The sequence below is a fragment of the Psittacula echo genome, assembly GCF_963264785.1.
Source record: "Psittacula echo genome assembly, chromosome: 7".
In the NCBI taxonomy this organism is placed as follows: domain Eukaryota; kingdom Metazoa; phylum Chordata; class Aves; order Psittaciformes; family Psittacidae; genus Psittacula; species Psittacula echo.
Window position 1 is genome coordinate 29,995,730 of NC_137740.1, and position 212,399 is coordinate 30,208,128.

The window sequence follows — 212,399 nt, forward strand, 5'->3', positions numbered from 1 at the left end:
CTGCTTGCTCTATTCTACTGAATTGCATTCACTCACCGTCTTAAGGTCCAACAGATCAAACTCAGAAATAATGAGTCTGATTGAGTCATTCGCTTGACTATAGTGTTTCCCGTAGCAAAGACTGTTTTTCACTAGCTTCATCAGTGTTCCTCAGATGTAGCCCATAGCAACTGCTGATCTAATGCACAGAAAGGCTAGTTTAGTTTTAAGATGCTAATAATTTGGTGGATGCTGGATTTATTTTCATGTAAGACTGTTTATTTTAATTTATAAAACTATACAACCTATGATGTGTTGGTCTTTAAGAAATGTAGTATGCCAGTGACAGATGCCTCATTACTGATACTGATTGAAGGCAACCTTTTTCATTTTCATCGTAGCCAGATCCTCCAGCCACACTTGCAAGTACCTCAGATCTGGTTTCACAGTTATCACAAATATATCCAGCAGCTCAGTGAAATGATCCAATTCATTGCACTACGACTACAAAAGACAGGACATAAAAGTGGGAGCTTGTGATGGGATGGGTGGGGACTACATTGTTTGGTGGCAGGGCAGTATTGAACTGCCAAAGCAGCTTGAACTGACCTAAATGGGAAGTCTGGTCCGCTTCCTTCCCAGTCTTCTTATGTCGGCATTTGTAGGTGTACAACTATGGCATGAGAGTTCAAGAGCTCCTTTGGTGGTAAGGGGTAGGGATGGTAATAGGACAAGATAATTGATTAGGAGGAGGACATCTGTCTTTATAAGTTACTCTGCCTGCTGCCCTGGAGACCTGGCCATGCCTCCATTAATCTAGACCTTCATCCAGTTGACATTAATGCTTTCTGGGTGATGAGTTCGAGTTTTTTTCATGACACTGGAAGTGGATAAGTGGCTTCCTTAGAATAAACTGCATAGAATTTAGGAAGTAAACTGACCCTAGAGATTACAGGATCACTGTCCAACAGCTTTGTCAAAAATTCAGGCTTTGTTTTAGAAGGGGAAAGTGTTGAAAGAAATGAATGTAGTACAAATAGGTATATATGAATTTTCTTCAAAGTTTAACACAAACATTTGTCTAATAACTTTCAGCACTGGAAGACTTCTCTCAGAATTATATAAGCAACACAGAGCAGACTGAAACTGGCAAGTTTCACTATGCAAACTGTGTAAACAAGAGAAGGTTCAAAGCAAGATGGCAAGAATGTTGAAAGGTATGAATTGGTTTTTCTCTTTTTTTTTTTTTCTTGTATGAATAGGTAGTAGCTAGGACAACATTCGGCTCAGCTCAGGAAAGAGTGCCTGAGGGTTGTGATCACTGTATGGAAAGTCATGGCTAAGATGGATACTGTGAATAGAGATTACTCATTCCTTCTCAGGAACCACAGGCCTGAAATTGACCTATCAGGCTTCAGATTTGAAATCAAAAGAAGTTTGTTTGTTTGTTTGTTTGTTTTCACACAATGCATTTTTAAATTGCAAATCTTGTTACTACCAAATGTTATGGCTATCAAATTATAAATAGATTCAAAAAATAACTAGGCAAATTCATAAAGAAATGGAGTGTTAAATATGATCAGGCAAATGCAAACCTGAACTCAGAAAATCTATGAACTACAGATTGCTACAATTTGAAAGGGGAATACTGGAAAGGAACTCTCTCTTTAAGTGGCCTGTTTCATACACTCTTTTGTAAGGGTATATTAATGGTCCTACTCACAGATGGGGTCTATGTCAGGACAGCTTCTTCTGCAGCATGGACAGTGAATAATTGATGTAAATGATGGTGACAAAAAGGTTTATGATGGGGAAGGAAAAAAGGGAAAGGGGCAGAGAGCTTTGCTAAAACTAGTGTCTTCAGTGGGCTCTCTTTCTTCAGAAAGGATGTTAGATGCAGTTGTGCTCCTTTTAAAGTAAAGTAGCTGAAACAGCATCTGAGGCAAAGCAGGTTAGGCTTTGCCATGCTTAGGCAGGCGGTTAAGTGTGAAGGCAGAGACCTAGGCATGGCTTGGTAGCTGTGTGCAGGAGAAAAAGTGTACATACAAGTTTCAGCAGAGAGGCCAAGATTTGTCACTGGAGCTGACTGAGAGGACAGTGGAGAGCCAGGGAAGCTCTAGTCCTGCGACCCTTTTAAAAGCTAGGCAAGAGCACTGTTGAGTGAAATGTTCTAAAATGAACAGAAATAAGAAATCTTGAATTATGGAGTGGTATTTTCCTTTACTACATGATTGATGTTACAGAAAGGAAATAGCACTCTGTGTGCCTTCTTTGTAGGTATGCATCAAAGAACTCTCTGACTCATTTACCAGTTTCTTCTAGTAATGGAAATGTGCTGCAAATCTGAAGTATTGCCATAACCAGTCAGAGTGTTGACAGTGTAATTGTGTTTCCTGATTGTGCCAATAGTGTTAGAGTTCTTCCCAGTGAATAATAGGGCCACAGCCTTTGATATGGGTATCAGTCTACAGACAAAAGTTAAGGGAGGAAGAGATATGATACCAAAGTAGCTTGTTTAAGAAGAACAAAACTGGGAAAGGGATTCTCAACTTTTCTGTTATTCCATCGCCCTGCCTTTTTTTCTGGTATGAAAGTGTCTTCAGATACACTCTGTACACCAGAAGGTTGTGACTGTGTTCTGGAAGGAGATTTTCTTGAAAAACTAGGAGATGGATGAGCCTATAAAGATTACGTAGGACTAGGAAAACGGAGATAATGCAGTGAAGGAGATAGGCTAGTTTCATGGTGTCGTGGTTTAAGCCCAGGCCGTAAATCAGAACCACGCAGTCCACTTCCCCCCCCCCCCCCCCCCTTTCTTCCCTCCGCTCCTGGAGGGACGGGGAGGAGAATCAAAAGAATGCAGCTCCCACGGGTTGAGATAAGAACAGTTTAATAACTAAGGTATAACACAAACCACTACTGCTACCACTAATAGTAATAATGATAAAGGAAATAACAAGCAAGAGAATACAACTGCTCACCAACCGGTACCTCACCCCCACCCTGCCATGATCCAGCCCTTCCGGGAACCCTCCATTCTACATCCTGAGCATGACGTGCTGTGGTATGGAATACCTCTTTGGCTAGTTTGGGTCAGGTGTCCTGTCCCTGCTTCCTCCTGGCTTCTCCTCCTCCCTGGCAGAGCATGAGACTCACAAAGTCCTTGGTCAGGGTAAACATTCTGACCCACAACTGAAAACATCGGCTTTATCAGTATTATTCCCAGGTCGAAAGTCAAAACACAGCACTGCACCAGTAGAAAAAATGACTGCTACTGCTAAACCAGGACACATGGGCTGTCTAATTCTGATCTTTAATAGCCCTTTGGTTTCAGTTGGCTGAATGGTTTATAATAACACAAGAAAGAGATATATAGCTATATAAGATGAAAAAGAAGGGAAAATGAGATTTTTGTTGTCGTTATTTTTTAAAATTTTATTTCTGTGAGAGTTTCCTCTTCCACCTGGCCAGGCTGTACGATCTTGTAAACATTTTTTGTTTGCAGTGTGGAATTTACTGTTTATTTAAATGGCTTACCATGGCCTCAGCTGTTTGATTCAGGATCTAATAAGTGGCTGGTGATTTGTCAGGCTGTCACTCTATAGAGAAATCAAATTCTTTTGCCCATTGGCCATCATTTTAATAGTGAATCATGGTGTTGGTACAGTCCCTGGCCCTGCTTTCTGGTGAGACCCTGGCTTGTGCCTGAAATGTAAATCATCATCCTCTCTACCTCTAACACATGTGTAACAGCAGGTCTTTTATCCTTCAGAGGGTGAGTCTGTATTTGTGATAAAAGTGCTGGCTCAACTTCTCAAATATTAACAGCACTGGAAATTGTTACCAGAACAGTGATGGACTAAGTTGCTCCAGCATCTTTGAGCTATTCCTCAAGCAACACGCGCAGGTCTTTCATTTCTCTCTGTCTCCAAGAGTTCCCTGTAGTCCAGGTTCCTTTTTTCCCCCGTCTTAACTTGGGTCTAGAACTGTGAGTTATCACCACTTTTGCAGTATTTCTGACTTGGTTGAATCCCTATGGCTCTTCTATTTGGGAATTTGTAATTGCAATTCACACTATGGACAGCAGCCTTTTTTACTGCAAGCACCACTGAATCTTGGCAGTGTAAAGAAATAATCCCATGACTGGTAAAATGGTGGAGTTTACTCTTCCATGGCTGCATCCCACTGCCCTAACCTTCCCACCAAAATAACCCGAATTTTCCTCCTTCTGTTCACTGTAACTCACATCATAGGATGGCGCCTTCAACTTGGACTGAATCCTATGTAACCCACCCCATTGTATAAGCTGGGCAGGGAGCAGCAGCAAAACAATTATTCAGTCTCTGCTGCATGCTTTCCCCTTTCAGGTTTTGTACACATTGCTAATATTCAGTGAACCTGTAAGAACTAATTTTTGTCTTCTGAATTGGATTGCAATTTACCAACAGGTTCAAAAGTTATTGAAGGTATAGTGGAAAACTGGAAAGCAGACTAAGCCAGCAAAACAAAATAATAATAGAATAAGAATCTTAAAATAGCAAAGGTACATGTGTCTGCAGTTACTGATGCTGAATAACTATGTTGGTATAGGAACATACATTCTTAAAATAACTGAGAATTAGTATAGCTCTTAGCTATCCTTGATGTTCTTGAACAGCCTTGCTGCAGGAGTAGTGAGAGCAAACCATCTACACCACTTTTCGATGGAGTTTATTTCATTTATGAATGGGATGATACAGTATCTGCCTGCAGAAAAAAAAACCAACCAAACAAACCCAAAACCAAAACGTTAAGTGTCTGGAAACACGATGACTTTTCTAGTCCCATGTTCCTACCTGCAATCTGTAACCTCCAAGAGCAAAATAAAGCATCCCAGGTCTTTCAGACCCTTCCAAAGATTACATCTGCATGTCAGTCTTCTTTCTATATGCTTTTATTTCCTGATGATGGCATCTCTTTTCTGGTTGAAGGAATCCTTTTAACATTAGTCAAGGTCCTTATAGTTTGAACTTTACTGCACAGATGGGCAGTAAAAGGAGGATCTCAGGAAAAAAGAATGTTTTCTGCTTTAATCTCAAAATGTTGGCAGGTGAGTGGCTCTGAGATCATCCTCATCACTTGTTTTCAGGAGACTTGCTGTTAAACTAACTCGACAGAATTACACAAGAAACCTCTCAGTACAGTTGGTCAAACATCCAAAATGAGGACAACAGCAGAGAGATTCAGGCTGGCTTGTAGGTCAGCCAGCTGATTATAGGATTTTCCCATTACAGAGGTAGATAAAACCTTTTGCAACGGCAGGACTGATGCACTAATTGTGCTGTAAGATCTGGTGAACCCACAGGGGTATTTTACAGCTCCAGCTTTGTGTATACATGTCACATTCTTTGACATGTGTGGAAAGGTGAACCCAGGGAAAATCCTGTGGATTCCAGAGAAATCTGGAATTAGAGCTGAATCTGTTCTGCAGGAATAGAGCAGAGCTTTCAGACAGCTGCTCTCTTTATTTTATTTCTTCATTTTTAGATGCAATAGTAAATTTTCCATTTTCAGAAGTATCTTGCATAGAGCTTCAGGTAGGCTTCAAAGGAGGAGGCGAAAAGAGGGAATGGAGACGTACAAGTCTCTGTCATGGTCTGCCCTTTGTCACTTTCTTGCCTGCCTCATTTTTCCTCTTCTCAGATCTCAGCTGGGTCTGTAGCTGGAAGAGTTGATGGAGCTCTCCTGTAGCTCAGCAGCCAGTTGCCCTATGGCAAGTCATGCATCTGTGCAAGGCTCAGCTGTGTCCCTGGCATCCAGGGCCAGTTGCTCCCTGCAGACGTGCTCTGGCCCACTGATGTCCACCAATGCCTGCCTCCCCACGGGCACAGCTGAGCAACGTGGCCATGATAGCAGCTAAGTCCTGACCACCCAGGGCTAATTAAATCACCCTTCTTGTACATGTGCAGCTGTACAGGGTCCTGTGCGCTCAGTAACACCAGGATCCTGGGGATCCTGTCCATGCAGGGGGGTAACAAAATCTCTGACCACAACCCCCCTGAAAAGCCTACTGACCCCTTTGTGTGTGGCAGCCCCATTTGTCAGGCAAGGGCTTTCAGAGAGGAGGGTCTCTGGGGACATTGTGGGGTTCCACTTGGGGACAACTTGCAGGGCATCTGGGCCCCAGGGGCCAAGGGGGAGCACAAGAGGCTGCGGGTGGGTTTCTCTCAACTCGCAGGCAGGCTGGTGAAGAGAGTGTTGCAGAGCAGCTGCTGCTGTTACTGCTCTTCTGTCAGCTCCACTCCTCCCAGTGCCATTCCTACCTCCAGGATTTTTCCCTGACTCACAGCATCACCATCCAAAAGTCTCCCTGGAGGAAGGTATCTGCCTGCTGGTTTGTCTCTTTATCCTTCGCCTCATCAGCGGGAGACAGGAAGGAAAAAAGCCATAAGCAGTCAATTCGCCTGCTTCTTTTTCCTTTTTTATTTCCCTCCTCCTGCTCCCTGTTGCCAAAGGGGGTAAAATCCCCTTCTGGAGGGAGGTTTTCCAGGTCCATGCATGGACGGCAGAAAATTGGTAGAGGTGAGCAGTCGGCAGAAGATGTGAGAGCTGGAAGGGCTGTGTCGTGGGAGTGGTCCTCGCTTTGTGTGCAGGCGAGGCAGTGAGTGTGCAGCCTCCCACTCTGGGTGCATCTTTTTTTGGATGCTGTGCGGTTCCCTGTGTGAAATGCTTTTTTGGTTAAAAGAGGAAGAGATGTCACATCAGGAGCTCACCCAGCGACTGACTACGGTTATCACCCATGTGGGTAAGACATCTTTGTTTTAATTCTCACTACATTTGCATAGATTTGGGGGCCCTATTTCCCCAGGAGGTGCTGGTGTTCTGTGCAGGCAGGAAGCCTTTGTGTGACAATATCACACCTGTGCATGAAATAGGAGCCATCAGCAGATTGCAAACCCATGGCTATGAGCAATTAGGTACCCTTTTATTGATGGTTTTGTTTGTTTTTCAGGCATGCAGTTTTTTAAAGAGCAGAAACAAGAGGAGTAAAGAGGGTCCTACCTGTGACCTGATCTGTGTAAAATACCTAAGCCAGTCCTTGCAGAGAGGTGGTAGAGAAAAGGGAGTGATGGAACAATGATAGAGCAACAGCAGTGCTGATGTGCTTTGCATTTCCTTGTGGTACTGGAATAGCAGCCCATTCTCAGTCTTTCATTGCCACTGATGTTTCAAGGGTTCTGGAAGGTGCTAGGACAGGATCCGAAAAGCTCTTCTCCATGTCAGGTTTGATTTTACTGTTTGCAAATCTTCAAATGCTAGTGAACACAGATAAGGCCCTATACTATGCACTGGCATTCTTACAAGTCTGTGCTGGCTACCCACTTGCTAGCATTGGGGACCAAACTACAAGGAACCAAGTAACCTGAAACTAGAAAGACAGTGGGAGATGCTGGTGATGAAAATATCAACTGAGAAAAAAATTTGGGACCCTTTTTTTGTTACATATAGTTGAGTGAAAGCAGATTGTGGCTGTGTTCCATCATGCAAAGACAACATTTTTAGTTGAATTGCATGGGATCAAATTTTAGCTGTCAGTGTTTGTAATGGATTGTGTGTTGTGAATGCCAAGGATGTTTTACAGGTTCATGAAATGCCTTTGCCATTTACTTTGCTCAATCTGTATATAAAACATGATGTGACCAAAATGTGGCTTTTGGAGAATATACAATCAAGATTTTAGACCACAATTCTTCTTGGGTTTGATATTAGTTGTAGCAGTTGAGCTAGGTTTAAGAAAGCAAATGCATTTGGTAGCTTGCCTAAAGAAAGAGCTCAAAAGCAGATTTAAACTGAATAAAATACTTAAGATCAGGTCGCATCTGTACAAGCTCTTCTACAAGGATCAATCTTGGTGCTCCTGGTAACCTCAGCTGGAGTTTGGTATGGGAGAGAGAGTATGATTGCCAGGAGAGCTTGCAGCATCAGCCTGTTTGACCCAGTGATGCCAACATGAGTTGCTTTGCAATTGTACAAACTCAGATTGACACAAAGTCACATGAAATCACATCTTTATTATGAAGATTTGGGTTTTAATATGAGCCACATTCAGATTGACATAATGTCTCATGAATTCACATTATTTTTATGACAATTTGGGATTCAGTATGAGGCACATTTAATTTTTTTTAAGAAGAGTATTTCAGTGGAGCCAAAGAGATTTGTGCATCTCCTGGTTTTCCTGTTAGACTCAATACAGGTCCCTATCATCCATGTTGAGGACCCTCCTTGATATCAGGAGGAGTTTGTTAACTGTAACATAGCAATATGTTAGCATTTAGCAGTGTAGGAAATCGTTCTGGACACTAGAAAGATGTCATGAACCTTTCCCCTGTTCCTTGAAAAATACAGAGGTTTCTGGGTCATGTGGCTGAGGCTAGACAATCTCACTGGTTTCCTGGAGGTCAACCAGCAGGTCAGTCCTACAAAGAGGAATGAAGCTCTCAGATCTTGTTTTGGTTTGGGGTTTTTTTTTGTTGTGGCTTTTTTTGTTTGTTTGTTTGTTTGTTTTGTGGGGGTTTTTGTTTTGTTTTGTTTTTTACTTTTTTGGTTTGGTTTGGTTTTTTTTCCGTTTCACACTGAGGCAAGAGCCTTGTTCACCAGCTTCCATCAGAGAAGGATAATCCCACCATTTTCCCAGCCATTCAAGACCTAGAAATCAGAATCTACTTGTGGAGTCTGCCTGCCTTTTTGTAGGTGGTGCTAATTTTTTATCAAATCATGTAACTGGGAAAAGCATCTGTACAAAAATGGAAGCAAGTAATGTTAAAGAAAATTGTTACTGGCTGAGGGAGGAACCCACTGATGATACACCATGTTTATGAATCACACTTTGTAACATGAGTTGCCTTAGCTGAGTCAGGAGTAGCTTATCGAAATAGTAATTCCTGCGTGGCTGCAGGGGTCTCTTCAAAGTTCAATGGGAATCTCTACAGCTCCAAGAAGAGAAAGGGAACTTCTCCTTAGCAAACTGAGGGGATCCCTCACCATGAACATACTTTATAGTGTTTAGTATTTTTACAGCATCTATCACCCTAATATTACTGCTTGGACTAATGGCTTTCAAGCTGTCTAGAATGTAGCCAGCTCTTGGTTGGGAGCACAACAGCTCTTGCCTCACCCAATAGTAGGAGGGAATAAACTTATTCACAAGAATTGCAAGAGGCCAAACAGAACTTTATAGGAACATTAAAAAGAAATACTTTTATATTTGCAGCAAAACCTTTATGGGATCATTTTGGTCTGTGTGAAGTAGATTACACACCAGTTTATTTTTTAATGTGTCAATAAGAGTGTCACAAACATAGTTAATTGCCTGGAGCTCAACTTACCTGTCCTGGGCAGAAGCTTTGATCCCTCATTAGCTGGCTCATGTTGTATTAGGCAGTTCATGTACTCGTTTAAAAAAAGCCTCTTAGCCTGCTACAGACTTCACATATAGATTCCTGCTTCACACAGGTTAAAATCAAAGAACTGAAGTTATTTACCTACCACCACAGCATCTATCTTAACTTGGTACTTTTCTAGTACCACACACCCTGACACGAAGCACATCTTTACACAGTGTTAAAAAATTGAGAACCAAATTGGATCTTTTAAATAGCCCTCTGCTCCCTCAGCATCTCTGAGATTATTCCTGATTGCTTGATCGAGTAAAGTAATGGAGCCACTGCAGGTGTCTAAGACAGTAGTTTGTGAATGCTAGCAGGCTTTCTGCTTGCTATGAAAGATTTAGCACAAAATGTTGCTGTCTTGTTACTAAAACTTCATCAAAATTCTTTTTTTAACTTAACCTACTTTCATTAAACTTGATAGTTGAGAGGTGTTAGGAAACACTCATCTCATTTGAAAAAAGCTTGTCCTTTGGGTAGGTGGGCAACTGGCATTCTTCTGTGATGAGGAAGGAAGAAGCTTTACTGGGTGGCATGTCTCATGCTGATAGCAGAATTGTTTGCATGTGGGAATGGTAGAGCTCTTCCAGCTTGTGAAGCCCACCAGAATATGCTTTTGTGCACTTGCTACCCACCCACACTTGGTAGTTGGTTCCCTGAAGTCTGATGCCAGGTTTGCTATGTGTGGGCAATGTCCTGGGCACAGTTACACACAAAAGCACCTCCACCCAGTGCCCCATTTTCCTCAGACTTTTGTTCTGAAAATGATTTTATAAGAAGATGGAGCTTCCACAACTGACAGCTGTATCAAAAGGAAATAGCAGAGCTTGGCTCTTCTTTGTTACCAGTGAAGAGTTCCACAGCGCATTAGAAGCAGGGTTTTGTTAGAGGCTTCCTTAACTTCCAATTAAGTTGTAAGAGCTCCTCACATCTTCAAATGACAACTGGATCCAGGTGAGCTGTCTGTCAGCATCCCTGGTAGGGGAGGCACTGATGTGAAATTGCAGAAAGCAGTACATTGCACAATTGATATATACAAGAAAAAGACCCATATGTTCATATTAGCTTTCATCTGGTTTTACACTCTTATTTGCCAACAAGAATTTGCCCATTTGGGGGGGGGGTGTGGGGGGGAAGGGGGGGGAAGAAAGGAATCTAAGCAACTTGATTGAGATCAAAAGGGAAATCAGTGACAGAACTTGGTTTAGGGGGGGCATCTCAGGGCTTACACAATCTCTTAAAATTCCTGTCTGTTAAGCATGGTGGGTCAATTCTTACCAGTCTTGGCTTAACCACCAGCTCTGAGAAGCAGAATAAAATACCTGTGTATGTGAAGAGAAGCTGTGCTACAAATTGGGAAAGTAAGTGGAGGATGATACTGCATCCACTTGACTGTGTGAGAGGAATTTAGGTCAGCAGAATGGAATAACCCAAGCTGGCGCTTGTCCGAGGCAAATGGCTTAGCACCACAAGACCCAGAATCTGTTTTATGCTGCAAAGCCACAAATAATCTAATATGTCACAGCTGGGTAGATGGTTGCAAGGTTTCTGATCTGTGCCTGCCTACAACAAGAGCACACACAAAATATTTTTTAAGAAATTAGCTTCCAAGGTACCATATCAAATAGGTCTTCTGCTACTGCTATGCAAAGGCTTAAATCAAGGGAATGGAAATTCTACTGCCTGCAACAGAAAACTCTTCCCTTTGTTTTAGGCATTCATGCATTTGAGGAACTTTTCGAACCACTGATTCTACGGCTCTGTCCTACTTACAGTTTTCTGGTGAGCAGTGGGAGGCGATTGGTCTTTTCCACTGATCACAGCACAACAGGTTTCTTTACTCAAACATAATATGCCAGTGTGGAATGTGCATCTATCTCTGTTTTCTCAATGAAACAGAACAATAGAAAAATGCAGAAATATATTTGCTAAATTTGCTTGGGATCTCATGCTAATTAAAAGTGGTAGTGTAGAGTTCCTTTGCCCATTTACCTACATCTATGTAAAAATTGACCATATTATCTGCATCCTTTTTTCTGTACCCCAATAAAGCTTTTAAACTGTTGGCCAATTTTTACCTGATTTGGTGAAGTGATGAAAATTACAAAATATTAAGTTCATGCAAATTATGAAAATAATGACTGAAGAGAAGAGAAAAATGTAATTAGTGAAGAAAAGGCTGATAAGCTCATTGTATTAGACCTCAGAGAATCCATATGTGACAGTGGCATGGAGGAAAGGAGAGGTAATAACGATTTATCTTTTTTAGTTTCACAGCTTTGAAAACCTACTTGGTTTCATCTTTGTTCCTACATTGTGGTTATTAATTTTACCCCATTCTACATGCCTTATTCCGTGCAGATGTTTCACTGGGAACTGTTTAGTAAGGAACTATTTAAAAGTGTTTTGCTAATGCTGCAAAGTTTATGTCTATAAAAAGTGGAAATCAAGCTTTCACAGAAATCCATGACAAATGTGCAGATGTGCCTGCAATATTCCAAAATGTAGAATATTACAAGTTTAAAGCCCACATTCTAACCTTGCTTGTTGAGGCGTGATCAGAATTAAAGTCCATAAGAAATCGTAATGAGATGGGAATCCAGAACACTAATTTGGCTTTGTCTCAAGGCAAGATATTTATGTGATAGTTTGGCCTGATGTTTAGGGAGACAGAGGTGACTGAAAAGCTTCCCAGAACCAGTAGAAACAGTAGAATGCACTAAGGCTGCTTCTGCTTCAGGAAATATCAGCTCAGAGGGCTTTCTATTCTACATTCAGTCTTTTATTTTAGCTGAATACTTTTTCATATGGGATGTGACTCTGACTCTGTCATTAACAGAATTCAAGAGAAAATTACAAAAATCCTGCAATATTCAGGTGTGTTGCCATTAATAATTTCTCTTAAAGCAGCATGCAGTAAGCAGAGCCATGCAGAGTTGCACAGAACTAAAAGGCTGCTTACAGCCTTAGCTGTTTTCTCATTTATTGATATCCTCCCCAAAACTGGCTGTTAAACCTTGAGTTTTCATTCTCAAGCTAGTAAGATACCAGTATGTTGGGAGGAAAAGGGAATAGGAGTAGCTACCATCCACCATCTGCTTGCTGCAGGGTTTTCACACTTTCTACTTAGCATTTTGTGATGGCAACTGTTGGAGACAGGGTACTAGGCTGGATGGAGCTGAGGTGTGATCCAATCTGTCAATTGGTAGGTCACCATCTGTTTCAAAAGCCTCCACATTGCTGCTGTTAAATCTAATGTCTTTCTCTGTCCTTTATTTTTTAGCCTACCTCAGTAATGGCTTGTAGGTGTTTGTTTCTTGGAGGGGATGAATGGAGGAGTGTTTAACATGCAAGGAAATTACTAAAGCAAAGTCAGGAGTCAGGATCCAAGTTTTGCTGTTAGTACTGGTGGTGCCCATGGTCCCTTCTGCACCTACGCGTGCCAGGCACTGGATCCTGTGCATCCTTAGAAAGCTCTGCTGGACTCTGTAGCTTGTCTGTTGGTGCCTGGAAGGTAGTTGTGACTCAAACGAATTATTCTAAGGTGCATGTTTCAGTTGCAATCAAGTCTATATGTGTGCTTCATGGGTAGCTCTTCCCATGACTTTCCTGAACCGCCTCTGCCTCAGGACTGTATTTCAGACAGTGTTAGTCCTTTATGGCAGTTTTACTACAGCAGAAAGTGGGAACTACTGGCTTCCAGAGCAGGCTTTTACAAAATACTCTGTGGTGGTTTTCTGGGTTTTGTTTGGTTTGTTTGCCCCTTTTTTTTTTTTTTTTTTTTTTGAGGGTGGGAAGGTTGGTTATTAAGTAATAATTTAGAAAGGAAGAATGAGGTAGCCTAGGTCACAAACAAGGGAAAAGTGATTTCTTGCAGCATCATTCAGTGAGCTAGTCATTGAGCTCATCGACTCATTGACATTGAAGAGCTGTGGCACTTCCCCCTTTCCTCTTAAACACCCCAGAACAAGCCCAGTGTTACTTGGAAGGAGCAGGCTGGGGGACTCTCCAGGGGAAAGCGGTACAGGAGGCTTCCTCCTGTGTGAGGTCTCTGGGTCAGGCACAATGAAAGCTGCTGGTGCTGACAGAAGTCATCGCTTGCTAACAGGATAGGTAGTTGTGACCATTCTGCACTGCTAAGTCTCAAGATTAAAAAGGAAATAGGGCCAAAAGGAGGTAGATAGAACTCCCTGTCTGTTCCCATCTCTGTGGCAGAGGGAAGATCAGATGGCCTTGTTGGAAAGTAAACTGAGCTGACGTCTATCACAATTCTGGGCAGCTTGCTAAATATAAGGGCCTTTTTCCACTTGCCTCATCTTTTATTTTATTCCTTTTCTAACCTTCCGTATGGGACCTTAATCCAAGACATCCCCTGAAAGGACATCTCTCTGGGGCAAACAGGTTCAGCACAAGACTGTCTCAATGTATACAGTATAAGCTAAGCAATTTCATTGCTGTTATTCCTTTCTCCCTTCTTTGGCACTGTTTCAGGCTTCTTAGCTCCTGAGGAATGACTTGGCATTCAATCTAGGATGCACCTCTCTGGATCAGGCTTGGTGACTGCTAAGGTCATTTTAGCAGCACAGTGTCTGGTGCATGATACTAGCCCCATCTGTATATTTTCTCCTGTTTTTCAGTGCTGGGCTTGTGTTCAAGCATTAGGGAGAAGATAAACCATAAATGTTTTGTGTTGATGCTGATGCTGTTGCTCACTGACTGAGCTTCTTGTACCTCACTTCAGAGTTCAGCATCTGGATTTCCCCAGGTGATCAGTGGGTCAGTGACTGGGAGACATCTGAGTTCTCTACAAAGCTGGCTGCTCCTACTCACATAAGAAAATGCTGGAGAATGACGTGAAAGGGATAACATGGCATATGGATCATTATTAGTCAGTCAGCTTCGGTGACTCACACTAACCAGTGCAGTACACACAGCAGGTGTTGAAACCAAGGAGCAGGAGGGAGACAGGGTGAAGAAACAGACAACTTTCACATGCCTACATGGAAAAACATCACTTGTAAATACCTTAAGTGATCTGTAAATCATGTCAAGGAGGGAGGTACTGCTCTGAGACCAGAAACACTGTAAAGAAGACCTTGTGTGTTTAGCAGAGGAAAAAGCACAGCAGGCTCCTTTTTGGCATAAGGACATATGTGTAGGGGACAGTTGGTTTGAGATCAAGGTGTCTTCAAGCTCCACTGTCATGTAAGCACAACAGAGATAACGTCTCTGAGTCAGAGACATAGCTGCCTCTGAGGAGTCATAGGCTCATGAACTGGAAGAGAGCCACGTCCAGCACGTGAACTCAGGCTGGTATAAGTCTGAAGCAACAGCATTTATTCAAGGGTGAAATACACTGTGTTTGTATATGCCCACTTGTCATTTACAGTGCAGCATTACAGGACGCTTATGCCTTTTCAGCAGGGGCCTGCAAATAATTCGGCATTAATGAATAGTCCTTTATTCTGTTTTCTATTAGGATATTCCTTACAAGTAGTAGTGGATGAAGCACTGAACTGAGTTAGACAATTCTAAATTGCAGTGTACCCTAGGACTTAGTTTACAAAGCTACTGTGTTCTGTTTCCATCTTTTCCAGCCATTTGAGGGACCTGAGTTCTCTACAAAGCTGCCTGCTCCTACTCACGTAGGAAAATGCTGGAGAATGACGTGAAAGGGATAACATGGCATATGGATCATTATTAGTCAGTCAGAACAATATTCCAGGCAAAATGGCCAAGGGAAAAACAGGCTACCAGGATCAAAAATCCATGCTATCATGAAATAATTGTCTATTTTGTTTACCAGAACATGCACGCAATAGCTCAAAACCAGCATTACACCTTCTGTGCATTTTATTTTGAGTGTTCTTGAAAATGCATTCTTCTGAAATCACTGCTGTCATGAAATCTGAGTCCTGAATCCTTCAGGCAAGTCAAACTAAACAGGCACAGCCAACACACTGATTGTCCATGCATTGGTAGAGATGCACTGCCACTCATTTCAATATTCTTTCCCTGCCTGCCTCAAAGACAAATTGTGCCCATGGTTTGGCTCTGGTATAAAGTACTACCATCTAGTGCCCTCTTGATCTGAGGACACGGGGTTGTAGGGCACTTCAGGGCAGCCAATCCAGCTCTCCCTCATCTTGGCAGAGCTTCCCTGATTCCAGAGCTACATGAATGCAACAGAGATGAAGTTCTCCGAGAACTCCATTACAGTAAGGGCAGGATTATTATAGTGAATGCAAAGCTGACCCTCTGGAAGCTGAAATAGAGGTTCAAAGGACCTTTTTAGGTTATTAGCCCAGCTTTTGGTTTTAAAAGTCATTGATTCCTGACCTGAATTACTTGAGCATGAGAATAAAGGTTGAATTGCTGCAGAAGCCAAAATCCTTTGAAACACTGCAAAGAGGTGATGGGAGATGATCTCTTATCAATATTACAACAGAGTGGCTCTGATCCAGAAAAGTGCAAAGACCTCTTTGTGTGAATAAATGGGGACCTGCTGATATTCGGCACTCTGCAGGACCAGTTATTTCCGTATGTTTTGAGTGTACTCAGCTGTAGCCCCTGCTGCAAACGGGTTTAAGAGGCAGCACAGTGCAGGCATTGCGCTGGGAGCTGAGGCTTATAACCTACTGTCTGAATTGCCCTGATTTCATTTGGGGATCTTGGGTCAGTTCCTAGAAGAGCTCAAGGGAAGCCAAGCTAGAAGATCTTGAGTCAGATGTCCCACATCTGTGAATGCAGGCTATAATCTCTCTGCTTCCAGTTACCTCCATCTGTGTCTCACAGATCTTGGATGGAAATCAGCAGCTCTCATCCTGAGACTGTTTATGCACCCACCCGTATCACCTAATATACGAGCACCCCAGTGGTACTGCATTAGGGTTTTCATAGTATTGATCCATATATTAACACCTTGTGTAACAGACTTCACATGAGAAAGGCTGGATCTGCCACGTCCGCAGTGCAGACTGTTGCCTAGGGCAACAAGATATGAGGGGCTGCAAACCATTTAGCTATTGCTTTCTCTACATGACTGTGATCTGTATGATTTCCAGTTTCCCTTGGGCATGTGGATTCTCTACAGCTGGCCCTGGATACAAGAGCAGCTATCTGCAGTTCCAAGACATAAATACAAGCCAGACAATGCAACAGCATTTTGATCTGCCTGGCAACAGCTGCTGACAGGATTCTTCTCCTTCAATACATGCCTTGAGCTCCAGAGCCTTTATAGGAGTTACTCCTAGCTAACAGTGGAGAACCACTTCAAGATACTGGGACATGGAGAGGTGAAGAAAATCTAAAGCCGGAGATGGTATCTTTCAGGAGAGTGATTGTTGCCTTTAAATTCTGAGACCTTTAAGGTAGCTGCCATGTTTTAATTATAAATAGGTAGAGGATTAGTCCACAGTTACTGGCATCTACAGTTATAATTACTGCAATATCTATAGTTTAGTTAGGACTGGTTGGTGCAGTCAACCTTGACAGGCTTGACAGGCTGAAGAGGTGGACCAGTATGAACCTCATGAAGTTCAGCAAGGCCAAGTTAAGGTCCTCCACCTGGATTGGGGCAATTCTAAACACAGGTACAGGCTGGGTGGAGAATGAATTGAGATCAGTCCTAAGGAGAAGGGCTCAGGGGTGTTAGTTCATGAGAAGCTCAATATGGGCCAGCAGTGTGCACTCGCAGCCCAGAAAGCCAACCAGTATGCTGGGCTGCATTAAAAGGAGTGTGGCCACCAGGTCATGGGAGGTGATTCTCCCCTTCTACTCTGCTCTCATGAGACCCCACCCTGAAGTACTGTGTTCACCTATGGAGCCCCCAGCATAAGAAGGATGTGGATCTGCTCAAGTGAGTCTGGTGCACCTCTCCTATGAAGACAGGCTGAGGGAGCTGGAGTTCTTTAGCCTGGAGAAGAGAAGGCTCCAGGGAGACCTTAGAGCAGCCTTCTAGTACCTAAAAGGGGCCTACAACAAAGCTGTAGAGGGACTTTTTACATGGGGATGTAGGGATAGGACAAGGGGAATGTCTTTAAACTGGAAAAGGAAGATTTAGATTAGTCAGTAGGAAAAAATTCACTGTGAGAGTGGTGAGGCGCTGGCACAGGTTGCTCAGAGAAGCTGTGCTTGCCTCATCCCTGGCAGTGTTCAAGGCCAGGTTGGACAGGGCTTTGGGAAACCTGGTCTAGTGGAAGGTGTCCCTGTCGGTGCAGAGGGGCTGGAACTGGATGATCTTTCATGGTCTCTTCCAATCCAAACTATTCTATGATTCTGTGATTCTGTGACATTCCAAGGATGTGCAAGTCCTGACAGACAGGTACTGGGGGAAAGAACTGCAGCAAACACATAGCTGTAGTAACAATGATAAGTAGATATCAGATTGTTTGGATGTGGGAAGTGTGGATATGCTGATTAACAACCTTAACACTTCAAATGCTTTTTTCTATTATTATTTTTTTTTCCTGTTATGGAGTTAATATTCTAATAGAATTGCTGTGGCTAGAATTACTATCAGGAGAGTTTGTCTCTTGTTATCAATCAATAATCCTTCACATAACAAGGGATGACTATAAATATTTCCTCCCTTTGAGTGTGAAGTTCACTGTTACCCATTACATTTTGGTCCAGAGGTCTCTGAAGCCAAAGCTTAATTTCTGAAGTGATCAATCAAACATTCTGAAGTGTTTGCAGCATGAAAGCCAAAGCTGATGACATACATAGGAGCCATACTATTGATGTTGCAATATTCAGAGAAAAGGTATTTCAAACACAAATAGCTATGGCCTCAGTATGACCCTGAACTGTAATCAAGCGCATAACTTATCAGAAAGCTCCCAGCAATTACATGCCAGTAGTTGGTGCAGGAAGCCTGCTGGGAAAATCTGATTAATCCTTGTTGTGGTGATCAGCTTTTTTTGTGAAAACAAAATTCCTAGTTTTTTTAAAAGACAGATTCAGAGCTACTGTCACCATTTCACATCTTGTATTTGCACTGTTACCAATTTCTAGTATCTTTTTCCCTTCTACACTGAAGTCAGAAAAGGCTTCACAGAGATTTTGAAGCCACAGTTCAGTGGAGGTAGACTTTTTGGTCCTTTATATGTAGCTCATAAAAAAAACCTACTTTCTGGCTTTGTTTTCAGCTAGGGGAGAATGCAGTTTCAGCAATGTGCAATTGTCATTTTGGATCATGTTGAATTACACTGTGGCTGTACAGCAGAGCCTTGTGCATAGTTGTATCTTGAATGGGAAAAGAAAGCTAGCAGCCAATGCACTTTGAAGAACAGTATTGTTTGGACAGAAGCAAAGTTGTCAGCCATATTCTGTGTCCATTCTACCCCAGTAATTTCAATACCAGCTCTGCACAGGCCATGCTCTGCCTGTCCCACTCTTCCCTTCAGAGCTGGGTTGCCACCATCATGCAAGGCTTCCAGTTCAGACACAGGAAGGAGGAGAGATCATAGATATCTCACCCTGAATTCACCATCTGAAAAGGGAAGCTGGACGTGGTCTGGCCATGAGACAACTGGGTTATGTTTCTTCCTCAACTGATCAATGAGCTTTATATTCACTCTGAATCCTGTGTTCGGTTCTGGGCCCCTCAGTACATGAGAGACATTGTGAGGTGCTGGAGCGGGGCCAGAGAAGGGCAATGAAGCTGGTGCAGGGCCTGGAGCACAAGTGTGATGGGGAACGGCTGAGGGACCTGGGGGGGTTCAGTTTGAAGAAGAGAAGCTCCCGGGGGGGGAGCCTTACTGCTCTCTGCAACTGCCTGAAAGGAGGATGGAGCCAGGAGGTGGCTGGGCTCTGCTCCCAAGTAACAAGGGATAGGAAAAGAGGAAACGGCCTCAAGCTACACCAGGGGAGGTTTAGACTGGATATTCATGGAGCTAGGTTTTTCTCAGTGATGTCCAGTGATAGGACAAGGGGTAATAGGTGTAAACTGGAGCATAAGAGGTTCCATGTGAACATCAGGAAAAACTTCTTTACCGTGAGAGTGACAGAGCACTGGAGCAAGTTGCCCGGGGGGGTTGTGGAGTCTCCTACATTGGAGATATTCAAGGCCCGGCTGAACAAGTTCCTGTGTGATGTACTCTAGGTTACCCTGCTCTTGCAGGGGGGTTGGACTAGATGATCTTTTGAGGTCCCTTCCAACCCTCGGGATTCTGTGATTAAGAACAATTTCTTCCCCAAAAGGGTGGTCAGGCATTGGAACAGGCTGCCCAGGGCAGTGATGGAGTCACCATCCTGGAAGTGTTCAAAACCTGTGTAGGTAAGTCCCTCAATGACGTGGTTTAGTGGTGGCCTTGGCAGTGCTGGGTTGGACTTGATGATCTTGAAAGTCTTTTCCAACCTAATTGGCTCTATGAGCTCTATGAAACACAAGCAGTCATCCCCTGCATCCTCATCTGTCCAGCAGGATGCCAGAGAAGGGCTACTTCCTGGTGAAGGGTTTGTCTGTTGGTCTCAGGAAGGCAGCTGTTGTTGCTAGTGTAGCCTTATCCACTGCAGGGGAGGGGGCACATCAGTGCCATTTTGCACTCAGTTTCTACTCTCAAAGTGTCTCAAAGATATGATCAAACCATTTAATCTTCCTTTCTCAGATGAGCTGAAAGGCAGGGTGTCACAGAGGTGGGCAGAGGCGCCTCACTCCCTCAAGCTCCTTCTCCAAGAGATCTTACGGCGCTGCAGGATTTGGTACCCAGGCGTTAGTGTTGACACACAGACTCGCCAGATGAGGTTGAGGTGGTCCCCATCGCTGCGTCTTGCAGAGGAGCCACTAGAGGGCACAGGAGGGTGTAACCATTTCTCTACACAAACTAAAGAGGAGTAAAGGCCACCTCCCTCTTCGTACTACAACAGCATCGAAGTGCAAATTACCCACACAGCACGAATTCGGAGAAAGGCATGGTCTCCAGAGATACACAGCCTGTGAGATAGGTGCTGAACCTTTGAAGACTGAGATATACAAGTTCTCTATTTAGGCTTTTGACCTAATCTGGGATTTACTACAAAAAGACATAACTTGACTACATGCGTGTAATTCTTGATCTCCTTAGGAGCTAAGATGTCTAAGTTTTAAATAAAAGCCATTTTCGTATTTAGGAGTAAGAACATCCCTTCATTTTAATCTCTAGGAAATACAAGAAAGAGCTAATCTTATGGCAGCTTCTCTTCCAGCAAACGTGAGACTCTGTTGTGATTTTGACAACTTAGTTGAACCCTATAGAAGTTATTAACAGTCTCAAACTTTGCCAGGAAATATAAGGATTAGGAATACACTTTACAGGAAAATAAGGCTGTCATTACTATGATCATTCTAACCCCTCAGAGAGAAGTCCCACAATACCTGAGCAGAGATAGTGACAGATCCAAATGACATATCAGGTCAAAGTTAATCTAGCAAGTCTAAACCAGGTCAGGAAGAGCAGAGAAAGCAGCTGACAACAGCATTACCCACAGCATAAGAAAAAGAAGGACTGGGGGCTCTCTTAAATGGAGCAGCTGGAGCACTGGGGGGAGGGTGTGTTGGTGGGAGTCTCAGTGAGAGTGGTCTGGCATTCAGTTAAGGCTGATTAGTGCACCCAGGACCCTGAGTACACTCTGCTGCTAAATGCAAAGTATCTTCTCAGTACAGCCCACATGCTCTAAAATACCTGCTATCTCCACTACCAGTGCTGATACTGGGATCAGTCACTGAACCTGATTTTAAAACTCACTTATTAGTATTATGTTTTCATTACATCTAATTAGCTCATTCCTTGCAGTTTCAGTTCAGCCTTCAGTATCAGACCTGCTGCCTCTGAATGTGTACATAGTAGTAATTAGCTTGACACAACACTACAAAACCTTAATAAGCAAGACACTCTTTTCAAATACAGTCTTGAAAAGATGGAGATATCTACAAATGATATAAAGTTGAGAAACACGCTGTGTGCCGTGTTCAAGGCTGCAGCCAAGAAAGGGATATTTCTTGGTATGTTCTCATTTATCTTCCAGCTTTACTACAGTAATTGCAATTGATCTTAGACAAGTTGAATACTTTGGGATTCAGTTCCCAGCTGAAGATTTTTCCTTATGCTTCGTTATTTGTATTGAGATTTTAATTTTTGATTAATTAAATATCAATTAAATATAAGAACCCACCAAAAGATTGGTGGGTTCTTATAATGCTTCTGACACAGTTAAAAATATTGTTGGGGTTTTTTTGCACAGTTGTTTGCTATTCTTGAAACAAATATATTTAAAACAAGAGACATGTAGAAAAATACTGTGTAGAATTATGTTAATGTATGCTCCAAGGGAGCAGCAAAGAAAGGGTTAAAGAGGGGCTGAAACTATTATTTCCCCACCTGAAAAGCAGGTAGCAATTAGGAGTAGGTGTTATCACTAATAGTGGCATGGTGTAAGGCCACTGGTCTGTTCCAAAGGACCTGTGAGAGAGATACGGCTGAGAGAAGAATGTAGATTTTTAGATGTAGAAGGAAATAGAAGGTTGTATTGTGCATAGGAGGTGGGGTTGAAAAGCTTTGGTAACTCAAAGGCTGATCTGAAGATTGAAGCTTGAGTGATGTGTGGGAAGCTGCAACGGTATCTGGAAGAACTGAAGGTTGTTAGGAAGCTGGGAAGATGAGTGGGATTCTGGAAGGCTACATCGGAGACCTGGAGGATAGGTGAGTGACTGGAAATCTGTGCATTGTATGGAGAGGCTCGGATCCTGATCTGAGTCCAGTGTTATCAGTTCACATGGTTCAGAGACTTAAGAAGGAAATAAATTTAATTACATGTAAGAGATTCTGTGGGTGTTCCAGAGCCCAGGGAGGCAAACAACAGTTACAGTTTATTTACCAGCACATTAAACAATTAGATTCTTTTTCAGTCAGGGTGACTGTAGATAGTAATTTTGTGCACTCAGTTGTTAACCTAGAGCTCTTGGAGCCTTCAGGGCTACAAGAAATGAAAGAAAAAGTAGAGACCCTTCAGATGTTATAGCATTTTAGGAGGAAGCAGCATTTGAGAAGGAACAGATGAGGCTGTTTACTCTGAATGTTTTTATATTACTTAAGAATTAATTCTAGTGATAGGCTGGCTCTAATTCTCCTTCATGCTACAGCTGGTTTTCAGTGCTGTCTAGAAGCATTGGTTAGGTGAACAGGGTGGTGCTTGAAGTCTGCCTGTGGTATTGTTCTCTGCTAGGGTGTGGAGTCAGATGGTACAAAAGTCCTCGTGGTAAGAGAGATCTCTGCCAGCTGCCTGCATTGGTGCAGCAGCAGGTGTACTGGGAACTGAAATCCTTCTTAAATAAATGCAGACTCCAGAAGACGTGTCACCTGTTAAAATCTACTTCTTTTAGTGGTGCACACGTACTGATGATGTGGTGTTCAACCTTGTTCACTACCCATATGCAGCATGCCTCTGTCAGTATCTGGAGATATGCTCCAAAGCTAACTGAAAAGGGTGATCTGCTACTGAGATGGTGTTGGCAGATATTTCTAGTTTGCAGGTCCAAGAGAGGTCATGCTAATCTACATCAATGTTGCTATAGATCTTTGAAACAAAGATTGATTACCTCTAACTCCAGGTGGTACCAATGCAATCACTGGTCTTTAGTACCTCAGAGAATCAGAAGTCCACTGTAGACAGACCTATATTTGGGAGTAGTTATGGATACTTGTAGTAGTTAAGGATAGCATGCCTTTTGATCCATATGCCTCTGTCCACTTTAAGGTCATGTCAACAGTCTTTTTATGTTAACTCTGTCATGGTTTCATTCTTGACAACAGAATAATCCTAGTTGTGAATCTACTGCTCTTAGCTGCTTTGAAAGTATTTTGCTGTTGCTTCTTTAAGCAGAACAACTTTGCACTTAAAGATTCCCCTCAGTATAATCCAATTCAAAGGGCTCTTGAGACAGTGGGAAATGTAGCACATTCATCATCAAAGTTTGGTGGCTTTTGTGGGGAAAAACTAGGTGAAATTATTCCTGCCCCTTCCTTCTCTCCCAAGCTTTCTCTAAATGGTTCTTAGGTGCATACTTTAAAAAACCAAAAATATTATTCTTAAACTATATCCTTTTACTGGCAATTAAATGGAAAAATGTCTATTTCATAGAAGCAATAGTATCTCTGTAGTGCCAAAGCACTCAGCTGAGAATCACTGGAGAAGTACATACCCTTATTCAATGCTATGTTCCATGAAGCGGACTTATGCCTATTGAGACAAAGGTCCATAAACGGATGTAGGATTTAGATACATTTTATTGAGTTAATCTGTGCTGGTCAGCAGAGAATGTTTATAGTGGAGTTTCCTGGCAGACTAAAGAGCAATTACCTATCTCATCAGCTGCACCACTAAGCTTTGAGGCCAGTGTCTTGGCCTTGCTGCACCCTGGGGCATAATGGAGTGCTCTGGGTGGGGTGAGATAAATGAGGTGTCCACTGATGCACATGCTAGCAGGTTATCCTGCTTTGGCATAGCTTGAGGAATCATCCTGTAGGTTGTGTCTTTTTAGAACCTTTAATCCATTACAGGTGATGGCTTAGAGACAAAGCTGGGGAGGATAAACTGGGAATGGCGCAAGGGTTCAAGGCTGTGGGTGGATGTGTGTAAGGAACAGCTGTACAACATCAGATGCTGAGCACGAAAAATTCCTACCGCCTCTGTGTAGGTGTATGCTGGTGTCCAGCTGCTCTGTGTGATTGTGCTTGTGGGGTCAAACAGAAGAAAGTGCTGCAGTCTCTCATTTGCAGGTGCCTGCTTGTGTGGGCAGATCCTTCAGGACAGACCTCTGGTTTCTGACAGTAGCCTTGTCCTAGGAAAAAAGAACATGTACTTCACAGTTGCCCGGCCAGAGGGAGTCATTCCTCTGACTCATTTTTCTCCTCAGTTCCTAGAAGAATCCAAGCCTTGCCTTAGGGGATGTGAATGTGTTTGATGCGTATCTGCCAGCTGAGAGCTCAATTGAAGCCTCGGTGTTTAGAAAACTCTAGATAGGACCTCCTTTTTCTTTGTGGACTGCTCAAAGTAACTCAGTGAACCTCAATACACAGACATGCAAACAGGAAAAAATCAACAGTCCCTAAAGCCCAATAACCCACCCTATATAGTAGCTGATGTTGAGTGTTTGAGAGATGGCAATAAAACACTGGAAATGCCTTTACTGTACTTTGTAATGTGAGAAGCTGTTTCTTCCTATTTGGCATGTGTCAGAAACTTGAGTATGAACAAGCCTTGTGATTCTTACAGATCCTATTTTTATCCCTGTGTCTTTTTGGTGTTCTCCTTTATCAGCTTTAAGTTATGAATTGGAGTAACAAAAAAAAAAATATTGCTTGCATGAAGGAATGTACACAGTTGCTTCTCAAGGAAAGAAGCTGTCCTGGTGGTCTTTGCTGCATGGATCCAGCAGCTGTCCTGCACTGTGAGTGCTCCAGTGGTTGGTTGCAAGGAGAAGAAGGTAAACGGGGAGAGAAGGAGCAGTGCAATGCTCTTGGTGCTAGCAAGAGTCAGAGTTAGTGTCACATGGGAGGTGACTCTGCATCAGTGGCAGAGTACAGACAGGAGAAAAGCATGTTCTCTTCTTGATGCCCAGAGACTTTTCAGCATTCATACTGCTTCTGGAAGGCAGTGGCACAAAGACTGTCCCTGTGCATCCACTTCTCACAGTGCATGTTACATTGGTGGTAAGGTGATTATGGTGTTTAGGAGTGTGGAAGAATGGTGGCCTGACATGCTGTTTTATGGATCACAACTTTCTCTGGGTTACTGAGTATCTCTCTCACCTGTTCCTTTTGCATTTACTTGTATTTAATTTTATTCCCCTAGCTCTTTAAGCCAAGAGATATCTTTTAGGTACGTACTGCACAGGAAGGCTCTCAGTCTCACTTACATCCTTAGGCATTTTCATTATCAAGACTGGAATAATTTTGCATCCAAGCCTAGGCCCTGCATCTAGCTACTCTTTACCCATGTGCCAGTTACAGAATGGTAACTTTGGGAATCTGTTTATCTTGCCAAGCAGATGCCTAGCAGGACAGAAATGCCTTCTGTTCCTGCTGGTGTGCACTTGGCTGCAGATGTCAAGAGAGCTAGATAAAATAAACACTGAAGGTGCAGCAGCAAGTCCTGCCCAGTGCTTGACCTATGAAGATTCCACTCATCTCCTGATCTCCTGGGCAGATTCTCTAATCCAGCAGTGATGGCACTGGCTTGTTTTGTTGTTTTTAAATAATGATGGTAATGGTCCTTGATTAGCTGTGGATGTCTATACAGCTTTGAGATGGCAAAAAAAGTTCTTTGGCTAGGTTGTCTTTTGATCGTTGCCATATCACTTTTGCTTTTGGCAGCTCACATGGGAGTAAATGTGTGCCAACAGTGGCAGAATTCTTGTTTCCCACTGTTGAAGGTGACCAAAAATGCTTTGCTCGTCAGTTAGGAAATCACTTTAAGCAGATCAGTGTAATGAGATTCTGAAGCCATATGGCACTAGAATTAGTGCCTTCTAGTCCAGTAACTGCGTGTAGTAGTTGCAACAGTGCTGTATGCCAGAAGTAATTTCAAGAGCAAAGATTTTTTATTTTTTTTTTCTCGGCTCCTTCACTGGGGCTTTAAACAAATGCCTGAGATGTAGTCCTTTTTTAAAAAAGGAGGGGGAGGGAGTCCTGGTCTGCTTTAGTTGGAAGAAAATAAATGGAAGTTAATAGAAAAGACCAGTTTCCATTTTCTAGCTGAACAATGGAATGGATACTACCTGTAACAGCACTAAGTGTGCTCTGACAATAAACCTTAACTTCAAGCTGCTGAAATGCTTTATGGCTTATCAGATTCATGATCTGCGTGGTGGGGGAGGCAGAAAGAAGGTCATGGAGGTATATGCAAAAGGAATAGTGTGTTTCAGCATAGCTATCAAAGAACAGTTCAAACATTAGATAAAACATCACATAAAAATAGTAAAACCTGAAGCTGGTGTTTTGGGAACAAAATATAGAATTTTTTTTTTTTCTTAGCTGTTACTTGTATCATTCTTAATAGTGTCCTTGGATTTAGATTTCTTATTTCTTAGCTTTGTAGAATACTATACATAGGTGGGGAAGCTGCTGGTCTTCAGGAATAAATAAGCTATTTCCTGCTAATTTTACTGGGCTTTTTTTTGGGTTGTGGGAGTTTTGTTTATTTTTAAATCATTGGCAGAAAGGAGAGGTAATTTTTGAGTCTCATCTACCAACCTTTCTTGAAACAGGCTCAGTTGGAAAAGTGATGTCTGTCTCCCCACAATTGTTTAATGACTGTGTGGAGTAAGTTGCAAGCAGGGAGTGTTTTACAGTATTTTCTAGCTGCCTCATTTACACATGCAGCAGAAGCAGACTCCTTTCTCTGTCACATAATGCTTTCCCAATCTCAGTTCTTGACTTTTCACAAGAAATTATGTCCATTGGGCCCAGCATCATTGAGACCAAGTATGTTTGTTGCATGTTTCATGATTAACAGTGATACCAACCATTGGAGCACTGCTTTTTGGGGCAGAAGCATGTTATTTTGTGAGAAGAGATATGGGATTTAAACTGAATTGACTTTAAATTTATGGCAACCCCTGGCCATACAGTCATGACAGCAAGCACTTGTCAGCAAGTTCCAATTCCAAGGTGAACTGGTATTTCTAATCAAACTAGGCACTAGTGCAGTTCCTCAGGCTGTTTTGGTTAATGGCATTTAAGGATATCTGGGTGATTGTTGGTTGGGTTGTTTTTTGTTGGTTTGTTGTTTGTTTTTTTTTTTCATTTCTGATGACACTTTCTTCCATTTATTTACTTGTTTTTTCATTGACAGACCAACCCAGATGATGTTGCTAGGCAATGCTGGCAGTTCATGAGCAGAAAAAGTTCTCTTCCTTAGCTTTTCCAAACATTCTGTCATGGTTGTCCGGAGCAGCCAGAAAGCAGCCCTTCATTCTGTGTTATCTATGGAGAAGACCCAAAGAAGCATGCTTGCCATTTTCTGTACCTGCTCCCTCTGCTATAATCTTCTGCATGCAAAGACCAGTAAGTTGCTTTCAGTCAGATTATACCTTTCAGCTCACAGAGAAAAATTATGAAGAATCAGTTATCCATGCTGAGGATGTTTCATGTTACATGAAAACATTCCTCCAAGCCAGCCCTTGCAGCAACACCTGTGCAGATACATCCATTGCAGCACAGAAGAGGTAATTTTTGTAGTAGGAAACTGTGCAGGTCTCTTAGTGCTCCCTTGTTAGAGGCTTCCAGTATGTGTCAGGAGAAGCCAGCCCAGCTGCTTGTGTAAATGAAATGACTCTTACAGAAGAATAAATAGATACTTCTGTCCGTCCATCCTAGTCCTTCTAGCACAGCATTTAATCCCTGAGGTAAACCTTATGTGCTTTATTGCTAAGTGTGTAGCACCTACAGTCAGCTTATTTTCTTTCTGGAGCTGGGTGATGTCAGTGGTACCCTACACATCAGAGATGTCTATTCAGCATTGTAATGGATTGGGGTTTCCTAGAGAAAGACTGAGACTTAGATGATTTTAGATAGTTTCCTTGGGGTGTGCTGTTGGCTACCTGTGCTTCAGAAGCTCACACCTAGGGCAGTTTTCTTCTTGCATCTCACTTCCAGCATTATATCTCCCCCTTGGAACAGTCTCACAGGTTCTCCTGTTGTTAAGCTATGGGGGACAGTATATGCAAAGGAGGCTGGCAGACAGAAGTGTATTGTTACAAATGCTGGATTCTCCCCTGTTGTATACCTACCTGTATGCAAGGCTGAAGTGCAGTTATGCTGTGCATGTCAGATGTACATATGAACGCCGTGTCAGAAAAGTTTGTTTTCCAAGGTATGTCATGTTTGCTTGTGTAAGGAAGGACATCTTAAGCCCCTGTAATGACAGAAAAGTGGATGGAAGAAAGGCTTTAAGGTAAAACTGCTGGGTTATAGTTCTCATTTTCTGACCTCATGGTGACAGTTTGCTACAAATTTATTCTGCCTCCTATGCCACTGCTCTATGAAAAATATTGCAGTCCCCTGGGAATTTCTTTATGGAAGCTCTAATAAATATTTTATAAATGCTAATGAATCAAGTCAACAGCTCAGTACATCACTGTCCTCACTTTGCAGGCAGGATTTTGGCAAAGGCGAAGAGCAGGAGGGTTCATGCCATGCAGCAAATTGGGAGGGGGGGAGGGAGCACAGATCTTTCACTTTAACAGTGGAAATCCTCTTTATAGCTTCCTTTCATCAAAAGGAGAGGTTCTGAAACTCACTACTCAAATCTGGTAGCTATTTTACTCCATGGTCAGTTTGTGTATGCTGGGTTAGGAAGCTTAAACAGCTCACTGTGTGGTTGAGAAGCCGCAGAGTTGGCAGGCGAGAAGCTGCATGAAGTTTGCAGAAGCTGAAGTTTGTGGAATGGGAAAGAACTAGAAATGAGTTGACTTCTATATGTTTTAGCTTACAAGCATTCATGCCTATCCATCTAGTTATTCACCATTTAATTAATGGCATCATGTGAGACTCTTGTCTCCTGGGCGTCTTTGTCCCTTGTAGTTCTTTCTCTGATTTGTATTAATTAGGCTTCTCCTTTCCCACTCCATATCTAGGGATAAGTGATCTGAGAGGGTCATGAGATAAACAACACTGGATGCAACTATGTAAAGTGGCAATGGGTAGTAGTGATTGAGACAGAGGAAGGCAAAGACTCTCCTGGCCTGTGTATAAGATCCTTGCAGGAGCCTTGTTCTGTACTCGGGTCCCTGCAGTTGAGCTTTGCGTTGCAGCTCAGCCCTGATTCAGTAGGTTTTTATTGTATTCTTTGCACTGTCACCAGTGTTGGCCTTGTGCCTGTTCATGCCTCTCCTGTGCAGTCCTCTCCCTGTTCCAGGGAAGGCTCCTTTTTTTCCTCCCTGGGATTGGGTGCTCTCTGCACCCAGTTCCCTTAGTACTAGTTTCTTCACCAGGCTCTCTGACCAATGCTCTGTGTTATATTGGTTATTAAAATGGAAAAAAGTCAACTTAAACATTCAGCCCCTTCAAAAGAGATATCTGAATGTATGTTTCAGATTTCTCCTTTTGGTGTCAAACTGATGGATCCAACTTCTTTTTAAACAGAATTTGGGCTGGGGATTGCACAGCTAGCAGAGCGTGTCTGCCAGCAATATTTCTCTTCTGTCCTCCATTTGCTACTCTGTTCATTTAGATTATCAGATCTTATGAGCAGGGACTGTGCACAGCAGCAGAGGGCTGTACAGCTGCAGCCTCCCAGTGCCACTGCCAGGCATATGAGTAATTGGTTGAGCAGCTCTGCAGAGCAGTCTCCTTGCACCGTCCAAGCTGAAATGCAGCAGTAAAAAATCCATTCTCAGTGGTGAATCATAAAATCATAAGCCCAAAAGGAACCAAAAATCATGAAGAAAAATGTTTTCTTAAGAAAAAAGTCTTCATGATCATATCTGGCATGCTTTTGAAGAGACAGTCTGATCTTGCAGTGTGCTTCTGGGATCTTCTCTCTTCATTGTTGCTTATAAGATAGCTTTAAATTAATGATAAGGAAGCCATTCAGGGCATGGGCTGTGCTGAGGTTCACAGCTTTCATTCTGAATGAGAGAATAAAGTAAACTGATATTGAAAGCAAGGAAGGAGAAACAAACACAGTCAGTAAGCCTATAAAAGTCTTAGCCAATTGCAATGGTGAACATCCTGCTGGCGTGGGTGACCTTGAATGAACTAAGTGGGATAAAATCACCAGCCTGGACTGACGGCTGAAGAATCAGGCTGAATTCCAGCAAACTGAAAGAGCAGATTTCTGTCAAGAATCTCCTTAGCTGTGGCAATGGCTTCTTGGTGTCGGAAATGTGGACAACAGGTGCCCAGGAATCTACCTTTCACTGCTGTCCGGATAACAGAAGGAGAAATGAAATCTTATCATGACTTTATAGAAGGATGCATTAGACTGGAGCGCATGGCAAAGAAAGGTATGTGCAGCATCATTAAAAGAAATAGCACCTTCTCTTAGTGGTAGCTGCATTGCATTCCTAGGAGATGTGCAAAAAGAGATTATTTTTCTAGTGCTTTCTCTGAGGAGTCGGTGGTAAATAAAGGCAACTAGCTGGATTTGAGTATTTACTCAGGTATGAGTGCATCATTTGACTTGGCTGCATATTCCTGGGATATTTGCAGTGATTTGACCTAGAGGAGGTTAAAATAAGTGCTAGACTTATTCTGAATAAATGTTTATTTCATTTGAGTGTTAGGCACTGGGGTTTCTGTGTATGCCCAGAACAGGTATTTGTTGTGCATGTAAAATAGCTTTTGATATGAACGTTTGTGTTAGGGCAGTAGGTTTAATGACCCAGTTCACCCTCTCACCTTGTGCTCCTAAATTGCTATGTAGAATGTTAATATCTTTCTCATTGTAAAGATTCTGGTTTCACTGTACTAGTAATAGAAACTTGGACTATCAAGCTTTTTGTGCCCCATGTGATTCAATCTTGGTACAGGGCAGTATTCCACTCTGAGCAGGTTGCTGCTGGTGCCCTGGCAATTTGTGCTAACTGCATGTTAACTCTGAAGTGGAGTGATGGTAGTTGAAATCTAGGCTGTTGGCTATTTAGTCACTTATCAAGCTTGCAGAATCATAGAACATTTTTTCTCTATGTGTCATGTGAAAGAAAGATTAAGAAAGGAACCCTTTGGTGTCATTTGCTCTGTTAACTTGAATGAACACTTAGCAAACCTCAAATCCAGAAATTTATTGCAAGTTCACTAGTACATGACAAAAAGATCCTCTAAAGTATGCAATATGATTCTGCATTCAGCGTAAGTGTTTATTATGTTTCAATTATCTCTTCAGCAAAGAGAGTTGTATTCAGTCTGGCATATCGAGAATATTCTGCAGAAAAAGAGGTGGACCAGAAGCAGGTCATCTGCTGGTAAATTGGGGTTTGCAGATGCTTTCTTTGATAGGGCTCTAACACACAATGCCAGGGCTTGAAAACTGCAAAGCTAAGCCAGTAGAAGCAGAGGTACAATGGACATCTACCCACACTGATTTTTGGGCTCAGTGCCTACTTATGCGTGTTGTATTTGGCTGACCTTTCAGTAACACTGATGTTTCCAGTTGCACTCTTTGTAATGAAGCATTCTGAGTTCAGCACAGCATGGCAGAAATGTCTGGTATCTGATTAAGAGACAGAACAGAATTAATTGAAGTTCCTTCTTGAATCTTCGATCAGGTGCTTCCAGGTTGCTTACAGCTTTGGGGCGCCATGGGTCTGCTGGAGACAGAGCTCAGGCATCTGCTGTTCCTTTTCTTTCTGTAGGCAAAGAGGGGAAGACACTGGTTAAAGCTTTGCCATGGTTACTGTTCCCAGGGAAACACCTTCCCTGCTTCTCACAGAGAGATGACCTCGCATAGTAGATGGGTGGAAATCCCTTGGAAAATCGTTTTCTGCTAGAGAACAGATATGTCAAATCAGTCTGAAGCTGTTGCCATTTTGTGAAGCAGAAAGCATCTTCACTGCTTTTATTTTAAATTCTGCCAGTAAGGCATCAGGAGGGACAGAAGTTAGGTAATTTCTAGGAGCACAGGACCCTCAGTTGCGTGCAATAGAGCTGTGTGAGCTATAAGAATACACTAGTGACAACTCTGCATGTGATGATGTTAGAAGGTGGCTGAGGAGCTGGCAAGAGGGCACAGGAATTCATAACACCAGCACTGTCTGGGTTCTTTGCTCCTGCTCTCCTCTTGAACAGCCTCCGACCCTGTACTCATCCCTAATTTTGGCATTAGTTTCCTTATCTGCAAAGCAGAAGCAGTGGGAATTACCCACCTTCATAAATAGGGGGTCCTGATGATGTAGCTATCCTTGAAGGTTAGACCAGTTTCCCATTGCAGTAGGTGTGACATAAACGTGGGGGAAGAAAGATGATCTGTCCCAGAGAACTTGGGCTCTGCCTGCCTCACCTTGCTATTCCTTTGATACTAGCAAAGACTCATTGACAAACTCTAGCTGTGGATGTGTGCCTTTTTCTCAGGCTGGCTCTGTCTGAACATAGTGGCAATGCAGGATTATGGATTTCTGTGGTGTATTCTGACTTCATTCTCACTTAGGGTCAGTGTAAAGATCCATCTGGAGTGTTGTTGAGGACTAGTTGGTATGAAGCGTTTTTCACATGCAGACCACACCCTTGGAGCCCTGTGAATATTCTGTGGCAATTTTCTCTCCTGTACTATCAGAATAAGAAGAGATGGAAGGCACACAGGTAACTACAGCAGAAATGGAGGTCGTGTGGTTGCAGTCAGGCCTGCAGTGGCCTGCTGTAACCTGCCTTTCATCAGCAGTACCCTGTAGCAAGCAACACTATGCCAAGCTAATCCAGTTCCTGGATCATGCAAGTTCAAGGCTTATTTTAATTCAATGTGATTTGTTTTGATGAGTGATTTAAAGCTTGATTGTACTGTTCATGTAAAAAGATGAAAATAGTGTGTATTTACAAAAAGAATGTACCACTGTAAGGGGTTAGTTGAAGGGCAGCTTCCCTATGGCCCTGTGATTGACTGCTCAGAGCTCCACAGCCCCAGCTCCCAGCAACAGGCAGAGGAAGGACCTTGCTGTATCAACTCATCTACCGGTGCTGAAGCCGCCTCTGGAGTCTGATGTACAAATCGTGCTACTTTGAGTACCAGTATGTAACCTTGGGACTCTCTAAGAGCTGCAGCTCCAAGTTGCTGTAACTGACAACCAAAGGGAAAGAGCTCGCAGAAGCCAGGTTAGAAATGTGGCAGGGACTCCTGTCCAGAGTTGGTCCTCCTTGTAGTGCTCTCAGTTCCGCACAAAAGAAATACTGAAGCTGAAAGCAACACATTAGCCTCATGTCATGAAATGTCCCATTCTCGGACAGTGGCTCATATGCCTTTATAGCACTGACAAGACTATTCATTTCACCCAACTGCTACTTAACAACTTTTATGCTTGGGGACACCTCCTGTGTGGACCTCTCTGGCTCCAGATGCTCTTAATTAGCTTGCCTTGTTGTGATGCTTGAGTCCTCCAATGCAGCCACACATCTACTAGAGCTTTACATGGATGGATGAGCATTGACTGATTAGACTATGCTTCTGCATGCTGTGGAGCTTGAGGCTGCATGAAGACCATATATTTTTAAGTAAGTAAATGTGTGTTTTTTCATCTGTGCTCAAGGTTGGTGGCTGCATAAAACAGGGTCATGAGTCTGCAGACACTAAGGATTGCACAGTTCAAGGGAAGTTTAGGTTAGATATAAGGAAGAAGTTCTTTACTGTGAGAGTGGTGAGGCACTGGAATGGGTTGCCCAAGGAAGTTGTGAATGCTCCATCCCTGGCAGTGCTCAAGACCAGGTTGGATGGACTCTTGGGTGACATGGTTTAGTGTGAGGTGTCTCTGCCCATGGCAGGGGGTTGGAACTAGATGATCTTAAGGTCCTTTCCAACCCTAACTATTCTATGGTTCTACGATTACTGAGGCTATTCAGGATTTTGCTGTTGCTGCAAAAGCAGGAAAGATCCTCCTTGCCAGCAGGATGGGGACCTATCTCTTGTGCTAACAGAGTGTTTCTGATTTAGTCCTCCTGTAGGAGAGAGGAATGCCACAGTTCTGTCTGTCCAGTAGTCATGGGCACTTGTTTTCAGTTCTACTGCTGTGTCTTTCTTACTGCTGGAAATGAAAAGCAATTCTTCAGATCTATCTCTTCAGGGAGGAAAGGGGACTAGTTTATTTCTGTCAGGATGACCTTGTACTAGGGTTTAATATTGAGGGAAAGGAGTGCGTTGTTTATGTGAAACTAGTGGAGGTACCTGGCCCTGGATTGTAGGACTTTTGAATATAAACCAGGAAAACTGGCTTTTTTTGAGCTTTTCTACCTTCAATAGTGAAATAAATGAGAAGTCTTTTTCCTTTCCCACATGGCTGACCTTTCCGCAAAGGTGCTGGTTACTGGAGAAAGTGACTGTTTCATGTGAAGACTGAAATCTGCAGTGGAATTGTGTAAGTGGAAGACATTTCTAAACCTCCTTCAACTCAGTCACAGTGCTTCCCTGTGCATTGCTCAGAATTTTGCTTGTTTTATTTTCATACTGTATCTATTGTCTTTAATAAAAAATGCTACCAAGGGAACCTGGGATAAATGCTTTTCAGCTGGCTCTCACTGCAAAGAAAATAGCTAAAATAAAATATTATGTTTTCCACAGAGGTTTTTCTGAGAAAAGATCATCTTAGATGTTGTGTCTCTCTTCACCTGTTCCCATTGATATGCAGCCTGCTCTGCTGCTGTTGGGCAATACTGAGCTCTGTTCACCTAATCAGAAAAGCCCAGAGAATGGTGATGAGAATAGGGAAGGCGTAGCTTGATTTCCATTTAAAAGGAGTTTTGAGAGATAATGGAATGTAGTACTGAGAAGATCAAGAGAACAAATTCTTGAAGGGCAAGTTATAGGAGAGGACTTCTGGGTATTTATGTTTTTCCTTTCCTCCCATGATACCAGAACAAGAAAAAACTTGAAATGGAAAAGCATTAAGCACAGACAGATTGCTGTAATTGGTAATGTTTTGTTAACTTGTGGGACTTATTACCACAAGATAATAGCTCAGTTTCCTTTTTTTTGTATTGCCAAAATTGTACTGTAAGCTGTCTAGGGAGATTTCAGGGGGAAATCGTGCTCAATATACTGGAAGGTTGGAGAGCATCTGTGCAGAGCTCTCACCCTGGTTGTGCCCACAAAGCTTGGTCTCCAATTTCAGTTCTGCTGCTTCAAGTCCTGCTTAAGTATCCAATTCTGCAGTGCTAATATGTTAATCTTGTGTACAAATTATGCTGCTTCTTTATTATCTGTATCTTGCTGTGGATTAGCCTGCCTAGTGAGGTTTCAAAGTCATGGACTCGCCTCCTTCACCACCTGGATGTTATCTATTAGAATTATTTGTGCTAAAGTATAAAAGAATGATAAATAAAGTTTGGTTGTAGCAGCCCAGATTTCTATGTATTAATATTTGGACTATACCAGGTGTCTTGTTGCACAGATTTCTGATCCTATTAGTTCATTCCATTTCTCAAGGGGGGAAAAAGCTCCTCCACGCTTTTACAACAGGCAAGAATTATTGAGCAAACATTTACCTTTTTTTTCCACCTTTTTTTAAGCCAGGGTGTCTCAGCAACATTGTTCTGCACAGAGACAGTACTTTATTCATATCCAGAAACCATGACTGTGACTCATTAATTGGGGATTGCTGAGTTCAGGCTATTTGTTTAAACCCTTGAGTCACCACCTTGGTGCAGTATGCTCCTGTGGGGGCCTCTAAGGAGCAAGAGTCTACATAACTGAAGATCTGATTATGAAATTGCAATATTCTTAATTAGTAAGGTCATCCTCTGCTAGCACTGGGAAAAGCTGAGGTGAGATGGGAAGAGGTAAAGGAATGGGATACTCTGTTCCACTTCCTTTTGACCCGAGACTCAAGAAGAGAGATCTGCCAGAGAAAGAATAACACTGGGGGCAACTACCAAATTTTTACGTCAAAACCACAATAAGAATCAGTTGACTGGAAATTAAAGTGAGAGCTTTGAAACACAAGCTGATTTATTTGTGTTAGGCCAGCTTTAGGGAGAGAAGTGGATTTGTAGTTGCCTGGAGTCTTTAACATAAGATTAAAGAGCTTTCTAAAATGCTGGTTTAATCCAATTTCTGTGAACTTCTTGTGTGTTCACTAAGTCAAACACAATGAACCTAGTGGTCCCCCTAGTCCTGCAGTGAAAGAATCTGGGAGGATGTTCTCTGAGACAGAGGCATTTAGGTACAAGCCATTCCTTGTTATGCTTTTGGAGACCCATATCCACAGGTGTGAACACATTAACATGTGGGGTTTAATGCTCTGATGGTGAGAGTTATTTCAGTGAAACTGGGGTGTATTATAGAAAGGAAGGATCAGGTCTTTGAATTTTTAATTTTTTTTTTTTTTTTTTTTTTTTTTTAAGTAAACTTCCATATGCACTGCAGATGTTTGCCAGTAACAAAACCTGAAACATCAGTGTTACTATATTCCATGTGCTGTATGCTGGGGAGACAATATTTGGATAGTGCATGTGTTGTTCTACTGAGACACAACTTAAGCCTTTTCAGCTTGGCAAAGATATTTTACAGATCCACACTGAAATTACCTTTACTAATTATGCAAATGAAAAAATGTCAGACACTTGTGAATCTAGCTTATGAAATTAAAAGTGCTGCCTGATGAGCTTTCCTTTGAGCTTGTAGTGGACTGAGAGGGATTTCTTGGTACCCCTTCTACAGTGAGTTCATTCCTTATCTCAGGAATCCACCATAAGGTTGGTTATTTACGTTCACTTGCAGAGTAGTGTTTAGTTTTATAACTCTCCAGCTGGATCTGCTACTTCTGCAGCATCTCTACACATGGGGTTAAAATGATTTTTAAAGAGTGATCATCTGGCACATTTATAGCCATTTACATTGATGTGGACACTCATCCATAACACTTTGGAGCTTCTTTGACCTCTGCTCTTAGAGAGGATGAGTCTCTGCAGGAGGGTTAGGAATGCTGCCTGGGAGAGGGCAGGGCACTGCACCAGGGTCTGGCTGTGGAACTCAGCTCTGCACTGATTCTGCTGTCTGTTGCAGGGCTCCCACTGAAGATGAGCTGGGTCTCTGTGAGTAGCTGGACTACTGTCTGTTCATTGTGCACAAGCAGAGCTGGAGGTGAATCTCCTACTCACAGCCTCCCCTCCTAAGAGCAAAACGTGTCTGGAATGAGCAACAGATATTGGCTGTAAATTAGTTACATGTGGACATTTATGTCAGTATAGGCAGCAGAGAGTAACATTACACTCTCACTGTAGCTGGTAAATTAATTTGTTTAGCATGCAGTTTAGGAGATGATGGGGAAATAAACTGCAATGTAAAAACATACCATACACCTTGCTGCTCTCCTAAGTCTACCTTTATCCACCTAGTAGTGTCTATCTGTAAGAGATGAGGCAAACTGAGGTTGGCTGTTGACCTGGATTCCTCTCCCCATGCCTTAATTTCTATATCTATAAAACAAGTGACACTTGTCTTTTTTGAGCCTGACTGCTAGCAGGACACAAAATCCAAAACTGTTACTACTACATCATGCATCCTAGGGGAGAACTGCTCTGCTGCACCCTAGGTAAAGAGTGACTTCTATCTGAAGTTACTGAGTTGCTGGGGTTTATGGTAGTAAAGGTACAATTTTATCAAGCAGCTTAATGCTAAAATGATGACTTGGTATTACTTCAGACAGCTATAGATGCCATGTCACCATTGCCACACCAAGGAAAAAGCACATGTGAACTCTCTTCATGTGCTGTGCAAACTTGTGTCCTGAAGTATTTATTGAACTAGAGATGTAGAACTGATTACTCCACTGCTTAAGAGCTATCATCATGTTTCTAGCCAAATTCGTAGGTCTCATGCAGTCTTCTCTTTTGTCTTTAAATAGCAGTGCTATGCTTTGGTGTGTGGGTGTGCCTTTGGGATAGTACACCGAGACAGCCATTCATAGCAGCACTATTGGTTTCCCTTGGCCCTGAATACTCTACTATTAATTTTAATGAGAGCCCTTTCCATGCCTTAGTCTGATCAAGTGAATTTGTTTTGCCTCTTTTTGGGATGTACCTTTGTGCTAAACTGTGAATTCCTCCAAAGTGTCTTAAGTGTCTGAATGGAGAGCTGCCTTGGAGGGAAGAAGCCAGCTGTACCTTAGGGAGGGTTAAAGCCTGGGTATGGTGTGTTGGAGGTCTTTGCTGTGGTTTCTGTTGGAGCAGTTACTAAGCAATTTGTACAGTTTCCTCCAGGAAAGCGTCAGCTCTTTGGTGCGCTGCTGGTTAGATCCAGGACTGCTTCCACAGGAGGCTGCCTCTCCATTCCTCCCCTCTGCCTCATATGAGCTCATTACCACAGGCAGACTGCAGAGAAGCCAGCCAGCGACACAAGGGAGGGCACATGCTTGTGAGTGTGGGTCTAAAGGGGAGGCATCACTTTTTGTAGTCTGTTTCTGCTGCTTTTCCTGATGGGCATCTGAACTGAGATGGTGGTGACAGCTTGGAGAAGGCTGCTGGAAGAGTGGCTGGGTCTCCTTGGGCAGAGAGGTTGGCTGTGAGTCCTGTAACTGAGATATATATTCAGAGTACTGCTGGCAACAGTGATGGCTGCTATGGCTCACTGTTTGTCTCCAATGGTAGTAACCAGGGAAATACTTTTGAGCTAACTGGCCTCTGTTCAGGAGTGAGCAAGTAAACAGTACTGCAGCTCCTGAGCCAAATGGTCCCTCAGAAATTGTACGAATAGGCTCTGAAACGATTTTGCTGGATAGACTAATTCGGAGCAGGGACAGTGGGTAGAAATTTTCTAAGATGCTGTTTCAGCTGTGGAACTATCTGCTGGCAAGTTCTGGGGAGGAAGGAATGAAGTCTGCCACACAGGCTGCCCTCTTTTGATGAGCTTGCTGTCCAAGTATTGTTGTGAATGTATCTTAGCTTTGCAGTTTGTGACATGTGCTTTTTTTAGCCTTGGATTTTAACATGACAGTGTGGAAATGTGAAACCTTCTTTTGTTGTCTTCCTTTCTATGAGCATGAATTTGTGTTCTAGCATACAGCATTGTTGTGAAGCACAGTTTTTGGAAGGAAGAGGAATTAACTTTTCTCTGGCAAAAATTAGAAACCATCAAGTTTTTACTACTGAGGGACTAGGAAGGAGCTGTGCCATGCTGCTGTAAATCTGGACTAATTTCTTGAAGCTGATGCTTAGACCTTGGCCTTTAATCCCTTTTATTGGAGAAGTGTTTGTGTTTCGTTTGGAAGCAGGATATAAGATCCCCCTTATAATATCCCAGTGTGCGTTTTGTGAAATCAAGCAATGTCTGTCAAAAAACCCTAACAATTGCTGGGCAAATGATGTGGAATGGTGTGTTTCTTTAGCTCTTTGCTGATTCTGGATAGTTCATAATGCATAATGAAGCTTTGTTAATGATTTCTCATCTATCTTATGATTTTACAGAAATACTGTAAGAAGTGTTTTCATAACAGGATGAGATGCGAAATCACCTAAACTGAATATTGATAGTAGATGCTTTAAGAATTTTACATTAGTTTGTACAATGTAACTTTTATGGAGATTTTTAATCAAGGTTTCTCAGATGTGTACATAAATGTATGGTGCATTCTGACAATAAGTAGTTGTCAAAATTCTTGAAGTATGACTACAGATAGAAATTTTTACGTACCAATGTACTTTTTTCTAATGTACAAACAGTAAATCAAAATACTGGCTTTTTTATCACTTTCTTTCCAGTTAACTTATTTAGGAGAAAGACTTTTATTTTTTTGATTCACCAATCAATTTTAAGACATTTTCTTTAAAAACAAACAAACAGACAAACAAACAAAAATCATCCCAAGCTGAACAAAAACATCAGAAGAGGGTTTTTAAATAAACGGTTAAGTGGAAAAAGTGGTAAGATCTGTTTCTTCACCCAGGGAAGTCCATACCAAAATCTTTGGAAGTTGACTTAGAAAGCTGAAATAAACCCTAGAAGGTGCATGTTAGCAGTAGCAGTACTGCATATAATAGCAGGGACTTTGCCTTATAGAATCATAGAATAGTTAGTGTTGGAAAGGACCTTAAGATCATCTAGTTCCAACTCCCCTACCATGGGCAGGGACACCTCACACTAAACCATGCCACCCAAGGCCTCATCCAACCTGCACGTGCCTGAGGGATCTGCTGAAGTAGTAACTACTTGAAAGCCTGGCTCTAAAGCCCAGGGGAGGTTCAGGTTCAGGATCTAAAAAAACCTGTGGTTCTTTAGCATTTCCAGTACAAATAGTCCAGCATTCTCCTTCTTCACAGTCTTGAAAGTCACCACCAGCAAGTCCCTGAGAAGTACTTGCAGTTTGCTAATGGCTGGTGTGATCTGGAAAGTAAGCTAGAAATTTCCCTTTATGTAGTGACAATACTGACCTGCCTTTTGAGAGTTACAATTCTCTCCAGTGTCCCTGCTGCCTTGATGCCTGTCTGTAATCCTCACCTTCTTACTTGGACAGCATTCAAATATCTCCTTTGGAAGTTGCCACTAATGACTACTTTGAGCCTCTCTTGAATCTTTTATTTAGTAAACTTGAACCATAGTTTGCATCTTTAGGGTGATAAGATTTTCCAGTTACCACAGTGACCCAGTATGCCTACTCAAGAAACTGAACATGAGCGACTTTCCTGTTGGGAGGACATTATTTCAGTTCTTTGATACAAACAGATTTCTCTTCACCCTATTCCAAGTTAGCCATAGTAGACTCTTAATGTGTATTTTGCCTGCCTGTAAGAACAGCTTGTTTTAACTAAGTCCGTAACCACTCCTGGAGCATGGAAAAACACAACCACTAAACAAGTCTTTTCAGTCTGTGACCTCTCCACTCCTGTAATTTTATGTTAAAAGTGAACATTAAATTTAGCCAATGAGATGAACTGAAAAATGCAGTGATCCTAAGAAGTACTTAGAATTGGAAGAAATGTTTAATGTGCCTGCAAAGCAACACTCAGGTAAAGCTGTATGTCCTTCATTAGGTTGCATAGAATGCTTTGGAAATATTGATTGCAACTTGCATAATTAAGGGAGGAAACTTCAGAGCAGATCTACTGTGCAGTAGAAGGTCACATCAGGCACTAGTTCAGCTTCTGCCCAAATAGACACTGAGGGTCACAGGGTTTTGAGCTCTTCAGAGAAAGGTGTGCATTTCTAACCTTTCCCTCTTTCATGGGCATTGTTTTGGAAAGCTTGCAAGGCAGTTCCATCCACACCATGGCCTAGATCTGTCACTTCTCAAAGGATGACAGCATATCAGGCATGGATCACTCAAGACAGTTGGAGCGTTGCTCCTGGCCTTGATTGTCCAGATTTCTACTACGTTAGTGTACACAAAGTTTGATTTGGTGTAACAGTTAAAAACAAGCAAACAACTCACCAAAAAAAAAAACCCCAAACCAACCAACTAAAGAAGCAAACAAATATTTTAGGGATTCCTCCAAACATGAACAGAGTTACTTAAATATTTTAGAAGGATCTTCTGTCCTTGGAAGTTAGTTAGCAAACTTTGCTATGAAACTTGGCTTTAATAAGAATAGAAATTGTATTTCAACAAATACACTTTGTAGGTTTTATAGTTATGTTTGGTTAGCAAATGATCTGAGAGAAAAGATGATACCAGTCACCTGCCTACGCTGCATTTTGGCTTTTTTCTCTAAGCTGATCTAAGTGTGATTCTCTGCTGGAAGAGGTGGTCCTGGCCTTGCCATTTCCCACCCATGCCTTACTAGCACTTGTACCCTTCAAGATCCTTTACAGAGAGCTAACCCAAATAAGAAGCAATCAACTAAGAAAAAATTACTACACTTTATTCCAATAACTTTTTTCCTGGCTTAGTTTTCAGTTGACTCAGTATGGGTTAGCAAAAAAAAAAAAAAAAAAAAATAAAAAAAATGTGCAAATGTGCAGGGAAATAAGAGAAAGGATGGGATTTCCTTTCTGTTTATGGCTGGAGTTTTAGTTCTTCTTTAAAGCAAACAGTCTGTAGCAAAGCCAGCTTGTATCAGGAACTGATCTTGCTCTTTCTGTCTGGGCTGAAAGAATAAACCTTTTCAAAAAGTAAACAAAAGCCAAAAATGGTGTGAGAGGGAAATAACTAGAATTACAAAAAAAATCCCCCACCACCCAAATTCCAACCAAGAGCTGCTTCCTCTGATGTAATAACACTGAAGTTGTTTTTGGCCTTAAGGTAGGGAAATGTTTTGCTTAAGGGTCCGCATTGGAAATTCTGGTGGACAGAATGTTTTCGAATCCTGTAGACTGCTTAAGCCTTTTCAGTGAAGATAGGCAATTTTGTCTACTTAGTGTGTTTAATTCTTGAAATCTAACTTAGCTCTGCTAGACTGCTAGCTAACTGTTGTTGTTCTTGGCAAGCAGACACACAACTTGAACATTTGAACTGTAGGTACTTTGCAACTTTTGAACTCTGAATTTGTGTTGCCTTTTGGTACTTTTCAAGAACAATTAGCACATAATATTAGGTGTCCTTTAGTGCTCTTAAAATTAAATCTCTGGCCTTATGCTGGAAATTTGTAACCCATTATTCCAAGAGTAGTGACTTTAGAAGGTGGATTGAAGCACCTCCCTCCCCTAGTCAACAGAAGGCCAAGCGGTTGTGTCATTCACTCACTAAAAACCAAAGAAATACTGTTACAGCTCATTGCTTTTGTTTGACTTTCATGGAGCAACAGGCACTGCTGTGTCAATCTACCCATTGCAGTCCAGTCTTTCACTCCAGCAGGTCATCTTTCCAATACTGTTGGAAGCCATTAGTTGCCATTAGCATGTAAACTAGTTTCTGTCTGCTCAGAGAAGAGGGGAAAAGGTTATATTCCTTGTTGCTTTTAATCAGCTGCTGTTAGTGTAGCTCTGAAGGCAGCAGCCTGTGGGCTGTGCTCCAGACTTGCTGCAGGAATACATACAGCTGTGGCAAGAAATAAAATAGGCAAGTGTGTGTGTGGGGAAGCCCAAGCATGTTTCATTTTTGAGTGAGGCAGTATGAGCATAACTGAATGGCTTTCCCCTTAAAGATTAGATAGCACAGTTGCAGCTAGCCTCCCTAGAGGTTTGTGAGGGAGAAGAAGCTGGGTCAGGCAGATGGCTATAGTAATTGCTTTTCTTTTTCTCCTTCTTCATAGGAAACCTTGGCAAGCAAAATCATAAGGCCTAATTTTTCTGGTCTCTCTAGGAATTGAATTAATAACAATTTTAAGAGGAGAACCAACAGTAGATGAACTGACTTTATTTTAATTGTCCTGGCAACTTCAGTTAGCTCAACTAATGAAGAATTGCATGTTAGGTGTAAAGATTGAACTTTGGTGACCTATGTAGGGGATTGGTGGTGTTTGAGTTAATACTGTTTGATCAGTTAAGCTTTTTTCTTTTTTAAATTTGAGAAGCTTATGTGTAACTGCCTCTTCAATTAAAAATAAATAAATAAAAATCAAAGACCCCAAGAATAATGACAGAGAAGCTAGGAAATGCCTGAGTCAAGGTTGCCAAGATAACTATGTTTCAGCCACTTGCCTGGTGTATGTTTTGATATGATCTTTAGTTGCATGGCTATACAGACTTCCTGTCAGAGGACAGGACTACTTTGAAGTGACCAGGAGTTGTCCAAGCTGTTCTGCAGATGTTAGCAAGGTGCAATGATGCAAGGCAGTTGTTGCAAAGCTCCTGTGGCTTGTCAGGTTTCTAAAACTTTCTCATTGACTTTGGGTCCCCTTGTAATGAATTAGAACACACTCATTATCAATGAGTATAGTTTCTCGCTACTCGTGTGGTGAGGGACGGGAGCACTAGTTCCCTCCTAACTAGGGTCAAGACATAGAGCATTCACAGAATGCGGGTCAAGAACAATTTATTGCGCAGGTACAATTCCTTATATCTGTTGCCTAAGCACCTCCCTAGAGTCAGCTGGTTCCTGTCCCTCCAGGCAACTTCCCGTCACATTACGTGATCTTCCGTGCGCCAATCCCTACAAATGAGTAAAAAGCAGGATTTTCTTTGCTGTGGTATCTTTCCTGCAGGAAAATGGCACATTTCTTCCACCCAAGAGGCTGAACACCACTTTCTGCAGGCTTGTGGCTTGCAGTACACAATTAGGAAGGCTGCAGAGCCTCCTGGAATAGTTAGTGGAAGATATGAATGTATTAATGCTCCCTAATGCTAGGTAAAATGCGTGGCTGTAAAACTAAGCCAGAACTGTATTATCTGGTTTGCTTTTAAAAAAAATTTCACGTTTTTATTTTAGTCAATGATTAAACTTCCTTCAGCAGCCCCAGGTAATCGTATGTTTCCAAGGACTAGGACTTCTTTTGCAAGCTCTGTAATGCTGCTACAAATTTATTGATATTGAATCATAGAATCATAGAATAGTTAGGGTTGGAAAGGACCTTGAGATCATCTAGTTCCAACCCCCCTGCCATGGGCAGGGACACCCCACACTAAACCATGCCACCCAAGGCCTCATCCAACCTGGCCTTGAACACTGCCAAGGATGGAGCATTCACAACCTCCCTGGGCAACCCATTCCAGTGCCTCACCACCCTCACAGTAAAGAATTTCTTCCTTATATCCAATCTAAACTTCCCCTGTTTAAGTTTTAACCCATTACCCACTGTCCTGTCACTACAGTCCCTGATGAATAGTCCATCCCTAGCATCCTTGTAGGCCCCCTTCAGATACTGGAAGGCTGCTATGAGGTCTCCACGCAGCCTTCTCTTCTCCAGGCTGAACAACCCCAACTTTCTCAGCCTGTCTTCATACGGGAGGTGCTCCAGTCCCCTGATCATCCTCATGGCCCTCCTCTGGACTTGTTCCAACAGTTCCATGTCCTTTTTATGTTGAGGACACCAGAACTGCACACAATACTCCAAGTGAGGTCTCATGAGAGCAGAGTAGAGGGGCAGGATCACCTCCTTCAACCTGCTGATCACACTCCTTTTGATGCAGCCCAGGATACGGTTGGCTTTCTGGGCTCTGAGTGCACACTGAAGCCAGCTCATGTTCATTTTTTCATCGACCAACACCCCCAAGTCCTTCTCTGCAGGGCTGCTCTGAATCTCTTCTTTGCCCAACCTGTAGCTGTGCCTCGGATTGCTGCGACCCAGGTGTAGGACCTTGCACTTGGCATGGTTAAACTTCATAAGGTTGGCATCAGCCCACCTCACAAGCATGTCGAGGTCCCTCTGGATGGCATCCCTTCCCTCCTGCGTATCAACCGAACCACACAGCTTGGTGTCATCAGCAAACTTGCTGAGGGCACGCTCAATCCCACTGTCCATGTCATTGACAAAGATGTTGAACAAGACTGGTCCCAACACTGATCCCTGAGGGACACCACTCGTTACCGGTCTCCAGCCGGACATCGAGCCATTGACCACAACTCTTTGTGTGCGGCCATCCAGCCAGTTCTTTATCCACCGAGTGGTCCACCCATCAAATTGATGTCTCTTCAATTTAGAGACAAGGATGTCATGTGGGACAGTGTCAAAGGCTTTGCACAAATCCAGGTAGATGACGTCAACTGCTCTGCCCCTCTCCATCGGTTCCGTAGCCCAATCATAGAAGGCCACCAAATTGGTCAGGCAGGATTTCCCCTTAGTGAAGCCATGCTGGCTGTCACCAAGCACCTCCTTGTTTTTCATGTGCCTTAGCATGTCTTCCAGGAGAATCTGCCCCAAGATTTTGCCAGGCACGGAGGTGAGACTGACTGGTTTGTAATTCCCCGGGTCATCCATTTTCCCCTTCTTGAAAATGGGGGTTATATTTCCCTTTTTCCAGTTGTCGGGAACTTCACCTGACTGCCATGATTTTTCAAATATGATGGCCAGTGGCTTAGCAACTTCATTCGCCAGCTCCTTCAGGACCCGCGGATGGATTTCGTCAGGTCCCATGGATTTGTGTATGTTTAGGTTTTTAAGATGGTCTCGAACCAGATCCTCTCCTACAGTGGGCCTAGGTTCTTCATTCTCACAGTCCCTGCATTCACCTTCCAAGACTTGGGTGGTGCGGTCAGAGCCTTTGCCAGTGAAGACCGAGGCAAAGAAGTCATTAAGAACCTCAGCCTTCTCCAAATCCTGGGTAGCCAGTTCTCCCGATATCTTCTGAAGGGGGCCTACGTTGTTCCTAGTCTGTCTTTTACTTGCTACGTACCTATAGAATCCCTTCCTGTTATCCTTAACATCCCTAGCCAAGTTCAATTCTAACTGGGCCTTAGCCTTTCTCACCTGGTCCCTAGCTTTCCGGACAACATCCCTGTATTCTTCCCAGGCCGCCTGTCCCTGCTTCCACCTTCTATAAGCCTCTTTTTTCCTTTTAATTTTCCTGAGCAGCTCCTTATCCATCCAAGGAGGTCTCCTGGCCCTCCTGCTGCACTTCCTTCTAGTTGGGATGCAACATTCCTGAGCTTGGAGCAGTTGATCCTTGAATAACAACCAAGAGTCTTGGGCCCCCCTGCCCTCTAGGGCTGTATTCCATGGAACCTTACTAAGCAGGCTTCTGAAGAGGCCAGAGTCTGCTCTCTTGAAGTCCAGGGCAGTGAGCTTGCTGCACACTCTTCTCACTGTCCCGAGGATCTCGAATTAGACCATCTCGTGGTCACTGCAACCAAGAAGAGTAACTACCTTTAAGCACTGTCCTGAAGGAAGATGGAAGAGGGCAAATGTGACCTTGTGTGCTGTTGACTACAGCTGCTGACATTTCATAGCAACGTCATCTGATTTTCCATTTGGGCTTGAGAGGCACCTTCGCCTTATTTTCACAGTCTCCTGCTAGTTTCTTGTGCTCCAAGTTCTTTTCCCAGCATGTCAGTGTGTGAGCTATGCTCCCTTTCTTGAACATGTGATTCCTAGTCACCATATATATTTTATACCACCTTTCTCATCACCTGAATGTCTCTTGCTGAATGTGGGGTTTACAGCAAATCCCATGTGGCACAGCTTGCCCAGGCAGGGGGTTTGATGAGAACTAACTGGCACTCTGCAGTTCTTGTTTCTGTTACTTCATCTTATCCCTGCACCATAAAATTCTTTTGGTAGAAAAAGGATATTTAGAAATCAGAAACCAAGCTATTTTTAGAGGAACTTAATAAAATATCTATATGAAGGGGGGAGATGGGATTTCTGTTTTCTCAAGACTGGTTGATATTAATAATGCTTTCATACTGGCAAAACATCACTGAAACCAAGCTCTTTAGCTTCATTAGTTTGCTCTTCCAGTTATTGTTAGCCACCTGCAATGTCAAGAATCAGTGAAGCTGATAGTGGGGTGCATAAATGATATGGAAGTGAAGATCCCACATCAAAACCATCACTCATTCTAGTTTTAATTTTCCCCTTTTTAGTTCAAAGGGAGGATTTGCAGAATCAGCCTTCTTGAGAATTTTTTTTTTTTTTTCCCAAATTGCTTGGAATTATTGCCTTTTTTTTTTTATTAGCCAAAACCTGTGCAACTTCTTCCCATACTATGCCTCACCATCTGTCTAGGAGAGGGCAACAAGTTGTTTGGTTACTTTGTCTTAAGTCTTTAGCCAAGCATTTGGAAATGAACCAGAAAGTTTCCAAGTAACATAGTGTCATTTAAAACCTAGAATCCCGAGTTCTGGAAAGGATCAGAGTGGATGTCTGAAGGCAAGATAGAGATGGCATTTTGCAAGCAGACTAGGATGCAGGAGAAAGAAGCTGATTTCTAACCTCTCTGACCTCCCTATTTCTGGACAGTTTGTTTAAAACCAGGTGTGCTAAAATATTTCATTATTGGCGTCAATGAAAATCTTGATGCTTAAGTAGGCAACTGCCTGCCTTAACTCTGATCTGTGGTCTATCTGGACCCAGATTTCTTCCTTCCACCTGTTGTCTGGGCAATTAGAGATGAGCTGTAAAAGCCATGACTGATTGTTCTGTAGCTGTACGATGGCTAAAGGCCTAATTACAATAGATACTATTGTAGCATAAACAGCCAAACTGGCAGATATTCCAGAGTAAATGTTGCTGGTCTGGGGTGAAGAATGGGGAGAACATGTGAGTGCACCTGCTACAGAAAGAGGTCAGATTAGCTCAATGTGAGATTATAGTTGCTGGTCACTAAATAGATCACACACAAAAATTGTGGGGTTTTTTTTCCGCTGCTGTTTGCCATGTTATTTTTTCACTTCTCAGTGTTTACTTCAAAAGAACAGGCTTTGTTTTCATGAGAAGAAAGCCTCACAGCTCCTTATTTCCTCCTTTTACTATGTACTTGCTTGTAGTGGAAAAAGCATCAGCAAAGGAAACTGTTCTGGATTGGTTGGTTACACAAAGTCCTCAAGCAGAGATCAGGGAGTTCAGGGTGGAACATGGGGCTGTCTCTGAAATAGATCTTACTGTTTCAAAGAAAGTAAAAGCTTTTCAAAAACTGAAAAGCTGCTTCATGTGGGAGGCCAAATACCATGGCTTAATATGGAACATGAGGAAGAAAGGAACAGGCTGACAGCTTCAGCAAACCTGTGACAAGCTCTGCCAAGTCTACTAGAGCTGTTTTATGAAAAGCTTTCTCTGAAATCATAAGGCAATAAAGTATGTACGCTGCAGATGAGACTCTGTAAGTATCTTCTCTGTGACAATCTGAACCAATACTCAAGCCAGGCTCTTTTCCTATGAGTATCATCTTTGTTTTGCTGGAAAATTGTCATTAAGGTTTTATTAACTCATTGAATATTTCTGTTTTCACTTGCACAGATGAAATCATGCAGCAGGAGATACGGCCGCTGGTTGCAGTGGATATAATAGAGCAGCTGCACAGGCAATTTGCTATCTTGTCAGGTAAGAAGTTGCTGTCAATCACACGCTGGGATTCTCCCAGATACGTGTTGGAATCTGTCATGCTGACTGTCACCCTTCAACTTTGTACAGCAGTTGCAATAGTATTTTTATATTGCTAACAAAAAGTGCTTTTACAATCAGTCACAGTGTATGGAAGTGATAAATGACAACTTGCTGTGATTGTTTTTCTTGAGGCAAGTGGATTTTCCATGCTCTCCACAATGGGGTGCAGGGGAATGGATTCAGAGGGTAAGAAGTTAAACAAATCTTTTTGTACATATATTTGCACAATGTCTGATCATCTGGTTTGTGGGAAAAGATTTCTGTCTGTCAGGGACCTATTCATGACCTTCCCCTTCTTCCTCATTTGCCTTTGTTTTAGAAATGATTCATTTCTAAAGTGCAAGGTTCTAATCTTTTAAAGATTTGATTATTACATATTCCTTTGTTTGCCTGAAGTTTGCAATCACACACAGTGATGCAGTTCCTGCCCTGAATAAATAACTGATAGTGAAATATGTCAATTTATTTAATACACTTATTCTGGGTACTGTAGACGAGAAATCCTTACCTGGGTCCTCAAATGGCCTCTGGCAACAACTTTTGTGTCTGTTTCTATCTGTTCTGCAAATAAAGAAATTAAGAACTTGCTTTCCTTCTTTGCCATGGATACACAGTAAAGCATCATGAATTTTCACAAAATACTGAGATGTTCATAAGGAACTTTTGGACAGCCTGTCCCTCTCTGCTTGATGAAGAGAAGCACTGCATACACAGTGCATTGAAAGTACACAGATCCAGTTGTGCAAATGATCAACTCAGCAGGACCAGTCCTCACTGCATCTTCACATTTTGAAGTACACGTCAAGCTGCCAAATGAAATCCAAATCTTAAATTACTCAGAATTCTGTTTATGGAGCTCTGATTTTGGAGGTTTCTGTGTAGCATCTTGTGGCAGTTTCATAAGCTTAATAACTAACTGGTTTGCATTCAGCAGAGGTTATTGACTGAACAGAGGTGGAACCAGCTGTCTTCTTGCCTGCAGTAGAGCATCTCGGGGTCACATCTTCCTAGATTTCCTAATAAAGTCGAATCTCCATGGTGAACAGTGTTAGCAACTGCATAAAATTGCTCAAACCTTTTTTCATCCCACTGTTCTCAGTGTAGGGTAACTAGGAAATGTTACTGTAGCATCATTCCTAAGACAATTTTTGTTGCAGAATTCTCCTTCAGCTGTCCAGGCATTTGCCTGCATACCATGTGCTTACTATAGCTCTGCCATGCCAAACTGGAGAGGATAGTAACTTGGTATCATTGTTAAGTGCTCCATACCTGACTGCCAGAGATTTCAATGCACAACAAGGTCTGAGAAGCATTAGGTGATCAGAGAAAGCTGGGCACCCCTTTTCCTTAAGGTGCTAGTTGTTTAACAGCAAAAAATAATGATAGATGGGCGGTATTTGGCAGTCTCTTAATCCAGGGACTGTTGTCAAGTTTGAAACTAATTGTTGCTGAAAGTACTGCTTTGGGAATGCTACTTATATCCCTTTTATTATTGCTAAACTGATGTTAAAATATTCCAAATACAAGGAAGGGAACAGGGAATCTAATCACTGTTCAAGTCTGTTTGGGTCTTGATGTTAACTTCAGTCAGATTGCATCTGGGATGCTTGTCTGCTCTTCATAAACAAGAAAACACTTATCAGCTGAACTCTCTAGAATACTTTGCTTGCTTTTTCTGCACCAGGCATGCAGAGCTGCTGAAACCAAGATTGTCGTTTTCAAGGCCTTTGACTTAACTGATACATGAATGCCTGACAACACTTACATCAGTGTAAAGAACATCATGCATGTTGAGAATTCAGTGCCTCACGTGTAATGCCTATCTGGTAAAATGTGAAGGACTGCTTTTCTCAAACCCCATAACCTTGCAACATTTGAGGCCATTAATAAAAGCCAAGTATGGTATGAAATGAATAACTTGTGGAAGGGGGTTTACTAAGCAGGAAGAAAACTCCATTTCCATTTCCAGCTAGAACATTAAACATGGCACAAAAATGTCATGGATAAATATGAAAAAGAATTTTCTTATTTCTTTATGGATTCATCATTTCTGTAGTGCCTATATTCTCACCTGCTATTTTAACAAATTCAAATCTTCACATTTGATGTACTTCTTTTATTCTTTGAAGTGATAAGAAAGATGTTAAATAAGACTGTTTAAACCTGAGGTGCTTAAAGTCTTTGGAAATTATTCTTTATAGAAGGCAGGGATGAGAGGCTTCTTTGTTAGGGATTGGCAAATAACTGGTTCAACAGCATACAAATACTAATAACAAATACTGGAAGTGAGTGAAAAGATATCTTTCATGCCCCCATCTACATAAACAACAAATCCCATTTGAAGAATTTTCAGGCTTATCTAAAATGTCCCCACTACAGTCCAGAAATAATATCCTAGTAAGAAATAGGGCAGCATAGTTCATAGTTTCTAAGCTGATTTTAGTCTGAAGTTTACAGCTACATTTAGAAACTTGAGTGCTTCCACTCTGAAATCCCCATGGTAGCCTATGAAGAATCATAGAATAGTTAGGGTTGGAAAGGACCTTAAGATCGTCTAGTTCCAACCCCCCTGCCATGGGCAGGGACACCCCACACTAAACCATGCCACCCAAGGCCTCATCCAACCTGGCCTTGAACACTGCCAGGGATGGAGCATTCACAACTTCCCTGGGCAACCCATTCCAGTGCCTCACCACCCTCTCAGTAAAGAACTTCTTCCTTATATCCAATCTAAACTTCCCCTGTTTAAGTTTGAACCCGTTACCCACTGTCCTAACACTACAGTCCCTAATGAAGAGTCCCTCCCCAGAATCCTTATAGGCCCCCTTCAGATACTGGAAGGCTGCTATGAGGTCTCCACGCAGCCTTCTCTTCTCCAGGCTGAACAGCCCCAACTTTCTCAGCCTGTCTTCATACGGGAGGTGCTCCAGTCCCCTGATCATCCTCATGGCCCTCCTCTGGACTTGTTCCAACAGTTCCATGTCCTTTTTATGTTGAGGACACCAGAACTGCACACAATACTCCAAGTGAGGTTGATCATGAACATAAAATCATCTACTCAGAGGTCCCTTTAGCCCAGTATCTTATTCTGTTGCTGACCACTGGCGGGTCACAGGTGTAAAATATAACAAGACTATTCCTTACTGTCCCTTCTTGCCTGCTGCAAACTGAGTTTAGGTAAATGTCAGAAACTACTATACTTTTAAAAAATTTGTTTCTGTAAAAAAGTGTAACTTTCTTTTTCCTCTAGCAAAAGATTGGTTTCTTCATCCAATGAAAACAGATCTGTGTACTCTACTGCCTCATTTCGCTTATTAAAGTAATTCACACATAAATTACCTCATTTGATTTTGATTATTATACTTTTGTTTCCCAGGCAGCTCTGCAGTTTTTCCTTAAAGTCTGCTGCTTTTCATTATGCACAAGAAGCCACAAATATTTTGGTGCTTCAGTGCTTGCCTACAAGGAGACCAAAAGTCTCCTGATACTTAGTTTATTTCCTTGTTTTCCATGCTGGTATGTTCCAGCTCAGTAGCCACTGTCTGAAAAACAGCCCTCTGCTCTTTGGCTTCATTAATATGGGTAAAAGACACTCCCAACTTACTTGTAGAGTGTATTGGGCATATAATACGTACTTTTCAGAACAACTTCATAAAAATGGTATATACTGATTTATACTAGTTTGGGTTATTTCTCTCCTTCTCTAGGCTGCAGCCTCCAGAGGCCAGCTAGCCAACTCTTCCTTGCATGCAGCTTGGAGGGTGTTAGCAGTGAGTTTGATTTGTGCTACTCCAAAGCCTCCAGCTTTTTCGAGCTCTCCTGTTCAATCCTGTGGACCCCAGATCCATTTGTCCAGTGATAATGGATAAATTGTTGACTGTTGCAGTGTGTTGTAAATGATTGTTTATTTGATTAATACCCGCTTTTTATTAACAGCTGGTGGCAGAATATATAATATTCCCTTGCGGTAACCAGAAAAGAAAGAGTAGAATGATTGAAGTCAAAGGCTCTTTGTTTTCTGTCCGGGTTTCAGCTGGGATAGAGTTAATTTTCTTCCTAGTAGCTGGTACAATGAATGCTGTGTTTTGAGAATACCATGAGAATAATGTTGATAAGACACTGATGTTTTAGTTGTTGCTAAGTAGTGCTTACCCTGATCAAGGACTTTTTGGTTTCCCATGCTCTGCCAGTGAGAAGAGACACAAGAAGCCAGGAGAGAGCACAGCCAGGACAGCTGACCCAAACTAGCCAAAGGGATATTCCGTACCATAGAACATCATGTTCAGAATAAAAGCTGTGAGGGGGTGGCCAGGAGCTACCACCTGCTACTTGGGGACAGGCTGGGCATTGGTCAGCGGGTGGTGAGCAGTTGTATAGTGCATCACTTGTGTTTCTTGGGTTTTATTCCTCTCCCCACCTTATTATTATTTTATTTTGCTTTATTTCCATTATTAAACTGTTCTTATCTCAACCCATGGGTTTTACCTTTTTCTGATTCTCCTTCCCATCACACAGGGTGGGGGAAAGTGAACAAGCAGCTGCATAGTACTTAGTTGCTGGCTGGGTTTAAACCGTGACATCTTCTCTGGAAATAGCTTATTAGAAAGACGTTCCTCTACTACTGCTGTGTAAAAACTTCTTAGAAGAGGATGTGACCGTCTTGCGGTCTCTGACCAGATGGTAGGAATTATGTAACAAGCCTAATGAGCTTGGTGTTTGATTGTGTCAGGGTATCTAACACAATGAATGTGTTAGATACTAACAGCCTCCTGTTTGTCCTGACCCTCCTGCTACCAGACTAAGACGACTATCCACACCAAGAACAGGGAAACTCTCCAAAAGTTTCCCTGGTTGCTGTGGTCATAGGAAAGACTGCAGTGTAGTGTGATGATGTCCTTAATCACATAGTTCTTTGGTCATCTTTTTTTCCATGTGTTGATCTAGCCCTGCTTAGCTTGTGAGATCTGGTGGCAGTGCAGGTTCTTGTGGTTAAATTCTAGTTTTGAAACCTCTGCCTAAAAACTGAACTCACAGTTACAGGAGTAAAGCTGTGACAACATAGGAGTGCACAGCTATGTTTGTTTCCTGTAGCTGTTCAGGGAACTAGATCACAAAGTTGGGTAGTACTGAAAACGTATCTATTCTACACACACCAGTTTTCATTGAAGAATGGTAAACCGTTGGTAAAGTGTTGTTCTTCTCCTTCTGACAGACTAATAACCCACTGTACCAATCTGTTCTTGGAACTAGTACTACCCCTCCTTTTTTATCTGCAGCTTCACAACCTGTTCCTATCTGTAATTACTCTGTCAAGGAGCCCAGTCTGTCATTTGCAGCAATAATTGATCCTGTTACTAAATCACAAATTTATTAGACAAACTGTCACGAAGTGTATTAGCAGAGATTCATTTTCTTTGTGTTCTGCTCCTATTAAGTCAATGGACTTCAGTGGATGGGAGACTATATCTGAAAATGGTAACTGACTCTGAAGCCATTTTAATTTCCAAAGCCTGGAGGGTGTTTGGCCATCTGCTTCCTGTTTAAACTGAGTCTGTTGGAAAACCTGGCCTGACCTCACCAAAAGGACAGTTTGGAGTTTATGGTCTGTAAAAATTTAAACCCAGGAAACATGATTTAACTTTAATAAGAAATTCAGCATTCACAATATGACTTAGAGAGGTCTCTGCATGATAGCAGCTCCAAGCAGTTAGCCTGCGTGCATCAGCAGAATTTGAAAGAAAACTTTCCACTCTCCAATGCCAACTGATGAGTTGGTGTCAGTGGCAGGCTGGGGAAGAGAGTACTGTAAACTTGCAGACAAACTTTTGGAACTTCTGCCCATAGCCTGTCGGGGGGGCGGGGGGGGGGAGTTGTTGTTGTTTTTTTATTTTGGAGTGGGAAGGGCAGGGGATTTTAGGGGGTTTTGAGGGTTTGGGTGGAGGTTGTTTTGTGGGAATTTTTTTTTTGTATTTTTTTTTTGTGGAGTTTTTTTGTTTGTTTTGGTTTTTGGGGGTTTGGTTTGGTTTGGTTTTGGTTGTTTTTTTTGGTGTGGTTTTTTGTTTGGTTGGTTTTGGGGGTTTTTTGTCTGTTTTTTGTTGTTGTTGGATTTTTTTCCTTCCCTAGAGGTTCAGCTATTTGGTAAGCTGTAGTTAAATATTACTTTCTGAATCCTACCCTTGGTGTAGACCCTGATTCCCTAAATCATAAATATTATTGATCCCTGGACAGGAAGTATAGGTGGGCTAGAACTGGAGAGTGTGAGATTTCCTAGGATCATCATTGTGTTCAGAAACCTAGCCTGCAGTTGTGATTACTTGCTGCTTTTATATCAGTCCTACCAACCTGCAGCTTCAGCTGTGAGAGCTCTCAGAACTCAGCACTCGCATCTTATTTGTCAGTCACACCCTTTACCCTGCAAAGCAAAATTAAATTTTCTCTGCTGCCATATCCCGTTCTCCCCTGTGCATCTTCCTCCTCCAGTTACTTCTGCTGTTTGTTTTCCACAGCTGAATTCTGGCCCCATCTTCACTGCAACAACTAGCCAGGCTGCCTTGGCAGCTGGAAAGCTTATCTAATAGGAACAACTATGAACACCGTTTTGTGTCCTGGGACTTGGGGACTGGCATACACAAGAGTGAGCGATGGTCCCATTACTGTACCTTGTACTACTCCAACACTGCTTGTGTTCCACCTCTCCTACTTTTCTTTGCCTTCCATATGAAATCTGTAGTTTTTGTCCTGTCACCCCGGTTCTTCCTGTCCCTTTGCCCTTGGGCCACAAGAGAAGGGGAAAAGTTGAGCAAAAAGTTGGGGTGGAAAATAAGGAAAGTGTCCAGGAGAAGGAGGAGAAGGGATGCTGTCAGTCTGAGTAGCAAACCAGGCAGAAGGTCAAGTTGACTGTAATCTTTTCCTGCTAAATCTTGCCTTTCTCCAGACAGTCTAGTCTTCTGCTCCTCCAACTCCTGACGTTGTCTGCCTTGTTTGTGCTCCAAGTTGTTGAGTTTGACACGCCTCTGTGTGTGTGATCCTGATTGCAAATTTTTTAATTGCTTGCTAATAATTCACCTCTGATCATAAATCAATATCGTTAATCAGAATTCCCTTCCCTGAGCAGCAGTAGAGCAAAGGGGCTGTACCTTTGACATGATGAGTTTGGGCTGGATGCAAAGCAAGTTGCTGTCTGCAGAGTTAGAGAGCAGAAAGGAGATGGATCTATTGAAGGAAATTGAGGGAGCTGAATCAGGGTGGCAGTGTTTGTGGGTGCTGTCTGAGAGGGGAGCTCAGGTCTGCATCAGGAGATGTTAGACGAAATCTTGCTGAGTTTCCCCACCAGGCAAATCTGACGCAAGCTGTGACAGAGCAGCCTGTGGTCTAACTGAGGAGCAGTGACACACAAGAGATTGCCAGCAGGATGGCCTGGCTCCCCAAAGACAAGGTCAGGAGTGAGCCTCATGTTAGGTCAGCCAGACGATAGCCCTTAACCTCCTTTCCTGACAGCTGAACCTCCAACGCTTGTGGCGGCTCCTTGCAACGGCCACTGCCACCAGCTGCTGCTCTTTCCTGACCTGGCACCATCGTTTGGAGCTGCCAGGTGTTGGAGGTGACTGGGTTGCTTGAAGAGTGTTGCAGAGTGGCATCTAATGGCGCCTGGAGGAGCTGCAAGTCAGCGAGACAGGCCTGTGCATTGAATAGAGACAACAGGCAGGCATATGGCTATGCTCCTGCTATCTGGTTTTCAGTGCATCTTTGTTTCTGTCTCTGACTGCACTAAATTCGAGTTATCTCTTGCTTCTCCCATGGGGCTCTTTAGCTGAGGTCGTGCCTCATGTTGCTTTGGCTTTTTGTCAAGCTTCTTTGCTCCTTGTAGTCTTTGGGTTCCCTTACCTTGCTTCACAGACACTGCTGAAAAGAGCCGGCATGCCTCTGGTAGCCGTAATGTAACCCTCTCAGCTTTGTGCTGTGTTCATGTGGCTCACTTCTCACCCCTCAGCACTTCTCTTCTGTCTCACTCCTCCAGCCCTCTATCATTTAAAATGGGTTTTTTTTGGGAGGTCTTTTGGATTTTTTTTGGTTTGTTTTTTTTTTTTTCCCTTTTGAGGACTATTTTTCTTTTGGACTTTCATGGAGCTGCTGGAGCTTGTTCTTCCTCCTTCAGTCTTAATTATGATGAATTGTAACATTTTCTGTTCAGCAATTCAGTTCTTTTCACAAATGATGCCCAGGAGTGTGGGGGTTATGCACAGTCCCAGTGTGTGCAAGGGTCATATACAGGCAGTCTTGGCACCAAATTCCATGCACTTAGTCCTTATGGCTGTGGAGCTGACTGAAGACTGTCCCTGTTGGTTTTTATTTTGTGCTCTTTGCCCTTCCAAGACAATGAGTAGCAGCCAGTTAAAGGCTGCTTTCAAGGACTAGAAGAAATCTAGTGGCAATTCCCCGGTAAGGTTATGGCCCAGAAAATAAGGGCTGCAGCTTGTCAATTCACATTCTGCAGAAATTTGCATACTGCAGCAAATCTTGTTTTAGTGTCAGGGAAAAAAAAAAAAAGGCATTAACATTTAGATGTATTGAACTGCTTTCTTATCCAGAGAAGAGAGTTTTCCAAACACCCTTGGCGTATAAGGAGCTTTCTTTATATCCCTTAATATTCACTCTTGTTGCCTTGCTAGATATATGGATAAATGGTTATGGATTGTTTTCTCTTGTACCTCAACTACTTTTTAAGCTTCAGATATGGGCAGGAACAAGCCACTCCTAATGTATTTGTGTTATTACTTGTCAGCCAACACTTCAGACATTCCTGCTCTCTCCTTTTTATAGTACTTAACAATTTCTGATCACAAAATTCTCTCAAATTGCACTGTAATTTTATGGTATGGCAGGAACTGAGCATTTCTGATTTATTTCCTTGTCTGAAATATAGCTACATTCAAGAACTTCCTGAATGTTCTTCTGTTTTGGTTACAGCAGGAAGTGCTGACTTCACACTGGAGAAGGAGATGGAGCCTAAGAGCTAAGAGTGTGTGGCCTAGTCAGAGGCAAGGAGCTAGCTCCTGGCTCTTAGCTGAATGCTTCCCAAATGTCCTCTTAGATTTGCTGCCAGTGATGAAGGGAAGTGACTATTCAGTCTGCTTACATTCACTCCTTGGATGGCTTTTTGTAGGAGAAGATCCTGTGACAAAAATACACACCCACATACATACAGTGCATCATCAGCCTGCCTTATCTAGCTCAGGAAAAAGAAACCAGAGGAAGAAGACCACATATATGAATGTGGATGCAAGAGAAGGAGAAGATAAAAGGGACACAAAGAGGTTCAGGTCAGCAGGAGCATTAGAAGTTCCATGTGAAACTTGTAGTTTAAACAAATCTTGAGTATAACTGCAGGTAAACTATCAGGTGTTGAAAGAGAGGATCCAGGGGAATCTTTATTTTATCTTCCAAGGGCAAATACTGCTGCTTTAAACCAAAATTTTCCAGGTTACTCCATCTTTCCCATGTAGAGTATCTTCACTTATTTGAGATAGGTGAATGGGTAAGCTTGGTGCCCAGGAACCATGTGACTGCGTACAAGATACCGTTTACGAAGTATCTTGGCATGCATTTAACTCTGCAAGAGACAGAGCAGGCCAGCTCCCAATTTCATTTTCCTGTATTACTGTTTGTCTCCAGCAGATGGCACTGAGAATCTGTAACAAACCACCCTAACTGGGTACCTGCAGTTTGTTGTTCATGGTCTCTAGAGTGCAGAAATCTGGAGGAAATCTGACTAATTTGCATGACCGCATATTCTGTGTCACTGCTGACTGCAGATAATGCAGCTAGAGTGCCATGAGATCAAACTGCCATGCATCAGCATTTGTCCTTATCCCAAGGCCAACGTGGAGGTCAATGTGGAGGCTGTAGCTCTGCTCAGCATTTGAAATCCAGTTCACTGCAGCGTGAATTATAATATTCCTTCTTTGCATTTTGGCTGAAAGCCTTCTGAATCTCTGTAGGCCTGTTTTCTCACTAGCAGAACGAATTTAGTGGATGATCTAACACAACTGAGGCATTTTCAGATGTAATAAAAGCAAGAATCAACCTTCAGAAAGGAAAAGAAGAACTAACGATAGTGTTCTGATAAAGCCACCATATCACCAAATGTCAAGAAAGAAAAGGGTTTCCTTGTTAAAAAATCCTGTTTTCTAGAGCTCTGACTTTTGTTTTATGTAAACATTGTATTCCTCACAGCATCCCAGTTCTCTGGCTGGACAGCACAGAAAGGACCTTAAATAACACAACTGAGGCTGGGACGGTTGGGCAGAGGCAGGATTAGGATGAGCAAGGGACTGATCGCTCTACATAGAAATAGCTAGGAATTACTAGAGCACCCTCTGTGCAATGACTACCAAAACAGGAGCAGGAGCAACTGGTTTGTGGCATCAGCTGTGATTATCAGTAGGGAAAGGCAATGGTATAGGGATTTAGAGGGTACTTTTGAGGAATGAGAACTCGTATTTTTTTCCCCAATGCTGTTTCCTCCCGTGCTCCTAGTAGCATAATTTACTGAATATTTTCCTTGAGGAAGGTAGTTTTCTGTCTCCCTCTCACAGCTTCCCCTTCACTAAGCGAAACTCCAAGTATGGCTCTTCCTTGAACAAGAATCTTCTAAGGGTGATAAATGACTAGAAAAATTGTGTGTGCTGCAGGACTAGGATCGCTTTTGGGTTGGTAAAGAATTCCTCAGCCTGGTGCAAAAAACAGAGATTGCAGAGTAAGGAGAAAGACTCAGGGAAAAGCAAGTCCTTAATGCCCTACCTGAGCAGTGCTAAGCAATAAGGTACCTGTAATGAAAGCTTTGTTTCATCATCTTCCTTTATGTGCCACTGCCTCATTAGTCTGCTCTTGGCTTTGAGTCCAAGTTGGTGTGAAAACTCCTGTTAACTTCTGAGTGGTTTGAGTGATGCCCTGTTAGGACTGGTCCTGCAAGTCAGCAGGGTTTGTGCTGTGTACTACATCTTCTTTAGCTGAGCATTGTGTCAGGAGAAATGTAAAGGCTGCTCGGTTATAAGGGCTCAGCACCATGCTTCCCATAGCTCTACCAGAGTTTGAGTACTGCTGTTTGGATCAGAGAGGCCCTCAGAGAGGGACTCTTCCTGACCTTGCTGCTTATGACTTTCCTGTCCTTTTTGATGGAGGTTTGATGAAAATAAACAAAATGGGAGCATTGATTAAGCACTCCACACACTTTCAGCATTTTTTTCTTTAAGAAAAGACTTAAGACTGGGATGGTCCTAAGTCTGTGTCATGGGTTATATGTGTGTATTCAAAGCTTCCATGCTGTAACACTTCATTTCCTTTAATGTCTAGAAGGAATCAGAAAGTGCTGTAACCTATACACAGGGAAATGTAATATTATCACAATAAATTATTTAGAAATGGGAAACAGAGAAACAAAGAAAGAAAGCATGTAATCAGAACTATGCAGCAGGTTAATGAGAAAGCTGAGAATAAACAATAGAGGTTAGAATCTCAGCTGGAGTAAACTGAGGTAATGAAACTCCAGTGGATTATAATGTCAAATGGGAAGCTGATCACGTGTACTGAATTTGAGTGCTTTTCACTGAAAGGTGCCAGTGTTTCCTGTTTGAGTATTGACCAGTCTGCCCAAAGGCATAAAATCACCTCCTCATCCTTACAACCTCTCTTTTGCAGGAGGAAGAGGGAAGGATGGGGCACCAATTATAACCTTTCCAGAATTTGCAGGATTCAGTGACATTCCTGATGAAGATTTTCTGAACGTGGTCACATATCTAACCAGCATTCCCAGGTAAGGCTAAGTACAAATGTCCAATGATTCCTCTGTGCCTGGCAAAATCTTGGGGCAGATTCTCCTGGAAGGCATGCTAAGGCACATGAAAAACAAGGAGATGCTTGGTGACAGCCAGCATGGCTTCACTAAGGGGAAATCCTGCCTGACCAATTTGGTGGCCTTCTATGATTGGGCTACGGAACTGATGGACAGGGGCAGAGCAGTTGACGTCATCTACCTGGACTTGTGCAAAGCCTTCGACACTGTCCCACATGACATCCTTGTCTCTAAATTGGAGAGACATCAATTTGATGGGTGGACCACTCGGTGGATAAAGAACTGGCTGGATGGCCGCACGCAAAGAGTTGTGGTCAATGGCTCAATGTCCTGCTGGAGACCGATAACGAGTGGTGTTCCTCAGGGATCAGTGTTGGGACCGGTCTTGTTCAACACCTTTGTCGGTGACATGGACAGTGGGATTGAGTGCGCCCTCAGCAAGTTTGCCGATGACACCAAGCTGTGTGGTTCGGTTGATACGCCGGAGGGGAGGGATGCCTCCAGAGGGACCTCGACACGCTTGTGAGGTGGGCTGATGCCAGCCTTATGAAGTTTAACCATGACAAGTGCAAGGTCCTACGCCTGGGTCGCAGCAATCCGAGGCACAGCTACAGGTTGGGCAGAGAAGAGATTCAGAGCAGCCCTGCAGAGAAGGACTTGGGGGTGTTGGTCAATGAAAAAATGAACATGAGCCGGCAGTGTGCACTCACAGCCCAGAAAGCCAACTGTATCCTGGGCTGCATCAAAAGGAGCGTGACCAGCAGGTCAAAGGAGGTGATCCTGCCCCTCTACTCTGCTCTCGTGAGACCTCACTTGGAGTATTGTGTGCAGTTCTGGTGTCCTCAACATAAAAAGGACATGGAACTGTTGGAACAAGTCCAGAGGAGGGCCATGAGGATGATCAGGGGACTGGAGCACCTCCCGTATGAAGACAGGCTGAGAAAATTGGGGCTGTTCAGCCTGGAGAAGAGAAGGCTGCGTGGAGACCTCATAGCAGCCTTCCAGTATCTGAAGGGGGCCTACAAGGATGCTGGGGAGGGACTATTCATCAGGGACTGTAGTGACAGGACAAGGGGTAACGGGTTCAAAATTAAACAGGGGAAGTTTAGATTGGATATAAGGAAGAAATTCTTTACTGAGAGGGTGGTGAGGCACTGGAATGGGTTGCCCAGGGAGGTTGTGAATGCTCCATCCTTGGTGGTGTTCAAGGCCAGGTTGGATGAGGCCTTGGGTGGCATGGTTTAGTGTGGGGTGTCCCTGCTCATGGCAGGGGGGTTGGAACTAGATGATCTTAAGGTCCTTTCCATTTCCTAACTATTCTATGATTCTATGATTTCCTACAGAGCTTTGCTTATTCAGTGGCTCACTGCTTTTAGTGGTGCTACCAGGGTGTACCAGTGATTCAGCATCCCTCCAGTCCATATGAAACTTTCCTATGTACAGGAGGACCTAAGAACCACTTTCACCATTTGCAGGGGAAAGCAAGCTTTACACAGGACAAGTTTTCTGTTCAGGGCTTGAACTGTGTGGAAGGAGGTATAGATCTGAAAAGCAGCAGTAAAAATAGCAGATCAAAAAGGAGCCAAGAGGGAACATTTGTGAAAACTCTCACGGGTGCTGGATGTAACAAGGGAAAGGTTGCATCTGGAAGGAGCCAAACTTACATAGGTTCTATTACTGTTTATTTTCTGAGTGCATCTTTCTGTGCAAGCTTTCCCTGTTTTGAGAAAGCAAGCTAGGTGACCTATTGACAGGATTCTGGCAAGCACCATGTGCTTTCTGATGCTTTATTTACTGGGAGACTGCTCCACAGCTAGGATGTTTTCCTTGCTGTTTGCTTGCAGCTGTGCAAGGGTAATGAAACAAACTCACTTCCACTGCTCTGAGGAAATGTGCTAACGCATGGCTACTGAATTACTTTTTGTTGATCCAAAAAAAGAGATTAATATTTTTTCAGTCCCCTGGTCCTATCTCTGGACCATGGCTGTTTGTGTTAGTTGGAAGCACAGCAAGGATTTATTATTTCCTGTGGTCTTCTATATAAAGGTGCTTAGAGGATGATGAAGGGAAAACGTGCCTCCTTCAAGTTTGAGTAAGAAGTTTTCCAGCTCCACCTACATGTATTCCCCATACTAAGTTGCCAAAGCAAGCTGAGAGAAACCACATACTGAGAACTTAACAGCTTCATTGTTTCACTCTGCTCTGCAGGTTTTGTGTTCTGACAGGAGAAACTTTGTTTTACGTATTTCTTCACTAGAGGCAGGACTGGGAGGATGATCAGCTTCACGGTTAATAAAACAACAATAGTAACTGAGAAAAGCACAAAACTAGTGTTCCAGTTCTTTGTATTTGGTATACTGGTGGGTGATTCCCAGTAACGTTGTCACATGTTGGGGAACTAGCATGTTGTCAATGTGATAGGCAGAAATGCTTTATGCTGCTTCAACCTGTGTGAAAGCCAAAAGTGCAGATGGGTTCAAATGAAATTAAACTAATTAATGAAGGATAGCTCTATCAGTGGCAGCTGAACTCAATGGCTCAGATGCAAACTCTAATTGAAGAAATTCATATACTCCTTAATGCTGGGACTTGGGAGAATATGCCAAGAGAAAGACTGTTCTTCTCTCTTTCCCCCTTGCCTCAGTATCCACTACCTACCAAACACTGGAGACAGAGTATTGGGCTAGATGGACCTTTGCTTTGATTCCGTTTACCAGTTTTGCGTTTTCTCCTGAGAAATCACAGAGCAATGTGCAAAGAATGGTGAGTTAAATTTCAAAACTTTGTAACTCAGGAGAGCTGCAATATGCTCATTTTACAGGTGATGAGGTATGTGTAAGTAATATCTTGCATTACAGGCTCACCAAAACTTGTGCTGAGTAAGTGACTATTCAGTTTGATAATAAACGACCTGTTCAAGGTCAGTGACAGGCTGGGATTTGAACCTGCACTTTCTGCAGACCAGCACATTGGTTTGACACTTAGGTTTAATTATAAATCACACTGTAGGGATGTGAGTTTCCCAGGGAGTTTGCTAGTATTTGTTACAGTGTTTTTAGAAAGATTGATTGCATTTCTTGAGCCACTATTTGAAACTTACCACCCTTCATGTGGATGGTGAGGGACAAAGGTAGTAATTTAGAAGAGGAAGAACCTGAGCAGCAAGCTTTGGCTGTGTGATTTATGACATAATTATATGAATTACAGTCTTAATGTGGCATAAATGGAAGACATGTTCAGGTGCAGCAGAGCCTTGCTAGTTTGCAATTGCTGGTCCATGCACCAAGAGTGTTTCTCATACCTCTTAGCAAGTAGTAAAGGAACTGCTTTGTTACCTTCATTAGCACTACTATACCACATACTACTGTGTGTATTACAACAGCATTCCTGTACCTGTTTTTTCACTGCTAGTAGTTCACCTTTTCTTTTGATTCTTAAAGAAGATGTGCAGATATCAAAGTGACGAAGAGAAGAGAGTAGTCTCTAACTCTTGGGGAGTTACAAAGGCTATGACTGTGGATCAGGTAAGATGAAGTGTAGTTTGAAAAGCAGTTCACCCTGTTTAGCATAGAAAATATTTCCTTCTTCGTAGCTCAGTGAACCAGAGTAATCAGCACCATTTTTCTGTTAAAGATAAGGAGAATATCTTTTTTTTTTTTTTTTGTCTGTTTCTGAATATCCTGTAGAATAAGGTTAATCTTAGTTGTGGAGATAAGATCTGTTGTCACAAGATGACAAGATTCAGTTAGTAACTAAGTCCCTCTGGAAAGATTGATCTTATGTGCCCATATGACAAAACATTGAAAAGATAGGCAGCAAATGTTATTATTCAGTGGTACAGGCATGCACTTGTCTTTGATGTTGCTGAGCAAATTGGAATAGCACAGTATTTTGGGGTGAGTTGTAAGTAAACCTTGCACTCTGGGCTTTCAAACATTAACTACTGTCCAGGATAGAAGATCAGCCGAGTGAGATTTTTGTAATTGGAATAATTTTCTTTCTGGTTCAACACCTGCTCATGAGAGTGCTCCACCAATGGGGTCTACATACATACACATTCACATTGAGTAACATCAGTATATGTACATGCATACCTCTGTGCATGCACACGTACAATGGGTAGCTCCAGAAAGGCCTTTTTTACTTTCTTTATTCCATGGCCAGAATTCCCTTCTCTTCCAACTGACATGGATCAACTACTTTGTTAAACAAGCGCCCCTCTCTCCTTCCAAAAGAGAGAGGTCGGGGAATTGGACATCTCCTGGCCTCCTCAAATCAGTAATCAAGGGCCAACCTAAATCAGAGATATTACTGTAGAGATGTTACAGTACTGACACTGAGAAAGTATCGATAGAGTGTGTGTGTTTGTTTTTAAACAAACTCCCTTCCTCTGGATACACACAAGTGGGGTTTCTCAGCTGCACATCCACTTGCGCTGAGGCTGCCATTGTGGCTAGTTTTCCTCCTGTGGCTGTTAGCCTGCATGTATTCCTTAGTGCCAAATGACATTCAGACCATGGTTTAGCCTTTTCTTTCAGCATGCTGACTGAAATGAGATCACTTGCTGACACTCTGTCTGTTTCCCTGGCTAAATTTAAGTCTTAAATCAGCCCTATCTAGTAAAAAAACCCAATCAAACATGCATACAAATACCATTGGCTTATCTTGGTGAAGACAATTGATACCACAGAATCATAGAATCAACTGTGTTAGAAAAGACCTCTAAGATCATCAAGTCCAACCTTTACCCCAGGACTGAGATGTTATATAGGCTCACACGGAGCTCGTGTCCCTGAACATCAAGGTGAAAAGCAGAGAATAACGTTGCAGAAGGCTGAAGTCTAGCTTTGTATCAGGTCCATTTTGAGTTTTTTGTTTCCAAAGGCACCTCTTTTTTCTAGACTGTTGTCATGTCACATCCATCAACCTGTGGCAGCAAAGGTTTACAGCCGTGTATCTCTGGGTTGTTTGCTTCTTGCCTTTGCGTAGTCTGCCGGAGTGATTTTGAGTGATGTATATATTCTCCCACATTTTCTTCTGTGCTCTGCTTAGCTGCACAACCACCATGTGGTTTTCTCATCTTCTCTCCCCACTCTTTTCCCTCTTCTTCAAATTCTGTAGTTTTTAAGTCTATTCTCCAATTTCTTAACCGTTTCTTCTCAGACAATAATAATAGTAATAAATAAATAATAAATAAATAATAAATAAATAAATAAATAAAAAATAAATAATAAAGTAATAGGTTCAATATTGTAAATTATATGTACTATGATAGTACCTGAATTGTTTGCTTAATGGCCTGATTCTCATTTTAACCAGACAAATCTCTTTTGGATCTCATGTTTTGGCTTGTTTTTTCGTACTCTTCTGCAACTAGGATTGTACCTGAACTGTTTGTGTGATAAAGTGTTCTGGCCTGTGCTTTCCCCTGCAGCCTCATATGCCAGGCACCAGTTTTTGGCAGGTTTGGCAGCCAGTTGCAGTTACTACGCTTGGTCTTGGAGAGAAAGAGCTGTGTGTAGCACTCCACCATAGCTAGACTGCACATTTAATGGTATTTTTTAATTCTTCACTGTTTCCTCGTATTTCAATCCAAGTCATTATATAAGTATCTATTTCATCTTCTGTTTCCTCAGTCTGTCTCTTTAACTGGCACTGCAACACTGCAACACAATAATGTTCATTATTCCTAGGTCTCCCCACCCCAATGACCACTCCTGTCAAGCCTAATTTCATGAGAAAATTCTTTTTCTGCTTCTCTCTTGTATTTTCTTGTTTCTGTCTGTATTTCATAAGCTGTTGTTCCTATTATCTATGAATGTAATTTGTCTTGATCCTCTGATGCCTGGATGCTTTTGTGGTATTACAAATCCCTGTGCAGAAGAACATCTGAAAAAAATGAACTGCTCATGAACATGTACTTGAAAAAACAGCAAAGGTCCCTTTTTAAGTGACTTCTGATATATATGTTTGAGGAACTTACTTTTAAAAATAGGACGTAAGAGCTGGTTCACATGCACAGAGGCACATTTTATCTGGGAGAAATATTTTTCCATTTGTTTAAACACAGTTGTATTTGTTGCTTTTGGCAGGTGCTGTCCTGTCAGTTACTTCCATTGCAGTTTGCTTACCAAAGTGTGATTATAATTATAAGGGTCTGATTCTGAATTCTTTTAGGCCTTCAATCCTCCATGTACCCTGCTATTAGAAAGCCTGTAGTCAGTCTCTCAAACCAGGTAGATGGGCAAAACAAGGCAATTTTTATGTGTAGGCAGCTTGTGTGAATATGGCACTTATGGGTATAGTTAGTTGTGATTTAGCTACATCATTAATTTTGTCAAGAGCAGATTTTCCTCTATTTTATTAACCTGACAGTAGATGAATGATATATTTCCATAGATCAACATCAGAATTTTGTTAGCTTCAGCTAGCACACCTACTTGTTGGGAATTATGTTATAAATCACTGGTTTCAGTGGTACTGCATCAGATTTGAACCTGATTCTATGTAGACAATTATTGTTCTAGATATTCAGCATCTACAAACTGGTTGCACCAGTCTGGGCTGTAAACATAGTTAGATACTGATTCCGGTATATAGTCTCTGTTTCTCTGGACTAGACACCATATTTTGGTGACCAATTTGACCCAAATTATGGGTGTTACATTCCCATATTCCTGCTGCTTTAACATAGTTCTCAAAAATTAACATGGCTGTCAAAAATATATAAAGTGTAGTAGAGACAACTTTTTCCAAGGTCATCTGAAATATGTTACTGTTGAAAGGAGAATTGCACTGACTTAATTCCCCCTTCGTGTCTCACCATTTTACTAGTAACTTTGATCTAAGCAATAGACTAGTTTCAATTACACACTCTAAGCAACGTGGATGTTGATTTGTAACCTTGTTCTCTTGAAACAATTAGTCACAACAAGCATTTTTTTGTAATTGTTCTGGTTAACCATGTATTTGGACCAAATCCTGTTCCCAGCAAAAGTAAAGAAACCCAAGGGGGATGTGTATCCTTTGATTACACATTTCTCTGGTCATCTGAAGAACTGTAAATCCAAGAGCTAATCTCCACTTGTATGGGGCCAGAGCATGCTTGAGTCTGTGCTTTACCAAGAGGCCCATGAGGGTGCTGGGGTTGTTTTTGGGAGCACTGGATTATGAGAAGTGTTAGTATTATCAGCATCAAATGTTTACAAACTTTATTCTGGATTAGTCAGAACTGGTGGATCGTATGTAGGAGAGTTTGTTAATAACTCGTTTTGTTAATGAGTGTGATCCTGTCTTTTACAAGTCAGTTTTCTGTGGACTGGATGGTCAGACAGCAGCCAGTGTTGACTGGATGGCCTCCTGTTCCCTAGGCCAGGGAACTGAGTGCAACGCACCTCAGTCTGGTTTTTAGAGTGTGTTTTATTTGACAGCTTCTCAAAGGCTTTTTTGCCTTTTGGAGTGGTGGTGGTTGTATTAGTTGGGGGCTTGTAGCTTCCAGTTTCATCTGTAGCAAGCAGAATAACTGGGGCTGTTGGCATCAGGATTGGCAGACCAATGTGCCCAGGGTGGATGCAGCTCTGACGCTGAGGAGTGGGGGTTCCAGCCTTTTGGCTGGAACTTTCTGGAGTGAGATGCTGGGCTGAGGTATTATATAAGAATAGACAAGCAAAAAAGCACCCTTCCTGTCTCTTGTGACACCTAAACATGTTTGTACCCTACAATTTCTAGCAGTTGTTTTCTTTCTATAGTTGTCCTAAATGTTTCTTGGCACATTATTAAACAAAGATATTTGGGTTTTGTTTTTTTTTTTTTTTGACATATATTACACAAGCAAAGGAGGAAAATGATGCATGGCTTTATGCTTGTTTTGATTTCCAAACTATCAGCAAGTCTACCACAGCCTTCTCTGTTTAATATAACCAGAATTCCTGGCACCAATGCAGCAATATTGGTTGTCAAGGCAGAGAGAAAAAGCCTGCCCTCATCCTGTATGTCTCCATTAGGCAAGACAAGGCACTCTGTCCACAGAGATACTACCTGGTGATCTGGAGGTTGAGGCTGATTTGCCCAGGCTTTTCATGACTTCCAGCCTTCCAAAGCAATTTTTGGTCCCAGCAGCAGAAGCAGTTTGATAAAACCAGTGCAGATTTTTGGGTACTTTAGGAAGCCCCCAGGTTGAGACTTTTGTCTTTAGTTTCTCACGCCCTTTTGTAACAGTCTGCAATACATACAATTTCTTTGTTGCCTTCATCTGAACATTTTTTTCCCTAACAACTAGAGCAAATGCATCGATACCGAGCTGGCCATTTGTTTTCCTTGAAGCCTTTGTTGAACTATTGAAGGATATGTATATTTTTGTGTGTGTGTATATATATATATATCAGGAAAAATGGATTAATTACTTTCGCTGCTTGAGAGGCTCTGCTGCAAACACATTTTTTCTCCTCTAAAGAAAGAGCTGCATGTTGCAGTACTTAAGAGGAAAGGTCATCTATTGTCATTGAATTTTGTTGTTCTCAGAGGAATGATGTAAAAATATTGAAGTGGGAAAATCGGTGAGTTTTCTTTTCCAGTATGAGCTATTAAGAACACTTGCATGGCAACTTGGACTTGCATAACACTTTGGCTTTCAGATTGCTGTTCTTAATCCTGCAGAGCTACAGCAGAAGCTCAGTGTTGCTCTTTGTTGATTATTGACACGTTTGCACAAAATGACCCATGAAAATGGTGTTCATGGGTTGCTTCTTGTATGGACAATGGAAAAGGGATCAAGGAAATGTTTTATACAATTTCTTTTGATTTAAATCTGTGATTGGGTGTTTGATTGCAGTATGTCCTTTGATTATGTAATTTATGCTCTTTCTGCCTGCCTGTTTTGTCCAGAGATGACTGAGCCAACCTGCTGTAATGACATTTCTGGAAACTTTTCTCTGTGTGTGCTTATAGCTTCCAGGGACTTCTCCCCAACTCTGAGCACTCCTGGGAGGCAGAGTAGAGCAATCCCACTGAAGCCCTGCGCACCAAAGTGGGATTTTTGTGAGAGAGAGATAGAGGATGGGATATTTATGAGGCCTACATAGATGGGACAGAGCATCAAATCACTGCCTCATAGATCCTCCTTGAAAAATACTGAGAAGGAACAGTAACTGTTATTCTAGCCAATATGTTAAAAGGATATTTGAATGACTTGCAACCCTAGAACCACTTTGTGGTTGGCAAGATAGAACTCTTCAATTCCTTTTGCCTACCAGAATTCCTGGGGCATTGTGTACACAAGCAAGGGGGAACAGTTGGGAATACAGGCTCCCTTGGAGCTAAGTGTCCCTGTCAGATATCAGCATACTTGGAGAATGAAGACTGAAGTGCGGTGTCCAGTAACTTGAATTATTTTGCAGAGAAAACAATATCTGAGTTTTTTGTCTTCAATACAGCACAGTGTAATTCATGATCCTGAACTATTTGTATCACCTAGTTTGGTAGCAGGGTAGCCTAGCAGCTGAGAGATTAAGCAGATAAAGTATTCATGTCTTGTGTAAGCTGCTAGCCTCACGCTGGAAAGAGAAAATTTGTCGGCTTTTGTTTTCATGTGAATTCTGCCAAATACTCATTCTTTCCACTCTACGTTGCATTTTCATAATGGGCTTACACAGTGATCTGACAGAGGCTGTGTTTTGCTGCAGTACACTTCCTTGGAATGGGAGTATCTCCATGTAACCCAGCATACTTATTTCATCTGTTTTGCAGTCTGGAGGCTGCCAGCATCGGATTCATCATCATCATAGACAGACGACGGGACAAATGGAGTGCAGTCAAGGCATCCCTGACACGGATAGCAGTAAGTGCTTACTTTTGTTATTTGTCTTCTGGAAGTTAAAATTATCTTCAGCACAGGATACAGTTTCATGTGCTCATTTTTAGCTCACGTTTTCTGGCTGTGGATGCAGATTCTCCCCTGCCCTGAAGCTCTTGAGTGCTAAATAAAAGAGGGAGGAAGATGCAGAAACAAATTCCACAGCCTTATTTACTGCCGAATTAAGACAAATTCCTTATTTGCTGGGTTGACTGCAATACAAATTCTAGTAATTTGAAGTTGGTTCCTAGAAGAGTATAACAGGCGTACACTTCTGTGCACTGATGTGATGATGTGGCCTCCTTACGAAAGAAACAGATCTCAAGGGGCTTCTGTTTGCGTGGTAGTAAGCGATCTCTGTCAGAAACTCATAACAGCTTATTCTATCTTGTTTGCAAAAGTCAGAGCTAAGCACTGATTTTCAGTGCCAACGAAAGCAGCTGGTTTTATACACCTATTAATAGGAATATGTGCTGTGAGAGCAAGCACGCATACGCAGAAGCGTAGGAGGGATGACCAAGGCACCTTTAAGTTTTTTCCAGGAATTTAAACAGAATTACTTTTCATTCTCTGTTCTTTTTAGCTGCTTTCTTCTAGAAATTGTTCTTTCTTTTTTATGTTGATGAGCTCAGAGGAGTGCATGAGAGATGTAGGATGGGTGTTGCAGACAGAGCCATGTCTGATGAATGTGTTGAGTGCCTGTGTGTGGGGAAGAATATGCGAGGTTAAAAATATTAAAAACCCGTTCCAGAAGGAGAAGGTAGGTCAGCCTGGGGAATTCCTCTGTGCCACCACCTTCTTTCACCAAGTCCAACGTTGGTAGCCAGTTTTGCCCTCTAGTGGCGGCAGCCTGGAAAACGGTAAAACCTGTGGTGTGGTAGCACAAAGGGGGCTTGGTGTGGTTCAGATCTCGGGGAGGAAGGTGCTAGTGAAGAAACTTTAGAGCTCTCTGCTAAATCCATATAAGAAAACAATGCATGGCTGGGCAGTAAAAAGGGGGCAGTCTTTCTATCAGCTTTGGAGATTGTGACAATGGGCACATACTGAATGGACCAGCTGATACTATTAGCAGCTGGACTGAGCAAGGTTCAGGAAGTCCTACATGCTTTGCCCTCTTTAGGAAACACTTGGCTGAAAATTCCTGTGGCCTTCCTGTAAGGCAGAGTTATGCCTTCTAATAGTTCCATGTTTCTTGCAGGGAGCATTTCCAGGAAACCTGCAGCTAGTGTTTGTCCTGAGACCTTCCCGCTTTATCCAAAGGGCAATCGCTGACATTGGCATTAAACTCTATCGAGATGACTTTAAAATGAAGGTACCGGTAAGCACGTATTTTTTGCCCATGTGTTTTCTTTATCTCAGTGTTTGCAGTTATCAGGTGTCAGCAATTTCTATAACCCAGTAAATGAAATTTTATTGTATTCGGCAACTGGGGGCTTTTATCTGGGTCTGTATGGTTTGTGTAATAGTAATGTTAAAGAGTTAATTACCAGTGGATGTTTCACAGTATTTAATGGACATGCTCCCATGTCAGTCTAGCTATAAAATGTGACTTGTTTTTTAAGTATTGACATATAAGTCCATTGGAGCCATTCCCCTGATGTAGGTAGAGGTAGATCTTCTCACTTTGGTGACAAACATAACTATATAGTACTACAGAGCAGTGAAAGGCTAGGGCTGAATTCGGTACTATTGTATATATTATCCAAGGGGCTGCTGACAGTGCCCTGTTAAATGCCTGCATAGCGTTATCTGTTCTTAATGCCTTTGATACCCATGCCCTCAAGATTTCAAAGTCTGGTTTTTACTTCTTTTTATATACATACACTTGGCATATGCTGTAAGTTAGCATTTCTGAAAGAGTTTAAGTTTTAGATTATTCTAAGAGAGCTTTTTAGGGAGTTGTTCATAGCTGCATGTTTGCATGTGGTTTCAAAGTGGTTTATAAACAAACTTGAATTATGATTATTGGTGGTATTTCATCCTGGACCAGATTCATACTGTGTTCCACAATGATTGTACTGGAATGATTTCATATGATTGTTTTGGATTTTGCTTGTGGTTTTATATAGTTTTGCAAAAGATCCGTGGCTCTCCTCCAACAGATTCTAGCCCTGTCAATACCTAAGTTTGAAGATTAGGTGTTTAAAATACTTCGTGCTTCTTCTGAAGTAAGAGACAGCAGCCCGTTTGTTACAATGCATACAGAAAAGGAACCACAAATATTCATTTCATTATTGTGGATTAACTCTAATGTTGACTGTAGTTTGTCAAGGGTGAGTTTTTGGTAATTGAAATGCAAAACTGATGTAAAAATACATGTTTGGCTACAAAACAAAATCTTTCAATTTTATAGCACCTTAAAAACTGGATGTTCCTGTATTTAATAAGCCACAATCTGTTGCTATAGCAACTGTTGTACCAGCAACTGCAGCCTAGGAAGGGACAACTTCACCAAGAATTAGCATTTTCTAACAATTCAGCATCTTTTATACTTTTAACAGTTTATTTGATGACAATGTTGAATTTCAAATTCAACTTGAAACTATCAAAGTTGGAAGGCAGGTTAATTCTGGGCAGGGATCAAGCACTGCAGTAAGTATTAAATAGTAACTCATCTTTCTTATGGGCAGGAAAATCAAGATATGAGTTTACTTTGGGATTGTCTTGGCCATTCAGATTTTGAGCCATCTTGAGTTTGTCCACAGAGCTATTAGGGCAGTCTTACAAAACTAAGAGAATGATATGCTTGTTGCTAGATCTGCCTGCCTCCTGCCCAGATAGCTGTAGACAGTCTTCAAATTTATATACATGCTGTCCACATATGCCTGATGCTATCATAAATTGCTTAGGGTTGTGCTAAAGCTGTCTTAAGTTCTTGGGGTCTGTCATGATCTGTGGAGGGGCCTTTCACCTGTGTTTGCAGCCCATCCTAAAAAGACCATGCCAACACAGGCATGCCCCTGTGTTACCCCAGTTTCAGATGGGGTTAGTTACTGAGAGTGACATCTCTCTGTCCTCCTTGAAAATTGCATCCTACATGCCAAGCATGAGAAGAGGGCCAGAGAATTCTCGTCCCATTGGAGTTATCCTTACTCAAGCAATTAGGTGTCAGTACCTATCTAATGCCACCATCAGCTTTTAGATTGTTTGCAGGTGTTTGTTCATGTTCTGCATTGGGCACTATGACAATGTAAATGTCATAACTGTGCTGTGAATGAGTTGCATTTCCTATCACAACACATGAGTCAGGGCCAGGACGTAAGCATTTGAAAAGGGGCTTCAATAATATGGTGTGCATTTGTTAAGGAAACATTTGTTAAATAGTTTATCTGAACTATCAGACTGCAAATATATTCAGTAGATTTGCTGGGTTAAATCAACACTGAATTGACTAGAAGCCAGAAGGTCAAATAAGAACAGGAAATAAAGGCTGAAATAATAAACCAGGCACAATAAGGAAATGCAGGATTTATATGACTTATTGACATACAAATGTGATTAATAAAACCCCCTGAGATAAATCTCTATTGGGATAGTGACTTGATTAAATATCATTACCCAAGAGCAAGGTACAGAAATATAGGAGATACACCAGCGTTCAACTGAGATAAAATCTGGAAATTTAAAGGGGACACCTAGAGATTTACCTAAGGAACCTCTCCTTCTGGGAAGTGAATTAAACCAGCTTCATAGTGTACACAAAAAGCTGAATAATTTGTCCATAGCAAGCACTTCTTTGATCTTTGTAGGCTGTGACTTCTTTCAGATGGCCTAACCCATCGCAAAGCAATCCCACAGTAGCTCTGTGTCCTGTGCTGGCCTGCTTATGCAGGCCCTCCTCTTCTAAACTGCTACTGTCTTGTATGCTACAAGACAGTATGAATGTGGATGTCTTCAGTCTGGCAAGAAGCAGAAGATGCTAAGCCTCTGTAAGACGGGTTTATTAGGTGGATGTTGGATTGCTCCTAGGCTTCCTCCTGCAGAGATGCCTGCAGGCCAAAGTCTTGTGCCCTGTCAGATAGCACCATAGCTGATGTGCTTTGTGGCTCATGCTGAGCATAGTGGGTTAAAGCAAACATCTTCCTAAAAGAAAAGCCCAGAGAAGTTGTGGATGCCCCAACCTTGGAAGTGTTCAAGGCCACATTGGACAGGGCTTTGAGCAACCTGGTCTAGTGGAAGATATCCCTGCCCATGGCAGGGGGTTGGAACTAGATGATTGTTAAGGTCTCTTCCAAACCCAAACCATTCTGAGATTCTATGACAGTGTTCTTCTGTAGTTTCAGTGAACTTTGGATTATCAAAAGATTTCCAATTTGTCAGCAACAACTCTGATGAGGAAGAGTTACGAGGCAGTTAAGACCTACTTTTTTAAAGGTAATTTGCAGTTCACAAGTAGTGCATAGACTGCATGTTCCAATCTGAGGCTACTCCAGGATGATGTGGTTTTTTGATTTTTCTTGATTATAACAAGACAGTGTTTGGTAACACATTCATGGAATACTTTTCCCTTTTAGCTTTCACTCAGATACTCTGTGCTTTTTTTGCCTCACTTTCTTCACCAACAAGGTCTTCTGACCTCTGTATTAGCAGCTGGTTTCAAGGTGAAGATGAACTGCTGGAAGTGAAGAACTACTGAGTTAAGGACTACTTGAGAGTATTCAACCCATACAGGTTCATGAGACCAGATGCATCTCCCACAATATTCTTGTTATCCAAGTTGGGATGCTGAAGTCTGGATGGGTGGACAACTAGATGGATTTAAAAACTAGTTGCATGATTGGGCTCAGAGGATAATGGTTAATGGGTCATACTCTACCTGGAGGTCGGCAACAAGTGGAATTATGTAGTCATATCTGCTGTTTAACATCTTTATCAATGACGTGGAAGAGGTAACATGGTGTGCTGTCATCAAGTTTGCAGATGACACTAAACTGGGGAGCAGCGGGTACGCTGAAAAACAGAGCCGTTGGGATGTAAGCTCAAGGAATGGGCTGACGAGTATATTATGAAATAAATAAGTGACAAAGTCCTGCAACTGGGAAGGACTTTCTTCCTCAATAAGGAAGAGCCCTTGTTCTTCTGTCCCAACAACAAACAGTATTGTATTGTTGACAACAACACAGGCTGTAGCCTAACTGCCCAGGGAGCAGCTCTGCTGACAAGGACCTGAGAACCTGGTAGACAGAAAGCCGCACATGAGCCAGCAGTGTGCACTGTCAACAAAGGAATCTGTCTGCATCTTGCATTCACAGCAACAGTACTGACAGGAGCATAGCCAGCAGATTGAGACAAGTGATTATCCTGCTTTATTTGGCTCTTACTAGATTGCATTGAGAATACCTTCTCCAGTTTTGGTTACCCCAATACAAAAGAAATGAAGTGAGGTCAACAGAAAGCCAACAAGACGGTCAGGGCTTGGAGCATGTGCTCTATAAGGAGATGCTGAGGCAACTGGGCTTGTCTAGCCTGGAGAAGGGGAAGCTTGGGAGGGTTAATGCAACATACCAGCAGCTTTCCAGTTTCTCCAAGTATGCAGCCAAGTTGTGCATGACTGTAGGAGAAGAGATAACTGACACAAAGTGAAACAAGGGCAGTTCTGACTTAAGGAAAAACTTTTTCACCACAAAGGTAATCAGGCAGTGGACCAGACTGCTCAAAGAGGTTGGACAGTCTCAGTCCTTGAAGGCTTCCAGAATGCCCTGAGCAACCTGGTTTGATCTCAGCTGACCTAGCTTTGAGAAAGAAGTTGGACTAGAGACCTGAGGTTCCTGCCAACCTAAATTATTCTAGTATGATTCTGTAACAAAGATCAGCTAAAAACCTGTTCATGTTTGTTCTCAAGGCTTTTCTTAGAGCATTGTCAGCCTAGAACCATACATCCTCTTGTCTCCACACATTTGTGCTCATCTCATTGCTCGCAGAGCTTGCAAGTGTACTTACCATTCTCTCTTGGAGCTGTTAATATGCATAGTCAGAGTGAAGTAATACATTTGACATATATTAAAGCATAAGGCTTAAAATTTCTAGTCATTTTTTGCTCAAAATCTTGTTTTCTGTGCCTGAAATCATGGTGTATTTTCTAGATGTTAGACAAGGCATAATTAAAGTGTTCGCCAAAGATAATACTGTTTACCCAAAGCTGAATGCAAACCTAGTTTTGCTTTCATTAAGCATGTCTAGGGGTAAGGAGACTCTTTAAACCAAGAAAATCTGTTTAGGTTTGTCTCCCATTTCTCTTTCATTATGGTTTAAAATGGAATAATGCAGTGTACTCAGTGGACATACAGTGCCATAAAAATGATACAGCTGAAAGGAAAATCTTAATCTCTCATTTCAGCACTTCCTTGCGTCAGGTGGTTGGTGTTGAGGGAGCTGTTTAACCTGTTTGCTCCTTGGTTTCTCTGTAAATAACAGTTACCTAGAAAATACAAAAATTATTTCATGGAAGTTTTTGAGAACATTATAATCACTATACTTTTGCTTTTGATGTACATGCAGAATGACTGCATCTTCAGCCTAGCAAGGAGCAAGATGATGCCAAATTATGGTTAGTTCAAGAATAGCCATATGCATGTTGTGATGAAAATCTAGTGAAAATAAACCATCCATTGCATGAATAAGTACATAATGGGAACTTACTGGCTATGGTAGAACTGCAGTTTGGTCAGATGTTTAAGGCAAACCCAGATCCTAGGAACGATGATTGAAAGGGCTTGTTATTTCTGTCAGTCCATTGTGTCTGGATTTGTTTCAGATCATCATGTTAAATTCTGTCTCTGATCTGCATGGCTATATTGACAAAAGTCAGCTGACTCGGGAGCTGGGAGGAACCCTGGAGTATGGCCACAGTCAGTGGATACATCACCGAACTGTGAGTATTGGTGTTCTTACACACATGTCTACATCCAAAATTGTCCAGATGATGAATGCAGAGCAACTACTGAGTAGTAACTCTTCAGCTGCATTTCAACCTATGGGTTCTCCTAGGGACTTATGGAAAGAGGAAATCCATGACTCAAATAGAGAAAGGTAAGTTCCCCAAATGTCTTTAACAGAAGTAGTGATCTGTATCTCACTGTTGACCTGGACTATGGCCTTACTCAGCAAGGCTCTTTGGCACATTCCTATCTTTTGAGTAATTGATGACATTCATAGGCCTCTAGTTCATGGTTGAAGTTGAACATAATTTGTAGCACTTTACTGAATCAAAGGTCAAAATTCTCACTTTAATTATGTCCATGGCTTTAAGAGAAGAAAAATACTCAAAACACTTGATTTTATTTCTTTGGTTTTGTTTCCGTGCTATGTAAACTTGTAGTCCAGCTATGTGTTACTTTGAGCAGTGGAAGGCAGTTAATTGTAGGAAGGCAGAAAACCTTTTTATTCTATTGCCTTTGAGGAAACTTGTTACAGGTTTGATTGTTTGTTCCATTTTTGGGTTGGTTAATGCATTTCAGTGGCTGCTTCAAAACAATGAAACAATTCCTTATGGCACCCAGAAAAGGTAACCATTTACAAAAAACAGACCCCAAGCCCTGGAAGATTAGCAGCCTAGATATTTTCTCATCCTATCTAAGTAAACATGGGCAAAGCTGGGTTCTGATCCTGCAAAATGAATTAATTTCCCAAAGACTGAATGCAGTGTTTGAATCTATGGGTCTGCTTCCAAGGGTGGTATGTTAGAACTCATACCTAAGTAGCCCCAAGGTTTTGCAGTGTTCTGAGCAGTCTTGGGTTTTAGTCTTTTGTTGCTGACCCGCATGTTAGATCTAACGCTTGGAAAAAGAGATTTTCTGAGGTAGCTTTGTTAAGTCAGGTCAGTTTTGTTACTTTCGTCACTTCCCTGTTATCACTTTCTGTGCTTTACTGTCCTTATGAAATTAAATTTTACTCTCCTAGAGAACCACCAAATATTTCAAGCTTCTAAATATGCAAACACAGAATCCAAATTTCCTCTAACACTGGTCTGAACGCATTCATAGCTGTGTTGACTACACTGAGGTTAGACTTGAGATATATGAAAGGCTTACATGTTAAAAGTATCAAAAATATGCGACTGTCCTTATAGGAGGGGTAAGTCTGAAGGAATCATCTATATGAGCTCTCAAACAGCTAAAGGCTTGAAAAAATGAGGAAGGGGAGTAAAAAGAGGTACAAGAAAGGCTGTACTGTTTATTAATGACAGGGGTTTACAGAAAGCATGAATAAATAGTTTTGGAAAATATGCAGATAAAAATGAGCCAAGATTTGAGGTGATGTTGAGGTGACAAGATGACGTAGCCCTCAGATCTTTTGGTTAAATTTGTTTGAAAAGCTTTTACCAAGCACAAAGACTTGGAGAAAAAAACAAACCCACAGATGTAACCCAGGTATATGAAATAATTTATTACTCATAAATAGGAGAGGTTTGTGATTACTCATGCACAAGAGAGGGTGGAGGCAAGCGTGCTATTAAGTGAAACACTATAAGCTCATGATGCAGGCAGCCAAGGAATTTCTGCTGGATAAGAAGTTGTCATCAGGGCAGTGTCAGCCTCCATGGCACCTTGAAACAACCCCACTTTCAGTCTTGCCAAGCTACAATCTTCATGCCTTTTGCTGCTCCTCGTGTTCTCATGTGTTGTCCTGCCAGTGCTTTTTTTCTAAAACAGCTTTAAACTGTTGCTAAATGATAGTGAAACAGCAATCTCACTTCATAGCTCTTTGTTTCTGCTTTCTTACCTTGAATAGCTGGGAGCCTATGAGCTTTTTTGCTCACAAAGTACTTTTGTGGCTCTTAGTAAATGGCCTTTGATTGTGGATGGCTATGTCTGTGCTGCAGTCAGAAGTGTGACATTTCAGCCAACTTTAATCCAGTAGTTTCAGTGATAAGAACAGCAGGCTACAGCTGCAAAGAACTAAGCCAGAGCATATGCAAGTCTGTACTGCTTATGTTGAAAGCAAGCAAGAATTTATGGGAAAAAAGGGGAGAAGGTTAAGAACTCTGCTAGCGTTGACTCACCTGGGACATGTTTCAGATCACATATGTGGAATGTAATTTCTCTCTGCATCTTTTGAACGATGATCCACCTCTAGTTTGTTTTTCACTGAGCACACAGCATGATTTTAACTGTCATGGTTGCAAATTGGGAATTCCCATCATTGCTGGAGAAGGGAATGCAACTTGCAATAACTATGTAGAGTCTGACTGGGTATAAAAGCATTCCTAGTGCTGTTGACTGACTCAAGCCGTTGGGTGGGTTAGATCAGAAAGTGTTAAGAATGAAATACTGTTTTTCTAAACAAAACAATGCAGTCCCTAAAAAAAAATTGGGACATGATCATAAAAAAAAATCCCATGCAGTTACTTGCTCCTAGATAAAAAGTTTTTTATCATAACTTGCAAGTCTAAACAGTATATTCTACTCTGAAAAGGCAGCATTGTTTTTGAGCCTTTCTCACCTCCCATTTCTTCAGAAAAAAACAAAGTTTTCTGACAAGTTACGTGTTGATGCACCAAAGATATAAAGAAAAAGCAACGCTCCAATGAATTTATGTATTTAAACTATATTTGCAGTGAGTCATTCTTGTATTTGTGTACTAATATGAACAGATGGGAGGGAGTGACTGGAGTGCATCAAGTACAGATAGGCAGGATGAAGATGCACATTTTTGAAAGCCAGAGGGAAGACAGATTGCTTCTGGGTGAACAATGGCTGTGTAAATATAAATGTAAAAAGGCTTTGCCCTAAATACTTTCAGAGTCCCCTCAACTTAAATAAATCCTTCATTAAAATTTTAAACACAGTACAGTTTCTCAGCAAGCATGGGCAGAGGATCTGAAATTCCAGTCCTGACTTTGAAGCTGATGTCCTCTGTGGTTTCATTATGTCTGCTAAGCTCTGGGAGTTCCCCAGCTGGTTCATGGAGGTGACAATACCTGTAGGCCTAAGAAAAGATCATTTGTGACACAGGGATTTATCTTATCACTTTTAGCGTATCTGCCAACATGGCCAGGTTTACAGGCATGTAATACTTGCAGCACAGTATGCCTGAAGGACTAAGCATTGTTACAGGGCTAAGGAGAAATAACCAGTCCGTGACTTTATGCTTTTGTTTTTCCCAGGCTATTGAAAACTTTGCAATGACAGTAAAAACAACAGCACAGATGCTACAGACTTTTGGAACAGACCTAGCAGAAACTGAACTTCCCAACGATGTACAGTGCACAGAGGAGCTCCTCTCTGCACACACTGACCACCACAGCAAGCTGAAGGTGAATATTGTCTCAAGACAGCACCATCAGTTCAATATACGATTTTTGATTCAACAAAATTTTCTGCCATCATTTGGGATTCCATTGTCTGGAAATTACTGAAGAGGACAGAAACCTGGGTTCAGGAGGTTGATTTGATTGAACTATGAAAAAGGACTTTTTGCAGCTTCAGGAATAATAGAACAGGGGAATGTCACTGCTGTATGAGAGTCTTATAAGGTCACATCTGGAATAGCATGGGCTCCTGATGAAGAGTTCATCAAAAAGGATGAATTCACACTAGACCAGATTTAAGGATAATCCAGAAATAGACAGAATGATCTAACTAGATGATGACTTGTTTTGTTTTTCAAAGAGACTTGGCTTTGTAGAGTAAGGCTAAGAAGAAAACATCACTGCTGTCAACAAACACCTTAAGTTAAACACAAGAGAAAAAATACTACTTAAGCTATATTAGCACAAGAACAAGTTTCACACAAGAAGTGTGCAGTGATGTGGGGACTCCTTAGCTGACATGTTAATGTTTGAGCTTCGTTGTCCTTTTTGTTGTTCATGTTTCATGCTTGGAGGACGCCTCCTTCTGTGGATTACTCCTTGATGGCTGACATACTGTGTCTCAGCTTGTCACAAGGTTGTTTAAGGAAATTCCATTAAGAAGTGCTATGTCTCAGCACAGTCCCTCAGGTCACTGAACAATCTGCAGCACACATTCAATTTGTGGTAGAATAATTTATTTTGCAAGTTGCCAGGTCAGAATTGCAGTCTTCTCAGAAGCTATATGCTGTTCCTTTTCTTAGAAATATATCTATCATTCAATGTGAATAGATTTAGTCTCAACATTTCTAAAAAAAATTTCATCTTTAGTAAGCATTTATATTTTGTTCAAAGTATTTAACAACCTATGAAAGATTTTTCCTTTAACGTTACTATGTTGTACATCTGAGAGATGTGAGCATTGATACAGTAAGTACATACAAGTTGTTTGGCTTGTTCTTTCCCCTCAGGATGAGCTGAAACTAGCTGTGAAGCAGGGAGCCACCCTACTGACATGCATTAGGGAGCCAGTCACCCGAAGCGCCAACTGCAAACTCAGTTCAGATGAACTGGAAAATGTCGCAACAGTAGAAAGGTCAGTGAAGATAGATTACCTTGTGCAAGTTGCTAATTTATCTGTAAGAAATACAAGTGTAACTTAAATGATGTAAATATGCAGGTGAGAAATTCCCAGTGGTTAAGCTGTTCAGGATATATTTGATACATAATTCAGAGAAGGGAATAGCTTTGAGGAAGTTACCTGATTAAACTGTCAAGGCAAGTTCAAACCAGTCCTGAATGTCTTCGTAATTTTTGGTTGGACCACTAACTACCTGGCTGAAGATCTGATGTGAGACTTACTTTCCCTGTAACATATCCATCCTCCAAATTCCTATGCCTGGTTAGAAAGCGGCATCTGAATCTATGTAAGATGAGAGTGTATATGCTTGTGCACGTCTGTGAAAACACTCAGGGAAGAACAGATGAAGGTGATACTCTGAAGCATTCCTCTTCATAGCTGCACAGAGAAAGAGAAACCCCTATTCTTTCCTGCAATACTAGTTATTACCATAAAGCTTTTAGTAACCATGTATAAGTTTCTGCTGTGGCATGTGATGCAGTGGAAAGAGAAATGCTGTGCCAGTGTTTCAGTGCGTTTGCATTCACTGGGAACAAAGCAGCCAGAAGTAAAGCTGAGCTGATATTTTTCACTGAATTACTTTAAAATCTTTTGAACAGTCATCCCAAAAGAATTTGCAAATTCATCTTGAATTCAACAACTACCTTTGATTAAAAACATGTTTTTCAGGGATAGATTAAAAACAGGACTTGGTTTTTGAGAGGAATAAGAGGGAGCTATTAGCGTTTTTCCCAATATGATGATTCCAGTACTCACTGAGCTTGTAGGAGATCAGGCCTTGTCCCTTGCCCGCCCAAAGAGCGCCAGCTTATTGAAATATAGTATCTTCAGAAAAGACTTGTTTTCTCTCCTCCTCCTCCTCCTCCTCTCCTCCTCCTCTCTTCCTCCTCTCCTCCTCCTCTCCTCCTCCTCTCCTCCTCCTTTCCTCCATTTAAACTGTTCTACTTTGTAGCACAATTAATAGATCATTGAAAGACTGTGAAGATGATTCACTAGTCTGGTGTCAGACATTTTACTCAAGATGTGTGATGCCTTGATACCAATTTCTTTGTGAATAAATGTTCCATCATTTACACAAAGTGAAACAATATCCATGAGAGGCATTATGAGCTTCTAATCTATTGTTTTTAATTGACTGGGAAAATTATTCAGTCTTTGCCTATTTCTGATGAGTGAAGAAAATGAACAAATTGTAGAGTTCTGCTTTAAACATTCCTTAAAATAATAGTTGCATCATATTCAGTCTTCAGTAGTCTGGGGTGAACTACTGTTGAAGAATTGGGTGGAAGCTAAAGAGAGACAGCTGCCTTTGGCTGCCAGCATGTGGAACAACTCTGTGTTCCTGTTGCAGGTCAGGAGGCAGGACTGAAACTGTCACAGTGGAACCATGTAGTTGTCACTCTTCAGCTACACTCCTGCCTGTCACACTGCAAATTTCATTCTCTGTTGTTAAAGGGAAAGTTGACATAGAGCCTTCTTACATTATAGGCTCCCCACAATCTCCCTACTTTGCTTTCTGCCATCAATTGGTGTAACTGAAAATAAATGAACTATAGGAAATAAATAAGTTCTTTTAATTCTGATTTCTTAACAGGTTGTTAGCTCAGTTGGATGAAACAGAAAAGGCTTTTGATCAATTTTGGACCAAGCATCACCTAAAACTAGAACAATGCCTGCAGCTTCGACACTTTGAACATGACTTTAGAGAGGTATTTCATTTGTTCATTTTGTCTATCCTTCCCTTATAAGATCAAATTTTACTCATACTCTAAGTATACTGACAATAAAAAAAGGAGATTGCAAGAGAAGCCCTTCATTGTGAAACAGGGCATGGATATTCAAAAATTAAATTCTTGACAGCTATCAGATATCTTACAACATTTGAAAAAGGCGTAGTGAGGAAAGTGCCTCTTTAGCCAATGTGTGAAACACCAACTTCTCAATAAATCATTTTGCATTTATGTGTGATGTTACCAAATATCACTTCTGTGATGGTAAATCCAATCCCACCAGAGTCATTGCAATACAGTTCAGGAAGCCCAACTGCCAGCCCAGAGGCTGAATTAATGCAGACTCTGGAATATTATAGACTCCAGAGTCACAGGTCTTCAAAACTATGTGGGCCTAAATAATGAGAAGCAGGGCAAGTCTTTGAGGAATAGTTGATTGCTGCTTTATTCCTTGGCTTTTCCATTTTGGAGCAAGCTGAAAGACTAAACTTGATATGCAGGAACAAACTGAAAGAATAAATTTGATATGCAGACTCTTCTAAAAGATGTAGGTGCATGTTTAGGAGACATCAGTTTGCTATAATTTTATGAGTATCTTGTGATGGGATTTTCAGTGGTGTTTTTTGGTTGGGTTTGTTTGTTTGGGGTGGTTTTGTTTGTTTTATTTTTGTTGCTGCTGTTGTTTTTTAGGTAAAACTGGTGTTGGATACTCTCATGGAAGCACAAGCAGGTTTTGCTGACATTGGAGACAGTGTGACTCGTGTGGAGCACCTCTTAAGGGAACAGAAACAACTGGAAGAGAAAGGACAGGTTTGCACTTGATATAGTATTCTACCTGCTAAGGACATAATCTTCTAGGCACTTCTCTGTCACTTTCCTTACTTCATGCTTGCTTTCTTCTCATGAGTCATTATTTTAAATTGGAAAACTCAGGTCTTAATTTCCAGCAGCCAGAGTTGTTCAGACCCAGTAGTTCCAGTGCATTTATTGGAAAGCTAGAATGCAATTCAAAAATTGTTATTTCAAACATGGAAAGGTTAGGTCCACCTTTGCAATCTGAAAAGCTCAGAACACTTAACAGGTTATCTTGGCCAGACTTTTAAGAGCATTCTGTTCAGACTCATTGCAGTTTGAGGAACATCTATGCCTTCCAATAAACACCTTTTCCAGTCATTTGGACTTTGTAATGCCATCAGCTGGTTAGACGTGATATACATCATATTTAGCATTAGTAGAAAGCATTGAAAAAAATGTCTAAGTTGAATTAGAGGAGGATGCACATGAACAAATGAAAAAGCTGGTGATCATCTTTTTAAAGAACAGGGTTAAGATTTAGAAATATTGTGATCTTTGCACAGCTCTTCCATAGAAGCATAAAGGAAGAAAAGTTACAGTAACATGCATCTTCCTTTCACTGACCATGTCACATAAGGTATTGATGTATGCTCTGTTCCTGTTAGCCACCTCTAATTTCATCCTACTGTGATTAAGCTTATGAACTGTACTCTGAAGAGTTTTCCAAAGTATATCTTGACATGAAAAATAAACTAAAGCATTATAAACCAGCAATTAGTAAGTAAAATAATACAGGGGATTTTATTATTTGGAACTTTGGAGGGGAAAAAGCTTGTATAATGAATGTCCCCGATACATGAGAAAGAAGGTGGCATACGATCACAGAATCACAGTTATCACAGAATAATTAAGGATGGAAGAGACTTCTGGAGGTCATCTTGTTCAACACTTCTGCTCAAGCAAGGCTGCCTAGAGCAGGGTGCCCAAGAGGGCAGGTTGTTCAGATGGCTTTTTAATATCTTCAAGGAGGGAGAGTCCACAACCTCTCTGGGCAGCCTGTTCCAGTGCTTGGTCATCCTCAAAGTAAAAAAAGTGTTTCCTGACATTCAGATGGAACCTCTTGAGTTTCAATATACCCACTGACAACAAAGCTGGTAAGTATAAAGTAAGACATATCAGCTGGATTAATAGTCCAAACCTTTACCTCCAGGCTACAGCAGGGGTTACAGAGATGGAATGACTTTTTTATGCAGGTAATTTTGAAGTCTAACTTTGGATTTTTTTTCTAATTAACTTGCCAGGAACCTTTGGAGAAGGCCCAGTCTCTAGCTCTCCATGGAGAACAGCTCATCCAAAACAACCATTATGCAGTTGACTCTATTAGACCAAAGTGTGTTGAACTCAGGCGTATTTGTGATGACTTTACCAATGAGACCAAGAAGAAGTATGATATTTTGGGAAAGTCTCTTGAGCTGCATAAACAGTTAGATAAGGTGAGTAAACCTTCTCACGTAACAGCCCTAGTAAGATTCTACTGAAAATGAATATTTTTATAAGCTCAGGTAATTTGGATGAAGAGAAAAAGTATTCCTTTTTTCTCCATTTCATTCAGAAATTGTTACTATAAAAATCGGAGCAGTAGTTTCCCATAATTATGGTTTTTAAATGATGAAAAGTATGAAATAAAACTAAGCAAAAATGGGCTAGGCCTAAATTTGAAATGAAAATCAAATGTATTCCAGTGCTTAAAAATTAACAGCTTACTGCTTGTTCAGTTGTTTTCCGTTTTTCTGATCTAGACAGAATAGAATCATAGAATCATAGAATAGTTAGGGCTGGAAAGGACCTTAAGATCATCTAGTTCCAACCCCCCTGCCATGGGCAGGGACACCCCACATTAAACCATGCCACCCAAGGCCTCATCCAACCTGGCCTTGAACACCGCCAAGGATGGAGCATTCACAACCTCCCTGGGCAACCCATTCCGGTGCCTCACCACCCTCTCAGTAAAGAATTTCTTCCTTATATCCAATCTAAACTTCCCCTGTTTAAGTTTGAACCCGTTACCCCTTGTCCTGTCACTACAGTCCCTGATGAATAGTCCCTCCCCAGCATCCCTGGCAAGCTAAAAGCTTTGAGAATGTCTGCATGCCATTCCAGCCTCATCTGAAACAAGAGTTGTCAAAGTTTTACAATAAAAAACTATTTTGGAGCACTTTTAATTGAGTTTTATGGGGAGCCTAAGAAGTTTTGGGGAGTTTTTATAAGATTCAAGTATTCTTTTTGGGGTTTGGATAATTGTGTGGCTGAACACTGAAATGAGGTAGTACAGCTGACAGATTTGATTTGTTACCACAGTAACACCCTGTTAACAGACTGTTATTATTTTACATGTTACTGGATCATCTAACCCATAAGAGCTGAACTGAACTTGCTATTGTTCTACATATCTAGGCGAGGTGACTTGTGGCCAGCAACTCTTAGGTGCTATGGAGGAGCATTGATTCCCTTTAGTGACTTTAGGGCAAATCCGTATTTCGTGGAGTAGAAGCAGCACTTCACAACGTGGTCTGTCAGTGATGATGGAGTCCTTCTTACCCCATTTTTCTCTAAAGGCAAGCCAATGGTGTGAAGCTGGAATCTACCTCTTAGCTTCCCAAGCTGTGGACAAGTGCCAGTCACAAGAGGGAGCTGAAACTGCACTTGTTGAAATTGAAAAGTTCTTGGTAACAGCTAAGGAACACCAGCTGTCCAACCCGAAGGAGTTCTACAATCAGTTTGAGATGATCCTCACCACTGAAATAAAGGTAAACCCCCTCAAACTTAGAATTTCAAAATTACCGATTGCCTTGTACATGAGTGTGTACTGGCCTATATATTTGAGTTTGCTCAAATATGCCTCTTTTCCTACACTAAAAGGGCACAGAGGTGAGCACTTGGGGCAGGAAGTTTTACTCAGATGAGCAGTCGTCAAATACATGTGATTTTCTTCAGAGTGCTGCTAGAAAGACTGCATGAGTTGTCATGTCCTACTCAGTGACACCAAGATCTGTGCAGAATGCATGGGCTAGGTTTCATTAAACAGCAGCACAGTATGATCTTGACCTCTAGTCTGACAGTGGGTAACAGAAGTCCTTTCTTAACTTGCTCAGTCCAGCACAACCATGTGTTGTTTGCCTTTTCTCTGCCTAGACCAATGCCCAAAGAATTCTACAAAAACTGGAAGATGTACAAGAAATGTTTGACAAAAGGCAAGTAAGTCTGAAGAAGCTGGCAGCCAAACAGACGAGGCCAGTACAACCTGTTGCCCCACATCCTGAGTCTTCCCCAAAGCGAGCATCACCAAAGATTACCAGACCAGCAGGAGTAGGTAAGTCATGAATAGCTGCTTACAGATACACACCAGTGTTTTCTCCACATGATCATGTTTGAGTTTTGTTATCAGAATGAAGACTTGCATATGATGTTCAGTGTCAGCGTTGTGGGCTCAGCTGTTAAAAATGAATGTGAAATATCCGTCACTGCAAGCATGCTAACAAGGGTGAATAGAAAAGTCAGCCTTCTCTTCTTAGGTCTAATTCTCAGAGTATACTTCCATACTGTTTCTCAGTGTGTCTTAATACAGCTAATTCTTGAAAATCCAAACAAAAAAAAAAATTGTGCTAAGCACTAACCAATTTTACACTGCATATACTGTAATATGAATATTTGTCTTTAAAGGGTCACAATCCTTCAAGCTTCAATCAGATACTTGCAAAAGTTAAGGATTCATTAGTGACAATGACATATTAGTGCAACTTTTTTTTTTTCCCCTCTACATACATCCACTTCCTAGTGTTGTCCTCTACTAACTACGTAAGTTGAATGTTGCTTCTGTTTGGAATTTACTCAAGGTTCCTTATTTAAGCTTAACATATACCTTTAACCAAGATAGCTATTTTCTGCAAAAATGACATGGGTGAAGCTAATTTGTAACAGTGCATCTTGCAGCTACCCAGTAGTAACAAGAAGGGGTTTACCCTTTTCAGCAGAGATGCTTATAAAAAATTAAAAAAAGGAAACTTAGGGCTTTTTGAGAGGGGCACCTTTAGCAAAAAGCTTTGGAAAAAGCTAATTTGCATGAAGAGCATACAATAAACTTTCCTTTCTCAGCAGGAAGATTAGGACAGCCAGTAGCCTGACCATTTTGCTTTCTAGGCATGCTATCACAAGGTCATACAAATGTCCCTGTTGTTCTCCTCTGCTCCCCAACACTCATCTTTTCTTACCCAGGAAAAAAAAAATTCTTCCAGTTAGTATGCCAGTTTGACATCTGTACATTTTTTCCCTGAACTATGTAGGTTTTAACATACAGTTGCTACCTCAAGCTTCAGCTTTGCTGTTGGTTTAAGGCAAGCTGAGAGCACATTTCCTTTGAAGAGGTCCTGCTCTGCTACCTGCACATCCTCCAGTAATATGTTCCACTTTTGCACTGTTGTTGGCAGTCAATTAGCTGTATGAGTTGTGATTCACCTTGAAAACTCAATGATGTAGTAGTTAGTTTTCCATCGCATGAGTTACAAAAATCCAGGGAGCTCTGGAGATCACATAACCCAATCACCCTGCTCAAAGTGGCACTAACTTCAAAACTGATCAGATTGTTCACTGCATGGGCACTACTGCTGAAGCAAAAGAAGTTGCAGAAAAGTGGGGTTAGGTGGTCAGTAGGTCAGAACTAGCTAGTCCCTGCTAGTGGTACTACAGAATGGCTTTCACCTATTGTGAAACTGCATCTTCAGGCTGAATGCTAGTCTTGTGGTTTTGTGTGTATGTGCAGTCTCTTGTGTTTCTTGAACTTCTTTCTTGTCATTTCAGAGCACTTGCAGATTTTTTTAATTAAACTTTTGGTATAGATAGAACCTTAAAGAATAGTCACTAGTATATAAATGACAATGCTTTAAGTTTTGATTCTGATTCATACAGCCAACCCTGTACTATGAGCTCTTTCACAGAAAATCATGAGATGATCCCTTGCTTTGACCCTTGCAGTACAGTTCAGTGTTACACACATAATACAGGATAATTGTGTGACAAGGCTTAGCCTCTGATATCCTGTTGCAAATGACTAGGTAGTTTAAACTTACTTACTCTAAAATGTTACTCCAGTTGTTCTCTGAGGAGATGCAAAGTGCAACCCAGTCCTGTTTAGACGTTGATAAGTAGACTGTAGCATCTCATTCAAATTCTTTGTGCCTGAAGATGGTTGACCTAGAGTATTCTGTACAAAAAAAAAAAAAAAAAAAAAAACAAAAAACCAACCTAGTTACTTCAACTGCCATGAACAGTACACGTATATCTACATATTCTGTGTAATGGCATCCTTTGGGTACTATCCAAATTGTCCACTACATACTTTAAATTTCCTAAGTCCACTTTTCCTCAGAATGACAAAGCTCTTGGCAAGTATTGGTGGTAAGTATTTTAACATCTTTTCCTCTGAAATAAAACTGAAGCACAGATAAACTGAGTGATTCACCAAGGGGTTTTGCAGTCTGAGTCTGAAATGTGGCTGAGAATAGAAGCAGGGACACTGAGTTCTATTCCAAGCCTTGAAAATGAGGCTGTAAAGTTCTGCTTTTCTTGAAGCTATCCTCTCTCGGACTTTCCTCTGTGCCCTCTCTTCACATTCACAGGATCAATGCAGTATCAGTTTTTTATTTATGGAGAGAATTTACTGAACACCATCTTGGAAAAATGAGAGAGGCTAAGAGCACCGTCTTGAAATAGGTATTGTAACATAGAAACATGTTACTATTTGTTACCTGAACATTTCTAAAAGTTTGCAAAATAGATTATGCAAAATAAAATACCATATTCCTAGGCTTTGTAACTACAAAGACAGGCAAAGTCAATGAAAAGTGGTAAACAGAAATAGAAGGCCAGAAAGAAAGGCTTTTGTCCCCACGCAGCAGATGTAACAATACCATGGCAGCATTGCAGTGGTTGTCTGTGCAAGGGAAAAAAAAAAGTTACTTTCATTCCGGAATAGATTTTCTTTTTTTTTTTTGACTTGCTGACCATGCATTTCCCTAATAAGGAGTGGTATGGGAAATTCAGTCTAATTCAGAGTGATAATGGAAAAAAATCTTAACATATATGAAGGTTCAGGCATGAAATACTCCATTATTGTAACTATGAGACTCTTTATTTTACATGGAATATGTGCATACAGGCAGAGCTGATACCATGTATGAGTGAAAGGGCATATTTCTGTCAGAGAAATGACTGTCACAGTTTCTTATGGCCTTAATAGTCTCTAATGACTCTTCACAAAGTCTTAGCTTAGAGAAGACCCAGAAAGGCACCTCAGAGCTGAACTGTAAACTCTACCTCACCTAATGCTTTTCTGTGGATCTGGAAATTCTGAAGCATTTTTTTTTCATTTTTCTTAAAGCTTTCGGTTTCACAAATGAACTTGTAAATTTTGTGGGGATGGGTCTGTTCAGTACTGAAAAACTGATACTGGAATTATAATGGTTGAAACTAGATGATCTTAAGGTCCTTTCCAAACCAGACCATTTTTTGATTCTATGATGCTCAAAAGTCTATGCCAGCTAGACTTGTTGCACATTTTAGCCATGGGAATCTGCTTAATTATTCACAGATCAACCCAGAAAATCCTCTGCTGACTCTCTTATAATAAATGTCTTGAAAATATGTAATTAGTATATATGACATCTTATTTCAAGGAGAACTCTTTTTATTCCCTATGGAAGCTGCCTGAAAACTAATAATGGCTAAACTGGTCCTTGTGTAAGTTGAGAGAAAAGAAGCGGCACTTAATGCAGAAATTCCTTTGCTCTAGTTCACTTCTGAGGGTATCACTTTTGATGACTTCACTACATATTTGTGGTCTGTGTTTCTGTACAAAACTCCTTAGCTGGAATGAATTGGGATAGGTCCACAAAGTCAAACCATGCAGGCTAGTATTGCCCACAGGCTGTCAGGCACAGTGGGATAAGCCACAGAACTGTAAAAGATAGTACAAGCTATTAGGGATGACTGTAGTTAGCATTTTTCTATTTTAATTTGCTTGTAATTCTCCAAAACTCTAACTCTTTGAAATGAAACTTTCCCAAAGGCTATCTTCTTCAGCCTGCCACTTCCTTGGAAAACTTAAGTAGAAAATTATTTGGCCATCTCAGTGAACAAGGCTAGGAAAAGTCTCCCTTTAATTACCTTTGGTGAGAGCTGGAATGTGGCACTACAAAATAGTTTCATCCCTTCCTAAAGTGCCCAGATGTGGCAGGATTATATGCACTTAGAGGAAAAAAAGCTCATACATGTTCACTATATATGAACCTGCTACAGTTTAGCTCCTATAGCCTCATTTCCTTTGTTGTCAGCAAAAACCTTTGGATCACAGAGACAAAATATGTTTCTTATCCCTGCACTGCTAGTTTCCTTACACTATGATCTTGCGGCAGCTTAAGCCCTTCTTAATGCAAGGCTGTCAGTCTCCTTCTCTTCCCTCTTCTTTGCCCAGCACAGCAGTGTGTTTGTAACTCTGCTCTCTCTCGGAACTTATGGTCACGTAACTAGTGGCAACAAAGGAGGAAACTGAAAACTGCCACTGGGGGTGGATGGGTGTTTTGTTTTGGCTAGTTCAGCCCCTCATCATCCGGTTCCATGAACAGCAATGCTGACAAAAAAAGGAGGCAGAAGTGTGTGGGCAGAGGTTGGGAGGAAGGGGAGAGCTGTACACGGTTCAGATGGGTTTCAACCGTTCTGGGGTCATCCCTGACACTGACTACTTACTGCCGCTTTTATTCCTGTGGACATGGGAAAGAGAAGCTGATGCTGTAGGTGTAAAGGTTTCAACCCTGTTGAAAGTCCATGTGGGTGTTAATGTGATTCAACTTAGTGCAATTTTGCAGGGTTGTTTTTTTTTAACGACCTGTGCAACTATATGAAGAAATCTACAATGAAAGAGCAGTGAAAGACTGAAATCAGAATTACTGGGTAGGGCATGTTCTCTTCAATATGTGAAGTGGCATATAGTACCCAGTAATGTGAAAATTCAGATCTAAAAATGTCAAGTTGGTCTCCCAGAGTAGTGTATTCTCTTTTGATTTTTATCTATGGAACTCAGTGGGCTTGATAACAGCCTGTTACCTCTGAGAAGTGTTGTGAAAACAGCTCAGTAAATATTTACAAGACACTTGAATTGTAAAAATTACTATTAGAAAAAATACAAATACTTTCAGAGCAGGGATTGAAATAGCATATGGATAGTAAGGCTCTCCCCCACTGAGAAACACAGATAAAACAAAATAGTGAATAGCTGCTCATGAATTAAGTGGTTTTGACTCCAGGCACTGAATGAGGCAAGGATTCTTATAGGGGTGTGAATCAAGATGCATTAGCAGCAAAGGGGCAAAATTAGGGTTGCAAATGTAGCTGAGCTGTTGGCCTCTCCTGTCTTCTAAATGCTATAAAATATTCACCTAGGGATTTCTTTGTGTGCAACATAAATATGAAATACAGGAGCAGAGATGTCAAGATTTCTGTGAGCTCATTAAGCAAGTAACATGTTCAACAGTACATTGCACATACAAAAGCCATGACTTGCCCTACAACCATCTTAGAAAGCCAACTTGGAACATGAAATGCATAGGGGGAGACACAGCTGGAACCTTTTCAGTTCTTTAAATAATAGAATTCAAACTGGTTTCATCTCAGTTAAATGTGTACAACTGCTCATTGGATCCATTCCAGCATTCCTCACAGTCACTAGTGCATAACACTCACTAACTAATAACATCTGGATAGAGAATAAAGAAGAATGTCTTGCAGAATCTGGGGATATGTGCAGGAGAAGTGAGGCTGCAGAGGATTAGCTGACTCAGAAAAGATGGTGCATGTGATTTTCATTAACAGTTTCGGGAAACCACCAGTTTCTGTAGTTCAAGATACTTCTATAAAAGAAGTAGAGAAAAGATGCTTTCATTTTTATGTATAGCTGCTATCACACTCAGACAAGTCTGAGGAAACCAAGTAGTATGTCTCCTTGCAGAATAATATTCCACATACAGGATCTTGCTCCATGTTTCTTATATGGGCAGATGTTCAGGGAGCTTGAAGACAACTTTGCTAGAGCGAAGAAGTATAGATTATATTGCCTAAGGATGGAAAAGGCTTTCTGTATTAAGCCATTAAATGATAAACCTTAGATGCTCTACTTGTCTAAGCAAGCTGTTTTGTCATCTCCAGCATTCAAAACAACTCTTAAGCCATTATCTTCAAACTCATCTTCCTGTGAGACCATGTGAGCTGCAAGCCCCAAATAGCACTTTAGCAGACCAAGTGTTTGCATGCCTGTTCTTAAAAGGAGTTTGACTCTGCTGTAGGTGATTAGTGAGAATGCATAAACTCTTCCACAGAAAACAGATGGGGAAGCATGTGGTTGGGAAATTCAAGCAAAACCTAAATGTAAAGCATGATATTTATTTAAGGGGGGCTTTGAATGTCTTACAAGTGCTGGGTATGTGTCGTAACCCTTGACTACAGAGTCTGTGTCTCTTGGTAGCTAATGAGTTACGTTTACTCTAGCAGGAACAAACCTGAGACTAGTTACCCAGATGGGCTAATCCAGCTGTCCCTGAGCAACTGCAACTTGCACACAGTTCTGTTTGTGCCTCATTGTGCGATGTATCCCCCACTGTGAGAGATGGTGCCAGTACCCCGCCACGCAGGACCAGGGTGGGGAAATAGGTGAAACCACAGCCTTTCCTCACAAGCAGCACAGCACATTGCCCTCGCTAAATTTTTCTCAGTTCTGGGGTGGTGGAGAGGCTGCGAAGCATCAGTGAGCACGAGTCTACATCCTTTTCTAGCACCATTAGGGACAGTACAGTCCACATCACCATGTGCTGTACGCTAGGTAATAAAACAGTAATTCTGTATTTATCATAGAATCATAGAATAGTTAGGGTTGGAAAGGACCTTGAGATCATCTAGTTCCAACCCCCCTGCCATGGGCAGGGACACCCCACACTAAACCATGCCACCCAAGGCCTCATCCAACCTGGCCTTGAACACCGCCAAGGATGGAGCATTCACAACCTCCCTGGGCAACCCATTCCAGTGCCTCACCACCCTCTCAGTAAAGAATTTCTTCCTTATATCCAATCTAAACTTCCCCTGTTTAAGTTTGAACCCGTTACCCCTTGTCCTGTCACTACAGTCCCTGATGAATAGTCCCTCCCCAGCATCCTTGTAGGCCCCCTTCAGATACTGGAAGGCTGCTATGAGGTCTCCACGCAACCTTCTCTTCTCCAGGCTGAACAGCCCCAACTTTCTCAGCCTGTCTTCATACAGGAGGTGCTCCGGTCCCCTGATCATCCTCATGGCCCTCCTCTGGACTTGTTCCAACAGTTCCATGTCCTTTTTATGTTGAGGACACCAGAACTGCACACAATACTCCAAGTGAGGTCTCACGAGAGCAGAGTAGAGGGGCAGGATCACCTCCTTTGACCTGCTGGTCACGCTCCTTTTGATGCAGCCCAGGATACAGTTGGCTTTCTGGGCTGTGAGTGCACACTGAAGCCGGCTCATGTTCATTTTCTCATCGACCAACACCCCCAGGTCCTTCTCTGCAGGGCTGCTCTGAATCTCTTCTCTGCCCAACCTATAGCTGTGCCTGGGATTGCTCTGACCCAGGTGTAGGACCTTGCACTTGTCATGGTTAAACTTCATAAGGCTGGCATCAGCCCACCTCACAAGCGTGTCGAGGTCCCTCTGGATGGCATCCCTTCCCTCCGGTGTATCATGCAACTTGTTCATAGAAAACCAGTAAGCAGTACTAAAGCCCCATAGAAAAAGCCCAGTGGTGCCCCAGGTGAATGCAAGTGATAGACCCAAACCCTGCTTTCTTGGAAATATCTTTGCAATAAAAAGTTTACCTCTGCATACAATACCCTTTAACAACATTTGCTTTAAAAGCAGCATCAAGCAATTTAAAATATTAATGAATTAAAAATGAAATCTTCATTACTCATTATCCAGTGGAGTACTGTGAAACAATAGGCTGAAACAACCTTGAAACCATGCAGACCTTAGATTGTTTATAGATATCATTTTCCTTTGTTCCTGGGCCTTTGTTCTTTCAGTAGGCAGTTGAACACTGTAACTCTGAGCTTCCTCAGCAGTACAGTACAATAATGACCTTGAAATGGCCAACTGTACTGAATTTTGTAAGGGAGTTTCCCTTACAAAACATTTCACAGTCCAATCATAATTGGCAAGTATTTGGGCTGTTTCTTTCTAAAGCGTTTCAGAAAGTACGTAAATGTAGTGACATGCAGGGCCAGTCAATAACTCAGAAATACTCTGGAGCATAACTGAAAACAGATTGCTTCCTGTTTTCAATTCATTTCTGGGTCTAATTGGAAGAGGAAAGTTGCTGTGTCAATCTGAATAAAATTCACCCCTGAAATAGAAGTAGTTGCATCTATCTGCTTCCTCCTTTATGAAAAGTGTCATGCTGTTGAAGCCAAGACTAAAGTGGTAAACTGATCTGCATAATTTGCTGCTGGATCAATGATCATCTGCTCTTGGGCTTTTTATGAACCTGTCATCTTTCTCTTAAACTGCCCAGTGCTCTCTTTCCTGAGTGAGTTTGCAAGTTGTGATCCAGACACCAAAGTCCTAACTTTGATTTCCATGTTTTCTGCTGACTGCTTTTAGTCAGGATTTTCATACCAGTATCAACCATCCCTTCAAGCTAGAAAGTTTTCTGATTAATGGATAGGTCAAACAACTTGGTATTGCTGACTATGCTGTTCTAAGAAGTTCTTGAGTTTCCTGAAGTTACTTTCTTTGCTTCCATTCCCTTTAATAACACATCCACTATATATAAAACTTTGGAATTAGCTTTGTAGAACAATCCAATGGGCTGAACTCAGATTTAGATATAGTAACTGGACAATGGCAGAATAACTATTGCATTCCGAAGTGCCTGGTAAGCATGTGGGGGAAAGAGTATGAAACAATATTTTTGTTTCTTTAATGGAATTGCAATTTTTGTTATCAAGTCTTAGATTATTTTTTAATGCTGTTTTTTTCAATGTATAAATACCGTATAGTTGAGAGAGGCTACAAGAGACAATATTGTTCAGTGATAGGTATGATCACAGCCTGCATCTTGTCAAGACAGCAGTAGATGAGAATTTAAGGCTAAACAGAATCTTCAGTATGCATTAGTATGGAAGCATTTGCTGATGCTTGTAACCACTTTAGTCAGGTTTTCATGGGAAAAAAACATAAAAGGGCCTGTTTGAAAATTTATCAATAAGTTGATGATCAAATATTCTGGTTTTGTCATCAGTAGAAATCATCCTTCCTGCAGATTAGAAAGGTATGAAGAACTTTGACAATAAGTAAAGAGCTTATATGTGCTGCATGTTGCTTTACCCCCCCTTGGCTTCAAAATGTCAGTACACCACTTTTGGGGTGATATAACGGTACCTTTGAGAGAACAATTACTACTTTGTGAAAAGCTTTCTTGAAGATGGGAAAAAGGCATCTGTTGAAAGTAGTGCTCAGAATCAAAACAAATCCCCTGCTGTATATTCTGAAAGAGAGTGATGGAAGAACCAAAGAGTCGACATTTGCATTTCAGCTCAGTCCTGGGAACCATAAGAATTTTCTAGTGCTTGATTACAGCTGCTGGTAGCTGCCAGACTTTGCTGTTCTGTTGAAGAAACTTTCTAATATGGAGTCATTGTAAGGCAGTAATAGGCATAAAATGGACATTGCCAAGTTCTCATGTCATTCAACAGGCCATAAAACCAGGAAGTTATAGGGCAGAGCTAGAGAGAAGCTGCTTTAATTAATTCTCTTCACAGCTGCATGGTAAGGTGGTTGAAAAGATACCGGGTAGAAGAAACATCAGCTTCTATTTTATTGCCTATGAAACTGATATGTTGTCTTTTTACCTGCATATAATTTAGGGTGTTTCTATGCTTTTTTCTCCCTTTTTTACTACATTAAAAAATAAATTAATGACAAGAGCATTTGAAAATTTGCTGAGTTTCTTTAAAAAAAAGTATTCAGTCCTCTCCTACATTAATCTTTTGATAATGTGACCTCCTCATTCAAAGATGTCTGCATCTTTTTATTGCATCTCTCAGCTTCTCACAGAGAAGAAAAAGTTATTAGAGACCACCAAGACTCTCAACGCCTCAAGACATTAAACTTGGTGAAATCATCTTAGACAGAATGTTACCAGATGCATTTGAAAACACCAGCTTTTATTTTTGAAAACGTTCGTGTTCAATTGGAAAGTTTTCTCTGAATAAAACTGAGAAGGACTTAATCTCAAACTTGCAGCAATTTTGTTCTTTGTTGCCTGACCCAGACTGTTTGATCACTTCATCTGGTATTCCTATTTGGTTTTACTATTACATGCCTGTATTAATTAAGCAACTAAGAAAAAGGAGGGCACTGCTTGCCTTATACACATATAGCATGCACTGTGAACTTATTGTCAATTTGAAACAAAAACTGTAATAGCGAAGCTATTTTTTTACTCAAGCCAAATGTATGATGCCTCTTCTCATTGTTCGTTCTAGAGCTTTTCTTTGGACAGCAGTCTCAGGATAAGTGGGTTTGTTTTTACAGGTGATTTTCTAGTAGCATTAGACAGCTCACTGTCAACTGTGGTTTACTGAGGCTGCAAGGCCAAACAAACCTGACATGACAGAGCAGATACTGAAGCAATTTCCTCTGATTCACTGGCATTACATACATGGTCACAGTGATTTGCTGAACACCTGTATGATTACGCTTTTGAGACTTGTTCATGTGATGAAACCTTACAGAGAACAGTCCTTTGTAATCTGACATTAGCAAACCATTACCAGAACCAAAATTTCCTTGTATTGGAAACCCACACACATAACACCACCTGAGCTGAAAAACTGCAAGTGAAAATTACCCAACAGTTAATACAGCTGGCTAACATTTACCTGTGCTGCCCTAGAGATGACTGCCAGGGAGGAAGCCAAACCAAAGGACTGACTGCAGAGTAGATTTTTAGGTGCCAATTTGAGACACAATGGAGCACCAAACAGTGAAGCTCATCTCTTGTGCTGGCTGATCTGTCACCACTCCAGCCACAATTCAATTCTCTAAGCTGGGTTTCAGTTGCCACTAATGTGACAGGATCTTTGCTCATAGTTTTTATTAGGAAGTTGGATTTCAATCTTTAGGATACATTTTCTAATGTTACTTCTTTTTTTTTTTTTTTTTTTTTTTTGACTCCTTCAGCTGCCAACAGGAGGTCCACAGAAATTTCCTGCCCTCCAAAGACCATTTCTGAAGTAGAGCTATCAAAAAAGAAAAACATTAAGAAGACTAAAGGTGGAATTAAGGTAGGAGGATCTGTGTTTTTGAGTACATCCCATATCATGAGAGAACTTGGTCTTGTTGAACTTCACAAGGTTTGCACTGGACCATTTCTCCAGCCTCTCAAGGTCCCTCTGCATGGCATCCTTTCCCCCCAGTATGTAGACTGCACTGCACAGCTTGGTGTTGTCAGCAAACTTGCTGAGGGTGCACTCAATCCCACTGTGCATATCACCGACAAAGGCGTTAAACAGCACTAGTCCCAGTACTGACCCCTGAGGAATACCACTCATCACTCCACTTGGGCTTTGAGCCATTGACCACAACTCTTTCAGTGTGCCCATCCAGCCAATTCCTTATTTACCAAATGGTCTATCCATCAAATCAGTGCCTTTCCAGTTTAGAGACAAGGATGTTATGTGGGATAGTGTCAAATGCCTTGCGTTAAGTCCAGGCAGATTATGCCAGTTGCTCTTTCTTTATCCACCAGTGCCACAGCCCCATCACAGAAGGTCACCAAATCTGTCAAGGCATGATTTGCCCTTAGTGAACCCATGTTGTCTGTCACCAATCACCCCCTTTTTGTTCGTGTGCCTTTGTATAGTTTCCAGAAGGATCTGCCCTATGGCCTTGCCAGGCACGGAAGAGAGACTGACTGGCCTCCAGTTCCCTGGGTCTTCCTTGTTTCCCTTTTTAAAAATGGGGGTTATATTTCCCTTTTCCCAGTCAGCAGGAACTTCATTGTGCTGCCACGACTTCTCAAATATGATAAATAACAGCTTGGCAAATACACCCACTAGTTCCCTCAGGACCCATGGATATATTTCATCTGGTCCCATAGACTTGTGCACCTTCAGGTTCCTTAGATGGTCTCAAACCTGATCTTCTTCTACAGCAGGTGGTTTTTCATTCTCCCACTCCCAGCCTTGTGATTTGGGCAGTGTGGCTGGAGCTCTTGCTGGTGAAGACCAAGGCAAAAAAGTCATTGTGTACCTCAGCCTTCTCCACATCCTGGGTGACCAGGTCTCCCTTTCTTTCCAGAGGGACCCACATTTTCCCTTGGTTTATGTACATGGTCTAAATCCAAATTATTTCTGTGCACAGGTGTTATGTAGCTTTGCCACCATCCCCTTTAAGTTAAAAGTTTACTGAAGACAGAAATCAAATCATATTCAATGCCATTCACTTACAGCCTTTTAAATAATAACTTTGGAAATAATGTTCTTGCATCTTCCCTGCATTAAGATTCATATATCATTAGCTCTTTAGGGCAGCATATCATTAGAATAGTAAAAAATGCTATTTAAGGTATGTTTTGAAGAAGAAAAATATGAATGTGTTGAGGGAAACAATACAACTAATATTCAAAAAGAACACTGAAAGAACTTGGGTAGTATGGGAGAGATGTATGATCTTGATCAGATCTTGACTGTCTCATGAAAGTGTGATAACAGCAAGTGTCCTTTTTTTATAAAGCTTTTTATAAGCTTTGTCAATATATCTCTGGGGAAATGTCCCAACCTAAAATAAGTTAGACCCCAGGGAAACAAGATAACAACTGCAACTGAAGGGCTAATGTGTCAACTTTTTCATAGGTCATTAGTTATTTTAAAGGTGGTTTTTACAGGTGAGCTCTGTAAGAGAACATATCCAGTAACAGAGATCACATTGTATGATGAAAGTTCCCTGGGTGGTTTCCACTTTAGCCCACTATTAATGAAGATATTCTTAAAGTAAACATTTTGGACTTCTGATTTTTAATCAGTAATCCACAGAACAAGATTCGTACTTTGGCACTTCTTACACCAGTAACAGCCACACATGAAAGTTCTACTTTGCTTTAAATATAAAAAAATGGTTTGATCTGATCTATATGTGATTTCTGCACTAACAGGATTAGAATTAGTTGTTTTGGGGGGGTTGTTAGTTTATTGGTTTTTATTTTCTGGGAGGATGGAAATATTCAGTAGGGAGAAGGGGAGGAATAGTGTTACCCTGAGGCACAAAAAGCTAAAAATGTATCAAGTGTCTACCTGGCACAATTCTATTAAACTTTTGATATAATGCAAGCTACTTCAACCCAACTCTTCTATTATTCATACCCCTGACTTGCTGACACATTTGACCTTTATTGCCCAAAGGTGAAAAGCAAAAACTAAATTCAGTTTATTTTCTGAAATGGCCAAAACAGCCTTACAGCTTCACTAATAAGCACAAAATAAAATCTAGTTATCACCAGCATCATACAGCTGTTCTCACCTTTATCTAAACTCATATAAAGTGACTTTGGAATCAGTCTTATTCTCATCAGTAATGCAGGTGAGCAGCTGCATTCCTCCCACAGAGTTAGGTATATGCAACAACCTGGTACAGGCTTTATGAAAACATCCATTCATTCATTTTTAAATCTACTTTACAAGACTACAATGCAAATTATGCCCACTTTCCTTCCCTCCCATTGTTGCTACAGAATTTGTTTGTATTTTACTTCTGAAACTAGTTCATGTAAGTATAGTTCATTAATGGATTCCATCATCACCAACCAGCTAATGAATTTGGCTACACAGACCATGAGATAGGCTGCTGCTTTTTCCCTCCGCCAGAATCAGCCCTTAAAAATGAAAGTGCTCAGGAACCTAAAAGACTCTGCTGCAGTTTAGATATTGTCTTGGATTAACTGCAAACACAGCCACTGAGATGTTTCACTGAATTTGAAGAGATTGCCTTTGAGTAAGCCCAGTAGTGCTTGGTACTTTTAAAGCCGCAGGCAAAAGGAGGAAAAGCCTGCTTAAAACTTGCCTGGAGCACACTTGAAATGATCCAACTTTGCAAGACTGGACAAGGAAGAAAGTTAATGTTTCTCAAAATATTATGTAAAAGGCTTCAGTCGCTTTCAACCTAGGGACAGCCCTTGCAAATGTATAATGTGCTCAGTATTTGAGCACATATGTACTTACATAATACTGCTGCTAGTACAAAGGCACTTCTCAGAGGCACAAGACAGTTTCCCCATGCTTCTCCAGATGGTACTGTACAAAGAACTCTGAAAACTTGAAGTCTTTGGGCTGGCTTCAGGCAGGAAACAAAAAACCGTAGTATTTCAGAGTCTAAGGAACAGACAGTTACTGTCTGCAATTATCTACGTTAGGAGATAATGCACCTTCTGTGGCAGAAGAACATAAAGACACTGCCTGGAGTCAAGAATGCCTCCCATACCAATACTGAGCAAGAAAGCAGAAAAATGTAGAGGAAGTAGTCTTGATTTACAACCTACACATCTAGAATTATTTTAACTTGTCCAGTGACTTACTAGACTAGGTAGGATCTGGTTTTATTATTTTAAAAAGTTAAAAATTCTGTAAGTAACAGCATCAGCAATTAAGTATTTTCAGTTTTACTGTGTCCTTTTTCATTCAGATTGAAGTGATGCATGAAGCCAGCCAAGGAGGATCTAGCAGAGTCCTTGTGATGAGTGAAAGTGATGAAAACTTGTCAACAAGGAGGAGGTAAGGTGCACATGTGAACCAGTATCTTTTTGTTGTTTTTAGAGTGCAAATAACTGCATTTATAGTACATTTTATATTATTTAAGTTCACTAGATATAATCAAGACCCTGAAATGCTTATAGACATACATTTATACACAGTGTATCAAGCTGGAAAAGCAAGCAAGATTTATCTTTTGTTTGGGGTTAGTGGTTTAGTTAGGGTTTCTGGTTGTGGGGTGGTTTTTTTGTTTTTGTTGTTGTTGTTTTTCTTGGAAGCATTAATTACATGACATGAGAAGTCATTAGAATAAACCTTGCAAGTATTTACCAAAAAAAAAAGCCATATTAATCTCACTGTTTTCAGGATATTCATATTTGACTATATGCTTTTGAGAAGCTTCTGTTTTCATTAAATGCAATCAATAATCTTTTCTCCCTTTCTGCAAAGTCTTAAGAAAAAGATTATTAATGATGTATTCTAAAACACCAAATAGTTAAGTCGTTTAGTCTAACAAAAAGTCCCAAGCAAACCCAGTTTAATTTAGTTGAACTGCACTCTTTCTAGGCCAAAGGGAACAATTAAAAAAAGAACCACACCAAAAAAACCCCACAACAAAACCCACCCTGCAACAAGCCAAAACCCACAATCCTCACTGACATAATTTTCTTTGTTCTCTTCTTCAGTATGATTTAGATAGTTTATGCGTTATGCCTTTCTCTCAACACAGGTATATGCTGAAATTACTTGATGTAAAAGACTACATTTCTAAAAACAGTAGCTTGTCTATAACGCTAGACAAATTGCAGGCACATACAAAAATGCAACTTATTACTATGTGAACTTAATTGCACCCTATGAAAATATTATGACTGGTCTCCAAACCATCAGCAAGTTTTCAAAAGGTGCAAAGTGTGATCTGAAATAGAAGTTATTCAGATAGATACACATCTCTTGAGGAATGATTACAGGAAAAGAACATACAACTTTGGAGTTAATATTAACAAGTAAAGCTTCTAATATCTGGAGGTTTTACACAACTTTAGACCTAGAAACTTGGTAAACAAATTTTTGAGCTGTCTCTTTTCTCAAGAACACTTAATTCACCTTTTGTTCTACAAAAGGTTTGATTCAAGGCAGAATAGAAAGCAAGCAGGGGAAAGGAGGGGAGAAAGCAGTTTGAAATCCTCTAACAAGAGGGATCTCAGAATAGCATTTAAACACATCAGAGGTAAGCCTGTCAGTTACAAAGAAAGCAACAAGAGATATTTACCTTCGTTTTGTTGTTTTGTTTTTTAAAATAAATGTCTGTTTATTCAAAACAAGTTTTACAAAACAATTGTCTTTTTGTGGTACAGAGCAAAGTTTAAGAATAAATACTGAATATTTTGTATAAAAATTAGAAATATCAAAGGGAAACTGATGCAAACCAAACAAACAGGTAAAAAGATAGCATTAAATATGCTGTGCAACAATGTCAAACTCAATGAGGAGTGACCATTCAGGCTGATACAGTTTTATTTGCAGAAGTAAAACCTGACAGTCCTGCATTGGAGCACCAAGACTATTGTTAAAAAAGGTTCCAGATAAAGGCGTACAAATCTTAAGTCAAAGTTTAGAGCCAGAAAATAAGAAGTTTTCTAGCGTCTCCATTTTTTGAAAAGGAGTGCCTTCATGCTTTCTTTTTTATTCAGCAAGCAACTTCTTTTCACTGCAGCAAAAGAAAATGCATACTACAAACATCAAGGCTCTTTTAAGATTAAGAAGCAACTTAAAAGTCAAACCAGCTGTAAACTGAAGTATTTCAATGGTCAAAAGGGATTTTCAAATAATGGCAAACAATATTTAAGCAGTGTTTTAAATGTTAGTTAATTTAAGCTACTTAAAACTTACTTTACCTTTGCCTGTGTGAGTGAAAACAATAAATACCAACACAGTTATGCTGGAAAAAACTGTAGTCTTAATAGTACATTTTGGTTGCAATACTGCATATGAAGACCCTCTTTCCATACATTGAACAGGGTGGCTTTTTCTAGTAGGGCATTTTGCTGTGCAGCTTAATTTAAATGGCTCACAACAGGTCAGAGATCTGATGAAGCAGCTTTCCTTCAGTGCAGAATACTACTTTTTCTATATGTGGATTTAATTCTCCATAAGCCAACAGGTTATATACATCTAGGGTTGTCTTGGGGTGGTTGTTCTTGAGTGTGGGGTTTGGTGGTTTGTTTTCTTTGTTTTTTTTTTTTTTAGTACTATAATCAATCTGTGTAGGCAAGAACAGGAGCTGGATTTGTTCTTTCTGAAGTACAGCTGTTAAATTCTTCAATCAGTCCGACAGTGATGATATATCTCTGGGCTCTTTATATACCTGACATTTGGGTGCAGTTAGGACTTTTATTCTTTTCCTTCTGGAAAACCATTTATAGAAAGTTACATATTTCACTTCATTCCAATAGCTATCTACCATCCATCTGAAACAGCAGCCTAGAGAACAGTCAGCAAGCTCAATCCTAGATTCTGTCTATGCTAACATGTACCATTTCAAAGCATTAAAACCTGCAGCACAGCTCCAAGAACAGTAGCAATCATTTAAACAAAGTTTACTACTTGCAGCTTAAAGCTGCCAGGTCTTGTATACCTGTTCTACGGTAAAGTCAGAAGACACAGATCAGTAATGTACACAGTGAGAAACTTCAGGCAGAAGAAAAAGGCTAGTCTTAGACCAAATGCCCAAAAGCAAGTAGTATTGCTTCTGTAATTAGTATATTTCAAACAGAGGCTTGATAATTTGTGAGCTTTTGCATTGTCATTGCTCTGCTGATAAACTTGACTCAATCAAGCATTCAGAAGTAGTTCCCCACTAAAACTTGTTCCCATCAAATAAATCAGTTCAGAAGCAGTATCTGACTGTACCTTGTGTGAGCTGTGTCTACTCCAGGAACAGCTACCACAGGTTTGGCAATTAGCAGCTAAAATACCTATCCTGAGAGTCCGTGAAAACACCATTAGTGAGCTATACAAGAAAAGACTGCAGACAGGCTAGAACTTTGGTTCTCTGCAATATTTATATGGCACCACAGTACAACTTATAATAGCTGACATTTGAATATCACTTAGTTCTAGCCCAATTTACAACACAGATGTTCTGTTCCTCATGCAGGTGATATTAACATTGAAATATGTTCAAGATACAGGGGGTCGTGGACACAAACTACCCTGAAATTTTAAAGATGATCTTGTACTTAAGACTCCAGGAGAAATATTTTACTGATTTTGATTTGTGTACTGAATTTCTGTGGATCACCATTTCCTTATCCCTTCACTGTGAAGTCAAAATTTGTGCAGAAAATATACTGTCTCTCTTTGTTAGTACAAGCATGACATTTTGCCTTTTAAAGTTTTTAACAGTTTTAAATTAGCTATAAGTAACATTGTCAGGGACTTCTGCTTACTTTTTAGTACCATGAATACTGGAAAACAGAAGCATTGTTACAAGGAAACTCATTTAGCTTATTTGCTTATTAACTATGGAACTATTTAAATATACTGCTTCAGTTTTCAGAAGGCAGAAAGATTAGCAAAACCAGCTACATGGAGTAATATTTTATTTTTATTTTTTCAAGTTCTAAAGGAAGCTCCTTTGTTAAAACAACCAAGTCAGAGGGCACTCAAACACTGTTTCCCTATTTCAAAGGTTTAGGGAGCTTTGAGAAAAAGACTGTAGCAGGTCTTCACTTCTAGCACTCACTGTCAGTTGTGCAGGTCTAGACTTACTTTCTATGAAGCATTGAGAAATGGTGAATATTTGTAGTATTTTGCCTTAAACCACTGCAAGTCTCATTCATCAAGTCAGTTCTACTTTCCTTGTGTTTTAAAATGTCTATTCCATTTTGTTATAGCAGACTTTTATCATGTGCCTTAGTTCACATACTTTTATTTTTTTAAGAAAAAAAAGCTTCAGACTTACTGACAAGTTCAAAGTAACACATTTTCACCATGAATTTCAAAGTCTAGAAGTCCATTATAGTTATTTAATCCAGATTTGCATCCCTTGAAGAGTGTAAAAAACCAGGCTACAATGTAAAAAATTGCAGTATAATAGAAGAGCGATTCCAGTAAGTTTCTGGATAGAATTTAGGACCATCTTCCCTCCCCACCCCATTCACATGTGAATTTTACCTCTTTATCTTTTGAATAAACAGCTAAAAAGTTGTTGCTCTGTTTTGGCTCAGTGGATCTTCAACATAGATATTCAAGTATTAAGCAAATGCAGCTGAACAAGGATATGTGTCCTCATAGTATAGTTTACAGAGAAGCATTATATTGACTATCCTGCAGTATATTCTACCCCAAACTCCTGAAGAGAACTTTTTAACTTTAGGATCTGTAGCCTGCTTCCATAGCTGTTGAAGATCATATACATGTCCATGAGATGTCATCATTTTGTTATAAATGCAGGGATGATATGGAGCCTTTCCTTCCCCAGAAAAAAATACATGATGTTGTGGTACAATTCCCATTTTATTGGCACAGAGACCCATGAAAACATCATCTATATAAAGACTTGTATTGAGAGTCAATGAAGCCTCATATACTTTAGCTGCTACATCATTTGATATTACGTATGCAGCTCCTGCTGTGTAGTCAGGATAAGAGGGCCACTGGTACATTTCATATGGAACATAGTATTTGCTACTCTTGTCTCTTACGGGAGGGGATCCGCGATGGACACGACCAATCCAGAGATCTTGAACACCCATTTGTGCTAGACTTTGGAGATAAGCAACAAGATTTGGCATATGGATAAAGATATCATCATCTGCAGACATAATGAACCTGGCATGAGGACAGTAGGCATTCACCCAGCTAAACTGCAATAGCAATTTAAGAGTAAGATTGTGGAAAGTATCCAAGAAGTCTTGCTGAATCAAATCATTGTATTTCTGGTCTTCCAGCAGAAGTTCTCTTTGCAACAAGTGATCTGTTGGTCGTCCTAAAGCAAAGAGAGTTTTAATGGTGGCATTAAGTTTAGAACGAACATACTTTTCATTTCCCCAAGTTTGTCTAATTGCATCTCTCCGATGACGGTTTTCAGGAGAAGTCTTCACAAACAATAGGAGAAGGACATCCTGCTGCTGACATTTCCCTCTGTGGTTGATCAAGTACTGGTAGCTTGACACTCTGTCCAAGTTATCCCTGTTGATAGACAGGCTGTCATTCACAAAATGGTAGCTATTTATGAGGTATCTGTATGAATAGGACTTCATATGGCTCACAATGTGATTATCAAATGGTCCCCAAAAAATCATGAGACACAGTATGAAGCACGTGGCAAATATCTGCAAAAAATGGCATTTTCTGACTCTTCTGGGACTAACAAACATTCTGATGCAGTTTCTATAATCCTTATTCTTGTTCAGGATCAGTTTTCACAGTGCCTGTGTTTCAGCTTAAGAGCACAGTGTCACCCCTTCAAGATAAGTGTCCATTGTAAGGCATGTTGTCTTTCATTCAGCATCCTTGCAAAGCCAGCTTTGTTCACAAGTCATCTTTCTCCAAAAGTGTTTTTCTTTGACTGAAAGAATGCAGACGGTTTTGAAAGATGAGACTTGTAGATGAGTATTTTCCCTTTGGGCATCTTGAGGTGAACACACAGTTCTGATCGGATCTTCTCATGTGTTTGTCTCCATGAAGATGAATATCTATCAACTGTAAGGAGGTGGGAGAGGAGAAAAGTTTTAGTGAGCTGTCATTAACACATCAAATTTTAGGTTTGGTCATGGAACAGAGCTGACTACTCTGACACTCCCCACCACCACCCACCCCTACAAATAAGCCTTGCAGCATGTTAGCGGTTGTCAGTGGCACAGAGCAAGTTTGCAGGAGGCTGGTGAAGAAGGTGAAGGAGAACCTGACACAGAGCCTTCAGTTCTGCACAAGGAGCTAATTCTTAGAAAAACCCACTGCCACTAACCAACGATGACATTTTGTTTTCATTCCTCTAAGCTCAGAAGGAAGACACACCCTACGAATGACCGAGTTTACAAGTTGTCTTTGGGGGCCTATTTGACAGCAAGACCCACGCAGAGATGTGGGACTGCTCCTGGATGTGGGAGCACGGGGGAGCCCCCCAGAGAGCTTCAGTTCCCTCACTGCTACCGCCCACCAGGCGAGAAGGGCCCGGGCCCGCGGAGAATGGAGCCAAGCCGCGCAGCCCTCCCTCTGGCCTGGCTGCAGGCCACGCGGCGGAAGCTGGGCAAGGCCCTCCGTACTCCAGCTCCTCACGGGCCGGCCGGTTCCGCCCTGAGGGGAGGCGCCGCCTGGACGTCGCTTCCTCTCCGGCGTAGGTGCTCGCTGCACCGGCCGGGGTAGCACCCAGGGCACCAGGGGGGTATTTCTCCCCTGCCTCGACCCCGCAGGCAGGGTTGTGGAAGGGAAGCAGCCGTGTGACTACCACGGCCAGCAGATAAGGATTGTTTGTAACCCGAGCTGTAGTGCAGAGATCAGTTACGCAATAAGCTGTACCAGACTCTTCAGGTAGGCACCCCTCTGTCACAGATACAGCTATTAGGATCAGGCAGTTAACAATGCCGCACTGCCATCTCTGCTACCAGCTAGTTCTTAGTGAAGCATCCAAAGCACAAAAAGCCACCCAAATCCAGGCTTCTCACCCCACGTTTTGTCATTCAGTTCTTGTAGCTAGTTGTCTCTCCTATCTGATGAACAAGAACAGCCTGAAGTAGCAGCTACTTGCTCATCCTGTAAAACCCCAACAATAGAGCACGCTTCCTGTCAGGCAAGAAATGTCAGACTAGCAGCATAAAAAGAATGGCACCCCACAAGCTAAGCACCTCTAAGACAAAACCACAACCCCCACAGCAAGAGAACAAAAGCTACCATTATTACATTTGAAGTCACATACAACACATTTTGAAATTGTTTTACCCATTTGAGGTCTTGCAACTAGATAGCATGATGAGACTGCAACAGACTATAGAGATAAGAAAACTCAGAGCAATTCTGTGGTGTAGTTATCTACCACAGGGAGAGGACTCCCTACTCAAAATGGAACCATGCACTGGTGCAGTTGAGGCTTGCAGATTATAGTGCACAACAGAAAAGCTGTATAAGCAGTTTGGTGAATAAAAGTCAGCGTTTTTTATAGTATCAGTTTAAACCCTTTTTATTTGAAAACATGAAATTAAACAATGCACCCCAGAGTTATCAACTCAGCAACTTTACAACACAATGCTATCGCAAAGCTTACTCTTGCAGATTAGATGCAAACAAGCTGCAGTATTTCAGAAATCCAGACATTTGATAGCTCCTTTTGGAGGAGTGGGTCTGAAGATACCAACTAACTTCCTGAGAGTAAGGATAAGTTCTGGTTTCCCCCTCCAACTTACTTGTGTGCTCATTTCCAAAAATCTGCACTCTGCATGAAGTTGGCCAGTTAGCACAAATGCTGCAGCATCATCTCATCCAGTTAACATTTACAAAGTCTGAAAAAAAAGCTCAACCTTCATGATAGCTTAAAAGCAGCTGACTTTTCTGAAAGTAAAGGGAGCAGAAGGAAAATCTATTTAAACACTTGAAGCAAAGTTTACCTTGGTAAACACAGGAATACACCAAAGAACTATTTTAGATTACACTTGGCTAGGGTGTTTTGGCAACAGCCTTGCAATTGGCCATGTCATCTGGTAAAAGACAGCAGCAGTTAACACCACAAAGTGACAGAGGTCACTGAAGACTAGCAGTGAAACTAACCTACATGATAGTTATTGCCACTAGGTAACAATAAAAGTCCCCGGGTGGGGGGAGAGAAAGGAGGGGAAGCACACACATACAAAAGAAAACCCCCAAAAACCCCCAACAGCTCCCCCCCCCCCCAAAAAAAAAGAAGGTAATCAAAAAAACCTCACCAAAAAAACAACCACCACCCCACCAATAACCAAACCATCAGAAATCCACCACAAAACACAAGTGACCACAGAAACAGCTTTAATTATGGAGCAGATATCAGAGAACAAAAGATACACATAGACTGAGTTTTCTGCTCCCTAGCACCCCAATCCCTGGAAGTCAGGGATGCTGGGGAGAAGAGCTTTTGCTTGAAGAAAAAGCAAGCCATAAAGTCAACTGACTGAAGGCTGGGACAGTCTGGTCTGTCATTTCCTTACTCTAGTTCAGGGGAATTAGATGTCTTTAGTGGAGAGAAGTTCAGAATCCTCTTCAGAAACACACGTCTCAGTTAAAACTTTAAATTGCTATTTTATAATGTGTATATATAGATGAGCAATACTGATGAAATTTAAGGAGGCCTACACCTACCTGCCCATCTCCCTCAAAAAAAAGCCTGAAGACTGGGATTGAAGGTGTCTGTTTCATTTTCAGAATTTTTTGTAGCCCATTTGCAATACACAACCTTTGGGCTTAGTCATGCCCCTTCCCTTAACAAGGGAACAGATTGAGTCACCATAGAAGCTATTCATTGCCAGCTGATTCTCATAATTCTGAGAAATTAAAAACCCAGCCACACCACCAAACACACCAATACGTTCTCCTAGCAAGAGAAAGCATGGTGAAACAGAGATAAAAACACGCTTGATGGTCATTTTTCTGACCACAATTAAGGTATTTTGCCTCTTGGCATGCATTTGCTTGCTTATGGCTTGGAAGCTTTTAGATTCACTCTAAGATTAGAGAGAGAATGGGAGAACAAAGTACGCATACACAGTTTCTATAGCTGCCTTCCTTGCCAGTAGATTTAAGAGTCACAACTGCATGAAGTCTTTCCCCAGCTGCAAGAACTGCAAGTTTCTCTTCACCCTGCAGCAATCCTACTGTTCCCTAAACACGTTTGTTATTTAATGTTTTGGTATTTCCACAAACATTACTTTCATTTTAATGTAGCAAATGTTTAAAATTCTGTACTTCGCATTCAGCATATATTTTGGGATGAAAGTGAAGCTAGCACAGTTTGTTATGCAAACTCCAGAGTCTGTAGAGTCACCACTGCAGAAAAGCAGATCTTTAAGGCAGCTACTTTCAATGTTCATGGCAGTCAGTATTTGAAAAAAAAGTCAGTTTTAAGTTAATTTCAGGGTAGAAGTAAAACAGTTTTGGGAAGTCCACTGAGGAGAGGCAGACAATAGAGGCCCCAAAGAAACTTAAAGACACTTCAGATGTGAAAAACAAGAGACAGACCCTCATGGGAAGAACCATGAAGAGACAATAAAAAGACATTCCAACATGGAGATTTTTTTCCAACTACCACCACCACTGTGATAAAACCTAAACCTGAGAGAGACCAACTAAGATTGCCCAGAGGGAACACACCGTAACTCTCAGCTCCAAATTTTCTCATGTGGTACAATACACAGGCTGGGCTTCAATTAATTTGTAATAGATTATATATATATATAAAAATATACATATATATATATATTTCATTCCTTCTGCCTCAGACAGAAGATAAGTTTAGGTCACAAGCAGCTTTCCCAGGCAGTGCAGGATATTACAGGAAACACTATTTTAAATAGAACCAGTTTATACAATCAGCTTGTAGCAACCATCCTTTTCATATCAATGACTCTTAGATAAAGAAAGCTCGGAAGATATACATGAAGGAACATCTCAAATATTGCCTAGTTTGAAACATCAGTCATCTGAAGAACTGCTGAATCTCTTGTGTCTATATCTTGTTGGCTGTATCAAACAACCACTTAGTTTAAGGGTGCAATTCCATGTGATTGTTGAGATCAATCAAAAGCTTACTGCTGTCAGTTTGGGTCTTGCTCTTTCTCCAACCCTGCCCTCTCATCCTCACCGCATTGACCTTCTACAGCTTGCAATAGCTCTGGAGCTTATGGGGTTGCTCAACCAGCCAATTAACAGCTCATAGCAACCTCTTCCCCTCAAAAGCAGCTTGCTGAAACCCTGAAGTATCAGAATTGATACTTGGTTGATTCAGGTCAAGCTGTATCTAGAGCCTAACTTAAATGCACAACAGGAGTGAAGGATTTCCTTTGCAGAACCAGATGTAATACACATTGTTTCTAAAGCTTTCAGTCTTTTCACTTCTTAGGCTAACAGGCTGTGTATTACTACAGAAAATTTGAAGCCTTAGGACAGGCTTTTGGGCTAAAGTTAGGATATTTCCTGTCACATGAGCTACTCCAGATCAGCTTGTTTGATAGTGGAGCAGGATGTCCAGGTAAGAAGGCACATTGCAGAGATGCTCTATCCTGCTGCAAGACTTCAGATGTCACATGAACCTAAGCTTCAATACCACTTCTACAGCATTAATGAAATGTGCCCACAGAGGTTACAGAGAACTAGACACACTTCAGTTAAAGCTGCAGGGATGAAGATTAACCCTACCTGGATTTAAATTCAGCCAGTTCTGTCAAGCCTAGTGTAACAAAGAAGCAATCCTGAAAAGAGCAGGTTGGGTTTTCCTGAAGCTTTCAGAATCTGTTTAGAAAGGAGCTACAGGGTTCAAAGAATGCATGTTTTGGCACATTTGAGAGTTTTGTTTAAGTAGAGCTTAGATTTTTTTTTTGCTATGTTTGGTTTCTGAGCAATTTAAACAGTTACAATTCCTATGAAATGGAACTCTTAATCTCCAGCAGTACTGATTTATATACTGCTTACACACCAAAAGACCAAAGGAAATCTAGTCCAATTAGCACATCAAATAAGCCATCAAAACACAAAATTACATGTTTATAAAGATTTTCTCTTCCAACTGACTAACTAAAGGGTGAGAAGGTATGTGCCTAAGTTAATGGGAGCAAAGCCTGAAGGGACGTTGCTGCTTACAGCTTTAGCTACAAGATTATGAAACCCAGGCTCTTCTGACCATTTTCCCATTGCTGACATATGCCTTCATAAGTCATGCTGTCATCACTACCCTGGCCTGTGTCCTCCTCCTGCACTCCTCAGTATCTGAAGAAAATGTATAATAAGTTGATTCGAAACTAATCTTCAGGCTCCTCTTATACATGAGCTGTCTCACAAAAGAGACCTGAGCAGAACACTGAGCAAGTTACACCCCTGACACTTCTAGGATTTCCTGCCATAGTGACAGAAGTTAATTTTAGGGAAAAAAGGGTACTTAGCCAACTAAGCCTTCATTCATAGTTTGCAAGCACCAAGATGGAAAGAAAGCACAAGCACAGAGCCTGCAAAGAAAATAATTTCAAGTAATATCAAAACTTCCACTGTTACACCTTGCTCTGTACAAAACTGGTGAGAAATGGAAGGCAAAGTGGACAGATATCCTGTAGTGAAATATGGTCAAAATGACAGTGGGATTAAAAAGGAAAAAGAAACAATCTAATGCTATAAAGACCTATGGAAAGTTTAGAGTCAGATCACAGATCTTCCACTAATAAGGAACATTAATGCAGGGAGGACTGACAGTAGCTTTCTACTTCTAGGACATTTAACCCATATTCTGCATTCTCATATTTGATTGCAAGTTCTTTAGCAACTTACAGACAGGGTACAGTTTCCTGGGATGGTAGAATCAGCATTCTTAGAGACTTTTTATGCATGCGTTGAGGTCTTAGATTGTGCAGACACCCGATTTTCTGAAGGTGAACACCAAACACCTTCCAAAACATGAACTCCTGTAATGATTCTGAGGTTGCTCCATTAAGAGCAATCTGTTTATTAAAAAGGCAAAAAACCCCACATTCCCTCCCCCCCCCAAAAAAAACCCAAAAAACCACAACAAACCAACCAAACAAAAAAACCCCAACCTCATACCCCCCAAAAAAAACCCAAAACCAACAAACAAACAAACAAAACCAAAACAAACCCAAAACGACATTGAAGTACAGCACTTCTGCCAGGGAAGTTTTGTATCAGAAATAACTACAGTAGCAAAAATAAGACATTGAAAGCTGTAACCAGTTGATGCTTCTCGTTGATACGTAACACTTCTAAGTGCTGGGGCAATCTCTGAAGCGTTCTTTGAAGGATAGCAGAGCATTAGATGGCAATTGAATAAAACACTTCAACTCCTTTAGGGCTGGAAGCAGAATCTCTGCCAGGTAACAGCTAGCTGCAAGCAGAGATGTTAGTTTCTAGAGGTTTGCACTTGCTATAACTACTGGGTGGAAATGGAGAGGGGAAACTTAAGAAATCACTCTAAAATAAGCAGTAAGCTTCCCCGCTGCTATAAGCAAATATAACTGGAGACATGTGCCAGAAAGGCCAGACTTGCCTTCTTATACTGCTTTCATCAGGATTAGTTCCTTGAAATAACTATTGTGCAGGTAGCAGGAGAGGAGCAAAAGCAGAATCACATCTTTGAAGCACCAATCTATATTTAGAGTGCAATTTTCAGTTGATTTAACCTAGGATATCCACTGCAGACTTCCCCATACAAGCTAGAAGGGAGGACTGCATTTTCCATAATGAAAGCCTCCAAAATACGAGTCATTTAGTTCAAGGGATTCTGCACAAAATGCACAAGCACCAACATGAAGTTCTTTGCTTTGTGTTCAGCAGATTGGGTTAAAAGAGACAATTCTTTATACTGACATTAATGATAATATTCCAAAGTTTTCAGAGTCTGGCAGTGACATGATTGAGGCCACATGCCCTCATTTTGTGAGGAGTAACAAAGTTCTTAACTTCCATGCAGACAAGTCAGAGATCTAAAACACAGTTACAAAGGCTGAAATGGTACTGATTGTACATCCCATTGCATTTGTTTCAGCAGATGCCAGTGATGAACTCTAATGCTATGCTGAACAGCAGTCTGCATTTATGTAAGATCACTTTTACAGTGCCAGTATTTAAAGACATGCCAAATTGGTACATGTCCCTTTCAACTCCCGTGTACTAAGGCAAAAGCATGTGGCAAAGAGGCAGAGCATATTAGCTGCAGCTGTTAATGTTACTCTGTCAGGTGTGTATGGCAGAGCTTAAGTATCAGAACCAGTTGCATAGCACCAGTCTTTCTGCTTCTGAGTGAGACTTCAGTCAGCACTTTTTATAGCCTTCAGAAAGCCTCCCACCCTCCAATTTTATAGTAGATAATTTCTGTTCATATTTTGAACCTTATCTGGAAGCTTCTCTACAAGTGGTACAAGGAATTTTCTAGTGACTATATATCACTTAATCTCAGAATACTGTAAATACACCTTGCCTGCAGAATTGGGTAAGGCATTACAAAAAGGGCTAGCTTGCTACTGCTTTCTATCCCACATCAGTGTATTCACCTCTCTACAAAAGTGTATTCCTGACAACCTTGCAAGAAGGACATCCTGTTACACATGGCAGCTTTGAGCTGAAGACTGACCAAAACTGAAGGTTGAAGAAAATGCTTTTCCCCATACTAGAGAAAGCAATTGTGAAATACCAAGAAGCAGTTAAGGATCCAGTCCAAAGCTCAACACTGGTAGACAAGAAAATGCAAATTCTCTAGTTACACATTAATGCTGAATCCCTGTTTCATAGCACGTTAACATTGAAGAGCTACAACATCACAGCCTCACCTAATCAATAATTCTTTCAGCTGCCTGTTCTAAGTAAGCCCATTCAAATATTTATTTGCAGCTAGGTCTAGAGATGTTATGTCCTGCCTATTTTCCCCACAAACCTAAAGTGATTTCTGTTCCACTCTACAAGCCATACCTGAAGATCAAACTCAACAACTATCTGAGGCAGACTTTTTCCTAACTGCCAAACTAAGAGAGGAAGTCAAATTTAAGACTGACACACCAACTGCAGGCTAGCTTAAGCTGCCTTTCTGTGGGGCCTCACTTTAAAACTTTCATTTTGCTTAGTTAGAATACTTAAAAAAAAAAAAAAAAAAACCAAAAAAAACCCCAACAACAACTGTCATGGTTTAAGCCCAGGCCGTAAATTAGAACCACGCAGTCTACTTCTCCCCCCCACCCTTTCTTCCCCCTGCTCCTGGAGGGACGGAGGGGGAGAATCGAAAGAATGCAACTCCCACGGGTTGAGACAAGAACAGTCCAGCAACCAAGGTACAACACAAATCACCACTGCTACCACCAATTATAACAATGATAAGAGAAATAACAAGGGAAGAGAACACAACACCTCACCGACCAATACCTTGCCCCCACCCAGCAGTGCTCTCACCCTTCCAGGCAACTCCCAGTTCTACATCCTGGGCATGACGTGCTGTGGTATGGAATACCTCTTTGGCTAGTTTGGGTCAGGTGTCCTGTCTCTGCTTCCTCCCGGCTTCCCCTCCTCCTTGGCAGAGCATGAGACTCACAAAGTCCTTGGTCAGGGTAAACATTCTGGCCAGCAACTGAAAACATCGGTTTTATCAGTATTATCCCCAGGCCAAAAGTCAAAAACACAGCATTGCACCAGCTACTAAGAAGTAGAAAAAATGACTGCTACTGCTAAACCAAGACAACAATAAAAAAAACAGCCAAAAAAAAAAAAAAAAAAAAAAAAAAAGGCAAAACCCAACAAACCAGTGAGTTAGAAAGTGTATAAAGGATATATTTAAACAAAAGGCTAACACGGTTTTACTATGGCCCTTTCTAAACCAGCCTAGACTTTTCTATCCTAGTTCCATGTTTTTTCACTCCAGAGAAAATATTCTCTCATCTGCTCTCCAGTCTATTTCTCTTCCTCAGACAATACTCTAGCTGTGATCCAAATTCAGCATCAAACTTCAAGACAGATATCCCATATTGCAGCAAAAGTTTACAGTTAAAATTTGGATGTTACGTGTGTCAATAGCACGTGGGCACTAAGGCAGGAAGACTGACTAACGGCATGTTCAATCTGTAGATTAGAAAGTAGGTTTCTGTTCTTTTTTCTTCTTTCAGTTAGACCAATGATGATAAAACCTGTTGCAATTAAAGTCAAGACAAATACTGGTTAACTTACAGGCTACAGGAACTGGTGGGTTTTTTAGTGTTGTTAGACTAGCTGTCTCCAGATTTTAGTTAGCACAGATAAGAGATACGTGAACTCATGAATCCACAGAGTATCATCCCATCTAGTCTTTGCAGATTGGTTCAGCTGAATAAACTTGCCTCTCTCTCAAGCATGGCTCATCAACCTTAGCCAAGTATTGCAGACTTCCATCCGGACACCATTTATACTCTGTGTACATCTGAGCAAAGTGCTGGATCACACCTTTTTGCCCCAAATCTTTTTCCTCCAGTAATTTATGTTCCCAAAGCTATAAGTAGGGACCTGGGAGACAAGCCTGCAGGTTTACTTGTCTACCTGCAAACCACATACACAAGATCTGGAGGAAGCTGGGCTGCAAAACACTAGTGTTGGTTCCCATACTAATAATACCTGGTCAGTAAGAGCCAACATCACTTTTGTTAAAATCTTTTTCACTAAGGTGACCTAAGTCATGAAGTCAGGAACACTGCCTGTTTTTCAGTTCTTTATACACTGTTGTAGAAATTAAGGAGCAAATCAGGTCCCAGTCCTATGCATAGGGACACCAGACTGTATAGACTAATTTTCTCTGTGTCAGAGAAATACCCAGGTCTTCGATTTTGAGGCCCTGAGACCATGCTTTCCCCATCATATATACATACTAAGCAAGCACAAGGTGTAATGCTAGACTGAATCTACCATGTACAGAGATGTACCTTAGCAAATCACATACCTACACGCAAAGGCCTCCTAGTAATTTAAGGTACTCCTCTTAAAGAATCAGCCTAGAAAAGAAGCAGCTCTTCAGAGAAAACCAATACTTTTATCAATATCTAAGAAAGCATCTGCATATACAATGAAATTTAAAAGATAACTTTTCTAATGAGGGAAAAATTATGAGCAAGAGAATGTCTTTAAGATGACCCCCTAATGCCTCATCAACCCCACAGAGGTAGCAGAGCTGCCATTGCCACAGCACTTCAAAGCTCTCCTCTTGAGATCAAGAGCAAGTATTGCTTAAGCCACTTCATTGTTCCATACACCCACAGATCTACAACCACTTAAGAACAGATAGTGCACACCCTGTTCCCTTTTCCCTCAGCCCATAACAGAATCATGCCTTGTTCATTCTCACCCCCTCCTGTTCACTGCTGTGCATAGCTGCTAGCAGCTCTTAGGCTGAAGGAAATGTTGTATTCTACTTGGGGCTGATGGAAGAGAAGAGTTATTAACAACCCTGTCTGCTTCTTGGATAATCTCATCTGGTGAGTTGTCCTCTTTTATTAATAGGAAATTCATCTCTTTGAATCGAGCAAGCAGTCTATCTGACCATGCATTCACTTCTTGTATAGCATTTATACTTCAGTTATTTTCTTAAGAGATTTATTCCCATTTGGAGTATTTCAGCACTTATTTGCTAAAACTGTTTCAAAACATGCTGATGCAGTGTAAAAGTGAAGTATATACTTATACACTATTTACACACTATTTTTCTATAGAAGCATGAAGTACTAGTCATTCATGATACATCAACAGAAGTTAAAGAACTTACATTTTTAATTAATTTAAAGTTACATAAACAGCACCTTGAATTAAAGAGTCACTCTAACTTTAGGCAAATCATCATCTAGAATTAGCAAACACAAACTGTCCATTTCTCCCAAGTACTAACTTCCAGACTGCAGTTCTTAAAGCATTCACACAGTCTTCACTGGCATGGGAAAGCCCCAAATAGTTTTAAGTTGAAACTGAATAAACATGCTAGAAGCATTATGTTAGGATGTACAGGTAGCTTGAGTAAAATCAAACTTCTATCAAATAGATACCATCCAAAACTGTTTAGTTCATGCTCTCCAATCTATCTCTGTCAAAGATACCACTTCCTGGGGAGTAATTGTAAGTTTTGGGGAGAGAGTTAAAGAAAGCAACAAAGGAAACTTTGCTAAAGCCAAGTGTACTGGAACAGCTGGCGACCAAAAAGGACTAAGAGTAGAATGTTTTCTGCATTTGCAACAGCTGCTGACAGAAGCCACCACCTTCCAGTACTTCCATGAGATCTGGATTCATATGGCTAGCTAACCTTTTCCTTTAGTTCAGTGTTAAGCTAAGGCCTAGTTCAATTATTTTATACCACTACATAAATTTCAAGGCTTTAATGTAGTTTTCACATTTTAAATATTTTACAACAGTCAAATATTCCACATAATTTCTGCAATGCAACAAGGCCAGGTATTGAACAGGAGACACTTGTCTGCTTTTCATTGTCATGAAAACATGGCTCATGACAGAAAAGCAAAGAACCAAACCAACACCCCCTATATGCACTTAGGAGAAACATGACAGTACAGTCAGCAGTAGCAGTGAAGAACCACATCCTGCAGTTTCTCGCTTACCACACTTGAAGTGTCCTGAGAGCTGCTAACAAGTCACTGGCTGTAACAAGCCACAGAACAGAGGACTAAACAAGCAATTCCTCAGGCCTAGCTTCAAGATTCAAATCAGATAAGAAAAGTCAAGCAAAGGAACTGCAAAACACTCTCAACGTATTTAATAAACAATAAGATTTCTCTAAGACTACAGTCTTTGTAAATTATATGAAGGAGGCTTGTGCAATGGCATTTAACCAGAAGTACTCGTCTCAAGGTGGGAGAAATGGATAGTAGGTCACACTAAAATGTGAAGAGCCAGTAAAAATAGTATTTTGATATATATAAAAATACATCTCATGTATATATGCACACACTTCTATGTAAGATTAACATAAGGTCCAAATCTGAACTACATACAGCACTAGCATACACACAGCACCAAACTGAGAACTGCTGTGATGACAGTTTAGTGAAACAGAGTCAAAGAGAAACTACAAACAGAATTTATTGGGATACAGACCACAAAACACCTATATATGGACTCTAGAAGGAAGCTACAAAGATGGGAGCAGAACTTACAAGACAGGGATGACATAAGGCAGGAGGAAGAACAAAAGCATCCATGAAAGAAGCTGCATCATTCCAGAAAGTTGAGTTTTAAGAACAATGCAAGAGAAAGTCAGTACTTTTTATCACCACAGGACTTCGCTCAGGTCTTCTGGACAAAGGAGCCAGATCCTTAGAAAACAGTCTAAAACATGATACACCTTTGCCACCCCATTATCCAGTACAAGAGTTTCCTACTAATATATATAGTGAATAAATATTTTATGGGAAGTCAGGAAAGTTACAAGGAAGAGTTCCAAAAGCACTCTGTCTAGTCTCACCAATAAAACACATAGATTATACACCCCAGTATACAGCACAAAGTGAAAGACTAATTTTTCTTTACTAAACCAAGTCAAGTAGAAGAAAATCTATCCAATTCTGTTTCTTTTTCCATGGAAAAAGATAAGTACATTCCATGAAAATAAAACATTAATTGAGGGCTGGGGAAGGGGCTGCAGTGGTATATGTTGAGTAGCAGTTTAAAGAAGCAAAGCTGTAAGTTTCCCGCCCTAAGAAAAAAGGCCAGTTTAAGTCAATCAGCACAAGCCTCTTCAGGCCTCTGCAGAAGTGAAACTGGAAGAAACAGAAGTTTAAGGATATAGCAGGAAAAGATATGTTAGCAGAAAGTGACTTACTGGGCCAACAGCAAGTTCAATTCAAAGCAGCTTTCCTCAGCTCTAAATAAAAAGGACCAGCTAAAATCCCTTCCTTTGCCATTACATCCCCAAGCACCTCCAACAATGCAGCCTGTGTTAACAAAAGGGGTTCTTTATTTCAAAGTTGCTGCACCTGAGGTTGAGCTGCTTCACACAAGAGGTAACAGTGTATCTTCAGAGCATGGCAGCATTCCTGGGAGCTTCGAGTGACCAGACATTTTATTCAAGTTTGAGACTACATCCAGCAATCTAGAGATGGTACCAGTCAAGCTTGACCTCATGAAATTGGTTTGCAGCAAGCAAACTTGGTCCGTACTACAAGACGGGAACTCCTACAGTCCATGGTCTTAGCAATGTATAAACATATGTCCCTCTTCAGCACTCCTTCACTTACAACCCTTTTGAGGTCATGTGTTCACAGGTTGTTTAAGCAGTCTTGGGATCTGCTAGATTTCCTGAGCTATTTGGGCATGTAGCAGCAGCAGCATCTCCAAGCCACAATTCCATCTAAGTTTAAGATCAGAATATGCAGCCACCCAGGCAACAGGTGAACTTCAGGACCGGTAGAGGTTCATTCTAAAAAGTTGCAATTCCAAAGCAAAAGAGGTCTTTCATCATCCTATTTCCATAATTTTGGTGGTTTCCCCATTAACTGCAGAATTTAAGTTCAAAGATCCTTCTATAGCATTTCTCCCCTCTCTGCCAAGGGCAAATCTTACTAAAGAGAGGAAGCCCCTCAATTGTCCATGACTATTAGTGTAGTCTTCGAAGACTCAGGAATGCACAGATTCAGTTCAGGGCAAAGACAATTTCCTGAATATTGCTGAGATTCCAGATACACACTGTCTCCTGTACCAGTCAAAACTACTGCCATCACTTCTGACCAACCTGACAGAGGTGGACTATGCTGCTTTCCACTGGAACTGAAAGATTGTGAGGTCTGCTGAATAATCAGATAGCCTCACTCGAGACCTGCATATCCTGAGGAAGATCACTAAACTGTGCAAGCACTGTATGGAAGGCAGAGCTGGTAGTGCCATGCTAATCCATCACTTTCTGGTTCTCATCACTTTCTTGCCAGTTGCAAGGCACAGCAGACCTACTACAGTAACAGCAGCTTCCCCAAACAAAAACCCCTCAGTACTTCTGTACTTTCAGTAAGTGACATCTTCAAATTAAAGGGTTACCTAGATAATTCTGCAGGCACAGACTGATAACCATGGGAGATGAGGCAACACTTGGTACATCCTAGATGCTGTAACACTGTAGATACACTGTAGATGCAAAATAACACCAAACACAAGCCACTGGCATTTCAAATGCTATGCGATGTCTTGCAGGGTTTTCCACATGCTTCTCCCTAATCAGTAGGTGAATTACCATTCCCTGCTTCAGTACTCACTACTCCAGTTTGGCCAGATGTCAGAGAGACTGTCCCAGCTGCTGCTCTGGGCAGCCTAGCAATTTGTTTGCTTCTCAATAATTTAGAAACTTAGAGGAAGCAGAAAGTGATCCAGGTTTGATTTACTCAATGAAAAAGAACTAGTAAGCAGAGACTGCTAGTACATTTCTAAGCAGAGAAAAACAAAACCTTACCAGTAAAAAAACCCCACATTTTTACCAAGATACTGTATTTCTGTACATAATGGATATTGGGCTTCTGTGAAACTAGTTCTGTGCAGAATAACCAGGAACTCCCGTAATACCAGAGCAACACCCAGCTCTATGTCCAGCCTTCTGGAACACTGCTAGAATATTCCATGGCTGTTGTTATCAACAGTCACTTAACGTCTCCTGCCCAACAAGGAAAAGCTGGCATTTATCCTCTCTTAGATTACAACTGTTTTCCCTTTTTTAAAACAATCTATGCCTTTGCTTAGCCTCACCCTTTTCCCTTCCCTCTTTGGGGTGGAAAAGCGAGAACAAGACTGCATCATACAAAATAGATTTCAACAGTTCCGCTAGTAGTTTTGATTCAAAAAAATCACTTCACAGTACACACTGTAAAGCAGAGCACAGACTTTTATTGGTGCCGGGAGCACATGGGGATTCAAACCTCCATACACATCTCCAAAGCACAGTAAATTCCAGGGTTTCTTATACTTTACATTCTCATCTTGATATAATTTTATCTGATGCATCCATACATACAATTTGGTAAGTTATAAAACTGTAGTCCTCTTATCCTACCTCACACTTGGGTTAGGGCTACAATGACAGTCTATTGGTTACCTTTTAGCTTTCAACTGCTAATACCTGGAGCTACATGCTTAGTTCTTTGTTCAAACTGTTATTATATCTTACCATTAGGGATGTCCCTGCTTAGAAGCAATTTACAGAAGCAGATGCAAAGCCATCTACAGGCCTGAATTCTAATGCATTTTTTATTATGCCTCACCAGAAGGGCAGGTTCGCACCCTCAAAGGGGGCCTCTGTTGAGCGAGCATTCATGTTTAAGTGCTAAGTCATACTCGTGCTAAAAAGTAAAGTTATTTCAGCTAAGGCCTAATGGCTTGGTCTCAGTTTTAATGCTACTGCTAAGAGATCCTCAGGCATAAGCCTCAGCAATCACTAGGCAAGGATGCTGCAGCACAAGCAAGCAGCATGTGCTGAGCTCTCCAGTATTTTACATAGATGGAATAGAATGACAGGCAGTTTTGGTTTTTTTTTTTTTGTTTTGTTTTGTTTTGTTTGTGTTTGTTGTTTTTGTTTTTTTTTTTTTTTTGGTCATTGCCTTATACTCGAGCTGCTTACATTGGAGTAAAGATAGTATTCCATCTCTACATACACCAAGATCTTGCTCGGAAGCAGTTAAAGCTGCTTCTCTCAGTGTTCTCTCAGGTGTTTCCTGTGCTCCCCACAGTGGGGTGAGCCAATGCGATTCGCCCCTTTCCCTCGGGGTCCCGCCGCCCCACTCCCCAGGCAGAGCTCCCACAGCGCCCCCCGCTCAAAGCTCTCCCCAAAACTTCTAAAACCCAGACGTCTTGGTTTCCGCTCGAAAATACTCGGAAGCTCGCGCTGGTGGGACTGGAGGTCCCGTGTGTCCATGTCCCGCCCCCCGCCCGTCCCGAAATCGGCCCAAACCCACCGTTATCCTGTCTCACCACTCCGCCTTCTCCATCCGCATCCCCCGGAGCACCCGCCGAACCCAGGAGCAGCTTGGGAGGGGGGAAGGGACCAGCTTCCAGCCAGGCGGGGGCACAAAGCGGAGCCCAGCCCCTAGCTCACCTCCCGCCGCGCCCCGCCGCCACCCGACAGTTTGAAACTCCGCAGCCGGACCAAGAGCACAGACAAAAGAAGCCATTTTCAGCTTTGCTTAGCGCGGTTTGAAAGCTTTCAGCATCTCCCCCTTTCACCTAATGCGTTTTTCCAAGCCAATTTTTCCTGTGGAGTTCCCGAAAGACTGACAGAGGGCTGCTCCCGCGGGACGGCTGGCGGCCTGCATGCCGGCTTCCACCGGGGAGAGGAACTCCCGGCGGTAATTAGGGATCTAACGAGGCCAGGGCGGGAGGGTTGCCACAGCGCTTTCGGGGGTGCGTCCCCGTGTTGCAACCCAGGGCTGAACGGAGAACTCCCAGCCGGATTTGCGAGTTTCTTGGGTGGGAACAGTTAAGGAAGAGCAATTAAAATAAATAAATAAATAAATACTACCCCACCCCCAAACCAAAACAAACCCCACTTTACCTGCAGGGGAAAAAAAAAAAAAAGGCACTAAATAGGAACCCGGGAGGGCGATTAAACAAGAGGCGGGAGGAAACAGCACTGCTTTGAATGGGCTATTTCACCGCAATGATCGGGTGGCCTCGAGTTTTCCCTCCATGGCTCAGGGGAAAAGAAAGACCCTGAAAAGGCCACAGAAAAACTTCTGAAGGTTTTTCTGCTGCTCCACCCTCTCCTTTTTCTAATATATTTTTAAATAATAAAATCGACCGCCAGACAATGATCATACCTTTGGGGGGAATCTGCTAGAAGGTTACACAAAACAGAACTTCACTGAAGCTTGGGTCTTGTTTATCACAGAAAAGTTGAAATCCCACGCCCCGTCAAACCCCTTCTTTAAGGCAGGAGCAAGGCAATCGCGCATGGAGTTAATGGATGCGGTCTGCAGCGAAAACCTTTTAAACAAAGCAGCCGGAAAACTTGTTTGTTCAAAACATGGAACCGCAATTCTAGAAACGAGGATAAGTGAGACACCCTCCTTCCTGAATAGACAAGCCCTTACAACCTCTGAAGCCAAACAGAGAAGAGAAAAAAAGCATTTAGAAAAGCAGTATTTTCGCTTAAGTTTAAATTACCCAGCTGCTCGCTTTACACATAGCTGAGGAACGAACAACCCGGCTGCTCTCCGCAAGCGAACAGACTTTAAAAGCACGGGGAAACGGGACAACACCCAGCACAAATTTACGTATCTCACCAAGAAAACCAGGCAGCGAGCTGCTTCTCCTCTGCTTGCTTTTTTTTTTTTTTTTTTTTTTAATGCTTACTTCCTTGGGGACAAGAAACCAGCCCAGCCCGGGGCCGGCTCGCAGCATATGGGTTCCCTGGGCCCTGGGAGCCAATCGGCTCCTCCTCCCTTCTTTCCTCCTCCTTCTTCTCCTCCTTCTACTGCTCTCCTCCCCTCCTTCCCTTCCTCCCCGGCTCAGCCTCGGATTCCCAGGTCTCCGCAGGTGTCCCGCTGTCTGTAACCACCCTGCCGCCTGCGGCACTGGGTGCCTTCGGGATTATCCACACTCCCGGTGTGCCAGATCGATGCAATCTTCTTTATCACGCTTCTCTCTCCAGAGGAGGTGGTGAGAGTGAGATTCCAGTGTGCTAGGTGGGGTAGCTGTCTTGCAACGACACTCAAAAGCACTAAAAGTAATGTTTTTTAGCACTTCAGAAATCCTTACATGTTTAAAAATGTCTTAGGAGCACAATAAAAGCTTACCTAACTGCTGCTCTAAGTGTCTGAGGTGCTAAATAACATCTAAAATAAAATAGTAACACTGTTGGCTAAATAACATTGTTGGGCAGTTAGTTTGTAGGTCATAGTGAAACTTCATGTTTTTGTTGAAAATCTTCAAGGGAAGGAAGATTAGGGTTTAGGGTGTTTTTCTCTTCTACCTTCCCTGCAAACCTTGGTGACTTATTTGCATCATCTTGAGGGGAATGCCTGATTCAATCGAGTACATCAATAATGAATCCATCTCTGAGGTCAGTAGACTGAGACGGAAGTATTAAAAAAAAACCCAAGAGTAAGCGCTATTAATATGCCTTCTTTAAATATACTTTGGCAAAACTTTTGTAAAGAGCAAAACTAGCTTAAAAAAAGGTGCTCATTTAACTGAGTTGAAAAGCTGCTATAATGCAGTGCCTTGTATGGTTTGTTGGATTTCTCGCTGAACGTAAATACCAAACGCAAGCCCGTTGTGTATCTCCCATTCTTTCACATGACTGTGATTGATCTGAATCATTCCTGATCTCATCATTGACTTCATAGAAATTTAACTATTGCATATCAATCATGACAATTAGTGTCTGTTTGTCACTTTGCAACCATAAATATGACATCTTTGTGAGGTGAGGAATTGTTTTCTCACTGAAGAGAGAAAATCAGAGATAGAATACTGTTGTCATGGCTGCCCAGCAAAAGCAGAGCAAGGGTAGAACCTGAGCAGTTAATGATCCCACAAGAGGAAGTGTTGCTTTGTACCACAGGTTTTGTTTGGGGACACTTCAAGGCCTAACGAGTTTTTCACTTGATCTTTCCTTTCTTTCTCCTGTCATATGTCTTAATATGACTAAACACTTCATGGCAGCCTTTGATAGCATTTATTACATAGACTCATAGAATCAACTAGGTTGGAAAAGACCTTTAAGATCATTATCTTTCTTTGATTCTGCAGTAAGACCAAATACAATTCTTGACAACTGGCAGTTCACCCTAGCAGGAGAAGTTTTTAGATCATTGCATAAATTTGGCATATTATCTAAGCAGTGTTTAAATAACAGTAAAAATAACCTTATAAACAAAGCATTATTAATTTTTTCTTACGAAAATTATAACTGCTGATTCCTTTCCTAGTTCACAAATATGCGGAGTTTTGTTGTTTGGTTTTTTTTTTTCAATAGATTAATTCTTAATTCTTACTTTTAAGTATTATCCCATTTGAGCACTTTATCTGTGATAAAAACACACCCTTTCAGTGTGGAAGGAAATTCTCAGTGACAGGCATTTTAAAAACTTAGAGTACCAATTTTCTGGCTGGTGATACCCATTTTTCCTGGTTTTATTTTCAGTTGAAATTGGTAAACCAGAGAGATGAAAAAAATAGCAGCTAGGTTCTTCCTTCCAAAACTAACTGTGAAAAAAAAGGAAAACCCCAACAAAACCCCAAACCATAACTGATTTATGCTTCAACCAAATATTACTAAAAGTGTGCAATTTTAACTTAATATTTTTAATGTGTAGGAGGCCAGCTTGCCAAACACATGCACTGAAAAAGCATCAACTCAAAGCCTTCCAAAGTCAAATATTCCACAGACACCTGAAAGTTAAACCCAAACTATTTCTGTGTAATCTGTCTTGATAACTCAGCTTCCAGAAACTAAAGCTTTAAGGAGTCACACTTTCAAAACCAGGCAATACCTTTGAAGTTTAAGGTGTGTGTAATTGGGAAACAGATTACAAGATTCTAAGAACTAGGAAAGCAAAGTCAAGGGTATTTAAGTTATTGAATAAAAAATGGCTGCTTCTCATCTGTGCTGCAAATAGACTTAATTTGCTGTGACTGAGTTTGTATTACAGTTGTGTCCACTTTTTTCCTGAAAAGTGACATCTGCTGAAAGGATCAACAATCTTTTATTTGTGCTCCCTAATTTCCTATCTTTGTTGATTTGAATTTTCCCCAATTTAAAAGAGGCATCTGTGTCAATGAAGGAAGCAGACTCTATTCTGCTTCTGACCTGAAATTACAGTGGGAGAGTTTCTGTTTATCACTTCAGGGATTTTATTTTCTAGTAATAATTTTTAAAAATCGACTTACTGTCTTCTGTCTCCTTTCATTCTTTCTTCTTTTTCTTTTTTTTTATGGTCAGGACCTCTGTTGAGATAAAACCTATCTAGAAATAAAGCTCCACCTCTTCCATTTCACCAGTACTGTTGTTAGGGAGGGGTTTTCTTAGAACATCACCCTTATTTGTTTATAAATTAAACCTTTAATAACCCATCCCAGCCATATCTTGTCCACTTTGGCCTCGGCGCTGACAAAGGTGCATAGCAGGTTGCATATCTAAACCAACACTATCAAGCGTGCTACTCTAAAAAGCACCCCACACTTTTTTCTCCAGAAACGCCTACTCCATGTGTTAATCACACTCTGCCATGCACTACTACAGTATGCACAGGCTCAAGTCTTCAGAGGTGTTGAGAGAGCAAAGTGGTGTAAGGACTAATACTTGAGAATGGATGCTGGAGTACAGTCACACGCTTGCAGGAATGGGATTTTGGACAGGCTGATTCCCTGCACGCATACAGCTACCTGGCACAGTTGGCCTTGCATCTGGCTGGAGACTTCAGGCCCTATTTCACCATAAATAATGAGTTGATGAGATTCAACAGAACAGAGAGAAATACCTAAATGTTACAATTTTGTGGAATGAATTGCAGTTCCTGCAGATTTGTGTTAAGCTGCTCTGCCCTTATTTTTTCTTGCTCTATTTATGAGCTACTTTCAGCTATTCTTGCCCAGTGTGAGAGGAAGGTAGGAGGGAATTTCCCTAAAGGCATTTGTCTCTAGAAAAGAAAAAGTAACACAGAAGCCTGCTTACCAATGAAGTATTTTCACAAAAAGGTTGGGATCAGAGATCTGTCATTTAATTCTTTTGAGTCTATGTGGAGCCCTGACAAAATTGCATATTGCTCTCAGAGGGGTTGTGGTAGGTGCCTCTAGCTCATCTGCTGCACCTTTATTGTATATATCTTAATGGAGTATCATGATCAAGCATCATCTGCATGCCCTAACTGTTGTGTTGTCCAGTGCAGCCCAATACACAGAGTCTGGGCCTAAAATTCATGAGAGGAACTATTTATTTAGTAGAAAGACAGTTTTAAAATCCAGAAGTGCAGTTCAGTTTGGTAAGCGAAACCAGCACCCTCCACTCAAAAAATCGTAAGTTTGGACTCTCATTGCCTTTATTTTCAGGTGGCCTTTGTAGCTGTCTTGTTATATTCTAACTGAGAGCCTTTCAGTTTGCATTTTCAAATCTTTCTGTATATCCATGAGATGGTTCTTGTATGAGAAATCTGATGGTCTTTCATAATCACATGCCTCTGAGCTTAGCCTGTAAGTGTGAAATAGTTGGACATCTTTTATAAGATCACAAGAAGAGCAACCCTTTCTAGTTCATTGACACAAATGGCTGTAGACAGCCTGTATCAATGTTATTATTGCAAACTGACCAAAGTTCATGGAGTCCTAACTACTGCAGTCCTTAGTATCTTACATGCATTAACTACATTACTGTGATATTTTGCAGTTCATGTTCGGACATTATTATAGGGAGTTGATTTAGTCAGATGTTCTGTGGCATCATTTTTTAAAGGAAATCTGATTCATAGGACTGTTCTCATGACAGTTTCACAATCAGTCTAAGCTCACTTAGTGCTGCTGCTACTGTCCTTTCTTCCTTCCCCAAACCCACACCATGTTGTCCCTTCATATCCCATGTATGGGCCTGGCTGCTGTGCAGCTAATATGACTCTTGCTTTTTGTGAAGTTATTTTTGAGTTGGGTCAACTCATCTTGCTCACCAGGTTATCTGAGCACCCATGCTGGTGTGTAGTCACTGTCAAAGGCAAAGGGTATGATATGAAACTGAATTTCCTGTAAATTTGGAATATTTTCTGCTTGATTGGCTTTGGATCTGGTTCACCCGTCATTTTTCTAGTCTGCCTTGCAACAAGGGCTGGGAGAACTTGTTAGTCATTGTTAGTTTCCTTTGAAAACACAGAAGTATGACATCTGTTCCTGGACTTTCTGATCGCAGCTTAACTCTCTGCATAAGATGGCTGCCCAAATCTTGCTCATGGTTTTGATATTATCGGTGAATTGTCAGCATGGCATTGAGATGGTGTGTTCACTTACAAGCACAGCAACATGTATATTGAAGCTATAGGTGTGCAGTGGCAGGACTTACAGTAGTGTTACTTATTTCTGATTTTCATTCATGTCTATTACTGCTGAATAATAAGCTGGAAAATTGCAAGGCACTGGTGGTTTTATACTCAGTTGTGGCATGTCACATAAGCAGCATAATTTCTGCTTTCTGAATAAAATTCTTATAGGACTGTAAGCTCTCCTAGAGCTTATATTCAGATAGAGTTATCTTCATGAATGACTGTCTCTAGGACTTGGAGTCTGAGGTATTATTTATGGGACTTAAATGAAAGAAAGTCAAGTAAGAATATGGGATGGCCCTATCTATCACATATGCATGGAGCACTTCTGTATACATGGAAAATAGTCTCCAAGCTTGTACACAGTCCAGACTCATTGCTTCTCCTGTGAACATGCACATAAAGTTTGCTTTACATGCTGAGGAAACCTGTGGAGCGTCTGGCATCACTTCTGCACACCAGCAGAAGCTGTCACTTTGCAAACTCACATCCTGTAATGTGCAACCTGCAGGTCTATTCCTGAAGGTGTTTGTACTCTGAAATGACAGGTTCCAACTGCAGATTTGGATATGTTTTAAATATAAGAGTCCTTTAAATTCAGTATATCTAAATGTCTGGGTCAGGCCTCCCCTCAGTGTTATTTATCTAACAAGAACTTGGAAGCTTCATAAATCAGTCTGTGCATCACTGAAGATGAGAATAGCTAAGTATATCACTGAATCAGCAGGTTGTGTGGGTAGAACAGGATAGCGCTTCTGGGTAAAGAATTAGAAACTATTTTCAGAATGAGAATATAGTGTCAGAGCCCTATTCTAAATCAGCAATAGCAAAGTTGAGCTGACATTGGTTCTGGGAATTGCTAAATTTAGGTGTGGACTGTCAAAAATACTAGTAGCTCAGGGAGTGCTGCTAAAAGCTTTGGTGTCCAAGTGGTTGTTATAATCATCAGAGCTGTGTATAGTAGGAGAGAGGACCTAAGATCGACTACTTTATTAGCTATTAGCCAAAGACGCAGAGCTTCTACAGGAGGCAGAAATAAATCATAGAGTGACAGAATGGTTTGGGATGGAATGGACCCAAAGATCATAGAGTTTCCCCTCCTTTCCATGGGCAGGGACACCTTCCACTATATCAGGTTGCTCAAATCTCTGTCCAACCTGACTTTGAACACTTCCAGTGATGGGTGGGCACTTCCAACCTAATGGGAATGCTTCCAGCTTCTCCAGGTAACCTGTTCCAGTGCCTTGTGACCCTCATAAAAATTTCATCCTTATGTTCAATCTAAATCAGTTTTAAACAATTGCCCCTTGTCCTGTCACTACACACCTTGGTAAATGCCTGTTTCTTATAAGCCCCCTTTGTATTTTGAAAGGCCATATTATTATGGTCTCTCTGGAACCTTTTTTTTCCCCAGACTGAAAGACCACAAAAGGAGGTATCAGTTTCCCCTTTTATATAGCATAAGTAAGATCCATTGCAAAGGTTTCCTTACAGTGTGTAAATGCAAGATGTTACAGATTTCAGAATATGCTATGCCATGCCATACTATACTACCCTTGAGATAAGGTGATTTGGGTGAGTTGTTGAGACATAAGTGTTACAGTAGAACCCCAACAATGTGTCTTTCCGGTCTAATTTCTAGAGTCATGAAAACTTTCATCAGCTGGTAGAGGGGAAGAACTTGGAGACTACATTTTAAAAGAGAAGCTGTGTTCTTAACTTTTTTATTAGGCACAGAGAACTGTTTTCTTTCACCAGACTTAATGAAAGAGCAGTCAGCAGGAGAAATTTCAAGAAGCCACTAGCCAGTTCTTGTTTGCCATCATCTCTTTCAACCTTTACAAAATCTTTGTTTTCAGAGAAGTTTTGCTTTTGGGCAGATTGGCTCCAGTAGTTTCAAATCTTAATTACAGCCTAGAGAGTTGGGAAGAATTTTGAAGTGAAGTGTATTCTGCCATGTAGGGAGATCTTGCTGCTGATAGAGGAAACATATTCCTGCTATAGATCCAAATAGTTCTGGGAACTGAGAAAATTATTATGAACAGGAGAAAAAAAAATCTTATTGTTATAATACACTGGTTTACTGAGTGTTCTGAAGGCTTCCTGAAGTCCTTGTGTCCTTGCTCCCAAAGAATCTGGAAGGTAGAGAACAGCTGAAATAAACACTCTCAACATTCACATGCTTTTTTACAAAATTTGTGCTTAATCAAGTATTAAAGAGGGGCAAGCAGCCACTTCTGCTATTATCCTTCATATGTACTTGCATTTGGATACTAAGTTTTTTTAAATACTCTTCAGAAATTCCAGGAATTCCTCAACTTGTTTTCTGTGCTGTTGTTCTGCTGCCTGCTGGCTCTGGGCAGGCTCCTGGAATGTAGCTGGCCACATGCATATACTGGATGGTTGGTTTGTTTTAAGCACATGAGGAGATTAAGATCAGATGTATCTTCTGTCTTGCCCTGTGTCACAGAAATGTGTGCTCCACCTGAAAAGCATTGGAAACTTCTGCCAGCACATAGTCAATGGGGGATGATCTGCATCCTCCATTGAATGGCTACTTCCTATGCCTATCCAGGACTTTACTGAAGTTCTGCTCTCTCCCACCCCTTGGTCCATCTCAGAGTTTATAGAGCATATGCAAATTAAGGCTGCTTTGTGTTGGCCTAGGACTGGATGCATCTTGTCTGAAGAAGCAAATGTGGGCCTGAAGGCTCTTGTGTTTGTTTCTCCCCTAACTGTAGCTGTATCACTTCATAAGAACCTTGCTTGCTCTGGCGTAGCAGGTTAAAAGTCCTTGGGCTTTCTGCATTTGCATGAAGGACAGCTAGAAAGTCTAAGTAACACAGTCACAAGTCAAGAAGCGGAGGATGTTAATCAGCCCTGTTATCACTGCCAAGCTGATGGATGGGGAAAGAGAAGGAGAGGCACAGGTATGATTTTATACCACTTCGGTTCAGATGGTGCCACTTTCTCTTTAAAGCGTAGGACAGTAACAGGCTAAGAAACCACTGAAACAAGCTAGGAGCAATCACACCTCTTAGGTTTAGAATTCTCCGGTCAGAGTTGCCAAAGCATCCCTGTCTTCCCCATACACTGTTAACACCAGTTCCAATGAAATCGGTTTTTAAACTGATCTAAATTAAAAGCATGCAGCTCCTGTATGTGAATTAGCTTACGAAGGAGTGCTGAGCACTTCGCATTATCATTTACAGCAGTACAAACAGCATGTCATGTTGCCTAATCAGGACATCTGACTTGCTCTCACACAGGCCTGATCTAAATAATTGCATGTTTTGCAGGACAGTAGCAGAGAGGACGTAGCAGATGGGAGATCACTCAGTCCTGTGTAGCTAGTGATGCAATGGAGCAGTGATTTATCAATTGCACTGTTCAGTAAATCACTGCTGACTTTACCTCCTGCATTTAACAAGCTGCTCATTAACTGGGAATATAATAACCAGATTTGGAAGATTTGTGACATATTCATGTTTACAGTGCTGTATTTACTTCTGAAAATTCACTTACATTTTTTTTCATCCATCAGGAACATTCTTTCCTCATATGGGTTTAAAAAGGAATTCTGCTGTATATAGTATCACTTGTATGTCAAGCAGATCCTCTGCAGACTCTGCAAAGTTCCTGTGCATATCCAGGTTTTTTAATACAGTGTTGCCAATCTTTCTCTGTAGCCTCCAGTTTGAAGGCACTGATGCTTTATTTGTGTTTCTAGTTACTGCAAACCTGTCTTCAAATGCTGTTCCCTGGTCAATAGCCATGTTGGACAAACTAGTATAGACAATCTTGCCTTTATGGCATCTGACCTGAATTAGAGCTAAATAGCATGGCAGTGAGCGTGCTGTTCTTGCTAAAAATGCATGGGTGCTCATTGTGCTGGCTCCCCCACTAGTAGTCTCAGGCCAGAGTTACTGCGTGGGTGAAGGACACCAAAAGCTCCAATCTCTGTAATAGCTCTGCTAGGTGTATTGTGCTCTTACCTCGTCCCATCACCACTGCAACTGCACCAAGTCCCAGTTCTAACTACAAACACTGAAGTAGCAAAGTAGGTATTTCCCCTGTAGGCAAGGTTTGTGTAAGACCTGTAACAGCCACTGAGATTAATAAAACCAAGCTTCCTATTCTTCCGGGAAAAAAGGCAAAGGAATGGCAGCTCTGGATGAGCCCAGAAATCCATCTGTCTCACTGTTTTATCTTGGACATTGGCCATTAGCAGCTGTTTAGAGAAAAAAGTAAGAAACGAGTAATACTGTTAGCAGAATATCGCATAATATACTCCCAGATTCTGGCAATCTACAACTGTGAGAATTTTATGTAAAGCCCTTTGAACACATTTTCCAGCTGGCATCTATCCTACAGTTCTCTAAAGCTGCTTTCTAAGTTTGGAATATCTTCCAACAGACAGTGTCTCTCCCTCTTTCTCAAAGTTTATCATAATATTCTGCGAGCCACGTTCTACAGGTGTGGTAGGGAAGGTTGTCCTAAGTATAGCTTTAGTAAATGGATATGGATGTTGCTAAGAGCTGTGATTCCCAGTCACTGCTGGGTGGAGTGTGGTAGCTGCAGGTGGTATGATCCTTGCCTGCCCCTCTGTCCCAGATTACAGCTGCGGAGAAAGCATGACACACAAAAGAAGGATGTGTTTGTTCCTCAGCCATGGCAGTTCACAACTTACTAATATAAATGTGCCAAGAAGAGATTAGCTAAAGCAGAATATGTGTTCCAGCTGCTTCCATAAACTCCATTTTAGCTTGCTGGGATTTTCTTTCCCTGTTCCATTCCCACTGTCGTGTAATTAACACCTGGTTTATTTCCTCTCCACCACACAGAATACTGATTATTCAAGACATTTAAAATCAGGATATACCCAACAGATCTACCAAAGCTCAGGCGGTAGGACCACAGATTTTAAGTTTGGCACAATGCTCTTTCCTATTATAGGGTGAAGCAGATTTTGCATGATAGAATTTCTTTAAGGTCGTATCTCAGACTGAAATCATGGAATCAAAGAATTGTTTAGGTTGGAAAGGACTTTTAAGATCCTCGAATCCAACCATTAACCCAGCACTGCCAAGTCCACCACTAAACGATGTCCCTAAGTGTCACATCTACATCGTCTTGTGAATACCTCCAGGGATGGTGACTCTACCACCTCCCCTGGCAGCCTGTTCCAATGCTTGAAATACAAATGAACATAGGAACTAGGCGTCTTCATAAAATTCATCCCCTTCCAAGTGCAACATGCTCTTCTTTGGTCTGCCCTCTCCAACGTAAATTCAGGGCTGTCTGTAAAATCAAATTATTAATAATTTTAAAAATGATTCCTCATTCTACCCAAATGGCCATCCAGTGTCTAGCAGACCAAAGATATCAATGGCAGATCTGTTATGAGAATCAAAATTTGAGGTCTTCTCTTCCTCCAGCAGTAAGCTCTGCAGGTAGTATTTGTGTTGCCATTCGCATGAAGTGAAAAATAGTTTTGTGTTCAGCTTCTCTCTCCCAAACTAAAATGTTTGTGCATGACATGGTCCTTGCAGGGACAGGAGGAGGATGAATGTGTACAACAGGCATGAGAGATGTTAGTCGTACCACCAAATGAAGGTGCTCTAAAGTATCTATTTGGATGATGTAAGAATCTGTAGCAAGCAGAATGCCAAAACCCTTCTTTGTCACATCAGCTCAGGAAGGATACCTACTTGAGTTTACACAGAAATTTGGAGAGAAGCTGTGGGCATCTTTTAGGTTTGCTTAGTCTGAGTTCTAGTAGTCAGCATGAATTCTCAGTATAAATAGTTCCCATCAAGTTTCCTTTAACCTACTTTTGGGGTTTAGCTTTTTAGTCTTGTCTATTCAAAAGTTTTGGAGGTTTAGCACTGTAACTTTTGGTTTTTCAAAAAAGCCCTTTTTCAAATACCATGCTTTGCCACTCTGTGTGGAAAGATCCACAGCACTGTCAGCCTTTATCAGATTTCTTGCTCAATGAGGTTAACTGGTATTTGGATATCATTATATCTACATATACAAAGGAATGGAAAAAAATACACTGCATGTAAACTGAAAGTTTCTGTCTTAAAAGTCAGATTCAGCACAGAAAAAAGCTGTAAAATAGTTTTTGCAAAAGTCAGAAACTATTACATGTCTAGGGATCTTTTACCTGCTCTATTTCCAACTTTTAAGAAAAAAGTATTCAGGAAGGAAATGGCTTCCAGGACAGAGGAACACTGGATTTCCTGTAATGATAGGACATGCAAAATCTAGAGTGCTTTATTTTAGAGGTCTTATCTTTTGAATATAACCTGTGACTGTATGTTCTAGTCCTTACTAGCTAGAAACAAGTGAGAGAGTAATCTCAACATCAGTATATTAATAACTTTTATTTAATTTCTATACGTATATGTATATATTTATATTTATATTTTTCTACTTTAAAAAGCAGTGACTTTCCTTTATTGGCTGGTAAACTTGAGTGCCTTAAATTACTTCAGTTCAGCAGATCAAATCCATTCTTAAGCAAGCGTAGTGAAGAACTATTTCTTTCTCCCCTGTCCTTACTCTAAGTACTTTATGCAATATACTTTGCTGTAATAAAGATCCAGCTGTACTAGATTTGCCTGGCTCTAAGAATTCAGAAAGTTTTCTTTTGATCAGATAATGTTTCTAAGGAAGAATAGTGGGATTTCAGTCACTAAATTATTTCTGTGGCCTGTATGTAAATACTCATAAACTCAAGCTAGCAAACAATGCTAAGAAATCATGTGGAAGTGTCCACATATGGGAGCATCCTGTTAACCTGCAATGTCTCAGTAACATGCAGATATTTTACAAGCATGTATGTGGAGTAGCTTGATAGATAATGATCTACTAGCAACCTACTACAATCTACTAAAATATAGCCAAATACTAACACCACTAAGCAGTTACATTAGTAGCAAATTTGATCTACAAATTATTCACCTACTTTTAGCTAATTGATTACTCAATGCTGAGATATCCTAGAGCTATATATATCTTTCACATCAAACAGAATGGTGCAGCTGCAAGGTTAAAAGACCAAAAATCACAAGGTGGACCTGATGGTTAGTTCACAAATATGGGTAGTTGACAAGTATTTACACAGCTACTCAGCATGTTATTTTGGCCTACAGTAAGGACCAGTCTGCAGCATCCACATTGTCTAAAGCTAGCTCAAATTTGTGTACAGAGCCATATCATTTCAGTTGAGATGCTGAGATGAGAAACAACTCTTGCTTCACTTTTAGTCCTCTACTAATATTATTCCCCTCTAGGTGATTCAATTAATTTGCTTCCCCATTAACAACTATGTTCTAGTTCCTATAATGTAGGTCAACTAATTAAGATATATAAAAATATTTCCCCAAGGTCATTTGTTTTGGGAACAATGAATGTGGGACAATATCTTACATGTGCACAGATCAGATCATTTCAGAAGCAGCAAAATATTATAAATGATGACTTCGATTGTGAAATATGTTTCTATCAAAGATACAGTCCTTCTGCTCAGAAGAACTTCCATAATAACTTGAGCAAATCCATTTAACGCTGAAGCAGAATCGGATCACCTAGGCAGACAATTACAATATCTTCACTAAGGGGCACTAATTTTCAGACGAGATGGAGTGTACTACCCTACTAAAACCCTTATGCTTCTCAAAGTTGATTGGTTTGTGTTCATTTGCAGCTGTGAAATGTACTTTAAGAACAATCATTGTTCTTTCAAGGCATTGCTCTTTTTCATTTGGGAGCAAAAAAAAAAAAAAAGGATTATGTGTCAGAGAAATCAGAAATGTTTCCTGTATCAACTAACAAATATAAAGTTCTTATGTCCAGAATGATCTTTCATTCCACTTTAGGAGGTGAAGTACAGCAACTGACTCATTACTTAAATTTCACTTGAGCTGTTGCACAATCTCAGCTGAGAATACTTTTCAAGTGAAAAAGGCACTTTTAGCACTGTGGGAGATGAAAAAAAAAAATCCTCTCAAAAGCAATTATGTAGGTGGGACGGAAGTTTCCTCTACACAGCAGCTGACATTTCTTTTGATTCCATAGCACAGAGATAATTTTGAGATTTTAAGGTTAGACCAGTTTTAGAATTTCTTGTAGCAGTTTCTAATTCAAAACTGGATGTGCTACTTATTGGTGATTCTGTTTCCACTGGGGCACTGAGATTTTCTCTGTTTACTACCTTCAAAGGAGATACCATTGCAAAACATAATTTTATTACATTTTATGTATATTTGGAAATAGAAATTTGACAACACTTAAAACTAGCCGGAGTGCTGGACCAAGAAGGTCTTTTAACACTGTGCTCACTTTTGCAAACCATGTATTTTTCATTCTCACTTCTCTTATGTCCAACTCTATCCAGCGCTGATGTTTATTCTAAGAGTATGTATCTGTTGCACTGCACAAAGTACCCTTCAGTAATTTTGGGTTTTTTTGAAGCCTCAGATATCAAAAGAGTGAGTATTTTCAATTTTAATTGATATATTTGTTATGCATATTTTATTTTTATTTTTATTAACTTAATAAATTCCACTGAGCATTTTGCTCTTGCACACTAGTGTTTTGCTGTTTTGGTTGCTGAAAATGTTAACTTTTCATCTTCCACCATCATTTGGTTTTGCAAGACAGATATGGAGTACCCGTGCATGAGTGCCACTTTTGCTGGTCCCACAGCAGTCATACAAACAGGTTTCTGCAGCATAATAATTTTGGAGCACCAGTTATGATTTATAGGTGGTTTTGGTTTGGTTTTTTTTTTTTTTTTTTTTTGAAGGGGGGGTATTAGTCTGTTGTGTTGTTTTGGGGGGTTATTTTGGTTTGTTTGGTGGTTGTTGTTGTTTCCAAAAAAGCTCACTGGTTTAATTCTGTTTGATGGTTCCAATTCCTCTTTGGGGAAAAGACTCCTTACCAGGACAAGCCCATGTGACAGGAAATGCTGGCATAAAACCAAGATCTGGGAATGGAAATAAGCCAAGGAGTTTGTTAGAAAAGAAGCACAGCTACGGAAACAAAAATCCTGAATTAGTTTTACATTGCCATCTGAGCAGGATGTACAAATAGTAACTGTATGAGCAAAAAGCCATTGAGATTTAGCCAAAAGATATACTAGTAAGTTGTGGTAGTCTCCAGGTATTATTTCTGCTTAGTGTTTCACTGTATTTGGTATGATAGGGTTTTTTAAGGTAGCACATGTCACAGCAGAGTAAACATCTGACACTGCTCCTACCAGAATTGTGATGCAGACCTGACACACCTGGGGAGCTTGGCCAGCCATTCAATTATGCTTCCTTTTCTTCTGTCATCAAGGAAGAAGGAAGGAGGAAGATTTGTTAATATATAATGCGCTGGTACATGTCTTCCTTACGGTCACCCTGGTGAGGACCTTTCTAGTAGTGTGCTCTCAGTTACCAGAAGAAGGCAGTGCATATAAACATATATAAATATATATATATTTATATATAAAAATATATATAAATATAAATACCTATTGACAAAGTTTTGTTCCAGCAAGTCAATGTAGTGCAGGATCAGTTCATACGTAGCTAACAACATTGCTAATTGCTATATTTGGACCATTTGCTATAGCCCAAAGTGATATAAATAGCTACATTTGGTCTAAATGTCAGAACATGCAGTGACAGGGAAATGCACCACTTCAAGTGGATTGAGCTAATTAATAGCAGCATTTACCTCAGTTTCAAGGTTTCACTTACAACCTTGGCTAAAAACAAGTCTCTTCCTTATGCTTTGCTGTCTTTTGCAGTGCCTATATTCTCACCCTTGTTGAAGAGGATTCTTTATGCAGTCATTTATTTTCTTCACTTCAACATGGCATGACTAACTTCCCATAGGTCAGAGAGAGCACTAATGACAAAGTAGAAACAGTTTTCTGTTATACTTTCTCCTTTCTTATCATCCTTACTGTGCTAGCACTGCAGTGCCTCTCAAACTAGTAATGGTGGAAACTGGATCAATGTGTGAAATCTTAGTAGTGCTGCAGGGCCACAGAATGTCAAGGTTGCCAAAGCAAGAATAATCTGGCCAAAGGAGACTGATGTGAGATCACACCTGTGAGAAATGTGGTCTTAGGGTAACCAAGGCCATGATGTTCCATTAGAAACCCAGCTCAGTAATTCAAAGAAATGTGAGCTAGTTCCTGCATTTTAAAGGTTTCCCATAATGAGAAGTTTCCTCTGCTGGAGGAACATCTGACATCACACACAGTGGGCCTGTATGTGATCACTCACAGCCACATCCTAATTCCACCAAGTTACGGTAGCAGCAAGGCCCTGCCATCCAGAGTGCTTTGCCAGGTTAGTAGTGGCTGAACCCTCTCTGCTAGGACATGTAGTAAACTTGCTCCGCAGAGAGAAAGCTGGCCTCACTCTCCTGAGCAGTGTTTCGCATTACTAGCTTCACACCAGGAAAGCTAGTGAGTTAGGATTTACTGGGACCAGATTCTTCCAATCTGATGAGTCTCTTTGTTTCTTTGGGGAAGGATCAGGTATGTGCCAGTGGAAGGAAGTTTTACAGGCAACAAGGATGACTACAGATGGGATCTTAGCGATTTCTAAGACTCTGGAAACCTTAGACCTTCAGATGCCTAATCGTTCACCATCTGTGTTGAGATGGCCTGCTAACTTGGAAATGATCCTGGTGAGGAGCTATCCTTGTGAGAGCTGCCCATAAACTTAGCCAGTTCAAGAGTTTTGTTGTCCTTGGACTGCTGCCATCCAAACCTCATATTCTTGTAAAACATCTCTGAAATGAAGGAACAATGGAGTGTGGAAGGTGTCATGTGTTTCCCCCCCACCCCCTTTACCTCAGACATTCCAGTTACACCTGTTTTTTTCTCCAGTTTCCAGTCACCAAGGGGAGTGTTTGGGTCTTTCCTGTAATCACAACACTGAGTCCAAAGTCGAGGCTGCAAGCTGCTTCTAATCTGAAATTACCTCTCGAATCCTCTCAGACACAGCCAACTGCAATGAGCCTGTTTATAGGATGCAAGTCCTCATACTCACTGGCCAAACCATGAATGCTCCCTTAGTACAAGGGGGAAGATTTCAAGTGGTCCCTCCTGGCTCCATCTCCTGTTTTCATGTTTCTCTGTGAAAGGGAAAGGAGATAGAAGAGTAGGTGGGATGGCAGATACATCAGTGCTGTGGCTGCTGCCACCTCCACAGGAGTAGTCTGCTGATTTAGGCTCATGTGGTATGTGTGGCAGCCCTGGAGGCTGGTAGAAATCTTCATGAAACTTTGCTGGGTACTTTGAACATGGACACAGGAAACAAAAAAAAGAGATACTGAAGGAACTATGAATTAGGTTTAAAACTAAATATGGTAAGGGCCTGTATTTCTGTTCTGCCATTGATTATCTTATAGTCTTATTTTTTCTGATATGCTTTTTCATTCCTTCACTGTTTCACTTTTTGTTTAATTTCTGATATTATTGACAGAAACCTTAGGGTGAGCCCTGTACTTTCTTCTTAGCAGTTAGAAAGACAATGGATTAGCTACATTTGTCGTAATTTATATCTAAGTTCCAGTGTCCTTTCTCTTTAGAAATCAGGTATGTTTACGTTTGTGATGCTAACTTTGCTCATATGTTGGACAGTGTAAAGAGGAGTCACGATGTAGCTGATCACCAGAAATGACTTCCAACCTAGCCATGCTTATTGGGACAACATAAGAGAAAAAACGGGATGGAAGAACCAGCTGTACAAATAGTCCCATCAGTTGCTCTATCCTGTTTTCCTCAGCCATGACACTCACAGCAGCTGTGTGCTGAGTTATCCTCACTGCCCCATGTGCCCCCCAGTGCCTCGGTGATGTGCAGCACAGGGCTCCAGCACAGCGCTCGGGTATCCCAAACCGGGGACCCTCACGGGAGGCAGGAGACCAGTTGTGAGCCTGCAGGGCGGGATGCGGCGGTGGCGCTGAGGCCGTGCCATCTCTTCCATGAGCAAAGGTGCTCCCGGCTGAAAGCTGCTCCCTGCTCTGCACCCACGGCGGCTGCCCTGATGCCAGGCTTGTGTGCTAGTAGTGGGCGGAGCAGGGAGCAGAGCTGTGGGGGTGCGTCCAGGTAGGGGACAGGACCTGGAATACAGAGGGTTTCCTGTTCTCTGTCCGACCAGCTGAACACAGTGACTTAAGGGACAGGGGGCAGTGGTGGCAAGTTCCTGCCTGGTGCAACAGGCACATCTCCTCTGTGTACTCGCATATTACGTGTGAGGATCTGCAACTGTAATCAAATGACAATGGTTCGGTGTTCATCCAGCATGGATGGGTGAACATGCTGGATGAATGATGACTCATCCAGCATGGAGGTGTGTCACCGAGGTTAAGTTGGCCTATGCCCTGCATCAGAACTGCTTCCATAAGGAAAAAAAGACAGGTGATTGTCATAGGAGACTCCCTTCTGAAGCTAACAGAAAGACCAATATGCAGATTGAACACACTTCTTATGGAAGTCGGCTGCCTCACTGGGGCCTGGGTGTTGATTGCTTCTCTCAAGTAACAAGCAATAGTACAAGAGGAAATGGCCTCAAGTTGTGCCAGGGGAGATTTAGATTGGATATTAGGAAAAAAAATCTTCGTCAAAAGAGTTTTCAAGCACTGGAACAGGCTGTGCAGGGAGGTGGTGGAGTCATCATCCCTGGAGGTATTTAAAAGATATGTAAATGTGGCATTTACGGACATGGTTTAGTGGTGGACTTGGCAGTGCTGGGTTTACAGTTGGACTTGATGGTCTTAAATGTCTTTTCCAACCTAAATGCTTCTATGATTCTGTGACATACTGGAAGAGATTAACATTTCACATTTCACCCTTTGTAGCTTAATGTAAATTGAGATGATGTCACTGCGAGTTTTCTAGGCTGTTAAACTGTCTCAAATGCCATTCAATCTAGCTGGCATGCTCACACAGTGCATGTAAAAGTATCTCCTTTATACCTTCTCAGTGCTTTTTCCCACAGCAGCAAGATACATTTAGGTAGCACTTTACTGTTCTTAAATTGCATCTTTGTCAGGGCAGTTCTAAGGTTTGTGGAAGGTCTTGACCAAGTGCACAGCTTTATATTGTCAATAGTTTGACAAGAGGGTGATTCATGTGCATTGGCCTGTAATGTTTGAGATTTTGCTGCTGTGTTTGTTATTTGGATAGCAATTCAGGTAAGTTACCCTGGGAACAGTGGAGGTAAGGCTCTTTTCTGATTTGTGCTGAGTGTTGCTGGTGGCTGCTGTAGCACTGGCCCTGTTAGAGAAAGAAATACAGAATAACACTTTCAGAAGAATAGTGTTGTAATTCTGTAAAATAACATCTGGAGACTCCGGGATGAGCACAGGTAGAGAGATGGATGAATTGTATCAGGCAACACTTTCAACCAGTGAGCAGCCTTAGGAATAGAATTTGCAACCCCTCAGCTCTTTGCAGGAGTGGGAAAGGTATTCTGCTTTGGGGATAGTGGAAGGCTTAAGCATATAGCTGCTATGTTTCAAGCAGGAAATCCCAGAGATGTACTTGGGCATGGGTACTAAGAATAACAAAAAAAAAAAAAAAAAAACCACAAAAACCAAAACCAAACAACAAAACCTGAACAATGAAAATCTTATTTAGGCAGCAAATCCTGCTATCTCACTGTGGAGAAGTATTGGAAAATGATTACCCTTTATGTACAGACTCATGGTTTAGAGATATGAAGCTCTTGAACTCTAACCAGGAGATGAAAGGAGTACCATCATGATTTTGTCTCTGTTTTGTTGTCATTGAAAGTGAGATAATAAAATTACTAACACTACCTTTTCAAGGGTGAAAGGGTTAGTTATGCAATTTTTTCATAACACTTAATGCTAAACCATTTGCTCTGAGTATAAATCTACAGGTAGAATTAAGATAAGTAATGAAATAAAATATTAAAGAATTGTGTTAGATTTTGACAAGCTCATAACTACACTGACAGTATCTTAGGAGTCCCACAGAACTTCCTTTAATAAAACATTCCTCATATGTGATTTTTAAAATTTTTTTATTTTTATTTTTAGTTCACTTGAGTGGACAATGTTTCCAAACAAATTTAGGATTGGTAAATCAATTAAACCCCCCCAGATTTCTTACAATGGGGGTTCAAGAGCTGCTACTCTATGTTAAACTGAGATCAGAAAAGATTAAAATGATTCATTTTTGCTTCATCTTTCTTAGGAGGCTGGATAACAAAGCATCCCAAAGGCCTCTGTTCTACTTATTGGGTTACTTTGAATTCTGCTTTTGACAGGCACCACACTGTTTGTTTATGACGGCTACTAGGAGACCTATGGACCAATAATTTGTTTTTCAGGTATAATTGTGATTTAAGTGTTGGGTTTGCTGCTGAATCAGTTCTCATTAATCTGTTAGGTAATAGACTAAATAACATCTGGAAGATCTATGTCTTGTTTGCAGGTAAATAAGCATCTTTCAATATTAAGATGAACTTAAAGATTATTTTAAAACTTAAAAACATAAAGTTTCTCTGATGATTTTATCACACCTGCTCAGTTGCATATTTTTTTTTAACAGTGCAGCAGTTTTCGGAAGTGTGAATTTGGAGCATTAAATAAACTCCATCAAGTTCCAGGTGCTCAATGTGAAATTTTAGGTCTACTGGTTCTGGAGATCATAAACAGAAATTTAGGTTTAAATTTAGGTTAGTGCTGAAGTTAAAGATGGTGTTTCAAAACTTATGGCTTATGGAACAACCTTTCCAAACAGTGTCAAACCTGTTCTCGAATTCATTAAATAAGTGTGGAGCAGTGGTTCTTAGGTCTACCAAGGGAACCAAGAATATAACCATCCTAACATCCTAAGCATCCTAACTATTCGTGGCTTGCTAAACTTTTGACTCCAGAAACAAGTTGTGCATTGTCCTTATGATTTCTTTTCAGTTCTGTAAGTGGTAGTGATGCTAGAACAGTAGCAATCTGCTTGTCGCCCTTTGCATCTGGTCTGTGCAGTAACTTCAATAACCCTTAAAAGGAAAGGCATATAGAACCATAAAAGTTTTATTTGTTTCAGTCAACTGTAAAAGCAAGTGCTAATATTTGTAAAATCATTTTGAGGCAAATGGCCCCTTAGGGTGTTGACTGTGCAGTTCTCATGATGATTCATTAAAGTGGCATATATCATAGAATGGTTTGGGTTGGAAGGGACCTTAAAGATCATCTAATTTCACTCCTTTGCCATGGGCAGGGACACCTTCCACTAGACCAGGTTGCTCAAAGTGCCCTCTAACCTGGCCTCGAACACTTTGAGGGATGAGGCAGCCACAGCTTCTCTGGGCAGCCTGTGCGAGTGCCTCATGCTTCTCATGGTGAAGAATTTTTCCTAATATCTAATCTAAGTCTACCTTCTTTCAGTTTAAAGCCATTCCCCCTTGTTCTATTGCTACTTGCATGAGATATATCTATTTCATGAGGAGTAATCTAGTACTTTGACCCTACCCCAGACACGTTTTCCAGCTCAAAGGTATGCAAATTCAGAGAAATGTGGGCAAAGCCTCTTCCACGAGTTAGAGTCCAACATGGCTTGGCTTTACATGAGGCTGTGCAAAGTACTGCAGAATTCTTTTGTACCTGTGTTTGGCCAGGAGTGTTGTTTAGTCATGATTAGGTGTCGTCGCGCACGGAGGGAACACATGCACAATCAATATGATTGATAAAAGTGATCCGTTTATTGTGCTCAAATAATGGGTATATATAGTGTCAAACTGCGACGTACACACAGCTTCCCGTAGTGATTGGTTGGCATATACAGCATTGGGTACATTCCAGGTGCATCTCGGTGATTTTCCCCTGCTCATATACACATCCTCCTCTCAAGGTCTCTGCTCCTAGTTCACAGACAATTTTTAGCTACAAGGTTGGCCGGCTGGTCTTCTATCTCTATTGGTTAACTTCCAGGGTTTTTCCACTGTCGGCAACTGTACACAACTGGTGTTTTTTCTCACTTTCACAGAATCTGTGCTTAATTAAGCTCAGACATGGGAACATGACCTTTGCTTGCTAACCATGTCTCCACAATTAGGGTGATAGCATTTTTAGCCTGTTGTTAGATTTGGCTTTCTTGTGCATAAATATCTCAATTTGAGATCAATGTGGAGGTCAACTACTTGGAGTCAGGACTTGTGCGGTGTGTAGGTTATAACCATGACCCGTTTCCCTACCTTATGGTAGTTCACAATTTTGTCTTTACTTAAGGCATTATGGCAAGATACCTAAGAAATCCCAGTTATTTTATAAGAAAACTTGAAACATTATGTGTCAGATAAAGGTAAACTCTAGTTTTCTTAGTATTTATGTTTCTTAATCAGTGATCCATAGAGCAGTAATAGCATGTAAGACCAGAGTAAGTGGTCCCAACCTAGCCTGCAAAACCATATTGCCTTGAAAAAGACCGGGTAAATCTAAAGCAAATCAATGAATCTATTTTAGTAACCTAGTAGGGTTTTAGTCAGTGCTTTTGCAATTCAAGTTGCCTGAAATGCAAGTATTTTACTTTCAAATGCCTGGCCAAACCATTTAAAGGAAGGTTTATTAGAAATGGGATTTATCTATTAATCTGGAAAAGGGCATCCTAAAAAAATGTGGAAAATGACAAAATCCCCTTTCAGTAGATGCAACAGTACAAATGTGGTTCATGATATAAGGGGCTTGTAGGGTCTGGCTGATTACATGACTGTTGTGTGTTATACGAAAAACCGGTAACCTAAATTCATAGGCAGAGTGAATTCCGAAGAAGAAGTGACAGAACTGACTTGCCAGTCTTTGTATTTTCCTTTAAAAAGCAGCCATGAGATACTTCAAGCTTCTAGCACTAGGCAGCAGAAGAGCAGTTTTCTATCTCTTCCAGTGTCTTGGAGAGCTTTTCACTAAAATACCAGAAATCTGTATTTTTGCCAAAATACGTGGTTCCTATACCATTTACTCTGGAGGCTTCCCTTCAGACACACCATGATGTCTTCGGCCAGTAGCATGCTAGGTGAATACATTTCCAGGGGAAAACCTGGGATTAATGGTAATGATTATATATGTAAAGTGGCAGTTAGTTCCTGAGGTAGAGGGGTCTCCAAGCATAAGACATTTTTCTTCTTTAGCCATCACTGATTTCATCCTTATCCTAATGTATGTACAGGGAGATATTTGATAAATGCATATGCTGGTATTGATGCCAATAGTTGCCTACACTTTACTAGCATCAGGATTGTGCTGCTTATGACTGGCCAAATGCCAGTTCCTCTATTCATTACTCCCTAGTGTCCTGGTTTTCTGCTTGATGTAGCTGTATGGTTACAGACTTTTGTGAAGCACAGACCAGGAAAGAAATGCTAGGCATTCGACTTGAGAGAAACTGCTCAAACCTCTGGAAGAACTACCCTGGAAACTTTGTTCATAAGTGTACTGAAGACAATATTTTCTTAAGAAAAAAAGTTGAGGGATTTATGCAATTTTAACATCTAGTTATCTGTCCAAAAGCGAATTGGTTACATTCATGTTTCTGTGAGATAAATCAGGCATCTTCAAGTTACCTAGGAGCACTAAACTAATACTAGATATGAAAAGTTCAAAATACAGTGTAAATATTTCACTCTAATTTGCTTTCATGTTTAAGGGTTCTGACATCATCCTGTTGCCTGTTTTTGCAATGCATTAAAGAAAGGAAGCCTGAACACCAATTTTGTTTATTTTATAAAAGAAAGCGAAACAGAAATGAAACATAGCCTTGGAAAATGTAACTCCCTTTTGTTGAGTATTTTTAGCTATTATTAGAAGGTAAAGTCTTCTTTGTTTGCCTTCTGGGCATTTGTAGTCTTTTTATTCAGAAATATGCAAGGAAAAGTGTTTTTTCTTTCATGTCTGCTTTGTTAAACTGTTGGTAAACACTGTAACTCTCCACCTTTCTTGTCTTTTAGCCACATAATCAATGAGCTGATAGAAACAGAACGAGTTTATGTAGAAGAACTTCAAAGTATAATAGAGGTAAGAAACTCTTCTGAAATGACTGCTGGTGCTTAACTTCTAAGTCATCACTGCCAATGCACATCATTCATGGGCTGAGCACTCACCTCCCACCTGCTGCTTAGAGTACAAGGGCTCTGTTAGCAAAATAGCTCAGCCCTGAGGATGAAAAATGGAAAGGATGTTTTGAATATCTTCCCTCAGGGCTTAAAGAGGCACCTTTTCTTACCCCAGACCACAGAATGATAACAGTTGCACGATCCTCAAAGTTAGGGGCAGAGAAATAGTTAACAGTAATGAGAAACAGCACCCTCATTTTCCATGGGGCCAGACACTAAATTTTGGTGGGTGTAGGTTTGGAAAATCATTGAGAAAAAGAAATGCCCTCTTGACCCTCTTGTTTATTGTCCCATGTAGTGTTGGTACACAGAAAAGAGCAGGTCACACTTCAAATACAACTCCTGAGCTTTTGAAACTTGTAGGATACCAACATACTCTATGCATGTGGAGTCCGAGGTCCTTAGTCTCTGGAAGAATAAAGGCTGAGTAGGGCTTAATCATGCTTGTATTGGCGTGGGACTTGAAGGGCCGAGTAGTTGCTTTTTACAACCATGTGGTTGCTTCTTTGTTGGGTTTGATTTGTGGGAGCTGACCACTTTGGTAACTGATATTGCTCTTGGGTTTAAAATCTGCACTCTGAATGCTCTCTCAAAGTTTTTATTGAAGAAACACAATCCAGTTTCTACAAGAAACAATGAAATAATCAAGCCAAATGCCACAGTTCAACAAATAAATCAAAAACAAACCTTTGGCAATGAAGCAGTTTAGCAGAAAGATACGTGTCTATCAAACCACCCCTACATAAGCAAAATGACTTTTGAATCCTAAGGAGATAATTTCATCTCTTTTGTTGATCCATTAATCTGTCCATTTGTGGTTAAAAATGTGTTTTTACAGCTATCGGGTAAAAGCTCTGGTGAAAATTGGAAGCATCAGAAATTCATGGAAGCAACAAAGAAGCAGTCATAAGAGAATCCTTTGTATGCTCAGTTGAGAACAAGAAGCACATAGACTTTGAGCCTTTTCAGTGTCCTGGACACAGTACTTTTTCCTTGGTAAAAACAGGCATCTTTATTTTCCACTTTTCTCTCTAGGGGTATGCTTCAGAAATGGACAATCCCAATTTACTACATCTGATTCCATCTGCACTCCAGAACAAGAAAGAAATTCTTTTTGGGAATCTCCCAGAAATCTACGAATTCCACAACAGGCATGTGGGAACTGGTGGTTGGCCTGCGCCCTTGGGTGCTACTGTCATTTCTACTCCTTTATGTGGTGTGCTGTGACATACACATATACAGGCAGGAAAAGTCATCCCCACTTTGCCTCTGTGTGTGTTCTATAAAGCCAATTTGTGGAGAACACCTCCAAGATCATCTATTTCATCTTTTTTGTTGTTGGTGGTGGTTTTTTTTTTTTTTTCTTGTAAAAGATTACACCATTTTGTGCATTTAATGGTGATTTCCCCTGGCAATATCCATTTTGAACGTTTCTCATGCTGACAATGTTCTTTCTCTGGCAAAACTCTCTATGAGGAAGTTTTCTTAGTGTTCAGCATATTTGTCTTATACTTCTGTTATCACATCAGAAGACACAATATATTTGATAGCACTTCTTAAACGAATTTTATCCTTCACATGAGCATAAAGCTTTCTAGAAGCCTTGTCCACACTATGGACAAAGGTAGTCTAGTGCTCATAGCTACAGAATGCCAGTTATGAATAAGATTAATCTATATTTTATTCTCTTTCAAAACACAAAGCTTAGGGCTATTTCTGTATATTTCCTGCTTTTCCTAGCCTTCACTAAGTAAAACTAGCTGTAGCCAAAGCATCAATTTAGGAATTATTTTGGATAGTAATTGCCCCTAAGATGTAACAAACAGTTGAACAAAGAAATTAAAACAACCCTCTTATGTAAATTTAAATATTATGCGAGAGTAGTTGATACATAATAGAAAAGTTCTTTTCCAGGTTATGTATTATTTTGAAAAAATGTGTCTTCCATTTGAAGAATGACATTCCCCTCCATTTGCAAGCCTGGTCTTTCTTCCCCTAAAGGCTTAGTTCATTGGCCTCCACAGCAGAAGCCTTTGGACCACATGCCGTATTTTCACTGCTTGCTGATTAAGCTACTGCGTCTGACAGAGCTTTTCTGTCTTTTCTAGCTGTTCTAAAAAATCCTCATAACTAAATAAGATGCAGGTGTTTGGGCTACATATTGGAAACAAATCTCAACAGCCAGAGGAACCAGTTGTATCAGATGTTTGTGAGCAGATGAAAACATGATGCTATTGGTGATTCAGGCAATTAGCTGTGAATCACATCCCATTTTTCTAAAATATATATTTCTTTCTGTGCCAGAATTGTTACTTTCCCCGTTGAATATTCTAACTACAAAAATGTAGGTTTAAAGCTAAATCGAGAAGCTAGCACACAGTGGGAGTGGGATGTTACATCACTGTTTGCTTTATTTCTCCCTCTTAGGATTTTCCTTAAGGAGATAGAAAATTGCATTGAAAACCCTGAGCTTCTTGCCCGATGCTTTTTGAAAAGAGTAAGTAAATTCTTCTGCAGATTTGTTTTTTGGCAGATTGCAGAAAAGAATTTGCAGATATCTAGGAATATCTATGGTCTTATCATACAGTACTTACAGATTTATTCCTGTCTTTTCACTCAGATTATTTTTGTGAATGAGGGAAACCCACATAAGCAGATATTCCCAAATTAAGCAACAGCTAACAAGTGTGTTTTTTGAAATCCGAACTTTTACCTGTTTACTGTCAGGAAGAGGCCTGTTACCAGTGTTTTACCAATGTATTTTAAGCCCTGGTTAAGAAAGAAATAATCAGTAATCCAAATGTTTAGTGTGCTTTTCATATCAGACAAATGTATACCTGCAGTCTAATATATCCCAGACACCACTCTACTGTAAATAAGCACAGAATGGTGTCACAGCAGATTGCTCTGAGTGCAAATACTACATCCTGTTCATGTCTTATCATATATCTCTGTGCACCATTCAGGAGAGTTACTCTCCTAGAAGTTTAGGGAAGTTAGAGTTAGCTTTTTTTTAAAAAAAGAAAGTAGAGTGATCTCTGTTTGTGGGAAAGCCCGAAGCCCACAGGCAGTGGTGGTTTTGGTCACATCCATGTGTCTTCACTTTCTGTGACTTTCAGTACCTAAGTTCTGCAATTTTCTCCTCCAAGAGCTCCCAGTCATGTCCCTCGCCATCCATCTCCCCCAGTTAGGGACTGTTAGTTCTGTTTCCTGCACTCACTTTATAGCGCTTACATAGTTTTTATAGCACTCATTCAGATGCTCCACTAGTAGCAGGGGCAGGGGGAGGGGGGGAAGTTTTGGTGGGTTGCTACCATTTTCATAGTCTGACAAACTGCTTGAGTAAGACTGTTTTATGTGGGAGATGAAAGAGGCATGAGAAATGGGAAAATCTGTCCTCTCCCCTGTGGTCAAAAGTACCTCCTGTTTATACTAAGTCTAGCATTTGCCGCTTTTCCAGAGTATGTGTTAATTTTTTTTTTTAGCAAGGTGATGTATGAAATACAAATTTGGATGAAACATGCACACCTCGTTTGTCAGAGGTGAGTGTATCACTAAGATTTCAATAGGAATTAAGAACGTGTGGTACTCCCAAAGGCTATGCTCCCAATTTACAAACAAGCCAGGCTGAACAGCGTCATATTTGAGTGTGGAAGGAGCTGGCAGATGAGCTCACCAAGTCATTCTCCATCATTTAGCAGCAGTTCTAGTCTGGGAAGGTCCCAGAGGACTGGAGGTTTGCCAACATGATGCCTCTCTACAAAAAGAGCAGGTAGGAAGACCCCAGAAGCTACAGGCCTGTCAGCCTGACCTCAGTGCTGAGGAGGGTCATGGAGCAGATCGTCCTAAGTGAGATCACATAGCACGTGCAGGAAAATGGGGGGATCAGGCCCAGTCAGCATGGTTTCATGAAGGATAGGTCCTGCTTGATCAACCTGATCTCCTCCTGTGAGAAGGTAACCCAGCTGGTAGTTGAGGGAAAGGCTGTAGATGTTGTCTATTTGGACTTTAGGAAAGCATTTGACACTGTCTTCCACAGCATTCTCCTGGAGAAACTGGCTGCTCATGGATTGGATGGGTGTATTCTTTACTGGCTGGACGGTAGATCCCAAAGAGTGATGGTAAATGGTGTCATATGTAGTTGGTGACCAGTCACTAGTGGTGTCCCTCAGGGCTCGGTATTAAGGCCAGTGTTGTTTAACATCTTCATTGATGATCTGGATGAGCAGATTGAGTGCAACCTCAGTAAATTTCCAGATGACACCAAGCTGGGTGGGAGTGTTGGTCTGCGGAGGGTAGGAAGGCTCTGCAGAGGCATCTGGGCAGGCTGGATCAGTGGACAACAAGGCAAAGAGCTGGGTCCTGCGCCTGGGTCACAACAATGGGGTCTCAACCGCATGTAACACTGCAGGCTTAGGTTACAACCCCATGTAACACTAAAGGCTTGGCTGGAAAGCTGCTATGGAAAAGGACCTTGGGGTGCTGACTGACAACCGAACACGAGCCAGTTTGTGCCCAGGCAGACAAGAAGGCCAATGGCATCCTGGCCTGTACCAGAAACAGTGTGGCCAGCAGGGCCAGGGCAGTGATCATCTCCTGTACTGGGCACTGGTGAGGCTGCACCTCAAATCCCCTGTTCAGTTCTGGGCTCCTCACTACAAGAGAGACATTGAGGTGCTGGAGCACCAAAAGGCAACAAAGGCAACAAAGCTGGTGAAGGGTATGAAGCACAAGTCTGATGAGGAACAGCTGAAGGAACAGGGGCTGTTTAGTATGGAGAACAGAGGGCTCAGGAGGGGTCATATGACTCCCTACAACTAAAGGAGGATGGAGGGGGGAGGTGGCTGGTCTCTTTTCCCAAGTGACAAGTGATAGGACACGAGGTAATGGCCTCAAGCCACATCAGGGGAGGTTTAGATTGGATATTAGGAAAAATTTCTTCACTGAAAGGGTGATCAGGCTTTGGAACAGGCTTCCCAGAGAAGTGGTCGAATCACCATCCCTGGAACTGTACAAAATCTGTGTAGATGAGGCCCATAGTGACATAGTTTAGTGGTGGCCTTGGCAGTCCTCGGGTAACAGTTGGATTTGATGATCTCAAAGGTCTTTTTCAACCTAGTTGATTCCGTGCTTCTATATGAGTATAAATGTGGTTATAAGTCCACTGAATTATTTTCTGTTTAACAGCAAAGCCTTTAGAGCTTGAGTAAATGACGCTACTAAGCAATATGTTGTTACTCTAAGATTCAGATGCTGATCAGGAAAATACTGTGGTGAAGTCATTATACAAAACAGGATAAACAGGCTTTGAAGAATGCAGACCTTTGAAATCCAGAAAGCATAAAATAGTGTGTATACTGCAAATATACCTGGATTTGGAGATAAAGAGAAATTCTTGACACTGAACTGATCCTGTAATTCTGCAGGAAGTTCAAATTCTGTGCTTCAATACTGTAGCTTATGTCTCTCTCTGTAAAAACAGCTATTGAGCCCAATTCTCCTCACTATCCTTATGTGTTTAAAAGCAGCGCTAAAGCTATGGTCCAGGTGTGAAGTCAAAGAAAACTGGTCCCTCTGTCACCTTTGCTTATCAGTTTCTATGGCCTGGTCAAAGAACACTTAATGTATTGAATAAGAGGTTAAATCATGCATTTGATTTCTTCCCATGCCAAATTTCACACTACGAAAGCAAAAGCCTCTCTTGAGATGTCTCTGCTCACACAGTAGCACCTTTGATTCAAGAACTTGCCCTTATGTTCTGTTTTTAGAAGAAGCCACATGAAGTCCAGAAATTTGTTGTTTCTGTTGGATTGCCCTTAGGAGGCACAAACAAAGGTCTGGTTGTGTATTCATGTTCCCCATGATTTGGCAGGTTTTTATGTCTTCCTGCTGAGCAGAGGCTTCTGGCTTGCCCTGTGAGTTATGACTGTGCTTGCTTTGGCATGGAAGGAAACTGAAACGACTGCTGTTAAGAGCTGATACTGAATTCTGGGAGGAAACTTGTATTGCTGCAGATTCACTTCTCCATTGCTGTTTCTTTGTAAGGGTGTAACCATCCTGCCACAACATCATGGTGGGCCTTCAGTTAGGAACGGACTGATTTTTAGATTCAAACTTAAAGAATCTTACCATGTCTGATCAAACTGCAACTTTTCAGCCCTGATTCCAGAGCTGCTTGAAAGCATCTGCGAGCTGCATTTGGGACACCCTGGTGCCTGAGTCTTGCTCTCTGTGGCAAGGACAGCACAGATGCTCAAAGAGGGGTGGGATATGTGCTAAATGCTTTGCGGGATGGGTCTTCTAATGCTTTTATGAGCAACAAGGGCACTCTGGGCTGATGTGTGAAACACAGGGCTACAAAGCAAGAAACCAAGGCAAGAATGCACAGGAAGAAACAAGGTGTGTGAGACTGCTTACCAACATGTGCCGTGTGAAGTGCCTGGCAGAGGTGACTCACTGTGGATTACCACTGTTTACTTATTAATATTGTTAACCTTGGGAAGAGAGAATAATAGAATAGGATCCAGAAGATGCGGCATTTGGTTGTTGAGGGAGAAAGAAGCTTTTAGAAAAGAAAGCTATATGTGAAAGGACTGTAGCAGCTGACCAGAAACCTGTGAGTTGGATTCAAAGGGCAAAATTCTAATCAGAACCAAAATTTATTCATAAATCAGCAGTAAAAAAGATAATTGAAACTGGGCGTATATGCCGTATGTGTGAAAGCTTACAAAGATCCAGGATACAAATCACCATGGAAAGGAAAAGCATTCCAGGAGAGATGAGCGTGGTGTAAAAATACCAGCAAGAAGTCAGAACTTCTGGGTATGAAAATAGAGATGTGTGAAACATTCAAGACTCTGGATTTGAGTAATCGGGCAATTAATTATTTCTTGGCATTTTAGAGTCTGATCCTAGTAATTTCATCAGGAATTTCCTATTCCTTACAAAAATTAAAGCTGCATTTAAAGATGTAAGTATCTGCCTGAACAGATGTCACTGGTTTGGGGAGTAGTAGAAAATTGCATTGGCATAGGGTGGTTCCACTGTAACAAATTACTGGTAAATTGTTGATTATTGTACCTTTTCTTTAAATTTGAATTGGTACTTTTCTCTTACGCCTGCTACTGATCTTGACTGTTGCTGTCTCTATTGCTCTTGCCCAGTCTTACTAAGTTTCTTGTGGGCCAGGAACAAATTGTAACGCTTGGTTACACTTTGTTACTACTTTTATACCTGTGTGTTTTACCTCCTGCTCACTTCCTTCCAAGGCAACATGTGCAAGCAGTTCTATTTTTGTGGAGAATATTCTGCACTTGTTTTGAAATAGCTCCATTAATACTCTATTAAGTTGCAACAAAGGTTTTTGTATTGCGTAATCCTTAACACAGCAAAGTGTTGCATGGCATAGCTCTGCTTTCACGTCCAGTTCATCAGAGTGATGTCAGTTTAGGTCTATAGAGGAAGGCAGCAGCAACACTGATTTCTTATTGTAACTCTGTACAAAAGAAAATGCTTTCCCTCCACCAATATTGTCCAGGCACTGTCTAGTCGGCTGAAAGCAGAGAGGCAAGGGCCAGGAATTCCTGAGATTTATTTTTAGTGCTGTCTTTGATTCACTGAGATCATGTCCACCAGGATAGGTGCTGACAAAGATGGGAAGCTCCCAGCTGGTCAGACACAGCCAATCCTGCTTTGGAATCTCTATGGCACTGCTCCATGGTCATATGACCGCAGGGCTTCTGTGCTGAGTGTAGCCAGTGAGCAGAGAACCTGGCACAGGAGCACCTGCCTATCTGTCTGCACCCACCCATAGAGCCTGGGGAGCTCAAAAAACATCTCTCGGGCTTTTATAGAGGTTGCCTTTTTTTTTTTTTTTTTTTTTTTTTTTTTCTACTGAAGTCAGTGGGATTTTTGCCATGGACTGGAGAGCACTTGGAGTGTAGTCGTAGGTAAACAGAGATCAAGTGAATCCACCCACTTCTAGTTTGGATAGGACAGGGTTTAAGTACTTCTCCCTGCCTGGCTTGGTGCATCAACAAAACAAACTTGCTACTTTTTAATTCAATCTTGTACTATTGGAGAGCCAACACTCTTTTCAAAGTGTTTTGAACATGTGAACCTTAGCTAAGTGGGGAACATTGTTAGCAATTACCAGTCTATGCCAGAACTGTTAACAAAATTTACATCTCTAATGCTTTTTTTGTTTGGTTGGTTGTTTTCACACCATCTATTCCCCTCCCTGGAAGATAGCAGGTTTGCAATTATGTGATGTGTCTTCCAGTCTGCAATCTCTTTGATTTATGCAAAAAGTGAGAAAAGTCTTGTTTTCAGGTGTATTAAACTTTACAGGAGCAAAAAGCAAGTTTGGTAGCTGCAGTGTATTTTTACATACAGAGTTATCTCTATGTATTAATTCATGTGTTAGGATGGAAGGTAAGAAAAACTGTGACTCAAGGCAGATGCTCTGTGGATCCTTTTTTCTTACCTTGCTTTTAAACTCTCCTTGTCTTGCAGAAAGAGGACCTCCAAATATATGAAAAATACTGTCAGAATAAGCCAAGGTCTGAAGCTCTTTGGAGACAGTGTGGAGACAGCATCTTTTTTCAGGTGAAGTTTAGTTTCATTGCGACTAGCAGTGCAAGACCATCAAAGCTTGTTTTCCTTCTCTCTCTCTTCTTTCTTCAGAAAACTTAGAGCAATAAACAGACTTTTCTGCACCCTTCTTATTCTGATGGCAAGTGCTCAGTATGTGTCAAGGTGTTCTCTACAAGAGGCTAGGTAGCCAGAATTTCCTAGGTAGGTAGATTTCCTGGACAGGAGCCTTACTCTTCAGGCTATACCCAAACCAAAGAACTGCTGGCTTCTTTGCAAACCCCAGATAATTGCAAGCTCCTAAACAGTGCATACCAGTTTAGAAACTAAATTGAACCTACACATTAACTCTTGTTTAGATGTGTTTTCACTGTGGCATAGGTAACCTGGAAACTCCTATGAAGATGGAACAAATTTATCTTTCAATTAATTCACAGACATACAATATTCAAATTAGAAAATGATAATGATCTCGGTGTCTTGCCTGTGTTTCAAGACACAATTGTATTTTTCTTCCGTGTTCTCTCTTACAGGAATGTCAGCGTAAACTGGATCATAAACTCTCTCTAGATGCTTATCTCTTAAAGCCAGTCCAGAGAATCACCAAGTACCAGTTGCTGTTAAAGGTAAGTTCTCCATAAGAGGGCTAACAATTCCAATGCATAGCTTGTTTTACTTACAGAATTGCGTATCAGCAGTGTTTTCTGAAGGACTACCTAGAAATAAATACTCTGTTACTTCTCCAACAAATACTTTGTAATGCTGTGTTGTAAAATGGTAACAGTCAAAGAAAGGATTTCTGTTTCAGAATAAGAACTGCTATTACTTAGCAGTACTTACATCCTAAGCAATAGCAATGTATTATCATGTATGCATGTACTGCTATATATACATAAAGCAAGATATTTTATATAGTATTTTATTTACTTAATTATTATTTGTCTTTGAATTTGGTTTTATTGTATGAGGATATGGTTTTACAGTTTCAAAACAGGAACTGATGCATTAAATCCTGTCTCTGACATTTGTCCATGTTTAACAAAACTCAGTTCTCTGAACCTGATATTTTACCATGATTGTAGCTCAAACCTTTCAGAAGAAGCCCTAGCCTCTTGATGCTTCTGTTTTAAAGACCCAGCTAGAAACAAATAGCCTATAACTTTTCTACAGGATAAATATGTGAACTTCCATCTTGATTTGGTTGTAACTGCAAGTGGTCCATGCTTGAAATTTTGGTCTGAACTGGGCAACAGGAAATAATGTGCTCTCGAACCAATGACATTTTTCGGAGATGGTGGCTTAAATTTCTGTCTTCCTCAGTTCTTCAAAATAATGTTTGTTGACTTTCCTTATGGGAAGGTCATGAAGTTGAATTACAGGCAATTCTCAAGCCTCTGGACTTAATGTAGTGTTGTGTACTGTCATGAAATTTAGCATGAAATCTGCAGTGAAAATATTAGGCTGCAATTTTATTTGCTAATAGCTAGTAACCACCATGGCACTGGTCAAATTGTGTCAGTTTAAGCCACATGAGGATCTGGCTGGCCATTCACTTGTGCAGTGGTTCTGTGACCTTCTTATTGACTTTACACAAAACTGTAGAATCCAAATATTGAAAGAGGATATTAACAAGGATGCAACTTCATTGATTTCAGTAGATTTAAATCAGTATAATCCAGAAGTAAATTTATCTCATTTCTTGAAACTCTTCTATGACAAGGGAGAAAATGTCAAGGTCTTTAGAAGAACAAGAGTAAACCACATTCTACTTTTAATTTGAAATACGACTGTAAATAAAACCAAGATTAGATCAAGGAGTAAAATTCTCAGGCAAAGCAGGTTGCAGCTATTGGGGTTGAGGCTGGTCAGACCAGTTTTGTACTTAGCAACAACACACTGGCACAGACATTTACTTCGTCAGGGATTATGAAGTCTATGAAGATGGTGCACTCTTTCCCTGGCAGCAGGCACATTTGAAAGTGTAGGAAAACGAGAGTCTGAAAATGGTAACAAACAAATGCTTAAGAAGCTTTTTAGTGACTTGAGTGATGGGCAAATTCTGAGTCATGATTATTACAACACTATGGTTTCAACAAGTTTAACTAATATGGTAAAGCAGCATGCCCACTCTAGAGAGAGCAGGGATCCATCCTCATCCTAGAAACTGTGCAACAGGTGCTACAGGAGTGCATCATGCTTTTACCTTCTAAGCCCTAGTTACCCAAGCACTTGAGGAGAGACTGCTGCAGTTTGGGGTTTGCAAGAACTACCTTTTTGCAGTCCTGTTTTATGGGAACATAAGTGCCTCAATTTTTGTATTAAATTATTTCCAAACTCAAAATGTGTCTGAAAATAATACGCCTGAATGAAAACCATGTCAATGGCCTCACTGATGAAAGGGTCTCATTCTTTACTATAATAAAGATTGCTAAAGTTCTTAGAGTCTTGATTCATTTCTAGGTATATTTCTGGAGTATGGTTTCTGTTTACATTGTAGTCAGCATAAGGAAACAAAATGAAACTCACTTACTGTACAGTTCTTAGTGAGCTGCTATTATTACAAGAATTGGTTTATTCATGGCTTGCATTTCTGAAGTGAAAACTGTATCCGGCCAAACACTTCTTTCATTCCACTGGTAGATGGTAAGTAATGGTAGATGAGTAAATGATGATGAATAAAGTGATTATTTGATTATGAATTATGGAACTATTGTCTCATTAAAAACCAATAAACTTTTTATTTCAGCTGAATAATCGATGCAGCATCATCCATTCAAGCATCAAAATTACAGGTCACTATATATGATTAGTTATCTTACTACTTTTGGTTTCAATCACCTTACTATTTCTGTTTAATGGTAGGAATTCTGATTAGCTTTGGTTTCAAATTCTGTGTTGTAGCCTTGGAATCTTCCAGATGCTTTGAGACCCATGTTTTCCAAAGACTGTATAAAACATATGTGGGTTTATATCTGTTAACCTTTTCTTCCCTAGATGCTTTTAGCAATGACACAGTTTGATTCTGATCCTGAGTGGATACTCATTGGCAGTAATGGCTTTCTATACAATAGAGTGGGGAAAAAATTATCTGTGTATCTGAATCAGCAGGGCTTCTCTGTAGGCAGAAAAGCAAGAGGCAAGGCAGTTAATTTCATTTAAAATGAAGATTTTAGTGTCTTTCAGGATTTACGTAGGACATAGCCATTGGTTACAGGAAGATAATTAAATCCTGAGCTATGATAAGAACTTTTCAAGCAAAAGACACCTATAGCAATAAGAAAAGTCATCTTTATAAGGAACTGTACTGGGCTATATGAGTAGTTTGCCCTAAATATTTGGAACTTTAAGTAGGATCTCTGTGTATGAATTGATTACAAAAATTGAGCCCTCAAAAGGTTTTGTTTCTTTCTTTGCTTTGTGTATGTGCTCCTGAACTTGTCCAGAACTTTGTTTCTTGTTCTTTGTGCAAGAGTTGGAAGATGGAATAACTTCCCATATTTGAAGCAGAACATAATGTTTGATGAGCTTTTGCTAGAGGTCATTATTGTTCTTCAAAATCACTAGCTCTCAAAAAAAGCTTTCAAATTTGTAGACATAGATCTGTAGACTGTAGAGGTAGAGAATAAGAGGTGGGAAAGACTTATAGTAACCTGGCTCCTCAAAAAAAAAAAAAAAAAAAAAAAAAAAAAAAAAAAAAAAAGAACAGCTGAAAAACCTTTCTTATAGACTAAAGAAGTCTCATTTAATTTAAGAGGAGAGATTTGTGACAAGATTTGACCATAAGTCTACAAGCATCTACACAAGAAGTGACTTCTTCCCATGCAAATTTCTTTATCTGACAACTAAGACCTGATTAGTGGAATGTCAAATACACCAAATTCAGACTAGAAATTAATTTATATTTTTCACAGCTGTAAGAAGTACTGTGTGGACCAAATTGCAAAGGGAAATAATGAATTCTTTAACACCTGAAATCACTGAGTTTCTTCTGAAGCAGATGTGGAGTAAAAAAACCATGGATGTAATTCTGTGACGTCAAAAAAATTAATTGTAAATATGTCAGAATGGTCTTGTCTCATCTTAAAAGAACTTGTAAAACTTGAAAATGTCCAAAAGGTCAAAATGTATGTCCTCAGTGACAATCCTAGTGAAAGCCCTGAGTATTTTTTGGTATTTGTTTGTTTTTCCTATAGCTCTGCTACTTGTCTAGGCAGCACAAATTTCAAGGGATGATTGTCATATGGTGGCATCTGGTATAAGAAGTTTTCAGGTAGTTTTGGTATCCTTTTCTAATCAGGAGATGCTGAAATGCAGCAAGAATTCAGAGGGGACTGCCGAATTGGAAGAAGCCCTAGCCACGATGCTTGATATCATCAAATCAGTAAATGATGCCATGCACCAGATAGCAATCACAGGATATGAGGTACTATTTGCTGTTGCTCTTACTCTGATCTTGACCCATCCAATGTTCCTCTCATTACTGATCATGCTGTGCCATGGTTAGTACACTTTGCAGGAGCCTGTGCCACATTCTTGAAGGATGCCACTCAGTGATCAAAAACACATGTCAGCATACCTGTCATATGGAGGTGGGGGTGGGAATGTGGTGAGGAAGTGAGACAAATGCTGCCCTTTTGAGTAATCACACCCAAAACTCATTTGTAGGTGAAAGGTAGCAAGTGTGACAGACATAACTTAAGAAATTTGCTGAAACTTTGAGACCCCTATGCAACTCAAGTGTTTCCAAATTTTTTGCACTTAGGGATGAAAATTTGTCTTCCATTTAAACTGAGTAATAGAATCCATCCCAGTGACTGGCAAACTCATTACCTGAAACATGATATAAAAACCACAGTACAAATCAAAGGCCCACAAATTTATATATCTCTCTACTGAAGCTCCATTGAAGTCATATGACTTTCAAGAACTACTGTTGCCTGTATGAAATGAGCCCTTAAGTGAGAAGTAGAAGTGTAAGCATGCCTGGTGAAATCAGGCCTGAGAGTGATGTGGTTGCCCATTCTGAAACAGCTGCAGGGTGAAAATGTCAAGGAGAAACAATGTACTGAAAAGCTGGGCTCAAAGAATTATTAGATCAGAGCAACAAGACTTAGTCTGTACACCAGTAAAACAGTGTTTTGTGCAGAATGTGACTTCCTGAGAAAGTGCTGGGGTCTATACTGACTGAGTGGGAGCAGTTATTCTGGTTGGTTTTTTTTTTGCAGGAGAGAGTGGCTTGACACAATCATAGAATAGTTGGGTTTGGAAAGGACCTTAAAAGATCATCTAGTTCCAACTCCCTTGTCACAGGCAGGAACACTTTCCACTACACTAGGTTGCTCAAAGCCCCAGCCAACCTGGCCTTGAATACTTCTAGGTGTGAGGGCAGCCACAACTTCTCTGGGCAACCTGTGCCAGTGCTTCACCCCTGTCATTGTGAAGAGATTTTCCTAATATCTAATCTAAATCTACCCTCTCTCAGTTCACTACATGTCCTTGTAAAGAGTCCCTCTCCAGCTTTTTTGTGGGCATTTAGGTACTGGAAGGCTGCTTTAATGTCTCCCTGAAGCCTTCTCCAGGCTGAACAAGCCCAGTTCTTTCAGACTGTCTTCATAGCAGAGGTGCTCCAGCTCTCTGATCATCTCCATGGCCCTCATCTGGACTCTGTCCAACAGCCCCACGTTCTTCTTATGTTGGGGGTCCCAGAGCTGAACACAGTATTCCAGGTGGGGCGTTACAAGAGTAAGAGAGGTCAAGTAGAGAGGCAGAACCATCTCTCTCAACCTGCTGGTCACACTCCTTTTGATGCAGCCCAGCATTTCTGGGCTGTGAGTGTACACTGCCAGCTCATGTTGAGCTTCTCATCAGTCAACACTCCCAAGTCCTTCTCCCCAGGGCTGCTCTCAATCCAGTCTCCACTCGGCCTGTATTTGTGCTTGAGATTGCCCTGACTCAGGTGCAGGACCCTGCACTAGGCCTTGCTGAACTTCATAAGGTTCACACAGGCCCACCTCTCCAGCCTGTCAAGGTCCCTCTGAATGGTGTCCCTTCCCTCCAGTCTGTCAACTGCACTACACAGCTTGTTGTCACCAGCAAACTTGCTGAGGGTGCACTCAATCCCACTGTCCATGTTGTTGACAAAGATGTTAAATAGGGCCGGTCTCAATACTGACTCCTGAGGAATGCCACTTGTCACTAGTCTCCACCTGGACATTGAGCTGTTGACTGCAACTCTTTGAATGCAACCATTCAACCAGTTCCTTATCCACTGAGTGGTCCATCCATCAAATCCATGCCTCTCCAGTTTAGAGACAAAGATGTTATGTGGGACAGTGTGAATTGCCTTTCAGAAGTCCAGGTAGATGATATCAGTCACACTTCCCTTATCCATCACTGCTGTGGCCCCATCATATAAGGCCACCAAATTTTTCAGGCACAGTTTGCCCTCAGTGAAGCCATGTTAGCTGTTGCCAATCACGTCCTTATTTTCCATGTGTCTTAGCATAGTTTCCAAGAGGATCTGCTTCATGACTGGTCTGTAGTTCCTCAGGTCTGCCTTTTTTCCCTTTTTAAAATTGAGTGTGTTTTCCCTTCTGTTTGCCCATTCTTATTTTCAACTCTCAGATTGATTTTGTACTTCAACAGAGTATTCCTGTCCCTGGCAAATTCAAAAGTCGAAGCTTTTTAGCATCTACTTTAAATTTATCAGTCTTCTATGAAATGCCAGATAATAGCTCCAAGGATTAGATTTTTGCTTCTGCTTCGTTAGCTGAACTGAAAGACATGACTAAATGGAACATGGCTTGTGTAGCCCAATGCTGACAGCATTCCTGAGATGGTTTGTTACACAATATTAAATGGGGTGAAAGTGTGAAAGAGGATGAACCCAATAATCTCTTCTCCCTGTTCCATCTGTCCCAGAAGCTCAGCTGGGATGCCAGATAAACATCTCCCATAGCTCATGAAACCACACCCCATTTTGTGGAGTCTTTCCCACACAGGCGTGATAGAAATACTTGCCTAGAACACCTTTCAGAGAAGGATATGCCAGCAGAAAAGCAGGTTTTGTGGCAGCAGATGAGTGCTCGTAATTGCACAGGATATTCTGCTTCTTGGAGCTGTGCACATGCAGACTTGAGCTGACCTCTCATGTAAGAAATTGCAATTTGGGGTTGGTTGGTTGGGTTTTAGATTTTATTTTATTTTTGGGCAAAGCCACAAAAAAGTAGAGTAAAGCTTAAAGAGCTGAAGTTTTAGAGATGTTTCCTATGATCCTAACCTTTGTGTACAATCTGGTCTGGGTAGTTTGTTTATGAGTTATGCAGCACTCAAGCCATTCGTATGTATCTCTCATCTTCCACAAACATGAGATACAGTGTATTGTTCTAACAGGGAATAATTATATTTGAGATAGTGATCAAATTCTTGATTTTAAATAAACTTCATTTAGGGCAAAATTTTGCTGTCCACTTGCACAAGTTACCAGAAACAGTGTACTCTTCTCTGTTTGAAGCCCACACTGAAGAGAGAGTCCAAGGCTTGTGGGCTGATATTCAAAGTCTTTTGTGGGATTGCTGTAGACTGCCATCCCTGCCCATCTTTTTTCACTCTGCAGTGGTAGCTTCCCACTTCACTTACTGTAATCCCAGTCATAGATCCAAGATGGAAGATACGGACTTACCACAAGACTTGAACTGAGCTTCTGGAACTCAGTGCTATATTGAACAGTGCTTAGAGTGACAGGAGCCTCTTAGCCTTTTTAGAACTATGTCGAAAATATGCTTGTTTGTTGTTTTTGTTTTTTTTTTTTTTTAATTTAGCTTTGCATCTTTCCAATATGCTTTTCAGAGGCTTGCAGATTATACCTGCATACACACAGCCCTGTGTGCACAGATCAGAATATCCCACTCCTTTTTTTTTTTTTTAGTTTGTAGAGATGAGAGACTGTTATAGAAATTACTGAGTTGTTTTGAATGCTTTAGAGAGTCTAATAATACCCTGATACAGAGTGGAAACGTACCTAATCAAACCCTGGTTTTGCAATATGATCTCAGTTACAGGATGGGGAGTAAGAGGGAGAACAGGTTGCAATCCTTGGTTTAAGAAATCAGGCATTCCCATTTGGAGCCAAAATCTTCACCTTATAATCAACAGAACATACAAATGTTGAAAATAAGTGTTTTAATAAGGCATTGATTTATTCCCTCAACTTACTACACAAAGCATTCTTAGGAAAGCTTGCTGCTAGGATAATTATGTTTGTTATTACTTGATGAAGCCCATTGCCATAAGGATATTGCCATGCCTTCTATTCACACATTGCTACACTGTTTAGTACAGAACCATGCTAGAAAAATTTGTGCTGGTGGCATCTGAGCCATATACTTGTATCGGCTGAAGTATTTACTCATCAGTGATCCTCAGACAAAGGCTTAATTTCACTCTACCTCAGGTACTTTTATGGCTTCTTGGTACATTTGCTCCCTATTTGCACAAGGCTGTACAGCATTGCATGGTTTGCAGATGGTGAGCTGAGAAATTACTGACAAAGCTTTTAAAGAAATGGGAGGGAATTACACACCTACTTACCTCTAGGCACCAATCTGTCTTTAGACATCTAAGTGTCCATTTTTCAAGGTTTTGCACAGGAATAAAAGCAGTTCATAGCATAGCAAAAAGTGAAATGAGATCTTTCAGAGCCAAGCCCATTGCTTGAGTATCTGGACTGCACTGTGCCTTCGTACTGTCTTGGAATCAGGAGTCTTGAAACTCAGTTCTTGTCATAAGGTGCTTCCTCTGAGGTCATCAGATGGGACAGCCTGTGTGTCAGACCCAAAGGGGTCCTGAGACAGACCTTAGACAATAATTATGAGTGAGCAATTATGGACATGGAAAGCAATAGGTTAGTGGTTATATGAAGAAACCACACAGATTTAGCAAGGAGAAAAGCAGCTGCGATTTCACCTGTGACATGTCCACTGTCCAACACATGGGATGCCAAAGTACATCTCTGCCTGGAAGCTTAAACACCACTGCGGGAAAACTGTGCCTGGAATTGCCATAGTTTAAATGTGATACAGGTCTCTCTTTTCCTTGCTTGCTAGGGTGATGTTAGTGAGCTTGGCAAACTGTTGATGCAAGGTTCCTTCAATGTGTGGACTGACCACAAGAAAGGACACAACAAGGTGAAGGACTTAGCTAGATTCAAACCGATGCAGAGACACCTCTTCCTCTATACAAAGATGCTACTTTTCTGCAAGAAACGGGAGGAGAACACAGATGGTCATGAGAAGACGGCTTCATACAGCTTCAAAAATTCGTTAAAGGTAATAAATGTGATAATGGTGGAGGGAGAGAAATATGGTGTGCTCACAACACAGGGATGCTTCCTTGTGGAGACTGAAGAAGGTGTACATCTAGAGCTACCTTACACTCCTGAGTAAATGAAAGCTCCCATTTAGTCTTGATCTGAAGACAAACACAGCCATATGTCCTGCAACTCCAGACGTGAAGCTTGGTTTTGCAATTTGATACAAATGGGCATCTTTCCCAGTGTCCCATAAAGAGAAGCAAGGGACCTGCATCTCTCATTGTTCTTCCTATTAGCGTCCTCCAAGTTCATTGCAAGTTTTACTATTGATATCAGTTGAACAGATATATTCTGTGACAATAATAGCTGCAGATGAATCACAGTGCAGTAGAATTGCCCTTTTGTTTGCAAGAGTGACATTTCTAGATATGAATCAGAACATCTTCTGTTAAGATGGGATTCACAAGCAGGCCAAATTTTCTCTGTAAGCACATTGGAATGACACTTGTGACTTCAGACAACTAACATGGGTCACTGAGTGTAATGCTGCAAGCCTATTACAGGATAACCAGACAGGAATTGTAATAGAACCTGGTTCAAGGAGCAAATGAATTCATATGAATGTTTGAAGTCTTTCTGAGGAGATAGCAGGAATTATGACAAAATCAAAGCTATTTAAATCTTCACATCCAATGCTGAGGCGAATCAGAACAAAGGGGATGAACAAATTAGGAAGAAGGTGAGAAGCTGGTAAGTATAATAGCAGCTAGGTTTCAAAATTGTGGTTGAGTCTATTGCTCAAGAAATCTAGAATTATTTTCTTTAGTTCCTTGTTCATCTTGCCTAGTTAGGCACTTAGCTGCTTGCTGCCCTGTTTTTTTAATTTTCCTGAAATGACACTGAATTTTTCATGTTGTCTGGATTTGCAGATGAGTCTTACAAAGCCTGTTCCATCCCTTGTCCTCTCCCACCTCAGCAGGTCACTGTAGTATAGGTGGACAGAAGCCAGGATGGGATTGAAAACTGACCCACAGTTCAAGAAAAGCAAAGCAAAGAGGATAAAGTCATGATCAGACATTAGCTTGTGTTACTTTTGAGCACTTATTTTTTTTTCCTAAAACAATTAAAAATATGAATGATAAATTAGATGTTGAGAAATAACATGTTCTGAATTTTACTATTTTACTTTTAATGACTCCCTAAGATGCAGAAGTGAATGCAGCCTTTTAAAAATGCTTCTCAGAGAATAAAGAGTTTAAAGAGTATTGACATTTTCCAGATTCCAGCTGCTTCTTTACTATTTTGAAACAGATGAGCACGGTGGGCATTACAGAAAATGTAAAAGGGGATAATAAGAAGTTTGAGATCTGGTATAATGGCAGAGAAGAAGTCTACATAATTCAGGTAACAACAATCCTTTTTCATCCAAGGACTATACTTACTTTTGGTTGAATTGTTTTTAAGAAAGTTTTCAGTTTCATGACTTTCACTGTACTGTACACTCAAGAAACAATAGCCATTGGAAGTCTCATTGTTGTGTTGGCACTGAAATTATCCATTTATCTAATTTTAAATTGTGAAAATGATTGTGATTTGGGGTAGAAGAGGAAACAAAAAGTGGAAAATCTCTTGGAATGCTAGACAGAAAAGCAAGGACAGGATTTTAGATTCATGGTAAGTCTTCCTTCTTGAAGAGTGTCTTCTGCTTTGCTCAAAGCTGGGCACAGTGTTCCATTCCTTGTGAAAACTGAGAGCAAATGTAGTTCAGGGCAGCTGAGTGATTGGCAGCATGCTTTAACTAGATCTGCTTTGCCTTTCCCTCTTGTGTTCTCAGGCATCTTCTGTTGAGCTGAAAAACACCTGGATTTCAGAGATTCGCAAAGTCCTGACAGGGCAACTGGAAGCATGTAGAGGTAGGACACAGAGAGTGAGATTTGGTAGTGTTACTTTCCTTCTGTAGCTGTGTTTGGCAACATGGAGCTGGAAAAAGTTACTGTGCTGTCCAATATCACCAGGAAAATCGGATCTTCTATGTGAGGATCAGTTGGGTGGTTGCAGCATTACTGGCATTGAAACTCTTTTTCTGATCAAAGAAAATGTCTTAGAACTTCAGAAATGGCATAAATCATAATTCCATTCACAGTTAGTCTGAGGAACATGATGTTCCTCTGTTCTTCCTCTCAAGTTGCAACCCTAGAAACATCCATTTACATCAGCATGTGAGATGAGGTCCCAGTATTCAGTCTGTACCTTCTCATAAGACCTGACACAAAAGATCTCCTTCTACATACATGGCCAGACAAAGCAACTGTTCCTGTCTGTCCCATTTTTTGGTTAGCTTTGTTGGGTGTTTTTACTTTAAATCTAGTCACCCACTTATGTTTTAAATGTCAGTCAGCTATCCCATCTTTTTGTCTAGGTGACCTCTCAGTAAAACATTATTAATGACATCTCCTTGTCTCATAGAGATGTCACTATTCAGGTGATTTGTGATGTGCACAACACAAGTGATTGAAGCCTCATTAGTACCTAAAATAATGACACCTTTTTTTTTTCTTTAAGATATTGAACTCAAGACAGACAAAATTCAGTTAGGTTATTCCAGATAGTAAGAGAACATACTGGTGAAAGCTATCTGAGATACTATTCTGTTTATTAGTAAGAATGTACAGTGTCCCAGAAGTAATTTTTCAGGCTCTCTTAGGACAAAAATCCCATAGCTGTGTTCAATAAAGACTTTCCCTGGGCCCTGGCATTGCTTCTCACCTGACCTGTCATATCCTGCTTCTGTCATACACACGCCTCTCGTTAAAGCAATGCCAGCAAGGCCTCACTGCCCACAACCTACAGATTCCTAAGCAAACTTTGTCCTAGGTGGAAACCTGTGCCTGTGCTTTAACTTTAGAAGCCACTTTTATTTTAATTGTCTGTTTCAGAAAGACAATGAGTTCTTGTAAGGTCCTTAAGTGGAGGGAAACAACTATGCACGTTAGCCTCAGCAATTTAATCCAACCAATAGCAATACACCTTTTACAATGCTTACTACTCAGGTCTCTTGTTACTGTTCTTGTCTTCATCCTTTCTCCTTTTTATTCTGAATCTCAGTGTGGTCAGTTCAGCAGGAACTGCTGAGGAGAGAATTCAAGATTCTTATCAGTGCATTTCTAGGACTCCATCTGGGGACTTTCTGATGCGGTTTCTAATATTTGCTTCTGAAGCATAAAAGCTGGCTATACATAAAATACCACCAAAGAGAAGAGTAGCTTATGGAGAAAATGTATATATGTAACAGGATAGAGTGCTAATCCTCCACGTGTGTTTCTAGACAAAGAAAATGAAGCTTGTACGTCACCCAGATGAGCATTTGTGAAATCTTTGTAGCATACAAGACCTGTATGCTAGAGTTACTATGCATTTTCTATGCATAGAGAAAGCTATGCAGGAGTCAAGACTGAAAGTTTTTGAAAACATTTGTATTTTTATATTCTTTATTGTTTTGCCTTAAGATCATAGGACCACAGAATATTTCAGGTTTCAAGGGACCTCAGGATATCGGAGTCCAGTGTCCTGCTCAACACAGAGTCAGTTATTTGTCAAACCTGGTTACTCAAGACTTTATCCAGTCTCATCTTGAGAAAATCCAAAGTGACATTCATCGTACTCTATGAATAAAGTAAAATTTTCCTTCATTGTGAATCCAGCTTAACAGCAGTCAGAGAGCAGAAGTAGTATCTTATATGCTATTGCAGCTCTTCCCATTGCCTTTTCCCAGATGATCACATGAATCAAAGCCCTTATTACAATACCAATGACAGGAAGCAAATGCTTTGTTCTGTGTTTTTAAACAGTTGTTTCTATTTCCAATGACTCATGAAAGAAGAGGCCTTAATTCATGCTTAATCCAAGACTCGGTATTTCTCCAGCTGTGCATTGCAATGAGAGAAGGAAGAGGGACACATTTGTTTGTCTGGGATGGTTTTAATTACTGTTGTTAGGAGTTGCAGAGGGAGTTGGAATGATGGAAAGAACCAGCTGAGATGAATGAGTGAGTAAAGGGCAAAGAAGGTGGCCAAGGTATGTGATAAATAGTTTAACATACAGGTCATTAGTGTCCAAATACTTGGTGTATATACACCCCCTATCATATATTACATTGAGCATGAAAGGCTAACAAGGCTTTGGGTAACACCTTGATTCTCCAATCCCAAAAAGCATTAATTGTCCCTTGCAGGCAAAGGAATTATGGATGCAACTTAAGTGATTTGTGAAAGGCCATAAATCTGTTGCCAAAACTGGGAACAAAGGTACTTCTGACTCCCCACCCGGAGTGCTTCTCTCTCCCAGCATTCCCACCCACAAAAGACTTTGTTAAGTTTAATCTTTCAGTATTGCCTCTGTCCCTTTGTTCTCCTTTCATTGACAGGAGCTTTATCTTCTTTCAGAGTGAAATAGCCCTTTGATCCTAGGGCTTAAAGCAGCTCCTTCCATTGCTTCCTCACTTCTCAGTGTCAGATCCTTCTGTCCCTGAAAGCCAGGTTGTCAGCATCTTTCTGACCATCTTTCTCTGCTCAGCATTTATCAGGAAAATGAGTCTATTGCTACCTTGAATCTGTGCCAAAAGAGTGAACAGGTGGCATCTGAGCAACCTTTTATTATTGCTGTTTGTTCAGGATGCTGAGCAAAAGCATTCTTCAGAGGGATGGGGATATATTCTACTAGAAGTCTGCATGTGTAAAAGGACTGATGTACATGTGTTACTAAAGCCAGAAAAAACTGTACAAAACTTGTATTTTATTCTGAGGAAAATGACAGTATGTTCATTCTCTAGATTCATATTGTGCATGAGCTAGGAAGATGTACAGAGGAAAGAGAAGGTGGTAGGGGAAGAAACCTCTTCTGCACTTAAAAAACATGGGTAGAAGAGCTGTTTGGGTGAGCTACATTTTCAGCCTTTAAGATCACCGTATGCCTTTCTATTCAAGTACAAGTGTTCCATTTTTATTGCAGCAACAGTCAAAATCTCTCCTCTCCTATTTCTCTCTCTCTCTTGACCTTCTATGCAAACAAGGAAGCAACTTACATGAATTGAAGCAATGTCTTTTTATTTTTCTTTAACAGAAGCAAGTCAACTGCACCAAAGAATCACTGAGAGTGTATATCATGCACCAATGGATTCCTCCAATGCAAGCAGGTAACCACAGCTATTATGGCATATCAGGACCAAGACTTGTCTTGCCTTTGTGCTTTTGCAATCCTTAAATTCTCAGTTTTCTGTGCTTAGCTTCCTGGATATGACTTACTAGTTTATCTTAAAATTCTTTAAAGACATGTAAATACAGATAAACATTCTGCTCATGAGGAAACTAAAATCACAATGCAGAATTAATTTCAAACATGATCATTTGGTTTTACAAAAGAAACATATGCTCCAGATTAACTTGAGTTTAGACAAAATTTATTGGAACATTTCCAGGAGCTGTCAGGAAATTTTTGTAATGACCCAATTGCTGGGCAAATTTAATGTAAGTTGGTACGGGATATTGTTGTAGAATTTTAGCAGGATCAACCACACCAAGAGATCCCACGTAAAAAAGCCAGCCTTTAAGAGCTAGACAACTCAGTGCAAGAAATTTGTTTAAAATTTAAGATGCAGTGCTGCTAATCCTGCACCATATTTTCTATAAGCTTGGTTACATTTGCTTTGTTTAAGGTTTAAGCTGAAAAGATTTAAGCGTGAAAAATCTTTCAGCAAAACTACCTCGGGGATAGAAGAAAATTATTCCAGTAAAATATGAAATGCAATCACAAAAATATTTGAAATCAATCCAGACGTATATCCCTCTTATAAGACTCTTAAAGTGAAAAGTTTCAGAGCATAAATTATAGACAAAATATGTTGACAGAAAATGAATTAACTCCAGGAAGAAAGGCCATGTGATTAGCCATTTGTCCTAGAGTGGGTTAAATCAAAGGAAAAATGAAATGTTTGTTATCCTCACTCTGCCAGCTATCCCAGAGAAGAAGAGGTTAGATGCATCTGCTCCAAATACTGGGGTATTATAGGGACAGGAAGAATATCGTAAGTCTTCATGAAAGAACAATGTTCTAGGCTTTCATGAATAGCACAAAATTCATGGTGTCCTGTTGGCTGCTGTGAGCAAAGGCCATCTTGATCCTCTGCAATAAATCTCAGAGAGAAGCAAGGACTGGGAAATTGCAGCACAAGGTGGCTTTGCCATCTGTGAATTCTGGTGCGATCCAGAATTCCTTGGACTGTGGAGCTTCTTCTGCAGCCTGTTTTGGGATGCTGGGTGAGGGCAAGGAGAGGAAGGAGGAAGCTAGACTTGTGATAGCCACCCACATGGTCATAGTCTGTGTTTATGACTGACATGACTAAGCACCCCCAGTTGCAAAAGGTGCTACAAATAAGCCAGCGGTAGACAGTACTAGCAACCAGCATCATCAGTGCTCAGCCAGTGGTTGGAGGCTAATTAATTATTGAGATTTTTACCTAACCAGTAGACACCCTCTTTTGGGTTGGCCACGTCTAACAGTGACTCTACTTATTAAGAATTTTTTTTTTTATAATTTATTATAATTTATTATAAATTAAGAATTATCAAACCTGTACTGTAACATTGGAGAAATCTGGTTTCAGGATGCTCTCCCTTCCCTGAGCATTCTTTATCATTTGTTCAGTGAAAAAGACTACCCCTTGTTTATATGGCACTGCAGCACTGAGAGCTGCATTTCCATGAGATAAGGTAAGACTGAGCTGACTCATGATTGGAGCTGAGGTGTTGGCAAAAGGACACTTGGAGTCAGTGCCCTTAATACAGGTGGTTATTGAATGTCTCTGGGTCCTGTTCAATCTATTCAAATTCCCTCTGTAAATTCTTCCCCAAAGTTTTGTTTGAATTCCAAAATGAGATGTCCTGTGGTATTTATTGCTGCTGTATCTCAAGGGATGGCTGCTGCATTTCAGTGATAATGAAATGATCCCTTTGTATTATTTTCTAATCTAGTTAAACATATGAAACTTAAACAGACCATTGTTCTAACTGTTCCACTATTTGCTTTATTGGAAGTGACTGGTTCAGTCATACATCCATGTAAAAATATCCTGTGCACATGATATATAACAAATACTTAGTTTTACTACAGATGCTGTTTCAGAAAAGCTGGTGTGTTTTCTTGGTGTCTTTCTCACAGCTGTAAATCTTTAACTCTGGCAGCTGCATGTTTCACCGTTATCTCAGCCTAGCTGGGAAGGAACAGAGAAAAAGAATAAGGAAATATGAGTGTGCTTTGGATTTGTTCCCATATTTATTTTCAGCCCCATTTTATACCTGACATCAGGCTGCAAAATCACATTTTGATTTAGTAGAGGAGGTAAAAGAGACCTCTGTTAAGGTTCCAACAAAAACAGGTCAGAGATTCAGACAAAAAGTGATGAGTCCCAGGCTGCCTGTAGTTATAAAAGGTATTCACAGATCTCTAGTATTCTGAATGTTTTAAAGTTTTTAATGATATCTTGGACCTTCCCTCACAGTAAAACAAACCATATGAATGTTAAGTACAACTGTTCATATGTTAATTCTAAACACTATGTAATTGTTGATATGTTAATAACTAGCATTTTAGGAAAGAATATTTGGAGTGTGTAGATACAATGAAATTGTGGAGCAGTCTGCCAAAGATAACAGTCAAACACCCAGACTAAACCACCAGACATTTGCAAAACAATAAAGATAAGAACCATGAGAAAACCTTTCAGCTTGAATGCCCTAAAAACCTGGGGTGGGGGGTGGGGGACGATTCCATTAAGGATTACAAGGCCAGTATTTGTGCAAATCTGGCAAGATGCATGCCCCCATCTGTGGTTCAGCTATAGACAAGGATATCCTGCTTGGATTTGTGTTTTCAAAGAAGAGAAGAAACAGCAGTTGGAAGATCCTGGAGCCACTGGAATCTCTATGTTCCTCTACACATGGTATGATCTCTACATGCCATCTGGTATCCATTTCTCTCCTGGAGTCAAATACACTTCTTCTGCAAAGGATGGAAAAGTGGGGTCCTCTTTTCTAACCTGGTTCCCAGTCCTTCTGTCCAAATCTGTTGGACTTACAGAAAAGGCTTCTGCAGAGAACCAGCTTGTTCCTCCATTTTTCCCTTCTCAATTCTGGCTAAGCACATCCCTTATTGTACAGCATGTCAAGGAGGCAAGTGTGAGAACGGCTTCTCCCACCATACATGCCTGCACAGATGCAGATTTATATAGCACACAGAAGTTTAAAACCTGCCCTTTATTCCTTTGGCTTCCATATCTGAAGGTAAAAAAGAATACTTACTTTTCAGTGCTCCATCAGGTATTAAACAGGAATGTAACTATTTTTGTATTTCATTTGTCCAAAGGTACAGCAGGAAGTCATCAAGTGTATATGAAAACAAATCTGAGACATCAAATGTGGAAGCATCTAACAATAAAAACAAGAATTCCAGTCCCAGTGCAAGGCAAAAGAGAGGTAGGAGTTCCGAGACAGAGCTTTTTGCTTCCAATGGGTAATATATTTATTTTTGCACACTCATTTCTGAAGTTTTATGAGGATACTTTAAAAGTGTGTTATTTAAACTCAACATCAAAAAAAAAACCCCACAGCAGTGCTATAAAGCTGAGAGACTGTGCCATGAAACTTCCTGAACACCAGTTCAGGATTTTTTAAATGTGAGTTTTGATGCATTACAGTGCTCTTTATACAGCTTGTGTTTTTAAAAAACAAAATTTGGGGACCAAATAGCATGCATATTTTAACCTTCTATATCGTGGCTAAGTTAGTTTCTAGTCATATTTAATTTTAAGACTCTATGGGCTTTACTAACTAATTTTTTTTGCCTCCTCTGTGTATAGGTTCCTGTCTAGTGTATAGTAAATAAATGCACATGTGGTCACAGAAAGTCCCTCCATTATTTGAGGGCATGAGTAAAATAGATACATTCTATACAATGTAGGTTAAAATGAACACTAAGAAGAAACTGGATCTCATCTGGTAGCAGCAGGAACAGAACATATTTCAGCAGCAGTTTCTTTTTTAGGTAGCATTTTTAAACATTAGAACAAAGGCTTTTATAACAGAAAAAAGAAAATTGTGAGGTCCGAAGAGATTAATGTCCAAATTAGGCTTGAAGTAACAGCAAGCCCCTGTATAAATAGAGATGGGGGGGGGGGGGAAGTTGAATATGTTTTCCTTTGAAAATTAGGCTATTTACCAAATGATTTTTCGTTGGAATGTTTTCATTCTGGGGAGAAAGTTAAGGATTCTTCATTAAAAAAATCCAATGTTAAGAACCTGTTTCAGTGTTATTTCAGTATTTTTTATAAATATAAATAGAAACTTTTTTTTTTTTTTTAATTAAGTAAGCTGAAAAGTAGGCTTTCATTTGAAATTCATAAGGCCTCTTTTCAAAAATATCCAAGGAAATTATTAATGTTTTTTAACTAGTCCAGTGTGAGAACTGGGATCATCCTGTACGCTGATTATCATTCTTCTGTCTTCTGCTTTCCCATGACCAGTTCCTCAGGGCTCTCGCCGTAATTCTGCTAGCTCAGCCGAGAGCCTCCTCATTCTCTGGTATGTGGCTGCTCCTGGAGTGCCGAGCAGTGTGTCACTTATCATTTTGTGATTCAGGGTGTGCCTGTGCATGCTGGGCTGTAAAACACACTGTGCAGAGAGCCGGCGGAGAAGCTATCCGACTCCCGATGTCCCACTGAGACTTTCTGTGTCCTTTGAGGCACGTCTAGCTGGGACTGTGCAGTCTTACAAATGTACAGTTAGTTCCTGCTTTCAAAGGCGTAGAGGAATCCTGCTGCAGACTTCTGGGGAGGGCATGGCTGTGCTAACCCGCAGTACACAGGCAGCGTTGTCAGGTGCTCTGCCAAAACTGTCTCTCTTGTGCCACCTACTGACTGTAATACTCACAATATCTATGTAGTTAATGTGAACAGATAATTTTAAAATAGTTTTCTGTGGTACGGAGGGGGAGGACGCTATTGGCAAGCTATTTCAGTCTCATTATTTTTATGGATAACTGCCTGTGATTGAGTTATCCACATATAAAACAGTTTTGTGTGGACCTGCTTGGTAGATTCACTGACTGGAAGTTATAAGGGAGCCAAGTCCTGGAGGAACCACTGGAGACCACCTAGCCTAACTGCTCTGCTGAAAGCTGGAGCAAGTTGCTCAAGGTCGTGTCCAGTTGGGTTCTGAATAGCTCCAAGGATGATGACTCCACGGTTGTGTTGAGGATGTCATCCCAGGCTTTAACTTCCTTCATAGTAAAAAAGTGTTTTTCATGCTTTTTTTAATGGAATTTTCCATATTTCAGTTTATGCCCATTGCCTCCCTCATTCTATCACTGAGCTCCACTGAGAAGTGTCTGGGTTCATCTTCTTTACTTGATAAGATCCCCCTGAGCCTTTTCTTCTCCAAGATGAACAATCCCAGCTCTCTCACTCTTTATTCATGTCAGCTACTGCAATCCCTTAATCATCTTCATGGCCTTTCACTGTATTCATTCACATATCTCCATGTCTTTCTTGTCCTGGGTAGACCAGGCCAGGACACAGCACTTCAGGTGTCTTGGCATCATTTTCCTGGACCTGCTGGCAAGGCTCTGCCTAATGCAGCCCAGGATGCTGTTGGTCTTCTTTGCCACAAGTACCCATTGCAAGCTCATTTTCAACCAGCTGCCCGTGAGGGCCTAGTCCTTATTGTGTTTGGAAGTGGTTTCCAGGGTTATTTGGTATGCTACAGAATGAAGGATAAGACTTGAAATAACTCGGGTGGAGACAACACGTCTTTAGAGACCAGTGTCTAATGACTGGCTGGTGCTGAGAAGCTGTTGGGGCTTATGAAATCCTAAGGGGTCTCTCAGTGAAATGTTATAATGGCATAGCTGAAGAACTAACATACAAACCCACACCCTCCACATATGCACTGCTGTACTTACTGCATGACTCTGATAATGAAGTACTATGGATTTTCTTACTCTATGCAAGCAGAAAGTAAATGTATTTTATACACCAATTTCTGGATTCTTTAAAAGCTACAGTGTCCTTACAAAGATTGCCTCACAATGGGAGCAGATACTTCAGGGAATGGCTCTTAGGCCAACACATGCAGTCTGAAAGCTGAATGCTTCCCAGTGCCCCACTGCTGAAACCACAGCTTAATAGTGGTTCCTCACCAGGTGCACCTGTCTGGTCCAAAGCTGGTGCCAGGCCACTGTGTAGGAGGAGCTGAACCCCACCAAAACAATGCTTCTGTATTATTAAAAATCTGTTTACCTCACACCCACCTAAGCATGCAGGCATCTCAACTCCTGGATTATCTTGGCTGCAAATCAGGAAGTGATGGGATGCGCTTTCCATTGGAAGCACAACTTGTCTGTCTGTTGCTTGTCTGTCAGGGTGGATTCACTGTCTCTTCATGTTCCCTTTGTATTTCTGGTATTTATTTGTCCCTCTGATGATTTTCACTTGGCTGTGTATGAAATAAAGAGGAAGAAAAAGCTGTTGGTTAAATCCTAAGGCACAGAACCAGGCAGCCAACACACAGCTTTTTTCCTGCTCCTTTGCCGTATATCTTCCATGTGTTACCTGCCTACACAAAGAAAGGGGCAGATGCAGAATTTGGCAGGAATGCGTGGATATGGGGGGTTGATCTAGGTCCACCTGTTTCCTGCAGTGTGAGTAACTGAGCGTCTTTCAAACCCAGAGTCTCAGGACCTAGATCCATCTGTGACTTACCTCTATAAAGGCAACTGTCAGGCAGCATGGCTGGCTTATCCATGTGTGGGCCTGGCATGTAAGCTTTGCTGGCATGGCAATCCTAATATCCCAGCAAATCATGAAAGCAAATGCATGACTATACGCCAGTTTTGGAGGCTGTTAGAAAAACTTCAGCAAGTAAGGCTGAGAGCATATCAACCACAGAGCTGATGATGGGAGACTTCAGTGCTGGTACTAGATAGCAAAAGTGGGACTGGTAGTAACACTTGGTGTCTGTACATACACTGTAAGGATTCATCTCTTATTTCTCCCTACAACCTTGCTCTTCCAACCAGTGTTTCCATGCTCAAACACACTAGATCCTTTTTAATGAGCTTGCTGCTAAGCTGTATTTCCCTTTGATGAGAGCTACATCCCTTCACCTATTTTAATTTGGTTTTGCTTTTTGTTGTTGTTCTCCATTAAAACTCAGTGAGCCAGACTCAACCCAGTGGCTCTGTTTGGCTCATCTGGTTTAACCACCCTGACCCCATGTCACCTTCCTGATTGATTAGCTCTTGCTCAGGCTTGAACTGAATCAAAATTTATTTGTTTATTTATTTTCAGTTGTCATTTAGTGCTAACCTTTCTTTTCCCATAAGCTGAACAGCTGACCCTTCCTTCCTTATTTCTCTTCCCTCTTCCTCTCTCTCCTAGTTGATGCTTCCACCAGCCTTAACCTTGAGCGCACAGCGCTTGCTAGAAAGCGATTCACATTACAAGGTCTTTCCAACCGCAGAGCTCCACCCAAAGGTAAAATCACCCCACGCAGCATTTGGTCTCTGGCCATCTGTCTCCTGCACTCCCACAATGTTCTCTCCATCCCATAATGCCATCCATCACTATTTCCTAAAATGCTGCCATATCTCACCAAAATGCTCCTGTCTGATGCACAGACATGGCTTCTCTTCTCAAAGATGCTGTTAACAAAAATTGCTCCCATGGCACTGTTGGCAAAGCACCTTTGAGATGACTGGTTGGGTCTTTTGCTGGTGCACAGTGCAAATAGCATTTATTTCCAGTTTCTCTCAAGGGACAAATTGTGAACTTGTTATAAACCACCAACCTAGCTTCTTTCAGCAATTTACTGACTTGAAGGGAAGAATATCATCTCTGTGTTGAGTTACATGAGGTTTTCATGTGTTAAATTGTTCATTGGTTGGACCTCTCTGTTTTTTTCACATGTTGCTCAGCCATGGCCTAGTGGCTACACTAGAGAAGCAGAATTCAGAAGATCTGGGGTTTATTGCCATTTCTGCTTAATTATATGACACTGTAAAATGGTGTGTTTGGAGTCTTTGTGCGTAAAGATTTAGAAGATACTTAATATCCACCAGTAGAGAGCATTGCATGTTCCTGTGATAGCTGTACAACAAAGAGACTTCAAAGGACAGAAAGAAATGTGTATATAAATTAAATCGAATAACTGTTTATAATTACTTTCTGGAAAGATAATATAATTACTCTTTTTATAGTTGTTATATGGTTTTTCTTCTGTCTGATAAATAATGTTTTTTATGTGAGACAAAGTATTAGAGCATCCAAAGAGGAAGAAGCAAGATTAAAGAATAAAAAGAGAAATACAGAAATTAGAGTGTTATAAAGTAGATGAGAATACACCAAGAGCCAGCACAGCCATAAGATTCTGGGTGCAAGGTTAAGGCTGCACTTGGTAGTAAGATCCAAGATGGACAAACCAGTTCACTATTCTGAACACAAAAAGGGAGTGGCTTTCAGATCCTGTGACTTGCGGACATTACAAAATACAGATTTCAGAAATGCAGGATAATGTAATTTGAGTGAATTTACAAATTTGTTTTGGACCTCTTTTGCTCTTTTATCTGAATTTTTCTTATCATGTGAAATGTCTTGCACTGTATTCAGTATTCCAGAGAGCAAAGCACAGTTCAGAAGAGTTCATACTCGTTAATCTGTAGACACTCTCAGCTCAAGTCTTGCTGGGTCTTGTTACTTGAGATTCCTGTGAAACACTTTGATTACACAGTGTCTCATTTCACTTTGTTATGCTGTTCAGTTACTAATCTGGTCCTGGCATAGGGGAAACGAGTTGGCAAATAGGCTGGATGATTTGCAGTGTGGTCATTTCTGCAGGGAGTGAGAACACAAAGCCGAGCTGGCACTTGTTAAGGAAGATCGGAAGCTGTGCGAAGGTAACAGGGAAATTACTGCAATAATCTTGTCCTGCTCTTGACTCCTTTGAGGATTCATTACTGGCTGCGGTAGGAGATGGTGTGCTGGGCTGAACATACTTTGGTTGAGACCCGCTGTGTCTGATCATGTCCAGAATACATGAGAATAAAAGGGAAGATTTAGACTATAAAATAACAAGATTAACCAGAGGGAAAACAAGATTGCCTGATGGATATCAACTGGTAGTGGAGTATGGATGATCAAAGCATTGCTGAACTGTCTGCCCAGGCTGGATGTGATGGGGTAGAAAATATTGTATATAAGCATCTTGGCATGTTGGACAAAGAAATGCTGGAAGAGAAATTTTACCATCTTGCACACCATCCATGCAGAGACCCCCAGGACAGCTATGCCAGAACTGGCACCAAGGTGTATGAAACCTCACACTCATAGCACTCTGTATCTCCCCACTCTTGGGTCAGCATTAGCTGTCTTGATTTGCAGAGCAAAGTTCATATTTCTTGGCTTTGTCACAGGGTCTCTAAGAGCTGCATGATAATGGTGTAAATGTAGCTCAACGTCTTAATTATAAAATGAAAATTTCTTTGTATTTCAATGAGGGCAGCTACAGCAACCTAAGCTTGGAGTCATCTACCGTAATTATCACTGAGAACAGAGTTTAACCTCTTCTTTCCCCTTTTTGGGGACCTGTGAATAGGGATGTACTTGAATATATGTGCTTTTATGAGTAAATTGATAAGGAAGTGCACTGGCAGATACAGAATTTACAGCCTTTTTACAGCAGCCATTTTACAGTTAAAATTGCACTGAGATTTTAAGGAACTAGTATGGTTTCCTGACGTTTTGGCATAATGAGACATTATAGGAATTGCATTCAACCGAGCACATTGATTTCAGCTCCACTGGAAACAGATAGTGAGTGTGACATTTACTAGGCAGAAATAAAACAAAGTAAAGAGGAATGCTGTGTAACTGAACATTAAAATAAGGAAATGTGTAGATGAGGGATGGGAAAGAGAAATTTAAGATCCCTGGTAAGGAAATCTTCACAGTAGTATAGTTCTGCAGAGGACATTTTAACCCGAAATATAAAATTGCCTGAAACTCCATTTACTCCAGTGCTGTATGCCAGCTTACCATGCGGAAAAAAAGAAAAAAGAGAGAGAGAAAGGAAGATAAATGTAGTAAGAGAAAGGATACAATGGGAACAGAAAAGGCTCTCTGAATCACAGGCGCCATCTCAGAGCATCTGGGCTGAGATTCCACAAAGCATGTAAGCCTGTGCCACAGAGTTTTGTGTTAAATACCTCTTCATCTATCCCAGGATTTTTTTTCAGTGAAAATAGAAGAACTGTTTAATTTTTACATAAATATTTCTTTGATATTTTTAAAAATCAAACCACAAAATTCACAAATAGTTTTTAAGAAATCTGAAAACCTTCAACAGAATATTTAAAGCCATGTCTAATACCATTTTCAATTGAGGTTGTGCCCTGGTAGAGTTAAATGTTCAAGTACCTTAGTGAAACCAAGACATGAAGCACATGAATAGCTGTATTCATGTCTCAGTGGAAAATACTCATTTGGCTAACGCAGCATGTGTGCTTAGAAGTTTTCAGCAAGAAGAGACAAAAAGTTAATCCTGAAATATTTGTAAGCAAGAAACTTTTTCTCCCAGGTGGTGCTGCTGTAGTTGGTAGGTGCAAGAAGTGTACTCATGTGCTTGTAGATGTGTAGACACAGTCTTTTAAGAGCTGTGTAACGGCATTGAATTGTTTTGAAACATTGTATACTCTCTGAAGCTAGACAACAGTTCATTTATTATTAAATATTTTGAGTCAAAAATGCTACTCACATCTCATAGTGAAATCTGGGAATGCTGTGTCTTCAGTCCTGAGTGGACTTTGAGAAAAGACAGGATCCTAATTGGAATAAAGAAAAAAACCTAGCTCTGTTGCTTTCACTTTCTCCAAGCTGATCTACAACACTCTACCACATCCTAGGTAAGGATGGAGGCTCAGAGAATGTTTTCAGGCATTCACACAGTTAATTTCTATAAATTACAAATGTGAACTTCAAACCATTCCTGTTTGGTTTTCAGTGTGTTTCAGTCATCACAGAACAAACAGTTCCATGTCTAAATAATCCAAACCTTACCTGTAGACAAGCACACCATTCTAACCATCATGCTCCTCTCCTTGTGTTTTGTAGCTGTACTTAGACACTAATTGGTTGCTAAAATATTAATTGGCATAAGTCTTTTTTCTGAAGTATAAAATCGGTGCAATTGGAATTGCTTTGAAAATAAGTTCATATAAACTATTTTCTTTTTGTTGAGGATATTTTTCTGGGCTGTTTTAGAGGAGCAACCTACCTTTTATTTACCCTTTTCTAGCTGCTGCATTTCTTTGGACATCTTTTACCCTCAGTGCTTATTAACCTCTAATCCTGCCCTGCATTGCATCTGTCTATTCTCCCAGATCCAGAATCTAAGGAAAGAGAAGTTATCCGTCGCTTTTCCCTAGCTTCCTCCATCAGCACAACAGTTAATGCTTCTGCTGTGACCAAAGGTATTGTCATGCTGCTTGCTTAGCTGCCCTTCTTGTTCGTGCTGGCTGATACATATACTGCCAAATGCTGTTCACAGAGTGAGTGCATCAGGCTCAAATTTTATAAATGCAAGGGGTTCCAGTAGAAGTGGTGTCAGGATCAGTATAACACCTGCAGTAGGCAGGCCATGACATTCTGAATGTCCATCAAGGTGTGCTGCCAGCGCACACAGTGACTCTTCTCAGTTTCTCCATAATAGGCTTTAAAGAGTGGTGCTAGTTTCCATGGAAACTATCTTAATTTTTGGCTGATGTGGGATTAGGTTTTCCAACTTCTCCCTTGTTCAGATTAACTGAAATTCAACAGAAATTATTTCTCCATTTCCTTGAAGCTGTTCAGGAATTTTGCTTTCAAGGAAAGAATATTCTCACTTCATATCAGATATCAGATGGTAAGCAGGCCCGAAATCAAGCCAAAAATGGAGTAGCAATAGATGCCAGCTTTAAGCATATTTAGTGTAATCATATTTATGATTAGAAATTGTGTTTGCAAGGACATTTTTAGGCATGTGTAATGGAGCTAGGTGCCTAGACTGCGCTGAACTCTGCAGTTTATGTGGGAATTTATCATTTTTATTTTGAGCTGTAATTATTTTGAAAAAAGGCACTTTTACAAAATTTGCTTTAAGTTACTGCATTAGTGCCTACATTTAAACTCGAAAGCAACCCATGGGATTGTAGGCACCTACGCCTATGTGTTAAGAGTTACTTTTGGTAACAGAACATATGATCTCACATCAAATTCTGAATATACTGTCCTTTGTCACTTCCTGGAACAAAGTGGAGGAACTGATTTGCAGGGCAATTCACAAACCAAAATAGAAGGAAAAATGGCTGAATTAATTTGTATAAAAATATTTGCTATATATTTGTCAGGAAGAAGGTTGCAGTGTTATTTTATTCTAAATAGTTGTGAAGGATATGAACCATATTCTTGACTGTGCAATGAATCAGTCGTGAAATGAGATTGTGGTGAGGTTTATTGGCAGAGGAAGGATGTGATATTACTGCTACCTACAAATGTTTCTTTGCCAACTTCTTTAGATCATAGCACTAAAACATCACCAGATAGAAATGATTGGCATAGAACAGATGAAGACGTTCTCATAGCTTTCTGTCCTCGATAACAACTTCGGACGTACGTGATCAGTTACTAAGTTATGGGAAGACACAATTATTTCCTGGTATTTATTAACGAAGCTGGGGAACACAGAAAGAAGCATACATGCAAAAAGAGAAAGGGCAAACAGGTTGTTCTTTAGTGTGGTTTATCAAAGACAGCATGTATGCATTACATTGAAATTCAAACTTTGTTACAGTTTCATATAAAAAAAATCCTGTCCTAGGATCCTGTCCACCATAAGACTGTTGGCAATTTCTTTGAATGCTGAGAAAACTGCTTTTGTAATGATTTTAAAAACAAAGGGGGATAGGGGTGGGATAGCAGTGATTTTCTGTTAAGTATTTTATTTACAGTGTCTGCTTTAAGAAAATATTTCAGTTTAAAAAAGAACTGAAGCCTGAGTCTTGTCTCAGCATCAGCCAAATGCAGGTCTAGCTGGGGTGTTTGGATCATCACATGCAAGGCTACTGCATACTGCTGCACACTGATCCCCACTGCTAACAGTTCAGCTCCATCACATCACCAGTCCTCCACATGTGGAGTCAGGATACTGGAGGAGGACCTATGACAGATGCCTTCCAGTCCAGTGCTGGCTTTTGTGGGCTGTACCCTGCCAACCTCATGGGTAAAAAGCTGAGATTGTGACTCAGTCTGGTTAGTGCCATCTCCTGGACAAGAGTGAGAGAAAACATCTGTGAAACGTGATTGGAAGCAGATACACTTAGTTACTGTCCACTGTCTTGTAGAAAGGGGTCTGTTTCCTGTCCACATCACAGAAGTGTTAATCTTCACCACCTAGAGTTTAGGGGTTGGTCATTCTTCTGGGTGTAATGGAAAGTATTAGGCAGGTAGTGTTTCTAGGAAATGGGAAAGCAAGTTTCTCCTTTAACAATATTTACAGCCTTATGACTCTGCAAACTTCACACAGGTCCCCTCGTTCCTGCAGTTAAAGTCAAGAGACATGAAATAAAGAGTGATCCAACTCCCCTGGGGTTTGAAGGTATGAGTGTTTCTATCCTGCATGAAAACCTGTTTGGCAATCTTTTGATATTATTCACTGGATTCACATCTCATCACTGCTAGCAGACAGCACTGCAGTCCATTAGGGGCTTGATGTCAGTTATCTGTTTAACTGTGATAAACACAGCTCGTCACCCCCTTGCCTGTCCCCTGCACTCATATTTACCAACTTTCACCTACGGACGGGCCTAAAAGAAAACCATAATTCTCTGCCTGTTTGGGGAAGTAATGTCTAGAATATCTTCTTGATCTAGACTTTCTGCCTGCCTTTTGCCTCACTCCATAGAGTGCAGCAGCAGGGAGCCAAGGGGCAACTTTTCACTTTCACCTGCAGTCTGGTTGCTTGTGTCCATCTTCCCTCGTTAGTGTCTACACCTAATAAGAGAAGGAGGAGCCATGTGCATGAAGACTTCAGAAGAGGCTAGACTGTGCATTAATATCCATTTAAGGTGCAGTGTTTCATTTCAGCCAAGCAGAATTTCTACCTATTTCTTGCAGCAGATTCATCACTTACTGTTTAATAACACCAAAGCGTTCAGCCACTGGAAGATCAATGGCTTCCATTGTCACCTTTCCCCTTTACATGAGGATTTGCCATCACATGTTGACTTATGAGGCACAGGCAGTCAGGAACCCCTGCTGCAAGACAGGGAGGAGAGATTCAGGCTGAGGAATCCTTTCTTAGGATTGTGCTGATCTGCACAAAACCTTGGCAGGGGCCAGATCAGTGATGGAATCAGTGACATATCAGAGCTATCTTCTATGTCTCTCTCAGCAGAAGAGAAGACTAGAACAGAGAGGTTGAAAGAAACAATTGAGAGGCAGCAAAGGAAATAGTTTTGCTGTTTGCAGAATACGTGCTTTTGCTAGTGACCACAGCAGTACATTTTGAATCATCCTGGTACCCAGCACCAGAGTTTCCCAAATTGTGCTGTTTATATCTCACTTTTGTTACTGGCAGATACTTCTGATCCAGCAAACCGTGTGGCTGCAGAGGTAGAGAGTATTTCAAGGTGCAAGTGCTGTCCACAGGACAGAGCTGAGTTGATCCTCAGTAGTTAAAACATGGTCCTACATCATTCCCTACAACATCCCTCGCCAAACTGAGAGGGAAAAAATTAACATTAGCATCCCTTTACCAGGAGATACTGCGGCTGTTGCCAGGGCTCTGACAGAGTTAATAACACAAATCATTTGATATATTTGGATAAACACTTCCCCCACAAAATTGCATTGCATTCATCAAGTGTGCAACCATTCATTTCTGGCTGGACAGGAGAGTCTCCCTGGTCTACTTTCGTTACTGTATGGATGAGCATCAAAACCATATGCCATCACCTACATAATTATTTGAAATGCTGCAAGGAAAATATGTTAAAAATGTGTAAGGAAGCAGTAGTGAAATAGAACACTGCACTGTTCACCCAGCAATCATTTTCCTTAATTAACACCAGTATTTCTGTTTGATTCAGTTGGCTGTTTGCTGTCCTTCTCAGACTTACAGTTTTTCTGTGGAATGCTGCTGTCTTTTCACTCATTTGTGCTGGTCACATGTCTCCTCTTTTATAACTGTTGGACCCCAGTTCACGTGTTTTTAAAGGGACTACCAGTTGCAGAGGTGATTGATACAGGAATTCACTTTGTACTGGTTGTCTGATAACTGTTTCACCCTGAAGACACAAAGTGTACTTCCTGTCGCAGATGCTTTTGAAAACACCATATTGGCCCAGACTAAATGTAATACCGGTTCCACCATGAGGCCCGTACCTAGATCTGCTTCACAGACAGGTAAACAAAATTAAAACATTTATCATCTCAATTTGAGAGTGTAATATAATTTATGATAATATTTACTCTCTCCCACTTCAAGAGATTTTTCTTTTTAAATGAGTATTATTTCCTATGAAAGCAATGAAAAAACAAGCTTAGATCACTAGCAAGTAGAGAAACAATGTCCCAGATTCTGGTTTTCTGTAACTCAGGCACAGGTAAAAATAATTATTTTAATTGATGTCAGAGAGCTCACAATTTGATCTGTGTTATTTTATAGCTTGAATTAGGTACTTAATACTTAGGCTATTTCTTAGTCTCTGAAATTAGAATAGCAATTTCTATGGAAGAAGGCTGATGCATGTATTTGTAAGGAGTCCTTGCTGTTCAGGTTTCTGTAGATGACAGCTGCAAACGATAACTTCAACTTTTTCTAAGGGGAAGAGAGATATGTTTTTCTTTTGTAGCCCAGCCTGTGAATTTGAACTGAAATTTCTGTAATGGTTTGGAGCTAGATAGCATCAATGTATTCTTGTGCATTTAGACATTTGTTGGCATTTTGCTGGTGTGATTCAGCTGATACTGATACAGAATATGGGGTTCAGTTCTATATGCTGCATGATCTGTAACTGAAATTGTCTTTTCTGTCTCAAAACTCTGTTGGTATAGACCTTGGCAAGGAATGTTGCAACCTAGCACATGAATGCCACTTCAGCGGCTAGTTTTCACCTTGAAAAGTTCAGATGACCTAACGCTACCTACAGGGTTATAACTGGGGATGATGCTCTGCTGGAAGAAGGTCACTGTCTCTCTTGTAACCGAATGGGGGCATTTGAGGCAGTCACAGCCCCAGCATAAAAGGAGGGGGAAGAGGCTGCAGAACTGCATGACCACAAGTTGCACCAACCAGTGCCTGTAACAAGGAGGATGTGCATGGGGAGGGATTAAATAAATTGATGAGTAAACCTATTTTTCTCAGATTAGATCACTTTTCTGTTTACTGCCTGAACTTCCTGGCTTGGGTTTTGCATTGTTTCAGGCCAGGTTTTACTGTGGGTTATGACTGCTGGGTTATGCATAATCCCACTGCACGAGCATTTGTCTTCATGCCTTCTTGTCAGAGCAGTGGTTTGCTTCGTCAAGAGCAGTGGCCCACAGCCTGTAAATAATTTGAGTCAACATCTGCTTAGCCTGAGTCCTTGTGAATCAACTAATGCACAGCAGGTGCATTAAGTAGGAAGGCACATTGATTTGACTAACTCCATTTTATAATCTGTTAAGGCTATTAAGTTTCCTCCTAGCTGGACTGTAGTCATCCTTGTCAGAAAACGGACAGGTATCAAGTGTAAAGGAAAGTGCAGATTATGATTACCATCTGTGTAGAAGAGGCTGAGTTAGTTTTCCGCCATGGGAGCATCAGGCAGGTCTTATAAGGCTTAGCCTAAATTTCCTTCAGGACACATCCTATCGATATGCCTTTGTAGGTAAAGAGTCTGGCTGTTGTGCTTGGGCTGTAAATCTGTCATTAAGTCCCTTCCACTGGGCTGGGGTGGTTTTGGGTTCAAATCATGCAATAAGACTGCTAACAGCAGAAATTCATGAGATCTTCTCTACCTACTACCAAGGTCTGGTTGTCTTTGTGCCTTGTTCACTCTGTCCCTGCCCTGCACTTCCAGCTTGCCCCAGGGGATAGTCTTGTAAATTGATCAGGTGGTAATATCACCTTAGGGTGACAAGGATATAAGAAGTCAACCAAAATTCAATGACTTCAGACTTCAATTTATAAATAAACATATGGAGGTAAGGTGGAAACTGAATGAGCGTGGCCTTCTGAAAATCACATCAGCAAAAGTTATCATTTGCTATGATGCTTGCTCTACAGAAATATTCCTGGTGCTCATTTTATGTACTTCCAGAACAGAAAGAGATTTAACAATGCTAAATACTCAAGGTATTGATGGGCGTGCATACTGTGGCCACCTGTCTTCACTCCCACAAATGACAGCAAGCAGTACAGGCTTTTAGAGACAGACTAATGGTTGCAACATAATTTTAATGGCAAAATCAGGGAACAAGCTGTAAAACGACACAAGCAATTCAGTAAGCGGGAATAGTGAGAAGTGAAGTTGAAATTTGTTTTTAGAAGACTGAGTCTGAAAGAGGCTAATGACTGATAGGTAACTCTTTTTATTTTGCTTCCTTTGAAAAGGTTGGCCAAGCAGGCAAATGCCATCTCTAGACACATTTGAGGATTTTGAAGCCATCCCCTCCAGCACAGATGAACTTTCCAACTCTTCTGACTTGGAGGAAGAGACCAACCCTAACAATGTAATTCTTTTTTCAAATTACACTGCCTCTTCCCCATGTAGCCTCCTCTTCTCTAAAGATCACAATTTTACCTGCAAAGTTTGGGGTTATACCAGCCCTAAATTCATGGTTGTGTGGGAATAAAGAAGATGGAAACTCATCTGGAGTGTTGGGGGATTATTCCAAGACTGCTTTGTGGATCAGGACCATAAAAACTCACCCCTACTTGTAAGCTGTAGCTTTACCTGTTACTGAAGTGGGTTACTGAAAACTCTCAGCCTTAAAAAAAGTAATTTCAGACTTTTCCAGGTAACGTGACCTGGTGTCACAAACCCAAGTTTTGTATCAGAATAATTGCTGGCTGGTTAATTCTAAAACCTGAGTGCACAGCACAGTTCAGCCCCATGTTTGAATAATATATAACCTGAGCATGATAAAAAAAGAAGTGGCACAATTCCCTACACAAGAAATCTGCCAGCTTGAAATGCCCAATTCAGTATTTAATTAAACTCGCTCTCTCTTGCACAGTGTTCTTTCATTCATAGTGACTGTATTTCTGGTGCATGATTTCATTCCTTTTAGGGGACCAATCTTTTTCGGGTAGAAGGCAGTTTTGACAGCTGTTTCCCGGATTCTTTTACACTTGAGGATGGAGATTTAGTGCAATTTGTGCAGGAAGGAGAGAACGGTCAATGGTAAGTACAGAAGAGAGACAGAATCTTACAGATAGAACAGCCATAACTTTCTGGAAAAGACGGAAAATATTCAGAAGAATGTTAAAGCCTCTCAAAAATCAATCCAAATCCATTCATCCCATTGACCAAAATATGAAAGAGGCAGCTGGAGGCATGAACATACAAGCAGCTTTTGTTAATTCCACCTGGTTGGTTTTCATCCCACATGCTTGTGATATGAGGGTTAAGAGGATTGAAATTTGCATAAAGGAAACAGAGGAGAATATCTGGGCTTTTGACACCTTTAGCCAGTTGTCAAGGCAGCACCCATCCATAGGATACATCCGTAAAATCCCCATGCCTTCCACTGAGCTGCACAAGTGAACCAGAGACCATTTTTAGCCCCAAAAGCTTAGATATAAAGTGTGGTTGACAAAGTGGAATGAATCTGGCCCCCTTGAGCTTACTTATGTTTTAGTGTATTTATTCTCTCTTGCTGAGAAGTGAGTGTTAGGAATGGACCTGGCTGGACATCTGAATTTTCCTTCCATGGGTAATTTGAAGGAAGAAGATCTGATCTCCTTCAAGTGCCCATGCAGTCAGACCCTTCACTCAGAACTGATGTGTAGCTGAGATGGGAACAAGTCCAGCAGGGTGAAGTAGGTGGGAAGTGAGCTAAACCCATCCATCCTGGATGGAATTTACAGCAAAGGAGATAGATAATATAAAAGATCAGCTCTAAATTTGATCAAGGGTCTCAAACACAGGCCAAGGCCACTGGTTTCTTGTCATATAGTCTGTTTGCAAGTGTGCTTGCTCTGGGATATGGGGTCACCATATGAGACTGCTGAAACTTAAGTCACTGGCTACCTGTAGGACTGTCCAGGTCCTCTGCCTTCTTCCTTAGTTTAGGAAATAGCTGCTCAACGTGCACCTCTAAGAAACACAACCCAGGGAAAAGGAATCTAGAGAAATTCAGTGACTGTTCTCTGAATTTCAGGTTAGTGAAGAAACTCATCTCCGAGAAAAGTGACTGGGTTCCTTCCAGTATATTGCAGCCAGCAGAGGGGGACAGTAACAACATAATCAAGAACAGCAATGCAGGTAACAGAAAAAATGTATTACTGGCATTTGTTTTTTCTTTTTTCTTTTTATTTTTTCATACTAAAGAAGAATATGATAAATGCTGCATCTATAACAGTGCCTCAGTGTACATCCGTGCTGCAGCCTCTGGTGTTGCAGCTCAGCTACCCTGAAATTTGATGATGTGGGTGTCAGATCTAGTTAGTCAGAGCAGCTTACCTTGGCATGGTATAATTGTTTGTCCTTTCCTGAGGAGATCTTGAATCTCCTACCAAATTCCTGCGGCTTCCAGTACCCAGGCTGCCTACTTTACAGCTAGCCCAAGTGTGTCATATGATAGGGTATGTTATAACTGCAGCATAGATTTCATCCTGACTTGGGTAGTTTCTGGAATTAGATTAGCATCTGGGCTGTGGTTCTGGTCTAGGTTTGAAAACAAAATCTCATGAACCATTACGGGTTTCATCATATTTCACTGCTAGCTCCAAAGGCTGGAGGGCGGGCTGCTCTGGTGAGTGTTCAGCCAAATCAGCACTAAAAGTCATCCTTTCCTCAGCTTTGGTTCTGACCTAACACCCAAACAGGTTGCACAGGCAAAGCTGAATCTCAGCTACTCAGATCAAAGATTTACAGTTTTAGATTCATTTTTCCCCATTCTTAAGTATAATTTACCAAAATGTGTCCTGTTTTTCTTCTGCTAACAGAAGAAAGCAAAATCTGGCATAGCCATTCCTATGGGATCTGTGATAGAGAGTTACTAGCATTTTATTCTGAGTTACATGTTTCTTTTGATTTTAGTTTTGAGTTGATTTAGGTTTTATTTTTAATCAGTTTGTTGAAGTGGAAGAAACATTTCTGAAAGTTAACCAGGGTTCTTTGCTCTGCTTTAAAGGAAGTTTGGTAATTGTTGCTTCTTCACCTCCAAAGCAGGTCAGTTCTGTCTTTACCCTCAGTGCCTAACTGTGTCTTTTCATTTCTTTGACATGTCTAATGTTTCAAAAGAAAAATAAAGCCATACACACATTACAGTTAGTTATACGCCAAAATAACCTCCACTGCCTTTAGTGAAGGAATTAGGACAGCAGTAGAATTGTGATTATTTATTTTTTATTTTATTTTATGTTTTTAACAATAAACTTCAAGACTGTAGATGGGATGTCCTTTAGACAAATTGTATGACAATTACCATGTCTTCCTTTTCAGACATGTACAATGATTCCTGCAGTACAGCCTCAGTAGAGTCAGACACCAAGGACAGTGAGGTGGCCAAATGCTTCCCAGCAGAACAGAGGGCTGGCAGCTGAACAGCGGACCGTTCTTCCTCAGGACCTCATCCATCTCTCTTTAATTTTGGGTGGACACTGGATAAAGTTGCCTTTCTCACAAGCTCTGAGGTTCATCATTCACTAAAACATTATCAGCATGAACATTTGAGAACTATGCTGTCCACCTGGCAAGCTGGGAAACACAACCTTAAAATGAGCATTAAACATCCAAAAAGTATTGAAACCCATTCTCAGTATTAGAGGAGAAAATCCTTCTCACATTGATTATCAAACTGTTTCAGAAGATGTGGCCTAAATTAGGTCAACAGCAGAGCTGAAGAGTTACTATGCACGCACCTTTTGGCAACTTCACTTGAACACCAAGTTACTGCAGAGGGGCACATGCATGGTGATGAGTTCTTGCTCTACCATGGGATCGCCTGGAGGTTTTTCTGTTTGCTGTGCCTTCCACATCCTCCTTAATTCCATCTAATACATCACAAATGTGCCCTTTTTGCTGATGGTCAACACCAAACCCATCCCAATTTAGGTGGTTGTGGTAAGGAAACTTCTGACTTCGAGTATCAGAGAGGTTTTGTGCAGCAATGATATGACTGCTTCTGGAATAGCACAGCAAGTGACCTGCATAGAAAATTGTGTTGGAATGATACAGATAGCAACTCCTGGCTGTGAGATGGAGGTGCAGGACTTAGGGAAGCAAAGATGTGTAACAGCTACTGTGACACAGAACATTTGAACTCTTTACAATTTAAGTCGTAACCCTCCCCCCTCTACAGTCTGTGGTTGCTGGATCACAATCCTTTGCATTTGGTGCTGAGAATTCAATCAAATGCCATTTTACGTTGTATGTTTGATTAAACTGCATGCTTTCTTTGTGTGTTGCGCTATGGAGTAGATACATTTCATCTCTCATTTGGAAGATACTTAAGCATTGCAAATAGGCAGTGAGCATTAGATGCTCCAGCGAGTGGATAGATTGTTGTTAAATACTTCTTTCCAGGACATTTGGTTAAAAGACTACCAAATCTCTGCCATAAGGCTGTGATGTATAATATAAAATGATCACAGATGTTATTATTTCTCTATAAGCCATTAGCTCATTTAGAGCAGCTGTTAAAGCATGAAGGGGTTTTGATGGTAATTGGGTCTTAGGTCCCACAAAAGCTGCTAATACTTTAGTAAAGATAAGTATTGACTAAGGTTTGTAAACAGGCAAAGATCAGCCTGGTAAAAGTTACCCTAGAAGCTCAAGAGTGAGTGATTGGCTTTCACTGTTAGTTATTTTTGGTTTAACACTGAGACTATTGGTGCTCTACATAAATAACAAAGGGGACAAAAGCACTAAAAATAGAGGTGATGCAAACCGCAAACCCACTCTTTAGTATCTGAGCCTCTGAGCAAATCACAGGGCTCAGTATCATTACTATTATTTTTTCAGGGACCTGAATGCTTTTCCCTCTGTCTCTGGAGGCTGGCATTGCAAATATTTTAGTGTATGAGTCAGGAGAGCTGTGAAGAAGGTAGATAGTCCCATTCAAGAAAAAGCCTTAGAGCAGGTAAAGGCTTACTCAGATTTTGTTTGTGAAGGCTTGTTGGTTAATTATGAGTTGTATTGTGGTGGTTAATTCCCATGGTTCTTCTAACCCTCAATATCTAAATTCTTTGATTTCTGACATTTTTTTCATGACTAAAGGACCTGAGAGTTCTGTACCCTTTTGGAAGCTAATTTTGTCCTGCAGACATATGAGATTGTCTGTTGTGTGGTGGTTATTTACCTTAAAAATGACATGTAGCCTCTCAGGAACATGAATCCTATTAGTCTACTGTAGTCATGAACATCTTGAGGGAAGAATTGATTCCTTTCAGTCCCCAAGGAAACATGCAGTGATGTTTTCTTGCAGCGCGGTTACTTTATGATCTCCCCAAAATGAGTTCATTTTGGTTTCTGTATTGCTTTGAGTAATTTTTGCATGACCTGATAACAGTGCTTCTGTCTACACCTGCCCTAAGCATAGAAGAGGAAATGGGGAGGGAACTTTGATTGAACATTGGTAAATATAGTAAGCTTGTGTATGTATGTGAGAGAGAAAGATAGGGAAGGGTTACCATGGGTATATGAAACTGCCAAAACTAGGATTTGTGACATAGCTGACAGATGGAAAGATGCAAACCTGCACTTTGGAGTTTCTTTACAGGAATCTCATTCTAATGACGTGAAATGGCAGTGGGAAGGCTCTGTTTGAACAGGAAATGGAAAATCAGGTATTGCTGGTCCATTTCCCAGCTCTGTTGTGTGCAGGGTGACAGTGTGGTAGTCCTATATCCCTGGTGCCTCAATATCTTCCTAAAACTGGAAAAAAATTGGAGCTATTTGATTGAATTATAATGGTAAATTTTAGCATGTATTCAAAAATCAGGGACCCTCCAGGGGAAAGCAAAACATTCAGTCCCATACTCTCCATGAGTGTCAGTAGTGGTATCCTGTGAAGCAGCCTAGAGCTTGAACAGGGAAGATGATTGCTACAGAAATGTATCCTGTCACCCAACTCACCATCTCGTCATGTCAACTGCAATGGTATGGGCTGGATTATAACAGTTTTCCTCCCTGCTTTGCTTTTGAAAACAGTTTGGGGTTTGGTTTGTTGGATTTTTTTATTTTTTTCCTTCCCAATATCTTGTGTTTTATACTGTTTGACCAAAGTTTGAGTCACTTCTGCACCATGAATATCCTGAGGATGACAAGTAACTCACTGCTCCATGGCTGTGGGCAACAGTGTCACAGCACCCTGGCTCTCAGTGGCCTTTGGGAGCTGGTTGTATCACAGCTATCCTTGGACACTACTGAACCTGAGCAGGGAGCCCACAACTACTAGTTGTGTCTTTAACATTCTTGCAGTGTCAGTGAGCCAAAGGCTGTTTCTGCCTGTTTCTGTCTCCACGTTCCAAGCTCAGACCATTCTGCAAATGTGGCAGCTGCTGCTGTGGAGTAACTCAGGCCCTTTGCCTGGTTGATGCCTGTGGTGCAGATGTCAGTGAGACAGTGCCACACTGCTGGCTTTGTGTTTTTAAAGAATGAAGTTCCATGATGGATCAGGCTGCTGACAAGTCTGAGAACAGCCAACCAGAAGTAACCCTCTGGCTTTGCTGATGAGACAAAATGGGGTTTGATTTTTTTTTCTTTCTTTTTAATTAATAGATGGGATAATCTTTTAATTACTGTATTTCTGTCAAGCAAGGCGATAATTAAGGGAATGACTCTCCATGTACAGTCTAGAGTATGATTTGGTGATGTCTAGCAAGACTAATGTGTGCATTAAGGTATACTTATTCTGCATGTAGGTCTTTGACACCATAATTTTCAGGTAGATAGACCTAAAAGTCATAGTTTTCAAATATGGATTTCATTTCAGTGTTTGGCGAAGGTAAGAGTGAACGGAAGGTCATTTAAAAGTAATGATTGCTACTAAGTTTCAATTGTAGAAGAGAAAATGTCCGAGGTGTATCTCTGCTGTAGCAGCACTCATGGTTGAGCACTGTACCCTTGCTGCTTGACCAGTGAGTCGGTGCCTGCTGCCTGGCTGTTCTCTCTGGGTTGGACTAGTGAGACCTGCCCTCTGGGCTGAGGTTTTGACTTGGATTTCTTCCCTCTGCTCTGCTGCCACCTTCTGTGAAACTTTCAAAACTTCACAACCTCAAAACTCTGCCTCTGCTCACCTGGGTGCAGACTCCTTCCTTGTGGACTGTAATGACAAACAGGTAGATGGGCAATTGCCATGAAACACAAGTCGTGCTTTCAGTAAGCCATGCTGAATTGTAATGAGGCCTGACCCTCTCCTCCTCTCCTGTCTAACCCCACTGGATGGAGAATCAGACCAATGGTCATTGCCTTGATCATAAACGGCTGTGGCCAAACCACATCTGAACACTGTTTTTTCTTGCCCGTGACAACAAAGCTGTGTGTGTGTCTTATATTCTGGTTGTGTATGTGATGGAAAGCCATTTTATTACTCATGATTTTCTTAGACTCTCGAGATTTCGAACAGGATTGCATATGAGGAAGGCCATGCACTTCCTTTCCAGAAATACTCAACTTCAAATATGTATATGATTAGAAATATATAATAATAATAATAATAAAAAGAGCCAAATTGTGTATTTCTTCTTGCAGCTGGAGCTGAAATAGCTGCTAAGATTTCTTCTCCCCAGCTAAGTGGTTTTTTTTCTTACATCTTTTCATGGTGTTGATAATGATGTATTTGTATATTGTGACTGATGAGAGATAATCAGACAGGGAAGGAGCACAGAATTACCTGTTCTTTTTTCCCAATCAAGACAGAATGTATGAATTTATTACAAGAAATATTGTGCAAATGAACTTCCTGTAACCAGGCCATTCTGACCTGTGTAGAACCACACTTTGTTTGAAATTTATAAAAATTATAACTAGTACAAAACATTGTGGTTGGTGTCTCTATCTGAAGTAAAAAGTCACATGAGCTTGCTTTCTGTTCAAAATAAATGAGTATCAGTAAAGGCACATCATCGTGGCTGAAAAAAATCCACACATCTGTCCAGTATGACTTTATTTGTCCAACACACGTGTCACAAAAGGCACAGTGTTTTTTTTCTGTTACCCATGTCCCTTAGTCATGTTCCTGAATCCCTGGGACTATTAGGAGAGTGCAAAGGTTCACGCAGTTCAGTGCTGCATGTGCTAATGCTGCAGCCAGAAGGCAAGGAAGTTGTAGGATAACTTTTAAGATCTCTGCATACCTTTGGCTACCAGTGTTTTATTAGGGAGTGCTAGTTGACCCAAATGCATGTTGTGGATCATGTAGAAGGACAAGCAGGTAAAAAAGGGAATGTAAAACCATAATGCAAACAAAGAAAAATAAATTAGAACTAATTTCATCCAATACCCAGATTTCTGGGAGCAAACTTCAGTTCACTTGAGTTTTAAAGTCATTGGCTGTATCATGTTACTGCAATGCAATACTGGTATGAGAAAATGAAGGCTTAGGACCACACCAGATCCCATGTGTGGGTCTTGCTCTGTTCCTGTCATGGTTTAAGCCCAGCCACGCAGCCTCTCTCTCACTCCCCCCCCTTCCTCCCCCGGCTCCTGGAGGGATGGGGAGGAGAATTGAAAGAATGTAACTCCCACGGGTTGAGACAAGAACAGTTTAATAACTAAGGTATAACACAAAATCACTAGTGCCACCACCAATAACAACAATAAGGGAAATAACAAAGGAAGAGAACACAACCGCTCACCACCCGCCAACCAATACCCAGCCTGACCGAGCAGTGATCTAGCCCTCCGGGTAACTGCCCCCAGTTTATACAGTGGGCATGATGTGCTGTGGTATGGAATACCTCTTTGGTTAGTTTGGGTCAGGTGTCCCTATCTCTTCTGCTTCCTCCCTGCTTCCCCTCCTCCCTGGCAAGGCATGAGACGCAGAAAGTCCTTGGTCAGACTAAACATTTTAGCTGTAACTAAAAACATCGGTGTTATCAGCACTGTTCCCAGGCCGAAAGTCAAAACCACAGCGCTGCACCAGCTACTAAGAAGGAGAAAAAATGACTGCTATGATGAACCCAGGACAGTTCCCCACATCAAACGGTCACCATAGCAAAGACTGAGGGCTGGAAATCCAGCCGCACACGTGAGAGGGTGTAACATTCTCCAGCTGCAGATCTCTGGTGCACGGCTACACATGCTGGGACCTGCCTGTGCAGCGCCTGTCCTAGCTTGGCGTGGTTTGCAGGGAGCACTTCATGGGTCATAGGTGGGGCTTTGCTATTTGCCAAGGAGTGTGTTTGGATGCAAGACTAATAGTGAGTCACCACAGCTGATCCACCTTCTACAAGCTTAGCCCCTGGAGCAGGGCTGAACCAGACAGCAAAGGCTGCTGACAGTCCCTAGGTGGGACCAGAGCACGTCTGGGGCTTTGCTCAGCCTTGTCTTGCTTTCAGCAGGTGCTCTGTGGAGTTGGCCCAAGATCATACCGCTCCCTTCTGTGCCTTAATATAAGAGTTTGGGCCTAAGGAAAGTAATTTTTAAAAAGAACACAGTAAAAGCACTGATTTACAGTTTGTATCCTTCCACTGGGGCACAGCTGCTGTCTGCACCAGGTTATGAAACCGAAGAGAGGTGCGTGAAGCTTTATGTTGCTTGCAGAATGCCCCAGCTCTCAGCTGGAGAGTGAGAGCCTGTCCTCCCCTCAGTTAGCCCAGCAGCCCCTTCTGTTTTCACTTCCTGTCCTAACCATAATTGATTTTCTTCTGCAGTAGTTTACAGATGAGAGGCATGGTCTCCCCCTCTCTTCCCACCTCCTTTCCAGCCATGTGACTGAGCACTCCCTGCATCAAGTGAAACTTTCCAGTCCCCAGGAAACCTTGATCTCCTTTCCATTCGCTCCACAGTGAGAAGCAGCATCTCTCAAACCTGCTGGCCATGGGGAGGAGCACATGGCAGTTCATCTTGCTAACCTTCACCTGTGGTGAGTAATGTCCTCCACCATTTCTATGAGGAAAATGAGGTAGACTATGCTGGCTTTGTTTCCTTGCAGTCAGGACAGCATCTAACAGACTGAAAACTTTAAATAGTTTTGTTGCTAGCACTAAGGGCTTTTAGCAAAGTCCCACTGCTAAGAAATAAGTAGAAATACATTTCATTGCAGCTGGCATAGTTGGTCTGATATTTTCCTGTGAATTTTCCCTTGCAGTCTGTGGTGATGAACTCTGACCGTGTGATGGAGTGAGTTCAAAATAGTATTAGAAGCAGACTTTTTTGGGCTTGCTTTTCTTAATTAAAAATTATTTCCAGACCAGCAGAACTGACAAGCAGAATAAGAACTCAGGAAGCGCTGCTGGAGTAATTTGTCTGCATTGCAAGATGCAGAGCATGATCAGGAAAGCAAGAGTGAGGTAGAGGCTTGGAAAAGGCAGGCTGGGGCTTATCTCAGTGACAAACCACATCACAGTCACCCTCCAATCCTTAACGCTGCTCTGTGAATCTGTGGAGCCAGCCTGATGAAGGATGTGACCCAGCATGTGAAGTCATCCCTCAGCACTCACAGCAGTACAAGATCTGCCAGATGAAGAAAGCGTGACTTAATCTGTGTAATGGCTAAAAGTTTGAGCTCACTGGTGGGGCACTGGATTTCTGCACTGGGCTTTGCCATTGGCACACAGGGATCACACAAGTAACAACTTCTGTCCCCCTCCCAGTGCAGTGAACAGCGAAACAGGGGCTCAGCCATAAGCAGCTCATGCTGTTATCTGCTCTGCTTTCCAGCAACCACTTCATAGACAGAGTCCGTTGAAGTAGCTTCCAAACATATACATGAAAGGAGAGCAAGATCAGACTGAGGAAATAACACTGATAACTCAGGGTTTGACCAGAAAGAACTTGTTTCCTCAGCTCCTTATCCATTTTTGATCATTCCTTGTAATGTTTTATTAATGCCACAAAGTCAAGTCTTTCTGTGCATATAGGGAATTGTACATAATCAGAGTTTAAGGGATAAAGGTCTAATGGGTTGGACGATTAAGAAATGGCTCCTATGTTAAAGGGAAACTGTGACAGCACTGAAACCTCTCAGAACATCTTGGGGCTTTTTCAGTTCCTCAGGGACTCAGATCAAAGCAGATTGTGCTGGTGAGAGTGTTTTCAGTAACTATAGGAGCTGGGTCAGGTTTTTGTGTCCACACAAAACCAGTCAGCTAAACACAGGCATTTCTTCTGGGCAGCATAAAGTGGAACAAACCCGCTGGGTGGCTGAGCAGCATGATTGTGTGGTTAGACAAGAAGGGGGAAAAGTCCTCAGTGAATTTTTTTCACCCACTCCGTTACAGGACAGCAGGCTGAGAAATGCCACAGCCAGATCATAGAATCATAGAATAGTTGTGGTTGGAAAGGACCTTAAGATCATCTAGTTCCAACCCCCCTGCCATGGGCAGGGACACCTCACACTAAACCATGTCACCCAAGGCCTCATCCAACCTGGCCTTGAACACTGCCAGGGATGGAGCATTCACAACCTCCCTGGGCAACCCATTCCAGTGCCTCACCACCCTCTCAGTAAAGAATTTCTTCCTTATATCCAATCTAAACTTCCCCTGTTTAAGTTTTAACCCATTACCCCTTGTCCTGTCACTACAGTCCCTGATGAATAGTCCATCCCCAGCATCATTGTAGGCCCCTTTCAGATACTGGGAGGCTGCTATGAGGTCTCCACTAAGTGCTCCACTTTCCACTGAAAGCCTGGGAGCAGAACACCATTTCCTTTGCTGGCATTGACTAAAATTTGTCACCAAAGCCCAAAAATAAGGGCTCCAGGCACAGACTGGGAACAGTGAATCTCTGACAGCTGCCCTGATTCTTTTCTGAGGGACTTATTCTGGAGCGTCACGTGCAAAGAGACTTGCTGGGCAGAAACACAGCCCTCAGCATACGTAGCTCACAACTTTGAAACCAAGGTGTGACAAGGAGATTGCAGCTTGCTCCAGGAAGACACACCCCAGGGAGTGTGTGTCCCTTGAGCAAAATGTTTGTCGTATGACATTTCGAACTGGTGTCCTGGTTTAGCAGTAGCAGCTGCACCAGCTACTAAGAAGGAGAATAAATGACTGCTACTGCTAAACCAGGACAACTGGCTTCATAGAAAAAACCAAACCAAAACCAAACCAAAACTGGAGATTAACTGCATCTGGGATGCAGAGCTGTGAGCATTTGTTGTTCTTTAATAGCAGAGCTGTGATAGGAGCTGGGGATGGAGAGCTGTTCAGGTGGCTCCTTCACTGAGCTGTTCCAGGCTTCCTGAGAGGCAATGCTGCAATGATGAGTGCGCCATGGTGAAGCCTTTCAGACCTTAGCAGGAAGGTAGAACTGGCACCCTGTGGGCCCCCCTGCCCCTTCACTCAGCTGAGCTACCCAACTACCTCCAACAGCTACCCAGGAAGCGCAAAGCCCATTCGGTGCAACCAGAGAACAGTCAACAATCCTTACCTATCCCTGGGAGCTCGTGTGGCTGAACGCCTCTTGAGAAGATGACCCAGGCCAATAGGTTTAGAAGTGCAACTGTGCCCTGACAGAAACTCCAAATGCCTGAGAGAGCTGTGGGAGGCTGGAGGAGCTGGCAGGTCACCTGATGACCATGAGCTGTGGGCCACTCCAAAGACATTTCTGACTTTAGACCTCAGTGACCCTATCAGGCTGAATGTTTCTGTAATGAAAAATAGTTAGGTTGAACTGATCTTTTGGGGAAAATAAAGTCTCATTTAAAAGTTGTGGCTGGCATCCAAATGTCAGTGAAATAATGTTTCTCTCCCTGTCTGTAAGATAAGTGTTATCTGGTCAGTAATCAAAACCAATCTGTTGAATAAAAAGCTAAAAAGTACTGACGATTTAAGACATGTAATTTAAAGGTAGTTTATTGTGCAGTCTTACAGGGGAAAAAAAAAAAGTGAAAATGGCAACTTCTTTTTTGTTTTTATTGTGGTAACACATTTAGCTGCAGCTACCTATGGCTGGTATATGGCAATTTCTTTGGTTTTCCACCAGCACACAGAGAAAGAGAGAAGTTATCTGCTTTTCAGCTCTGCCATAAGGTGTGGTAAAGACTAAAGGAAAGTCAGAAAAAGAACTAAAGTATCATATTAATTATGGCATTTTTATGTTCCTTCTGGTAAAATTTGCAGTCAGGGGAATCTGTCCTGTTATTTTTGTGTTTTTTCAACTGTATCAAGTTGTACTTCTTTGATGATAGCAGCTACACTGACAGTCAAGTTTGTTACAGCACAGGTCCCTTCTCTCTCAAAAATAGAGAATTAATCTCTGTCCTCAAGCTAATTTAGAAAAGCATTTAACTACACCTGAAGCTTCATGCACATCAAGGAATTAATATAAATCAGTGATTTATGATTTCTTTTAGCTCGACCTTGTCTTTACAGGTTCTTCTTACATATTTATAATGACAGGCTCAAGCAGAAGAGTTGTGACCTTCATCTAGTCTTCAATGTACTTTTCCCAATTTTTCTTCACTTTGTTATTTAGGAGCCAGATACTTTCTTTTCAGCTCTGTAATGGACATGTTTCTGTAAACAGTATAAGACGGAAGTGTAATTTTGGTGTTGTGACCATTTCCAGATGTGGTCCAAATGCCCCTGGATGCTGTACCCTGAAATATGTTTCTCATTGCTGAAAGCCCATCACTAAAAAGTCTTTCCTTGTTTGGATCATCCTCTTGGATACCTCCCAGGAGGAAGAACTTCAGGGTTCAAGCTGGCCTGGCTACAACAAAACCGTAAATAAATATCTGGAATTTCCTTGTCTCCCAAACCCGTTTCGCAGACTATTGAGAATCACTGTAAGGCCTCACTTCTTTCATGCATAAATAATGTCCCCTTTCCCCATGCTTTGCTAGTAAGTAACCAACCACCCTTTCCCCTGTTACACACACTTCATTTGCCTTAGATCCTAATAATTTACTTCTAGCAAGTCTTGCTGTACTACTGCCTGCAAGAGAATTCTTGTGCTGTCTGGGAATTGTGCAAAGTCTGCTCACACTTCTGGCATCTTTTAGCTTCTTCAGCTGTAAGAGTAGTGCAGGCAGCTGGGAGCCAATGTGCTTCACTGCAGTGGGTTTATTCAGAGGTGTGAAGGTTGGGAGAGTGGTGAAAAGTTATAGATGTTCCTACTAAAACCGTGTCTGCTTTTACTTTCCTATCATGACTGGAGACAAATGAAGAATGAAATTATATTGGCCATTTGATAGCAAATTCAATGCAGTTATGTTATAGGTATCAGCAGAAATGTTAAACATAAAGGTTTTCAGACTACTGACTTATTTGGTTTTTTGCAGCATTTTCCTCCTGCTTTGCTGAAGTGACCTTAGTGGTCAAGCTGTCTCCAGAAACCGTATCTTTCCCACATACAACTGCTTCTCAGCCACACCCCTGTCATCATTCTTCATCCCATCAAGGTACCACAGTTCATTTTAACAGCACAGGCTCTCTTAAAACAACATCCATGAGCCATAGAACCACTGTGCAGACAACAGACGAGCATCAGGTAACAACAGCACCAGGCCATCACATGACAGACCAGGCAGTAGCAACCACCACTGAAGAGATCAGCCAGAAATCTGCCATGGTGGTATCCACAATATCAGCAGACAACACAACTGCAGCTGGTCAGACTACAACCCAGGCAATGGAAACGGTTACACTTGCAGTGAAGAATGAAACTATACACCCTGTGTCCTCCACCAAGCAAGACAGAGCATGTGTGAGCGCAGAAATAACAGTGGCAGCCACAAACACAACCATAAAACATACAACACCAAATACACAAATGACAGCTACTGCCATAAATACTACAACCACCACCATGCAAACTGTAAAGTCCACCACAGGATCTGGAAATCAAACAACACTACCTGAAAGTCCAATAGCCCCAGCCATGACAAATGCAACAACCATTCATCCAGGGACTCAAACAGCCATCCCATCTACTATGATGACAGCAAGACCCACTCTTGCACCTCAGCCTTCTCCCATCCCCATTGGCACATACACCATTTCCAGTAGGAACAGGACCTGCATCAAAGCAGTCATGGGTTTGCAGCTGATGGCTCAAAATGCACAGAAGGTGAGGTGGAAGCTCTACAAGTCTGAGCTTTGTAACAACTTAATTACAAAGTTTCTTCATTAGCTGGAATTATTCTTTTCAAAGCAATTTTCAGAAGGTAGCTTGTATGATAAAAATAAGTGGTTTGCTACCAGTCTAAGGCCTTTCTGTGCACAGCATCTCGGCTGCTGCACTTTGGCTTGTATGATGATGTCAGTGGGTCATACGGGTGCTTTCTTATTTCACTGATGTATGTGCAGTAGCAGTACTGGTGGAGTAGATCAGCCTTCTATTCTTTGTGTTTTCCAGAATGGGAGACTAGTTAAAATCTGAGTTGACTTCTGTGAAGGGCTTGACATTGTGAGTTGCAACGAAAGCAAGAAATTATCAGTTCACAGACTTGGATCCAGGGATGGGTTGCCCTGGTAATGACACATGAAGATTTTAGGATCACAGGAACTGACAGGCTGGACCAGAGCAGGGGTGCTGGGGAGTTGGTACCTTCTCTTAACAGTGGTGAATGGTGTGAATAGTCCAGCAAAAGATGTCATAAAACCTGAAAGTGTGATAATGTCACTCAGACTTTGGTTTTGTAGCCTCCATTAATACGATATGTGGGGTTATAGCCTCAGGCTCTGAAGTTCATATGCCTTGGGCCAAACCCATTACGTGTTTGGGGTTTGAAAGTTACTTACATATCTAATATTGGTAAAAGTAATTTTCATCCCTCTTCATGACAGAAGCCAGACAGGAAAGCATGATTCCCAGCCTCACCAGACCATGGTGAGATGCTTATTACAAAAGTAAGGTGTGTTTGAGATGAGACTGAAGGCCCCAAAATGTATTCAGGACTGCAGAGCTTTCCTTTCAGACTACAGTGTGGGTTGGCAGATGCTAGAGATGAACTATGCAGGATATAAAGATGAGGCCAGAGTGATAGGAGGAGCAACGCATGTCAAAGGCAATTAAACCCTTATCTGCCTCTGTCTTGATCTTTCCTCAGCCTTCAGGCACAATTTCCCACTTCTCCCCCTCTTTAAATTACCACTGGCACTCATCTGACCCTGCTCTGAATTGTATCAGTTCACTGAATGAGCAGAAAAGTATTACTTTCTGCTATCTTACACACTGGAGCAGGTTGCTGATGTGTCAGACAAGTGCTAGTGCAGGTTCAGGAGAGGGGAACAACCCTGGGTGACAGCAGTTAGGCTGTTACCACCACTGGCCTGTTCATTCAGCCCCAGAGCCTGTCTGGGGGAAAAAAAGTGCTGCTATAAGTATCTTTTTCTTATTAATCTTCCCTTCTCCTCTTTATCAGCAGCCTTACAATGTCTCTTCTCTCCACAGAAGCAGATGGAGTACATGACTGTCAACCCCAATGTGACACAGACATTTGGAAGCTGTGGGATGGTGCAGTCTGAGCTGAACATAACTTTCAGTGGAGGGTTTGTAAACTTCACCTTTGTAAAGGTAATTGTTGCATTCAGAGAGGAGTGTTTAGGGTTGGGGAGGTGGAGTTTAGACTGCCTTTAAACCAGTTTGTACTGTGTGAAAGGCATTTCATCTATCTCTATGCTAGTTTTGACCTGTATATAAGGCACTATTACTCCTGTCCTTCCCAAGAGGCTAGAGTCACAGAACCATGGAGTAATTCAGGTTGGAAAAGACTTTTGGAGGCCACCTGGTCCAGCCCCCTGCTCAAAGCTGGGCTAATTTCAGCATTAAATCATGTCTCATGTAGCTGAACTTTCAATTTGGAAAGGTTCATATATGCAATGAAGGGTAAGTACAGTGACTTGCCATCCTCTGATAGAAAGTGCCGTTTGAATTGGAGTGGAACAGAGGGAACAGGTTTGGGATGTAGTCCCTGCATATGACTAAGGAATGTGTGCTGGGAACTCTGACTCAAACTATCAAATTGCTCTTATAAAATGGTATCTCAAGGACCACTTGAACACAGGTGAGGTTAGTCATTTGATTCCCATAAATGCCAAGTATCACATCTGCCCAGCCAAAAGCCAACTGTGGTTGTTAAATTGAAAGGGCAGCCTGTGCAGTTGTAAGTGTCAAGGAGGCACAGCCCATCCACAGCTGAAAGGGACTAATTTTATCTAATTTCGCAGTGGAAAATTCCAAACGAGTGAACTACAACAGCAAAATTGTAGATAAGTGCCCTTAAAATTTACCACACCAAGGAGACTTATAAGTACACAGAGAAACTTGGGCAAGAGAGAGGCCCTACTTACATAGTAGGAAAATGAGCTTTCTTTTTGACATTGTGTCTGTTGGCACCATGTTTCCCACTGGGACTGCATCATATGTGGATGAGGCTTTAAAATAAGCTACCAAAAGTGCTGTTGCTATTTTGGTAACCACAGAAGAAAATGGCTAACCACAGGAGAAAGAGTGCAGCCATACTCTTGCTTCCTCAGACATTTGCATGGTTTACACATTTTGGGCAGTGAGCAGTACTATTTGTCTGAAAGCCAAAATGGCTGGGTGGTAATGCCAGCAGAGCTAACAACAGAAATTAACACTATGTATAAAGTTATTAATGGGCCGGGAGGAACACAGAGTGGTTTGGATCCCATCAAACTCTGAATGAATGTTACATGCATTAAGGCCATGTCCTGGAGTGGCCATGGCAGTTCAGAGCTGTATTGGGCCATCACTGCTGATTTGTGTCCTTCAATTAATCAAGCCAAAATGTCAATCTTACAGTTTGGTTCCACACCCAAATTAATGACAATTAAGTACAAGCACTTCGTTAGTCTTTTCCATAGAAAGTCCAATAGACAACAGCAAATTATACCACTCCTGAGTCATTAATGCTTGAGAAGAGAAAATATTTCAATTAACAATCATCTTGATTTTAGTTTATGGCAGAGTGTTTTCTAAAAGCTACAAAGGAAAAGTGAGGTAAAAGATCAAGGAGCTGTTTTAAAACAAAGGATCAGTTCAGACGGTGTTTACTTTAAATGTATGCTTCCTGCAACAAGGCGAGCATTTTCTGTGTTACAAGGATCCTTAGAAAAAGTCCAATGATTCAAGTACCCATGAAAGCCCCAGCTTGCGTCAGTGCTAAGGAGAGTGACATGAACCTTTAGGAGATACTTGACCTGTCTTGCCCTGAAAAAGGTGGTTGCTGGCACAGAATTAGACAATCCACCCTTCACTTAAAGATAAGCCTCAAGAGAAGAGCAGGCTTGCCTCAAACTTCTTTGAAATTCAAGTTAATATGAAATCATTTTGCTGCTGGTTTTTATGTGTTTGGCCTCCACAGCCTTTCTAACTGCCTTGAATCAGGAGTGCTCCCACGGTGGCACTTCTGATTTTCACAGGTGAAAGAGGAGCTGAACCAGGCCACAGGGCTGGGGTGCTGGTGCAGGGTAGCAGGAGGTGAGCAGCTGGCTCAGTACTCACCACTGCCAGCTGCCTTTTGCAAAGAACTTGAAAAAAGGAAGTTTTGTAACCAACCCACAAGACGTGAAGTAGGAGCAGGTGTTTTCCCCAAGCCAAGTTACTAACTGTGGCCAAACAGAACTTAGCGCTGCCACCAAAAAAAGGGTAATATTTAACCTCACCTTTTTATTCTTTTAAGTAAGAGTATTACTGAGAACCCGTTCTCTGGCATATTTCTTTCTTAAAATCTCCCAATCCATCTTACCAGCTTTTAATGCATAACATTAGAAGTGGGTGCACAGGAGACATTATCTACCAACTGCACTCGCCAGTACCAGTGTACTTACAGCTGAAATTAAAATGCATAGAAGGGCCGATACCTAAAGATTCATGTTATACTCCACCGCTGTTACCAGCGAAAAGCTCCTAGGACTAGCTCTCACTTTGAGACAGTCGAGGAGAGGACTGTGTTCAGGTTCAACCAAGGATCTAGGGCACACGCTGGAAAGAAACTTGGTGGGAAATTTGCTCTGTGCTGTTGTACCAGGTGCTTTCCATGTCGATAGTCTGTAGGCATATGAAAAGCCAGCCAGAACCAACAGTGTTAGCAGGGTGGAAAGAACCGGTTATTTCTCCCCTACATATCTAGGTTGCTGTTTCCTCATTTGTGGTGACTGCTGTTGGCAGACAAAAAAGGGAAGGAGTGGTATGAGCATGAGATGAGCTCTCAGCTTGTTGCTCACCTCTCCCAGATCAAAACGATGATGAACACAGAAGCTCTTTTGCTTTCTGCAGTTTGCTCATGCAAAGGGCATCTATGCGAAAAGTGCCTTGCAGCACTGGGAGTCCCGAGTCCTTCTGAAGGTACAGGCTTAGGTCCTGCAAGCAGCCAGACTGCAGGTCAGCATGGATTCATTCAGTGCATGGTCACCCAGGAGAGCACTGTAGAGACTCTCAGTAAAGCAGAACAGGTGAATAAAAATAAAATGTCCTTATAACGTGCCTGTTCATTTGTGCAATGTATGCTATTTGTTTAACTCCCTCCTACTTTCGGTTGCCACAAGTGTCATACAAATGTCTAGCTTTAGTAGTCTGTGTAAACTACACCTGTATGGTTCAGTTTCACTGAACTGAGCAGAATTGGAGATGTAGCTGAAGTGGCTGCATGACACCAGCTTCTTAGCCATTAGACGGAGTGCCCTGGAAACAAAAAAGCAATACGTCCAAGCAACTTGGTTCTTGGGTCCTGAAGGTGGAGCTTTAAAATCTGTTTCTTTGGGAAACACTTTGTGACCATTTTGGTGTGGTGAACTGTATTTTTTTTTTTTTTTCCCACAAATATGAGGATGTATTGTGAATAAAGATACATCTTCTTTTGCAGCAAGCTCCAAGGTACTATGTCAGTAAAATTGAGACCAGGTTACAATCATCTTCTGAAGGTTAGTGATTTTTACATTGTCTTAATTTCATATCAAACTCTTCTGGGTGTGAGATAGGCTTTTATATCTTTAAAACACTGGATTTTTGCAAATTATGTTTTTTATCAGGCTTTCAACATGTCATTCACCTAAATCTTATGGTAGGAAAATGCAAGAGAAGGAAGTAGGAAGCAGTTTTATCAGAATTGTTCAATTTTCCTTTTGTCGTCAAAAACTGTCCCTGCCCCACCTCTCTCTGAGTAGAGATTACTTGAAACCTAAATTTACTATATAAAACAGCCCTCAAAGATTTTATCTGCAGAACCACAAAAATGCTGTGACTCCAGTTCAGCTGGATGCATCTTTCCAATCTAATAAGCGTCCTAAATGAATACTGTATCTGGAAAACAGAAATGCAGAGCTGGATCCAGATTTCAAATGCACCAGTATCAAGAGGAGGCTTGTCTTGATTTGGTAGAAATAAGAACTGGATCCAGGGTGAGGTTCTTCATCCTGAAATCTTAGACATTGTCTGAGCTCTTCTCTTTCTTTCTTTTTTTCTGATACAGCCCTGCTTCTCACCATTTGAACAGTCAGGAGCTTCTCCAGATGTGACATACCAAGAATTGCTAAGAGAACGTTGTTTAGGTCAGAGAGAAAAATTTTAAGCTGTCACTTCAGATTTTCTCTGACGTTAATTTTGCACAAGTTCTTCCCACTATTTCAAATCTGTGACAGGATAACTACTATGTTATGTCACTTCTCCATTTGTTACTCATAAGTATTTGGATTAACTTTTGTCCCTGAAAGAAAAAAAGCAAATCAGGAGCTTGACCAGGTGTGTCCTAATAGCACTGAGCTTTTGGAAGCTCAGTACCTAGTTTATTTCTCACTGATGAGTATTTCTATTAGCTCAAGTGGAGCCTATTCTGATCTACAGGAATTAAAGTAAAAGCAAAGCTGATCCAGATGACATGTCTCCTTGGGATGTTCTCAGTCTAAATGACCAGTTTTCCTGTGCATCACTAAGTGCAAACTGTAGCAAATACAAACTAATCCACTTAATCATAAGTTTTAAAATCTTCAAATATACTTTGAGTCCTTCTAGTGGTGCTGGCAAGAGCCATTGCTATCCCTGCCTGCTTGTTACTGCCTCTCTGCCAGACACTGCTGTTTCACAGACCATCAGCAGTACTTTTGCAGTGAGCAAACCTGTATCTTCTTAGGGATAAAAATCACTGAACTATCTGTATCAGTACACACTGGTCTACTGATTTTGACTGAAGAGGACCAAGAATATGCTGCATGCTGTTGTGCCAGCAGTTTTGCTTGAGATACAGTGATGCAGAGTTGGTAATGTGGATGATTTTGCTTTAAACTGGTATATCTGATTATAAAAGAGGATATATATAAAAGATATGCCTAGGTTAAGAGATCTTTTCATGCATTTAATTTGAGCTGTATTTTCCATAAAGTACTGTGACACGGGAATATGTTTAAAAACATATTTAATGCATAAAGCAATACAGACTAGATATTCCCATGGTATACATGATATATACATAGAGAGATGGTATCTCTGTTCTGTCTGGAAATAGCTGTGCTGGAGACCTAAGACAGATGTCTGTTCCTGTGAGAATCCTAACTGCTTCTTGCAGACTCAAGTTGTTAAAATATGATTTGAAGAAGCATCTGGAATTTTAGTCACTTTTTCAGACCCAAGCTCAGCTGAGTTGGACTCATTTAAACATGGAACAAATGTAACTGATACTTTATGGGGGAAATGTCCATGCTTTAGTCACATCTGTGACTGCTGCTCTACCAAAGCACCATGGATCCTTTGTTTTATCTCAGAAAGATGTTGGTTCCAACAGTTAGTGTGGGTTGTCATTTTATCTGTCTTTATGGCCTCCAGGTATGCTTTACTATGGAGCTATACAAGAGAAGATGTTTACAACAAAGCTGGGGAATTCCTTTAAGTGTGCCAGCAAGCAAACCTTCAATTTGGAGAAGAACTTCCAGCTACTCTTTGTTAATATGCAGCTGCAGGCATTTGATATTGTTGGTAACCAGTTTGGAAAAGGTAAGGAGAAAGACACCTTTTCCACCCTTCTGGGATTTACATGTCAGCACTCTGGTAGCCTCATAGATACATTCTGCTAGATTATAACCATACACACATGGTGATCCTGTTACACCTATAGTGCAATCACAGCTTTGTAATAGCTTCTAAATAGTGTAACCTGCCTGATACTGTTTTCTCACCCTTTTCTGAATCATTTTCGACACAGTGCTAATACCTATGGAAGATGGAAAAGTATCTTGTCCTCCTGCATTAAGTACCTTCCAGTTTACCTTCCCATTGTTCAGCTCTAGAGCCACAATCTTATTCTTCATGCATTTTCTCCCAGAGCAAGCAGAAGCGTGTTCCCTACCATTGCAATACCCAAACCTCTAATATGTACAGATCAGTTCAAGGTCACTGTTCTCAAAATAGTCAGATTTTATCTATTTTGAAAGGTTCTTGACACTCATGAAGTCTCACAGCTGCAGCAGCAAAACTGCCAAGTCATAAGGAATATTTGTGAATGCAGGATGATACTTTCAGAGCAGCTGTGTCTAGACATGATGAAATGTGCTTCTGAGGAGGAGCATGATTGGCATGCTCACAGTTTCAGAGTGAATGTGATGCTCACCTCTGCAATTTGTCCTTTCTTGAGCAGCATCACAAAGAGGCAACCATGTTGCTTAGTAAAAGACAAAGATGGACCAGTACTGACTTCCCTAATCTCTTGATTGCTTACACTGGGAGAATGTACTGGGGCTCATAACAACTTCTTCCCTACAACCACATCTGGGGTTCCTTCCACAGGGAAATGAGATGTCATCCTTGTTTCTTGTCCAGTGACGCAGGCAGGACCTGACCAGGCTGTGGGGTCCAAGGCTGCTGGGTGCACCAGGAAAATCCTGTGCCTCACAGTATGGATACTCTCATGGTTTACTGCCATACTTTTCATGAGATGCATGAAAGATCCTACAAAAAGCAGAGAGATGGACTAGATGGGACCCTGTGGTCACTTTCAAACTGTACATCTTCACATTTCTCTGACTTCCTCTAAGGGTGTTTCCATACAAGAATTCAGGTGGATAGACAAGCTCATCAGCTCTCCAGCCCTTCAGATGCACTAATAAAACATTCCCTTCTGACATTTGACTTTCTGCATGATTAAAAAATAGTTCCCCTGTAGTCTTCTTTTTACTTTAGATCTGACTTTTGTCTCAGTTTGGCTCTGCTTGACTGATGCTTTCTTTTGTTAAATCACCGTTTTGGCTTCCTATTTTACTCCAAAAGGAATATAATGGGAAACAACCTTTGGGGCTTTTTGAGACTTTTTTTTTCTTTTTTGCATGCATTTCTTTAAAAGCCACACTGAGAATCCAATCTATGCTCTCATTCTCATCAAGGTTTTTTTTAAGGGATAACACTGAGCTGAAACAACTTATGAGATCCTGTCTGGCCCCCACATTTCCCATTTAAATTTCTACAGTGAGTGAGTTTATTTATGGCTTTTGGTAGGGCCTCATCTCTAGCAGAGACAGAGCTTAGGAAGACTCTCTTTTCCTCTCCTCACCCATCCCAGGGTCAGGCTAATCTCAGCTAATTGATACCATATACAAAATTAAATTAGTTTTTGCTCTTAACCAACTGGCTGAGAAAGCAGCTACCACCTCTGAAATAATTCCCCAGTGGCCATGAAATGGATATGAGACTGTTTACATACCTCTAGTATTTATGCAGATTTGGAAAGGACAAAATCCTCAGTAAAGGAATGACTTTTCACCAGCCTCCTCTCTTTGGGTGTCT

The 212,399-nt window shown here is 41.1% G+C and overlaps 3 protein-coding genes across 4 annotated transcripts in view; 2 read left to right on the forward strand and 1 right to left on the reverse strand.

Moving 5' to 3' along the window:
* Nucleotides 1-30,251: 30,251 nt before the first annotated feature.
* MCF2L2 (MCF.2 cell line derived transforming sequence-like 2) lies at nt 30,252-192,097 on the forward strand (the record flags this gene model as incomplete). The annotated part of the gene is made up of 34 exons (XM_080623389.1): nt 30,252-30,393; nt 48,788-48,871; nt 60,632-60,746; nt 70,530-70,620; nt 71,834-71,953; nt 77,390-77,506; nt 80,741-80,890; nt 81,895-82,019; nt 83,659-83,773; nt 84,485-84,604; nt 85,891-86,082; nt 87,205-87,396; nt 87,782-87,959; nt 98,900-99,003; nt 102,395-102,483; nt 148,142-148,208; nt 149,342-149,457; nt 150,734-150,803; nt 156,821-156,913; nt 157,432-157,524; nt 161,196-161,321; nt 166,003-166,224; nt 167,520-167,612; nt 168,043-168,121; nt 171,327-171,399; nt 174,624-174,733; nt 178,693-178,788; nt 182,688-182,777; nt 184,868-184,939; nt 186,661-186,747; nt 188,939-189,057; nt 189,619-189,731; nt 190,711-190,814; nt 191,997-192,097. The coding sequence occupies 34 exons, from the start codon at nt 30,252-30,254 to the stop codon at nt 192,095-192,097; spliced, it is 3,858 nt and encodes a 1,285-aa protein (XP_080479515.1).
* B3GNT5 (UDP-GlcNAc:betaGal beta-1,3-N-acetylglucosaminyltransferase 5) lies at nt 106,722-107,846 on the reverse strand (the record flags this gene model as incomplete). Its single annotated transcript, XM_080623224.1, has 1 exon — nt 106,722-107,846. One exon carries the CDS (start codon nt 107,844-107,846, stop codon nt 106,722-106,724), a length of 1,125 nt encoding a protein of 374 aa, XP_080479350.1.
* A 6,439-nt stretch (nt 192,098-198,536) lies between the features above and the next one.
* LAMP3 (lysosomal associated membrane protein 3) overlaps nt 198,537-212,399 on the forward strand; it is a gene marked incomplete at both ends in the record, with an annotated part of 16,171 nt that continues 2,308 nt past the window's right edge. Inside the window, 5 exons of one of the 2 annotated variants that reach the window (XM_080623050.1) lie at nt 198,537-198,582; nt 202,948-203,735; nt 205,062-205,184; nt 208,498-208,555; nt 210,450-210,617. In XM_080623050.1, the coding sequence (XP_080479176.1) occupies nt 198,537-198,582; nt 202,948-203,735; nt 205,062-205,184; nt 208,498-208,555; nt 210,450-210,617 (1,183 nt within the window). The remainder of the gene's footprint in view (nt 198,583-202,947; nt 203,736-205,061; nt 205,185-208,497; nt 208,556-210,449; nt 210,618-212,399) is intronic. The other variant, XM_080623051.1, reaches the window with a different exon arrangement.